General features: G+C 41.6%; 80 protein-coding genes across 80 annotated transcripts; 47 read left to right on the forward strand and 33 right to left on the reverse strand.

Moving 5' to 3' along the window:
• Nucleotides 1-2,090: 2,090 nt before the first annotated feature.
• Nucleotides 2,091-3,530, reverse strand: fen1 (multifunctional nuclease RAD27; the record flags this gene model as incomplete). The annotated part of the gene is made up of 5 exons (XM_057165573.1): nt 2,091-2,612; nt 2,676-3,237; nt 3,293-3,297; nt 3,374-3,459; nt 3,518-3,530. 5 exons carry the CDS (start codon nt 3,528-3,530, stop codon nt 2,091-2,093), a joined length of 1,188 nt encoding a protein of 395 aa, XP_057021172.1.
• A 308-nt stretch (nt 3,531-3,838) lies between these two features.
• N7466_006177 (uncharacterized protein) lies at nt 3,839-6,236 on the forward strand (the record flags this gene model as incomplete). Its single annotated transcript, XM_057165574.1, has 4 exons — nt 3,839-4,101; nt 4,180-5,023; nt 5,065-5,359; nt 5,419-6,236. The coding sequence occupies 4 exons, from the start codon at nt 3,839-3,841 to the stop codon at nt 6,234-6,236; spliced, it is 2,220 nt and encodes a 739-aa protein (XP_057021173.1).
• A 539-nt stretch (nt 6,237-6,775) lies between these two features.
• On the forward strand, nt 6,776-8,241 carry N7466_006178 (acyl-CoA dehydrogenase; the record flags this gene model as incomplete). The annotated part of the gene is made up of 4 exons (XM_057165575.1): nt 6,776-6,977; nt 7,043-7,958; nt 8,024-8,133; nt 8,195-8,241. 4 exons carry the CDS (start codon nt 6,776-6,778, stop codon nt 8,239-8,241), a joined length of 1,275 nt encoding a protein of 424 aa, XP_057021174.1.
• A 688-nt stretch (nt 8,242-8,929) lies between these two features.
• On the forward strand, nt 8,930-9,830 carry N7466_006179 (putative ubiquitin conjugating enzyme (UbcD); the record flags this gene model as incomplete). The annotated part of the gene is made up of 5 exons (XM_057165576.1): nt 8,930-8,973; nt 9,032-9,077; nt 9,250-9,279; nt 9,439-9,622; nt 9,691-9,830. 5 exons carry the CDS (start codon nt 8,930-8,932, stop codon nt 9,828-9,830), a joined length of 444 nt encoding a protein of 147 aa, XP_057021175.1.
• A 1,028-nt stretch (nt 9,831-10,858) lies between these two features.
• N7466_006180 (uncharacterized protein) lies at nt 10,859-11,263 on the forward strand (the record flags this gene model as incomplete). The annotated part of the gene is made up of 1 exon (XM_057165577.1): nt 10,859-11,263. One exon carries the CDS (start codon nt 10,859-10,861, stop codon nt 11,261-11,263), a length of 405 nt encoding a protein of 134 aa, XP_057021176.1.
• Nucleotides 11,264-11,845: 582 nt separating this feature from the next.
• N7466_006181 (D-mandelate dehydrogenase-like dehydrogenase) lies at nt 11,846-12,953 on the forward strand (the record flags this gene model as incomplete). The annotated part of the gene is made up of 2 exons (XM_057165578.1): nt 11,846-12,367; nt 12,450-12,953. 2 exons carry the CDS (start codon nt 11,846-11,848, stop codon nt 12,951-12,953), a joined length of 1,026 nt encoding a protein of 341 aa, XP_057021177.1.
• A 318-nt stretch (nt 12,954-13,271) lies between these two features.
• On the reverse strand, nt 13,272-13,925 carry N7466_006182 (uncharacterized protein; the record flags this gene model as incomplete). The annotated part of the gene is made up of 1 exon (XM_057165579.1): nt 13,272-13,925. One exon carries the CDS (start codon nt 13,923-13,925, stop codon nt 13,272-13,274), a length of 654 nt encoding a protein of 217 aa, XP_057021178.1.
• Nucleotides 13,926-14,647: 722 nt separating this feature from the next.
• N7466_006183 (uncharacterized protein) lies at nt 14,648-15,034 on the forward strand (the record flags this gene model as incomplete). The annotated part of the gene is made up of 1 exon (XM_057165580.1): nt 14,648-15,034. The coding sequence occupies one exon, from the start codon at nt 14,648-14,650 to the stop codon at nt 15,032-15,034; it is 387 nt and encodes a 128-aa protein (XP_057021179.1).
• Nucleotides 15,035-16,790: 1,756 nt separating this feature from the next.
• On the reverse strand, nt 16,791-18,648 carry N7466_006184 (VOC family protein; the record flags this gene model as incomplete). The annotated part of the gene is made up of 2 exons (XM_057165581.1): nt 16,791-18,411; nt 18,473-18,648. 2 exons carry the CDS (start codon nt 18,646-18,648, stop codon nt 16,791-16,793), a joined length of 1,797 nt encoding a protein of 598 aa, XP_057021180.1.
• A 2,110-nt stretch (nt 18,649-20,758) lies between these two features.
• N7466_006185 (18S rRNA pseudouridine methyltransferase) lies at nt 20,759-21,978 on the reverse strand (the record flags this gene model as incomplete). The annotated part of the gene is made up of 3 exons (XM_057165582.1): nt 20,759-21,235; nt 21,361-21,617; nt 21,936-21,978. 3 exons carry the CDS (start codon nt 21,976-21,978, stop codon nt 20,759-20,761), a joined length of 777 nt encoding a protein of 258 aa, XP_057021181.1.
• Nucleotides 21,979-24,263: 2,285 nt separating this feature from the next.
• N7466_006186 (ESCO family N-acetyltransferase) lies at nt 24,264-25,498 on the forward strand (the record flags this gene model as incomplete). The annotated part of the gene is made up of 2 exons (XM_057165583.1): nt 24,264-24,295; nt 24,349-25,498. The coding sequence occupies 2 exons, from the start codon at nt 24,264-24,266 to the stop codon at nt 25,496-25,498; spliced, it is 1,182 nt and encodes a 393-aa protein (XP_057021182.1).
• A 483-nt stretch (nt 25,499-25,981) lies between these two features.
• N7466_006187 (uncharacterized protein) lies at nt 25,982-27,496 on the forward strand (the record flags this gene model as incomplete). Its single annotated transcript, XM_057165584.1, has 2 exons — nt 25,982-26,018; nt 26,169-27,496. The coding sequence occupies 2 exons, from the start codon at nt 25,982-25,984 to the stop codon at nt 27,494-27,496; spliced, it is 1,365 nt and encodes a 454-aa protein (XP_057021183.1).
• Nucleotides 27,497-27,901: 405 nt separating this feature from the next.
• On the forward strand, nt 27,902-28,880 carry N7466_006188 (uncharacterized protein; the record flags this gene model as incomplete). The annotated part of the gene is made up of 2 exons (XM_057165585.1): nt 27,902-27,969; nt 28,064-28,880. The coding sequence occupies 2 exons, from the start codon at nt 27,902-27,904 to the stop codon at nt 28,878-28,880; spliced, it is 885 nt and encodes a 294-aa protein (XP_057021184.1).
• A 1,555-nt stretch (nt 28,881-30,435) lies between these two features.
• On the forward strand, nt 30,436-32,665 carry N7466_006189 (translation initiation factor 2A; the record flags this gene model as incomplete). The annotated part of the gene is made up of 5 exons (XM_057165586.1): nt 30,436-30,460; nt 30,535-30,604; nt 30,668-30,739; nt 30,800-31,431; nt 31,491-32,665. The coding sequence occupies 5 exons, from the start codon at nt 30,436-30,438 to the stop codon at nt 32,663-32,665; spliced, it is 1,974 nt and encodes a 657-aa protein (XP_057021185.1).
• A 939-nt stretch (nt 32,666-33,604) lies between these two features.
• Nucleotides 33,605-38,136, forward strand: N7466_006190 (ankyrin repeat domain-containing protein; the record flags this gene model as incomplete). Its single annotated transcript, XM_057165587.1, has 4 exons — nt 33,605-34,345; nt 34,398-34,923; nt 35,133-35,667; nt 35,730-38,136. The coding sequence occupies 4 exons, from the start codon at nt 33,605-33,607 to the stop codon at nt 38,134-38,136; spliced, it is 4,209 nt and encodes a 1,402-aa protein (XP_057021186.1).
• A 610-nt stretch (nt 38,137-38,746) lies between these two features.
• Nucleotides 38,747-39,214, forward strand: N7466_006191 (uncharacterized protein; the record flags this gene model as incomplete). Its single annotated transcript, XM_057165588.1, has 1 exon — nt 38,747-39,214. One exon carries the CDS (start codon nt 38,747-38,749, stop codon nt 39,212-39,214), a length of 468 nt encoding a protein of 155 aa, XP_057021187.1.
• A 659-nt stretch (nt 39,215-39,873) lies between these two features.
• Nucleotides 39,874-41,861, reverse strand: N7466_006192 (uncharacterized protein; the record flags this gene model as incomplete). Its single annotated transcript, XM_057165589.1, has 2 exons — nt 39,874-41,731; nt 41,803-41,861. 2 exons carry the CDS (start codon nt 41,859-41,861, stop codon nt 39,874-39,876), a joined length of 1,917 nt encoding a protein of 638 aa, XP_057021188.1.
• Nucleotides 41,862-42,277: 416 nt separating this feature from the next.
• Nucleotides 42,278-48,544, forward strand: N7466_006193 (anaphase promoting complex subunit 1; the record flags this gene model as incomplete). The annotated part of the gene is made up of 1 exon (XM_057165590.1): nt 42,278-48,544. The coding sequence occupies one exon, from the start codon at nt 42,278-42,280 to the stop codon at nt 48,542-48,544; it is 6,267 nt and encodes a 2,088-aa protein (XP_057021189.1).
• Nucleotides 48,545-49,378: 834 nt separating this feature from the next.
• N7466_006194 (uncharacterized protein) lies at nt 49,379-49,663 on the forward strand (the record flags this gene model as incomplete). The annotated part of the gene is made up of 1 exon (XM_057165591.1): nt 49,379-49,663. The coding sequence occupies one exon, from the start codon at nt 49,379-49,381 to the stop codon at nt 49,661-49,663; it is 285 nt and encodes a 94-aa protein (XP_057021190.1).
• A 738-nt stretch (nt 49,664-50,401) lies between these two features.
• On the reverse strand, nt 50,402-51,850 carry N7466_006195 (RPAP1 family protein; the record flags this gene model as incomplete). The annotated part of the gene is made up of 1 exon (XM_057165592.1): nt 50,402-51,850. The coding sequence occupies one exon, from the start codon at nt 51,848-51,850 to the stop codon at nt 50,402-50,404; it is 1,449 nt and encodes a 482-aa protein (XP_057021191.1).
• Nucleotides 51,851-53,001: 1,151 nt separating this feature from the next.
• N7466_006196 (uncharacterized protein) lies at nt 53,002-55,253 on the forward strand (the record flags this gene model as incomplete). Its single annotated transcript, XM_057165593.1, has 2 exons — nt 53,002-54,731; nt 54,803-55,253. The coding sequence occupies 2 exons, from the start codon at nt 53,002-53,004 to the stop codon at nt 55,251-55,253; spliced, it is 2,181 nt and encodes a 726-aa protein (XP_057021192.1).
• A 388-nt stretch (nt 55,254-55,641) lies between these two features.
• Nucleotides 55,642-55,857, reverse strand: N7466_006197 (uncharacterized protein; the record flags this gene model as incomplete). Its single annotated transcript, XM_057165594.1, has 1 exon — nt 55,642-55,857. One exon carries the CDS (start codon nt 55,855-55,857, stop codon nt 55,642-55,644), a length of 216 nt encoding a protein of 71 aa, XP_057021193.1.
• Nucleotides 55,858-57,086: 1,229 nt separating this feature from the next.
• N7466_006198 (WD40 repeat domain-containing protein) lies at nt 57,087-60,118 on the reverse strand (the record flags this gene model as incomplete). Its single annotated transcript, XM_057165595.1, has 3 exons — nt 57,087-57,377; nt 58,136-58,711; nt 58,760-60,118. The coding sequence occupies 3 exons, from the start codon at nt 60,116-60,118 to the stop codon at nt 57,087-57,089; spliced, it is 2,226 nt and encodes a 741-aa protein (XP_057021194.1).
• Nucleotides 60,119-62,561: 2,443 nt separating this feature from the next.
• On the reverse strand, nt 62,562-63,771 carry N7466_006199 (uncharacterized protein; the record flags this gene model as incomplete). The annotated part of the gene is made up of 2 exons (XM_057165596.1): nt 62,562-62,930; nt 63,673-63,771. 2 exons carry the CDS (start codon nt 63,769-63,771, stop codon nt 62,562-62,564), a joined length of 468 nt encoding a protein of 155 aa, XP_057021195.1.
• A 4,855-nt stretch (nt 63,772-68,626) lies between these two features.
• Nucleotides 68,627-69,091, reverse strand: N7466_006200 (uncharacterized protein; the record flags this gene model as incomplete). The annotated part of the gene is made up of 2 exons (XM_057165597.1): nt 68,627-68,799; nt 68,866-69,091. 2 exons carry the CDS (start codon nt 69,089-69,091, stop codon nt 68,627-68,629), a joined length of 399 nt encoding a protein of 132 aa, XP_057021196.1.
• Nucleotides 69,092-74,087: 4,996 nt separating this feature from the next.
• Nucleotides 74,088-75,936, reverse strand: ste7 (MAP kinase kinase Ste7; the record flags this gene model as incomplete). Its single annotated transcript, XM_057165598.1, has 4 exons — nt 74,088-74,759; nt 74,829-75,366; nt 75,424-75,581; nt 75,649-75,936. The coding sequence occupies 4 exons, from the start codon at nt 75,934-75,936 to the stop codon at nt 74,088-74,090; spliced, it is 1,656 nt and encodes a 551-aa protein (XP_057021197.1).
• Nucleotides 75,937-76,816: 880 nt separating this feature from the next.
• spt6 (chromatin-remodeling histone chaperone SPT6) lies at nt 76,817-81,263 on the forward strand (the record flags this gene model as incomplete). Its single annotated transcript, XM_057165599.1, has 4 exons — nt 76,817-76,990; nt 77,049-77,213; nt 77,315-80,963; nt 81,019-81,263. 4 exons carry the CDS (start codon nt 76,817-76,819, stop codon nt 81,261-81,263), a joined length of 4,233 nt encoding a protein of 1,410 aa, XP_057021198.1.
• Nucleotides 81,264-81,916: 653 nt separating this feature from the next.
• On the forward strand, nt 81,917-84,814 carry N7466_006203 (oxysterol-binding protein related protein OSH3; the record flags this gene model as incomplete). The annotated part of the gene is made up of 2 exons (XM_057165600.1): nt 81,917-81,952; nt 82,022-84,814. The coding sequence occupies 2 exons, from the start codon at nt 81,917-81,919 to the stop codon at nt 84,812-84,814; spliced, it is 2,829 nt and encodes a 942-aa protein (XP_057021199.1).
• A 560-nt stretch (nt 84,815-85,374) lies between these two features.
• N7466_006204 (exosome non-catalytic core subunit RRP4) lies at nt 85,375-86,639 on the reverse strand (the record flags this gene model as incomplete). Its single annotated transcript, XM_057165601.1, has 2 exons — nt 85,375-86,305; nt 86,428-86,639. 2 exons carry the CDS (start codon nt 86,637-86,639, stop codon nt 85,375-85,377), a joined length of 1,143 nt encoding a protein of 380 aa, XP_057021200.1.
• Nucleotides 86,640-87,253: 614 nt separating this feature from the next.
• Nucleotides 87,254-88,373, reverse strand: N7466_006205 (uncharacterized protein; the record flags this gene model as incomplete). Its single annotated transcript, XM_057165602.1, has 3 exons — nt 87,254-88,043; nt 88,112-88,228; nt 88,282-88,373. 3 exons carry the CDS (start codon nt 88,371-88,373, stop codon nt 87,254-87,256), a joined length of 999 nt encoding a protein of 332 aa, XP_057021201.1.
• A 254-nt stretch (nt 88,374-88,627) lies between these two features.
• On the forward strand, nt 88,628-89,761 carry N7466_006206 (putative RNA binding protein Rnp24; the record flags this gene model as incomplete). The annotated part of the gene is made up of 1 exon (XM_057165603.1): nt 88,628-89,761. One exon carries the CDS (start codon nt 88,628-88,630, stop codon nt 89,759-89,761), a length of 1,134 nt encoding a protein of 377 aa, XP_057021202.1.
• A 1,215-nt stretch (nt 89,762-90,976) lies between these two features.
• Nucleotides 90,977-93,032, forward strand: N7466_006207 (uncharacterized protein; the record flags this gene model as incomplete). Its single annotated transcript, XM_057165604.1, has 2 exons — nt 90,977-91,596; nt 91,655-93,032. The coding sequence occupies 2 exons, from the start codon at nt 90,977-90,979 to the stop codon at nt 93,030-93,032; spliced, it is 1,998 nt and encodes a 665-aa protein (XP_057021203.1).
• Nucleotides 93,033-93,966: 934 nt separating this feature from the next.
• On the forward strand, nt 93,967-96,709 carry N7466_006208 (ZZ type zinc finger domain protein; the record flags this gene model as incomplete). The annotated part of the gene is made up of 4 exons (XM_057165605.1): nt 93,967-94,098; nt 94,288-95,146; nt 95,214-95,425; nt 95,492-96,709. The coding sequence occupies 4 exons, from the start codon at nt 93,967-93,969 to the stop codon at nt 96,707-96,709; spliced, it is 2,421 nt and encodes an 806-aa protein (XP_057021204.1).
• Nucleotides 96,710-97,307: 598 nt separating this feature from the next.
• Nucleotides 97,308-98,630, forward strand: N7466_006209 (serum paraoxonase/arylesterase family protein; the record flags this gene model as incomplete). Its single annotated transcript, XM_057165606.1, has 2 exons — nt 97,308-97,622; nt 97,686-98,630. 2 exons carry the CDS (start codon nt 97,308-97,310, stop codon nt 98,628-98,630), a joined length of 1,260 nt encoding a protein of 419 aa, XP_057021205.1.
• Nucleotides 98,631-98,943: 313 nt separating this feature from the next.
• Nucleotides 98,944-100,086, forward strand: N7466_006210 (uncharacterized protein; the record flags this gene model as incomplete). Its single annotated transcript, XM_057165607.1, has 1 exon — nt 98,944-100,086. One exon carries the CDS (start codon nt 98,944-98,946, stop codon nt 100,084-100,086), a length of 1,143 nt encoding a protein of 380 aa, XP_057021206.1.
• A 447-nt stretch (nt 100,087-100,533) lies between these two features.
• Nucleotides 100,534-103,426, reverse strand: lreA (uncharacterized protein; the record flags this gene model as incomplete). Its single annotated transcript, XM_057165608.1, has 4 exons — nt 100,534-101,990; nt 102,049-102,490; nt 102,551-102,642; nt 102,715-103,426. The coding sequence occupies 4 exons, from the start codon at nt 103,424-103,426 to the stop codon at nt 100,534-100,536; spliced, it is 2,703 nt and encodes a 900-aa protein (XP_057021207.1).
• Nucleotides 103,427-104,580: 1,154 nt separating this feature from the next.
• N7466_006212 (putative RAS small monomeric GTPase) lies at nt 104,581-105,859 on the forward strand (the record flags this gene model as incomplete). Its single annotated transcript, XM_057165609.1, has 3 exons — nt 104,581-104,626; nt 104,982-105,413; nt 105,555-105,859. The coding sequence occupies 3 exons, from the start codon at nt 104,581-104,583 to the stop codon at nt 105,857-105,859; spliced, it is 783 nt and encodes a 260-aa protein (XP_057021208.1).
• A 2,052-nt stretch (nt 105,860-107,911) lies between these two features.
• N7466_006213 (Zn(II)2Cys6 transcription factor domain-containing protein) lies at nt 107,912-109,027 on the forward strand (the record flags this gene model as incomplete). Its single annotated transcript, XM_057165610.1, has 3 exons — nt 107,912-108,016; nt 108,133-108,230; nt 108,325-109,027. The coding sequence occupies 3 exons, from the start codon at nt 107,912-107,914 to the stop codon at nt 109,025-109,027; spliced, it is 906 nt and encodes a 301-aa protein (XP_057021209.1).
• Nucleotides 109,028-110,682: 1,655 nt separating this feature from the next.
• N7466_006214 (Glycoside hydrolase-type carbohydrate-binding subgroup) lies at nt 110,683-111,805 on the forward strand (the record flags this gene model as incomplete). Its single annotated transcript, XM_057165611.1, has 2 exons — nt 110,683-111,176; nt 111,307-111,805. The coding sequence occupies 2 exons, from the start codon at nt 110,683-110,685 to the stop codon at nt 111,803-111,805; spliced, it is 993 nt and encodes a 330-aa protein (XP_057021210.1).
• A 2,256-nt stretch (nt 111,806-114,061) lies between these two features.
• N7466_006215 (nicotinate-nucleotide diphosphorylase (carboxylating)) lies at nt 114,062-115,243 on the forward strand (the record flags this gene model as incomplete). The annotated part of the gene is made up of 3 exons (XM_057165612.1): nt 114,062-114,217; nt 114,303-114,358; nt 114,508-115,243. The coding sequence occupies 3 exons, from the start codon at nt 114,062-114,064 to the stop codon at nt 115,241-115,243; spliced, it is 948 nt and encodes a 315-aa protein (XP_057021211.1).
• A 357-nt stretch (nt 115,244-115,600) lies between these two features.
• N7466_006216 (putative anucleate primary sterigmata (ApsB)) lies at nt 115,601-120,444 on the reverse strand (the record flags this gene model as incomplete). Its single annotated transcript, XM_057165613.1, has 2 exons — nt 115,601-118,342; nt 118,408-120,444. The coding sequence occupies 2 exons, from the start codon at nt 120,442-120,444 to the stop codon at nt 115,601-115,603; spliced, it is 4,779 nt and encodes a 1,592-aa protein (XP_057021212.1).
• Nucleotides 120,445-121,258: 814 nt separating this feature from the next.
• On the reverse strand, nt 121,259-125,524 carry N7466_006217 (Sec7 domain protein; the record flags this gene model as incomplete). Its single annotated transcript, XM_057165614.1, has 2 exons — nt 121,259-123,141; nt 123,214-125,524. 2 exons carry the CDS (start codon nt 125,522-125,524, stop codon nt 121,259-121,261), a joined length of 4,194 nt encoding a protein of 1,397 aa, XP_057021213.1.
• A 1,902-nt stretch (nt 125,525-127,426) lies between these two features.
• Nucleotides 127,427-128,595, forward strand: N7466_006218 (unc-50 family protein; the record flags this gene model as incomplete). The annotated part of the gene is made up of 3 exons (XM_057165615.1): nt 127,427-127,530; nt 127,761-128,211; nt 128,284-128,595. 3 exons carry the CDS (start codon nt 127,427-127,429, stop codon nt 128,593-128,595), a joined length of 867 nt encoding a protein of 288 aa, XP_057021214.1.
• Nucleotides 128,596-128,983: 388 nt separating this feature from the next.
• N7466_006219 (PDGFA associated 1 family protein) lies at nt 128,984-129,913 on the reverse strand (the record flags this gene model as incomplete). Its single annotated transcript, XM_057165616.1, has 3 exons — nt 128,984-129,619; nt 129,728-129,795; nt 129,865-129,913. 3 exons carry the CDS (start codon nt 129,911-129,913, stop codon nt 128,984-128,986), a joined length of 753 nt encoding a protein of 250 aa, XP_057021215.1.
• Nucleotides 129,914-130,446: 533 nt separating this feature from the next.
• On the reverse strand, nt 130,447-131,838 carry N7466_006220 (putative MFS monocarboxylate transporter; the record flags this gene model as incomplete). The annotated part of the gene is made up of 1 exon (XM_057165617.1): nt 130,447-131,838. The coding sequence occupies one exon, from the start codon at nt 131,836-131,838 to the stop codon at nt 130,447-130,449; it is 1,392 nt and encodes a 463-aa protein (XP_057021216.1).
• A 1,187-nt stretch (nt 131,839-133,025) lies between these two features.
• orlA (putative alpha,alpha-trehalose-phosphate synthase subunit Tps2) lies at nt 133,026-136,019 on the reverse strand (the record flags this gene model as incomplete). The annotated part of the gene is made up of 3 exons (XM_057165618.1): nt 133,026-133,192; nt 133,269-135,516; nt 135,591-136,019. 3 exons carry the CDS (start codon nt 136,017-136,019, stop codon nt 133,026-133,028), a joined length of 2,844 nt encoding a protein of 947 aa, XP_057021217.1.
• Nucleotides 136,020-136,875: 856 nt separating this feature from the next.
• N7466_006222 (uncharacterized protein) lies at nt 136,876-138,378 on the forward strand (the record flags this gene model as incomplete). Its single annotated transcript, XM_057165619.1, has 1 exon — nt 136,876-138,378. The coding sequence occupies one exon, from the start codon at nt 136,876-136,878 to the stop codon at nt 138,376-138,378; it is 1,503 nt and encodes a 500-aa protein (XP_057021218.1).
• A 413-nt stretch (nt 138,379-138,791) lies between these two features.
• Nucleotides 138,792-144,327, reverse strand: pld3 (phospholipase D; the record flags this gene model as incomplete). The annotated part of the gene is made up of 3 exons (XM_057165620.1): nt 138,792-138,798; nt 138,855-138,923; nt 138,983-144,327. The coding sequence occupies 3 exons, from the start codon at nt 144,325-144,327 to the stop codon at nt 138,792-138,794; spliced, it is 5,421 nt and encodes a 1,806-aa protein (XP_057021219.1).
• A 936-nt stretch (nt 144,328-145,263) lies between these two features.
• On the forward strand, nt 145,264-146,466 carry N7466_006224 (uncharacterized protein; the record flags this gene model as incomplete). Its single annotated transcript, XM_057165621.1, has 2 exons — nt 145,264-145,633; nt 145,751-146,466. 2 exons carry the CDS (start codon nt 145,264-145,266, stop codon nt 146,464-146,466), a joined length of 1,086 nt encoding a protein of 361 aa, XP_057021220.1.
• Nucleotides 146,467-147,056: 590 nt separating this feature from the next.
• Nucleotides 147,057-151,361, reverse strand: chl1 (DNA helicase; the record flags this gene model as incomplete). Its single annotated transcript, XM_057165622.1, has 10 exons — nt 147,057-147,275; nt 147,471-147,990; nt 148,404-148,972; nt 149,045-149,215; nt 149,277-149,942; nt 149,999-150,643; nt 150,705-150,871; nt 150,986-151,076; nt 151,179-151,183; nt 151,247-151,361. 10 exons carry the CDS (start codon nt 151,359-151,361, stop codon nt 147,057-147,059), a joined length of 3,168 nt encoding a protein of 1,055 aa, XP_057021221.1.
• An 881-nt stretch (nt 151,362-152,242) lies between these two features.
• N7466_006226 (uncharacterized protein) lies at nt 152,243-154,850 on the forward strand (the record flags this gene model as incomplete). The annotated part of the gene is made up of 5 exons (XM_057165623.1): nt 152,243-152,352; nt 152,447-153,209; nt 153,279-153,398; nt 153,457-154,779; nt 154,839-154,850. 5 exons carry the CDS (start codon nt 152,243-152,245, stop codon nt 154,848-154,850), a joined length of 2,328 nt encoding a protein of 775 aa, XP_057021222.1.
• A 1,035-nt stretch (nt 154,851-155,885) lies between these two features.
• N7466_006227 (uncharacterized protein) lies at nt 155,886-156,492 on the forward strand (the record flags this gene model as incomplete). The annotated part of the gene is made up of 3 exons (XM_057165624.1): nt 155,886-155,912; nt 156,013-156,399; nt 156,460-156,492. The coding sequence occupies 3 exons, from the start codon at nt 155,886-155,888 to the stop codon at nt 156,490-156,492; spliced, it is 447 nt and encodes a 148-aa protein (XP_057021223.1).
• Nucleotides 156,493-157,166: 674 nt separating this feature from the next.
• On the forward strand, nt 157,167-158,981 carry N7466_006228 (putative spindle poison sensitivity protein Scp3; the record flags this gene model as incomplete). Its single annotated transcript, XM_057165625.1, has 3 exons — nt 157,167-157,323; nt 157,416-157,537; nt 157,653-158,981. The coding sequence occupies 3 exons, from the start codon at nt 157,167-157,169 to the stop codon at nt 158,979-158,981; spliced, it is 1,608 nt and encodes a 535-aa protein (XP_057021224.1).
• Nucleotides 158,982-160,009: 1,028 nt separating this feature from the next.
• Nucleotides 160,010-162,772, reverse strand: N7466_006229 (putative RSC complex subunit (RSC1); the record flags this gene model as incomplete). Its single annotated transcript, XM_057165626.1, has 4 exons — nt 160,010-162,184; nt 162,269-162,337; nt 162,399-162,561; nt 162,624-162,772. 4 exons carry the CDS (start codon nt 162,770-162,772, stop codon nt 160,010-160,012), a joined length of 2,556 nt encoding a protein of 851 aa, XP_057021225.1.
• Nucleotides 162,773-163,536: 764 nt separating this feature from the next.
• Nucleotides 163,537-164,538, forward strand: N7466_006230 (ubiquitin-specific protease OTU1; the record flags this gene model as incomplete). Its single annotated transcript, XM_057165627.1, has 1 exon — nt 163,537-164,538. One exon carries the CDS (start codon nt 163,537-163,539, stop codon nt 164,536-164,538), a length of 1,002 nt encoding a protein of 333 aa, XP_057021226.1.
• Nucleotides 164,539-165,226: 688 nt separating this feature from the next.
• On the reverse strand, nt 165,227-166,872 carry N7466_006231 (serine/threonine protein kinase CDC7; the record flags this gene model as incomplete). The annotated part of the gene is made up of 4 exons (XM_057165628.1): nt 165,227-165,907; nt 165,978-166,018; nt 166,063-166,536; nt 166,608-166,872. The coding sequence occupies 4 exons, from the start codon at nt 166,870-166,872 to the stop codon at nt 165,227-165,229; spliced, it is 1,461 nt and encodes a 486-aa protein (XP_057021227.1).
• Nucleotides 166,873-167,201: 329 nt separating this feature from the next.
• N7466_006232 (condensin subunit YCS4) lies at nt 167,202-171,064 on the forward strand (the record flags this gene model as incomplete). Its single annotated transcript, XM_057165629.1, has 5 exons — nt 167,202-168,021; nt 168,074-168,197; nt 168,248-168,389; nt 168,447-170,831; nt 170,891-171,064. 5 exons carry the CDS (start codon nt 167,202-167,204, stop codon nt 171,062-171,064), a joined length of 3,645 nt encoding a protein of 1,214 aa, XP_057021228.1.
• A 622-nt stretch (nt 171,065-171,686) lies between these two features.
• On the reverse strand, nt 171,687-173,328 carry N7466_006233 (putative oxysterol binding protein (Orp8); the record flags this gene model as incomplete). The annotated part of the gene is made up of 6 exons (XM_057165630.1): nt 171,687-172,634; nt 172,712-172,771; nt 172,833-172,902; nt 172,960-172,999; nt 173,075-173,151; nt 173,252-173,328. 6 exons carry the CDS (start codon nt 173,326-173,328, stop codon nt 171,687-171,689), a joined length of 1,272 nt encoding a protein of 423 aa, XP_057021229.1.
• Nucleotides 173,329-174,446: 1,118 nt separating this feature from the next.
• N7466_006234 (ubiquitin C-terminal hydrolase 37) lies at nt 174,447-176,021 on the reverse strand (the record flags this gene model as incomplete). The annotated part of the gene is made up of 5 exons (XM_057165631.1): nt 174,447-174,970; nt 175,040-175,215; nt 175,289-175,470; nt 175,553-175,834; nt 175,893-176,021. The coding sequence occupies 5 exons, from the start codon at nt 176,019-176,021 to the stop codon at nt 174,447-174,449; spliced, it is 1,293 nt and encodes a 430-aa protein (XP_057021230.1).
• A 401-nt stretch (nt 176,022-176,422) lies between these two features.
• Nucleotides 176,423-180,430, forward strand: N7466_006235 (uncharacterized protein; the record flags this gene model as incomplete). The annotated part of the gene is made up of 4 exons (XM_057165632.1): nt 176,423-176,899; nt 176,957-177,105; nt 177,174-180,152; nt 180,235-180,430. 4 exons carry the CDS (start codon nt 176,423-176,425, stop codon nt 180,428-180,430), a joined length of 3,801 nt encoding a protein of 1,266 aa, XP_057021231.1.
• Nucleotides 180,431-180,640: 210 nt separating this feature from the next.
• Nucleotides 180,641-183,994, reverse strand: N7466_006236 (rRNA-processing protein UTP22; the record flags this gene model as incomplete). Its single annotated transcript, XM_057165633.1, has 1 exon — nt 180,641-183,994. One exon carries the CDS (start codon nt 183,992-183,994, stop codon nt 180,641-180,643), a length of 3,354 nt encoding a protein of 1,117 aa, XP_057021232.1.
• Nucleotides 183,995-184,283: 289 nt separating this feature from the next.
• N7466_006237 (cystathionine gamma-synthase) lies at nt 184,284-186,378 on the forward strand (the record flags this gene model as incomplete). The annotated part of the gene is made up of 5 exons (XM_057165634.1): nt 184,284-184,328; nt 184,427-185,837; nt 185,898-186,081; nt 186,148-186,190; nt 186,259-186,378. The coding sequence occupies 5 exons, from the start codon at nt 184,284-184,286 to the stop codon at nt 186,376-186,378; spliced, it is 1,803 nt and encodes a 600-aa protein (XP_057021233.1).
• Nucleotides 186,379-187,055: 677 nt separating this feature from the next.
• On the reverse strand, nt 187,056-188,204 carry N7466_006238 (uncharacterized protein; the record flags this gene model as incomplete). The annotated part of the gene is made up of 1 exon (XM_057165635.1): nt 187,056-188,204. One exon carries the CDS (start codon nt 188,202-188,204, stop codon nt 187,056-187,058), a length of 1,149 nt encoding a protein of 382 aa, XP_057021234.1.
• Nucleotides 188,205-188,934: 730 nt separating this feature from the next.
• Nucleotides 188,935-189,534, forward strand: N7466_006239 (mitochondrial 54S ribosomal protein mL58; the record flags this gene model as incomplete). Its single annotated transcript, XM_057165636.1, has 1 exon — nt 188,935-189,534. One exon carries the CDS (start codon nt 188,935-188,937, stop codon nt 189,532-189,534), a length of 600 nt encoding a protein of 199 aa, XP_057021235.1.
• An 891-nt stretch (nt 189,535-190,425) lies between these two features.
• On the forward strand, nt 190,426-192,186 carry N7466_006240 (M20 family dipeptidase; the record flags this gene model as incomplete). Its single annotated transcript, XM_057165637.1, has 5 exons — nt 190,426-190,457; nt 190,521-190,552; nt 190,677-190,744; nt 190,813-191,930; nt 192,003-192,186. The coding sequence occupies 5 exons, from the start codon at nt 190,426-190,428 to the stop codon at nt 192,184-192,186; spliced, it is 1,434 nt and encodes a 477-aa protein (XP_057021236.1).
• Nucleotides 192,187-192,681: 495 nt separating this feature from the next.
• Nucleotides 192,682-196,785, forward strand: N7466_006241 (DNA repair protein SMC6; the record flags this gene model as incomplete). The annotated part of the gene is made up of 12 exons (XM_057165638.1): nt 192,682-192,780; nt 192,842-193,762; nt 193,823-194,050; nt 194,122-194,681; nt 194,749-194,842; nt 194,897-195,162; nt 195,227-195,886; nt 195,943-196,045; nt 196,099-196,257; nt 196,314-196,456; nt 196,512-196,560; nt 196,636-196,785. The coding sequence occupies 12 exons, from the start codon at nt 192,682-192,684 to the stop codon at nt 196,783-196,785; spliced, it is 3,432 nt and encodes a 1,143-aa protein (XP_057021237.1).
• A 743-nt stretch (nt 196,786-197,528) lies between these two features.
• Nucleotides 197,529-199,179, forward strand: dhh1 (DExD/H-box ATP-dependent RNA helicase DHH1; the record flags this gene model as incomplete). Its single annotated transcript, XM_057165639.1, has 3 exons — nt 197,529-197,572; nt 197,642-197,714; nt 197,770-199,179. 3 exons carry the CDS (start codon nt 197,529-197,531, stop codon nt 199,177-199,179), a joined length of 1,527 nt encoding a protein of 508 aa, XP_057021238.1.
• A 1,211-nt stretch (nt 199,180-200,390) lies between these two features.
• On the forward strand, nt 200,391-201,711 carry N7466_006243 (putative mitochondrial tricarboxylate transporter (Ctp); the record flags this gene model as incomplete). The annotated part of the gene is made up of 8 exons (XM_057165640.1): nt 200,391-200,423; nt 200,488-200,542; nt 200,595-200,615; nt 200,671-200,802; nt 200,860-201,007; nt 201,080-201,337; nt 201,392-201,577; nt 201,654-201,711. 8 exons carry the CDS (start codon nt 200,391-200,393, stop codon nt 201,709-201,711), a joined length of 891 nt encoding a protein of 296 aa, XP_057021239.1.
• Nucleotides 201,712-201,851: 140 nt separating this feature from the next.
• On the reverse strand, nt 201,852-203,214 carry N7466_006244 (putative mitochondrial translation release factor (RF-1); the record flags this gene model as incomplete). The annotated part of the gene is made up of 3 exons (XM_057165641.1): nt 201,852-202,856; nt 202,919-203,085; nt 203,142-203,214. The coding sequence occupies 3 exons, from the start codon at nt 203,212-203,214 to the stop codon at nt 201,852-201,854; spliced, it is 1,245 nt and encodes a 414-aa protein (XP_057021240.1).
• Nucleotides 203,215-203,582: 368 nt separating this feature from the next.
• Nucleotides 203,583-205,221, forward strand: N7466_006245 (DnaJ and TPR domain protein; the record flags this gene model as incomplete). Its single annotated transcript, XM_057165642.1, has 2 exons — nt 203,583-204,551; nt 204,646-205,221. The coding sequence occupies 2 exons, from the start codon at nt 203,583-203,585 to the stop codon at nt 205,219-205,221; spliced, it is 1,545 nt and encodes a 514-aa protein (XP_057021241.1).
• Nucleotides 205,222-205,609: 388 nt separating this feature from the next.
• Nucleotides 205,610-206,434, reverse strand: N7466_006246 (protein-L-isoaspartate O-methyltransferase; the record flags this gene model as incomplete). The annotated part of the gene is made up of 2 exons (XM_057165643.1): nt 205,610-206,221; nt 206,333-206,434. 2 exons carry the CDS (start codon nt 206,432-206,434, stop codon nt 205,610-205,612), a joined length of 714 nt encoding a protein of 237 aa, XP_057021242.1.
• A 681-nt stretch (nt 206,435-207,115) lies between these two features.
• Nucleotides 207,116-207,968, forward strand: N7466_006247 (uncharacterized protein; the record flags this gene model as incomplete). Its single annotated transcript, XM_057165644.1, has 2 exons — nt 207,116-207,326; nt 207,388-207,968. 2 exons carry the CDS (start codon nt 207,116-207,118, stop codon nt 207,966-207,968), a joined length of 792 nt encoding a protein of 263 aa, XP_057021243.1.
• Nucleotides 207,969-208,418: 450 nt separating this feature from the next.
• On the reverse strand, nt 208,419-210,420 carry N7466_006248 (uncharacterized protein; the record flags this gene model as incomplete). The annotated part of the gene is made up of 11 exons (XM_057165645.1): nt 208,419-208,463; nt 208,526-208,597; nt 208,668-208,735; nt 208,791-208,845; nt 208,915-208,974; nt 209,040-209,432; nt 209,500-209,805; nt 209,872-209,927; nt 209,993-210,064; nt 210,135-210,190; nt 210,254-210,420. 11 exons carry the CDS (start codon nt 210,418-210,420, stop codon nt 208,419-208,421), a joined length of 1,350 nt encoding a protein of 449 aa, XP_057021244.1.
• Nucleotides 210,421-210,821: 401 nt separating this feature from the next.
• Nucleotides 210,822-211,383, forward strand: N7466_006249 (NADH dehydrogenase [ubiquinone] 1 beta subcomplex subunit 9; the record flags this gene model as incomplete). Its single annotated transcript, XM_057165646.1, has 5 exons — nt 210,822-210,841; nt 210,916-211,048; nt 211,112-211,190; nt 211,246-211,287; nt 211,358-211,383. 5 exons carry the CDS (start codon nt 210,822-210,824, stop codon nt 211,381-211,383), a joined length of 300 nt encoding a protein of 99 aa, XP_057021245.1.
• A 503-nt stretch (nt 211,384-211,886) lies between these two features.
• N7466_006250 (histone H2A) lies at nt 211,887-212,531 on the reverse strand (the record flags this gene model as incomplete). The annotated part of the gene is made up of 3 exons (XM_057165647.1): nt 211,887-211,939; nt 212,025-212,317; nt 212,479-212,531. 3 exons carry the CDS (start codon nt 212,529-212,531, stop codon nt 211,887-211,889), a joined length of 399 nt encoding a protein of 132 aa, XP_057021246.1.
• Nucleotides 212,532-213,123: 592 nt separating this feature from the next.
• On the forward strand, nt 213,124-213,701 carry N7466_006251 (histone H2B family protein; the record flags this gene model as incomplete). Its single annotated transcript, XM_057165648.1, has 3 exons — nt 213,124-213,298; nt 213,367-213,438; nt 213,523-213,701. 3 exons carry the CDS (start codon nt 213,124-213,126, stop codon nt 213,699-213,701), a joined length of 426 nt encoding a protein of 141 aa, XP_057021247.1.
• Nucleotides 213,702-214,105: 404 nt separating this feature from the next.
• On the reverse strand, nt 214,106-215,600 carry N7466_006252 (cysteine protease ATG4; the record flags this gene model as incomplete). Its single annotated transcript, XM_057165649.1, has 5 exons — nt 214,106-214,484; nt 214,538-214,765; nt 214,817-214,985; nt 215,043-215,342; nt 215,444-215,600. 5 exons carry the CDS (start codon nt 215,598-215,600, stop codon nt 214,106-214,108), a joined length of 1,233 nt encoding a protein of 410 aa, XP_057021248.1.
• Nucleotides 215,601-216,409: 809 nt separating this feature from the next.
• N7466_006253 (uncharacterized protein) lies at nt 216,410-218,451 on the forward strand (the record flags this gene model as incomplete). The annotated part of the gene is made up of 4 exons (XM_057165650.1): nt 216,410-216,464; nt 216,527-217,294; nt 217,361-217,925; nt 217,989-218,451. 4 exons carry the CDS (start codon nt 216,410-216,412, stop codon nt 218,449-218,451), a joined length of 1,851 nt encoding a protein of 616 aa, XP_057021249.1.
• Nucleotides 218,452-218,614: 163 nt separating this feature from the next.
• On the reverse strand, nt 218,615-220,291 carry N7466_006254 (putative C2H2 finger domain protein; the record flags this gene model as incomplete). Its single annotated transcript, XM_057165651.1, has 2 exons — nt 218,615-220,109; nt 220,185-220,291. 2 exons carry the CDS (start codon nt 220,289-220,291, stop codon nt 218,615-218,617), a joined length of 1,602 nt encoding a protein of 533 aa, XP_057021250.1.
• Nucleotides 220,292-220,699: 408 nt separating this feature from the next.
• N7466_006255 (uncharacterized protein) lies at nt 220,700-222,631 on the forward strand (the record flags this gene model as incomplete). Its single annotated transcript, XM_057165652.1, has 4 exons — nt 220,700-221,109; nt 221,188-221,341; nt 221,392-222,395; nt 222,457-222,631. 4 exons carry the CDS (start codon nt 220,700-220,702, stop codon nt 222,629-222,631), a joined length of 1,743 nt encoding a protein of 580 aa, XP_057021251.1.
• Between the last annotated feature and the right edge of the window lie 46,855 nt (nt 222,632-269,486).

A 269,486-nucleotide genomic window follows, 5' to 3' on the forward strand; every position in this document is an offset into this window, starting at 1 on the left:
TTTCATCTTATGGCTTGAACTTAACGCGCATTCCCCCAGATGGCGGGAAAGCCCATTCTCGGCCCTCAGGACTAGAGCCTTTTAGGAGTGTAAATCTATTCGAGATCATGCATAAAAGCCCAAGCTTAAACATCCGACATGAGTAGAAGAAATCGCGCATCGGCACCTTTTTCTAAGTCTCTGTCTAGCCGGACCTTTCTACACTAGTGGATACAAATCCATAATCTTCGCCTGTGGGAACTTGAGAAATAGTTAAATTGGATTTTCTAGAGGCATTCCAGTGCGACCGGAGAAGATCACCCCCTCCAATTACTTTGTTGGAAAGGTGCAAGCCTGTATGGAATTTGATCTTCCTGTGTCCTGCGCGTTTCTGGAACATAGAAATAAGGACTGGTCTGCAAACGGTCAAGCCCAGGTAAAGTCCTGCATGGAACACGTTCTAATCTGAGATATGGATATGTAGCGTGCTCCAGTTCCATATACTTCCTATTGTGCATCGCTATATACTTAATCCCACTTCTAAGCTTCGTCTCCTTGCTTGTGCTTGAACGGACCTGCAGCGTCACGAGGTGTGTTGTCATGCAGCGCCCCGCTCAAGTCTGCTGTTAATCCATGGTACACTTGACTTTGGGACTTGATGATTCCTTGACTTTGATTCATGCGTTGTAGTTGACGATCTGCTCTTTGAAAGCTCACTCGAATGGAATGTTTCGTCTTGCGTTTTGTCCCAGGTCCTGTGCAAAACCCAACCCTAATTCGGCCCCTTTGATATCCCGTAACCTCAACTCCGCATCCAATTCGATGCATCAACCTCTTATCGTAGCTGACAGTCTTATTTTTTGCTTTACTGTACGTGTTAATAAAGATAATATAAATCTATTTTTACTTGAGTAAACAATATACAATCATTTTACCCACAAATAATTCTTTTAGTGGTGAATAAAATGGATGCTGCCTCACCGGGTGGCAAACGGGGTGGAAGTTGTCGAGTGATGTAGCCCAATATATACATACCGTATTAGACTCACAACCAACACCTTAGCCCCTGGTCATGGGGATTAATATACGTACAGCCAATGGAAAAACAGTATAGAATGATTTCCATCGATATCCACTGATCGCTACTGACGCACCCACTTGTTAATCCCGTGCATCCGACCAACGGGTTCGGCTTGATCAGGTCCAGTTCCCTACCCTAGGTACATGTGACTTTACAGACTACAGCTACAAAAATTTTGAGACCAAACAATTTTTTTTTCGGGGCAAGTATGAAAGTTCGACCATTATAAATACCTTAATAGGTGTTATTCAAGCATTTTTTACATGGGCAAAGAGGTTCTATTGTCTAAGGTGGAGGGGGGATCAAGAGGTTTCTGGTCCGATGTTGCAACAGCATCGAATCAACGCGCTCCCCACCCATAATCTTGATCCTATGTCCCCTCGACCATTATTTAGAAAATTAAATATAAAAATCAATTCAGATAAGAAAAGGGAGTATCATATGATTTTCCTATTTATCATTGCAACATTGTTGGTAGAGATCACTCGATGTTACTTCATTTGTAAAATCTCGCCTATCCCGCGACGATCTATACAAGTGTACCAAGAATGGAGTTGGTCTATCGCACAACGAAAACGTCTTACGCGATTATTTATTCGGAGAAAATGTTCAAAGCAACCAGAATAATCATAATAAACGTGATTGAATCTGGTTTCTGCCATGTGGAGGCGAGGATCAGTAAAAAAGTGAGGATAAATGGGTCCCTTACTTCACCGATATTTCCTGATCTTAGGCCCACACAGCCAAGTATACCGATTTTATCATATGGAATGAATACAAGTTTACGTGATAAACCTTCTAATCATAAAAGTATTGCTTCTTTTTTGGGAGTATGATATGCTTGTTCATGTCATGGTCGAGGCCAAGTTCACGATGTCATCCCCACGAGATGAGAAAATGCGAGGAACCCCGCACGTAAAAATAGAAGAGCCCATGCAACGCCAGCGCCAAGGTCGTAGAAGATCGAGTCGACAAATAAGAAAAATGCGTAAAGGAGTACAGATCGAAAGTATTCGGTTTTGCAGGGAAGTTAGCCTGCGCCACGTGGCTTGGCCTTCAAGTCTTTCTTCGCCTTAGCATCATCCTTCTTTTGCTTCTTCTGCTTGGTGAGTTTTTCTTCGTGCTTCCGCTTCAGATTGGCCTTTTCGTCTTCAGTGCGTGCCTTTGGCTTGAAGAATCCCTCTAGACGGGACTGCTGCGCGCTCTTCAGGTTCTTGGTCAATCGCGCAGCACCGTTACGTACGCGGTCCTCGTTGAATCCCTTGTCAGTGACTAGGTATGCGATAAGCCCATCAATGTCCGGGGCCTCCCACTTGAAATCACAATCGGGGTGGTCTGCGTCGCGTACGTCCGGAGAGACGAAAAGATCACGCGCATCTTGGTATGGCCAATCCTCCGGGACAACAAACTTCTTCTTAGGGTCCTTCTCCATGAACTCCAGCACCTTCTCAATGGTACCGTGTTCACGGATCAGTGCGAGAGCGGTCGAGGGTCCGACTTTGGGAATAGGCTCGAGGTAATCGCAACCCAGCAGAATGCAAAGATCGATAAACTATATCATATGACTTGATGAGCTACAACTTCCGGGAGATCACCCAAATGAGATACAACTTACCTGACTACGGTCCATCTGAAGGCCTTCCAGCGCTCGATCCAAATGGATCTCCTGGATAGGCTCTTTCCTCTGCTCACTGAAGGTCAAGTGTCTCAACAAAATGGGAGACTCAAAGCACAAGGTATCCATATCCTCCGACGCAGCGGCGTAGACCTTACCCGCACGCGCAAGAGTGGCGCACTGGGCCTCAGCCTCAGTAGGCGCATCGATGTATGGAATACCCATCAGCTTTAGAAGCTGCTTGCACTCCGCATTGTGCTCACGCGTGACCCGCACTGTGCGTCGGGAAAACTTTTCGATATCCTCCGCGGTACCAGTCTCCTTAGCTTCCTCATGGGCTTCGTGAGCTTCGGCTTTACGGGCACCACGCTTTGCCAGCTCGCCTGACTTGAGCTTCGGTGGAGCACCGTCGAAGACGTATAGAGGCTTGATACCATTGTCGACCATTCGCAGAGTTCGGTAAAACATGCCCATCAAGTGTGAAGTTGTCTCACCACTCTCATTCGTAAGTTGCTGGCCCTCGGAGCGCACGGCGATAAGGAAACTGTAGATGCTCATGGATCTGCGAAAGTGTCAGTGGGAGGTACTGGCTTTTGGAGCTGGTGTCAATGACGTACGCATCCTGTAGGAGAGACGAATTGATTAGCCATTGATAATTAGGAGTGAGTGAATAAGGGGGCCATGGATATTGGACATACAATCGCGACCTTGCGGCCAAAGTGGTTTTTGATCTCGCCCGTCTTGATCGCATCGGGGGCATTTTCGGAGATCACTTGGAATAGGTCTATTATACTATGATCAGATAAGATTCCTGAGAGTAGCAGTATCCAAGATTCACTGACGTTTGATACCCATTTTGGTGGCTGAGGGTGATATTCAGAAATATCGAAACCAGATCACTTTGGAGGGTTTTGGGGAACTTCACTGAAAGAATAAAAAGAACGAAGACGCGTTTGGAGCTGAACGCGCCGACGCATCATAATTAAACCTAACAAGGACTAGCGCAGTTCCAAAGAGGGCCCTTCCACGTGACCGGGCGTTGACCGGGGCTTCTAGATCCACTGGTGCCTCAGGCGACAACTTTTAAACGGTCGAGAATCCCCGACCCCGCTCTCCTCTTCCCCGGAGTTGCTCATGCGGAGAGGTTGAGTCAATATCACAACATGAAGCGGAATCGCATTCAGTTTGAGGGTAATGATGATGCATCATCTGCTTCTCCGCAAGGTGACTTCACCCCGGAGTATCATTCGCGGCAAGCACATGTCCCGAAGATCTCTCGGAGGATCCGTGCATGTACAGAATGTAAGCGGCACAAGGTTCGCTGCGATATGAAGACCGGCGAGGAAGATTGCTCCAGATGTCGCCGCATGGGACTGGACTGCGTTGTTAATAAGAGCTTGCAGACATTGCTGGAGGACGAGGCGGAGTAAGTCTTCTGTATCATTATTTTGTACATTGCGCCGGATAAAAGCTAGTAACATGCTAACTTGATTTCGATGATTAGATGGAAGAATGTAATTGAGCTGGCCATGACAGACTTGCTTAGAAAAGCCCAACTCCCAGAATTATCCTACTACCAAGCCGGAGGTAGATCGATCGAGACGCCCTCGAAGAAAAATCGCCGGAAAGAGTCGATCGCATCGGTGGATGAAGCTGGGCATGCGTTGGGATATCATGGCAGGAATGGTTCAATTGAAAATATCGCCGGTCCAAGCACAGGGTCAAGCGCTTCAAACTATGCCTTCGCACAGCACCAGCCGCAGTACTCCATGGACCGCGAAGAGACCTCTGCCACTTCATTAGTGACCGCCCCGATGGGTAGTCTATATGAAGTGACACAATTGAGCGAGAATCGCGAGGGCTCACCCGGACAAAATTATGCGCCCGACCAAGCGTTGGTGACCGACTTCATCTCCCGCGGCGTTATGGATCTCCAGGAAGCAGAGAAATTGTTTGAACACTTTGACCTTGTGCTCAACCGTTATCTTTGGGATGGGGCTTTATTAGCACACAGAGACTTGACAAGTGCCAGAAAGTCTTCGTCCATGCTGTCTGCGGCTATCCTGGCCGTGACAGCGCTTCATTTGCCTACCAAAGAACGTACATTTGACACGTGCTACACCGAGTTTGCGAAACTAGCTTCGGAGTCGATGCTTGGACATCATCACACCTTGGATGATATTCGCGCTCTATGTATTGGGGCATTTTGGCTTGCAGACGTTAGCTGGAAACTATCTGGTTACGCAGTGCGGATTGCTACAGAGCGCAACTTGCATCAGTTTTATCGGAAGGCAATCCAGGGATCTCCAGAGCATAAAGAACAGGCTCGCTTATGGTATCTCTTATATGTAAGTTCTGGATAAAATGACTCTTACATATTGTATTACAGAAGCTAACAGATTCCAAGACGCTCGAGCATCATTTTTCCATCGCATATGGTCGACCACCAATCATCCACGAGGACGCCAGCATCACCCAGCACAATGTTTTTGCACAATCTCCATCAACATCACAAGGAGACCTTCGACTGCATAGCCAAGTTGACTTGTTTATCATTCTTACTCGTATCTATTTTTCATTTGGGCCCGACGTCGATCTCGAAGTACCCGAAAGCGAATTCCCCAAGATCGACCAGTTTGATCTAGACTTGATCGATTGGAAGGGAGCATGGCTAAATCGTCTAAGTAAGCATAGTCAGTGTATCCCGTGAGTCCTTAAGTGTTTTTACTAACTGCATCTCTAGCCGGGAGTCGATATGTTGGCAGATACCCTTACAAAGCTGTCGACATGCATTACAATTTCTCTCGGCTGCAGCTAAACTCGGTTGCTTTACGCACATATCACTCTTCAACATCTTCAAAAGCCATGTCACCGGAGCGCAGAAAGCGCGCCAATATTGCGATCGAGTCGGCTATTGCCACCCTCAAGGTCGTCTTGGATGAGCCAGACATCCAGCTGGCCTTGGTTGGCGTTCCACTGTATCTACACAGCATGATCACCTTTGCAGCTGTGTTTCTGTTGAAGATCGCGGCCAAGGCATGTTCCAACGGCCCCAATCCTGCAGGACTGCGCCAAAAAAACTCAATTTCCTCGGCCGGATTGCACGTCGATATCGGCGAGGTACGAGCCATAGTTGGACGTATCGTTGAACTGATGGTCTCCTGCAGCGAAAGGGCTAGCGAACGCCATCTGAGCCATCACATTGCGCGTGGGTTACGAAAGATGCTCACTGGACTGGAAGAGTGGGAGAAGCGCAATGGTGGTCAGAAGTCGATGGGACCTGCTATGCAAGAAGCATCATCGCTTTTCAAGCCGGTGATTATCCCAGGGGCTCAAATATGGGGTGAGCGCGATACTATACTGAACCACCCCCCGCCGTTACTGGGAGTGGCGCCCTTGTCTGCCGAGCGAAGCAACGGATTCGAGCCGGTAATGGGCAAACCTGAGTCTGGGTTGTCTGAAGGATCAATAGACCCAATGATGGCAGATCTTTGGGGATTCGACGAAGACTACTTCCCCACCGGAGTCTTTGATTTTCTTCAGAGCCAGATGCCGGCATAGTGGCTGGACCTCTTCCAACTTGTTTTATCACCTCATTCTTGTACATAATTAATTCATGACAGATGAATATAGCCCCTAGATGATTTATAGATTGGATTGAATATGTACCCACAGGATAAAAAATGTCGTGGGCAAACCTCCGGCTGTACCTACCTTGTGGGTATGCTACTACTACATTCCAACGCCGAGCCCGAGACCGAGTCGACTCGGCGCTTCTGAACCAAAATTACCGAATAACACCGAATTAATACCCCTAGTGGCTCGGAGAACCCGTCGAATTGGAGACTGTAATTTAGAAGACCCCCTACACGGCGTGAATATGGGTGATCATGATCTCCATCGGCAAAGCTATGTGCCTACATCATTCCCACACTCGGTGATTTTGTGGCCCACTAATTGCCGAGGTTCGCCGTCACTAGCGCATATTAGATGGAAGCTCCCCCGCAACCTTCATTCTTGATATCATACAGTCCAACTCTCCACTCTCTTGTCAATTTAGTTTTTCTTTTCTCGAAAGTTTTTATTTCTTACTGCACAAAATGATGAACCGCTCACTTCTGCGTGCAGCTGCACGCTCTTTACAAGCTGGTGGTCCCGTTGCTAACCGGCGGTACGCATCATCCGCCGTGTTCAACTGGGAGGATCCCCTTGCCGCATCGGAGCTGTTCACACCAGAGGAGCTGGCAATCCAGGAGACAGCACGACAGTACTGCCAGGATAAATTACAGCCTCGCGTCCTCGGTTCGTCTACTCCCAATTTCCAACTCCCGTTTCATGGGATGAATCTAACACTTATCTTCCGATAGAGGCCTACCGCAACGAAGACTATGACCGACGAATCCTCGAAGAGATGGGCGAGCTCGGCCTACTCGGCGCCTCAATTGAGGGCTACGGCTGCGCTGGTGTGAGCACCGTCGCCTCAGGTCTGATCACCAAGGAAGTGGAGCGTGTCGACAGTGGATACCGGTCGGGCATGTCGGTCCAGAGTTCTCTGGCCATGACAGGCATCTATGAGTTTGGCACAGAGGAGATGAAGGAGCGGTTCCTCCCCGGACTGGCATCGGGCAAAGTGTCCGGCTGCTTTGGGTTGACGGAGCCCAATCATGGCTCTGACCCCGGGTCCATGGAGACCGTTGCACGCGAGCACCCCACCCAGAAGGGCGTATACCTCTTGAGCGGAAGCAAGACTTGGATCACCAACTCACCCATCGCGGATCTGGCTTTGGTGTGGGCTAAGCTTGAGTCCACTGGCAAGATCCGTGGATTCGTGATTGAACGATCCAAATGCCCGCCTGGCACCTACGAGACTCCCGCTATCAAGAATAAGACTGCGCTGCGCGCATCCATCACGGGTATGATCCACATGGACAACTGTCCCGTTGGTGTGGAGAACATGCTGCCCGATGTTGAGGGTCTCACAGGCCCGTTCACCTGCTTGAATAGTGCTCGTTTGGGCATTGCTTTTGGTAGCATGGGTGCGCTGGAGGACTGTCTTGCTCGTGCGCGTGAATACAGTCTTGAGCGTAAGCAGTTTAAGGGCAATCCGTTAGCTAAGTATCAGCTGGTTCAGAAGAAGTTGGCTGATGCGGCCACGGATGCGGCTTACGGCACGCTGGCGGCTGTGCAGGTGGCTCGTCTCAAGGACGCTGGAAAGGCTACCCCGGAGATGATCTCAATGATTAAGCGTCAAAACTGTGATCGTGCATTGCAAAATTCCCGAATGTATGTTCCGTGTTTTTCTGTTTTGTTTCCAACAATTCTGAGTTGATTATACTAACCTGTTACAGCTTGCAAGAGGTGTTTGGCGGCAATGCCACCAGCGATGAGTACCACATCGGGCGTCATGTAGCCAACCTGTTTGTGGTGCAGACGTACGAGGGTCAGAGCGATATTCACGGTAAGTGCCCAATGATTCTGGCTTGGTTTGGGCCGAGACTAATTGCTTTTTCAACCCACAGCATTGATCCTTGGCCGGGCCATTACAGGCAAGCAGGCCTTTGTTTAAAAAAAATAATTTTTAGAGTCCAGATGTCTCGAACAATGTACATTCTTATCCATACAATGACTAAAGTAATACAAGGATCTCTTAAAGAAACTAGTATTTAGTATAAGAGACCTTTTTCAGTAGTACCTCACTTAGTACGTTGTACAGTATAAACAGGCTAGGGCACCTTCCTTATCGGGATAACGGCGCCTCACCCGCACGTGACATCATCGAGGGGCAGTTTTCATTACCCAAGTATGGGTATTCTTGGATGCTAAGGATTAGAAGCACTTTGACCAGTCATCACTACTAAGAGATTATGAGAATCTTATGAACGATTATGGAAGGTGATACGGTAGTGAGAAATAGATTAGCAATCGAAGCTTAGCCACTTGCCACCTCAGTACAAGGAACAAGCCAGAAAATACCAAAAATACAGGGCAAACCCCGCGCTACAGGGGCCTCACGTAACCCGAATAAAACTTACCCGGCCCATTCTCGATGTGTCATATCGGAGCACGTATTGGTAATACCGACCCAAGCCCACCCGCACCACTTTTCCCCTCTTTTATTCTTTCTCATTCTCATTCTTCTTTTCCACACAAAGACGTAACCGTACGTGGAACAGGACCGCTCCCCTCATTTTCTTCCCGCTGACCCCCATCTTAGTCTTCTCTTTCTCACTCTCTCTTCCCCTTCAATCTTCAAAATGGCCCTTAAGCGCATTAACAAGGAACTCACTGATCTCGGACGGTAAGCACTCCCCTCTTAAGCCAGATCTGTCGGGATTATCAACTAACATATATCACAGGGATCCCCCCTCCTCCTGCTCCGCTGGTCCTCTCGGAGATGATCTGGTATGATTCTCCCTTTTCTTTCTCGTTCGCGTTATTTAGCTGGTCACCGTCGCCCTGAAACCCCTCAAAAGTCTTATCGTGCGGCGGGGCTGTAACCGATTTGTCGATCATTTCGAGGAATGGTGGGATATATAACAGACGACTGACTTTTGATTTTTTTTTCTCTATATAGTTCCACTGGCAAGCAACTATCATGGGTCCTGTAAGTTGGAAATTCCCTCTGTTTATTTGTACTATTTACCACTACGGTCGGAGGGGAACGGCCTGGGCATTCAGCCTCAGCGCTTGTCGAGACCCCCTACCGCCGGTGGAAAAGTACTTGACTGCAAATAACATAGATACTAATGTTGATCTTCATTAGGGTGACTCCCCTTACTCTGGAGGTGTCTTCTTCCTCAACATTGTCTTCCCTACCGACTACCCATTCAAGCCTCCCAAGGTCAACTTCACCACCCGCATCTACCACCCCAACATCAACTCGAACGGCAGCATCTGTCTCGACATCCTGCGTGATCAATGGAGCCCTGCTCTGACAATCTCGAAAGGTACGAAAACCGATGTCAAACCATATACTGCGATGAAAAACGAGTTATACTAACTCATATTGTTATAGTGCTGCTCTCGATCTGCTCGATGCTCACAGACCCCAACCCCGATGACCCACTTGTGCCTGAGATCGCGCATGTCTACAAGACTGACCGTCCGCGGTACGAGGCCACAGCCCGCGAGTGGACTCGCAAGTACGCTATTTGATCGGCATTTTCTCAATCAATCTGCCCAATACCAATGACCCCCTTTGCCGTTCCGCACGACCTACCAGTCTAATCTCATTCACCTCTGCATCATCTCCGCTTGTCTCCGTTAGATTCAGATCCGCTAAGCCTGGCGTACCCGTGGGTGTAGAAACTTGCTGTGATCCCCTTTCTTGCAGTCTTATTTATCTTTTTGGTCTATTCTTCTACCTGTCTTCTTCCTTTTTGGCTAAATCATGCTTTGTGACCATGCTTTGTGTCGTTTTGTGTGCTAGTTTCTGGGACATCATACCCAACGATCCTTATGACCAACTCTCTCATGCATTACATGGCATTTTGTTCTCCAAGGGGCATTTACCCTCCTAGAGGACTATTTCTTTCCCTTGTTGAGACAATCAAAATTTCCCCCAAAAAAGAAAGCTCATTCCTATGTCTTGGTGTGTCTGTATACTAAGGCCATGGATGATTCTTAACGAAAGCTGTCCCTTCTGAAAAAAACAACCTGTTGCTTGAGACATGAATACGCTTGGGGGTGGACTCGGATCGAATCGGACCAAGGAAAATGATATGGGAGTGATGGGACCGGGCCGTGATGTCGTACCTAAGGGAAGGGGACTTTTACGAGGTTTATTTCTTTTCTTGTCATCAGATAGCACAATACAGGCAGGCCCGTCTTCTCGAGATATGCTTCATTGTAGATTCAAGTAATTCAATGTTGCGTTGTCAGCCAACTACATATGTAACTACTAGCTTACGGTATAGCTGAAAATACATCGACAGGTTGAAATGCCAACCACCGAAGTGCTGTTTTTTCCAAGACTGAATGGAATGATTGCCTGTTACAGGCAACCAGTCGACCAAAGCGCCCAAGTGGACTCCCGAGGGCACCCATTTTGAGCCGCGCTATTTTTAGTCCAGCGTCTTAGCGCTGAGACTTGACAGGTTCTACACGTACTAGCTTCTTGGTAAACTCCGAGCCACTGCATCTCATCCAGTATAGAACGTCATAGATCCACCGTCCACGCTACGATGATACCAGAAGAAAACCCCCTCCCCGAACAACTCTTCCTCGATTTCCGCATCTCGGACGTCCTTGATAGTACCAAAAGAATACCGAGGACCGAGCCATATGCCTCACAATATTGCACTGCCATCTCAGAACACCGGTATGGTGATGCGATTTTCGCTCGATACCATATGGACGGACGCGCCGAAAATGGCATTTGTACGAATACCCGGGATGGATGCTGCGAGACCTATCAGATTCCGGTCTTCGACTTGATCATGGAAGACGCGCGAGGCTACGCGCGGGAGTGTCCGGGTCTGTATCGGAATGCTTTGAGGTTGTTTAACAGTACTAGTCTGGATGATGGACGTCGTGATATTATTGAAGGGCTGAATCGAGTTAGTGTTGGCTTGGTATGTGTGGCATAGTTGGACGCTTCTGTTGATGGTTGGAAGTCACGACTAATGGATGGGTGTAGATTGGCCGGGTTCGCTCTTGGATACGTGGGAAGTAGCATTGATAGCTTTGTGTCTTGTATTTGGTGTGATATCTTCAAAGTAAGACTGTGGATTTCGATCATGAATGAGGATGGTGCGGGGTGAGCGGGGGTGAGCGGGGAGGATGGCATCGCTCTTATCAACTTATCATTGAGCTCTTCTCAAGTAAACAAACAAGAGAATTGAGTAGTTAGAAGCTAGAGAATTCTTGGTTAATCGAGAAGCTTACACTTGGAAGTTGGGTTTCAACCACCTGCTCATGTACCTTCATCATACCTCTAGTAATCTTGTGTTATTTCGTGCTTCGATGAGTCAACTTTCACATACATTAGTTAACTAGTAGTTCTCCCGACCCCTCACATTACTAGTATAATTTGATAAGTAACTCCACTTCAGCTCCTTCGGTTTTACTAATTTCCATTTCCATTTTCACACTCTCTGCATTTTCCACTAGACACCCCCTCTATAGACATCCTTCTTCATCAAATCAACCAAAACACATACCTGGAAATCATGTCCCCCAAGCCAAGAGTCGTGGCCCTATGCCACCCCCAATACGCAGGAGCCGACTATATCGCCGACTTCCAGAAAGAATTCAACTTCTCCGTCCTACACGCTAAAAACCGAGCCGAGACACAAAAGATGCTACCAGAAGACATTGCCGCCAACGGGCCCATTGACGCCTTCCTAATTCGCATGGGCACCCCGCCCTACGAGCCCTTTGATCAAGACCTCTTGAAAGCGCTGGTCCCTGACTGCAAGATCATCGTGTCGGCTAGTGCGGGGTACAACGAATTCGACGTGCAATGGATGGCGGACGAGGGTATCTGGTTTTGCAATACTGTGAATGCGGTGGCTGAGGCTACGGCGGATATGGCGCTGTTTTTGATTCTGGCTGTGTTGAGAAATACCTCGAATGCGGAGAGGAGTGTTCGGAATGGGACTTGGAGAACCCCGGTTGAGGGTGGGATTGTTCCTGCGAGAGATCCTGCTGGGTTGGTCCTGGGGATTGTGGGCATGGGTGCCATTGGAAAGGTTGGTGCTTTTGTTTTTCTTCAGTTGATTCTCTCTTACTTGTTTGATTGTTGGAGTATCCCTGCTAACTGGATTGGTATAGTATATTGCTAAAAAGGCCGCTTGCTTCAATATGAAGATCATCTATCATAATAGAAGACAGCTGTCGGCGGATGACGAGGCTAGATACGGGGCTACGTATTGCGAAACCCTGCACGAGCTGCTTGCTGCCAGTGACGTTGTCTCACTGAGCTGTCCGCTCAATGCGAATACAACGAATCTAATCGGTGCTGCTGAGTTTGCGGCTATGAAGGACGGCGTTTTCCTAGTCAACACTGCCAGAGGTGCGGTTGTTGATGAGAAGGCATTGATTGCGGCGCTGGAGAGCGGCAAGGTAGCCCGTGCTGGGCTGGATGTCTTTGTTAATGAGCCATCCCTGGATCCGTGGTTTATGCAGAGCGATAAGGTGGTTATTCAGCCGCATCTGGGTGGCTTGACGGATTCTGCGTTCCAAAAGGCCGAACGAGAATGCTTTGAGAATATTCGGGCTTTCTTTACGAAAGGGAAGGCGAACTCGCCTGTTATGGAGATTAAGAAGAGAGCATGAGTGGAAGAAGTCATATATACCCAGAGAAGTATTAGAAATGAGATCTCAAGGGAGTCAATGTTTGAAGTGATTCTAGTTTTTTTCTGATTTACTAACATTTCTGCTGTTGAGAACACCTGGAGTACATGTATCTGCAACCCGCTGAATGTGTAAATCCACATGGTAATGAGGCTCAATCCATCAATCCAAGCACCAAACCCCAAACCCCAAACCGTACACACGAGTGGCCATTCATCCTACATCAATTGATCGTAATCCAGGGTAATCCAGGGCCCAAAAATGAACCAAAAGCACAACTTTCAGCGATACATCACACATTCACTGAGGAGTCTCCTCCGGTCTCATAACCCGAAAGACAACCCTCTTAACCTTCCGACGTCTCATAAGAATATCAGCAATCCACTCCAACTGCTTCGAGTTCAATTCAGCCTCAAGCTCCTTCCAAGACAGCGACGAAAACCACGACGCAGGCACATGATCCCCCATAATGCGACACTTAGCCGCAACAATCGGCTCAGCCCCATCCATCAGAGCCTTAAACGCACGCGACTGCCGTCTCGTTCCAACAGGTCCAACAATCCGAGAACACGCCGCCTTCCAATCGTCAAACGCATCTGCCAGAATAAATGTGAGCTCGATCGCGTAGTTAACTGGAAGGGTGCGGATCCAGGGCCGGAAAGGATTTTCGATCAGGAGGCTGCCGATTGCGACGGCGAAGGCGAGCCGGCTTTCCTTTGTGATGTCCCGCGCGAGCAGGCGGAGGATGTTGAGCTTGCGGTCGTCGAATTTGCGGGATAGGTAGGCGCGTACGCGGTATTGGGTTGTTTTGGAGGCGAAGTTTAGTCCGCCGAGTTGGTGTAGTGGGCTTGTTATGTCGCCGTTTGGTCCGCAGATTTGGTTGTGGTCGAATTGGATGATTTGGTCGAGGACTTGTTGCCAGATGTTTGGGAGGAGAGCTTCTAGGTGTGACATGCCCTGTTTTTTTGTTTATTGTGTTAGTATAGAGGTTTCTTGAGGGTGGGTTGGGAGGTGAGGGTACCCGGACTTGAGCTTCGACCTTCTTTTCGATCACCATCTTCATTGGGTGGACTGTCATTTTGAAGGTGGGAGTAGGATGTTGACTAGACTTTGGAGGTAGGACTGGTTGTCGTCTGACGTGTCTGATGATGGTTGAAGGGTAGTTGAAAGATGAGGGGATCTGTTGTGGTGAGAGTGGTGCTGTTATCTTGAATTGTGGTGATGAGAAGACTTGAATTCAAGAAGAGATGAGCTAGAAGCTGAAATAGTCTAGCGAGCACAGGATCAACTTGAAGAGAAAGAGTCCAGAAGAGAATGCAGAAAGGGAACGAGGAGGATGTTCATTCAATTCCATTGCACATTTAAGTAAACAACTTGAAGTAAATGCGTCACCTTCTCTCAGTAAGCAGCTTTGAGAAACTTGGTATAGTAAACACTAGTCCTCATTTCTTTTTTACAGAAAAAGAGTGAAGGGCCTAGTGAATATTATAACAACTGCTCGAAGCCATCAACCTCCCTCTTTCATCGTGATTTTGAACCACCACTCCCCTCTCATAACCAAAGCGTTCCCTCTCAGAAACAGCTCCCCTTATAAACCTCTGACCAAGCTGGCCCAGAGTATTTCTATAAGTGATAGCCGCAACAATCTTCTGCATCTCCCTCTGAACCAGCTCCCGATGCAGCTCCCTCCACGCCCCCGTCTCAAACCACCCCGGATCCAAATAAAACGCCACAATCTGACACTTAACAACAAGCACGACCTCCACCCAGCTCGGCGCAAACTCCGCCACCTTCCTCGACATCGGCTCAAGCGAATAATCCCACGGCCCAGTCGGCGGCGTGAAGCACGGATTCTGCGCCTCGGCTTTCCGCGCCCGCGAGAACAGCAGCGCCTTCATCATGATCTGGAACAGCTCCGCCGCCACGCTGTTATGCAGCGTGGGATGGTCCACTGGGGAGCGGGGCCTGAGCAGGATTCCGATGGCGATCGAGAAGGGGACGACGCTGTCGCCGAAGGCGCGGTCCGCGAGGTAGTGGGCGAAGGAGGACCAGCCTGGGATTAGGGGCTTGAAGGGCTTGCGGGCGAAGAAGCTCCAGACGCTGTGCTGGAGGGTTTTGGATGTGGAGGCTAGACCGGCGATTTGGTGCAGGTTTATTAGTTCGCCGCCGAGGCCGCTCAGTTCTACTGAGGGCGCGAGAATGATGTGGTTTAGTATCAGGTCCCAGAGTTCGAGGGGGAGGGTCTCTAGGGATGGCATTTTGGGCTACTTTTGCGCCTTTAGTGGGGGGTTTTTTTTTCTGTTGTCGTGCTAGTCTGGGAGTGTTTGATGTGAATACAATAACCTTGGAAATGTACCTACGATGCGGCTCTGCGGGTCCAGAGGGTGAGGACAATGTCTTTGAAAGCAATTTTTAATCTTAAAAAGAAATGATTCGGGAAAGAATAGCTTGAGAATTGAGTTATAAGAGAAAAAAGACCCATCACTGACTCGAGACTTGAGAGGGGGAAAGAGGCTTAAAGAGTCTAGAGCTAAATGGTAGAAATCCCCCCTGTTCATTGCGATTGCGACTATAGACGCCAGCTGAGAGGCGCATGAAGCGGGGTTTCAGGACCAATCATCTTCTGCCCTCGGGACTCTTTGCCTTTTTTCCCTTTCTTTGCTTCTCTTCTGTTTATCCTTTTGTTTCGCTTTCTCAAAATTAGGGCTAAGTACGGATAAAATCCTAGATTATGCTATCGGTGGCATAAATCACGGAAAAAATCTGGCGTTACCTAAACACTTGAAACAAACAAGATCAAACACAAAGTCATATGTGTAGATACCAACTTCAAACAGCTTTGGGTTTTAATGCTTGTTAAAATATCGATCAACCTCATATCGTCTATAGACCCCTCAAGATGTGTTGCAAGAGAAAACATACTAGTAGTTCTTACACATACTCGACCGCCACAGCATCACTTCAATGATTCAACAAAGCCTGGTTCTATAAGAACATTGAATCAAACCATCATGCAAGATATCACTAAATAACGACCAGTCAACCATTTTTCGTCTTGGCTCATCCGTAACATCACCTATACCAGTATGCGCACACCACGGCGATAAGTTCTAAAACATGAGGATTCGCCCCAGCCTCCAATAAAGCCCTAACCATATCTACATCGGTATTCCTGGGCCTGGCTGCTTGACATTGACAACGGAACCTGTAGGCTCCAACATCTCTGGATTTCTGTGTTTTGTTGCCCAAATTCTTGCTGTATGCATGGATATGGTCTGGGTGGTAACGGAATGTAATTTGGGAGGACTCGGAGACTTAGAGTTCCGAGGTCAAGACTAAGTATATAATGTACCTGCTAAGTTTTTCAAAAAAGGACTATCATGCACACATGTGTGATAGTTGCATCATATGTATTCAAGGCCCAGTCTGCTCTTGAATTTTACCTATCGTACGAATTGAAGGGTTGAGAACTACAAAAAACTTTGAAAAGAGAAAAAATTTCCAGAAATGATGAATCCTGTATATGTGTAGTATGTATGTTTCTAATTTCGTCGGTCATAATTAAGAGGAACGAACCGCCTGGGCACCGTATTTGTCGTATTTGTCGTATGTGTTATATGTTGATGTTGTTGAACCGAAACCCTCAAATGCAAAGAACAAAACGGGAAAAATATAGTAAAAGAAGAAGAGTAGAGAAGAGAAGAAAAAAAAGGGGAAAAGAAAGGTGAAGAAAAAAAATATGCAAAACAAAAAAAACAGCAAAACAACCGATGATGCAAAAGTTGAAACAATATCAATCTATGTATAGGAAAATCTCCCTTAAACAACCTGGCTTCGCCAGCTACTAACCCTCGACGCCGCTTGCATCTCTTCAGCTTTTACGGTTCGCTGAGAGGCCCGCGACACCTGGCTCACACTGTCAGCTGGCTTCACTTCATCCTCGAACCTAGACTTGGACGTACGTCTCGATGCCTTAGAGTGCTTGGAGTGGTGGGAGTGGTGTGAGGACCGAGCGGGGCGACCGATCTGGCTGATAGAATCATCCGGTGTGACGTGCGAGTTCACATCTAGATCAATCACACTGTCAGGAAGTGGCACATCACGAGCCGAAACATGTGACTTGCCATGATGGCTAGGAGTGGCAGAGTAGTAGGTTGCGATAGAACCCTGGGGCAGTGGAATATTGCGTGCAGTACGGATAGAAGAAGCAATACTGGCCATACCATCTTTGTCCTTGACAGATCTGGGGGTCGAGTGGTGCTGACTGGTGCCGTGGTTGTTGTGGCTGTGGGAGGAAGCCGCGCGGTGGGCTTTCGAGCTGTTGCTGTGGGTGGAGTATGTGTCTCTGTCGTCTGAACTGTGTCTTCGTTGGCCGTTGCCGTGGGGGGCTTTGATGGTGGAGACGGAGTGCACGCTGCCTGCGCGTGGTTTGTCCGCTGCGTAGCTGCTGATGAAGGTGCTGGGGGCTTGGCTGTATTCGTCGCGCCAGCCGTTCGCGGAGGTGGGGTACTCGATGGCTCGGACGGGTTTGTCCTCGGGGATACTGAAGACGGTGCCATCTGAGGCGCGGCGGCCGTGGTCATCGAAGAACTCGGTGCCTTCGTAGATCGTACTGGCACGTGGGTTCTTGGAGGTATGGCTGCGGCTGAGTGTGGACCGAGGGCCTGATGCCGACGTGTAGACACTGCGCGTTGGAGGCGCCTCAAGGGCCCGATACCTCTGTTCGGATTCCGACTGCGATACCTGCGATGGGGGTCCCATCAACTGGTGGTGCTCCGGCGTGTATTGCGGCGAAGAACTGGTGGTATTCGTGTCGGAAGAGGACTGTGAGTCACCCATGACCATCGCGTAAGCGATTGCCGCGCCCGCTGCGGCACCGATGAGAGTACCAACAATTGTCTTCGCCGCTTTGCTGCCATCATCGACCGGCTTCTGGACGGTCTGCACCGTGTGGACCGTGTAGGATTGAGATTGGGGTGGTGGTGCACGAGACACCATTGTCGGGGCAGAACGCTCGCGCTCATAAACCGATTCACGCCCATAAGCGCTTGGTGCAACTGAAGTTGGCGCAACACTGGTTGGCGCTCTGGTGAGTGCACGAGATTTGGCCTCCGATCTGGGGGGCGCAATGCTCTCAGATCTCACCGAAGTAGCTCTGCTAGTCTTGGAAGCCTTGGAGACCACGGATCCATTCTCCAGCAAGGCAATGGTCGGTCCTCCAGCCTCCGATGCAACGACTGAGGCACCTGGCCGGTACACCGCTTCGATGCTGTTGCCATCCAAGTCGATCACGGCAGCACTGAAGTAGCCTGTCTGAGTATCCCGGCATTTGGGCTCAGCATGCATCTTTCCACCCGCCTTCAAAGCGGAGATGAAAAATACGTTCACAGCGTCCTTGTCCGGAGCTGGGAATGCAACATGAACAGCACTAGGAGCACCTCTGAAGTATGAAAATTAGTGACTTGTCTTTTTTATACATCGTATAGTCGGATATCACATACCCTGGTTTCCGTTCCGTGACCCAGAAATCAGCAGGTTCCCCCTGCGTCTGACCGAAACCTATATAGTCGTCATGCCGACCAATAAATTGGTATCCGAGTGGCTGGAGACATGATAAGAAAAATGAGGTTGAGGTCGGAAGGTGTGAAACGGTCAAGGTCAAGTGCGAGACGGGCATATCTGCGAAAAGAAATGCAACCAAGTCAACGTGCCAGGCGTACAGGCACGTCCAACTTTCAGAAAATGATTTGAATAAGATGGGAAAGTATTGTGATGGGTCAAGACACAAAGTCAAGATGAGGAGGAAAGGAATGGGACAAGGGAGTCTTAAGAAGGGTATATTATATACGGTGAGGGAACCGGACCCTATAACATGAAGGAACTATGACACAGCGATGTACAATGCCAGGGACCGAAAAAGGACAGAGCAAAGAGAAACGATTAGCCAATCCAACGCAGGCGAACAAAAGCACGGAGAGGGAAAAAAAAAGCTGCCCAAGCTTAGGTACGTGTAAGTTGTGGTCATCCGTCCACCGCAGTCGTCCGAGAAAGGCAAGCCCCAGCCTGACTGGGCCCCTCATTCCAAGTCAAATCCCACTACGGAGTAGATGCGTGGTCCGATACGATAAGTTCCGGTGGGACCCTGCGAGAAAAAAAAACACATCAGGACATTGGCACTATCGATCGTCTCCCTAAGTCCCCTCCCTCTCAGAAATGGAATTTCCCAAAAAAAAAAGACGCGATCTGCACGTCGGGAAAAGGTGAAACGCTCCGATAACCAGTATTGGGATTGAACGTGGCAGGCGGCGGAGAAGAGAAAGAGGGTCCTGGAACTTCCTGGCCCTCTTGGTCCTGGAATTTGGCGACGGGAATTGGCTTTTCCCAGAGCCAAATGGCATCCTTGCCATCGAATCAGGTCCTTAGCTTGATTCGGTGAGGATAGGTATGGAGATGCAAGTGGATTCTCAATCAAGGAGCTTAACCACTCCCGAAGCCGCTCGGATCCCAAGAGGGCCAGGTCATCGCGGGGACCCAGTGTGGATCATTTGCAGTGGCGGGGCGGGTATTTCTGAAATTCTGAGAAGCTCGCTATTCTCTTGGACAAATGGTGAGGCGGGCAGTGGAGTAGGAGGGTAAGAAAGGAAATTCCATTGTTCCTGGGGGCTTGGGCTTCTTTCCTGACCGCCACTATTCATAGAAATTAGTAGGTGAGTATTGGGTGGGAATAACACTGTACAGAACTCCGAAATTCTTATTCGCAAATGACTCACTAGTGAATGAGAATCTTATGATGGCCATACACTAGCATTACTCCGTCGTACTCCGTAAAAAGGCATACTGTGTACCAGTCTGTGTATTGAGCACACAAAGGCGGGTCTGGGCAGGCGTGCAGGTTTAGTTGGGATTGAAGCGGAAATCTTCGCCTCTGATTAGCTACACCGATTTTAGTCGTGCAGCAGAAAGTGAGGCGTCTGCCACGTCGAGAAACCCAACCCCTTTCAATGTTGTAAGAACAAAAACAAAAACATCTTGGGCGATTTGGAACAGGCTTAGGAACACCTCTTGAGTTATGAAATAATGACCATACAAAGTACGAAGCCCCTTTCGATCATGAAATACTACTACAAATCCATCAGATCTACAGGCTTAAACAAGGAAAACGACCATAAAAAACCGAATTACAATTCGATACCGTATGTGATTTCAGGAGCCAAGAAAGAAGGCTCCTGATCTATGTATGCTGTTCACTTTTTCTGGTCTCATCGCCACAGTCAAACGGGGGGACCTGTGGATGGAAGAGCTCTGGATCAGGACTGAATGGCGAAAAGGAACCAAATGCCATCCAGTCCGAGTGTCTCTTGGGTCTCCCAAGGACGAAAAGATGAATTTCGTCTGGGTCAGCAATCCGAGCATCCCACGCAGAATCATCCATGGGCATAAGAAGCCCTCTTTAAGTGTTGAAGAAAAAAGGATAGAAACATTGATGCTGGTAAGATGCCCTTGCGACAGTTCAAAGGGTCTCAAAAAACATAATTAACGAGAGCAAAGTAGAGGAGCGTTAGATCTTCGTTTGAGATGTTTCAAAACCAAGAGAAAATCAGAAAGCATCCCGTCACCTCGGACCGGTCCAAAACCCCGCAAAAGAAATTCGTGGCTTCATGGCAAAACCGCTTCCTTCTTCCGAGAAACAAAAAATATTGAAGAAAGAAGCGTTGCCAGAGCAGACGGCGAAAAGCCCGCACGCAGAAAGGGAAAATGGCGCGCGTGAAATTCCAAGTCGGATCCGCTCAAAGAATGTCCCACACCTCCTCGGCCGCGTGGCAGAACTTGCTACACGCCACACTGGCGGACAGACTGTAGTTGCTGATACTGATGGTGTCATCCTTGAAGGTATCGGCAAAGTCATCGTGACCCTTGGCCATGGCGCCGACAAAGATGGCGACGCTCTCCTTGGGGCCAATCGACTCGAGGTAGTCCTTGGTGCGGACAACGGGGGCCTCGAAACTGAGAGTCACCTTGCGGCAGTTGGGGGGCAGGTGGTCGGTGATGGGGTTCTTGATCACCTTCAACAGCTTCTCCTGTGAGTTGGTGGAGCGGATGGAGAGACGGTGGAGCAGCTGGACCATAAGACCCGCAAAACGCTTGAAAGTTCGGGGAATGCGGACGGAGGGGTTCACTTCGATCAGGACACCCTTAGCGGTGTGGATGAAGATTTGCAGGCGACCAGCCTTGTTGACGGGGGAGTCGAGAAGGGTAAGAAGACACTGTAGAAAAACATGGGTAAGCTTTGTTTCATAGAAGAAAAAAAGTTTGTAGAAACCAGTAAAGAAAAAAAGAAGTACAGCACAGGTTGCAACACCCATGTAGAATCATCAGTCTTGTCTCATACCTGGTGAGTAATATCCGGACGGGCTTCACTGATATCCCGGTTCATCTTGCGCATGATACCAATGTGCTCGTCGCTGTTGAGAAGCGAGTATTTTTCATCCTTGGCTCCAGCACGGCCGCTGGAGGCCCGGTAGGTTTCGAGACTGGCATTGGAGAGAATGACAATCAAACGCTGGGTATCCTTGTCGTGGGAGGGAATGGCGGTATGCTGTTCGGCAACAAGCTGGGGCAGCTCTGGTGGGGGGCAAGATTGGGTTCCTAATGGCGCGTGGTCAGTCATGCTGGGGAAAATTGATCTGCGGGTCGCTGCGAGCACGAATAAAAACGCAAGGGCGAGAGAAAAGATGTTTAACGGGGGTTGGGTGACACAGCAACGTCACTGTTGAGGAAGGAAAGTTCAAAACTTGCGTTCAGATCGGCAAAGTACCTTGTCAGGTTCTTCTGCCTTGCCATTGGAAGGTTCTTAAAGGTCCAATCCAATGACCATCCAAACTAGTCACTTGAAGCGGGAATGCTGCAGATGGGGGGAAAGGGAAAAACTTTTTTTTTTTCAAAACATTGAAGGGAGAGACATACTCGCACGCTTGCGCTTGCCTGCAACTGAAGCGTCGTCAGACATGGTGGAAGATAATTTAAGGAATTGGTGATTAGGAATGGGAATGAAGTTTCGAAGAGATTTTTGAGTTGAACTGCCTGTTTCTTTCTCTCCGCCAAATCGTTCCGCGGGACAAAAGCGGGACCAAAAGAACTCGATTGTATATTTCTTCTTCTTTCTTTCTTTCTTCTTTGTTCTCTTGAAATTTTGGGACAATATGAGGAGAAAAGGGAAAAAGAGAAAGAGAGAAAGAGAGAGAATGAATAACAAAGAACAAAAAGGAAACAGAAAAAGGAATGTCTCTGTTGAATATAAGTCACATTGATCGAAAAAAAGAACCCGGAGAGTTTCTTGAGCTACTTTAGACCTGCAATGCACCGAAACAAAGGAAAAAAAAAGCATACCGACTTCGGTCTTTCTTCACATTTTCCCCATGACTTCCAAGCGTGGACTCCGGTCTCCGAGCTTACCCTGCACGATGTTGCAATGCAAGTGAAAAGCCCGGTGTTCCCGAATCATGAGTAAGATCCGAAGCTAATCACTGGCAGATACGGAGTACAATGTTAAGAGAGACCAAATTACATGTGGCAACAAACTGACTAGTCTGAATGACCGAATTTTATTGATCTCATACGCTGCAACATTTCAAGTGTGATGGTCCAGACTTTTGCATTCATGTGCATGTGTAACGATGTACACATCTGTCACTTATTTGCTGTTTGATTTTCTCCCCAGAATCAAATGCCTGCTCATGGAACTTTAGGTCAAGTCATGCATCGAATGCGATCGAAACAGTCAAGTTGGAATCCACAGGCTTGAGTAGCGCCCGGGCGATCCTTAGGGATGGGGCCAAATCCCGGTGTGGTACGAGGCTTCAGTCCGTTAGGCGCGTGAACGTTTTTTTGGTCCTAAAGAATTAAGGGCTGATCCGCTCGTGTCATCAAAAAGCTTGAATGATCAGAAATTCCTCAGAGAAATCCAGACCAGACTCCAGAGATCCCCCTCGCGGCTTCCAGTTTGGCCTGTGCTCTAGCTCCACGTCCCTGGACCTTAAATTTCGCCACTCTGTTGGTTTGTATCTTTTTTTTCCCTGAACTCTGTACGATCAAGCCCTGCACCATCAAATCCGGGGGGACAGTTATTCCCTTTTTTTCTATTGGAGGAAGCCGCAGATTGGACTTCGTAACCAGCCGCAAAAGAGACTTGGGGGAAAGTCTTGGGAGTCTTGGGGGGCCCCGAGGGATGTCCCAACCTCAAACGGTCAAACCAATCAGTGTTCCTGATCAGTCCATCTCTGCAACTCATCATGATCCAATCAGCATGAGTCAAGTCACATCTTTCCTGTCTTGGCCCAGCCTCTCCGATCTTCTGTTACAGAATTCCAAAAAAAAAGAGGCGAAGTGGGAGAATGCAGTTGATGCAGGTGTTGATCGTTATTCTAATCTCCTCCAGCGCTTGAACACAGCGTTGACCTTGCTTGTTTGAAGAAAGCCAGTATGAGTAATTCACCAGCGAGGCGGTTCAGGAGACAAGAGAGCCTCGCCCCAGGCTACACGGGGGCGAAATCCTCATTTAATCTCTCTTTTGCGCTGTGGCCTTGTACCCAAAGTCTGATGATTGGTTCCATCAGGGGGTGTTGGATAATAGCTGATCGCTGATTTGACTATGACTTGACTATGATTTGTTCATTATGTTCCTGGTTGCTAGAGTAGAAAGGGGGAGGGAAAAGATCCCACTGTCCCACCAGGCATACCAGACCGGGATAGTTACCAGGCATTCAGGAATCAGGTATCCCAGCTTAGAGCGATTAGGTAGCCATAAAGAGTCATCCGTTCGTACAAATCATCTTGGATTTCATTTCCTCTTTCTCCTTTTTTTTTCTCCTTTTTATTGATTAGGGATTATCTCATCTTATCCCCGTAATAACTCATTGGTGGCGATTTTTTTTTTTGGCGGGAGCAACTTTACACTTAATAAACTCAAGCTCTCCACATTCCAGCTACGCCTTACAATTCTTACCGTTAAGGGTGAGCAAAAAAAAAGAGAGAAAAAGACAAAAAGAGACGAATGATCATCCATCTTTTTCAGCTTCCCAGCTTCGTCTTTTTCACTTTGAACTTGCTTACCAGCATCAGTAAGGGATACAAGTGAGTTGATTCCTGACCTTGACACTAAACAATATGACCTAAACCAGTTAGCGCCACGCGTGCAGTGGAACCGGTCGATCCGCTGTAAATTGCCAAAAAAACCCCCCGTGTCAGAGAATAAACATCTTCTCCCCCACCATACACCTATAGATCTCCAGGGAGATGCCGTGGACAGTCACCAATTCTTTTAAGCGGTATGTTGATTCGAAATCCAACGCGTAACTTTTCAACTGACAACCCCCACCAGAGGCCTGATGAAAACATACGGAAGACCAACATGGCGCGTCTATGACGATGAACGAGCCGCGAAAAAAAGACGCGTCCTGGATGAGTCCGATGAGGCCGAAACCAATCTTCAATACGCGATCCGCGAGTCCTCCGCCGCCGTCTTATCCAGCCCATCGCGCCGGAATTCCGTCGTGTTATCTGAAGGCACAGTGGACGATATCGACGATCTCACCACACCACCCTCCTCGCCACCACCCCGATTAACTCCTCCGCCCGCAAACACTCGCAAACCAGCTTTTGCCTTCCTGAAGCGCAAACATAAGGATGTCGCGACCGGATCGCCCTTGACGGAGGTCAACTCCAACAGCGTACGCTCTTCCGTGGATCCGCCAAAGCAGAAGGTAGCACAGAAACAACAGGCTCCATTACGCCAAATGCAGATTGATTTAGGAAATGAGGTGCGCAAGACATGTGCGACGTGCGGTATGGAATATATCCCATCCAACACGGAGGATGCGGCTCTGCATAAAAAGTTCCACGAGATGAACTCGACCGGAGTCGATCTGGGCAAGGCATTCATGCGCGCAAATGCGTCACGTTGGGTTTATGAAGCGACACGATTCGAAGAGGGTTACGTGGTGATTGTGGACCGCAAGGCATCCCCCAGTGCAAAGAACCAAGCGAAAAGAGTGCTCGAGGTGGTGAATAAGGAGTTGTCATCTCCGGAGATTGACGAAGAAGTCCTCTGGAGTCAAACAGAGGCGCCCGATCATCTAAAGGCTCCCGATGAAGATGAAAAGGTCGATCGATACCGGGTTTTCCTGCATATGAAGGATAGTCGATGCGTGGGACTCTGTCTTACGGAGCGGATCTGGGAATCACAACCGGTTATTCTCGGGGAACAGAACGGCACCAATAGCTCTTCAGTATCGGTGAAAGATGAGAAACACCCGGCCATTGTGGGAGTATCTCGAATCTGGACCTCTGGAGCGTCTCGAAGGAAGGGGATTGCGCTTGACCTGTTGGACTGTGTGGTCAGCAATTACATATATGGCATGGAGATCTCCAAGGATAAGATTGCCTTCAGTCAACCAACTGAGAGTGGCAATCGACTGGCCTCCAAGTTTTTCGAAGATGAGCAGGCATGGCATGTCTATAACGAGCGGTGATCAAGTGAACAGAAGTCCTTCGTGGGTTCTATTGATTTGATTTTTTGATTTTGATTGCGTTTTTTATCTTCTTTACATGTTTTTTATCAAGCACAGGGGATTCGGGGATCTTGGGATCGGTTGGGAGGTTTTTCTTTCATTTTTATCTGGAATCTGATCGATTCCGTTTTTATGCCCCATGCATTTGTACTATATAGCATTCTTTTTGATTCTTTGTTCGATGTGATCTAGATCATTCGTTTCTGTCACCCCCCAAAGAGATTGCAAATTTTGAAATTTTCCTATTGGCCATGCATCGGTTTTAAAAAGTCCCGTAAATTGTACCAGTTGATTGCAGTCCATTGGGCTCGCGACTGCAGCCCACGGGGAGGCCGGACGCTTCGATCGGAAAGCGGCGCGTAAGGATGGCCCAAGAAGCTCGGCGGGGGACTTTCTCCCCTCTTCCATCTTCTGGGACGAAAGCCCTCGCCCTTTTTCGTCACAATGTCTGCTTCCAATCCCTTTCGTAGGAATCTGGATGGTGAGTGGTCTCTTCCCGACTCTCTTTCCTCAATGATGCCTCTTGGACGTGTGTACCCGCCACATCCCGATAAGACATGGGCCCAACATGGCACCCCCTCAACCCCCCCTCTCAAACGACATTGAGTTGACTAACGAGGCCGTGGAATAGGTGGTGCTGCCACAGCGGTGGGCTCTACAGCTCAACCTACGAATACGTTGGCGTCAAGCCTGACCTCCAGCCCTTCCCAAGCGATTCCCTTGGTGCCTGATTTCCCCAGAAAGTCGTCGCTGTCGTTGGAGATCGAAGAGGATGACTCAAGCTCCTCAGATGAGCAAACAGCAGACCCTTTCAATCCAGATTCCTCGGTCAGCGATACGGAAGATGATGATAATATTCAGAGCTCCAAGAGCTCAGCTCCTGGTGATCGCCCCCGACCTTCGTTTGGGTCTGCTCCACACTCAGCTCCATCCACGGATGGATCGTCCACCCCCCCATCCGAAGGTCCATTGACCACAAATGAATACGACGAGCGCTCAACTGCCAGATCAACAACGTCCAGTACCGACCAAGATATTACCCCGTCGCTCAACCGGCCCACTGCGGTATATGAACATAAACAAAGCACAAGTCCGACCAGTCGGGCCAATAGAGACAAAAAACCGCCGCCGCCACCCAGAAGCCATCATGGTAAACGGATCAGTACTGCAGCCAATCCACCACCTTCACAATCGGCATCAAAATTATCACCGACATCGTCACGATCTGATTATCAACTTTCATTCCAGTCCGCGTCGCCGGAGAGCTTGGCCACTTCTCAACCAGTAGTCACTCCCAATGCCAGCTCAGTCCAATCACCAATCCCAGATTACTTCTCTCCTCAATCACAAAGCCAAGTTGCAACAGGTTCAAATGAGACGCTTTCGCGCAGTGGCTCTCAGCATAAGCGTGCGCCACCACCCCCTCTTGGCAGACGGCAAAGCCAAATGCGGTCAAAGTCCAATGAGTCCAAGTCGAATATCAGTCGATTGGCCTTGTCTTCGCCAGATTCAGAAGACATCGATGGATCTCAGCCACCAAGTCCCGGTCCATCAATTATCTCTGCGCGATCTTTCTCCAGAGATCGTAATCGCATGAGCATGCCTCCACCTACGTCCGCAGGGTCCCCTGGGGACGTTCGCCCGTCAACTTCCTCCGCTGGCGTAGGCCATCTATCACCCCCTACTAACTCACAACCACCCCAGCCTGGAAGACGAACGTCCTCTTATGGTAATATAGCCAGCGGTTCCTCGGTGGCGCCACCCCCGCCGCCTCCCCCTCGACGGGCGCGGGAAGGTGCCCGTAGCTCTGAAGGCAGACCCGTGTCACAGATTATTACTACAGATGAGCCATTACCTCAACCGTCTAATGCAAAAGATATATTGGCCGATCTTTTGCGACTGCAGAAAGAGGTGGATGACTTTCGTGGAAACTATGAGAGTCGCAAGGCCAGCGAGTAGAGCAAGAACTTTATTCCTTTAATTTCTTTTTAATGGAACATTGCGGCAGTAAGCAGGAAGTGACCTCATGTGTATGAATGTATGAAGAATATCCATTGTTTTCAATTTTCCTTTCTTTCTTTTCCACGGTGAATTTTGTAAATCTTGTAATTAAAGAAAAATGTTGGATGTTTTGGGGGAGTGGGCAAAATGACGTCGTAAAAAGAAAAGGGAAAATGATCCGCTTCATAGTAGGTCCACCTACAAATTATTTGTACCTCCCCGCAATCTTGATCATCACTTCCTTTCTCTCTCCCACATCTTTCCCTTCTTCTCTTTACATCTCCAACTAACCTACTTCAGCTTGATTACTCTACTGATAACCGACCCTCCAAATCCATTGTACTAACATTGCATCTTGACACAATGTCGACCCCCACTCTTATCAATCTACCACCTCCTCCCTCGGACCCCGTCACTCCAGACATGGGACCGTAAGCTTTCTTTTCCCCCTTCCGTCGTTCAATGTATATTGCACAATAAGACATGGATGACTGACCTTGGGCGGGGTGGTTTTTTGGTGGACAGGGGCACTCCCAATTCCGGCACAACCTCACTGTCTGCGCTGTCGACTACAGCCATCAAAGATGGTCACCAGGGCCACTTCCCTCACGGCCGACACGCTCACCACTCTTCTACAGCCTCCATCTCCTCCACAAACACCCTAGATGCAGAGCGCGCAGATCGCATCTCCCGCCTAGCCGGTCTGGAACGAGTCGCAACCGCTCGAGCCGGCGGCCAGTCGCCCTCCAATGCCGCCTTCCCGGCGCCCCACACCTCCGGCGGCTACTTCGATAGCCTCGCAGCCCTCAAGGAACGGAGCACCGTGGGCAGCGCAAGCGCTACAGGCAGCATCGGTGGAACCCACACAACCTGGGCGAGCGGCAGCGATGCCTTTGACGCCGACAAGATGAGCGAGGACCCCGACGATATCAGCGTAGGCAATCTCAGTGACGAGGGCAATGCTAGCCTGGTCGGCTTCGGCGAGGGCGCCAGCAGCACGATCAGTGGGCCGACTTCGCGTCCCGCTGGCATTAATCGTTTGTCCTCTGGTGGCGTCGGTGCTCGCCCGACTTCCATGGGTAGCTCAAACTTCAATCGCTCTAACCCGATTGCGTCCTACGTGCAGCAGCAGCAGCAGCAGCATTACCCTACTGGTGAGGACCCGATGATGTCGCCTTCGCCTGCTGGTTCTAGTACCCCTGAGCCTCTTTCGGGAGATGCGCGTATGATTGATGGCATGACCTTTGACCAGGATGTGGTTGACACAACTGCTCGTACGCCACGGATTGTTACGCCGTCCAACCAGGGTGCTGGTGGCTTTGGGACCCCAAGTCGTGAATAGAATGCGAAGAGTCAATTGATTGGCTAGGGAAAGAGTTTAGGAAGGCGTTATTTTAACGGGATAGTTTGCTTTGTATCTTTTTTTTGCATTTCTTTTGTGTTTTCGAGGGATTGATGGGTTGGTCATTTTCTTTTAGTTTCCTTTGTCCCCTACCCTGCGGCCAGGCCTGAGTCCCTCACCCCGGGGCCCATGTGTTTTCTATGCGGGGGCGGATTCTGGGAAAAAAGGCAACAAACACCACCAATGGTGGACACGACAGATACGAGATTTTTCTTTTGCTTTATTTTTTGATTCTGCAGTGCAGATGAGCAATTTCTTTTTCAATTTTCTTTCAGAAAGTTGTTTTTCATGTTTATTGGGCTTTTGCGCTGTACATGTAGGTATTACGTGGCGTTATGTATCATGGAAAACCTGTCTCTTACATAGTAGTTTCTTGTTGAGTAAGAGTTCTTTCCCAGTAGTCAATTAAAAGCCTTGGTCGTTAAAAGTTTGGAATGCATCAAGATAAATGGGCATTGGTGAGCGATTAGCAATGGGAGTGTATTTCATCATATGCTCAGTACTTTAGTCAACTGGTATGTACTCCAGATGCATGTGTCCTAGTCCGAATACGAGAGAACCAGAGAGAACAGCTATATTTTACTACACATGTGAAGGGATCAACCAGCAAATAATACATAAGAATATCATATACAAGCCTTTGAATACACGGTATTAAGTGACATAATAGAGAAAGAAAGAAGAGCAACTAGATATATTCTGGATTTTAAAACCGGTCACCTTCGAAAACCGTACGGAATTGACCGTTATGTTTGTACAGACCCCAGTACAACCTAGAAAGTACTAGAGAGCGAAGGAGGAAAAAAAGGAAATCCATTCAATTTTCCTCATTGAAAGATGTATGCTCTAAGCCTAGTATATAGTACTATTGAATGTGTAACATCAAGTAGAAGAGGATTGAAATGTATTCCAAGTCATGGCTGGGCTCCGAGGCCTAATGACGGCATGCCGCCTTCGAGCTGATGCCGTTGCGCAACACCCGAATTTTCTCTTTCACTCTTCATCCTCCCCACCTCCAACCCCTCAAACTCCACCACTCCTCCCCCTCGGCTTTGCCCTCCCTGCTGGCATTGACTTGTCTAGCATAGAACATTAAGAAGTTTCCGACAAGAACATCTTACTGCCCCTACCGCATTCCAATTGAGATTTATCTCGACATTCAAACCTGACATTCATCGGCTCGCCACATCAACTGATTTCATTCAGCCTTATCTGAACTTCTTTGCCTCGAGCTTTTCCATCCATAGCTCGATCTATCCAATTTCCTCCGTTTACCTTCGACTCTCATCGCGGTCGCGTTTTCGCCAAGTCGCGACAAATAGACTCGTCTGAATTGTTTGGACTGTCTTGTTTGCCCTGCTCTTGTGCATACAATCTTCCCATCGGGAAAACGGAATTTAAGGAATATACACTGGGCTTCCTATTTGTTGGAATCCAGATTTATTTTTGAAGAACTCTTTTCGTGGCAACTTCATCCCAGCTATTTGAATTCAAGATGGCGGCTTCTACGCAGTTAGCTTGTGTGTTTACCCTTCTCCTATGACAAGTCCAGAAAAAAACGCCCCCCAAAGACACGTGCTGACTTGCCTTTTAGACCGCACTCTCAAGGGAATCGGCATCATGGATGCCGCCCCTACTTATGAGCCTTTGTCGGGCTTTGAAAGGTGAGATTGTTATGTTTAACAATTAAAAGATAGAACAATTTACTGATTCTTGACTATTTGCAGACCTGAGGGGAACCTCCGCTGCGGTGCATACTCGCCGTGTGGCCGTTATTACGCATGGGCGTCTCCCGAAAGGTAAGTTTGTGTATTTGTCTAGAACACTGTCTTAGAACCTAGCTGAGTCTCGTTTAATAGGGTCACCGTTGTTGACGCCTATGGCGGTAACATTGTCTCCACGATCCCCGCCGATAACGTCTTTGAGCTGGGCTTCTCGCCTCTCGGCACCTACCTGATCACCTGGCAACGGCCAACCAAGGACGCCAATGGTGATGCTACCAAGAACCTTAAGGTGTGGCGCGCGGTTGATGATGAAAACACCATCGTCGGCCAGTACGTCCAGAAGTCGCAGACAGGCTGGAACCTGCAGTACACCCCCGACGAGAAGCTGTGCGCCCGTGTTGTGACCAACGAGGTCCAATTCTACCAGAGTGACAATTTGTCGACCGTTTGGAATAAGCTGCGCGTGGAGGGGGTGGCGGACTTTGCGCTCTCCCCAGGACAGACCCATTCGATTGCGGTGTTTATTCCTGAGCGCAAGGGCCAGCCCGCCCAAGTTAAGGTGTTCATTGTGCCACAGTTCAATGCGCCGGTTTCGCAGAAGAGCTTCTTCAAGGGTGATAAGGTCCAGCTCAAGTGGAATGCCTCCGGTACTACCGTAATCGTACTGGCGCAGACCGAGGTGGACCGCACCGGTAAGAGTTACTACGGCGAGACCACCTTGTACTTGCTCAGTGCCAATGGTGCCTTCGACTCTCGAATTGATCTTGGTATGTATCGTGAATATGATCGAAGGCGACTTTTGCAGATAGGCTGACTTCCCCATCAGACAAAGAGGGTCCCATCCACGATGTGAGCTGGAACCCCAACTCCAAGGAGTTTGGTGTCGTCTATGGCTACATGCCCGCCAAGACCACCATTTTCAACATGCGTGGTGTGCCCAAGCACGATTTCCCCTTGAGCCCGCGTAATACCATTCTGTTCTCCCCCCACGGCCGTTTTGTTCTGGTTGCCGGTTTCGGTAACCTCGCTGGTCAGATGGATCTCTATGATTTGGACAAGAACTATCACAAGATTACTACCGTCGAGGCCTCTAATGCCAGTGTGTGTTCCTGGTCGCCCGATGGTCAGTTCATCCTGACTGCTACCACCAGCCCGCGTCTGCGTGTTGACAACGGCGTCCGTCTGTGGCACGTCAGCGGTGGACTCATGTACAACGAAGAAATGACTGAGCTGTACGACATTAACTGGCGTCCTCAGGATTCTGCTCAGATCCCTCTGGGAGATCCTTTCACCAAGCTGCCCGTGCCTCACCCATCCGCCACTGCCTACCTGGCTACTCGCAAGGCACCCGTCAAGCCCGCCGGTGCCTACCGTCCCCCAGGTGCCCGTGGCCAGCTGACTCCTCTTGCCTTCAAGCGTGAGGACCAAGGTGGTGCCGCTTTCGTTCGTGATGGCGTTCCCGGCGCCAGCATGAACGGCTTCGGCAAGCCTCGCCGCCGCGAGGTCCCTGGCGCCGATGCCACTGAGGAGTACCTTCCCCCCGGTGCCGCCCCCGGTGGTGGAGTTCCCCTCCCCGCCGGTGGAGACGAGAAGCTGTCCAAGTCCGCCGCCAAGAACAAGAAGAAGCGTGAGGCTGCCAAGAAGGCTCGTGAAGACGGTGTTCCCGATAACCAGCCTCCCCCTAACGCTCCCACTGGCCCCAGCCCTGACCGCAACCGTACCCGCAAGAACGGTCCCGCCGCCAATGGCAACGGTGCCGCTAAGCAGGCTGCCGCTGCCCCTCCTGCCGCCCCCGCTCCTGCTCCTATCCCCGAGCCCGAGGATCTCAACCCCTCGGCTCAGGATAAGAAGGTCCGTGGTCTGCTGAAGAAGATTCGCGCCATCGATGAGCTCAAGATGCGTCTTGCTGGTGGCGAGAAATTGGAAGATACCCAGATGAAGAAGATCCAGACCGAGGACGTTGTCCGCAAGGAGCTGGAGGCCGTTGGGTACAACGGATAAACGTCTCACGTTTTACAATGTTAGACAGAATCTATTGTACCGAATAACCCATCTGTTGTGATTGTTTAGATCTTTCTCTTGGATTTGCAGATAGGATTGGGGTAGACGGGGGGCTGTTTCGATCTTTGCATGAGTCGGGATTCTTCTTTCCACCGCGTATATATGGTGCATGTACCCGTATATCTTCGTTCCGTCTGCCGAATATAAATAGTAAAGTCAAACATATATGAAATTATTATTGAGCTAGCTTGAATAAATCTAAAATAGGCAGAAGACTGTAGTAGAGCGAATACAGTATTACATGTATGGATGACTGATCACTGATATCTGGAAGGATTGAGGGGCCAAAAGATTGCAGGAACAAGAAAAAGTACATCCTGTTACCTGTACATAGTCTACTAGCACTTGAGTACCAACCCCAGCGGTCTAAAATCCTGCCTACATTTTCCATTTGAAATCAATGCTTCAGAATTTTATCCTACATTTTATTCCATCTCATCACTAGACTGTCTTAATTCATGTACTTATACTCGGCCCTTCACCATGAAAGATACCTCTCAAGATGCGGAGAAGCCAGACAGCTGCAGCCATCCTGATCGAATCACGCACTCTGCCACGTCACGCTAGCGGGCCGTAGCGGCTGAACATGGCGCTACGAGACTGGTCCGCTTCCAGCTTCAAGGCAACTGTACACAGGTCCACATGTGTGCTGTATCTGGCATTCGGGATTGAAGGCTTCAAATCTTCATCTTCCTCCCACCACGCGGGTTACCCAACGATTTTGTGAAGCATGTTAAAATCCACATTCTAGCGCCCTGTTACCAAACGGCACTTAGAAGTACCACCAGGCTCGAATCCCTGTCTTGAGGTCTTGCCGATCGATGCCCAATCGTTACCCCTCCACTCATCATTGTCTGAGCACCTCCTCCAACCTCCATTATGGGGTATCATGATTTGTTTCATCTGAACAAGGGAACAAAGAAAGACAAGGAAGCCAAGGGGAAAAAAGAAAATAAGAAAAGAGATGTGTTGGTTGGAAGGTTTCTCCATCGGTCACATCGGGTGGAAGGCACATCCACTGAGGATTTGGGATCCCACTCTTCTCAAGAGATTGCTAGACCCACGATCGCCGGCTCCTCGGTAGCTCCTTCTTCGATTCTTCTTTCGTCATCGAGCTGTCTAGAAGGTCATCAGTCTGTCGATGCCGTTACAAATGTCTCAGATATACAACCAAATATTACCTCAGCCTCTGCTGTTCCTTCTGCGTTGAAGGAAGTAGGAACCGGCGATATCCAAGAGCCTCACAAGGAGGCGACTCTGACATCCAACTCTACGAGCCATAGTAATGACTTATGGGATGAGGGTTTCCAAAGCCTGTCACCAGAAGAGCGGCAGCAGCTTCAAATCATAATAGAGGAAGCAAAGACACAACCCGATCCGACAACAAAACCAATGAAGTTCCCCCATGAGGGGGCTCAAATACTCATCGCGATTGCTCAGAAAAATCAAGACGAATGGAAGGACCGACGCTGGAAGTTTGAGGTTCATGGTCATGAAATCGAGCCGAGAACTTACACAAAAAGCATCATCTCTTGCCTGAGTACCGCCGGCGATATTGGTGTCAACTACCTACCCCAGCCGGCAAGTATTGTCTGGCCTTTGGTCAAAGGTCTCATGCAGGTACGTTTTGCCTAGCTTTGACAAAGAGCTACATTTATTTATTGAATCTTAGGTTCCTATCAATGCAGATGCAGAAATCGGTGCCGCTCTCATGACTGCAGAGACAGTTGTGCGAACAATCAGTTGTGGGCACTTATATGAAGAGATCTACCTTGGAAAAATCGAAGGGGAGCTTCGGGAATCCCTTCGGTCGGCCCTAGTGCAGGTCTATGCTGCATCGTTGAAGCTTCTGAGCTATGCACTAAAGCAATTGGATACGAATACGGCCAAACGATTGCTCCTCGCCTTTTTGAACCATCAAGAAACCCAAGATCAGGTCACAGACTTGAAAGAATCCTACTCTCACCTAACAGAAGTTACTCAAATCTGCCAAAGCCAAATTACTGTCCAGATCGATGACCGTGTTGTGAAGTTTCTTGAAAAGTTCCATAATTTTGACAGCTTTGCTCAAAAAAGCTTTAGCGAGCTTTTCGAGCGACTGGATGAAGAGAAGCTATCAAAAATTCTTGACTGGATCTCCCCAACGAAGGAATTTGATCGACATGCTGAACTCAAGAAGAATCGAGCACTTAACACGTGTGAGTGGATCTTGGAAAATCAGTGTTTCCAAGATTGGAAACAGAGCACATCACCAGCACTGATTTGGCTTCAAGGAACCAGTAAGTTTTATCTGGCTTTGGAAGTGCTGCGGGCACTTAATAATATGATCCAATTAAAGTGGGCACTGGAAAGACGGTCTTGACATCCAAAGTCATCGATTATCTACTTGATAAATCACATCGCCAAGATAGAGGCCGAATAGTATACTACTACTGTCGGCGTAAAGAGAAATACGAAGACCCGGATGATGTTATCCGAAGTCTTCTTCGCCAACTAGCAACACCAACCCAGGGCTCCAACGAGATTCACAGAGATGTTCAAGCTCTGTTCAAGGAGATGGGAAACCACGCCTCTCAACTTCCTATAGAAACCTGCAAACAACAACTCCCCAAGTCTCTACAACAGTACGACCAAGTCACCTTTGTTATTGATGCGCTTGACGAATGCGAGAAAGGCGCAGTAGCGATCCTATTGGATACTATTGATTCTCTCTTGTCCCACACGGATTATCCTACAAGGATATTTGTTTCCGCTCGTCCAGATAGCGAGATCAAAAACCGATTCATCAAGCATCCCATTATCCAAACTGACAACTCCGATGTTCGCGAAGATATCGAAATTTTCATTGACCAGGAAATCCCTAAATTCTCTCACTGGAATAAATTTTCTATTGAAGAGCAAAAAGAGATAAGGGAAAAGCTTTTAGCGAAAAGCAATGGCATGTAAGTTTATTTTTGGACATAACTCTGCACCGAGGACGTATACTACATACTAAACATAGTAGGTTTCAATGGGTGTTCTTGCAAACGGCCAATCTCAAGACTTGTCAAATGCCAGAAGATGTCCTCGATGGCATTGAAGAAATGCCTACAGAGCTACCAAAGGCATATGAACATATCTATGAAATCATTTCCAAAAGAAAGTCTCAAAAGGAGCTTGTTGATCGCGCATTCATGTGGATCATGTGCTCACGTGCACCTTTGACGAGCGACATACTCCTAACAGGAGTCGGTTTCGGCGGCGACAGCAATACCGTGCACAAGAAGATCAGCAAATATCAACTCTTGGACCTTTGTCATAATCTGGTCGTCTTCGACGACTCTCGGGATCTATGGAGATTCTCACATGCCAGTGTTGCGGAATATGCCGAAGAGAAGGGGCTGTGGAGTTTGCAGAAGTCTCACACTTACGCTGGGATTGTTTGCCTGCGCTACCTCATGATAGCTTATGGGAAGCAAGAGAGTGATAAATGCTTTGAATCCAAAGAAATGACCGCAAGCATAAATGCGACGGTTAATGAAGGTGGACTTGTTTTTCCAGATGATGATAAATTCCTGGAATATTGTCGCCACCATTGGCCACTCCATATCCAGTGCTACGAACGAATAACTCAACCACCAGAAAAGCTAGACATTTGTTTGATGGGACGTTTGAGAACTTTTCTGGAGTCTCCAAACCAGAGCGGACTTGTCTATCAAAGATGGCATGAACACATCCAAAGGGACTTTGAAGGAAGGGTATATTTTACCCGCATCGGAACTTCGATCTTTTCCTACCTTAATGTCGGATCTTTCAAAGTGATATCTCCATCCACTTTACCCGTTCTTGCGATCTGTCGCTTTGGGCTCAATGGTATATTTACCGAATTGTGGGACAGTGGCCATATATCTCCCTCGTCCACGAATATACAGTCAGACTGCCTGCTAGATCTTGCTGCCGAGGCTGGATCTATTCAAATATGCAAGAAGCTTGTGGAAAGCGGCGCTATGACTGACTACTGCCATGGCACCTGTTCTGCTCTGTCAATTGTTGCAGAATGTGGCCACCGTGAGATTTTTGATCTCTTGCTGAATAATCGCACATCTCTTGGTCTAGCTCAATCCGAATATGGCAATGCACTTGAAAAAGCAGCAGATAGAGACAGAGCCAAAATGTTCAATGCTCTTCTGGCGATTTTGACAGATGAAACCTCTGTTGATGTTACCGGGACTTATGGGAAAGCCCTCATAGCCGCCGCACGCCGTGGCAGTCTTGAGCTGGTTCAATCACTGGTAGAAAAAGGTGTCTCTGTGGATCTGCTTCTTGATGACAATGATGGGAGTGCACTTGCAGCCGCCGCATATGGTGATAGTCTTGAGGTGGCCTATTTCCTGGTAGAAAAGGGTGCAACTGTGGATCTGCTTCTTGATGGATATTGTGGGAGTGCTCTTGCATCCGCCGCATGCCATGGCAGTCTTAAGGTGGCCTCCTTCCTGGTAGAAAAGGGTGCTTCTGTTGATCTACTTCTTGATGAACAGTGTGGGAGTGCACTTGCAGCTGCCGCATTTTTTGACAGTCTTGAGGTGGCCCAATTCCTGATAGAAAAGGGTGCAACTGTGGATCTGCTTCTTGATGGACAGTCGTATGGGAGTGCACTTGCAGCTGCCGCATGCCAGGACGGTCTTGAGGTGGCCCAATTCCTGATAGAAAAGGGTGCAACTGTGGATCTGCTTCTTGATGGACCGTATGGGAGTGCACTTACAGCCGCCGCATGCCATGGCAGTCTTAAGGTGGCCTCCTTCCTGGTAGAAAAGGGTGCTTCTGTTGATCTGCTTCTTGATGGAGATTATGGGAGTGCACTCACAGCTGCTGTTTATGGTGACAGCCTTGAGGTGGCCCAATTCCTGGTAGAAAAAGGCGCTTCTGTTGATCTGCCCCTTCGGAATGGTGCTTTTGGGAGTGCACTCGCAGCCGCTGCATCTAGGGGCGGGCTTAAGGTGGCTCGATTTTTGGTAGAGAATGGCGCCTCTGTTGATTTGCTTCTTCAGGGTGGGTTTTTTGGGAGTGCGCTTGCTGCAGCTGCAGCTGGGGGCCAGATCGAGATCGTCAACTACTTGATTGTCGAAGAGAAAGCTAATTTGAACTTGCCTTTGAAAGCCGGCAGGTATGGGACTGCTCTGAATGCCGCTTCATATTGGGGGCAAACAGCATGTGTCAAGGCTTTACTCGCTGCTGGGGCCGCTATAGATTTTGTGCTGGGTCATGACGGCTTCAGCACTGCCATAGAGGCTTCCGAGGCGGATATCCTTGAAGATCGAGATGATGTTCAGTTCTACTGGTCTTGCTTTCAAGGCAGAGATGATGCTGGGCTTTTGAGAGATAAACAGGATTGCAGGCGAATTTTGGAAGCATCATCAAGCAGAGCCGACTGACGGGGCATATGTACATGATGTTTTGAGCTTCTTGGCTGTTTCCAGTACCATTAGATCTATAAATTGCTAGTAAATCTCGGTATAACAATGTTAGACGATCGAGTCTCGTAGTCTTTCCTGATAAAACTCTCACCATTGATTTGGCTTAGACAGTAGTTACTGCCCAGATATTTCGAAGTTACCTTCCCCAGAAAATCTCAACTGGAAGTTTTGAAGCTTGATGGAACTCGGACTTCGGTCATGCCACTGTCAATGTGGTTGGAGCTGCGATGGAAATGGGGGTGGGACATGTTTGGTATACATCTCTTTAGGTCGGTGAATTGGAGTCCAATAGAAAGATCAACTTGATGGAAGGCCATCTCATGACCGAGGAAATGTTACAAAGATGACCGATTTCGATGAGCCATGTCAAAGTCAATCCAAGGTTACACTTTACTGGGTAGAATATCCACAGGACAGATCTTCAGGTGGAGCTGGGCTAGTTTGGTTTGATAGTAAGTCCGGCCTCAACTTTACATCTGTTCGCCAAGGTCAATATGCAGACACCTTCCCCGTTTGGATGGGCTAGTACCCTAGCACATCAACAGTTTATCTACTCTCCGATGACCCGATGGCATTTACCCTCCGATCCGAGCTCGGCGAAGCAACAGCAAGGCTGATGATGCGTGCTGGAGAAGACTACAATAAGAGAATTGTTGTTCTAACCGCTCAAAAGACTCTCACCTTCGCTGGTGTTGTTGATGTGATCAACAGCATGACGGGCCGGCAGCTTCAGGTGGAATTGGTTTCGCCGAATGAGTTTGTCAGATTGAAGAGTACGGATGGTGAGGGTGGGGAACCTGAGACGTTCTTCCGGTTTGTCTTGTCGTGGTATGAGAGTGTTTCGAGCGGTGATGCTGGGTTTACGCATCCGTTTATGGCGGAGGTGTTGGGGAGAGAGCCTACGCCGACTGAAGAGGCCATCCGGGGGGGGGGGGGGGGGGGCGGCTTTTGGCTGACAATCCAGATTATGAGTGGCATCAGGATTATGCGAATCGTGGTCAGCACTAGCCTGGGGATGGGTTTAGGAAGTGTATAGATGAATCTTGTATTAATAATTATTTTTGCTAACATTTGAAAGTTTTCTGTCGTTCCGAGAAATAATTTGGGTCGCGACTAAATAAGCAACTTGAAGGGAATACGGTCACTCTCATGATGAGTGATGAGGGTATGTATAGAAAGTGTGTCCAGATACACAACTAATAGGTAAATTTAAGGTATTACGTATGTCCCATCGGGGCCCTTCGAACACACCATGCTGGTTCCAGACAGTATCCCCTTCTGAGCTCGTAGCTACCAATGTAGGAGTTTGTCCGAGGACAGATTGGAATCCACAAAGTCAGAAAAGAATCACTGCGATCCCAGATACAGACATGAGTGCCGCAACCTTGGCCTGATAGGCTTCGGATGCAGAAGAAAAAGCCAAGGCCATGGAAAGCCTTGCTTGATGGTTATTGATATATCGCATCCGATACAGAGCTTATTCACTTCCGAGGAAGGAATTTCAAGGCATGAATCTCGCCTTGCGCTCCACCTTGCAGCGCGAAAAAAGAAAAAGAAAAGGGGGGCGAAAACAAAACGCGAAGAAAAAGAGCGGGGGAAAATTAAAGTACCTAAGATAAGTTTTGGAAGAGAAATACTTTGCAAATTTAGCGTCGTTCATGGGTATCATCTATGACTGTATCCAATATCTTGGGATCAAGTGAAGATGCGGGCTCGTTTGGTAGGGCTGGCCATGCCGTTGAGCAGTCGTCCCATTCCCTCAACATCTAATTCACCTCGTTGTAACATCATTTGATCATTTGCTGTAGCTTGTTGCTGTGCCTGGTGAGTCTGTATGCTTTCTTCGGCGGATTCAGTAAGACGCGGTGTAAGGATCATCACTTGGTGCTCTGCAGCGACCAGAACGTCAAATGATTGCCGTTCAGCAGCACGAGAGCGGCGTTCAGGGGCCGGAAGATGGCTAATTGCCTGGCAATTTTCACCCATCAAGTTCACATCTTGGAATGGGGTCACACGGCATCGGTTAGATGCGTCGAGAGTACCGGATGCCCGAACAGCGTTCCGCCAGAGGGAGATCAAACTCGGAATGATCGCACTCTGCCGACCATGACGGAAGAGGATTGACTCATCTGGAATCGCTTCCTGGGACGAGTTCATCTGGAGCACGGATATTTGACCTCGGAGGGAAGGGGTCAATTCAGCCATGGATCCCTTCAGAAGAGTGTCTTCGCGAACCCGTTTGGTGGATGGTGTCATCGGTGCAAACCGCGGGCGGTTCTCAACCTCGGACTGCGTGTTGGATAGAGGGGTCGCAATGCGGCCACTGACAGCAAACGCTGTGAGGGACCCCCCACTTACCCCTTGCACAGTGATTTGGCGGTGCAGCGGGCCCTTCGCAGCTCCGGGACCAGCACCTTCAATGTCCCAGACGCCCCACCCACCATCTTCTAGGAGTACCATGACCGCACGACCACCAAGAACCCATTCGGCATCAATGATGGTCTTGCGTTTTTGGATTCCGATTGAGTTCTGCTCAAAGCCAGGATATAAACTTATTAGCCAGCGACCCTCTGTGTCGATAGTATCGCAATCCTCGTGTCCTCCCGATGCTCGCCGCCCTGTCTTCGGGGCCTTTTTGACAGAGAAACACGAATAAATTTTCACACATCCACTGTGAAAAGCGACCAATAAATGTGAATGGCGAGCTGATGGATATGTAGATGGGTTGAAGACGATGGTCTGAGCTGGCGAGGGCAACAGCCGTCGTTGGGAGATCAGGTCCTCTTCAATGATATGATAGAAGCCGGTGGGCTCTTCCCGAATCGGGAGCCGATGCAAAAGGAGCACACCAGGTCCCTCAGCTGAATGTGTGGCAACGAGGAGGTCCCATTTTCCTGCACCTCCAGCTCGGCTTCGTGACTTTCGGGAGTCTTCCTCAGTATCGGAGCAGGTGAAGGTAAGGGAGACGCCGCGGGGAATATCTTGATGGGTCACACCTCCGTTGATGACAAGAGACTGGATGTGCCAGCTCTGAGGGTCTGTTTGTTCTGGGTGGGGAGGGGTCAAAGGTAGAGTCACGACATGGGTAGAAAAGTCTGAGCAAACTGCCGCTATAACGATGGTGTTCTTTGCGATAGGCGGGAAGGGATCCAGAGGCGAACGTGATTCCTCGGGAAGAACACGAGGGATAGCCAGATCTAACACACGGCTGCCTAAGGGAATATCGACTTGTCTCAAAATTGATTCGAATGGGGAAGCAGGGTCAACTTCGCTCTCATCCGAGACAAAATCATAGCTCGATTCCTCTTGGGCCGGGGCTGCTTCGGAGGCATCCTCCTCATCGGAGTCAATGATCATCACTGCATCAGCATCTTTGTCTGCATTGCTCTTTCCCTGTCGTAGAGCTTCAGGCTTTTTCAATTCCGAAAATTGTCTTCCTCCTCTCCACACAACCTTCAAGCCGGTTTCGTTGCCGTAGACTATGATCGAAGAGCCATTTGGAGCTCGGAGGGGATATCCTTTTGCGGCATGGATGCGATGCGGTAGTCGATAGCTAAAGGGTCATTCAATTAAATTAGTAGTCTGGCCTTAAACCCAAGTAAAAGGTGCCTGGGGGATGATTACCTCAGTTGCAAGCCATCTTCTCTCGCTCGAAGCAACGGTGTGGTGGGAAACGAAGGCATTGCGCTATTAACGCTGGCGGAGCACAGGCGCCGGGGGAAAGGCACTTTTAAAGGAACCGGCAGGCTCAATATTAATAGCTTAAGCTCAGAGGCCAGCTACTTTGGCGAAAATCAATTAATGATCAAGGGTTGTGGAGTGTAGAGGTAGAGGTGGTATTCGTTGTGAGGGAAAAAGGAAAGTTGTTTTGGCCGGAAGCAAAGAACTGAAGGAAAGTCGATCCAATCCGCGTTCCTGCGCGTCCTCCACTCTCGGCATTCAACAGTCAACAACTGTCGACAATGCCTACCTGGCGAAACTTTTCGGCCTAAACTATTTTTTCTTGACAATGGAAAACAGTTCCTCGAGAAATCCGGGCCGTCAGATTGTTTATGACGGCGAACCGCAATCGCTACTCTAGTTGAACAAACAGCCCACCATGGCTTCCATCCGCTCGCTCGGTCTCCACGAACCATCCGCCGTCTCCTTCTTGGTCGCAGAAGGAATATTGCCTCCAGACCCCTCAAAAGACCAGTACGAATGGATAACATGTGTCGATGAGAGCGGGTTAACAGGTCCCGTTGATGATGAGCTGGTATGGACGAAACACTGCGCGGTATGGTCCCGCGCAGGGATGGTGAAGAGAGTCTTTCGAATGGATCCGGAGAAAGAGGAGATTCGACATGCGCTATTCACGCAGTTCACAGCAAGCCATGCCCGAAAATCAGTAGGCAACGCGAGTTTCAATCAACCTCACACGACCAACATGGGAACGAACACGCGGGGAGGACAACCGAAACGCCATGGGAAAGATTCCACCGCTGGAAACCTAGGCTCAACATTGGATCTTCATGGTGATTCTCAGATAGCTGTGGTTTCTCCCCAGCAACCGCATAAGAAACTAGCAAGAGCCTTGGTCGTGGTCCTGAAGTCGCAGGCCCACATCTTCTTTGTTACAGGAAATACCCACACCGTTCCTCTTCCATTTGAAGTTGAGTCTGTTTTTGCAACTCCCCGTGGACTTGTGTTTCAAAGAAAGATCCCAGATGATGGTGTGGAACGCCAGCATCAATCGGCGCCACCTAATTCATTTATGGCCCCTTCACTATTTGACCCTGGCGCTTCACAATCTGGAGCTCTGCCTCTTCCTACTAAAGACAAGGGCCCGATCCTGAAATTGTCACTGCCAACGAGCTCTACATCACTGCCCAACTCCAATTCAAGCGCAGATCTTCCCCGAGTTTTCTCTCTCATTGATCCTCATTCAGAAATGGGCCTGGTTGTCACCTCACAGTCCTCTCGCTGGCTACAAAGCAGCGTCAGTAGTGCCAAGAAAAGGCCCTCAGGGCTTGATGTGCTGGATCCGGCTGATGAGATTGTATACATCTCCCCGAAGGATGAGCTCTCAGGGTTGAATCAAGTTCCCGCAAACCCATTGATTTTGGTGCTCACAATGAACGCAACTACTGGGCTCTATACAGTATGGACTGCCCGGTATAGGGATGACGAATCCAGCGCATCAATCAAAGACAAAACCCGACGGCAGACTGAAGGTGCGCGGTCCAACAGACGAAGCTCTCACTTCGGTATGACACCTGGCGCCGCTACACCATCTGCGCGGCCAAGGGAAAGTTTCGGTCCATGGACCGAGAACTGGAATTCATCTCAGCCACCTGACACCAAAAATGGCGGCGAAGAAGATCTGGCTGCGCGAGTTGCGCAGGATTTTGGTGATGTTGGAGTGCCTCTAAAAACTTCCAGGAGAGTCAGCTCTCTGCTTGCACGGACAGATCTAGCGACTAGTCAGGACCGCATAACTTTTTCAGACCTTGCAACGGGCAGTCAAACCAGCACCATGCATCATGGCGGGCTTAGGCAATCCATAGGAGCTGGTAGCATGCGTGGAAGCTTTGGATTCAATCCTCGCGCATCACTACCTCCAGCAGCAGGGTCCGTCTACAGCACTGCAGGCAGCTTTGTAGACGCTCCGGTGGATAGGCTACTTGAGGAACTCAACAATGATATAATATCTGAAGGGTTTGAGAATATCGCTCTGCGTGAATCTGCATCAGGTCTACCCGAAGAGCTCTTACTTACCAAGGTAGAGAGCTTTTCTTCTAGATTCACAGGGAACTTTCATGCCTCAATGCAGCAAGCATCATCACATCACTTGAAGGTTTGCACACTGTCGTCCTCCGACTACGCGAGTAAACAAAACGGAAATGCCACCTCAGTGGCAGTCTGCATTGTAGACCAAGACTCACAGAGTATGACCATTGTCAACTTGGGAGCAGAGCGTGTGGCAGTATCCAAAAATCGAAAAGTGGTGCCTGCGACCTCCAAGAAAGCGAAGCACTCTGAGAGACGTCCGTTGCTGGTTCACGCAACTGGTATACAACATATCCCGAATGTTGGAGATGTCTGCAGAGTCACAGACGGTGAGATCTCGCGAATCCTCACGCTGACCCTGTCCGACAATGGACAGCGAGAATTGTCCCTACAAAGCCTGTGGGGTAGCCCGACCAGAGTCGAAATTCCGAAACCGCTGCAATTGTACGAGCCCCATGGGATCTCTGCCAACAAATTTATGAGTCGCTCGAGAGAGAGTGGCATGAATCGAGTCATGGCAGATCCTAATCTCGCTTTTACGAAACTCGATCATGCTTGCTCAAAAGGAAAGGTTGATCTAGTAGATACAGAGAATCGGAGGCACAGAATCCAAATCCAAATGGAGCCTCACAATGATCTTGTACGAAAGGTTCTCAAGGTGTGCAAATTTGTTCTTCGTGATTCGGAAAAGGCAGGGAACGGTTTGTTGGTGGCTTGGTGGGAGGTTATGAAATGGCTTCGAGGCAAAGAAGATATTGAGAATGATCTGGAGTGGACTGCTCTGGTTGTTGTCCTATTTTCTCTGGCTGTCCCATTCATCCAACAACCACAGCCACAAACCCCCGCCAAGCGAACACGTCGCAAAAAGGGCCTTCTCCGGTCGAGCAGCGGGTCCCATCTGGATCTCGAAAGCTGGGAATCTATGCTTGACCTTGAATCGGGATCTTCTGGCGTTGTTGCGCCATGGATGACGAATTGTTCTTGGGGGTGGATCGTTGAGCAAGATGCCATTGCAGACGTGGCCGGCCGAGATACATCACGTACCCCCAAAAATGAACAGTCTAATGCAAGCCGGTCAACATATCGTCAAAATTCTTATCTGAGCCGATGTGTCTCACTAAGCCGCGACTTCCTTCAAAGCCCCCAAGGACTTAGGGCATCCGGCCGTGATGGTTACTTACCTATTTCTGCCGCTTTCCCTGAGAACACCAGGTGCACCGCACTCGGGACCATACTTGTTGGCCTTCATCTTCTTCGGGAGGAACAGAAACTTTCGACCACCGACACGGAAGAGTCCCGGCGTCCTCTTGGGCTCCTGGCCCCGGTCTTGGCCCAACTTGGTGGCTGGCTAGGTTGGCAATCTTGGAAATGGACTGAGGATTCCTACTTTGGCACCGAAATGGCGAGCATAGAGCGCTGGCAATTTGAAGAGACTCGAATCTCTTCGCTGGATGTTCCTGCTGAACCATTCCCTCCCCCGTCAATATTTGCATTCCTTCTAGATGTCGAGCGTCAATCCTCCGCCCCGTTTGTCACCTTGCTTGATATTGTCGCCGCATCAGATCGAGTACCTAGAAAGGGACGTTTTTGGCAAGAATGCTTCAACATTACTCCTAGGACACTGGCCTTGACTGGCTTCCTTTCTGATGTCCGCAATGTTTCAACCCCCTTAGAAAAGATCAAGCTTCTACATCGATGGGGCTTGACAAAAAGCATAATTGACACGTTCCCGGAGGGGGTGAGCGCGCCCTTGTATGAAGCTGTCATGCAGTGCCAGATCGAAGCATCAACATCATGGAGCACAAGTCTTCTAGAGCTTATTGACCGCGAGGACCTTTACATGTCGATGAACCCAGTTCAAGCTCAATCATTTGCGGCACCCCAGCACCCTGTGGTATCTCATGATGCATTGCGGGATTATCATTATATCAACACCTCTGCTTTAGAGATTGATAACATCAATGCATTCGAAGCCTCTGCAGAGGCTGATCGCTTCTCAGTAACTCGCTTGGTCTTCCGGGAAGACAAGCGCTTCTTAGAAGCAGCCCGGCTTCTAAACCAGTCCAAAGCACCAGTGGCTGACTGTGTTCCAGAGCCCGACTGGACAGATTCCGATCTACTCGACGCACAAAAAGAACTTGTGCAGCTCGTCTCGTTTCGCACATTATCTACTCCTGCGGGTCGGGCTATGCTTGCCTTCAGCGGTCGACTACCTCTATTGACAGAGAAGCTTCCGATTCCGTCTTTCTCGCTCCAGTGTGTGATGAAACCATCCAATGTCACGGTTAGCGCCGAACGAGCTGCATTCACTGAGGAAAAAGTATGCTGGGCTTTCTTCCACAATGGTGTCTCGACGGGCCTTGCAATCTCCAAGGCCTCCAAGGGAATTGATACTTCTTGGATCCTGTTCAATAAGCCCCAGGAGCTCACGAACCGCCATGCTGGATTCTTGCTAGCTTTGGGCTTGAATGGTCATCTCAAGTCCTTGGCCAAATGGGTTGCTTTCAAGTACCTGACTCCCAAACATACCATGACATCCATTGGACTCTTGCTCGGTCTTTCTGCATCATACATGGGCACTATGGACACACTAATCACTCGATTGCTGTCTGTGCATGTTACAAGAATGTTGCCTATGGGAGCGGCAGAGCTCAACCTATCGCCTCTCACCCAAACTGCTGGCATCATGGGCATTGGTTTGCTCTATTGCGGCTCTCAACACCGTCGCATGAGTGAGGTCATGCTTTCAGAAATCGAGAATGTTGAGCAGGACGAACAGGCCGCATCCCAAGAAGACCTGCGGGATGAAGGCTACCGTCTGGCCGCTGGGTTTGCGCTAGGTCTCATTAACCTAGGCAAGGGTAAAGACTTGAGGGGAATGCGCGACATGCACATTGTTGAGCGTCTGCTCGCAATCGCCGTTGGTACTAAAAACGTTGACCTTGCACATGTGCTGGATCGCGCTACCGCGGGCGCGACAGTTGCACTAGCTGTCATTTTCATGAAAACCAATGATGCAGTTTTGGCCAAGAAGATTGACATCCCGGACACCACTGTACGGTTTGACTATGTCCGACCGGATCTCTTCCTCCTAAGGACACTGGCACGGCATCTCATCATGTGGGATAGCATCAAACCCAGTGCCGATTGGATCAAGACAAGCCTTCCAAAGGTATACCAGAAAAGATCTCGTCTCCTAACTGTGGGTCATCTTCGTAGTGAAGATATGCCTTTCTTCAACATCATCGCCGGTCTGTGCTTAGCCCTCGGCCTTCGCTATGCTGGCTCCGGGGACACCCAAGCAAGAGATCTATTGCTTTATTACCTGGATCAATTCATCCGAATCTCGCGACTCCCGGCGATAAGCTATGACTCTAAGCTTGCGCGTAATTCCGTTCGGAACTGCCAGGATGTCGTATCACTATCTACGGCAGCCGTCATGGCCGGTACGGGTGACTTGGCTTTGTTCCGGCGCCTGCGCTCTCTTCATGGCAGGATAGATGCCGATACCCCATACGGCAGTCATATGGCCGCTCATATGGCAATAGGCACGTTGTTCTTAGGTGGAGGTAGTTACACTCTTGGCACCTCTGACCTAGCCGTGGCAACGCTTCTTTGCTCCTTCTATCCGATCTTCCCAACTACTGTGCTTGATAACAAGTGTCATCTCCAAGCCTTCCGCCATCTCTGGGTCCTCGCTGCAGAGCCACGATGCCTCATTCCTCGCGATCTCGATACTCGACGCCCGATCCCCATTCCCATCACCATCACATCTCGCTCTGGTTCCATCAAAACCACCAACGCCCCCTGTATCATACCGGACCCCAGTGGGATTACACGTATCGAGATTCGCGGCCCGGATCACTGGCCCCTTGTTCTTGATTTCAGTCAAGACGATGCTCTTCGAGACAAATTCCGGCACGGTGACCCGTCAATCTACCTTCGCCGCAAAGCTACATACAGCCCCTCCGACGCTTCGACCTCGGTATTTGCATCTACTCTCACCGGGTTAAGTGAAGCCCAAGACATCTTACCTGGATCTTCGGTTGCAGCCTCCTCCGGTGCCGGCAAGGGCCTACCGCCATCTGTCTTGGGCAATCGCAATGCGCTACTCTCTGGCTTCATGTCAGGGACCACGACAGCCTCACAAAGCCCATGGGACTGGATTTTCCAGCTTCCATCTCTCCAGGGTCTTGACATCCGTGAACGCTCTCTCGTTCTTCCTTCCTCGTTCCCAACGCCTTCTCCTCGTATCTCTACCAAGATCGTTACCTCGCCACCTTGGCTCCGCACTTCTGCCGTTGATGCCCGTCTGGCCTTGTCACACACTGTGCGCAATATTGTACAGTCTTCTCGTGGCCGAGGTGCAGACTCCGATGAAATTCGTGACCGTATCTGGCAGCTTCAACTTCTATTCGACTGGCTTGATCGTTCACAAAGTGACGAGCAAGATACCGTTCCTGGTCACTTGCAATCGCAGTTCCAAACACCAGCATCGGGTTTGTGGCTAAGAAGAGACTTTATTGAGGAGGCTAGATGGCAGGTCTGGGGAGTTCAGGTTGGGGATCAGGGTGTGAGTACTGGTGGGTCATCATGAGTTTGTCATATTTGATGTGTTTATTGTTTGCTGGTGCTCTGGTTCATGGCAGCTGGGTATTTTTGTACGATATGATATCCATGGTATGATTTTGAATGCGCACCACACTAGGTTCTGAATGAAGTCTAATGTTATTGTTGATCTTGTTCTAAACATATTGGAATACATAGTAATGTGCACCTGTAAACGAACCTTGGAAGTCACATGGTGCTACCTGAATTCTCAGAAATGAATGTGAGAAATGGATGTGAATGGCACCACACCATGATCTCCACACCATGATCTGACATAACGAGAGAGAGGGTTCATTTGAAACATTGAATGTTTGGAACCTACGAGGGACTTCTGGGGCCTTTGTTCCAGGGTCTTTGTTCACCCAAGACCTCTTCTGAAAAGGATAATCGTATTGTCTGCATTGGGAGCTTTTTATTCAATTTCGGACAGTCTTTCCATGTGATTGTTACTTCCTGGTTATCCTTTGTACCCTCCTCACTAGTATGGAAAACTTTATCCTATTTTGGATTTCGTTCCATTTTCGATACTATCATTCCCAATTCAATCGCATTCCATCTTCATCCACAGGCACCCATACAATTACTTTCGACATAAATACAGCATATCCCCCCCATCATTCCCTCCTTCTTTCTTTTCTCCCTCGTCTGTCCCGAGTCTCCCATTACCTGCCAATTCCTCCTGCCACTTCCATCAAAGCAATCAACATCAACCCCACTCAGACATACATTACTTCGAGTCAGCCCCTCAAAACGTAAGCTTCATTCCCTCGATCATGTCCATGGAACAATTCACTAACCCACTTCCTCAATCATTCAGAAAATGGCTAATCTCTACACCTTTCCCACCCGCGACTGGGTTCTGGAAGGCCTGGTCAAGCAAATCATGGGCTTCAGCCGCTCCTTCGACAACTTCATCCGTGAGGGCGGAGCAAACATGGACGAGCCATTCTACTTCTGCGAGGTCTGCAAAGAAACGAAGAACACCGCTTTCAATGGCCTGGCTATGGTCGAGCACCTGTGGTATCATCATGAAGAACTTTTCGACGACTTCGAGTGCGAGAATGCTTTACGATACCATTATCAGGAAACGAACGTGTCGCTCTGAGGTTTGAATGCAGCTGTGGCTGTAGTGTGATAACATTGAATATCATGTATGATTAGGAGGTCGAGGTCTTGCTGTGATTTTTGATACGGCTGTTTCCTGTCAACTCGTTGTTTAAGTCTTTTCTGTCGGTTTTTCCAGTGATTAAAGCATATTCTCAATTTGATTCATACATGGATATTTTGCTCGGTCCAGACTACTAGTAGTCAAGGACGTCTCCTTAACAGCACTTGAGAACTCAAACTGCTGTTGTCTGATTCATCTTGGGTTTTCTTTGAATGAATGGCTTTTTTTTTCTTCCTAGGCCCTGGAGGTACGAGGTACTGCACAGGCACTCCTGCCTTGGTCTAGGGGTACCCAAGTCTAGTTGCAATTCCCGAGGTCGTGCCCAGGTTCTACCTAGTGGGTATTAGACATCTGGGCAACTGAGTAAATGCCTATGTAAAATATGCATGCACATGTGTGTACCTACTGGATATAATGCTGCACATGTTGAATATCAAAGCGGGGATAAGAAATCCTTGGAAGCATTTGAAGTACATAGTAATTATGGGGTAAGATCTTGAAAGATTCATGGAAGCTCTTACACACTACTACCTACTATGTACTATGTCTACATAGTAGAGATTGGAGATTAGACATACCGCCTCATTTGAAAATCATCAATCAGAATTGTAGGTCAAGCAAGGCAGGCTTAGCACATATGCATATGGTGGTCTTTAGATAACAGGCATGTATCAACTATTGAGATCGAATCTGACCCTCCTTCAGCAATCCGCGATCACTGCCACCTCCCTTCTGCCATAGCCACACGCCCTCAACGGCCCACGCAGAAGCACTAGCATGACGTCCAATTCCAGATGCAATAGGCATATTCGCTTCTTCAGCCTGGTCATTTTTCTTATCCTCGCCATCCTTGCTGGTACGTGAATGCATGCTGGGGAACTGGCCGGACGCACCCTCAGCTTCAGCTAACATGCCTGCCACAACACCTTCCTTCTCAATCACATGCCACAATCCCTCCGACAGCTGGCCACCACGATCACCAAACTCTGCACGACCAAGGCGGAACAGGATCCGGCCGATTACCTGCCATGCAACACATCGTTGAGCAGGGAACGTCGAGCGGGACAGAATCGCCAGCTCCGGGATGGTATAACCGGCTGCGTGCGGATCTTGGCCATGGTGGTGGAGACCAAGGGTAGTTGGGAGGGAAAGAGATGTGTTGGGAGCAATAAGTGAGCCACGTAGTGAGAATCTAATTCCAGATGGGTGTATAGCCATGGCGTTGCTGGAGGGGTGATAGGGTGAGGTGGAGTCTGGGTCTTCTGCATCGGCAGAAGGAGGTTGGAGCCATGAGAGCCCAGCAGGATCGTGAGACATTTCGGGGAAGTAATGAGACTGCATGTCTGCAAGGAAATTCGGGTCGTTGGGATCAAGTGTTGGCATCGGTTTCTTTGGCTGGGGGAAGTGGAAGGTTTCGATCATGGCGGGGTCTAGATTTGGGCGTTCGGATGCCGGGAGAAGGTCTGAAGGGATTTTAGAGGGAGGAAGATCATCATTGGTTGGAGGCTTAGAGGCAGTTGGTCGCTGATTTGTGATAGGTTCTGGATTTTTCTTGGGCGTAGGCTGCGTAGCAGGAGCCGGGATATCGAAGGAGACGGCCTTCTTCGATTTTGACGGCGCCGATTCATTTGGCATTGGCTCAGCCGCTGGCTTCTTCTGTGTTTCCTTGGACCAATCGTCATCATGATCTTCAATTTTGGCTCGTCGGAGAAAGCGTTCTAACAGCCCCGGGTCTATTGAGCCCATCAATTCTTCTCGCTCTCGCTCAATCTGCGCATCCGACATGGATGCCAGATGCCTGCTGTTCTCCTCGGCGATTGATGTCTTTTCATCTTGGGTAGTTGGTGGTACGGTATCATTTGACTGAATCGGTTGACTCGGTTCGGGGGCCTGAGCTGCTTGCTCTGCTCGTCTTTGCTTGAAGGAAGAGGGCTTGTTGCGTCGTCGGTGGGCGGGGAAGCCGGTGGAAGAAGCGGTGGGAGTGGGAGCTGGCGGTGCAGCTGGGGCCGGGTCTCGCTCCAAAATCTCTCCAATAAGAGAAAAGGGAGAAGGAACTGGGTTCTCAGGAGGACTGGTGTCCTCCTCGTCCAAGTCTAGGAGAAAACGCTCACCTCGATAAGCCATGGCGCGCAGATGAAAAGAAGGAAGTTATGTCAGCGCGGGGCCTGCGGCTCAAAAAAGCTAAAATGTGGATGCATCAGACTAACCGCATCGGGTTAGCGCGCGATGTGTCGGGGCTAGTCCCAAAGAGGCAATCCTGCGCAACCAGATTCGGAAGCTCTTCATCGAAGCTAGTCAACTTCTAGGCTTCTTAACACCGCATATCATCATCGTTGGGCAGCATTACATCTATATAAAAAAATTTCTAAATGCCTAATGTAGATTATATAAGTTGATGCTTTGTTTGAAAACCCTTTCTGTCCTATATTATTATAGTTCTTAATATAGAACTACTAAAAGTCATGACATAGCTGGCCATGGAACTGATCTCCGAGGCAAATTTTAAGCATATCAAGACCATTAGTTTATTTTTATTCCAAAATTCCCATGATCATGTTCCTCGATGGATTCTAATGGTTTCCCGGTGGGATTGTCATATGGTTTCGCAGGTTGTGTCACTCGGTCTGAGGTATAGAGAGGGGGGAAACAGGGTCTGTGTGGTCAAGTACTATACACTTATACGCCCCTCTGACGCCAGATCCGCGCGCGATGGAATGGCTACAACAATGACCAGATCAGTGATTCTAAAGCTTCAGGATTTGAAGAATTAGATTGACTTGATTTGAATTTGATGATCCAATCTCCATTCATCCAATAATTGGTCATTTGTTGGAGGTTCGATTGATCTATGCATGTATTGGAATTCTGATTTGCATACATATCAAACCGGGAAAACTCCCAATGAATTCGACCACATCAAAAACTCCCTTGATCGCTATTTTCCCCTTTCTTGTCCTTTTTTTCTTTTTCCTTTCTTCCTTTCTTCTCCTTAATTCATCGCCTTCTTGTCCTTCCATGACCTCCCTTGTTTCAGGTTCTTCTTCATGTTCCCGCTTCTTGTTTGACCTGTAACAGATCTCTTATCTTGCCTTTCCCCTCTCCGTTTTCTTTTTTTTCCATTTTCCTTTTTTCCCATTTTCCCTTTCGTGATAACCGACTCCCGACCGTTGAAATATCTCCCCATCCACTCATCCACTTCAAATCCATCAACTTCTGTATAACTACCTTTATTCAACTTTTTTTTCTTTTTTGGGCATTTTCACCATTTGGACGTCATGTCCACGGATTCTCCTATGGATGTGTCCAAGGATGATGGACCCGTCATCGACGAGAAACCTGACAATCGACGTGCTTCTGGTGCCAGACGGTCGCGTCGAAAGAAGGACGACGATACCAACAACAACACCACCACCGAAACTCCCCCCAAACCTAAAAAGGAAGCCAAAGAAAAGGCAACTCGAGCACCTCGTCGCCCAAGAGAAAAGTCTACCGCTACCGCTGCTTCTCGCAAGAAACCTAAGCTGGAGCAAACCGAAGAAGCCACACCCGCCGCACCTGCCGCACCTGCGACGGCAAACCCTCCCAGTCCCCAATCACAGCCACCACCACAATCGCAATCGCAGCAATCGCAACCCATACAATCTCAACCCGCCCTAACACCTCCACAACCTGCTCCTGTTGCGCCTGTATCTGCGCCTTCTTATACAAGTCCTCACCCGGCCCCGGCCCCGACCCCGACCCCAGCGCCTAATTATGCCTTGTCATCACCGTATCCACCACCAGCGCAACCCCCATCCCAGTCAACCCAACCTCCCCCGCAACGCACCAGTGGTCAAAACTTCGACCCGATTAGATCAGCTTTTGATAACCCATCGCCAGCGCCAGCTTATAGTCCAACACCTGCCAAGTCACCGCAACCCAATTACCGTGCCAGCGCGTCACCGGCGATCTCCAGCATAATTGACCCACCTACCCAAAATGCACGTATTTACACCCCAGTGCCGCGCTCCTCGTCTGCCCATGTCTCGGCTGTGTCTTCTCCTGTGCCAACCCCATCGTACCCATCGCTAGGGCCGTCGGCATTACCCGCGTCATCGCCGTCTCATGGAACGGTCCACGTCCCACCGGCGCTGCAATCTTCGAGTCACTACAGCACTCCTTATCCACCATCAGAGAAACTTTCGATCCCTCCACAACCTCCTCAGTTAGAACTGTCACCGCCGGCCTTACAGCCCCAACAAAAAAAGCCCCAGGCACAAGCCCCGCAGCCTCAGACCCCAGCGCAAAAGGCTACGCCACAACGGCCAGCTCAGAAAACTGATGCAATGGAGATTGACTCAAAACCCCAGAAAGAAACGCCTGTGCCGAGCGCAAAGAAAGAAAAGGGCGCCGCGACTGCTCCTTCCTCAAAAGCTCCGTCTCCTAAGCCGGCGCGCGCAGCTAAGGAAACCCCACAACTTCCCCAGGGGTCGGGATTGATCACCAATGCGTTGTTTGGTATGGGGGGTGACGATTCTTCCAAATCAAGTGATGCGCGCAGTACACCCAACATCGTGGTGCATATCCCATTATCAAAGGGCAACCAGATTGTTAATTTTGCACAGCTGGCAGAGGAACAATACGGGTTTGCTGCCTTGCACCCTCGTTTGGCAGCCCACAAAGATCGGCTCGCTCGCGTGGCTGCCGCTGGCGCTGCGTTAGAGCGAAATGAAAAGGGACTGACTGAAAGTGCGGATGAGGATTTGAGCCTCGAAGCAGAGCGCGACAGTGATGTGGATGGAGATGTCAACATGAGTGGTGCAGGAACTGCCACCAATGGTGTGACCTCGGATGCTGGAGACGGCAAGAAGAAAAGACGAAAGAAGGTCGAGGAGTACGATCGAGATGATCCCTTTGTCGACGATACGGAGATGGCATGGCAGGAACAGGCTGCTGCTAGTAAAGATGGATTCTTTGTGTACAGCGGTCCTCTTGTACCGGAAGGCGAGAAGATCCAAGTGGAACGGTTAGTTTTTTATTTTATTTCTTCTTCCCCGATAGCCAGGAAGCGACCAGCCTTGCTAACATACCTTACAGTGCGGATGGAACCATCAAGCGCGGTCGAGGCCGAGGCCGGGGTACGGGTCGGAGTAGAGCATTGGCTTCTCATCCCCATGTCGCCATTGCTGCTGCTACTGCTGTGCCAATTTCCCAGGATACCGGTTTGCCCCTTCGCGGACCCGGTTCAAGAGGAGGTACCTCGCGCAGGCCACGAGGAGCCAAGAAGACCGATAATGCCGATAAAGGCACTCCCGAGCGCAATGGCACCGCTGCATCTGCGGTACATGAAGGCCGCGGTGGCCGTGGAGGAGGCACCCCAGGAACCGGTCGTGGAGGAAGTTCCGCCAGTACTCGCGGCGGTAAATCCGGTTCTTCGGTGATGAACTTGATGGACGTGGCATCCTCGCCTCTGTCTAATTCGACTCCGAATATTACTCCCACTCACGGGCCAAGTCCTTTGGCTGGACCGGAACTGGCTATGAAATAACTTTATTGTTTCCACTGCGGTGTTTTTGGATTTGCAAATCTCGGGGTGTTTGCTTTTGGCTTGGTGTCTTAAGGCTCCGGCGTCCGCGATGTGCAAAGCAAGGTTCAATGCTTGCTTGTTTTGCTGTGTTTGCATTCGCATTTGGTTAGCTGCTCGGGGTTTTTGTCGAGCCTTTTGCTCTGTACTTATAGTATATTTGATTATGTTGGCATATGCACTTAAACTTCATTACGTCTCAATATAGCTTGTGTGCTTCCAAGGTTTCCATGCCACCTTCCATCGCTATTAATCAAAATCTTGGGTCTTGGCTGATCTGAATATTCCAATGAACTTACTGGTCTCATCTTAGGTATCATCACATGCAGTATTTCAAAGTACAGAAGAGCTACTAAGTTCCTAGATGTTCGCGTTCCCACCGCCGCCTGAACATGACCGCACATTCTTCCAGATCCCGGGCGTTTGTAGCCATTCTTTGGAGCGCGCCGACTTCCCTTGTATCTAGCTCGACCCTGGCCATGTCAACCTCCTCTGCCTTCGCCACCATAGACGCCCGCACCGCCATGAAGCTACGGTACTCTTCATCTGCATCCAGAGCTATCTGCATGTTTGCAAATGCCACATCAATCCCTGCAGTATCTATACTAGCCCGGAGAGGTACCCAAGTCGAGATACCGCGGCGGCCTGGCTCTCTTTGGACAAATTGAACCTCTCAAACAAATCAGAAGATCGTTTTTATACTCTCGGCAAAACAGATCGAAGTGAGATTCGAGTCACGGTAAGACAGTTTGATTGGTGAACTTGGGAATCATAGCTGCTCGAAGTAAGGCTACCTAAGGGATTCTTAAACATTTGAAAATAAGAATCACGGAAAAGATGTACAGGAAAAATGTACATCATGTGTCCATATACATCATGTGACCCCATACATGTATACATAGATTCAATATATAAGGAAGTGCAGGGATTCAACGTACAATGGAGTTCAAGGATTTAATATACAAGGAAGTGCAGGGTTTTAATGTATAAGGAATTGTAAGGATTTGCTACTATACACAATAATATAGTAGAAGAAACAGTAGGAAGAACAGTAGGAGGAACAGTAGAAGGAACAGTAGAAGAAACAGTAGAAGGATTTACTAGTACATAAGGAAGTTTAAGGATTAATGCCAAAGTACATAGTGCGTGATGTAATTCCATGCACAGTGATTAAGACTCTACTGACTGCTCTTTATGACAAATATCTCGATTCGTTCGGCCCTCTTAATAGCAGCCTTGGGGCCAGTACAAGGTATTTTATTGAAATGACCAAATCTGGTCCGCCATTCCATGCATATCAGTTTCAGTAAGAATGAAATCCTCTTCCTCCTTTTCAGGGTCAGGATTCCTCAAAAAAACATCCGCGAAGGAGATGGACAAATTGCCACTGACTGTAGGGAGGACGTGCTTGCTCCGGATTGCGGCACATCTCGATTTCTTGGGATGGCGATGGAGTAATTTGATTGTCTCCCACTTCTCAATCAAAACTCGACCATGCATGGAGCACACTGATGGTAATCGCGGCATTCACACAACTGCCCGGTTCATTCAACCAGAACTTCATATCAGCGATCAATTTTGACCGAGGCTCAGACCAAGCGACCTCGCCAACAAAAGTTGGCCATTTGTGGGAAAGCCCACCTGGCATGTTCATTGGTGCCAATGATATATCGTCATTGTCAGGTGATGAAGTCATAACAGGCGTCGCTGAGAATAGAAGTGAACATACAAAATGAAAAGATGCAACATAATCGATCAGATCAGCTAATAATACATAAAATCGGATACCTCCCTTTCTCAATCCAAGCGCCAGCGATCCTGAACCTCGGGTTCCTCTTCAGTGACAGCTTCTTCAACCTCGTCGACGTAGACGAATTCCTCCCATGGAGCGTTCCGCGCAACCGACACGAACTCGGTAGGGTTGCGGATGCACGAACGATTGAAGACCTTGGACGCCTCGAACTCTGGGATCTGGAGATGCACAAGCCAGTGGTGTGCGATGGCGGCGGCCCGAGCGTTTGGTAGAGTGCGCAAATGAATCTCCGACCAGGCGGTCATATAAAGCTTCTTGAGAAGCGTAAGCTCGCCCTTCAGGGATCCGTAACGTATGTCGTTCAATAAGTCGTTATGCCGGTGCTGCTACGCACGTGTAGCATAAACCGGGAACGCATAGCATTACACTTGTGGACCGAACGTACTAGAGGTTCGTCCTCTGCGGTCGCTGTGCGAAATGCGCCTCGGGGATCAGGCCCAAACAGTCATCGTTGATAAACAACTTGTAAACTTCGTCTAGCATAAAAAGTAACCTGCATGTGAGGCGGCAGCCATATTTGGTAGAACGAAGGAAATGAAAGAAGAGTAATAAAATAACCAGAAATGAAGACGCGCAATAAAATGAGAGTCATAAGTTATCATTTTATAACAATTCAATTTCAAAAGAAGCTATAGTTCTAACTCTGAAAAATTGAGAGGCCAATCTCTTTGATCTGTACAACCTAGAAGGAGAGATAGAGCCTGATATCATGTACCTCATTCTTAGGATTCCTTTAGTAAAATTGATCCTTTGAATGCATCGCTCGAGTAACCATAAAAGAAGTCTTTCTCTCAAAAAAGCACATGTACACCTCAGATCTCCCCAACCCTGTTATTGCAAAAAGATCTCAAAATAAGAGACTTAAGTAGAATAATAAAAATTACTTAAATTATACTGTTTGCATATCCCACACTAAACACAAAAACCGGCCATCCCTATATCCTAGTACAAGTGTAGCATTCTTGACATCTTGAAAATGAAATGAACGGTACTCAGAGGGGAGCCATAATAAATTTTCACCTCCCAAATTCACCCAATTACTCGATAATGATATCAGAGAATTGCCAGGAGCCGTCTTGAGTGAGCCCAATGCGGCCACTGAATTGATGTCACCTGAATAGCCTTCTGACATCTGCTGCTGGGTGGTGCCGGTCGCTGTATCCCAGAGCTCGATGGTGCCATCAAACGAGCCTGATGCTAGCGTAAGCCCATCAGGAGAGAAGGCTAAGGAATTGATACTTTCCCAAGAGCCTCCCTCCAAGATCTGCCGCTGTGTACCGGTCGCCGTATTCCAGAGCTTGATGGTGCCGTCCTTTGAGCCAGATGCCAGCGTAAGCCCATCGGGAGAGAAGGCCACTGAGCTAATCTGACCCGAGTGGCCCTCTAATGTCTGTAGATTTGGACTCCAGAAGTCTGTCACTGCTGGTAGCCTCTGTATCCGTTTTGGTATTTCGCTAGTAAACGCCCTCTTGATGACACTTTGCCCTGGTGCAAACACAAGTCCGGAACAGTACAGTTGCAGTGGAGCAATGCTAGCTATGTAAGCATTTTGAAGAGTGAATCTTCTTGCATCGTATAGAAACCTCAGAATAGCGGGATCAGCAGTTTTCTGTGATATCCATTAGTAGCTATCTGATCATAAATTCTTGATACTTACCCATGTTCTTGACTCTAATATCTGTATCATTCCTGTCGCCTCCGACACTTTTCCCATTAAGGCTAATGCCTCCAACCAGTGGAGGAACCGCTTGTGAAGAAATGAGAGAATTTCAGATTCAGGGATACCACCCTGGCTCTCCTTCAGATGATGGATCCAGTAATTGCAGGAGTATTGCAAATCAGCCGGAAGATATTGCTGGATTATTTGAGAATCGATGTCCTTGTATTGTAGTCCATAACTTGCTAGATCACAGAGATTGTGCCTAAGCCGAGTGTCCATAATACGGAGACAGTGTAATGCTATCTGCCTGTGTGTATGCTTCTCATCAATTCGAAATTCTTTGTCTGTATGGAGCAAGAATTCTCGAAACGAGAGGTGAAGAATGCGGACTGGGGTGTTGGTGTTGTCTGGTACAAAGAGAACTGAATGTAGGAAAACTAAGTGATCTTTGATCTCCTGTATTGGCATTTGTAGAAGCAGAGCGAGAGAGTTGACTGAAAGCGGGGTGGCAAGTAGGATGATGACCCCAATGATTTCTTGGAATTCTTTTAGAGCCTCCTTTGTCTGCTCTTCATCGTCTTGTATGAGTTGACGCAGAACTGGGAGGTACATTTGCTCCATCTGAGTTGCACCTGTAGCTCCAATATTAAGATATCTCTCAAGCGCTGTATGAGGATGTAGATTTTTCTTGATGAAGAGGCAGGCTGTGGCTGCGAAGACAAATAATGGTATGGACATCTGCACCAGATCTTCGATTTTGTCATTTCCCGGCCAGTCAGGGGGAAGTCCACGATTAACTTGTATTGCGGACATCTCGTGTTTCAGAAATAGGCGAATATCGTGTTCAATCACTGGGAGAGGAAGTTCATGGAGAACTAGGTCCTGGTGGTTCTCTTCACTATCGAAGCCTAGACGAATAGGAAGCTCAGGCCTACTCGTTAAAACAACTCGTAAGCGTAATGACTTGATTTCTTGTAATTTGAATAAGAGGTGAAGTATGAACTTTATGTCATTTTCCCCATCACATTCGTCTAGGGCATCAATAACAATCACCACTGTTTTGACTTGCTCTGAATCCAGCTTCATCAAGGGAAGATAGAGAAGTTTGTCAAACTGTTCACCTAGGAATTTAGATCCAATATCTGGATCCTTATCCAGGGCGTCTAGAATAAACGGCACAAGTGGCCGATTTGTGGTGATAAATTGTCTCGTGATGGTCGATATCAAGTATTTTGCGATACCACGCTCTTTTTCAGTCTGCTTAAAGAAAAAATGTGGCACCAAGCAGTCCTTGACTTTGGAAGGACTCAGCGATTGTCCGGGCAATGGTAGACTTTCCGGTTCCTGCCATTCCATTTAACCAGAATATAGGTTTGCAACCTGACCTTGTCCATTCTGAAATTTGGTCGAGAAGCTCGGTCCTGATATCTGGAAGGCAGGGGTTGATGTTTTGATTATCATAGGAGTCATATGATGCCCCTTCCACATTGTGTAACTTCCCAAGACTGAAATGTTCAAGAAGAACCTTCATGGATTTAGCCAAGTCATCAATTTTAAGAAGGATGTTTTCTGCCTCTTTGTCGTGGTGAAGATGTCCAGCTAAATCAACCCATCTGCGTAAACGATCCCTTTCCTTTTCGACCGAGGTTTTGAGTGCTGTAAGCGGATGCCCAGTAATCGCAGTGACACAATCCATGAGGTTTCTCGAGACGCTAGATTCTTGTGTATTCCGAACTTGTCCTGAATAGCATAGAATTGCTGTGTAGATTCCGATCATCGCAGTTCCTATATGACTGCGGATATCTTGAGGCCCATTTATGTAGAATTCTTGCTCAATGAATGCACATTGGGCGAGAACATCAGCTAGGTACTCAGATGATTCAAATAATGCATTTCGTGCGTCATCATAGTTTTGCGTCATCTAGTACATCGGTCATCAATCAGCTGCAGTATCTTCAGGCTATGGGCAAAACATACTGTCAGACCAAGCGACACAACTGTCCAAGCACTAGCTGCATGCTGCGTAGGGTCAAGGGCAGCAACTGCGCTAATGATGTCTTTAACGGATAGAGCCGCATTGATGATCTTCCGCGAAGATCTCCGAAATGTTTCGTCTGACTTCCGCTGGTATTCCTGGTATTGTTGCTTTCAATGTTGTCACCTTGACGATATCGTCAATTTGCTCTCTCAGGCCAGGATTATTGTCTTTTGACCCGGAGGCAGTTTGTATGCTAGACCAGATCTGGCGTTGCTCTGTAGTGGGCTTTTCGTACGCTGCTTGCCATAAGTCTTGTGGCTGGTGGTCCTCGATCGATTTGGTTGGTTGGAATACAGAATGAGTATGAGTTGATGGTATTGTCTTTGCTGGATTGTCTGCTTGGCCGTCCGCTCGATCTATCTCAGATTCTGCTGTCCCAGTATTCTTGTTTCCGCGTAGTGACTGAATCAGCCTCCTCAGATGTTTAGGCATCTTTCACCTACAGAAATATATCCAAATTGTTCACATTCGTGAATTGTTTAGAAGACTCAAGAATCTGAGAGTATTAGGCTTGGGAGGGGTAAATGTTCGATTCCATCAACGTCCTACGAGTAGCAAGCCGACGTGGTCCAATGATAAAGATTTGCCTACTTGCTGCCCAATAGTCAATGCCATTTTTGCTGCATCATTAGAAGGTGGGGGACCTTTTAAGTCTCCACTCTTCTTGCCGACAGTGTGCACAGCCATGCTGAAACCAATTGGGATTCTTGACTTCGTTGCTCTGAATCAACATGATCTATTAATGTATATTTTGGAACGGTCAATATGCTTTGTTTGCACACTTTTGCTACTTACAACTTTGGTAAGGGATGAAATCACCATGTTAGTGTGAGAACAAGACTCAATAAGCGGTCAGAACATGAACCACACTCATACATAATGGTGGACATTTGCCATTTTTTGATACCTTTTTGATACGGTATCCTTTAAGTATCTTTAATGATACAGTAAAAACATCCGATACGGTAGTTAAGCCAAACTTTTTATGATACCGTATCATGTTTGATACAGAAATAATGGTATCATTATTCTCAAAATCGTATCATAGGGTTTCACAAGGGTTTCATAGCGAGGGTTATAGTATCAAATGGGTATCATAAGGTATCCAAAGGGTTTCATAGCGAAGGTTATAGTATCAAATGGGTATCATAAGGTATCCAAAGGGTTTCGATCAACCCAATATAGGCGCTACAATGATACTGCTCACATGTCTGATACCGGTGCCACTTGATACTAGCACCACATTGATACTGCTCGCATATCTGATACAGGCACCATATTGATACCGCTCACACATCTGATACAGGCACCACATTGATACCGCTCGCACATCTGATACAGGCACCACATCGATACCACTCACACATCTGATACAGGCACTACATTGATACCGCTCACATATCTGATACAGGCACCACATCGATACTACTCACACATCTGATACAGGCACCACATTAATACTGCATGTAGTACATGTATCAACCCCATCATATAGCCTCAGCCCCAGCCACATATGCTGGTACCAACCTTGGTAGGTACTACCTGGCCATGTAACACTGTAAATGTTCAAAGCTTAGGTGAACCTAAATCGGCATGACATCAATCAGTAATCATTCATTCAAATGTTGAGGCTTTCGTCATACTAACTGGTTAACTAGGCCTTTAAAAAATTGAAGTACTTACATATGCCATACATGTGTATATAATATTTGACATATGTCTGGAAGTACTAGTTTGAACATTTCAAGTACCAGCAGTCCTTTAAAGCTTGTTCAATGTTAAGGAGGACGTATTCTGGATCAACAATAACATCAGCATCATGTCCTTGAGAGGATGGGCAGTCATACCATTGAGGTTGTTCCATATTAACGATGTGTTCTGGATCAACAATAACATCAGCATCATGTCCTTGAGAGGATAGGCAGTCATACCATTAAGGTTGTTCCATGTTGACGATGTGTTCTGGATCAACAATAACATCAGCATCATATCCTTAAGAGGATAGGCAGTCATACCATTAAGGTTGTTCCATGTTAACGATGTGTTCTGGATCAACAATAACATCAGCATCATGTCCTTGAGAGGATAGGCAGTCATACCATTAAGGTTGTTCCATGCTAACGATGTGTTCTGGATCAATAATAACATCAGCATCATGTTCTTGAGAGGATAGGCAGTCATACCTGGTTTATTCAATATTGTTCCATATTGATGATATGTTCTAGATCAACAATAACATCAGTATCATGTCCTTGAGAGGATAGGCAGTCATACCTGGTTTGTTCAATATTATTCCATATTGACGATGTATTCTGGATCAATAATAACATCAGCATTATATTCTTGAGAGGATGGGCAGTCATACCTGGTTTGTTCAATGTTGTTCTATATTGATGATATATTCTGGATCAACAATAACATCAGCATCATATCCTTAAGAGGATGGGCAGTTATACCATTGAGGTTGTTCCATGCTGACGATATGTTCTAGATTAACAATAACATCAGCATCATGTCCTTAAGAGGATGGGCAGTCATACCTCAAGTTTATTCAATGTTATTCCATATTGGTGTATATATGGGTTCAAGATTTGATGTTGAGGAGGACGCAAATGTTCTGGATCAACAATAACATCAACAATAGTATCATATCCTTGAGAGGATGGGCAGTCATACCTCAAGTTTGTTCAATGTTGTTGGTAGGTTCAAGGATGACGTGTCCTGGTTCAATAACAGTATCAGCATCATGTCCTTGAGAGGATAGGCAGTCATACCTCAAGTTTGTTCAATGTTATTGGTAGGTTCGAGGATGACGTGTCCTGGTTCAATAACAGTATCAGCATCATGTCCTTGAGGGGATGGGTAGCCATACCATGTTGATATTGTTCAATGTTGTTGGTAGGTTCGAGGATGACGTGTCCTGGTTCAATAACAGTATCAGCATCATGTCCTTAAGGTGATGGGTAGCCATACCTGGTTCAATGTTGTTCTATGTTGGTATATATATGGGTTCAAGATTTGATGTTGAGGAGGACGCGAATGTTGTGGATCAACAATAACATCAACAATAACATCATGTCCTTAAGAGGATAGGCAGTTATACCTGGTTCAATGTTGTTCCATGTTGGTGTATATATGGGTTCAAGATTTGATGTTGAGGAGGATGCGAATGTTCTGGATCAACAATAACATCAATAATAACATCATATCCTTGAGAGGATGGGCAGACTGGTCATACCTCATGTGGTTCAATATCAATCAATTGATGTTAGTGTGTTCAAGCTAGATGTCCAGACAAGGTTGAGGAGGACGCGTTCAAATGTTCAAACTAGATCAACAATAACATTTCAAATGTTGAATATCAGTATGTACATATCCATATGTCCAGGATGCATATGTGTCCACATATATATATGTATCAATCAATTGTTGTTCAACATTTAATTTAATTTGATTAAATAGACTCCAGTCCGCTAGATATCAATGTTAAATTCAACATTCAAATGTTCAAATCTTTGAAATTGATGCAATTGATTGATTCAAAGATCAACATTGAATTGATTAATGGACATCCAGTGGACATCTGGTTTGAAATATTTGAAAAATATATATATTCGAATACTCGGATGAGGTGGTAAAACGTACAGAGCACCACCCCCATACTTTACCTGAAAAATGATATTTGACATTTCAAATTTAGCAAATATCAAATTTTAACTAGTCTACAGCAAAGCTAACTTAATAAAATTGTTATTTATGAGTTTTCATTAAGCTACTTGCAAAGGAAATCATATGGTAAAAAGAATTCATGATTTGCATATGTACTGTAGTGCTGATGGATCGAACCGGGAGCCTTCAAAATTCAAGTAAGACTATAAACCACTAGGCTACCTGGATAAAAGACCAATGCGAAAATCCCTTAGTATATAAATGTTCATTTAATATTTAAACAACAAATGTTTAAAACATTCAAACATTTACATACTAGTATTATACCTCAACATTTGAATGTTAAAGCAGTCTTTTAATATTAAATATTTAAATGTTTAATATTTAATACTAACATCTAGACATTTAATCAATTAATTAATTGATTAATAAATTTGAATATATTTGAATTCTTCTAAAATGTATCAAATGTTAGATTGGCGAAAATTGCCAGATACAATGTAAGAATATGTGTTTTGGTGCATCCCTAGTTACCTCAAGCTTCTCCTCTATAACATATTAGTGTTAAGGAGAGATATTTGTAAGACTAACTAGATCAAATCTGTCTTTAGCTTAGAGCCGAGGCAGATCTAACATACTATCTTTTTCAGCTAGTAGTATCATCTGCTAGATATAGACAAAACCTCTGACCTGGTTATTAATAGTATGGCTTAAGATCTTGATGACTTTTCCGACACAAGTTGATATACCCAATCCATCAACATATATAGTTTTATATTAAACAAAGTCATTACTACAGATTATAATATGCTTATACCAAAATAATCTAGTACTATTAATGATTTAAATAATCAAATATTAGTCTTTTATATATTCAAATAATTACTAGTTCAAATCCAGAAAGGTCAAACATACCAAAATAAAAAAGAAACCTTCTCCCACCATTAACTCTGTTCATTTCTAAGCAAAGAGAGATTTATAGTATAATCTCACCTATAGGCTAAAAGCAGAAGCTTCATAAATAGGTAATTAGGTAGTAATACTAATATCTTTTCTAATAGCACTTTCTATATTCTACTTAATAGCTCTCTGTCTCTTATTGTCAGGCGTTTATAGTACTTAATATCAGCCCAGAGAGCCTAGTTATATTAATAAGACTTTTCTGTGTCTAAATAGTATAGAAATAAGTCTATATCACTTATATCATCCGGCTATATATAGATAGCTGGCTCTTTAGTTACCAAAGATAGATCTATAAACTCAGTCTAGTTAGTATTTACACTAGTAAACACATTAGGACAATATTGAATTACCTCACAGATATTATTTATAGCCTCCAAGTTATCATAGTTGTATAATCCCTCTTAGTATAGATGCAGGGAAGTCTTCAAGCTTTCATTTATCAGAAGTGCCTTAATCAGCTATAGACTGTTTTTATTAATCAGGCCTCATTTATAATTACTATTTAAAAGTTATTAGATTTAATATTCAAAGTACTCAAGTATACATATCAAATAAATTAATATTTAAATCAAGTTGATTCAAAGACTAAACTTACATATGTTTTTTTTCATATACTACAACTCCATTATTACTTAGAGTCCCAAAATCCTCAAAATCCTAGATATAATAAAGACTAGTATACATATTAGGCCAGGACTAACAGTTCTACCAATATACTATATCTTTAGTAGGCTTAGTAGTACCATCTTCTTATTATACTCCTCTAGGAGAGTCAGACCAGGTATATATATAAGTATTACTAGCCTTTACTATTTTACCTTAACCAGCTAATCAGCTTACTATCTTAAAAAGATATTTAACCTATACTCTAGCCTATAGAATAACTAGTCTAATATAGTAGTAATCAGATTTAGAGATAGATAGGCTACTTATAAGTAAGTTACTTAAAGCCATAGCCCCAAATATTAATATGATATACTTAAGAGGCCCCTTAGTCTTCTTAAGTTCATTCTAGAACTTAGCATTAATCTAAGATTTATTTATATATAGATAGAATAGTACTAGGAGGATAATACTTATACACCTATATTCTTATAGCTAATAGCTTTTCTAGTAGCTCTATAAGGATTATAACTATATCTATCTAATTAGACTAAGAAACTTCCTAAAGACCTTTATAAACTTCTCTATACCTTCTTTTAAAAGAATTCTCTTAATAAGGTAAAGATACAACTACTTCAAAATTCCCCTAAACTCTAAGTACCAATAGTCTACTAATATTTACTTAATAGGATTAAATATAGGGATGATACTAAGTAGTAAGGGCTAATCTTTAAGTATTCCTTTTACCTAATACTACTTCTTCTTTACAGTCTTCAATGGTTTAAAGTCAGCTAAGTAGTGATAGTAACTAGTCTAGTAGAAGAATTACCTATTCTTTTAGATATTATAATAGATATCTCCTTATTAATCACCCTTAATAAAACATCTTCTATAGCTCTAGGCTATAAAAGGGCCTAAAAATCTAGTATTAGCTTATTACTAAGGTATATCACCAATCATACTAATATAAGTAATAAAAAGATAGACCTTCCTAAGATTTAGCTAATCTACCTCTATCTCCTCTTCAAGATCTTTTAGAGAGGATAAACTAACAATAATATCAGGTAGGTTTATTCTATAGGGACCTAATATTAAGGTAAAGATATTCATATTCCTTTGCCTCTATACTACTAGGAGATAGGCTAGGACTAAGTAAACACCTATAATACTTTGATAGGAATACTAGAAGATACTAAAGCCATCAAGGAATAACTAATATAGTAGGTAGATATAGATGCCCTTAAAACACTACTTTTATAGCTTTTTCTGATTATAAACCTAAATCTTATATTCCCCTATTAGAGGGGTTATTATACTAAGAGTAATAACTCAAAGTTTTAGTTTTGCTAACTAAGATACTGACTAAGATCTCAGAACTAAAGTATAGTATATGGTAAATTTATACCTATCTTTTTACTAGAAGGTTCGTAACCCTGAATTATTAATTGTAAATTGATAATCAAGTAGTGTCTTATACTGCTTAATAATATCCTTAATAGGGATATTATAAAACTGTGGTTTTATCTGGATTGATAGAATAAGCTTATCTTACTTAATTTAGTGTCCGGAATTAATAAGAGCTTTATACTGTTCCTTTAGGATATCTTTGCTTAATACCAATTTCTGGATTTTTAAAATGATATTAAATTTATTATCCCTAAGACTTCTATTATTAAATAGATTATTAAACTAGTTTTGGCTAGGACTTTGTTTAAATCTTCTTCTCTTACTAATAGTATAAATATATCTAAAATACTAATACCTAGTATACTTAGGAGATTGTAGCTTATTATCATCATTTAACCCATAGATTAAGTATGAATATGTTACTATATCTAATAGAAAGATTAGACTTCTATTAGAATATAGTGTAAATTCACTAGATATTAGACGGATTAATGATCCCTATTTAATACTATACTATAGCTTACTAGGGGTCTTTACCTATTCTGCTATACCCTAATAGGACTGTTTTTTAAATATTAGGGACATAAGAAGACGCTTAACCAGTTTAATAATATCTATAATATAGATATTAGTTAAAGATATAGTATTCTCCTTTTGTGCTTATGCTGATAGTATTGGTATCTTTGAAGAGAATATAGGTATTTTCTATAGAGGATTGGAATTATTATGACTTTATTCTAAAGCTGTCTTTTCAGAGTCTGTAAGTCGCTTGGTAGATTTGGGGGAGCCTCTGTATCTTATATATATAAATCTGTATTTAAACTTAAAGACTAAGCGAAGATCCTAAAGATATAAAGGGACAGTATCTGCCGTAGGCTTGTATAGAGGTTCTGGGAGATGTGGCTAAGTAGGTACTATATAGTAACTGTTAATAAGAACGGATGGAGTGGTATATCTGAGGTTGGTATCTCTAACGTCTCTAAAGGCGGTATAAGAGGAGTAGGATTGGGTGGCTGTATAGCCCTAATGAACTATAACTTTGTATTATTATCTTGTTCAAAGACTTGCTTAGAGACATTCTCGGATAGTTTAGATAGTTTAGAGAGAGTACTGATTGTACTATTGCGTTTAGTGGCATCATGGGCTTTAATAGTATCGGTAGTCATGTCTTCAGTATTAATGGCTTATGGTGTAATATCTTTAGTATCACTGGCTTGTGGTGTAATATCCTTAATATCACTGATAATATCACTATCCTGGTCATCCTCTTGTGTTGTGATGGTAGTATGGATTGCTGTAAGGACCCAATCATTGTTTAGATCAGCTTCCTCTTTCTCATTGTCATTGAAGTCTGAGTCTAGATAGACCCAAACCGAATATTAGTATCTCCCTTTCAAATATTCTTCTATTTTGGTACTCATACCTGAATGAACTAGGTTTTGATCAGCTTCATTCCAATCATTGCCATAACTTGGTGTGTCGGTCTCCTGGACTCTTAAAGCATTGCTGGTATTAGTCTCTTCATCCTCAAAGCTCTCCTTAATACTAGGATGAATGTAGATAGGCTGGTTTTCTCTAAGACTTGGGTGTACCAAGTCCTCTTCCTTGATTGGAAAGGCTTGTATTAGCCTGGCTTGTCTGCTAGGCATCTTGATTGTTGCTAGATCTGTAACCTATAAGGATATGTAGAGTATTAGCTAGTATTTCAAAAATATAAAGATCAAATCTTGTGAGGATATACTCAATATAGTTAACTGGTTGTAGATAAATTGGTGTTTTGGTTTTTGATAGTTGGGAGCTGAGAAGCACTGAGTAATGTGGGGTAATAGGACATCAGTACTTGTATGTTTAAGCTTTAAGCTTAATTAATATAGTACTGTATTTGCTCTCTCTTCCCCACCAATCTACTAGTAACCTTTACTCTCTTTGTTCCTTCTTTAATCTCTTTGTTCCTCCTTTAATCTCTTTGTTACTCTTTACTCTCTTGGTTACTCCTTTACTCTCTTGGTTACTCCTTTAATCTTGAGTTTTCTTAATCTACTAGAGATTAAACCTTTCTGATCTTACCTCTCTATTACTCCTTTACTTTTCTCTCTCTACTGTGAGATTTAAGATACTATAAGTAAAATACTAGCTTCTTCAGATCCTTAGGCTTTGGTAAGTCTTATCTGAGTTTACTGCTATAGTTTTGGAAGTTACCTGCTTTTATACTTTTTAATATATATATTATATATATATATATATATTAATTGATGAATACTTTCTGATATTAGTGATTTCACCTAAATAGGCTGAAGTTCCTATTAATCTTGTAATTAAATATATAACTAGAAAGGGGAAAAATGCTCCTTAGAAGCCCCCAGAACAGAAGAAGAAAATAAGTAGTGGTTAGAGAGCTAATCGGAATATTAAGAAAAACCAGATAGCTATAGAGACCTAGAGTAATAAGAGTACCTCTTAAGGTACTATTAGAAGCTCTATGGGTACTAAACAAGGCCTACCTTACTTATAGACTAGACTGGTAAACCCTGAGCTATTATCTTCTAGATATCCATCTTTATTAGGGTTTCTTTTAGAGTAACTATATCTTAGTGAAATTCCGAGCCTTACCCCCCTTACTCCTATATCTAATCTATTTATTTTAATAAGTATTATATTAAGTCCTCTAGTACTCCTTATTTTAGATTAGTCTTTTTTATAACCTAATAAAACTTAATACTCTATTCCTAATAAGCTGGATCTCTCTAGTATTAATATTTCGGAGAAGAGCTTAGATAAATCTATACCTAATGAACCTACTAAGAGTAAATATACTTAGATGTGAATAAATTAGTAAGAAATTCCTGAGGAGTAGAAGAAAAACCAAGGTCTTATACTTATGTATTTTAACATGAAATTACTATTATATTTCTTTCTTACCTTTAATAGTGATGGTAAGGCTATATTTCTAAAATCCCTTATAACTATAGAGAAGATATACCTATTCTATAATATACTATATAAACTTTATTATGGTTATATTAAGTTATAGAAATCCTATATACTCTATACTACTATAGTTTATCTACTATCTTTCTTAAGTAGCTATATTATTAGACTAATTTTGAATATGCTTAGAAAATGGTTGAAAGATTTATTAATACTGATATTGAGGAAAATAAAGCCTGTAGTAGTCTGCTTAATTGTATTAGACTCTAAATAAATAAGGAAATCTTCGATTTTTATCTTACAAAATTTGAGTTAACCTTCTTTAATGAGGTATTTCCCTGGATTGCAAATCATATTGATTACGAAAACTCTAGTGCTGATGGAAAGGAATATATTGAAGGTAAGTCTTTTTCTGTTTTCTGATCTTGAATTAAGACTAATACTTTATTACTCTAATATAGTTCTCTGGACTAATATTATACGGGTACTACATAGCTATGTTATTCTTAAGAGGTAGTCTGAGGAAGCAGGTGAAGGATGATGGAAGATAATTCTAAGCTGGTGGTAAGATAGGATAGGGGCGGAGGCTAAGGCATCTCTTTTAAGTGGTAAGGAAGTTACCTAGGAGCTTTTTATAGTCCGCTAGCAGCCTCTTAAACGCCGGGATACATATAGTACAGGGGCTACTGCGATGAATGATTTGGGGTTTGTTAAGAAGATACGTCGGCAGTAGGAGGTTATGACTCGGTTTTGCTTTTATATTATATGATTATCAAAGTAAGTACTTTAATGTTATATTAGTACTTATACTTTAATATTTAGGTTACTTCAATCTAAGAATTCTTTTTTATTTGAACTTTCCTATGCTGTACTATAGTACTTAAGATATAAGTCAGTACCTCTTCTCCCACCACAGTAACCTGATCTCCCTACTCCCGCCGCAGTGACCTGCTCTCCCTACTCTCCCTCCCACTGCAGTGACCTGCTCTCCCTGCTCTCCCTCCCGCCGCAGTGACCTGATCTCCCTGCTCCCGCTGCAGTGACCTGCTTTCCCTGCTCTCCCTCCTGCTATAGTGACCTACTCTCTCTTACACCGCAGTGACCTGATCTCCCTGCTCCCACCGCAGTGACCTACTTTCCCTGCTCTCCCTCCTGCTGCAGTGACCTACTCTCTCTTGCGCCGCAGTGACCTGATCTCCCTGCTCCCGCCATAGTGACCTGATCTCCCTACTCCTGCCGCAGTGACCTGGTTTCCCTACTCTCCCTCCCGCCGCAGTGACCTGATCTCCCTGCTCCCGCCGCAGTGACCTGCTTTCCCTGCTCTCCCTCCTGCTATAGTGACCTACTCTCTCTTACACCGCAGTGACCTGATCTCCCTGCTCCCACCGCAGTGACCTGATCTCCCTGCTCCCGCCGCAGTGACCTACTTTCCCTGCTCTCCCTCCTGCTGCAGTAACCTACTCTCTCTTGCGCCGCAGTGACCTGATCTCCCTGCTCCCACCATAGTGACCTGGTTTCCCTGCTCCTGCCGCAGTAACCTGATCTCCCTACTCCTGCCGCAATAACCTGATCTCCCTGCTCTCCCTCCCGCCGCAGTAACCTGATCTCCCTACTCCCGCTATAGTGACCTGGTTTCCCTGCTCCTACCGTAGTAACCTACTCTCTCTTACACCGCAGTAACCTAGTTTCCCTACTCTCCCTACTCTACTATAGTGACCTGCTTTCCCTGCTCTCCCTCCTACCACAGTGACCTGGTTTCCCTGCTCCTACTATAGTGACCTACTCTCGCCTGCCCTCTATAATGGCTAATGGATCCACAAGAGATTAAAGACTAGATTAAGGATACTTATTATTAGCCTCCTTAGCAGAGTATAATTCTACTAGCTAATAAAGAAGATAAGCTCCTATATCTAATCTACCCTAGTCCAGATCCCAACAGATATTACAGTATCACAGACTTTCTCAAGCCAATCCCGCTATTAGGTATTATAGACAAGGCAGAATCAACAAGACTAGCATCACTTAATAAGTTAGAGTCTCTATGTACCTCTAATCTCTTAATGTTCCCATTCCATGCTCGCATGCCTATAACAGAATCAAATACTGTAAGCTCCCTAGCTAGCCAATCTAAGAGTACTAAGCAATCTGGCTATCCGATTAAGGATACAGTTGAGCCAAGCATAACTTAGCATACTCCTTCAACTCTACATATGTAAGGGTTTGAACGAATTCTCGGTTTGAGAGACCCTATTATTCCATCTTTTATTTGTCAAGATGACCTTTACCATTTTCCTGTTTAAGACTTCATTAATGGAAGTACCTTCATTCTAAATGTATGGTCATTACCTTCAATCAGCGCTGGGCATGGTTATGCAATTGACTCTATAATACAGGATATCAACCAAATCATTTATAGTTGGGTGTTTGTGCAGGATGAACAGAGCCGTGTCTCTGGTATCCAGCTAGAAAGTGATGCTATTGTATCAGATGTTTTCAATCTTCTCCATATCTGGGGTTGCCATGCAGACCTGCCTAGTATATAGTAGGACCCTCCTGGCCGACCAGGATAGGTTAAGATTGGTCATACTATAGTAAATTATCAACTTGAGGAGAACTTACTTGGTATGTACTAATACACATATAGCCAGTGCTTTCAATGTCAACTGGTTAATATTGAATTTTATGTATGTTAATGTTCGATACTGTTTGATACCATTTGATACTTTTAAAAAGTTAAGATACGAAAGACCTTGTCTGATACAGATTAGAGGATGATACCAAATTCTTGATGATACACTCTTAGGGATGATACCAATTTTACTTTATGATACAGTATCTTATATGATACCTTTAGGATACAGTATCCTTATCAAACATTTTAAGAAACAGTATCAAAAAGGTATCAAAAAATGGCAAATGTCCACCATTATGTACCGCCTATCCTCCCCATATCGGTAGCTAAGTCATCTGATCCGCTGATTCTGGCCCTCGCTTCTTCAGATAGGCCTCTCAATGGTCCCCCGGAAATGCATAACAAATGATAATCAGACCTAGTGTATACATACATGAGGTATCCAGACATCTATCGTACAAGTATACATATACTTCTCAAACATCAAGTTTTATTGAAAATGAAAATTGTAATATTGATCATCAGGAACTTGCACTATATACGCCGTATCATGCAGGAACATATCTGAGCAAGTCAGAAAGGGATGAAATAGTTGAAAAGCCAAAGTCGTCGGTGTCGTTGTCGTGGTGGTTGGCAAGAATCAAGTCATTGACAGAAGTGAAAGATGAGAAAATGAAAATGAGAATGGAAATGGAAATAGAAATAGAAATGAGAGAAATGTCGACAGATATAATGGGGCGAAGACAAAGAGAAATGATCGCATAAATGACAACGGTGTATGTGGAGAGATGGAGAGGGAGAGAGAGAAAAGGGGGAGGTGGATGAAGCGGAAGTCGGGAGAGGAGGGATATATGCTCAGCCCTGGTCATTCTTTTTTTGTCCATACACGCCAGGAAAGGAAAACGGGCAGATCGCCAAGTCGGACAAGAACACACAGAAGGAAAAGGAAAAGCTTCACAGAGAGAATGTTGGAGAATCCCGATCAACGGGCCTAAAGGTGCAAGTATCATGTGCATTTGCAGACTCTTTAAGCGAGCAATTATCATTTCGGAATATGAATAAAAGAAGTATCAATCTTGGACACTTTAGGAGTTTGCTCCCGGCATATGACTGGGGTAACCTCGCCAGCCTCCAGTAGAGACAGGGGCAGGTGGAGGGGGCCCGGTTGGGGGTGCAGGTCGGATTGGCAAGGACCCAGGGATCAGGTTGGTTTGGGGCTTATTGTTGTTTGAGCTGATAGACCGTGGACTCATGAACGGTCGGGAAGGGGCATCGACAGCAGACACCGGATCCCCCATATGACGAGTCGGGCGCCGGCTGGAGCGATCGTCGTCCATTCTGGTTTCCAGTGAAAGGTGCTCTAAAGATGGAGGTGGCGGGGAACGTGCGGAGCGCGACGAAGAGTAGTGATGGCTCTGCTGGGGAGGATTGTAGTAACGATTGGCATCGTTGGCGATGTTGAGAGGAATTTCACCCGACGTGGGTGTCTGGTGATAGGGAGATTGTTGAGGGTGAGGAGGGCGGACTGATTTGCTGATAGGGGCGGGCTTCGGAGGAGCTGGCATTGCAGCTGTGGGGGTCGGCATTGCGGCCGACGAAGTGCTTGCTGTGGGTGTACTGGTGCCTTCGGGTTTGAGGGATTTGGGTGCTGGTGGTGCTAGATACGATTTACGATTATGTCTTTCCATCATGCTGATAGCCCACTCCTGCAGATCAACAGGTGTGCGTTTGGCCGCTTGTAAGAAGGCGTCCTTGTCCTGTTTTTCTTTTGTATTAGTGGGCATTCACGATAAGTCGTTTCATGGACGTGGGGTATATAAACGTACGTAAAGCTCTCGAGGAGTGGGTCGTTCCTCGGACTTCTTCATCAAACACTTGCCGACAAAGTCATGCAGAATGGGTGGGAAGGCATCACTCTTAGGCAGCTTGGGGGCAGTCTCGTGAACAATCTGCTGGAGCAGGTCAAGAATACCCATCGGCCCCGTACTAGCGCGATTTCCAGCGGCTGGGTCGGAGTGATCGAATGGGAATTTTCCTACAGCCAACTCCATGACCGTCAGACCCACACTCCAAACGTCGGATCGGACGGTGTAGGCGCCTCCCTGGATTCGCTCCGGGGCCATATATGTTGAAGTTCCCACAAAAGTATCGGCGATCGAATTAACAGTCTCAGTAGCGACACCAAAGTCACAGAGCTTGATGTTTCCGCGAGAGTTGACCAAGACATTAGACGGTTTGATGTCTCGGTGCATAATGCGGTGCACTTCGTACAGGTAGACAAGACCAGCCAACACGGACTCGGTAATCTTGCCCAGCACATCGACCCGAACGGGACCAAAGTCTTTGGAGACACGGTCAAGGGATCTGAAGATTCATTGTCAGCCAAATGCCCCTCATTCATTTCAATTTCGGCGACGTTACCCGCAATCCATGTATTCCATGCACAGGACAATATCTCTCGCCTCATTCTGGAACGCGCCATAGAATGTCACAATATTAGGGCAGTTGCAGTCATGTCCGACTCGGAGTTCTCGTAGAATCTGCTTCCGCACGTTCTCTTTGGCCTCGACGCGGATAATCTGGTGGGGTAGTTGTCAGCACTTGAGAGTCCATGCCGGAAAAAACCCAAATCTCCCTTAACCTTACCTTTCGAGCCATCACAACCTTGGTCGATGCGTGCATCACCTTTGAAACCGTGCCTCCATTTCCAGCGCCCAACTCTTTCAAAGTCACCAAGTCCTCGCTGCGGAGATCTAGTCGGAACTCCAGGCCGATTTCCAGGGTATCCGTCCGGCTGCTTTCGCTATTTCCAATCGCCCCAGGGACCTGAGCATCGCCGTCAGAGGTGTTGGCGGCGGGTTTCGGGGCCGCATTGAGCGCAAGACCTTTGACATTCTTGCGTTTCATCGTCCGGGGTTTGAACTGGTCCGCCATGGCGCCGAAGTTCCACGAGGGAAAGAAGAAGATGAGACGAAGAAGGGCGTAAACAGGAGCAAAATGAGTGACCAGGGAACGATCGCGCTAAGCCAACGACCACTGTAGTGGGAGGGAGGTTAGGTTTGGAGTCGCGAGCTAGCGGCGGGGAACCCGATATCACTGATGGTCTTGGCGGCGCTGATTGGGCCTCGCGGGCGCATCGACTGGACCAACGATACTTGAGGAATGATCAGTCGGCGCCAAACAGGGTTTGGAAGAAGTGATGCTATTCAGGGGGGTGGTGGGAAAAATCCAGAAGGCGTAGGAACTCGTGAATGTTCTACTATCACTGAAACACATGTTCCTGGGTTGCTCCACCCTCCCTTACCCCATAGGATCAGGCTTTTGGGGGGGAAAATCCCTCTTCTGGAAGATCCATGAATGATGCCCGAGTTACGGAGTAATTTTGAAATGTCGATTGTATTAGGGATAAATTACGTTGGGTCTAAAATTTATTTATAGACAATTGATATATCTCATTTTTTTTCATTGGGTTTTGCATGTTGCTATCATGTTATGTTTGTATACAAAATTCCCATTTCAATATGACCTCACGTGATGTGCAGCTCACTAGCCACACTTGTTCCCTTCTGGGTTTATATAGCACTAGCCACAGACACCTCAGTTAATCACCGCCACACTCCGTCCTCTCCCTCGTAGTCTTCCTTTCTCGCCAGCTCTAGCTTTCTTTCTCCCAATTCCTCCACCACTACCACCTCGTTTCTTTATCATATTTTTGAATCGGGTGCTGGGGTAAGCTATCCCGAATCACAATCTTCCATCTTTTCCGGCTTTCGTTCAATTCCGCAGTGAAGAGAGATCTCTTCGACCAGCCACCATGAGTCTGCGGGACCTGATTGAAGGCGAGGCTCTGGATGATGATGAGAATGATGCGGACATGGTCGAAAACTCAGACGGTGAAGTTGAGCAGAGACCAGGAGGCGCAAACCATTATCACGACTCCAGCGAAGAGGACGAGGATGAAGATGACGACGAGGACGCCGCTCGCGCCGTAAGTGCTAGTATCAATGCCAACGAGACTTACGCACTGACATAGACTATCAACATAGGTTCGCGAAGGATTTATCGATGATGACGACGAAGAGATCGAGGAGCGCGCCAAACGCCGACGCGAGAAGAAACGATCCCGTCCCCGCGAGGAGCACCTCGACGAAGAGGATTTGGAGTTGATCGGCGAGCATGTACCTGGACTCAGCCGTGCTTCCGCATCAGAGGTATTTCAATCTTTCAATATGTCCATGATAAAAAAGGATTTTTGGGGGCTGCGATCAATTGGTGGGGTTTTCGCTGACACCATGACCTTTTTTTGACACAGTCCAAATTCAAACGCCTGAAGCGAGGCAAGGATCGCGATTCCGGCAAGCAGGTTCAAGGAATCGACGATATTTTTAACTCCGACGAGGAGGAAGAGGCACCTCAATACACTCGCACCGGCCACCGCGCCGGTCAGGATGAATTCGACGACTTCATTGAGGAAGACACTTTCTCCGACGAGGAAGGACAACGAGAGAGAGATGATCTCGAGGTCGCGCCTCCGATCCGGACTTCGATGCCTGGCCTTGGGGCTACCGAAGCGGCGGGCTTAGATGAAAATGCTCTTGAAGATATGCGCGCTGCGTTCGGTGATGGCACAGAATATAGATTTGCCCTCGATATTGAAGAACAAGAAGACGAGGAAAAAGAGGTCGAGGAGAGACACCTTGATCTTAAGGACGTTTTCGAGCCCTCAGAGCTTGCGGAGCGTATGTTGACGGAAGATGATAATGAAATCCGCTTACTTGACGAGCCCGAGCGCCACCAGGTCTCCCGGAAGCCGTACAAACACGTTATCCTCACAGAAGATCAATTCCGAGAGGAAGCGATCTGGATTTCAAATCTCATGTTGCTCAAGAAACGCATCGAGCCGGACCTTCGTGAGCCGTTCCAGCGTTCGGTGGCCAAGATGTTGGAGTTCCTGATTACAGATGATTGGGAGGTTCCGTTCATTTTCCAACACCGCAAGGACTACATGATTCACGCTGTCAAAGAGCCAATCAATGGCGGCGATCCTGCCGATGAGACTACCCAATACAGCATTCGTGCGGAGAAACTCCTCAATATGACAGACCTTTGGGATATCTTCGATTACGATCTCAAATTCCGAGCCCTGGTTGACAAACGCAACACTATTCAGAAGGCTTATGATGGAATCAAAAGCCTGTTCAATGTTGAAGATCACAATGTGGAGGATCTTTTGGCTGCTGCTGCGACCATGGAGGAGCTTCAAGATGTGCAAGACTATATCCATTTCCAGTATGCTTCTCAGATACGCGATAGTGCTACAGTCAATGGGGAGATGAACGGAGAGACCCAACGGCGCAAGGCGACCAACAAATCGTTCTTTGAACGAGTACGAAACGGTAAGGCCTACAGCCTTGTACGTGCGTTTGGTATTACCGCCGATGCCTTTGCGCAGAATGCCTCCAAAGAAGGCCGCCGACAGTACACCGAAGACCCTGTGGAGCTCCCAGAAGATATGTCGGATCAATTTGTTGACACCGACTTTTCCAACTCAAACCATGTCCTCAAAGCTGCCAAGACCATGTTTGCCGAAGAGCTTGTTCTAAGCCCCAAGATGCGCAAGGTCATCCGCCAAGCATACTACATGAATGGAGTTGTTGACTGCCACCGAACTGAAAAGGGCTTACGTCGGATCGACGAGCAGCATCCTTACTACGAGTTCAAATACCTACGCAACCAACAGCTCAGTGACATTGCCCGTCGTCCGGAGATGTTCTTGCGTATGCTTAAGGCTGAGGAAGAGGGTCTGGTTGAAGTTCGCGTACGCTTTGAGAACTTTGATCAGTTCCGTCAACGTCTTTACGCCGACATTGAGTCCGACAATTACTCTGAAATCGCCGACGCGTGGAATCGTCTTCGTCGTGAAGTTCTTGATATGGCTCTCGGCAAGCTTGAACGTGTTATCAATCGCAGTGTGAAAGAGAACATTCGACAGGAATGCGAAAACCATGTGGCTAAGGAGTGCCGTGAAATGTTCTCGCAGCGACTTGATCAGGCACCGTTCAAACCCAAGGGAATGATCCTGGGTACGGTGCCCCGAGTCATTGCCCTCTCTACTGGAACTGGTGTCGTGGGCCGAGATCCTATCCACTGGGCTTATATTGAAGAAGATGGCCGTGTGTTGGAGAACGGAAAATTCAAGGACCTATCATGCGGTGATCCGTCCCGAGGCTTTGACGATGGTGAAAACGTTGCTGCTTTCCTTAATTTGATCAAGCGACGCAAGCCAGATGTTCTTGGAGTCTCTGGTATGACTCCGGAGTCTCGCCGTCTTTACAAAGTCCTCAGCGAACTCATCGATCAGAAAGACATCCGCACTCAGACCTACACCGATGACCATGATGAAGAAATCAGTGATCGTCTTGAAATTGTCATTGTCAATGATGAGGTCGCCCGACTTTACCACAATTCTCCTCGCGCCCGTCAGGACAACCCGGGCTTTGGACCACTCACTCACTATTGTGTGGCTCTAGCCCGATACTTGCAGAGTCCTCTGAAAGAATACGCTTCCCTCGGTCGGGACATTGTTTCCATTCAATTCAAACCCGGTCAACAGTTGGTGTCTCAGGAGCTTTTGCTCAAGCAACTCGAGACTGCTCTTGTCGACATGGTCAATCTCGTTGGTGTGGATCTGAATGAGGCGGTTCACGATTCACTAACGGCGAACCTTCTCCCGTATGTCTGTGGACTTGGTCCTCGTAAAGCGGCCCACTTGCTCAAGATTGTCAATTTGAATGGCGGAAATGTGGATAATCGCGTAGAACTGCTCGGTGTTCAAGCACAATACCCAGCCATGGGTGTTAAAGTGTGGAACAATTGCGCCAGCTTCGTTTACATTGACTGGGAGAACGCCTCCGCGGATGCTGATCCACTTGACAACACCCGTGTGCACCCCGAAGACTACGATATTGCACGCAAGATGGCCGCCGATGCTCTCGAGTTGGATGAGGAGGACATCAAGGCGGAGACCGATGAGAACGGTTCCGGAGCCATTGTCCGCAAACTATTCCGTGATGAGCAGCAAGATCGTGTCAATGATCTGATTCTGGAGGAGTATGCAGAGCAGTTGGAGAAGAACCTGAATCAGCGCAAGCGTGCCACGTTGGAAACCATTCGTGCAGAGTTGCAGCAACCATACGAGGAACTGCGCAAACACTTTGTCCATCTGGGCACGGAAGATATCTTCACTATGTTCACAGGCGAAACGCCCGATTCTTTGAAGGTTGGCATGGTGGTACCAATTGCTATCAAGCGGGTGTTTGAGGACCACATTGATGCCAGGTTGGACTGTGGAGTCGATGCGCTGGTCGCAGAGACTGAATTGGGAGTTCCATACGAGCTCTCTGTGCGCAACGTGTATCAGCAACACCAGACTGTGTCTGCCAAGATTCTCTACCTGAACAAGAAGGGTTTCACTTGCAATGTTTCTCTTCGAGAAGATCAGGTTAGTCACCCAATCCGCCGAAACCCAGACCATGGCTTCGGCGATTGGGATGAAGCGCAAGAACACAAGGATCGGGAGTCCCAGCAAGAGAGTACACAAGGTACTGGTCAAGCCATGCGTGTCATCAAGCATCCGCTCTTCCGGCCATTCAATTCTACACAAGCTGAAGAATACTTGGGCTCTCGGAGTAATGGTGAAGTGGTTATTCGTCCATCATCGCGAGGACCCGATCACTTAGCAGTCACCTGGAAGGTGTCACATGGTGTCTTCCAGCACATCGATGTGCTTGAATTGGACAAGGAGAATGAGTTCTCCGTTGGTCGCGTTCTTAAGGTTGGCGGCAAGTATACTTATAGTGATCTTGACGATCTTATTGTCAACCACGTCAAGGCGATGGCGAAGAAGGTTGAGGAGATGGTTTTGAATGAGAAGCACCAGGATGGCAGCAAGGCTGAAACCGGTATGTTGGACCCGTAAATGGTTTTCAGATTGTCTCTTACTAACTATCTTGACAGATCAATGGCTTGAGACCTACACCAAGGCCAACCCTCGTCGCTCGGCTTATGCATTCTGCATCAACGCCAAACACCCCGGTTACTTCTACCTTTGCTTCAAGGCTGGCGAGCACTCTCGATTGCAGAACTGGCCTGTGAAGGTGATTCCCCAGGGCTTTGAGCTGCAAAAGAACCCATACCCAGATATGCAGGCCTTGTGCAATGGCTTCAAGTTGATGTTCAGCAACATGAAAGCCACTCGTTAAAGGATCTGCCTGTACAGTGTACCATTTTCTCTTATTCTTTTATTCTTTTCCTTTTTTTTTTCTTCTCTTTATCATCGCGAGGATTCTGATTCTGCAGGAAAAGCAGACCAAAAACAAAAACGATGGGCATATGCATTCAATCTTCCCTTTAGCCCCCCTTTTTTCTGATCTTTTCTCCAATTTCTGTCTTGTCTTAATTTGATACACCTGTCTCGGTGTTTAGGGGGAATACTGTAGCCACTACACAATGAACAAGCCATCCGGCATTTTATTTCTACTTATGTAGCATTTATTATACCGAACGGAGTTAGTTTTTGTAGATCTTACCTAGGCACTCATTGGAATTTGTACATGTGAAGTGCGTGCCCTTGTCCTCGGCCTCGGTGTTGATTTTACGGTTCCCGCTTTCCCCCGCCATTAGTGCATCGGATTATTGAGTCTATATGTGATAGTGAAATAAGGGGACGAAAATCTTCTTTGTGATTTCTTAGCATTGTTTTGAAAGGTGTTATTTTATGTTATTTATAGTTGTTCCGCCTTATTCCCATTTTCGCCCCTTCAGCCGCAACTCCCGGTCCGCCATAGCTTGTACGTAAATACGTACACTTCTTGCGGAACTCCTCCCCCTCCAAACCCCCCAATATCGTGCAACCATGGCGGCCATGGAGGAGCTGCAGATCCATAGCAAGGTGAGTCTGGAGATATTTCTGGACCTCTAATTCCCAATCTAATGAAGTCCTGTCTTTGTCTATTAATAGTCCTATTTTGTGCGCTGGATCAATGTCAGCGCCGGCCACACCATTTCATGGAGCATTCAACCGCATAAGAAGTCCGTGAATTTCGGGGTTTTCAAGCATCCTGGTCAATCCTCGCTAGCCTCGCATCTACCTCCCTCCGATTCCCAAAGCACCGACTCCAATGAGAACCTCCCCGCTACCGCTGCCAACCCCGGTTCCCGCAATCAACAGTCCACCGTCATCGAGAAGCTGACAGCAATCGGCCTCAAATCAATTAAATGGGTCGGCAAGTGTGAAGCCGACAAGATCTCTAAAGGAACATACGACGTTTCGGCCAGCGAAGCAGGGAACTACGCACTTGTCTTCGACAACACCTTCTCTAAACAGGTCTCGAAAACAGTCACCCTCGTTCTGCTTACCTATCCCACGGGCCTGCAACCCCATGCTTCTGTGGCTTCCATAGCTCAGTCTCAGCAAGGGGCTTCTACAGATTCACTTCCGCAATTCACGGGTCGTCGACGGGGCAACAGCCGTGCGACTCTACAGGCGCAACGGTCTGACTTGTCGACCTCCTCGAACGTACATAGCGGAATCTTGCAGAAACGGCGGAGAAAGCGGCACCAGGGCTGGGCACGTCGGTTCTTCTCCCTGGATTTTATTTCCTCTACTCTATCATATTACCATGACCCTAACTCGGCCGCCTTACGCGGTGCGATCCCGCTTTCATTGGCGGCCGTGGCAACCAACGAGAAGTCTCGCGAGATTTCAATTGATTCTGGCACTGAGATTTGGCATCTACGTGCCAACAACGATCACGAGTTTGCGATATGGAAACAGGCCTTGGAGAGGGCCTCCAAGAGTGGACTGCAAGACAATAATTCGCTGGCTATCGGCCCCCCAGAACTGCGTTTGACCATGCCACCCTCTGCTTCTGCTGAGGAAGAACATGAATGGTCTCGGGTTGAACGTTTGGTGAGTAAGGTGTCTGGCACCCGCGATGCAGTGCGCCGACTTGCCAAGGACACCGATCCTAAATATCTTGCAACATCGCCGCTCCCATCTCCCATGGATCCTCCTCGGAGCCGGGGTCGCTCTCCGAGCCCTCATCCCCCTGGGAATGATATCCAAGGAGATCCAAGGCGCTCGTTTTGGAAACGCAAGACGAGTGGAAACTCTACTTCCAGTGGCAAGCTAGCTAGCGCCAATGCCTCCCAGCTGACGGTGCCGCCAGGCTCTGGAAAGCCCGCGAGCATCACTAGCCATACGGATGATATGCATGACAATCTAATGGCTGTCTTGCGCGATCTTGACAATGTAGTATCGGAATTCTCGGCGCTCATTTCGGAGAGTAAACAACGGAGAAACCCGCCCCGTTTCTCTATGGTGCCTCGGCGTAGTATGGAGTCGGATATCTCACAGGAATTCTTTGATGCTACGGATGGGGCCCCATCGCCTCTCCTGACCATCCAAGACAGCGATGACGAAGACAATACAGAGGATCGAACTGCCCCGCCTGCTGAGAATGTGGAAGACGATGCACCTTCAGACAGTGAAGATGAAGCCGAATCCGCTCCCCATGATGGCATCGATGCCTCGCCACTCTTCCCCCCTCGCGCGAAATCTCTGGCTCCACTACCTCTAGATGCTGTACGTCGACGTCAAAACATCACCGCACCCACCGTCATGCCTCCAAGTTTGATTGGATTCCTGCGCAAGAACGTTGGCAAGGATCTATCCACAATATCAATGCCAGTATCCGCCAATGAACCAATCTCGTTGTTGCAGCGTGCGGCGGAGATTCTTGAGTATTCGTCGCTATTGGACAAAGCTTCACAATCATCAGACGCTGTTGAGCGACTAATGTATGTCACCGCATTTGCTATATCCTCCATCTCCAGCAACCGAGTGCGGGAACGCTCAATCCGCAAACCATTTAACCCCATGCTTGGCGAAACATATGAGCTTGTCCGGGAAGACAAAGGGTTCCGTTTCATTGCTGAGAAAGTTTCTCACCGACCTGTGCAGTTGGCCTACCAGGCCGACAGCCGCGAATGGAGTCTCGCTCAATCCCCGATGCCCAGTCAGAAGTTCTGGGGAAAGTCCGCCGAAATTACCACCGAGGGACGCGTGCGGATTACTCTGCATGCTACCGGGGAGCACTTCAGCTATGTCCCGTCCACTTCCTTCCTGCGCAATATCATTGCCGGTGAGAAATACGTTGAGCCCGTTGGTGAGATGACCGTCTACAACGAGTCCACCGGACACCGCTCCATCTCTACTTTCAAGGCCGGTGGCATGTTCTCTGGCCGCAGCGAGGAAGTTTCTACTCGTGCTGTTGACTCATACAACAAACCAGTGTCGATTGGTTTGGCAGGAACCTGGCCTTCATCTGTGGCCTTGACGCGCGACGGTTCTCCATCTGGTAATCCAATCTGGACGGCCGGTCCATTGGTCCCCAATGCCCCTAAACACTACGGTCTGACCTCCTTCGCGGCCACGCTCAACGAAATCACCTCCATTGAAGAATCGCGACTTCCGCCCACTGACTCCCGTCTCCGGCCTGATCAGCGTGCCCTGGAAGAAGGTGACCTTGACCGCGCTGAAGAGGTCAAGGTTCAGCTGGAAGAGGGCCAACGTGCCCGTAGACGAGACATGGAAGCCGCTGGCGAGAACTGGATTCCGCGCTGGTTTACACTTGCTAATGAGGACTCTGATGGAGAGGTTATCTGGCGCCTTAAGGGTGGCAAGGATGGATACTGGGATGAACGTGCACGAGGAAATTGGGCTAGTGTTGTTCCGGTGTTTGAGGCCTGAGCAATATAGCTTTTCCTCATATGTTTTGATCAGTTGATGCTTGAAGCGTCGGTTTTGTTCTGGCCCCTCCCCCCTCATTCCTTTTCGGCCTTTTTGGTTTACTTATAATCACGCATCTTCTTTAATATTCGGATTATTCTGGAGAAGGGAAAAGAAAGATAAAAGAATGTAGATCTAGGTGAATTCCTTGATGCGAGATTCGGCTTGGCTGGTCTAAGTCCGCTCTCAAACCTATGTATCTTTTTCAATGCTTGGTCTTTTCTCCATCTTCTTATCTTTATTCGCCTTTCCAAGGCATATAACGAAGCACACTAGTATTCTATACAAAGAAACAACATTGCACACACTATTTGACTCCAGACTGATTCGGTCAGAAGCCATAAAGCACTACATAGTTATAACTAGCGGTTCTTGCTGATTAATTTCGCCCATGTTCATTGCACATATCAATTAGATGAGTCTACGAGTCGACCAGGAGATAACATATCATAGATAATGGGGGATCCATTCTTGCACGGGGTATCACCGATCCGCCCTATATCGTACATGGGAATCATGACCTAATTTCCGTGCACAACTAACTCGATAATCCGCCGGGCTTTAGAGCCTTCAAGATATTCGCGGCCTTCACTGTGCTCATCATCATCGTCATCACCAACCTCCAAATCAACTTGTTGGCTAGCTTCGTAGGCTGTCCTCACAGTCTCTTCATCCACACGCACACCGCCTTGCACCAGCACCTGGATACACTGTGCCAAACGGGCGATTTCGCGCCGAGTTTGGGGAGCAATCTCATCATTCTGACTGGAGTAGATCGAGCTCGACACCATTTCTTCCATGCGGCTTATCGCAACGTTCTCCGCAGATGTGGCCGCAGCTCCATCTGCATGCTTTGCGATGTAAATATAGCCATTGACGCCGAGATAGACATCCACTTCACCACCACCATTGTGTGTTTCCAGCGTCCAAACCTGTCGCCGTGATCGTACGACACCGCCCGTTCCAGTCGCATCTCCCGGCGCCGCCAAAGAACCCACGCCACCCTTCACGCTTGAGCTATTTGCGCCGCTGCCTCCAGTCCCGGTGACAGCCAAGAAAACACCGTTTCGCAGCTTTCCGTATTTCAAAGACCGTGTGTGCAATGATGCTGCGCCATCCTGGTGCACGCTCTGCACCTCGGCGACAACCAAGTCGCCCTCGCAGAAGAAGGTTCGGATCTGAAGCTCGTCGGCACTTGTTCGTCGTCGTAGGATACCACCGGGCAGATTGATTGCGGAGAGAGGGAGTTGTGCAAGAAGCGGGGCTGCGACGTCGACCTTCCAGCGTTTCGATTGAACCTCGACAATGCGGCCGACCACTAGGTCACCGATTTCCGGTGTGTATCTGGCCCGGATTGGGTGGACTGAGAGCAATTTGTTGGTTTTTTGGACGCTACCGGCTACGGTGGCGATGATGGATGTCGATAGAGGGTTTGTGAAGGTGCCGTGACCTCTGTCGGAGAAAAAAGAAAAACAGGTTAGCGAGTCCATATCAACCTAGCTTGACAAAAACCACATACCCCCGCGCTCCGTCATATTTTGTGCGGGGTTTGGACTATTCGCATGAAAACTAACCTCATCCATTGCGGATCATCGGTGACAACTTCACCTGGTGTCACAATTCCTTTGCCTGGCTTATTATTCCCTACGCGGGCACGCTTGTTTGGTCGAGAGACGCCGCTCATCTCAACATCGGAGTCTGAATTGTCGGACATGAATTCGTCGGAGTCGGATTGCTGGTAGGTACCCATGTCCTCCACAACGGGAGGTAAGATTGTGATTGCCATCTTATAGGATTTATTGACCGGTTAGAGTAGATGAGGGTAACATAATGGAGCTCCGAAATGCAGCGCGGTCTGAGACTTTTTGATGCACGTGACTGTATCCACTTGATCTCCATGCTCCACTTCGTCACTATCGATATCGTCAAGTCCTAGCCTCTACTCATAAATCTTGATATATTGCAAGGCTTGTGATCAGAGTGATTACCAATTCCAAAGTTAGGAGTCGTTTGACGTAGGAAGAAGAAAGTTGTTGACTCTAAGTCCTATACATGTAAAATCGAGTTGAATAAAACGATAGGTAACATTGAACTCTCTCTTTATATATGGCATCCAAGCAATGCGGCATATTACATAAAACCTTGGAAGAATCGGAAGGGCCTCGTGGTATCCCCGTTTTTAGAAAGAAAAACAGAGAAAAATTCCCTCAAATATAATTAAAACTTTCAGTCATGGAGAATCTGCGGCTCAGATACTCCCCTGGGGATCACAGCGATGTCTTAGGAAAATCATATCTGTCTGTGGGCTGCTATAACACGTCACACAAAGGCGGTAGTAATACATTAGATAGAAAGGAAACAAAAGAAAAAAAGTGAGTGCTGAGATACATTTCCCTTCATTCAAGTCTTCTTGGAGTTGCGGTTAGGAGTCGAGTCATCCTTCTTTTTTTTAGACCGGTTATTTCCACCCTTGGGTCGGTATCCGGTATCCTCATCACGCTTGCGCTTACCCTTTGGAGTAGGCTCAACTTCAGCCCCATCCTCATCGATCGTTTCCTCTTCCTTGCGTTGAACAGGGGCCCGCTTCGATGTCCGGGCATTGGAGGGTCGTGATGTAGACTTCTCCGAGCCAACCTCGTGATCTTGCAATGTTTGTGGTTGGTTGCGTCGCAACCAATTGAAGACCGAGGCTGGGTTTCGCGTTGAGGCTTCTTTTTCTCGTTCAGCAAATGTTGGCGCGTCCGGGATACGCGCCAATTGCGCTTTTGCGCCCGGGTCTCCGAGCCTCGCGTCCAGCGCGAGATAGTGTTCGGTCTCATGCTCTGGGGTAAAATATCCGAGTTTGCGATCTACAGAGACGGTCTCTTTGGCCCCGTCTGCTGGAAGTGTCGCTTCGGTATGTGGCACTTTGGTCAGATCACTGTACAGCAGAGCTGGTGCAAACTCCTTGTTTCGTTTGATACTTTCCTCCACTTGGCGGTAAGCCGTAGGTGAAAAGTTTCCACTAGCGATTCCGGCCTTGGCCTCTTTCAAAGCTGTTCGCGCAAGGGTCGCGTCATCGACTACTGCTTTAACTTCTTTCTCTGGCGTTGGAAGGAAAGGGGTGTCGCTAGGCAAGGTCAAGCCGTATCGCATGGAGGGGTGGACATGAACGCTTTCATTAAACTCCATCAGAACTTCGAGAAGTTGACTAGCTATGAGTTAGACACATTTATTTCACAGTGCGGTCATTGGGGGAGGGGATAGGTCAGTACATACTCGTTCTGTTCCTGAATTCGTTTGGACAAATCCTCAATTCGTAGCTCCTCGCGGATCAAATTCTCATTTTCTCGAATTCCCAACTCAAATTTCAACTTCGTCTTTGCATATTTTTTCCTAAAATAACTATTAGTCAATGCATCTTTGGCATCTTTGGAAGGTCGTCGTACTTGAAGGACCGCACCGACTGCTTCACCGGGGCGGGGGCTGGAGCATCAGGAAGGGTGTCAGACACTCGAGAATCTTTTATTTCCTGTGCCATGATGAGATAATGAGATGATGGAGCTGGGATAAGATAGATGGAGGAGAAGAAGATACAAGGGTTAGTTACGAAAGAAGTCGCCCGGCGCGTGCCAAGCTCGGGCTGCGTAAAGGGCGGATCTGCCCCGCCGTAAAAAAAATATTAGCGTCGAATGTGAATCTGGAGAAATTTATTTTCTTCGAGAACTGTTGGATTTTTTAATTCAATCTTGAACTCTCCAGGATTTTGTGTGAAGCAATTTGACTGCCGCCACTATGTCTGATACATCTTCACCACCCTCATCGCCCGCAGCGCCTGCGTCGCCCGATGTTGTCCACAAGAAGCGCAAGCTGCAGGATGGCCCCGAACTCGAGATTGATGTCTCTGCACCGGAGCCGCAATCTAAGAAAGCCCTGCGTAAAGCCAAGAAGCAGAAGTCAGAGCCCTCCACCGAGGATGGCGAAAAGAAGAAGAAGAAGAAGGCCGAACCCGCCAACCCAGCAACAGAGGATGCTTCAGCTAAACGCTCCGACTATGGAGTTTGGATCGGCAACCTTGCTTTCACTGTGACCAGAGATGACCTTATCAGCTTCTTCACCAGCAACTGCTCTTTCCCCGAGACTACTATTACTCGAATCCACATGCCGAAGGGACAAGAACGATTTGGAAAGGTCCAGAATAAGGGCTTTGCCTACGTCGATTTCTCTAACGCGAAGGCTCTGGAGGAGGCAATTGGCTTGAGTGAACAGCTTGTAACTGGCCGCCGAGTGTTGATCAAGAATGCAAAGAGCTTCGAGGGTCGGCCCGAGAAGTCCCGCGACCAGGAGAATGCAAACGAAAAGCCCGGTCACCCTCCGTCCCGCCGCATCTTTGTCGGTAACTTGGGATTCGATGTCACCAAGGAAATCATGGAGGGACACTTCGGCCAGTGCGGAGCGTTGGATAATGTGCATTTGGCTACCTTCCAAGATTCCGGAAAATGCAAGGGATACGGATGGGTCGAGTTTGAAGACATCGCTTCTGCGGAAACAGCGGTGAAGGGCTTTATGATGGTTGGTGAGGATGATGAGGAATCATCCGACAGCTCTGATTCTGAATCTGAGAAGCCAAAGAAAAAGTCGAAGAAGAGCATGAAGCGCAAGGTGTGGGTAAATACGCTTTTGGGCCGCCGCATGAAGTTGGAGTTCGCCGAGGATGCTACCACTCGCTACAAGAAGCGCTTTGGTAAGGACGGCGAGGGCCGGAAGAACGATTCAGAGTCTGGCGAGACCAATGGTTCCGATAGACCTCCTCGTGCCTTCAAGCCCAGACGACCGGAAATTGACGACTCTCGATACTCCAAGGAGACCGTCCAGCGGCTCAGTGGTGCTATTGTTGAGGGTCAAGGCTCGAAAATTAACTTCGATTAAAATCGGGAATTCTGATCTTTTTGTCACTCCAACGCATGCATTTCTTCTTCTGGTCGGGTGTCAATGTCTTTTCTCCTGTCTATTTTTTGTTTCTGGTGGGTTCAATGCAGCCGATCCACAGGCGTTTTGGGGCAACATTTGGGCCGCCATCTAGTAATAATCTCCTCTGCGAGCTGCAATGATGTTGACGTGGCCATGAATATGAAGACGCCCAATTCGAAAGAGGTTCTGAATCTCTTTCAAATGTTGGGTCCACTGGAGTCTGCAGCACCAGAAATGAGGCAGATTTTGTTCGAAATTTCTACATGTTGTATTCAACTCAACACATTGTTTTGGGGTGCTTTTGCTGTATGTTTATATATCAACACTTGCTTATGTGACTTATGTTAAAAGGTCAAATCCAACTTTGCAGATCCTGGAAATGTCTATCAACATGTAGTAGCACTGGTCAAAGCCTACTAGTATGTGCAGATGTATTCTGGATGAGGATACCTAGTCAAGCGTGGTTTGGGCGGCGTTATCAATCAAGGGTGGTCGTGTGCAGCCAGTGGCCGATGCTCCCTGCATCCCTATTGCAGGGTATAGTTAGTAGCATGTGGGTCATATTATGTACCCGGAACTCCGTACAATGCTTCTGGTTGACATAGCCAAGAGCACCTTACTCTGTTTGAACGTAAGCCATTCTCCAAAGTACTATTGCATAGTTGAATCCAGCACCATGAAGTAAATAACTAGTTATTTAGTTGTAAATAACATTTACGTAATCAAAAAAGAAAGCTAAGAAATCTAGACGCTGGGCAGAATAGCTTCACCGCCCCGCTAGACCCGATCGGGGGTGACGTCTCTTTGCGATGTCATGCTTGTTGCGGTTGAGAATATCATGCTGTTGCTTTACACAGTTTCTTTCTCTTCTATTTTCTCTTCTTGCCCCCTTGCTCTTTTTTCTTTATTCATCACTATTCTCCCTAATCCTCTCCGACCTCACTTATCTTTTGCTTTCTTTCTTTTTGGGCACACTCTCTCCATTCATACATAGCATTTGCTTGTTCTTTTTTTGGGATCTACCCGTCCTTGTTTCCACGCCCGCCTGCCTCACCCGCTCCCTGTCTACCTCTCATCGCCACCCTAAACTGGTTTTAGCTGGTCAACTGCAAATTTCATACTTTCAAACTGATTATCTTGAATCTTTCCAATATTCCTCACCCTCAGGTGCACATGGCTCCCCAGCGACGTCATATCGGGGCAAGCCGCAGGCAGCGCAGAGATGACGATGGGGAAGATGAAGGTTCTCTTGCGGGCGACCTTGAAGATGACTCTTTGAGTGAGGGCTCGGTCCGCAGTCACCAGGAAGATGAGGATGCCGATGTGGAGGGCAGTGAAACGGAGGACGAGACAGCAGCAGGGTTGGGAACAGACAAGCTGAACGGTCGAAAGACAAACGGACGGGAGCCACGACGTAGCTCCACATCACCCACCAAGCCAGGGCTCAAGACAACAGTGTCCGATACTGAGGCCATGTTGAATGGGCTTAAGGTCTCTGATGATTCTGAAGAAATTCAGTTTCACCAGGTGAACCAGGGTCGAGAGCTCCAGACCGGCAGAACGCCGTCAGCCCCTCCTACAGAGCCAAAACGAGAAACACTGGCTACTCGAAAGCGTCGGGAACATGAGAAATATGTCAAGGAGAGAGACCAGAACCCGGCCTTCGTCCCAACACGAGGTAGCTTTTTCTTGCACGATAAGCGGACGTCAGAGCTGGGGTCCAACAACCACCGTTCCTCCAACAAGGGCAAGTCTCGGCCGTACGGTCTCATTGTGGATGGCAACACTCAAAGGTATGTTGGATCTGTTGCATGACAAATCATCTTGTTATACTAATTCCTTGGCTCCTAGGGACTCTTCGAAGCCTGACGCGAGCGTTGGGCAGTGGGCTCATGACCTTCACGATACCGTAGCTGGAGATGAGCCACCGGCACCTAAGCACTCGGCTCCCTCTGCTGCACGTCAACCTCCCCCGACAGTTCCCACTGCCCCCAAGTCCTCCCCTCCGAACCGAACTTTCTCTAGCACTGTGTTGCTAGGCAATGTACCAGTCGTGGTCTTTTTGCCGGGAATGGCACAGCCAAAACCCACAACTATGGCAAAAAAACAGCACACTCGACTGCCTCAACATCGCCCTCCTCTGCGCCGTGACAAGCCGGTCCGAATCTCTCTCCCTGATCAAGCTCCGCGTTACATATTTCCATCAACCGAACGTTCATTTATCTTCATTCCTCGCGCAATGCGCCCGAACCAGCACACATATCGTGGTCGGGGACGAGGTGGCGGTTTCTATCCAAGACGCCCAAGTCTCTACTCCAATTATGCTCCAAGCATTCCTCCGAGCCGCCGAACTTCCCTTGGCATGTCATCTCAAGATAGCTTTGCCTCACCCACCGGGTCATGCTACTCACGCCCAATTATGATGCCACCTGATGCCAGCAAACCTATTGTTCGTCTACCACCTCCACCACGCCCAATCGTTCCTATAGCCTACCCCTCGGCCAGTGGGATGCCTATAGGTGGCCCGGGGTCCATGCCTCCCATGCCACTCCCACATCCTGCCTACCGTGAAAGTCGCCCTGCTCCAATCCCCATGCACCAACCTCGCCCAAAGAAGACGGTATCCGTGGCAGATATCGAAAGCCCTGATAATTTCCCGTTCAACCCTCCGCAGCCTCAACACGAGCAGCCATTCCATCATCAAGTCCCCATCCCTGTCCCCATCAATGGCCCCGGTCAAGATCTAGTCGCGCGTGGCCCACCCAGCCAGTCCTCTGCTACCCCCCTCTCTCAGATTCCGGAGAGAGCAATCCACGCACCGGCATTTCAGCCGTTCAACGTATACCCACAACCTGGATTTTACCCCAATTATTATCCTGGTGGGATGTATTATCCTAACTCTGGTCCAGAGTACCCTATTTATAATGGCCCGATGGGACCTGGCGCGTCAGTGCCAAACTTCGCCCCTGGTCCGCAACCTATTCACCACCAAGCCCCGGGACCATCTCGTGAGCAACAATCTCAACCAGGCATGGTCGCTCATGAATCTGGCGGTACTGTTTATTTCTACGATCCCAACCAAATGTACACCACCCCTAACTACGGAGCGCCCGGGCCTGGACTCGGATCTGGGGGTGTTGTAGGGATGGGAGGCATGATGACGCCGCCGGGCACCGGCTACTACTTCCCCCAACCGCCAGGCGCTGGGGGTGTATATTACGGCCAGTGATCTTGAGTCGTGATATTATTTCTTCTCTCCACCGGACTCTTCTCTCATTCTTCTCTCATTCTTTTTTCCTTTTCTTTTTATTTCTCTTCTTATTTCTTACTTCTGTTTCTTATTCGCCCCCTCCATGTTCATGTCCCTCCTCTTTTTCATCCAGTCTCTTTGCCTTGATGCCCTCCTTAATTCTCACTTTTTTTTTTTTTTGACAATCTTCCTTTGGAACCATGCCTTTCTCTTGCTTGGCTCCGTTGTTAGACTTGGATTCGACTGCATTTGAGCGTTTCACCCATGATCCCCGCAAGACGACGACATACTCCTGATCACTTTGCATGATCTAGGCCTTTTTTTTTGCATGACCTCATGTTCTCTTTTTGGTTTCCGCTTAACGGGGTCACGAAATACCACCAAAAAGTACCAAACTTGTTCCTTTACTGGAGTAAATGATATCTCATAAAGTAACTGAAAAGTCACTTCTTCTTGTAATATTGTAGGTAGTGTACGCGAAACGTACCAATTCCCCGCTTTGTACTTTGAACCGGACATGTATCGATGTACCTGCTACAAGCTGTATAGTTATGTACTACTAGTTAGTTAGTTACGTATATTTAGTAATAATGCCCGGACCACATTACCTAATCGTACACCGCCCACAACACCAGCTGACCCAGTGACCCCGATTCCCGTACAACGATTGCTGTCCAGGCTTCTGTGCTTTCCAATTCCCTTTCCCCCTCTCCATCCTCTCTGTATTCACTTCCATCATCCGTCATCTTCTCTTGGTCCCTCACTTCTTTCGTATTCTAAATCATAGTCTGGGGCTTTCCCAACCCTTTCTCTCTGTCTCCCCTAGTTTACCCGTCCGTGGTCACCTTATCTCACTTAGCTTCCTTCTCCCCATACTTCTTCCTATCATCCACTTCCCCCGGTGGCCTACATCATGGCTACCCCGGCTCTTCCATCGCACTCGGGTTCAGATCAGTCTGTTACCGTCAAAGTGCTCTTTAACGACAATAATCGTCGATTCAAGTTTCTGTTGAGCGAGCTTAATGCTCAAGTGTTCCCACAGAAGGTAAGGCCGTCTCCACTCTAGCTCCGACCGGACATTCAGTCCGCCCACATTTCTCTTATCTTGATAACGATCTGTGTCATCCCTCTCCTGGATGGCCAAGATGGATGAAAAGTTGTTCTTATCCGAGAAATGGAGCACAGAAATACCTTGACTTGTTTGCTTGTTGACTGACTAATACGGTTGGTTTAGATCCGCTCTTTACTCAAGGTTCCGGCGGATGTTAACGTCATCCTCGAACGCTATTCCGACAGCGCCGGCTGCTACATTCATCTTGACAACGATAACCAGGCAGTCTATAAACAACTTTACCGCGCGGCAAAAGCGAAATCTAAGCTTCGTATCAAGGCTAACACGATTAATTCGTCGGTGCCCGCGCCTACAGTTACTTTGCCCCCGGCTCACCCTCCAACACTGACACCTCCGAGACACAGCTACCTGGAAACTGTCTTGAGTTCACCCATCCCTGTCGGCTCTAGTGAAATTATTCCTGCCGCCTGCGCCTCGCCTCCTACTCCTGCCGCTTTTGCTGGTGCCTCTAGCGAGGTTTTGTCAGTTGGACCTCACGGAAGAGTTGAACTTTCAAATATTAACGAACCTCACTACCGGAACTTCGAGATGGAGAAAGATGCACACCGCTTCCCGATGATCTCTCACAACTCTCCCAGTGGAGCATTTTGCATTGACTGCAACAACTGCCGTCGCTCAATTGCCAATGATCACTACCACTGTGGTATTTGCGAGAATGGCGATTACGACCTTTGCCCCGCGTGTGTTGCGAACGGCGCTTCGTGCTTGGGTGAAGGCCACTGGCTTATTAAGCGCTCGGTCGAGCAGGGTATCGTGACCAATAGCGTCACCGAAACCATTCCCCCCCATCAACCACAGGTCCAGGAGACCAAGCCACTGGACTCTCGGCCACAGGAAACCATTACCGAGGCAGTGGCGTCCGTTCCTACCCCAGCTCCGGTCCTTGCGGCTGTGCCTCCTGTGCCTCGTAAGGATGTAGTCATTCAAGAGGAAAACCCTATGTGCAATGGATGTTGCCGTGGTATGTTATTCTAGCACAGCCCCCCCCTCAATACCAGTGGATTATCATAGCTGACACCCCTTCACAGAGACTGAGGAGAGCAATCTGGTGCGTTGCAATGAATGCGAAGATTATGACCTGTGCCTCCGTTGTCTCCTGAGGAACAAGCATGGCCACCACCCTGCCCATGGATTCTCGCTCGGAAAGGATCGTAATTTCTGCTTGAAGAACCTGATCCTGTCTCGCTGCCTTCCCGGTCGTCAATTCCAGCATGCGGCTATCTGTGATGGCTGCGAGAAGGTAATGAATTTTCTCTCTTTTTTTCTCTTGTCTGCCTTGAAAATAATCATACTAACTTGAGTCCAGAACATTGTTGGTACCCGCCACAAGTGTCTCGATTGCCCTGACTGGGATTACTGCGCCGACTGCATTGTTGATGCCTCTCAGAGCCACCCCAGGCATCGATTTGCCCCGGTCTACGAAGCCCTTGCCGAGCAGCAGTCTCGTGATTGGGAAATCCATTACGGCATCTTCTGTGATGGACCCCTATGCAAAGACAAGCCTGCTCAGAGCTATATAAATGGCATTCGTTACAAGTGTGCCATTTGCGCTGACGTTGATTTCTGCGCCAACTGTGAGGCCCTTCCAACTCACATGCACAACCGAACCCACCCATTGGTGAAGTTCAGGACCCCTGTTCGTAGCGTGACTGTAAGCACAGCCACTGACGGTGTCACCTTGGGCGACCAAATTTTTGATCGTGCAGACTCTCATGATGAGTCTTCAGTCTCCGACCTGACTGTCGAAGCTACCGAAGAAAAGCAGGCAATTGTGAAGCAAGAACCTGTGGAAGTTGATGCGACCAAGCCCGAGGTTCCTCCTTCTACCGAGTTGGCCGGTTTCCAGGCGTATTTCATGCGCGATACCATCGCGGATGGTACAAAGTTGCCTCCCAACACCTGCTTCCGTCAGACGTGGACTCTTTACAACCCCGGACCCGAATCTTGGCCAGTTGGTAGTGACGTGCGCTTCTCCGGTGGAGATGCTATGTTTAACGTTGACTCCAACCACCCGTCGGACGTCGAATCCATTCACTCGGCGATGAAGAGCAATGGCTTGACTGTCCCTGTTGAACCTGGTAGCAGTGCTGACTTTACTGTGAGCCTCCGTAGCTCGCAGCGCGAAGGCACTGCCATCTCGTACTGGCGTCTGAAGTTGCCTAACGGTACTCCTATTGGCCACCGTCTCTGGTGTGACATTCAAGTCCAGGGAACTGCTAAGCCTTTCATTGATGAGTCCGTGGAATCCGAAGTCCCCACGAATGATACCGAGATTTCCGGTAGCCGTATGATCTTCCCCAAGCTTGAGAAAGAATCCCCCGAGACCAGCACTCACGAAGCCATGGCTGCCGCTCGCCCTCCCCCAACTGTTTCGACGGCTTCCGAGAGAGATGTTCTTGAAGATGTGGAAAGCCTCACCTTGGACGAGACTGACACAGACGCCGGCTTCCTTACCGACGAGGAGTACGATGTCCTCGATGCTAGCGATCAGGAGTTTCTGGAGGCGAAGCAATCCTTGCGGTAAAGCAAGTCATCTGGGGTTTTAATTTGAAAGGTGTGACTGGAATGGGAAATGGAAATGAGAATGAGAATGGGAATGGGAATTTGCACTCAAGGATTTTTTTTTTTTCGGACTAACTTGCCCTGCGCCGGTCACTTCCGCTATGACCTCGATGATGATTTATCACACATCTGATGGATTTTACAGATGCCTGCAGCTCTTTTCTTTTACCTTGTCTTTTTTTTTTCTGCTTCGGAAGAAAAACTATCAAAATGACATTCAAAACAGAAAACCCCCCCATCATTATCGCTTAGGATAGTCAATTGCATTCATTCACTTTTTTTTATATTACGACCATGTACGACCTAAATTGCAAGTCTTGACTCTCGGGCCTACCTTCCTCATTCCAATGTTACCTCATTTTCTCCCGAGGTCATTCCCTCATATTCTCAACTTCTCTCTCTTTCCCCCCATTTCCCCCCCAAATTTCCCCACTCTGGCAATACCTATGACGATCTTGAGTGGGGAAAGGCATTTGAACATCCGAGGTATTTCCTTTGTTCGTTCCTCCCTTGTTTTTTTTTTTGACAAATCTCATAACATCCCATCAATTGGTGTCACCATGGGCATTTTTCGATCCATTTTTGGCCTTGGCTTCGTGGCCTTGACGGCCTATTTGGTTCCTATCATCCTCCATGTTGTGAAAATCGGCGGTATACTCAAAACCCCAGCCCCAACAGTTTTAGGTGAAGGTCAAGGACCTATTCGTATTGAGGATACTATCCATTGCGAAGATGTACATCACTACCGCCCGGCCAATCTGTTGTTTACTGCCTGCGAAGACAACAAATATACCCGCCTGGATTGGTTTCCCGGTCTGGGCCATCTAACACCTCATTCACCAGCTCGTGGATCTATTCATGTCGTCGATCCAAAGGTAAGCGGTCACTGCATACACAGTACTTCGATCCCCAAACACTAACATATTCTCTCGTAATAGACATTCAAGTCCAAAAGATTGGCTTTTACAAACTTCAACGGTTCATTCGTCACCCATGGAATCGATGTCATTAAAGACCCCGCCCAGGAGGACGCTGTATACATCTTTGCAATCAACCACTTGCCTAACCCGGAATACAATTTTGATGCAAATGAACCATCGGAGGATATTCACAAAGCACGTTCGCAAGTGGAGCTGTTCCGCCATGTCTTGCAGTCCGATACCATCCAGCATGTCCGTTCTATCCTCCACCCACTAGTGAAAACACCCAATGATCTCTACGCTGTCAGCCCGCACTCCTTCTTTGTCACCAATGACCATTTCTACCGCGAAGGCACTATGCGTATGGTTGAGGATTTCTATCTGGGTGCTAAATGGTCTTCCATTATTCATCTCCAGCTGACAGATCTGAAAACGACCGATGCGACGGCTGGAATTGAGGCCGGAGTTGCCCATTCTGGTCTCTGGAACAATAATGGTCTTGGGCATGGTCGCAGCAAGGATGAGGTCATCATCGCTAGTGCTTCGGGCGGTGAGGTCTACTTGGCTGACAGGCACGCGACCAACAACACACTTTCCGTACAAACTACCATCTCTTTTGATACGGTGACTGATAATCCGAGCTATTATGCTGATCCGTATCGTACTGACGCCGACGATGCGAGTGGATTTGTGGTCGCGGGTATCTCGCAGCCTTATAAGCTGGCCAAGTCTGCGAAGGACCCGAATGGTCTTGATCCGGTGCAGGTTTGGTATGCTCGACCGGGGGCTGGTTCGAAGACTTGGGAGAAGAAATTGCTCTTTGAGGATGATGGGTCACTGATTCGTACGGCTAGTGCGGCTGTTTTGGTCCCTGTTGAGCCTAAGGATGGGAAGAAAATGGCTTGGTTGTTTGTGACTGGGTTTATGTCAGAGGCTATGGTGGCTGCTCAGGTTGAGCTGTAGTCGCTCGAAAATGGTTTTCTTTTGTGTGTCTTATTAAAACTCGAACTTTTATCAGGCATTATTTTTTATTTTTTATGTTCCGTTAATTAATGGGGTTTGGATGCCAATATTTCAGCTATGTGGTAGACACATCTAGAAAGTATTCAAATGTTAGTAGTGACTAGTGAGTGAATCGTACCTCGGCTCATATAGCTTTACATCGACACCTCAGGTGTCTCCAATTTCGATCCCCCGATCGTTTCACCTCCGCGTCGCACTTAAAACACCCCGTACAACAACCACCCTCAATACCTCCCACCCCAATCAACCGACCATGTTGTCCATCACCCGAGGACATAGTGTCCTCCGGTCCTCTTACAGACCTCAACGCCACCATGCCCTCCTCCTACAATCCCAAAAACTCCTCTCAACAACCTCCGCATCCCTACAATCACAACCACAACCACCAACCGACCCCAGCACAACAGTCGTCGCGCCAGAAAAACACGAAATCAATGCGCCCCTAAGCACCCTCCCAGCGCCTCTCTCCCTCCCAGACCCCCTCCAACCCAACGCCCAAATCCCAGCCAAACTCATGCGCGTCGTCGCCATCGGCCGCGCATACCTCACATTCTACAAGACAGGCCTGAAAAACGTCTTCCGCAACTACCGTGCCTCGCTCCCACTACGCAAACAACTAGGTCTACCGGCCTTCCTACCCACTTCTCCGCCGCGCAGGGTCGCGAATCCCAATCCCGTCGCAAGCCAGCCACAATCCTCCAAGGGCGCCGCGGCCGGGCCCGCGCCGTCGCAGAACACATATGATTTGCGGAATCTGCGGCTTGGGCGAGGCCAGTTCCAGCTTGTGAGGCGCTCGGCGCGAGATGTGAGGCGCATGATTCCGTTTACCATGATACTGGTTGTTTGCGGCGAGTTCACGCCGCTTATTGTGCCGCTTTTTGGGTCCGCCATTACGCCGGCGACGTGTCGGGTGCCTGGGCAGATTGGGAAGGAGAGGGGCGTGGCGGCGGAGAGGAGGAATGGGGCCTTGCGGGCTTGGGTTGGGGCGAGGCCGGAGAATGGGCTGGATGCGCCTAGGGCTGGGAGTGAGGAGGCGTTTGGGCTTTTGCTTGAGTTGGCGAATCCGGCTTGGGTTGTTGGGGGGAGCTCGGCGGGTGTTTTGCAGGCTTGTGCGGTGTTTGGACTTGTTAAGAAGCATGATCGCGCTTGGGGATCTGTGCTCGTGGGCTTGTATCGGCGCAGGCTGTCGCAGTACCTTGAATACCTTGCCATTGATGATGCGATGATTCGGGGTGCGGGGGGAGTGGAGAAGATGAGTTATGCTGAGGTGCAGATTGCGTTGGATGAACGTGGTGCTGGGGATGTGGGTGAGGCTATGCGTCGTGATGGTGAGGCGGATGTTGAAACTTTTGAGAGGGATTGGTTGAACAAATGGTTGACTTCGAGAGAATTATGAGACTGCATAGACTAGATTTCTCTTTTTGATGGATATTGATGTTGTAAAAATAGTAGATGAGACTGGCCTTGTGCTATTGTTTATCATTTTATGTATACATACATAGTTCAAGTAGAACATAGTATGTACTATGTATGATATCTACACTCCTATATACAGTACGATTTCATTCCTATGTATATTGATTCAAATTCACACTTTTTTTGATAGTAATGAAATCAATTTCAGATTATATCCATAACAACGCCAATTGAGGAGAATAAATGCATTATAGGAGATAGATCATGTACAAGAATGTCAATTTGGTGTGAACCAGGCTCAAAATCCGGGGAAGGAAGGGGTATATGAAACAAATAGCAGACCAAGTAGCAGACCAAGCTTCCAAATATCCAAATTCAAATCAACACCTGAAAAAGAACTTCAAACAGAAACCTCTTCCATATACATTCAAATGACAGGCTTGTTTTCCATCGCTGTTGCTGAAACTTGGGGTTGACTTCGCATCTGTTTAGCCCAGCGTAACCCACAGCTATTACACAGGTCTCGATTCCCGCTCGGACCACGTCGCCATTCTGGTGTGTTTTTGGTTTTGCACAAAGAACACGATTTCTCTACTGAGATGGCAGTCTGCTTGCGCTTTCGCTTCTTGCGTCGGCTAAGTAGGCGCTGTAGCTCATCAGATAATGTTCGATTTTGCTTTTCAAGTTCACGCAGTTCGATTTGCCAGCTGGTTCCACGAGTAGGATTCAGTTCAGCGAAGAAAGTGGCGGGGACGTCGGAGGGAGAGATGCTGCGGTTCCCATTGGGTAGACCATTCAACCCGGTGAGATAAGAGAGATCGGGCATACGTTGCCCGAGAGCGCCGTACTGGCGTGGAGGATTAGGGTCGGCAGTGGTGAGAGTGGTCATCTTGCCTGTACCGGGGACATCGGCCATGGCATCGTCGTCCCCGGCAGCTGTGGCAGCTGCAGACGGTGGGAATGCGCGTGCGAATCGAATCTGAGCGACAAGGAATGAGGGCCTCAGCCCGTTCACCAAATCTCCAGCGTATAAAGTTGTGTGGGCAGAAAGCCAGTGCCCCTTTTTATGGCGCATCCGATGACAGAACGACGGTGGTTCCTTTTTGTTATTTCCACCATTGAGATTATCCTCACTGTTTCCATGTTCAAAGCTCGAGGCGGCTGACTCCAGGCAATCCGAGATGGAAGCAGAGTCATCCTCGGGTTTCATAAGCTCTTGAATGCTCTTCCCAACCAAGTCGTCTGGGGTGCGTCCCAGCACAGGCTTCGACTTGGTCGTCACGAACAAAATGACACCTGACAAGGAGATCTTGGCCCACACATCATTCTCGGCCAGCGCTGCCGAGGAACCCAGGCGTGCAATTTGATCCATCGCGTAGACAGGTCGTGGACGGCCAGTCATCACGAGGTACTTGCGCCCTTGGCTGGGGTCAATGTGCCAAGCACCATGACTCTCAAACCATATATAGCCTTGGTATTTTTGACGAATACGATAAACGACGCTAATTGGAGCAGAGGTTGTGCTTCCCCGCATATCACGAATCACGGGACCAATATCGCTCGGGTGGCAGATGGTCGATAATGTCTTGCCGACCAACTCAATAGCCTCATACTCTAAAATCCGCGTACAGGATGGTGATAGGTATAGAAACTCGCCATTCAAGGACAAGACGTGAATCAGATCATCGGTGTTTTCCACCAGAACGCGATCCAAGCAGTTCTGCGGCAAACCAGAGCCAGGAACTCCCAGAGCATTTAGGACTTGTGTCACCTGGTCATGACCGAATTGGGTCACAAGATCAGGTCGCATACGGTAAATATCGGGCGGTGGAACCAGGTACTGTGGTAGCTGATCCCGTTGATAGTTGATACTGTACGTGCCATCTAAAATGTTGGTTAGTCAGGGTGCATGAGAGAAAAAGCAAATTCGTTGATCACATACCAGGGTTCCTCCTTGTAATCGCATCCGGTTTCTCTACCAGATCAACCTGGAAGCCAACATAAAATCGATAATCATCTCCCGAGTTCCACTGAATGGGAATCATGGTGATTAGGTTCATGAAGGGCTGCCCACCCTTGCGGTAGTTGATGATGCTCGCCTGAATCTCACTTCGATCATGAATAGTTGAACGCAAGCGATGGACGGTTTGTCCATCGACAAAGGTCCGCTTTGAGCCAGCCTTCAGGTTGCCATTGGGGTCCTGCAGGAAACGGCAGTTGCGGTCGACAATCTCCGCCTTTGTGTAACCGGTGAGCCGTTCAAAGGCTTCCGATACATAGACGATCGGGTGATCCTCCCGTTGAATGTCACACAGTACAAAGGCACATGATAAGTCGACAGCGCCAATGTTTATTTTCGGGTTCGGACGAACTGCCACCCGGCTCTATAGTTATGGTTAGATCGGGTTATTTATATCCCTCGTCCTCGTAAATTAAAGACTCACCAAAACTCCCAGGATATCAAAACCACTGCTGGAGTAGATACCCGTATGTTCTGACTTGCCCGCATCTGGAGTGGACAGTCCAGGAGATTGGTCTAAATATTTCACCCAAGGTCAATTCTGCAGATTCAAAGTCGGGATATCTAACTGGAAAATCATTCTCTCACCTTTGGCCTGAACTTTCTTGGGCTGTATCGCAAGAGGCTGGAGAGGGCGTTGCGTGGATGATGGCGCGTAGGGCGGCTGTCGGGCGCGCTCCTGGATGGTTCGGGATCGGCCTTGCGACGGGTCGCTTGAATCTTCCAAACTCCCCGAGGAGATAGTGCCATTGTTGGTGGAACTGGTAAAACTATCGTTGCGTGGTTGTGGTGCATTTTGAATTTGCTGCTGCTGTTGTTGCTGCTGCCGTTGTGGTGGTTGTGGTTGTGGTTGTTGCTGCGGTGGCGGTGGGGGTTGCGATTGTTGGGGTTGAAGATATTGGGCGTTCGTTGGTAAAGGTTGGAAGGGAGAGTAAGAGGCATGCATTTGGGGTTGGTCTATTGGCGCAAGCCCCATGGTGGTGGCGGGGTAAGGTGCTGGGGCATAGTTGTTGAAGGCGTTGCCACCCATGCTCATATGAACAGAGGCGGGATTATTGGGGTCATAAGCCAGCATGACACCTGAAAGACGACCTTCCAACTCTCCACCCTGTTGTCCTTGGCGATCAAAGTTATTCAGGGACAGGTTGCCGTCCTGCGACAACATGGCGCCGTAGCCATAGTTTCCATGAGGGTTGGGGTAGACCATCAAGGGGTCCTGGGAGAGAGATTGAGTGAGGGAAACACCGCCATCCTCCTGAGAGTCATCGCGGGAGTTGAACTCCAAGTTGAATTGATCCATGAGGTGAAAACCACCATATGGTAAGAAAGACGAACAACAGGTTAGGCCTCGGCCTTGCATGGGGTCCCAGTAATGCAAAGCTCAGACAGTGATCCAAACTCTCGGGAAAGAGGGACCAGCGGGATGGAATCCAGTCACGTTAGACGAGGGGGACTCCACCTGTCAAGAATCAAATAGGCTTGGTTTTTCTCTTGTTCTTAGGAAAGTAGAGTCAAGATGAAACAAATGGATGATTCCGAAGATCTGAGGAAATAAGACCAGGGCCAGAGTAAAAGACAAGTTTGAATAGTGATTGAAGTTTTTGAAGAGGGAAGTTGATGAGTTGAATAGGAAAAGAGTCGCTCATCCAGTTTCTCCTCTTTTGTTTTCTGCCTGTGCAAAAGTACAAGACAATACCAAAAAACATGTCGAGGGACCCACTAAATACGGGGAAATTTAAACATTTCAAACGGTTGGAAACATTGGAATCGATTGAAAAAAAGTATTGAATAGTATTTAAAAAAATGTATAAGAATATATAGTCAAATTAAAAATCAAAGTAGGACAAGATGTGTGTAACTTGGATCTCTGCTTCTTTTACCTTGAAACCATCTCCTTTATAATCCTATACACAATGAGCTTCACTGCCCATTATCCTTATTGTTTTCAATGTTCCCTTGTTATTCTTTAATTTCACGGTATTCAGCATTACCTGGTAATACTCGTAACAAGCGGATCTATCACATTTCCTTTGATGCTTGAGACACATCTACATTCGAAATGTATCTCTCTCTTTTTCTTTTTAGAATGTAGGCAATTCAATAGTTTGATTTTTAAATCATTTATACATTTGATATCTACATATTGTATTAAAAAAGTATATAAGAAGCATAGACTTTAAAAAGGAGTTCATTGTTGGTTATAATGTTTTTATGCTTATCAAGTAGTAATAACTCCCCCCCCCTTTGTGTCTCTCTTAACATCTTCTCCTTTCCAACTTTCCTCTTGTATTTACTTTTCTCGCTTTCCAAAAGTTCACTTTCCCCGCCTCTGAAATCCCCGTCAATACGGTATTATATTCCAAAGACCCCAACAAAAATCCCTCATACTGTCACTTTTTTACTATACCCGCCGACCTCGAGGTGCCTGGCATCTATGGTCGGCCAGTGCACGCGATGGCAGACAAGATCTCAATCACCATCTGCGGCGATGGAGGATGCGGTACGTCCCCGGCAACCTTCTTTTCGATCCTGGGCCTTAGTACCCACTGTGATTCGGTGCCATTGCTCTGGGAATTCTTCGCGATCGAGATCTGATCAGATCGGGGCATAGGTAAATCGTCCATCACCCTGCGGCTGGTCCGTAGTCAATGGATACATGAGTAACAAACCCTTTTTTCCCCTTTTCCCCTGAATATATCAATATTGGACCAGTCGCTAACATACCCATCATTCAGATATGACCCAACCATTGGTACGATATTTCCTCTTTCCCCCCTTCATGCTCGTCATGAATTGATAATTCGCGATCGAACGCGATCGAGCGCGATCGGTGTTAACGTCAATACCTTTCGCAGAGGATGCATATTCGGTCACGCGCAATATCGACGGTCTTCCCTACTTCTTATCCATCACCGACACCGCTGGTCAGGAGGAATATCGAGGACTATGGACGGCCACCACCCTCAAATCCGATGCCTTTCTACTAGTCTACGATATTACAAACCCCTCCAGTCTGGAAACTTTGGATCACTTTCTGGAGTTGATCAACCTGGAGGCGGAACAGCGGCTGGAAGATAATGAACTATTGCGCAAGAAACTTGGGCCCAGTGCTGGACCCGGGGTGGGCATGCCGCCGCCCGTCAAGATTCTCGCTGGGAACAAATGCGATTTGAAGGACGGCCGCGCTATCTCCTCGCGTGATGGACTTGAGTATGCGCGCCGACATGATTGTGGATTTATGGAGACGAGTGCGCGGGAGATGGTCAATATTGAAGAGACTTTTGCTCGTAAGTGACGGAGGAAAGAGAAGAAAAGAAGAACAAAAAGAAGGAAAGAGGAAGTATAAAAAAATATAAGAAAAAGAAGAAGTGAAATAGGGGGGGGCTATTTTTCATTGAGAAGGATCGCATGCTGACATGAATTTCAAGATTTGGTCCGTCGCGTGGTGGAATCCCGACGGGTCCATTCGCAGGGCGCCTTAGCTCGGCCCCCATCTCGGGCAGGCCAGTCAGCACATACGACGGCTCTGCCTCAAACCACGAGGGATGCGAGTACGAAGCGCAAGACACGTTACCGGCGATTTTTCGGAATTGGCAAGAGTAAAGGTAAATTGGTTGACCCGGACCTTGATGAGAAAGTTAGGAAAGACAGTAAAGATAGTCCAGCCACTCAAGAGGCAGATGGGGAAGCTCAGGGATGTTTGATCCGGAGGCTGTGCTGTGGCTGTTGCTGATGGTAAATTGGTGTGATTGTACGATATATACGTATACCCCTGATTGGTGTTCCTGTATAGATTGAGTACCTTTTTTTTGTTCTTTTCTTAGTTTCGATATGAAATGTTCCTGAGAAACAACGTGGTTGCCTGATCTATCTAGGTACCTGTTGGCGGGGGGCCCAAACCTGGAAATCTGTATTTAGTACGGAGCCAAATGTACTAAGCTATTGCGGAAGATGTATTTCCCAGTGGATTAAATGCGTGGGTGTAAAGTAGCAAATGGTGATCTCCCATAATTTGATGACTTTTGAATCACTGAGAGATGCAAAATTATGTAGCCGGAATGAAGGTCCGTGATGGAACCCAATCTTTTGAGCTCAAGAATTGAAGATTGAACATGTACCTACTAGGGATATGGTCCAGGAACGGCGTCATGCATGGGTAAGCTAAGTAAGCTGGGCTAGAACCAGAGTAAATACTACCAGTTAAGTTAACTTAGGTTCTGGAGAATAAGCTTATTAATGAGGTCATGGAGTTTCGGAGATAAGAACAATCTATTCTCCCATAAGCCGTTGAGATTGATGAGGGTGCTATGGATATAAGGATATATAGTAGCTTATAAGTAAGAGAGAGAAAAAACGGAATTTGAAAAGGACTTCAAAAGGACTTTGAGGACTTAAAAAAAATTCCATCAAGAGATTCCGAGGTCTAGATGAACGATCGGATCGGGGAGCTTTGGATTTTTGGAGATGGTCACGTCATGGACTTGGACGTGGCATGGAAAGTGTGTTCCCACCGTATCCTGCGCCCTATCATTGGACCCCGAGGGGAATTCAAGACTCATGAATCATTTCGTTTCAGTTAAGCCGTCTCGACTTGATCATCATTTCCTTCTTGAAATTGACCACTTTTTAACTTCCGTACTTACACTAAATAATGTGTAGATCAAAAGTGACAGAATTATGATTTCAGCTTGGATTTTATCTCAGCATAAAAAAAGCAATATCTTGATTGAACTTGAATATTGCCCAACTGGGCTTAGTGGCCCCGTTTGGACTCGGCAAGACTATGCCGAGTGCAACTTTATCCATCTTATGCAGCTTAGTCATTGGAAATCACTCGGTTTATGAATGGATTTGGGAGTTTTTCATTTAAAAAATTCCTTTTCTTGACTCCTTTTTCTTTGCATTTTTAACAGCTAATTACTGCATGTGTATGTATCTCTAAAAAAACCACCTTGGTCCACTGGGAACAATTGGTCGGAATTCTAGTCCATCCGGATATACGTCAAAAATGTCTCCGAACCCGAAGCTCCGTCCTCCGTTCTTCCGTGCTAACGAACTCTTTCTCTAAAACGCGAATGCCGAGTTTCCTGGAAATGGACTCCACTTTATGTATAATCAGGAAAAGAGAAAAAAGAGAAAAAAGGAAAGGGAAAAAAAAAAAAAAAAAAAGGAAAACTCGGCCCTTGTGATCACCACAGCCAGTGGATCCCTAGTATAGAATTATGATTCGATCCCCGATCGAATTACTTTCCCTGTATGAGAAGCTTCTGTTACGAGCGGAAATGCGAAAAATGTAAAATAAAAATATAATAAAATAAAAATGTCCCAAATGTACTAAATTGCTTTTAAATGCTTTTAAATCCCTCTCTTCCCCTAAGGAACTAAAAAGGGCCCTAATCCCCCCCCCCCCTCTATTTCTCCAATTCTCAATCATTTTGGAATGACTGATATATGACACCGCAACCAACAAATCATCAAGAAATCTGTCCAAACCCTACTCACTTCAAAAGTCAATTCCTGTTGGTTTTGAATGGTACATCTATAACCTCGACATCGTCATTAGATCATTGACTGGTTGACGTCGATCACCCCTCTTCCCCCCGGATTTGGAAGTATAGCTCGCCCTAAAAGGAATTTCCCTTTTTTCTTCAACGCAACACTAGCTCCGCCATTTTCCCTTACAACTGGGACTCATCTATCTTTTTCACATCCCCTGGCATTCCTATTCTCGACATCTGAATCAAAAGAAAAGGTCCGATTCCATATAACCATCTCTCCACACATCATGGCGGCACGTCAATCAACACCAAACTCCGATCACTCGCACTCGGATAATGTTCGCAAGCGTGTATGCAAAGCTTGTGATCGATGTCGCTTGAAGAAATCCAAGGTACGTTACTTGTTAAGTGATGTCGATATATATGATTTATATAGGCATATATATCATATCGTTGCTACATATCCATGCGGAATTCAAACCCAATCTAACCCCGATTCTTTCTCCAGTGTGATGGATCAAGCCCGTGTTCACGTTGTCGAGCTGACAATGCAGTCTGCGTCTTTGGAGAACGAAAGAAGGCCCACGATAAAGTGTATCCTAAAGGGTAAGCAAGAACACCCAAAGATCTACTCATCCACCCCAACATTCCAAGGATCAAAAAATTTGAACTAATCTCTCAAATCTTTCCCTGAAATTAGATACGTCGAAATGCTCGAACAGCAACAAGCATGGCTAGTCCACGGCCTCCAGGAACTCTACCGTCGTAGCACCGCAGGCGAAGGCTGGCCAGGAGACCGATTAAAGGCCGAGCCCAACGGCCACCCATTGACACACGACCTGCTTACCCGCCTGGGCGCCCTCGACCACACAAAGGGCGAACACTTCGAAGAGAATCCAGACTCCATGCAGCAAGAGCTCTGGCGCCACGGCATGCAACGCCAGGAGTCATCCGACGGCAGCTCCGATGCTCAATCCCCGGTCGCTCGTACTCGTTTCTCCTCCGACGCTTTCTCCCAGTCCCAGTCTCAGTCGCAACCTCAATCTCAAACACAGACTATGCCCCCTACCCCACCGACCTATCATCACAGCCCGACCGCCCGTGCCCCTATCAAGCAGGAGGATCCCATGTCTGGGAATAATCCACCATACGGCATGTCGATGCAGGGTGTTGTGAATCCACTGGCCTTGCAGAGTCCCCCGCAGTGGTCGACTGCGGGTGGGTTTGGCGCTTTTGATGAGATGGAGATGATGTCTTCGGCGGATTATTCTAATCTGTCGTTTGAGGATCAGATCCCTTCGCCTATGTTTAGTCGACAGATGCCGATGAACTGTGTGCAGACCGATTATGAGGATTTTAACCAGTTCCTTAATCCGAATCCTACAGAGATCACTTCGATCTAGGATTAGGATGGAAGGGGTTTCTTTCTGATCTTGATCTTTTGGATCTTTCTTTCCTTTTCATTCATCTTTCTTCTTTTTTTTTTTTATAACGCCGTATGACGTGATGCATGTATACTATACATGTTCTTTGTTTTCTGGGAGTATTTTGGAGGGGTCATCTTCTTATCTCTCTCCCATCTCCCTTCTCTTCTTTTTTTCTTTCTTTTTTTCTCTTCTACATTCTTTATTTATCGGGGCTATTTCCCCCCCCCTTTGGATTTGGGATCCTCTGTACAGTTCTGGGGTTCAGGATTTGGCGTTGGGGTTTCAAAAGGGATTTCATGGCGTTCTATTAATTCTGGGGTGTTTTCTATGGAGGTTTTTTTTCTTATTCTCTTACTCTGTTTCCCATCTCCACAATCCACTTTGGTTTAGATCTTTTAACAAACCGGATATTTCGAAGGCCGACTGTTACTAATCCGGAATTACGTCCTTTTATCTCCATGTCATCTCTATACGAGAAATCATGCAATTTAGACTTTGATTACTTTTTTTCTCTTTTCTATTCTTCTTTTGCTTACGGACTACTCCGTAAGATTTGGGAAAGACTAGACCCTTGGAGATCTTCTCTCTGTTTCTCTTCACTCCGTAATCTCCATATCCCTGAGTCAGCGGAACATTGAAAGTATGGTGGAGACTTTTTTATTTCAAAAATTTCTTCTTTGGCTTCTCTGACTCCACCAAAGGTATTCCGTTCGGGATTGTATCTGTCCAAGACGGGAAATGTCCGAGATGCCGAGTTCCCGCAAGAAAAGTGCCCAACGTGTCCGCGTAAACATTTGGACTTTTAAAGTTGTAAGCAACGTCTCGTATAAAGGACCTTGGAGGTGCGAAAGCGAATACGATGACTAAGAGTAGCGGAATATCATTTTCCGGTTTAGCTTAGGATATTTGAAGTACCATTGTATACAATAGGCAGCCGTTTTTATAGTTTAGTTTCATCGTTCCAGGGGTAACATATTGATTTGACATTCAATGTTCTCTTTTTAACTGCGCCCCAGGGGTTACAAAAAAAAAGGTACAAGGCTGTGCAGTCCGGGGTAAACAAATCCGCTCGGAACCCCGTTTGTTCCGTCTCCGTCTCGGATGTCAAGTTGCCTAAAGCCGGTTAAGTATGTACACAGAATTAACTCTGATACTGGAAACATGTTGATCTGTATAAATCTGTATAAATCTGAATGTAAATCTGGAGTAAATACATAAATATACTTCAATTTTTAATCCATAACCAATACCAATGTCCAACTTGGGCTAACTCCGGTGGAGTCATAATCTAGGAAGAAACACAACCTTAGTTTCAATGTTTTCTTCTTGACTTCACTGTTGCTCTATACTCATACATCAACATTTGAAGCATATATAGGAGAACGTTGGACTTGCCTAAATTCAATCCTCATTGTTGAATCGTCGTGGTTATATAGAATCTCTCCATTTAGCCTAAACACCTTGAGAATCACTCGAATTACCCCGTCCAATTTATCCCGGTGGGTGATTCCGTCCCATTGCGGGGTTCGAACGTCATGTACAACTTCAGACCCTGAGCTCTCCCACATTCCCCCTCTTCCTCCTTTACTATACAGACCACCAAAAAAGTTTACTTGGACCAATTCCTCATCATGTCTGCCCCTGAACAAGCTGCTTTCACCTTCCTCCCTCTCGGTGCCATTATTCAAGAGTTCCGCGTCGGCGGGAAGAATATCGTCCTGGGCTTCCCCACGCAGGAACACTATATTAAGCACAACTCCCCGCATTTCGGTGCCACCATCGGTCGTGTCGCCAACCGCATCAAGGATGGTCTGATTAACAACTTGAACGGTCGGGATTACCAACTGGTCCTGAATAATGGTCCCAATGCCCTCCACGGTGGTGAGAAGGGCTGGGGCAAGCGTATTTTTGATGGCCCCCATACCGTTCACCGCAATGGTCATGATGCCTTGCTCTTCAAGTATCACTGTGCCGATGCTGAGGAGGGTTATCCCGGTACCGTTGAGGTACGCGTCTGGTACACCGCGAGCAAGGAGGATGAGAAGACTGTCTTGACTGCCGAGTACGAGGTTGAATTTGTGGGAGATGAATGCGAGGAGACTGTTGTCAACATCACCAACCACAGGTAAGATGAAATATCCCCTCCCGGGGATCCTCTTTTTTTTTCTTATAAAAACAATGAAAAACAAGGGGATGAAGAACCTCTTCACATCAATTGGGTCAATTTAAAACTAACCATCTTCGGGAAAATATAGCTACTTCAACATTGGTGATGGCGCCACTATCACCGGTACCATCGCCCAGTTGGAAACAAGCGACTATCTTCCCCTCGACTCCACCGGAATCCCAGAAGGTGGAATTGCCAAGTTCCCCCGCGATGTCTCCAAGCCATTCGAGCTCCAAGCGACTGGCCCCCATATCGATGACGTCTTCATCATGGAGACAGACCCCTCCAAGATCCCTCTGGACACCCGCGGTCTGCCCCTTCGCCGACAGGCCCAGTTCAGCAATGCCAACACCGGCATTCACCTCGAAGTCCACAGCACTGAGCCCGCGTTCCAATTCTACACTGGCAAATACGTCAATGTACCCTCCATCGATGGACTCCCCGCCCACACTGAGGGTGCAGGATTCTGTGTGGAACCCAGCCGTTACGTCAACGCCATTAATGAGCCTGCGTGGCGCGATATGGTGTTGCTGAAGAAGGGACAGATCTTCGGATGTAAGAATGTGTACAAGGCTTGGACTGTTTAGAGAGCGATTACTGTTACAGCATTACTTAGTACATACTACATGCATGGGCGCAACCTAGGTTTTTACCTAGAGCTGACCCGAGATTGAGCCGAGTGTGGGGCTATTTCAATTTTCAATTGATCTTGTCTATATGTTAAATATTTATCGAGTACATACTTTGGTTCTAGAAGGCCGAGGTCAATAGTTAACTAAAGTAAAGTGGACCTGTTTTGTCAGCGGCGAGATAAACCTCGGCAGCGATGACATGAACCGTGATCCCGAGCCGACTTGAAGCCGATCCTCGGTTCCTGAATTCGGCTTGCCTTAAACTCCGAACTTTTGTCCGAATCGAATATACTTGGAAACTATAGTACTAAATACATAGAAACTCGGTATATTTGCAATGAAATGCATGATGATGATTCAATCAATATGGGATATGTCTAATTATTTTTTAGGTTATACAAAGTATGTAGTAGTATGTAGTATACTGAATATCATCCCCTTGGTAGACCCTTCTATTAATCCCTCAAACAAAACCACTTGTATCGTACATTTCCTGTTTAGGTAGCAAGGCAAAAGTGGATCCAGCCCAGTATCAGATCCCGATCCATTCTCGTGTCCCTTGAAAAAAACTTCCCCCATTCAAGGTTTATGCAAATCCCTGACCCGCTCGGCGGATATAGTGTAATTCCTTCCAGAAAAATCCGCGCATGGGCAGGTCCTTGCATTCAATCTTGGAAGAATCCGTACTAGTCTCCGTGCTCCCTAGCTAGTAACTACTTCAATTGGATGCGGAGTTCCTTTCGCCAGTATCATCAGTCCTCATCATAATCGACCTCCCAGATCCCAGATCCTGTTTTCAGAGCCCTTGATCCTGCTTTTGACTTTTCCTTCCTTGAACATTAAATTTATCTTGAGACCCTATAGTGCATGTGCATGAGCATGCGCCCCAAGGATAGATTTCGACAGAAACGGAAATTATCCAGAAACCTGGGAACTAGTACAACCTGGGTTGTAGTGCGATGCAGATGCTGAATCCTGCAGATATTTCCGGGTCCGTGCCGTGATCCGAAATCCGTCCGGTCTTGGAACTCCAACCTAAAGTGCCGAGTTGCGGAACATTGAGACGTGTGCCCGTTCAGCTCAGCCCAGTCTGGGCTAGTCCCAGCTCTGTCCCCTAGTGGACAGTGGCCGGTGAGGTGACAGGATCGTCGGAGCGGGAAGAACGGGTAGAACGGCGCTCTGGACGGCTTGCTTGGCTTGGCGTTGGACTTTCTTAGATTTTTCAGCGCTCTTTTCGGATGTACACTGGTTTCTGTATGGGTTCGTCCCTTTTTTTTTTTTTCTTTTTTTCTTTTTTTCTTTTTTACCTCTTTATCGAGTCCGGACGGGTTTTGGGTTGGACGATCTGCGTCCGAGGCCGTGGAGATTGCGGATCTTGCGGATATATCGGGGGGATGTATAGGCAATAGTGTGGTGCACGGATTAATATTGGTTGTAAATGTTCCCCGGGTATGGAGTGCTATTGGGGGCGTGTGTCAAATAGTTCTAGTTCCATTCTTAACGTGGAAGTTGACGGGGTCTGGGGTGATTATTGGTTTTGGATTGATCAATTATTGGTTTGGGTAGGGCTGATTGGGCTGTTTTATCGTTGTTCTATCGATGTTCTATCATTGTTCTGTGGGCTCAGTGGGCAGGACTTCCAAAGTTGATGTACATACTACTAGTATACGGAGTACATAGTAAAGTATTTCCTTGGAAGGTTACATCCGTTCATACTAGGCATTGTATAGTCCTGCTAATGTCGACTAGAATCCTCTAGATCGGTTTCATTGCACAATAGCTTCGGAATCTTGAATCCATTATGTGCACAACATGTGCGTGCTGTCGAGTTCAAGATACTCAATACGGAATGTCGCGTCTGTATTAATTTTATGCAAACATATGACGCGCGTGTCATATATGGTAGTATGTAGTATACATATGCATAGTATGTACGGAGTACAATGCATTCTTGGCCATCGCATGACAACTCAAGATCCATAGAACTCTTCACATAAGAGCTTACCATATAATTAAACCAAATAAAGAAAATAAGACCAACTATATAAGAATATAGTAAGAAAGGCCTTCAAAAACCACTTATCAACTCCGAGCATCCCACGTGATTCTCCGAATCACCCCGACCCCCGCGGGGATTAAACCAAGCATCACCCAAATCCCGTAGATCTCCCCCACCTTCCATTCCAGCTCTTGAAAACAAAAATCAACACAATGGCCTCAACATACGGTGACGTGCGCCATTTGCTCCCGGGCAACTACAAGCGCCTGATTGCCAACTGGCTCGAGGAGGACTGTCCCAGCCTGGACTATGGCGGCTTCGTCGTCGGCGAGTCAGAGGGCGAGGCACGCCTATTGGGCAAGAGCCAGGTAAGCAACAAAAGCCCATGCCAACACCACACATCCTTTGAAATTGGAATTGGTAAACTAATATTGCTGTTTTCTGTCTCTATAGGGTATCATTGCAGGCGCTCCGTTCGTCGACGAGGTCTTCACACAACTTGGATGCACGTACGTGACCTCATACATCCCCTCATTCTAGCTATATTTATTTCCACTACCCCACCACCCCCACGATACGATACCAACCAACCCTGGCTTGGTTCCCGTCTGCTGCTACCTAACTTGGACCCAATCTAACTGGACCCGGAAACAAACAGCATCGAATGGCACATCAAAGAAGGCGAAACCCTCTCCTTAAATCCCATCCACCACTGCGCCACCGTCCGCGGACCCGTCCGCAAGATCCTCCTCGGCGAGCGCGTAGCCCTTAACATCCTCGCCCGCTGCTCCGGCATAGCTACAAAGAGCGCCTCCATGCTCGCCGCTCTCCGCGCCCAGGGCTGGCAGGGCACACTTGCCGGAACCCGGAAGACCACGCCTGGCTTCCGTGTCGTGGAGAAGTACGGCATCTTGATTGGTGGGGCTGATCCCCATCGTCATGATCTAAGCCATATGACTATGCTCAAGGATAATCATGTCTGGGCTTGCGCTAATAACCGCGCTGCGGCGGATGGGGGAGTCGCGGACCCCAAGGATATTGTGTCGATTGCGGCGGCTATTCCCAGGGCTGTGCAGGCTGCTAAGGCGGCGGGTGGCTTTGCGACTAAGGTTGAGGTGGAGTGTCGGAGTGTTGAGGAGGCAAATGCGGCGATTGGCGCGGGGGCTGATGTGGTTATGTTGGATAACTTTAGTGCCGAGGGAGTGAGGGAGGCGGCGAGGGTTTTGAAAGAGGGGTGGAAGGGGAAGAGGGCGTTTTTGATTGAGGTTAGTGGAGGATTGACGGAGGAGAATGCTGGTGCTTATACCTGTCCCGATGTGGATATCTTGTCCACCAGCTCGATTCATCAGGGTACGGGGATTGTTGATTTCTCGCTCAAGGTCTCATTGCGGTAGAGGTTGGTGATCTTCTTTTCTTTATTATGTCTTTTATTTATTCCCAGGAAGTATATGAATCTATCACAAAAATGTATTATGGAATAAGGTACAATAGAAGAAGAAGAAAAAAACAAAGAAATTTAAACAAGAACCCAAAAGAAAAAAAAAAAAAAAGAGAAGAAACAAAACCACCCAGAATACCACTGGTGTTCAACGCCTTCATGATCATCATGGATCCTCTTGATCATCACATATGGCGTACAAGTTTGAAGTCAACAAGGCTTGGAAAAGTTTCCGAATCGCAAAACAAAAAAGAGGACAAGAGGAAGGGTATATAGTACAACAAAAGATAAAACTGTATCATAATCTTCCATCTTAAACCTCGATATCTAAGATGATACCTTCCCCTTCACTGGAGCTGGGGTTCTCGTCCGAGACGGGGGCTCGATTGCGTCCAGCTTCAATGGCCCCAGAAGGTTTTCGGGTACGCTCACGCTGAAGCTGATCACGGAGCTTCTGGTTCTCGTTATCGCGCTCTTCCAGTCGCTTTCGTGCACCATTACGGTCAAGGAGACGACCTTCCCTCTCTGCCTTAAGCCGCTTCTCCAACTCGTGCAATCGATGTTTCCACTTGTCGTCTCCACCCTCCCAGTTGTTCTGTTGTCCACTGCGTGTCCGAGACAATATTGCCCCTGAGCTGTTGGCGTTGACCAATGTGGTACCCGAGGTCGAGTGTGTTGGTTGTGGCAGACCGGAGACACTGCGGGCGAGACTTCGCTCTGAGCGTGGGTTTTCACTGTTACCCGATGTGGAACTGTGACGGGTCAACTGTCGCTCCGCATCTGCAGTAGATCCGAGCGATGGAGACCGTGGCCCAGATGCCATTACTGCTGCCGCTGCCGAGGAGGCTGCCCCATGCCCCCGCGTGTTGGATTGAAGTAGGTTGATCTCAGCCTTCAATAGCCGGTTCTCCCCTCGCAACTTGGACAATTCTGACGACGAGCTCGAGTGCGACTGGTTTCCCCCAGCACGCATGTTCTTAACAGCCTCCTCAACACGATCGAGTCGCCGGACACGCTGAGCAAAGGAATGCTCAAGATGCTGGTACTGCTTGTTAAGATCAAATTCCACGGCTCTGATGCGGCCCTTGAACTGAGAAACCACGCCCTCAACCGTTTTAATAGCAAGTAACAGATTGCGACTAAAACCGGGCCAGAACAAAATATTGCCAATCACTTCCTGGCTAGGAAGGTTGCCGTTAATGAGACTGTTCGAATGCGCCCAGTCTGGACCACAGATTGACGAGAGTCGTTTCCAAATAGCCAGAAACATTGTGTTGCGCTCGTTAAGTTGGTCCTTGAACTGTTGCTCAAGCGACGTGAACCGCTTGCGATCTTGATTGCGAGCATTTTCCAGTTCTGTAATTCGAGAGTTACTTTGAGTGATAGTCCGAGAGGCCTGCTGGTGAGACTTCAGTGCCTGCTCGAAAGACTGCTTATCAGCTCGACGAGCCTGACGCTCACGCTCCAGGACTTCAGAGAGTTTGCGGGACTCAAGGCCATGACTTTCTAGAAGAGCATCGCGATTCCGAAGTAGCGACTCCTTCTCATCTAGTTGAGATCGGACACTTTCCAGGTCAAGCGCGGTGGACTCTAGCTCCTTTTGAAGCTTCATGATATTGGAAATCATGCTTGAACGGCTGCCGTTAAGATCTCCAAGGGTTTCTCGAAGGTTGTTTTCAAGATCCATAAGTCGCTCCCGCCAGGTCGAAGTCTCAATCTCCTGGGTCAAAAGACTCTTCTTCAATCGTCGCACTTCTTCCTTGGCTGCTGAAGCTTCACGGTTCAGCTCATTCATGATTCGCTGAACTTCTTGCTTCTCCTTGCTTCCAACCACCTCGCGCTGGTGTCGTTCATCCGCAAGTCGCTGTTCCAGCTCTCTTGTCTTTTCTTTCTCACTGACCAGGCTCATGTGGTACGTCTTCAGCTCCGACTCAAGGTCCCCGATGCGAATCTTGTCACCATCTTGCTCTTCTCGGAGGAATGCGATTTCGTTCTGGCTGGACTCAATTTGTACAGTCAGCCTCTGTACCTTGGTGTTGGCTTCAAATAGGTTCTTCTCCATTGAGTCCATCTCGCCATGGGTTTCTTCAAGCTCGTGTTGAACAGTCTTATACCGCTCTAGGTTATTCTGCGCATCTTCTTCGAGTCGAATGATGCCCTCACTGGCCGAGCGCATCTCTGCCTGCAGGACCCTGAGGCTTTCATCCTGATTCCTCAAGTCTTCACCCATGCGCTGACATTCAATAATCTTCTGGTCAAGCTCCTCGCCAAGGGCATCCAGCTCCTCTTGGGCTTCGGCCCGGAGATCTTGGAAGGCAGCATCGCGCTCATCAGCCATTTGAAGAGCCTGATCTCGCTCTTGAAGAGATTGATCTCGCTCTTGTTGCAAATTCGACATTTCCTCTTCAGCTTGGTCCACATCAGCCTGGTAGGCTTTATCGAGAGCTTCCAATTCCCTGACATATTCGTCCAACTGCCCCCGTAGGGCCTGGTTCTCCAGTTTGAGAGTTGACACATGATCACGGAGCTGCCCGTTCCGAGCGTCGAGCTCCTCCCGATCCATATCACTGCGAGATACACCACCGTCGCTAGGTTCAGAGCCTGGCCTTCCTTGTGCCCGAGATACTGACCGATCAAATATACTGTCACCAGCCACAGAACGGCCAGCATGGCGAACATGACCAAGCTTCAATTCTTCAATTTCTTGATAAAGCCGTTCTTTTTCCCGGTTGCGTGATGTAAGCATAGAAGTTTGAGCGCTGACCTCCTTCCTTAGTTCGGCATTTTCTTGCTTCAAGAGTTCAAGCTCCACCATAAGTGTGTTATTGGAGGTGCTCATTGCCGCAGCAGTGGCACGATTTCCATCTCTTTCCGACGCTGAATTGTACGAAACAGTCGAGTAGCCTCTATCTCGCGAGGGTAATTTGGAACCACCGCCTTGCGATGTGAAAAGCTCACTTCGAAGACGAATAGACTCGTCACGGAGTCGCCGATTTTCTTCCTCAGCCTGCTCACGAGCTGCTGCCTCTGCATCAAGCATATCTTTCCACATGTCCTGAACAAAGAAGATTTTTTATTTAGTGCTGGAACTTGAACAGCAACAGAATGACTTGTACTTACCCTCTCCTCTCTCGCGCCTGTTTCGGAAGCACCAGTGCGGTTTTCGGTCAACGCTTTAACTATCTCAGCAAGGCGTCGTTTTTCACTCTCCCTGCCAATGCTTTCTGATCTCAGCCGCTCAACTTCAAGCTCATAAGTTTCCATTCGTTCACGCAAGTAGGAGATTTCGGTTTCATTTGCGGATTCCCGATCGCCTCCTTCATCTGAGGCCTCGGGATCGTGATTGAGCATAGATTCCTTGTCCGATTGCTGATCTTTGAGCTGCTTTTCCAGCTCACGAATCTTGCGCTTCAGCCCTTGGCTTTCTTTCTGGATTTTGAGCTTATCAGACTTAAGTTCGACATTCTCTGATATCATTTCCTTGATTCCTTCTTCCGACCGTTTGTTTAGCGCTTCGTTGAGAAAGTGGATGCGCATCTTGAGATCGAAGTTTTCCTTCGAAAGACGATCGATCGTGCTGCTTTGCTCTTTCAAAGTCATGTTACGACCAAGGCCACTTCGTCCAAGCGCTGGAGTTGAAGTACCAGCGCGCTTCTCGGGAGATGGTCCCATGTTTCCATAGTCTTCTCGAAACCGTTGAGCAAAAGTGGTAGGAACTTGAATTCCTTTGACACGCTCCGCAATAGCCGTATCTGTTGGGAACGGTCTATCTTGAGGCTTGGCCTTGGGCGTTGCCGGTGCTGATGCGTCGTCGAATCCAGCTTGGTGCCGCGGGGACTGTGGTGAACTTTCCTCTTGCAAAGTCTGCAGACCTCCATCAATCTGCCCAGCAATGGGCCGTCTTTCTAGAGAATTTTCTTCGCTATAACCTGAGACCCCCGATGCCATACTTCCTAGGCTGGTTGTTCGAGTCATGTGCCCGCGCGATCCTGGGTGCAGACCACCCCAATTGTCGGATGCTGCTCCTCCGGATTGGAGAGCATAGTCTGCTCCCAGCGTCGCATCACTGTTCGTTGCGTCCGTGTTGGTCGTGTTGTTGCTTGCGACAGAGGAGTGTGAAAGACGATTGGCAGATTGACGGCTAGTCAGATACTTAGGTCGACTCCCACTGCGGCGACTGCCACCAGCACTGAAGCTTTGGTCACTAAACAGCCTTGATTGGGTAGGAGACAGACTGCGAGAGGACCTTCGCAGCTTGGAGGGCGTAAGTTGTGATTCATCTGCTTGGGAGATTCGCGATCTGAAAGGTCGCTCTTCCGGGGAAAATATTCGGCTGTGGTCCGCGGTGTCATCGGACAGTGTGGATTGATTGCGGCGCAGGTTTCGAAACATGGCGGCAGCCGAAGGAGATGAAGTCAGCGAGTCTAATGTACTCTCGTTGCCGACAAGATATTCCCCATGGGTAGCTGTCGTGGGTTCAGCCTCCTCATTGTCTTTTGTCTCATCAAATTCTTCTTGGTAGTGGCCATAATCTGGATTCTTATCCCAGGGGGGAATGAAAGAGAATTGCGACGATTCGGTCTGTTGGGTCATGTCGGGATCGTAACCACCACCATCGATGCCCACCAGGTAAGTGTCGTCCGCGCCGGCTCTCGTACCGGTCGCAGCGATGTCAATGGTCGAAGGTTCGGGCAGAAAACTCGATTCCATGTCCATCAGCTTCTGGCGCATTTCACGTTCCTCGATGAGGGTCTGGTTGTTCCCTCGCTCATGGTCGCCATTTTCGCTCAAGGGGAGCAAGCTGCTGTCGTCGCAATCGGCCAGTGGAGGAAGAACACTGATGTCTTCAAGTTCCGATGTGGCGGTCGTGGTTTCGTTTTCGGGCGCTTCTGTGCCTGTCTCGGTGGTATACGTAGCAATGGCTGGTGTCTCTTGCGGGTCGTGGTTCTCGCTGTGTGTTGTTGAATCGTCGACGGTAGTTGGGGGGTCTACCCCCCGCGCGTCCTCGGCCATGAGGAAATCTGAACTCTCTAAATCGGCATCTAGGGGTGAAAGGTCTTCTGGGGTATGGAATGCGCCAGATTCATAAGAGGGGATGCGCACCGAGGGCGGGCCTTGGGTGACGATCGGAGTTGTAGCTGGGGCTCTGGTCGACATGGTGACCGACAGTCTGGGCGTTGTTTTGAGTCTCCACCAAGCTGTGCCTTTACCCACTTGAGCACTCCCTTGGCAAATCAACCGTAATACAGTATTAAAACATTGTGGGAGAGGTGTCAATTTAAAAAGCGAGATTATAATTCAGTCAATATAGAGATAAAATCATAAATTAATGGAATAAAAAAAAGGAAAGAAGAAAAGAAGAAAAGAGGAAGATTGAAAGTTGGTTGTGAGACAAGCGCGACTCAGCTCAATAAACAATGGGAAACAATGGACAGGTTATTGCCACGCAAATAATGTTACTAGATTCATCTATTGCCACTCAGTGTGCAGACTGTACATGTATAATTTGATACATCTACATCTACATCTACATACTTATAACAAGACAAAATCACATCGGCATCATTTAGAATTGAAGTTTCAACAAAAAAGTAACTAACTAATCATGGTATCCATAGCGTCGGTCGCTTCGTTGTCCCAAGCATTAAAATCAAGATACATAACCCAACCCAAGTCCAAGGAAAAAGAATATACCAAAGCAACAAAGGCGACAAAGAATTGATATAAAGAGCTGTACAAAAATAAAAGGGGGAAAGAAGAAGAGGGTAGTTCATCGCCATGTTGCTTTTGAGAATATATGGTGCATATGCCGAATTCCCTCAGCCTGGAGGGTATTTACATCGGTTCGCGTCAGAGTCGAGGGGTTCATAAGAATGGGAGATAAAGATGAAGAAAAGAAACAGAAGAGAAGAAAAAAAAAAGAGTCCAGAGTAAAAAAACAACAACAACAGCATGATAGGATGCAGGCAACTCAGTTCGAGGGTGTGACCTCTATAGCTGGTTCCACGGCTTCCGTCTCAGCAGATTCAGCATAGTAGTTGTTGGAAGAAGCATGGATATTCTCTTTCTGTTTGATGGCATTGAAAAGAGAATCAATGTAGGTTCGGAATTTGACAATCTCACGTAGCAGATATGATGATTTCCGTTCCCAGTTGGCCATCGCCTTTGCGGAGTTGGGGTGTCTGGGGGAGAAGGCCAGGTGCATGGCCGGACGCAACTCATTGTGTCTCTGGAGATCGTCTTCAACATTCTTCACATATGCCTGGAGCGCCTTCAGCTGCTCTTCTTCGGTGAAATTCGAAGCCACCATGCTCTGTTGAGGAGGACTCCAGTCGCTGATGTTGACACGGTCCGCAGGTAGCCTGGGCCGCACACCTTGGTGATCGATTGAGCTGCGGATCGAACTTTGAATGCTGGCGCGATGAGCCCCCGAAGATGGAGGTGGAGATCGATCTTCAACGGTATTAACCAATGCGCTGTTAATGACAGCGTCGCTCCAGCCATATTCGATGTTACTAATACCTCCCACCAGAGGCTGCTTCGAAAGACGGGCACTCCAGTAATTGGCCGTAGAGACGAATTCACGCACAATTTCAGGTGTGCCAGCTTGGAAGAGATGGACTGCTCCCGTGGGCAAGCTTAAAGCCCAGACATGAGGGCGGGACTTCGAATAGCCAGGAGAAGGAAGGGCGCTCGCAATGGTCTGCCGGAGCATAAACTTCCAAAGTTCTTCGGCATTCTCCGTCCAGTTACCACCACCGACCACCACGCCGCCACGCTGCTTCGCCTTCTGCCGCATGGACTTGGTTGTGTTGCTGAATGAGAAAAGTCGCATCCAGCCCTGCTGAATAACCGCAAAACAATCTCCCCAGTTTCGATCTTTGGCACGCTTGTCCACAGCATCTAGGTGATGTTTATGTTTAACACTGCCTTCCTTGGCCCATGGGGCACCAGCCAAAGCCAAAGTCTCATCTTCGAGGAGAGGAGTGGTTCGCTCTGACTCTTCATAGCTGTAGACCGAGGTGGCAGAATCTTCACGAATAATGGCTTGGCTCAGAGCGTTGGCGAAACCAATAGACTGCTGATATTCACCCCGAGGGTATTCCGAGCCAAAAGAATCCACCGAAGGAGAGGTGAATTTGCCAAGCGAATACTTGCTCCACGTGCTCGATGTAGTTGGGCTCCATACGGAGGATTGGTCGTCCAGACTGGTTCGACTGGAGCCCATCATAGACGGCGGATATAACCTGCCAGCTCGAGACCGTGGCTTAGAGGACCACCTCGCTGCTGCATGACGAGAATCGGCGGACCGGCCACGTGGGAATATGTCCGAGCCACTTTTGCTGATTGTGCTGGGACTTCGACGAAGTGTGCTTGTGGAGGGGCCCAAAAAGTTGTTCGAAGACATGCGAGACACCTCTCGACTTGGCTGGGCACCGTGGAGTGGAAGTTTTTCCTTTTGGATAGAGGTATAAAAATCTTTCAAAACTGCCTCCACTTGTTGCTCCCAAGCTCTCACAGTACCCATAAATGGAGTATTTACTAATGGACCTGCTTCGTTGGGGTTTCGGCCCGAACTATCACCATCCAAAGAGCTACGGGCAACATCAGGTGGAAAGGTTGCGGAACGAGCAGATGACGGTGCTGAGTGTGCCATGTCTGCGCCCGAGGTCTTGGAGCGGTTTGTCGGGCGTAGTGTTTCAAATCCTTCCGGAGCTGCATCCATGGCAACTCGATGAATTGTGGGCATGGTATTTCGCACAAACTGGGCTTTGGTCATCTTTTGCTCGATGTCGGCCAAGTGCAGATCGGTGTTCAGCAGAAGGATGGAATAGCAGATAGTATGAACCACGTCTATTAATGTCGTTAGTCTCAAAAAAAAATCACCATATGAAATCTAGTATTTTTTTTCAATCGAACACTTACCAGTAGCTTTGAAGCCATGACTCGGGTTGCAATCACACCACCGGCTCGAGAAAGCATCCAACACTCGATCCACTTGTTGGGTTTCTCCTTTAAGTATCAACCGCTGACAGAGACTGCGGAGTGCAGCCAGGATATTGAGATTTGACCAGTTAAAGAGTCGCATATAAGCCTCCCGAATTGTGGCTCGATCGGGATCTCCAAGCCAAGCAGCGGCAGGTTCGTTCCCCACCACTTGATCTTGGCTATCAAAGAGCTTCTGAGCCTGTTCCCGATCCGTTGATGTTGGTCCATCCTCGATAGCGTCACCAGGTCCATCCATCTTACCGAGACTATCGTCGTCTGCTTTTAATTCTTCGGATTCAATCACTGGTGTCGTAGAGGCAGTTTGGTAGTGTGAAGCTTCAGAGACGGCAGGAGACTCCGGAACATTGCAGTCGGACGGGGGTTCTAGTTTGTGGGGTCCTGTTAAGCTATCATGAGACGCATCATAAGTGGTTGTAGCCTTGGTCGTTGTCACTTTAATGCTACGTGAGAAATCCTCAACGACCGGTGAGAGTGTGCTAGTCGCTGCAATAACCGGCCCCTTCTCCTGCAAGGGGGGATCGGGATCGGCAAATGCAGTAGACTCAATCCCTTCACCTACTGCAAATTGATCATCGGTGCCGCAGGTTTCTACTAGCGGCGAACGACTTTGGCCGCGAGAAGAGTTTGGAGGCTGAAGAGTGTTGTGACTCCTAGGGCCACCCCCAGGAGCAGAAACACTCTCCCTGGGCCTCTGTGATTGCAAGTCAACCGGGCGTTTGCCCTTGATATCTTGCTTTCCGGGTACTTCGTCAAGATATTGATTCATAACCTCTCGCAGGCTGCTCACGGGGCTGGGCTCTGGCTTCATCGAATCCAAGGTATGAGGGGCCAAGTCTTGAGGCAGAACGATAGGTGGCGGGACATGATCAGCGATGGACTTCTTCCGCCTGCGAAAGAACGAAGACTTCTTGTTCACCACCTGGTGGGGCACTTGGCGAGTTGGCGTTGGCGTTGGCGGTACTGGGATCTTGGGTGGCTGCATCCTTGCTCCTTTCAAATTGACCGTCGTCCCAGTAGAGTCCTTGCTTTCGTTCTCCTGGAGATAAGGAACATCACTGGCAACCGACCCTGGAGAATCTGCTAGGGTTGGTGGAGCGTTCCTAGATGAACCAAAGACACGCCGGAAGAATCCCGGGCGTTCCTTCGCGTTCCCCGGGATGCTGTTGTTGGTGGTAATGGTGGTGGTAGTGGAAACAGCCGCTGGTTCCGGGGGAGGGAAAGCGGGCTTGTTGTAGGATATTGTTGGACTGGGTGCAGGAGGATCCAATGCTGCCGGAAACACCGGGGGAGGATCGAGACCTGTATCACCCGAAACGTCGAATTCGTTTTCCCGTACTTTGAGGGTGCCTGTGCCAATGTTTTCCGGACGGGCCTTGCGGACCTGCGGGGCCTGGGCGGATTTGACGCTGTTACGTCGGGATGCCACTGGTGTCCGTGATGCGGGGCCAGTCGGAGTCCTGTAATCGTGGAGTTTGCGTGGCCCAGCTGGTACACTTGGAGTTGGTGCTGCATCATCATCATACATGAGTGAATCCTGGACGTCGGCATAGGGGGTGTATTTCTTGGGACCGCAATCGAAGCTGGCCGAGCGTCGATCTATGCTTTCCGAATCCGCTCGTCCGTTGGAAATCCCATACGTATAATCCGCTGTCGACGAGCTGCCCTTGCTACCCTTGCGAGAATCGTTTACTCTCGGCATGGTTCCTCCTGTGCCACTCCGAGAGCCCATGGCATCTCGGCTGCGGGTGCTATCCATTCTCCTAGGGGCGGAGTGGTAATTAGAGCTGCTATTGCTTCGGCGACCCTTGGCGGTGATTGTGGCGTAACGACTGCTCCCATCATCATAGCCGAAATCTGCATCAGATGACATGGAGGAAGAGAAAGTATGACCTCGAAACCGGCCGTGGGGGTCGGTGTCAAAGGCCGAATTGAACAGTCGGTAGTCATCCATAAACGAAGAATCAGGGGCCGCAAATTGGTCCAGCGATAGGAGCATATTGTCTACAATGGAGGTGCGGGCGGCATGTTTGGGAGAGAGCGATAGGTCATGGGGGTCACGCTCATCGGTGGACTCGCTGACCCGCGGCGCATTCTCCATTGCATCTGGGAAGGCATCTCGGATGGAGGGCCGGGCCGGGTGCTTTTGTTTGGGACGATACTTTGCGGTCTGAGAGGGAGGGGTGCGTGGAGGGGAAGTAGTTGCGTAGACATCTCGTTGCTGGGACATTGTCACGGCTGGCGACTTTTGGAGGATCAGTTGGAATTGCACAGATTTATAGATTCATTTGAATTACTTTTAGGGTTTCAGCGACCCCTCAGGGATCTTTGGGAAACTGCCGTGGATCCCCAAAAAGGAAAGGGAATTCTTGTTGCAAGAGCTGCCACGTACCAGCAATGCCCAATGTTCTAGTCTTTCAGTAGCTTTCGTGGCCCAAATGGAGTCCCGACACGAGAGACTTTTGCGGAGCTCGAACCGGGTCGCGGGAAGCGAATTGAAGCAGGTGGGATTTCAGACAGTCATGGCATGTCCAAGTAAGGGGGTTAAAAGGCAGCGGCTGCGTGCAGGACAAATACAAAAAGTCAAAGGCCAAAAGGAAAGAATAAAAAGGTTGGTAATGGGCCTGAGGAAGGGCAAGAAAGAAGCCGGGGGCGGGACGAACTCCTGAGAAATTGAAACGGGGGGGAGAGTTTGGCAGTATGTACTAAGTGGACCAGGCACAACCAAACGTGAACCGTGCGGAGGAATGTGTAAAAAAAAAAAAGAATAAAAGAATAAAAAATTAGAATAAAATAATATAAAAATAAAAATAAAAAGTACATAGATTCAAATGATAGATTGAATCGACATTGTAATTTTAAAAGCCAAAGCCAAGGGAGATGTAATATATATACAATTTCCATTCGAGTTCTAATGTGGTTGAAACAGGGGTATTAAACTACTATGTATCTAGTACATACCTAATTGTAAAGTACAGATGAAACAGGAACACCACAAGTACCGTCTTACACTATGGAGTTTCACTACATTAAACAAGTACTAGTCAAGTATCACATTCCCTTCAGGGGTTGATAAGTTGACCCTCTTCACATATCCTTGGAAATTCAAAATCTCTATACAAAACTGTCCAAAAAGACGGTGAACATATTCTAACTTGATTTATTTCCAGTTCTTCATCTGACACGTCTTTCCTCTTTTTTTTTTTGGGCCCTTTCCCTCTTCTCTTAGCTGGGTCCGCCATGTCATGGTGGATCCTTTTTTTTTCCCCATCTCCAAAGTGGAGATCTTTGGTACTCAACGCCAATAATCTCCGAACATTTGGTGTGGTAGATGTACTCTGCAGGCAATTGCAGATTCTTATGCAGATTCTAAGTGGCAATGTGATACAGAAGTAAGTCTCGGACCTCGGGAGAGTTAGTCGGATGTTAAATAGAGGAAGGTCAGGAACTCTATATTGCGCAAGTCGATACATAACATTTGAAGATTTTGTATTTTGCCTGGGCCACGGTTCAATCAGTGATAAGCCTTGGATTTTACACCTTAAGACATGTACCAACCTTGAAAGTCAACACTTGGTATATTCACATATTCTTGTAGGCTTAAATGTTGGAAAGTAACATTTGAACTGACACGACCTACACTTGGTATTGGTCCCCCCTACACATGTGCAGATGATATAGATCAAAGAGAGAGAGAGAGAGAGAGAGAGAGAGAGAGAGAGAGAAAAGCATAAGATGCATATCCCATCATGACCCTTAGATATAGACTGGTATCATTCTATACGAGAGAGATCGAGTTGCCACAAGGCATCCAATGATGAAACATCACGTTTAATCAATGAATGTCAGTGGCGCTGGGGAAGTATTTTCAGGCAACCTGATCTCTTTGAGGTTTTTGTTAACATACATATAGATTGTAAGTAAATTATACCTAGCTTTGGCGATACTAAGTAATAAAGTACTAGTACATACAGTAGTTGTGGGCTTGACTCCGTTCCTGAAAACCTGAAGTATGGGGCACCCGTCCACGTGACGATGACATAACGTCTCCGACACGTCGTCTCATACTCACTCGGATCGCAAGTCGAGTCTCCAATGATCCCCGGCTCTTGACCAGAACGGGCCTTCGACCATGAACCCGCACATCTCCGTTCCCCGCCAACATGCTGGTCCAGCCACGTTTGGCTCTACGCCCCGCCGGGGCTCAAGCGTGCGCATGCCACGCTTCTTCAAGAGGTAAGAGGGGGGGGTGGAAGACAAGACCACGAACATGGAGAATAACCCGGAGTTCTTTACAGATTGTTTAAATTCCCCCAGATGGATTTTGAAATGGCGATATGGGAAATGACCTCTCTGTTGATTGCACCCAAAAAAGTCTTCAAATCCATCTACTACCATGTAAGTTGTTGAATGATCATCCCCGGACTGTTGCTGGCATGAAGCATGAAGCTAACCCGCATTTACAGAAACGTGAGTCCTGTCATCTGTCATCGCTCAAGCTCCAAATACAAAATACACACCTATATCACCTCATCTACTCAATCCTCACCTTCGGTATTGAGTACTGACTCTTCAATAGAAACCAAAAACACCTGGCATCGACCGGATCCATCTTTCACCTACCTCCTCTCCTTCTTCCTCCTTCTCACGGCCTTTGCATGGGGTCTGGCCTACACCCACTCCTTCGGTGCTATCGTGAAACTCTCCATCCTCTTTGTCTTCTTCCACTTCATCGGATCATCTCTCTTGGTCTCGACAATTGGCTATTTCGTCATTGGCCGATTGTTCGGGCCTAATGGGGCAGCCGCATCCCTCGCCGGCCTTCGTGGCTCGCGTAGCCGCCGACGAGGTGCCGCGCAAGGTCTCTTTGTACAGCCCGGGGAGAAGGACCAATTGGAGTTTGGATACTGCTTTGATGTAAGGTTTTCGTCTCTCGTCAAACGGACCAGTGTTCTTTCAATAATCTAACTCTGAATACTTGCGCTATAGGTCTCGAATCGTGCCTTCTTTCCCTTGTACCTCCACCTCTATGTGGTGCAATTCCTGCTCCTCCCACTGCTCACTCGCAGCCCGAGCAACTTTCTAGCCACCTTCTTGGGAAACACCCTCTACCTCTCCGCTCTCATCTACTATACTTATATCACCTTCCTGGGCTACAATGCTCTACCCTTCTTGCATAACACAGAGCTCCTTCTCATTCCCATCCTGGTCTTCGCTATCCTATGGCTGGTAAGTCTGATTGCTGGTTGGGGCGTTGTTATGCAAGGCCGCAGTGTTGTGGGGTTATTCTGGGGTGTGTAAGGCATGAAAACAATACCCTGCATTCTGCTCCGTGATCATAATTTTGGTCACCCTCTCTAGGGTTGTCTACCCAACGCCCTGTGTATGAACTCTCATTTCCTTTCTTTATTTCATTTTACCTTCTGATGTTTCTTGGCTATGTATGCATCGAAAGATTAATTCCTGTGGTTATCTGTTTTGGGAGGCGTGCCGGTGTACATTGCGCTCTTCTTTTTTTTGTTTCATATATCGGAAGCATTGCCATAGCTTCTCTACGGTGTTTTGATAGAACCCACAAAATATTAGGCTCTTTTCTTCAATCCATTGGGGATTCCATTGCAAAGTTTGTATCAAATGGTCATAAGTTCTTGAGAAAATCCCCTCCCATAAAAGCTGTTTGGAAACAAGTTTACTTCCTTCCACCCTTCTTTGATGGCTTACCACCCAAAGCGGCAGCCCTCAACTTTTCCTCGCGCGCTTGGATAGCCGCCTCCCGCTCCTTGGCCTGCTCATCTTTCTCCTCTTGCTCAGCCTCCTTACGAGCACGCTCAGCCTCACGCTTTTCCCGAATGATGGCCAATCGAGCCAGGTCACTCCGTGCCTCGTCCGTCTTGCCCTCGGCGTGAAGCTTCAAGTAGCGCTCCCGGGCCTGTTGCGCCTGGAGAGCCTCACGCTCTCGTCGGGAAAGCTGAGAGGCATCCTTAACAACCTTCTTGGGCTTGGGGGCATCCTCATCGACCTCTTCCTTCACCAGTTGTTTCCGTGACTGGGCAGTGTGGTTGGGGTTCGCGGGGAGCGCTTCGTCTTCCGAGGCATCTGAGTCTGAAGGGGGAAGATCTCCCACCTGGGCGGCAGTCTTGTTGCGCTTGGCGAGCGCAGCCAGCTTCTTGGCTTTGGCTTGGTTGCGGCGTTCCTCACGGGTCAATTCGGCGGTGTTGGCTGGGGTGCTGGTGCTGGGTCCGGTGCCTTCGTCGGAACTCTCTTCGGAGCTCTCTTCAGAGGATGACTCCTCATCTCCGGAGGATGGGACTTGTTCACCGGGTTCCTGGTGGTTTATTTATTTCAGCTATGAAGTCACTTGGGCACTCCTTCCCGAGTATGGTGGGGGTTGGTGGGGGGGGGGGAGAGAAGGAAAGAGAAAAATCAAACATACGCGCCAAAGACCAAGGGCATTGCCGTCCTTATCGAGAGGCTGGAGATCGCGGCTGAAGTGTTTGCCTCCTGTTTGAAATGTGTGAGCTTTTCAAATGCTTTGGGTTTTGGTTGAAATGATTGGGCATGCGACCATACCTCCTCGCGAGGGCTTGAACTTTCCACCACGAGCACCACGGGGCGCCATTTTGCAGAACTAAAGATTGGTGTGATATGAGGAAGGGCGAATGGTAAATGGTGGTAGTCAACAGGACTGGACTTGGAGTTGAGCAAATATCTGTATTGCGCGAGTTAGTGGATTCGTAAGAGTCATTGTGCTGAGACCAATTTCGAGACGAAAGTGACAAAAGTGAAAGAGGAAAGAAGACGTTTTGACAAAGAATATACATGATAAACTTACCAAGGTAATGATTTGAATTTAGAGGGGGTAGAGAAGTGTAGGTAAAAAACACCTGGAGATGAATGAAGGACAAAATTCACGAACGAGTAATGGCGGGCGCATTAATCACATGTGGGGGGTTTTGTTGGTCCATTCAAATCATTCCGATCTTCGATTATGTTATGTTCAACTCAATACCTCGACCACGATTTTCTTTGTGCGAGTTTTTCATTTTTTATCTTGAATTTATATGTGGGAGATGTATTATTTACAAATCTCCCATGCAAGGGACAATATTATTGTGTACACCTGAACCCAGAGATCATTCATTAATATTGTCTTTATACACGGGTGATGCCCGCGCCCACTTTGCACACTCGAGCCCCAATCAGCGTCAAAGTGCCTGCAATAATGGCACTTCCCATGAACATCTGGGCGTACAGATATTGCCCATCATCACTAGATACAAGGACTCCGGCAATAGGTGACCCGATCAAAGCAGCAACCGCCACCACGCTAAGCACCATGCCCATACGCACTCCGATTTTCTTCAGATCGGTGGTAAGCGTGCTCAAGGTAGCAGGGAATAATGACTGAATACCAGCTGCACTCAATCCATAGAAGGCAGCAAAGACCCATAGGCCTTCAAGGTCCTTGACGGCGGCCCAGCAGTATGCCACCAGAGCAGTGGAAAAACTGAACGGGATCAACAAGTTTAATGGACCGGTGAACTGATCAGCCATGAAGTTGGGAATCAAGCGTCCGACCAAGCCAACTCCGTTCATGACCATCAACAGGTAGATGGATGTCGTCTCTGAGGCTCCGATGATGTCGGTGCTGAAACTACCGATGTAGAAAAAGGCAACATAGAGCCCCCAGAAGTTCAAGAACATGCCCACCGCAAATAGCAGGTATGGGAGCTCCTTGAATGCCGCCCACTCAACAATTGGCCCGCTGGTACGTGGAGGAAGCCGCTGCTTAAACAATAACACACAGGGCATCAATGTCACCAACGTGATCAGGCCCAGGACACGCATAGTCCACCCATATCCGATCTGTGGTAGCAAGCGTAACACCACGGCCGGGAACACCAGTCCACCGGTGGCCGAGCCGGACGCCGTGAGACCAATGGCAATCCCCCGTCGTTTATCAAAGTAGGTTGAGATCAGAGCTAGGGTTGGACAGAACATGAGGCCGCACCCTATACCCTGTCCGAGTCCCTGCGCCAGAAACAGCTGCCAGTACTCCGTGCAGAGTGAGGTCATGAAGATACAGAACACTTCCAACGTGGCCCCGACGGCCAATGTGAATCGAAAGTAGCCTGCGTCTGTGGCTCGGCCGGAGAAAGTTCCGATAAAGAACAGCAGGAAGATCTGGATGCTACCCACCCAGGAGATGTCGGATGGGGATCGGCCCAATGAGGTTGTATAGTACGTTTGGAATACACCAAAGCTGTTGATGTAGCCCCATGTGTTAAAGATGATCATATGGCCCAGGGCAACCTGCAGCCAGGCCTGGAAACCCCCGTCTGGCGGCGGGCCAAGATCTTTCCCGGATTCGCGAGTGCGCACGACTGATAGTGTGCGTGCTACTGCGCTCGAGTTGGTGGGGACCTGTGTCAGACCATTGTGGTTATATTCTTCGTCGATAGTTGATTCTTCATCTGAGCTCTGCGGACGGGGTGATTGGTTGCGTTCGACGGCGTTTGGATCATGATCTTTCTCGTTGGCCATACTCGGTGATCAATGGCCCGGAAAAGGCTATGTATATGTGTGTGTTCAAATTGTTGGACGTTCAAGTTGGTTTTAAGTATTTTGATTGTCTTGACATGTCGCTCTGTGCATTTGAAGCAAGCATCGAGCTAGACATGAAAAGCTGGGGAAATTTAAGAAACATTTGACTCATGCCTTGTAGACCCATTAAAAAAATTCCCGCCATACAAATTTCAATGGAAAACGGGGTTCGTGCCGATCACGGTTATTCGGTTATTCGCACAGAATACCGAGTTACTCTTATCCGGACATGTTTCTCCAATTTTTTGTTATGTATATAAGTATTTATACATGCCAATTGGCACTTGGAGACATGTATGATTCATATACTTCAGCGGAAATCGGACTTATGTATGTACTGTATCACGCCATTTCCCCATGGGGTTCGACGTCCTCCCCACAAACCCTGGGGAAGAAAGATGGATCCATTGTCGCAGGAATGACACCTGGTTTGCGGTGAACATTTGGATCCTGAATGCAAAGCTGAGCGACTATCGTCACGTTGAACTGACGATGAGGTACAAACACCAAGAACCTTGGAAGTAGCTCGACAACACTCACTTCCCCTCTTCTAGCACATGTGGGGAAAGAGTCCCTATGGCCGGATGATACATCTATAGCTGCTTCTCTTATTTCAAACCTAGACAAGTGTAGGAATTCTGTTGTCTTGGGCTTCGACTTCATGTACACTCAGAAATGTTGTTCGGGGAAGAAATAAGAGAAAAAAACTCCGCCCAATTCCACTGAGCAAATCGCTATCTAACATATTGACAATTCGAGGCTCATGCATCTATGGCAAGCATTACAAAAAAAAAAAAGATAAATAATAAATAAAAAGCGAACAAAAAAAATTAAACAAAAGGCCACGTACCGTTCATGACATACATAAAAAAAGCGCCACACCCCCAGCAGCAGATCAAAAAGTGTGGGGTGAAGAAAGGAAATTGAAAAGAGAGGGCCTCTTTTTTAAGTCAGCTAATCAGAATGGGTTCGTGTACGATGAATGTGAAATAAAGTCATGAGTAAAATGCATGATCTGGTTGCCCAGGTCACCTGGGTATGGCATCCAGTGCATCCAGAGAGCCCTTCCCCTCCCCCAGAATGGAAGATAGTAGGACTACCCAGTTTATAGGGTCTCTCGGGGCCTTTCAATGGTCCTGATTGGAACTGTGATTAAGCATTTGAATAGTGTTGATCACATCAGCCGGTTCCAGCAAGTGCCAGCTAGCGTCCGTTTGCTTCGAGCTAGCACCCACCGTCACTGAATAGACGTGGTCTTGCGGCAGGTCAAACTTCTGGAGCGCACGGAACATATCTGAAAAGACAGATCATTAGCAAAGTTGATTCGATATGGGCCACATGTGCAGGGTTATCATATCGATCCTACATACCTTCATCCGTAAAATCGTCTCCTAAGCACAAGATGAACTCGGGCGCTTGGCCAGGCCCCGTGCCATATTCATTCACCAATCGCGTGGCGATGAAACCTTTGTTGACAAACGTGGGCCGAACTTCAAGGTTTGCTTTGCCTGCCATGACCTCCACATCCCACTTCTTGGCTACGGTGTCTTCCAATGCCTTCCGGCACTCCTGGGCTTGGAATTTGCCGTACTCCGGGTCAGACCGACGGTAATGCCAGGTCAGTGCCACTCGTTTTCGCTCAATGAATGATCCCCCGGTCCGTTCGGTATAATGCTGGAAGACATCAAAGACATCTTTTTGCCATTCTTTGATGTCGGGCTTATCAGCCAGGTTCTTCCAGTCGTCGGAGCCCGGCTGACGGATGAAGCAGCCATGCTCGGCACTAAGTCCTAGCTCGGGGATATGACCCATCCATTCATCCAAGAAAGCCTGGTCTCGGCCGCTAATAATCCAAACAGCATTACGAGGGTCGGCGGACAACGTTTTGAGGGTACGTAGGACACGGTCGGATGGAATGGCCGCTTGCGGATCCTTCACAATGGGTGTCAGCGTGCCATCGTAGTCGAACATGAAAAGGCGTTTCCGTGCTTTGCGATATTGCTTGACTACTTTCGCACGGTCCAAGGCTGGTGTAGCAACGGATTGATCAAACGACGAGAGGTTTGTGAGCAACCGGTGAAGGAACTGGCGCGACCAGGCGCTCACTGTGTTGGTAAGAACATGCTTGTAGAGCTTCAGGTGTTGCTCTCTCCGCTGAGGTGCGGGCATCTTGAGAGCTTGATCAATGGCACCCGCAACACCCACCAAGTCCCACGGGTTGATGTGGATTGCGCTAGGAAGGGTACCTGCAGTACCAGAAAATTCAGAGAGAATGAGGGGGCTGTGGTTTGTTTGCTGGCAGACGATATACTCCAAACTGGTGGTGTTCATGCCGTCTCGTACCGTGGTAATGAGCCCGACGTCGGCCACGCGCAATAGAGCAAAGTATTCGTGGGGTGATAGGTACTGTGGATAGTATTGCACGGGTGAGAAGCTCAGTGAGCCAAAGCGACCATTGATCGTAGATACCAGATTGGAAATCTGACCGGCAATCTTGTTCTCTGGATCCTCTTTCTCTTCTTCCATACTGGTTGGGCTGGTTACCTGAATGAGGACAACCTTTTCTCGCCATTCAGGGTACCGCTCCAGGAATAGCTCAAATGCCTGAAGCTTTTGTGCCACACCCCGCACGCTGTCCAGCCGGTCTCGGCCAACGATGATTTTGCGCCCAGCATACAGTTTGCGAATACCTGCCACTGCCTTCTCAATCTCCGGGGCACCAAAGGCAGCCTTTTGGATTGCACGGGCATCGATTCCGATGGGGAATACATCCACTGCGACATGAGCTCCGTATGCATCCACACCGGCCGAGTTGGAATCAAAGCCCAAAACACGTGTGCAGCAGGAAGAGAAGTGTCGGGAGTATGAGAATGTCTGGAAACCGATCATGTTTGCACCAAGAACACCAGTCAAAATCTCCTTGCGCTTAGCCAAGCATCTCACAAACTCACTACTTGGGAAAGGAGAATGAAGAAAGAATCCTATGTAGATGTCGGGGATCCGCTGTCGAAGCAGACTGGGTAGAAGAAACAGATGATAGTCATGAACCCACACGACATCACCCTCTTTATAATCTTGCACGATACGGTCGGCGAATAACTGGTTCAGTCGGACATAATCAGCCCACCACCGTCGCTCCGAGCGTCCATCCGTCGGACCATGCTGCTTGTAGTGTAGGAGAGGGTAGAGCTCTCTCTCGGCATATCGTCGCCATCGTCCTTGATCCTTGAGAACAATAGTGTCTTCTGGCTCCTCTGATGCGTCAGATAACCAGACTGGCAATATCCGGCCGTGTCGCCCCGAGGCTAGTTGACTATCCAGTCTCTCTCGGTCTTGTCGTCCGACACTAATTCCATCGACTAAAGGGTGCGATGGAGGCTTCTGGGTTGCATTTACGGGGATCGGTGCCGCGGCTTTGTTAATAGGGACGGGGGTTGGATTCTTTGACCCAGGCGGCAACTTGTTGGCGGGGATGGGTTGCAAGGGAACCTTGGCATCTATAATGGGTTCAACCTCTCCAGTCCATCCCACCAAAGTATGTGACCAGGGGGTCTCATCCGAGGCAAGGTGGGCGAATGAATCAAACAAGGCCGAAGAACCAGAGCGGGACTTGATGGACTGGTTTCTCCCGCGGGCAATGGATCAGTTGGCCATTCTCTTCAAGTCAGGTGTACAAGGAATCGATAACATACCCAGTCGGCGTCTGCTTGAAATTGAAGCTTGTATGGAATACAGAAGGCTGCACTTATCAATCGACCACTCAGCTTTAATTCAGGATGTTGGGTCCTGGGGTCCACCTCCGATAAGATGGGAGATGATTCTCCTACTAAGCTTAGGCGTCGTAATAAGTCTTGTCCCGACGGCGATTTCCCCTGCAACTCCTTTGAGATGGAGGATAGATCTGATGGATCCAATCCCTCGGTTTTAGTTCCGGGAATATTGGCAAAGTATGATGGTCCATCGCTATCCAGTTGATTCTTTTTGTCGGTATCTAAGCTCGGGGTGGCATTGGTAGCATCGATATAGGCCGCTTGCTTTAAGGCCGTTAGCCCCGGTCCCACGAGTACCGGGTCCGGCTGACCGTCGGGCACCTGCGTGGGGGAGCTCTCTGAATCAGACATCAGGTAGATATATCGAGTTATGGAGGTAAGTTGTAGACGAGTGAGGCTGGCAATTTGGCTGCAAACTGTTAGTCTGCAATTGTCACATGCAACCTCTCTTATCCTTTTCGGTGTCAGGGAACTCTGACGTTGGCGGAATGGAAGGCGTCAGGTTGGTTCAACCGAGGGTTGGATTACCTCTTAGAGCACCAGGCGCAAGATGAAGATGAGGAACTACTGGCATACAACCATATGAGTAATTCCTTTCTTTTTTTCTTTTCTTTCTTTCCTCTTGCTTCTTCTCTTTCTTGTTTCCCAATAGTACAATCCACCGAATGGGGGGGAAGAGGGGAAAGTACTTGTAGATAAAGTTGGAGGGGCAAGCGGTGTGAGAATAAAGCCACCGGCCGAATCAGGCACAGTGGAGTTGCTCCCGGTTTGGCCAGAACGTACTGTACAGTTCCCAAGTATAACAGGTACTTGTAATCAAGAAAAGAAAGAAAGAGAAAGATAGATATCAGTTCGACGTCATGAGTAGTAATGTATGAACCAAGATTATATAGTACGATATATCAATATCTCTTAGAATCTATTTTTATGACCTTTCGGGGATTTTTCAACTACTAGTACCAAGGTAAGATATGAAGATATGTATGTACTACTAGTATTCCAATAAGATAATATCAGACCCAATTATTACCGATTTATACCTGATTATTCCTGATTATCATGCATCGTATTCCAAAGTTCAGTTCAAATCTTTTTTTACGCCCAACCGCCCAAACCGCTGCCTCAGGCCACCAGACCCCCATGTTCATAACAGCTTCTCGGTTGGAAATTCCTCTTTTCTCTCTTTTCCCATGATCCGCTCGTGGCGATGCGGTTGTCCGGCATCCAATCCACTCGTCTTTCCCACCATGTGCCCCGGCGAATCCGTAATATTCCCGCTCAGGAGGCCGACGTTGTTCCAAACAGTCTTCAAAAAACCCTAGAGGCGCATCGCTCCTCGAATCGGGCCCGCCTGATCCGCAAAATATACCCCCGTACCCCGGCCGCCGGACTTTTTCGCCCTTGGATCCCCCCAGAAAATCGCGCAGGTTACCGTCCACCAGAGCCTGCGATCCCCGTGCCAGATGAGTCGGAAGCTAAAAAACCCGCCAAAAAGCATGCTCGAGCTCGCAGTCGCATTCTTGAAACGAAACCCCCGGGGCTAGATAATCACCTAATAAATGCGATTCGAACCGCAGACGAAAGCGCACCAGAACAGAAACCGTGGCTTGGCTTTCTAGCTCCAGTGAGTGTTGCTGGCGATGCTGCCGTACACTTGGATGCGGAGATTCGGGCCCTGCACCAGTATTTGGCCCCAACTCCGAGTGAACAGAGTCGGATCACCCAGGTGAGCGCAGAGATCAAATCTCTGCTTGAACCGGTAGCTCCACAAGCACCGCAGATCATCGGTTCCCATCATACAGGCCTGGCGCTGGCGCATTCGGACCTGAACTTCCTTCTCCCCTTCGAAGATCTCCCACGGTCTCGACATAGCCCTCGAGGGCCAAGCGCTACACGACCGAAAATCCGAGAGGCACATGTCAACCTGTTGCGCCAGGTAGAATCTACATTACAGGAGAATCCTGTCTTTACTGGCCAGGTCCACTGGTCCACAAAGGGCAGACCTGTTATCGCGGCCCGGCACAGGCCAACGGGTTTGCTACTGCGCTTCCATTGTGGTGAGAGCGTTCCAGCCATCACAAGATATATCCAAGACTCCATAGTCGAGTACCCCGCCCTCCGACCCCTATATACTGGGGTCCGAGCGTTACTGGAGTCTCGCGGTCTTTTTGGGTCTTCACAGGCCAGCATCGCGCCTGAAGCCCTGGTGATCTTGATAGTCGCTTTTCTTAAAATGAACCGCGGCCACTACTCCGGGCCCCAAGTTCTAGGTAACCAGTTTCTGGATCTTCTCCGGTTCTATGGTACCGATGTCAATCTCCCGTCAGTGGGTGTTGCTGTTAACCCCGCGGGGTTTTTTGGCGCTGACACCTTACGGCTTTCTACTGGAGAGGAAGCCGAGCCTGCCTATCGCCGTGGCCAGCGGTCGCTAATTAATGCGAAGCGCACTGCTGCCGCAAAAGGGAATGCGCACGTGGACCGCAGGCTTTGTATTCAGGATCCAACTCATTTAATGAACGATCTCGGCCGTTCATGTACTCGAACACTTGAACTGCAAAATGCTCTCAGCGTGGCACATGAGCAGCTTAGTCGCGCATGCGATAATTGGAAGGTGCTTGGAAAACAGTGTTCGATCCTGACAACTGCCCTTGAAGCCAATTTTTATGGATTGGACAGAATCAGAGACCAAATTGTGCGCCCTGCTGGTTAGCCCCAGAGCTGGCTGATCAGTGCTATGTTTGTAAATTAGTCACTTATTGAGGACGGATCCAGCAATGGACAAATGATACCCTGTATATATAGCACCTACATTATGTTAAAGCACCTACATCTCTTCTCCGGAGAAATTCACATTCCAAAGTTCAATTTAATCAAACATTTGAATAACTTTATCTAGGAATTGGAGTATGGACGCCCGGATGCTGGCCCATAGCAAAAAAAAAGTCTATAGAAATTGACCACCCTTCAAAAACTAAAGAGACAATGCATCTACCAGAACAGAGGCGCTCAAGAACACAATAAGATAGGCGAGAATGTAATATAACAAAATGATGAACTCAAAGAGATTAATGGGGGTTTGAACGAGAAGTCATAGGACGCCTTCCAGTGCGAGTGCAAGTGAGATTAGTTGCTATGAAGAGGTTAGTTGCGCGTTTCGAACTATATGATCAGAATAATGAAACTTACTAAATTTCCAAGGGTGAGATTTGATCCAAAGCGTAAAGCCAATTGCCACCCTGTTCTTCCTTTTCAAGCCTGTGAAATTGTTCAATTAGCAACATGTTTCTTTCCCTCGAGTGTTCAGGCAAACGTACCAATCGTACGGCCAAAGAATGAGATGGCCTTGAGTCTTGTTCAGAAGATCCTCTGCTTGATCCTTATCCATCACATCATCTGTAGCATGGAACTGCTTGGAACCAATAGTCGTGGCTCTTCGTCTACGCCTCCGTGATTGAGAGGCATTGAGGTTTACTGCCTCGGAGTAGTCGACATGCGCCGAATTGGAGCGGGGCTTTTCAACATCCTCTCCGACAGTAGGGTTATCATGATTCCCATTTAGTACGGTGCTCAGCAAGTGTGGTTCAGACGCGGTCTTAAGACGGAACTTCTCGTCAACAAAGGATACAGTTTCTTGCTTTGCATGCTCAGAGAGCGGTCGATCACCAGCAGCAGCTGTTTGCAGTCCAGCCTTTTCGTCAAGTCTTTGTGCGGCCTTGGGTTCAACAATAGGCACTTCAGTCTTGGGGCTGACCACGGAGATTGGTGAGCCAATGGGCGCAGAAGCCGAACAGCCTCCTCCAGGACCAGTCTGTCGCTGCGTAGCCGGGTTGGGTTTACTGGTTGGGTGGCTTTGCATCTCTGCAAAGCGCTCACCGTAGGCAGCGTATTCCTTGTATTCCTTCCAGTTTTTGACCTCGCTGTCAGGCATACACCTAAAGACAGATCGGTAAATCTTTGTGTTCTTTTCGGCAACGGCCTGCCAAGTATCCAAATAGAACGCATCGTTCACCGGGTCTTTCATGCAGTCCTTGTCAATAAAAACACGCTTGAGATCCTGGGCATGTCCATATCGAGAATGATCATGGTTGTCTTTGGACATCATCGGATTACCGAGGCCGGATTCCGAGTCTCGGCTTGACGATTCAGAAACACCATGGCCGTGCGACGGGGTATCTGAGCTGGTATTGTTTTCAGAGTCGCGGGGGCCTTCCGTTGAAGACTTGGGCTTCGTATCCACACGGGTCGATTTGGCCCGAGAAGGCTTTTGCGGCGAAGACTGCTTTTGCTGTTGAACAGTACCTTTGCCCTCGGGATGAATCGGAGAGACAAGTGCCTCCCTGCCAACCGGTGATATTTGCGAATCGCGACCGACTCCCCGACCTGCTTTCTCGGCAGCTTTCAAATTGTCAACGCCTTCGCCATCTACATCCTTCCGATGTTCAGAGTTATCTGTAACGCGAGGATCGGCAGTTAACCTCCGGTTACTCTTGAGATTCGGATTGTTGCCTTGCTCCCAGTCGACATCATGGTTGAAACTGTGCATATCTTCGGAGCGGGATAAGAATTCATCTTGAACACGGTGCCGACGCTCGATCATCTCTCGCTCGTCTTGTCGCTCAATGACCGACGATTCCGAGTCACGTTGCTGCCGCTCACCTGCTGGTCTACTATCGTCCTCGGCATCCTGTATCTTGCGCAGCTCCTCTTCAGTGGCAAGGTCATGCTCCAAGAGCTCGTCAACATCAATTCCAAGATGCTCCCGCATCAGCCGCATGCGAAGGGTATGTGGGAATCGGCCGACGAGATACGGTTTGCCGTTCATAGTGGATGTGATCATATCGGTATCACGGACCACAGATGCCACCTCCGAATCACGAGAACCCAGCATCGAACGTTCGTTAATGTTTGCTGACCCAATAATCGCAGCCCGATCATCGACAACCATGCACTTGGCATGGATATAGAGCTGTTCGGTCACCACCTGTTGCTGCGGACCAATTTTGCCCCAAGTTCGCAAGCTGAAGAACTGGATAAAGTCCTCTGGCTCGATACCCAGCGCGCGAAGACGGCCAAAGATGGATGTCTCGCCGCGACAAATGCTACGGTATTGGCATTGCATGATAAGACGCACACTGGTTCCACCCTCACTATCCACAGTATTTTGGAAACCTGGCATCAGAGGAATGACAATGACAGCGCGCCATGCTTCCCCATTCTTTGCTGCACGAACAATTCGTTCCACCAAGGCATCACCAATCAGGTTCTCAATCTTTCGTCCATCGATTTCGCAGGTGCTGATGAAGAATTGATTCTCAATGTATACAAAATGCTCAGATTCTTCGATCAGCTTGACATAGGCATTCATGATACTATGCTCAGTGACGTCCGGAGTGCCAGTGGACCACATGCTGCTGGACCGTAAGATCTGCACTTCACATGTTCCATCCAGACCCAGAGCTTCTAAATCAGCCGGATTGAAATCTGGAGGAGGCAGTAGGAACGGTGTGGGACGCGTTGGTTTCCGCTGACGGAGGATGTAATTCCAACGCTGGACAAAATGGCGGGTAAGATCACGAGCGGGTTGTCCGACCACATGCATTGAAATATCATGCCAAGGCATCCGGGGGACAACGTTCCGATCATACATCTCTTCGTATGGTTTGTCTAGATCATAAAAGTCTTGGATACGTGGGTTTGAATAATCTTTACCGGGCCATAATTGACAGTTGTCTGGATCCTTGTGCATGTCTGCGGTTTCAAAGCCAGTAGGCTTGTCGTCGGTCAGTTTATGCTGAGGCGTATCCCAACGCCCGAAGCACAGGTCGATACCTCCGACAAAAGCCAATGTGTGGTCAATGAGACAGAGCTTCTCGTGATGAGCCCAAAAGAAAGTGTTTTGACGGAATTGATTCGGGGATCTCTGGACAAAAATGTTGGGGTGAAGTTCAAGAAGAGAAAACTTCGAGTATTCAGAGTCAATAGGAATGGCGGAGTTGATGTTTCGGTACATGATGACGAAGATCTTGACACCTTCGCGTGCCTTTTGCTGTAGGAGACGATCCAATCGCCACTTTTGGCTGATAGCAGCCGGTCGTCGCATATACAGCTCCGGACTCAACCACCAGTCATGAATGTAAATGACATCTTTGGCCTGGTTGATGGCTCTCGAAACAACCCACATGTGATCCCGGGCATCGACAAGCCACTGTGCAAAACATTTCTGTCGGACTGGAGCGAAGCTGTCGAATCGATTAGGGCGCATCCAAGGGGTGTTTTGAGCCATGAATCGGATGGAATCATCGAACTGCTGGAGTTGACGCTCATTTCGGGCAAGCAGTTTTAGTTTGCGCTCGGAGTTTTCAAGTCTTAAGGTATGGTGCTGAGGATGTCTCGCTGATTGCTTTGCAGATTTGGCCAGGTCCTTCGCTTTTTGATTGCGGAGACTGATCTTCGGCGTCGTAATTTTGAAATGCGAGTCCACAAGGAATACATCATAAATGTTCATTTCCTCAGGTGAATCTACACAAACCACGTAGCTGTGTCGGACAAGGAACCATTTAGGCCAGTGACGCTTCTTGATAAGAGAAGGATTCAAGGCTCTCCGGAAATCCAGGCCCTTGGATGACTGGATTATGAGGAAACCCTCTTTACCGTGATAACTACCTTCGGCAGCGAGACGAACTCCAAGAGCGGACAACTCAAGAAACTTGCAAAGACGATTGCTGTCAGCTCGGAAGATCAGGAAACGGATCATCTTCTGCAAGTACATCTCAAGCTTCTTGCGTTGTCTTTCTGGGTATGTTTCCTTTTTACCACCTTGGGCTCCTTCGTGAGTCAATGAAGGAGTTATAGCAGATTCACCTTCCTGGGGATTCGTGATGCTAGACTTTCGACGCGCGAGAGGACCAGAAGGGCGGCGTTGATGTTGCTGGGTCTGCTTCTTCTTCTTCCCTGCCCTCTCGGTTCCACTTGTTGGCTCTGGTCCAGTCTCATAACCACCATCTTCATCTTCATCTTCGAACTCGCTTTCCAGTCCTCTAACACCTCGCAAGTATGGGAATGCGCTCCTGGGGAAACGAGGGAGACTTGGGCTGTTCTCACTTGTCCGCAATTGAATATACTTCTGAGTCCCAAGATGAAGTTTGTACTTCAAATGCAGGTTGGCAAAGTCTTTCAACGTTCGAAAGATGATCCATTTCATTCGAGTCATGCCACTGCCATACTCCAATTCGATACGGAAAACCAGGTGACGGTCGCCAGAGTGGGAATCTATGCGACTATCTGTCACACGAACCTTCACTTGTTCCAAGAGAATCGGGATTCGTTTGCTTCCGTGTTCATCTCTTTGGAAAAAACTGGCCAAGATCAAGGCAGCTGGCACGGCCGATGACAGCTCAGCAAGAAGCTCTGCTGACTTCTTATTATCTATCGTGTTATCAACCTTTCGTCGCTGCCCAATAAGCTTGAAACCAGCTTTAATCTGCCTCCATCGTTGGGCGCTGGCACTGGTGCCGCGTTCGTTTCGATGGCGTCTCCAGGTGGCTGCGAGGCTCTCGGCATTCTCCGAGGGACCGGCCAAACCGGTAAGCCGCCTTAGTTGACTTGGTCGTTGTTCCTCTTGATTTTCCTCCGCCTGCTGCCGCCCAATGTAGGACATGCCACGGGCTCCAGCCCATGCACTTCTTTTTCGCCGATTAAGCCTTTCACGGCCTTCATCCTCCGACACGCCTTCCCGTGGCTGTGGAGTAAAGTCAGTTGTACTAGCTCTCCGGGGAAATATATTTTGCCGATAGTTCTCGAATGGTGCAAAAGATGAGGAGAAGTGGAAGGAAGGTCGACGGCCAGCTTTGGGCGTAGTGGGTGCCGTTCGATTGTCTGCATCCTCCTCCTCTGTTCGAGGGCGTCGCAATATCTTCTTTCGTTTGGGCCGATCCGTGTGCTCTGCACCACTCTCCTCCGCATCGGCCTCAATATCACTGCCCTCTTCTGGTAATGGCTCGGGAAAGCGAAATTCACCCCGTTCAGAGCCGGGGGTCGCCAGCTCCGGAGGGGGTTGCCGAAATTCTGGGACTGCACCGCCGCTGGCGGAGCGCGAGTGGGAAGTAAAAGACGACTTCAGTTTTGTAATGAACGACCTGCCCCTCGCTGTTTGTTCCCCATCATCACCATACAAAGATGTGGGTCGGGATTGTGGTCGAGATTGGGGCAGTTCGGCAGCTTCTGTATCGGTTTCTCGGAATTGAACACTCGGTGCACGAGAAGGAGGGGAGATGCCTGTAGCGGAATGCTGGTGCTTGTGGTGGGGTAGGGAAATCGGATTGTCCTCAGTAGACTTGTTGGGCGGTCGAGTGTTCAGGGATGATCCCTCTCTCGGCGGATCGCGCTGTGTTGAAGAGGAACGGAAATTCTCCTTGCTTTGAGTTCCAGAATAGGCTTCTTTGGCTGCCTGTGATGTTTCACAACCCTGGTCACCTTCGTTCACGTCTGTAGATGGAGCTAATTTGGATGACGCTGGCCGTTTAGCTTCGGTCGGAGAGGGAAACGGCGAGGACAGCTTCGGTGCATTCGAGGTGGAGATGGGATCTGGTTTCTTGGTCTGGTCGATTTCGGAGCTGCGACCTGCCTCCCTAGAAGAAGAGGCTAACATTGCGTCGGTCATGCTGTGTGGTAATCGTCAGTTTGCAGCTGCTGGTGTGGTCGAAACCTGGGGTTACGTACAATGCGGGATGAATTAAGACCCTGTCATGAATAGTCGGATCCTCCGAATTTCATGCTCAGGATAGAATTACAGACCGGACCTGGCCTCTTTAGCAGTGGGAAAGTATAGCCCACGCGAGTGTTGACATTTAAAGGAGCGCAGGTCGTCCAAATTAGTTCGCAACCGCGGTGGATCTACCGCCCAGTAACAGAATGTCTCCGAATGGAGAGGACCCGCTAAGCTAGCCAAGAAACGGGTGGTAGAAAACAATAAAAAGGGGAGTTTCGAAGATAGTAAAACGACGGGAGATTATACAGGTCCAATGATATTTCATGTACTCTGGTATGACAGGTTAAGTAAGGTTGGAGAAGGCGATGACTTGAAAAGAAAAGAAAAGAAAAAAGATCTGAATATGTTCAAGTCTTGTATAAGTCAATCTGTCGCTTCTCAAATTGCACGTTTGTCTTTTTCCAAATACGACCATTCTGGCCTCAGGCACAAGTCACGTGTGGTGGGTTTCTCCTGAGTTGTTCACTTCAAGTTGGTATGGCAAGTTTTCCAATATGGAGCTCTTGGTAAATATTGGTCTAATATTGAAGTTATAGATCAAGTTTTTTTTTTTTTTTTTTTTTTTTTTGAAACACTAATAATATCCAAATCAATACATGCATAGTTGCATTGACACTAGTGAGAAAGTACTCTAGTGGTGTCTCCGGCCCTCGGCTCCTTCGTGTACATATACCCGAATCGCCTTCTAACATAATCCGATTGTTTCCTTTACCATATCTTTGGATTTGGGCTTCATTCGAGAGCCATTGCATACTAGGACTTACTTGAATTTCTTCTCTTGTTTCAACCCATTTCTTGTTTCACGCGTGAAATCCCCCCTTCACCAACATGACCGATCCAATGAAGACCCTAGACTCAGGCCGGCCCAAGCCAGCCGCCGTATCGCAAAGGGTCTACGCCATTGCTGGAATTTCAGTCACAGTCTTTGGACTCGAAGAGCTTTCTTCGCAGGCCACCGAGGTAGCCTGTCTCTGGCTGTTGCATCCTCGTTTGGCAACCCAAGAGCGAATGACTGATATCGCCGCATCTACCATTACCGACTGGAACACCAAGACCAATGAGACCCCAACCGCTAAAGGTCTCATTGCCGTCTCATTTGATCAGCGTAATCATGGTACCAGAATGGTAGATCCACTGGCTAATGAGGCCTGGCGACAAGGCAATCCGCGTCATGCACAGGACATGTTTTCTATCTTCCGTGAGTTTTTCTTTTACAAAAATAACCTACGTATATCCATGGATATATATGTATAAACCCCCGCATTTTTAAAATGCCCATGTGAGGATCAATATCTAATCGGCGGAAATGCTTCAGAGGGAACTGCAAGGGATACTTCTTTATTAATGGACTACCTTGCTGCATTCGTTTTCCCGAATGGCGAGCATAAAATCTCCGAGAATTTAGTTCTGGGTGTGTCCCTTGGCGGACATGCCGCTTGGAGCTGCCTGTTGCACGAGCCTCGCATCAGCGCGGGTGTGGTTATCATTGGTTGTCCCGATTATCTAAATTTGATGGTGGATCGTGCACGACTGTCGAAACTACCCTCTTGGACAAAGAGCGATCCACCAGGAGCTGAGATCCTGGGCTCCGAGGCCTTGCCCGCTTCATTTGTGGATATCGTCAAACAATATGATCCTGCCAGTCTTATGCTCAAGCATGTGAAGAGTGCACCTGGCCCATTGCGTGATGGAATCTTGCCTGCACCCACGGATCAGGAACAGCAGGAGCTTCGTCCTTTGCTGACACGATGCCTGGCGGGCAAGCGTATCCTGAACTTGTCTGGCGGTGTTGACAAGCTTGTACCATACCACCGAGGTGAAGCCTTTTTGACATGGTTCAAGAGTGCAATTTCATCCAATGGCTGGTTTGGGGATGGTGCAGTCACGTTTGAGGATATAATTGACCAGGCAGCAGGCCACGAGGTTACTCCTAAGATGGTTAATGAGGCTGTTCGGTTCATCAGCGAGACATTGGCAATCAATGAGAGCAACAAGGAGCGTAGGGGTTCGGTGCGGGAATCTAAGATCTAAAAGTGCTACGGCTATGAGCCCATGATGTAGACGATCATTGTCACAAGAGAATATGACTTGGGACTTATGACCTCTTTTTTGGTCTTTTACTGCTCGTAAGATCTACGATTCGGGAGTTACCCAACCGATGTAGCATGGTCACTGGAACTGTACAATGACAGCAGCTTTGCCATAAGCCTTCAAAAGTCCTCCACCGTATACATTCGAAGGCCATGTCGAACAGCCGTAGGTCACGAGGGTCTACACAACGAAGAGACATAGATATGCCGTGGGTGAAATACCATTATCAAATACCAGTCAAACCGGGAGATGCAAATTTTGAAAAAATCCTCCTTGTGGTATTTGTTTAACACAATGTGAAATCGTAAGGGCATTCGGAGGCCATGCTATGCTGCTTGCATACACAAAAACCCTTTTTCTTTTCAGGCACCAGGGCCAACCATTTCGGTCCGTGGCGTTCTTTTTTTTGAGTTCCGATGGTCCTCCTCAAGGCAGAAAGACTTTGATCCTCCACTTTAAGACCGAATGCAGCTAGGGCTGCGATTGCCCCGATTCACCCGCCTTCTCCAAGATAAACACCGAATAAACACTTATGCGACCAGCTCACAGACACCACCGGCCTCGATGATCTTCTGCTCGGCATCGCGGGAGAAGTAACGGGCACGAACGACAACGGGAATCTGGGGGAGACGGCCCTTGCCGAGAACCTTGGAGTAACCGAGGGGGAGGAGGTCGATGACGGGGGCGGTGTCGGTCTTCTGGCCGCTCACGTAGGCGTCACGCTGCTCAGCGGGGACGAGGGACCACAGCTGTAAATGAAAAATTTCTGGTTAGCCAAATCTTTGCGACAATTTGTTCATTTCGATCCATTCAAATAAAGCGAAATCCAGGCCGCACTCCTGATGGGCCTTGATTCCCAAATACACAATTATTTGCCTTGCTGGGTTCCATCTTCGAAAACAAAAAAACAAAAAAAGGATCGACTTCGTTCGTTGGTCACGTACCTTGTCGAGGTTGATAGTGGGCTTCCAGAACTGTTGCTTGGTCTTGTGGAAGTAGCGCATACCGACCTTACCGAAGTAACCGGGGTGGTACTTGTCAATGTTGGTACGGTGGTGGTGCTGACCACCGGCCATACCACGACCACCGGGGCTCTTGCGGTGCTTGCCGACACGACCGTAACCGGCGGACACATGGCCACGGCTATGGAAGAAATGCAGGTTAGTATCTTGCTGATCGAGGCCGACTGAAGGTGAAGATGTGTCGTGATGCAGCAATCTCGAAATTGCGCCGATCATGAATTTCCTCCCGAAACCAAAAAAAAAACTTCCAGCGGCGAGGACAGGAGGGCGACTCACTGCTTCCGGGTGTTCGAAAAACGGGTAGGCATCTTGTCGGCGGTGGTGTTCTCGACAAGACCGGTTCGAGATTATGGCGTTGAAGGGGGGAAGGGACGTGGATACTTCCGGCTGCTGATGTTGAAATCCACGCTTCGCGCCTGCTAGAGTGTGCGCTAATACTTCGCTTGTCCCGTGATAGGGTCAAACCCTTTCTTGGGGCTGCCCATGTCATGTGACATGGCGACTGTACCATGGACTCGGAATACCGCCTTCCTAATTCGGAAGAACATTACAAACTACAGTAGTTATGTAAATCCACGTAACTAGTAAATGCCCCAAGTACATAGTACAGATTGATGACATTTTCTACTAGACTTGTTGAATTTGCATGGATTTAGATTGCGTATCATGTAAATACTGTTTTGATTGTTTTGATCTTGCGTCCATCTATAAAAGATATTCGTGAATCATGACTTCTCTGCAAAAAATCGGGAAAGGCGTTGCACAGTCATCTGGGCTGGCCTTGCGGCTGAGGACGCTACTAAACTCCCTTGGATCCAGCCCGGCAGCTTTTTCTGAATACGCGGTGTATCATACCTTCGATCCAGCATGATGATGGCTGCATAGTCATTTACATGTCTAATCGCTCGTCCGATGCACTGATTGACGGCTCGCATGCAAGAGTTCTCATAAAAGTCTCTACCCGCAGCTGAGGCATTGGCCTTTTTCTCGGATTCTGATCCTGACCCATGCTTGTAGGCCTTTTCTTCAAGGTACTTGATTTTAGCCTGCCAAACAGCGCTTCGGATGTTGGGAAAAGGCAAGCCAATGATCAAAACAGCCCGCCCCAGTCGATCAGAAAAATTGATACCTTCTGATAATTTCCCGCCAACCACTGATAACAGCAACGCACCAGATCCCGATTCGACAGCTTCGGTGTATTCGTGTAGCAAATTATCAGTGGTTACCATTGATTCACGGGATTCGTAAAGAATCTTCTTCTTCCCCTCGATTAGGCTAAGAACCGTTTGGCCATTGCCATTTGCAATTGGTTTTTGCCACACGGTCAAAACCTGGCTCAGGTAGTCATAACTTGGGAAGAACGCAACGACTCCATCGGGAATGACTTGGCAGAGCGTGGCTATAGTTCGCCCGAGATCGGTGATCTGTATAAGAAGTGTCAGAAAGAATTGAAACATACTGTGTTGAGCTAGTCAACCAGCATGGAGAGATCTGACCATCTTTTCGGATCCACGGGCTTCATATGTGAAGTCGAAATCTGAGCCCAGGATCCCTCGGGTTAATGATTGTGCCACCAAGTTTGTATGTGGAATAACGTGACCGAAACTGAATGTGTCGAGTCTTTCGGGGGCGACGTATGAGAACAAATGGTTTGCATAATCAGACATCTATCTAAAATGTCAGTAGTAGGTTCTAGGGTGAGGAGAATGGAAAATAACAGAATCTCACCGGAGACATTGTTCCACCCGCCAGAATCACTGCTCGAGCGTCTTCGACAATCTCCCGAAAGTGATTTGTAGGATCAAGAAGCATGTATTTCAACACCACATCGTCGTTATTCTTTTGGTAGAAGAGCCTTCCCTCTTCCGAGGGGTTCATTAAAGGAAGGAGGAAACTCTGGATATGGAAGAGGACGGGCATGGTCGTTTTGACTCTTTGAGGGGCTGGTTGGGATTTTTCCGACGACTCAACATACCCATCTACCTTCCGAGCCAACTTACTCTCTTGTAGATACCGAGACAACTTGTAGGGATTGATCTGATCAACTCCCTTGCCCGCCATGAGATCCGAAGTCAGAACCGAACCCTCTGGGGGACTATTCCGCTGTGAAAGTCCCCGTAGGTAGTCAACAATGGAGCTGACTAGTCGGATCACTTGAGCAAGATAGTTTCGATTTTTGCCTTTCAATCGTGTCTTGAATTTGCGGGCATATGTGGTCAGCTGCGAGATTGCTGTCTGCAGCTGGTTCAATGAGACTGTCACGGAGTGGATACCAGCAATCGCATCCATGAGGTTATGAGCCTCATCGATTATGACGACATGGCCCTTAACAGACAGGTTAAGGGCGTCACGCGCAGACCTCTGAAGCAGCAAAGGATATGGGAGTGTCACTATCTATGAGAGCTATCAGTAGAGAACCCATTATCGCGCAGAATATCACCGCAACCAACCTCGCTATGCTGAATGACCTCGCGAGAAGCATAGTAGGGGCAGATGCCAATATGCTTTCCCACTTTGGCGATATCTTCAATGTCCTTGACTGTTGCCAATGCGTGATCCCGAAACCTAAGTTTCAAGGCCTCATCATCCTTGGACGGGAGAAAATTGCATTTCTTGTCTGCGGCAATACCGGACTGTTGTAGATCTAAGCACTTCTCGTTGATGGCAGTATTGTTTTCCAGCGCTTGAACTTTGGGGTTTATACAAAGATTTTTTCGGGATCCCAGGGAAAGGTGTTTTATCCGCTCTTCCAGCTTGAACGGATGATCATCTTGGTCCTCGGAAGTTGGCGCATCGGGTATACTTGATGGGAATGTAACTCGCCGCAGCTCACCAGCAAATTGACTCAACTGAGAGTGTGTTCTTGAACAGTAGAAGATCTTGACCGTGTTGTCATCTTCTTCTTCTTCCTCCTGTCCTTGAGTGGAGAGCTTTCCCTTGAACTGCTCTAATAACGCTAGAGTGCTGGCAGACAAACCATCAACCCCACTTGAGTTACTTGGTTTCTTTTTTTCATCCGTTTCGCTATCATAATCGTCAAGAACAAACTGGCTCTCGTCGTCTCGCTCTCCCGTCAGCTCTAGTTCATCCACCCGCTATAAGAGAGAAGCCAGTTGGAACATGTCAAAAGAAGGGGCCTCGTGGGTTGAGCCTTACCTGCTTCTTCCTAGGCCGTTCTTGGATGCTTTGAGCTCGTTTTAGCCGTTCTTCCTCCTCTTTGATTTTTGCGAGTCGAGATTCAAACTCCTGTCTCTTCTCCGTGATCGCACGTCGCGAGTCGCGTTTAGCGAATTCAACCATCCATTCTGGCTCATCGTCGTCACCTGTGGATATGAGATTCCGAATCCAAGAAGAAGAAAGTTGAAAAGAAATCAAGAAAAAAAAAACACAGAAAAAAAAAAGGTCAAGGAAACTGAGATGAGGTTGGAAAAACGTACAAGCAGCTTGATCTAAAGTTTGTTGGAAAGCTTTACGCTTGTGGTCTCGTAGCCAAGTCAGTGAAGCGCAGATTAGGCTCAATGATTTACCCTAGATCAAGATCAGCTCGCAGCAAGACAATGATTCGGGGCAAAGGCCGATCGTGGCGTATGATCCGAGTCCCTATGGTTTTTTGCCATGTGGAGCACATACGGTACCTGTTGGCGTTTTAGTCAGATCCGGGATCAAAAGAGGCCAATTTCCCCTTCAGTCTCACATACCAGTGGGGGATTCGAAAACAGCCACTTTTCCATCTTCTAGGCAGCCATATAGATTATTCATAAACTGAAGTTGAATATCATATGGAACGAACGGATGATGAAAATCCCGATCCATGATTGAAAGGCAGTGAAGAAGCTTGGAAAAACGAATTCAATGTTGCCTTGACGGAATTGAAGGGATAAAAATAACCGTTGAAAAGAAGTGGAGCCGGGAGTTTAAGGCGAACATTGAAACATTGAAACATCTCGTAATCAACATGAGTTACTCCGTTACATTATAAGTCTCTTTCTTTTCAGGGGCAACAATTGATTACTTGGATTTTTAAAATTAACAGCTAGTTTATACCATTGGACTAGTCTATGGGTTTATAAAAACCTGTACTTTGTATACAAGTATTCAAATGTTTTGAACTCGGAGTTAATCTATTTATACACATGTGCATGTCCTGTTTGACATATATGTGTAGTATTTACATACCAGTTGACCTGTTCTCTGCATTTTGCAGGTAATTCAAGTACATAAATACCTATACTATCTAAGCTACTGCAGTTGCCTGGGGCTGAGTACATATGCATGTATACAACATTTGAATGTATATTTAAATCTTACTATATATTCAAACATTGAATGTTCAAATCTTACATGTAACATGTCCATACTATCAAACATTTGAAACCCCCCTTATATAACTTAGCTCGTGCCAATTTCATTCTTCATAACTAACTTAATCAAAACCTGAAAAGTACCACTGCGGGGACAAGTCGGCTTCCAGCTCCCAAGGGAAAAAAAGTGGGCTTGTGGTTCACTTTCTCCGCTTGGCGATTTGAACAAACCGTCCCTATTTCTTTTTCTTTCTATTATTCTCTTTTCCCCCTCCTTTCCTTTATAGAGGCCCATGAACCTTGAGAGAAGTGCCCCTCGCACGCCCTTTGTTTTTCCGTTTTTTTTTTTTTTACCCGTCTTTCTCTACAAGCTCTGATTTCCAATTTTAACCAATGAACCGACCGCCACAGGGCCGTGGTCAGCCACGGGTGGGTGCGACTTGGTATCCAGGGGGCCAGGATGACTTCTACATGCCAGAGGTCATCTCCCCCTCCCCTCAAAGGTACGTCCAGTCGCAGGTGCTTAACCCTTCCTTATGTTCCCATATGCTATTTCGCAAAGATGCCTCGGGTACGAGTACTAATTCATCCCATCAGGGTCATGCCTGAAGTCCCCGAAAACATGCAGGATAATATCGCGCAACTGGAGCACCACGCTCGCGACCCCCGCCGTGTCCAGCAACCACAGCAACAACAATACCAGCAGCAACCACCACCACCGGGCCAGTATCGCACCCAGTTTCCCGAGCGCACCTCCTCTGCTGTTCAGGGCCAACTGCAACAGCAACCCCAGGTCCATGACCATGGCGCTTATGCGCAGTCGGCAACCTATGACAGCATGGATCACCCCAACTTCTCGCCTTTTCCCGTCTTGCGGAATCCGCCCCCAAACGTCCCACCTACGGATGAGCAACGGGAGGCTAACCTAGAGCGCGCCCGCATGGCAGTCTTGTCAACCACAGACCCGGAAATGCAATTGGCATGGGCCCAAGATGCACTCGCGTACGTTGAAGTCGCTGCGCAAAATGAGGCCCGTCTGTCATTGACGCAACCCCCACGGCCCCACACTCCCCAAGGAGAACGCCAATTGAAGACCGACGCCCTGAATATCGTCACTTTCCTGGCGGAACAGCATCATCCCAAGGCCGAGTTCATTAAAGGCATGTGGCTTGAGTTCGGCAAGTTTGGCTTCCGAGTAGATCGCAAAGGCGCCTTTCGATGCTATTCCAGAGCGGCGGAGAAGGGGTATGCGCGCGCAGAATACCGGATTGGAATGCAGTTTGAGAGCTCGGGGGAGCCTGAGAAGGCCATCAAACATTACGAGCGGGGTGTCGCCATGGCCGACTCCGCTTCCTACTACGTACGTGTCTTTATTTGAGAGACTCTCATTTATTTCTCGTAGAATCGATCTTCTAACTTCTGTTTCCAGCGCTTGGGAATGATGATCCTTCTCGGCCAACACGGCCAACGCCAAGATTTCCAAAGAGGCCTGGAGTACATCCGGCTTGCAGCGCAGTCATGCGACCAAAACGCCCCGCAGGGAGCCTATGTGAGTTTACACTAGACCGATTTGACCTTGCCTGTTTTAATCATCTCAACACTTGCAGGTATATGGAATGCTTCTAGCTCGGGAACTTCCGCAAGTGAGCGTGCCTGAAGCCTTCCTTCCTTTGGACCTAAACACGTCCCGCGTCAATATCGAAAAGGCCGCGTACCATGGATTTGCTAAGGCTCAAGTGAAGATGGGCGCCTCGTATGAGTTGTGTCAGCTTGGATGTGACTTCAACCCGGCCCTGTCCCTGCACTACAATGCTTTGGCAGCGCGCCAAGGTGAGCCCGAAGCAGAGATGGCCATCAGCAAATGGTTTCTTTGCGGACATGAAGGCGTATTCGAAAAGAACGATGAACTAGCATTTACCTATGCGCAGCAGGCCGCTCAGAGCGGTCTCCCTACCGCGGAATTTGCCTTGGGTTACTTTTATGAGGTCGGGATTTTTGTCCCTGTGGATATTAAAGAAGCTCGAAGCTGGTACGCCAAGGCTGCCGCCAGCGGCAACAAAGATGCATCTGGCCGGATCGACAGTATCTCTCGCTCCAAGACCCTTTCCAGGAGAGACCACGAGAAGGTTGCTATCTCTCGAATTAAATCAACCCGACATGCCCACCAGCGTGGTAACTCTTTGGACCCAACCCCGGAAAATATTGAGATGCCCGATCCCTCCCGGATGACTCTATCCGATTCCCCCTCAGCTGCAGCTCCCTACCCCGATCGTTCAACTCCTCGACCTCGGCCGGGCCAGCCCAGTTATCAAATGCCTGATCCTCGACCTAGCTCCGCGTTTGGGGTCAACCCCAACCTGCGTACCAATGGACCTCCGGGTTATGGTGGCCCCCCAGGCCCTCGGAATCCAGCTTATGGACCCGGCCCTGGCCCTGGCCCTGGTCCGATGGGTTATCGCCAGCCTGGTCCCGGCACACCAGTCAGCGCACCGGCGGGTCCAGTAAGCCCTCAGGCGGCCAACATGATTAGTCCTGGTGGAACACCTCGAATAGACGTCGGTTATTCCGCCCCAGTCCCGCCGCAGGGTGACCGCCGACGCCCTCCACCTACACGACTCGACGGAATGCCTCCTCCTGACAGGAAGCCAGTGCGAACTCCAGTCAGTGGTCACCCGGGGTCATTGCCATCCCCTCGCGCCCCAGCATCTCCTCGGACAACAGGCTCACCCTCCTCCGGTACATTCCCTCCGCGTATGGAATCCCGACAGCCGTCCCGGGGCTCGGCATCTTCTACTCCGCAGCCGCCATCTAGCGCCTCGCCTGCACAGAAGCCCGCTGCACAGCCATCTAAACCTAGCGCCCCACCTAGCAAGGGCCCCAAGACTTTTGAAGAAATGGGAGTCCCAAGTGCTAAGAATGACAGTGATTGTGTAAGTTTTGAACTCTCTTCCATGGATCTCTAGATGCCCAAAGCTAACTAGACGTGCAGCTGGTGATGTGATACCCCTAACGTCATTCTAAACTTACTCCAATTTCACCCGCATCTTTTTTTTTTTTATCTTCTAGAATTTTGACGGGTTCATTTATTCTTTTTTAAGGAAAAAAAATTTCACTTTGACCTTTCAGGAGGTGATTTACTCTTACGTTGTTTCCTTTCCCCACACATTTGCATTTAAGCTCGGGATATCATGGCTGTCTTTGGGGCCTTTGGACATATTGGTTGTCATTTTATTTACTTCATTTTTGATTTTGTCTTTACTAGATATGAGGCGTCTCCCGTCATGAAATCAATCACAAGTTTTTTTTTTTTTTTTTTTTTTTTTTCTTTTCTTCTTAGATATATAATTGCTATGTTATGGCTGTGTAGCTGCACTGGTAGAAACGGGCTCAAGTCCTGCACTGTCCCCTTTCAATGTTCCTGTTCCTCTTCCTCCAGATGTCCCCTCTCAATTATTCTCGCCATCTCTCTTTCTCCATTAACTCTCATCCTCAATATTACCTTTCAATTTCTTCCATCTTAATTAATTTCAAGCCACCACTAGTTGGCCATAGCTGCCATGGCCCCTCGCAAAAGTAAAGGTGACACGGGAGCAAAGACTGACGGTTTGTTACTTCAACATTGCCAAGGACTCATTTTCCACGACTAACAATACAAGATGCCACCATGGTTCTTGAATACCTACGTAATTATTCTCTTCAAAATTGTTGTATTGTATCTAATCTCAATATACAGGAGAACAAAAGTTTGACGCCCAGTGATGCCACGATAGCACTTGCTTCTGACTTACAAGATTTTGAATATTTTCAGTCGTCCATATTCCGTACGAATTAATCAACACTCATTTCCTGATGAGTTCGAATCTCTGACACAAATTTATCACATTGAAAGGCAATTGAAGTTTCGGCGAATCTACACAATAAAGTTTCCAAAGGTGAGTGAGGGGCTTCATCTCCATAATTTTCCAATGCAGCTAGCTGATCAGGAGTACTGGAATCAAAGCACAAGCTGCTAAGTTGCTACGAGAATTACACCAAAATGGCGACATTGAAAGACGGACTGCCGGTGTGCCTTTTTGAGCCGATCCGGTGCAATGACGATGCATGTTTACTAATATGGGACTGGGGAATGTGCAGGAAAACAAGTTGTCTATCATGCTTTACAGGATCCATCACCGCGCGTGACTCCCGAGGTCATTGCTGAGAGAGATCGGGAGATTGGAGAGCTCCAGGATGAGTTGACGATCATCAAAGCTGACGAGAAAAGGGCCCGAGCTGAACTGTCAGTCTTGGAGGCCAAGCCGCGGCTTTCCGATCTTCGGCAAGATATTCAACGACTTCAGGAGGAACGGGACGCGGTTCAAGCCCGTCTGACAAGTTATCAGGGCGAGAATGATGATGCAGTCATCCTTAGCCTAGAGGAGCGAGGAAAGCTTGAACAAGAATGGAAGCAGTGGCAACGTCATGCTACCCTCCGTCGTCGCTTCTGCCGGGAACTATGGGGGAGGTGCACCGAGGTTTTACCCGAAGATATGACATCGCAACAGCTTTGGGTGTGTTCACTCATGGCCATACGATTAGAATCACCTGTCGTGTGCTAACATGGCTTGCAGGAGTCACTGGGGCTTGAAGGGACCCTCCAATGAGCGCAGGTCGGGTATTGACGCTACGGGGAACCACTACTGGGGTTTTTGATGATCACTTTACGTCTCCACTTCAGTCACATTTGTGATTTGCGGCTCGGTCTGAGCGGGAGCTTCTTGCTTTCCCCTCCTCTGCTTTTGTCTCTCTCTATCTGTTAGTCTTGACTCTCTTAACCCGCGTGATCGCTCATCAAGGATGTTTTATATCACAAGTTTATATGTATCATCACGGAATTTCAAATTTAATTCAGGGGGCACCTATGAGTAGGATTCTAGGAATGAAGGCAACCAAAGAAGAGGCAAAAATAGTAATATGTACCGTACATACATATAATACATGATAATACAATGATCATAAGAAACCCAAGGCGAATCAGATGAACAGCGCATATGCGTACAAAACTTCTGAACCAACGAGAACCTTTAGAGATAAACTTCCACTTGGGAATCAATCACCATCTTCCATTTCCCTCGTTTATTTTCACTGATTTCCATCAAGGTATATATATACATATCTTTTTTTTTTCAGCTCTTTACCCAGTGGGAAATGATTGGTATAGATCTTTCCATTGTAGTTTCGCTGATTTCTTAGATTTGTCTTACCTAAACCTCCCGCACCGGGACTCTTTCCCCTCCCTCTCCGATCCGAAGAAACCCCTCCTCCACACCTTCTGGCGATGCTCTCGGCCTCTCGCCCTCCTTCATCTAATCCCGATCGCCTCGATATGAGAGGACGTGCACCACTGCAAGTCCCCTCGGGGCTTCAAAATGGTCATTCTCGCAATCCCTCGAGCCTCGACATGGCTCGCAGCCCGCCCAACCCGAGCAATAAGAGTACGATTGCGCCTCCGATCCTCTAGCTTTCACGGCTTCGGTTTCTTTGCCTTGCATTTAAACTAACTTTGATTCTCCGACCGCATCTGCAGATACCAAACATGTTCCCTGCAAATTCTTCCGTCAAGGTGCCTGCCAGGCAGGCCCCGCTTGTCCATTCCTACACTCTACCGACTCGACCATTGATTATGCTCCCTGCAAATACTTTTCCAAGGTAAGGGATTGATTTGAGATTCCTGTTGGGAAATAGATCAAGCAACTATTCACAAATCCACAATCACCGGGCGCTGACGGGTTCTCTCTCTCTTTTTTTTTTTTTTTGCCACCAGGGAAACTGCAAGTTCGGCGCCAAATGTGCTTTAGCACACATTCTACCAGATGGACGGAGGGTGAATCGACCAACTGGTGGTTCCGGAGGAGGAGGGGCTGGTATGGGAATTGGGGGTAGCCACTTGAACTTAGGAGGCCGGGTCAACCCGCAGGCCTACGTGAACCAGGACTCGGCCTTGACAAATTCGGTTCTTTCGCAGCAACGGATGAATGGCCAGGAAACGCGATATGCTCCACAGCCAGAAGATTTTCCTACTGTGCATGGGCAGCAAGTACCGCCATACGATTCGATTCCAACAATCGACGCAGGGGTGGCCTCCGATGCCGGCTCGAAGTATGGTTCTCCGGTGGAGGATGTCCGCTTCCCCATGTCACCTAATCACCACCACCTGACCGCCCTTGACGCAGCACTTCCTGCATCTTTCGATAGTCAAGGTATATCTCATGTCGCTAGATACGGCCCAGTTGCGGCTTCAATGCCATCGAAGTTTGGTCTGGAATTGTCTTCTCCGCCCGCCCAGAGACCTGGGCCCGCGGATGCCTTTCGGAACCTGCGTGACATTGGCTTCAGCTCTGATCGTCGCAAGCCATTCTCCAACATCGGATCTTCGCCTCCAGCGCCCGATGAAAATGTGGGACCTCGATTCTTACACTCATCGCGTCCCGTCAAGCCACGCATGCTATCCGCAAGCGTCCCTCGTCCTACTGCTCTCGATGATTGGGATGAAAATTTCCCCATGGAAGAAGATTACCTGCCAATGAACTTACATGATGATGTTCTTACTCCACAGGAAAAGCTTCGCCGACTGTCTCGGACAGATCATGATATCAGTGGTCTCGGCATGAGCAGCAGCTTTTCCAAGAATGGCTCGCCTTTAGCATCAAGCCCCTCCCGGTTTGGGGCCTTGTTTGCCAAACAGCGCCAAAAGAAGGATGACGATGGCATTGCCCCGTCCTCGTTCTCTCACATCGGCTCTCCTCTCCGTGAATCCGCATTCAACGCTACGGCCAGCCCCAGTCTAGGCCCTATCGGCAGCCGAGCTTCTTACGATGGCTCACCATTCGTCTCTAGTCCCGGAAGACAGTCGTCCTTCTCTATGATCTCCGAGCAGCTCGGCGGCATGTCGCTTCACCCAGGTTCTGCTCGACATTCCTCCGTGGCTCCAGGCCGCCTCGACCGAACCATCTCCTCGGGTACGACCAGCAAGATCGAGGAAGAAGAGGAACAAAATGACCTTGTATTTTCCATGGAAGAGGAAGAAGGCAATAAGCGTAACAGCTCCTCTTGGAACTCCGACGAGACCAAGGAGAGCTCCAACGACGCCTAATTATACTTTTATTACTCTCACGACGACACGGGCCAAACGGCGTCTAAGCTTTTTTTCTTTTATTTGTTGGACATGTTGATATCAAAAAAAAAGAGTTCATTGGAGTTCTATTAGGGCACACAAACAGCATCACGAAGCGTCAACCCCCGTTTGGATCGATGAAACAGGAGAAAAGTGCAACTCACAGATCCTCAAAATCGCCCTAGCTAATCTGTTATTGGTCGGCATTGTGGTTTGGTGGAGCAGTATCAAGACTCTGTGACCAACTCCTATAGATTGGCTTTTTGCTTTTACCGTGCTTGTTGTTTCATCGATTTTTTGTGTTTTTCCTTGATCGATTTCCATCTGGGTTTTAAGTATTTATTCTACACACTTTGTTTCTCTCTTTTTTTTGGGGATCATTTAGACCCGTCATATGGTTGTTTCTTTCTCCGAGACTGGACTCTTTCCCTGGCCATCTCCTGTATTAATCTCTTTGTCTTCTGTGATCTTTTGGGGTCTGCGGGATATCGAGGCTGTTTTGATCTAGGTCTTCTGTTGACCTTTGGTATTCGTTTCATGAATCAATGACCTTGTTGGTTTCTGGTGTTATTGTTGATGTCGTTTTCTTTTGGGAGAGGGTTTTGGCTACGTTTCCATATTTCATTTAGTTCTTATCCCCTACTCGTGCCAAATCAGTGCAAATGGGCGATGAAAATGTGCAAATAAACAGCAATCGAGGAATTCTTGACAAGACTCGATAGATTCGGTTTCAAAATGAATAATCCATTCAGGTCAATATTAGATACATTTCAAGGCTGTCAAAGGTTTACCTCTCCCTCGATCTAATCATACATCTTGCAAAACGCCCCTTACCCTACCCGAACCTGAAAATATATGCCGCCCTCGGCCAAATGAAAGTGCAATCAGGACTGCACAGGAAACAGAAACAATAAAAAAAAAGGGCTCTCGTGTGCTCATCCCTATTAACCCACATATGATATACCACCAATAAGAATATAAATGGTGCTGCCATCGGGGTTTCCAATTCAATCCCTTCTGGACTGTGCCTGGATGTAGCTCGTCTGTTGACGAGTAAAGCAAGCGGCTTGAATCATACTTTCACGAGATTTCAAGTCAGCTGCCCGAGCACTCTCGGATTGATCACCATAGAACGTTTCGTATAGCTCATCTGTGCCGGCGACGACTTGCTTCAACATGCATTCAATGGCTCTCGGGGCCAGAGCCTCAACGCGGGTTGCAAGATCAGTCTCTTCCTCAAGGCGTCGTCGCTTTTCTTCTTCCGCCCGTTGCTTCTCTTCTTCCTCTCGCTTGCGCTTTCGATCTGCGACTTGCTTCTGACGTTCCTCTTTGCGAGCAAGATATTTGAGAGAGTGGGCCAACTCTGGGCGAGCTGGCACAATTATATCTAGAGGAGGAGCTGAGAAGAATAAGACACGACCTCTTTCGTCGCAATGAAATTGCTGCCGGATATCAGATGGGATGGCCGCATTGGCCGCATCACTGAGGTGGAACACCTCTACTTCACGTGGAGCATTGGGGTTGTACACCGGTGCCGCAGCATGGAGACGGTTGGTAGAGTAGGGGGCGGCGGCATATGGTGTTGGCTGTGCTGCCGAGTATTGATGCGGTGCTGGCGTTGTTTGATACACGTTCGTGGGTGTTTGAGGCACAAAGTTACTTGGCCGGCGTTGGTTGGGACCTTGGTACATCTGTGGGTTCATTGGAGGTTGAAATGTCGCTTGGGGAATGGGTACTGGTGAAGTCTGGGCCACAGGAGGCGCGGGCATAGGTGCCTGCAGTGGAGCTGTTGGAACATTGCTTGAGCTCACCATAGTAGCACCCAAGAGCGGTTGGTTCATAGATTGACGGGGAGTAACCGATACCATAGCGGATGGAGGCAGGGTAGGAGGTGGAGACGGCGTCGGCTCTGGAGGTGGAGATTCATTTTCATCACGAGGGCGACGGTGCACAGCCCCCACGACAGGCGGCGCATTGTCTGCTCCCCAGGTTGGCCGGGGAAGATCATCTGTTTCTTTGGCATCTTCCTTCAGCAAGTGCTTAATTGGACTGGGGATCTTCTTAATTTTCCGAGGTACATCAAAGAGATCCATTTCGTAATCCTTCTCTCGGACCTCATCGGGTAGGCAGCTAGCCCATGTCTTGATCTTGTTAAGCTTGTGCTTTTCTTCGTTGTAACGAGCTTCACAGACATAGATCTCCTTGTCGGGCGCCAAGTCCCGTGGCCGTCCCCGACTGTAGCGAGTGAAGAACATGACAAAGCAACGGTCGACGATTTCATCAATTCGATGGTCTCGGTATTGGCCGGTTTTCACCACTTCATTGGGGTAAAAATGCTTCTCAAAGTGGTGAACTGTTTGTTCAGGGCGATAATACCAGCATGCATTGATCCATTGTTCATTTTCGGAGTCTTGCCATGTCCGATAGATCTGCGCCACAATAGGCTTTGTCACATCATTGGGGTTTTGTATGTGGACCCAATCTCCAACCTTCCACAGCTCGCCTCGATGTAAGATACCATTTGGCAACGGGAACCGACCATCCTCCATCAAGTACTCGCTGTCAGGTTTTTTCTTCTCTTGTTCAGCAAGCTTCCGGGCATCACCTTGTAAATCAACGGCGTCTCGGTAAATTTGACTTTCCGATTGGTTGTAGGCCTTGGCGTTGTCGAACATAACGTCGAGATCCCGCATGAAATGGTCGACGGAGTTGTACTTCTTGCGCTTCGCCTTGCGCTTGATTATGTCGATGGCAATCGGCTCCTTGAACTCCATGTAGTAATCGGGATAAGCAGCCTTGTCTGGAAGACGCTCGAAGTGAGCGATCTTCAAATGGCCACCGGGCCCCTTGAACTTCCGGATTCCTTTCAAAATGGTTTTAATCCGAGTTTCCATCGGAGTATCCACGCGAGGCGGTCGACCTCGTTTCTTACGAAGATCCGGCTCCTGTTTTTGAGAATCCTTCATGCCACGTTTAAAGCCGGGTTTCGGCCCAGGCTTTTTTCGGCGCCGGCCCTCATCTTCGGAGTCTTCTTCATCGTCCTCTTCCTCCTCCTCCTCTTCATCTTCGTCGTCGGGCAAAGGATCCGCTTCTGGGATTTCCCCCAGGTCCGGGTATTGAGCTTCCTCGGCAGAGATCACGCCATCAGTGACCAGCTTTTTGAATTGGTCATGAAAAACCTCCTGCGCGGGAAAATGAGGTCAGTCATGGGTTCAGAGTGCAGTGGGACAGAGTCTGAAACAATCGGGCCAATTTGCCGTTCCTACCTTTATTACAAGAGCATCTTCATAAGCTTGCGATTTGGGTCTGTTGTAGGTTTGCGCGTTGTGGGAGATCTAAAGATCAGTAAGAAAGGATTCGGCTTCGCCAATGGAGAAAGGAGCTTGAGTCGCGTACCAAGGCACAGTCGCGTACGAAATCAGAGAACTGTTTATATTCGCGCTTATTGATTCTCTGTTTCAGTATACTGAGAGCTACCGGCTCTTTGATAATATCCTGGTAATCTGGGACAAGGCGTTTGTTGACACTGCGATGGAACAGTCGGGATGGATCGTGACCGCTACAACGCAATCAGCCTGTTATCTCCCTTGTGCTTACTAGGTAAAGGATCCAATCACTTACTCTGGCTCGCGAAAATCATATATAGCCATGGTGACATCCATCATAGCCTTCCATTTGTCTTCAGTGAGAACGCCATCCTCTTCGATTGATGTGACAGGTTCCTCCGGGCGAACCGGGGGTTGCGATTGCTCTTGATCCATTTGATCCATGGTGAGCCACTAGAGTCACACGTGGGGGATTAAGATGTCAGATGGTGAAGACGAGAGAGCTGGTTTCGTCGCAAAGGGCGACAGATCCCTCGAGACCGTTTAAGTTACGTGCCGCTGAGTCATCGGTTGTTTATTAGTTACAACTTCAGTACAGGTAAGGTATTATTGTTTGCCTTTCGATACAGGCTACCACCATAACCACGGGATCTTAGCCATTGCCACTTATCCCTTCATTGGTATCAAGTATTAGACTTAACACGTCTTTACTAAAATGTGAAGATGAATGAATTTGGGGAACGAGCTGAACTGTATGAGAAGTAAGGGCCATACAGGGAGTGGGGGTTTGTAGTTAAGATCGCCGCATCCAGCCAAAGACAAGGAACATTACTTTTGTATGTGTATACTATGTACTACATACAGACTACTAGTATAGTAGTACTTGGTTACTGTTCACATGATCTTGACTGTTAATCCATACTACTAGTAAGTACTAGTATACAGCTACGACCATTATGGAATACCGCTCCTTCCTAAGAACACGTAGTGACTGGTCTATTATATCTTTTTTTCTTTCCTGATTCTTCCTTCCTCTATATGCACAATTCTTCTTACCACTTTCTGAATTTTACCCCACATCTAGACCCGAAAAGGTTGTTCCGCTATCGTCATCATTCCCCTCACTGGATCGATGCGGCACCCTTGATCTCCAAAACTTCATTTCCATAACCTTCATACGTGTCGCATTCCTGTGTCTTCCTTGCAAGATGCGAATGCGTGTACGAGGGCCCTCGGGTCAGTCAACAGTGTCCCTGGACGAGTCGGCCACTGTTCATGATCTCCGGACACAAATTGCAGAATGTACTGGCCTGGTCTTCTTCGAGGTGAAATACGGATACCCGAACCTCAAGCCCTTGCAACTTGACCAGTTTCGGGCCGACCAAAAGATCACCGACATTGGTGTCAATCTGAATGGAGAACAGTTGATTGTCGCGCAAAGAGAAGGAACTGCTCGCCCTAATGATCCGCCATCCCTCGACCGACCTGGCTCTGACTTTCGCCAACCATCGCCACAATCTTCGTCGATGTCGCAAAATCCAGATTTGAATGCCGAGGATCCTCCCGAGATTGCGTCCCCTGAACACGCCGGCACCTTCGTGCTTCGAGTTATGCCAGATGATAACTCGTGTCTCTTTCGAGCAGTAGGCGCGGCGGTCATGGGCGACATGGATACAATGGTTGAGCTACGGTCGATTGTCGCGGGATCCATTCAGTCTAATCCCACGGAATACTCGGCAGCAATTCTAGGCAAGAAACCGGATGAGTATTGCCAGTGGATTCAGCACAGTGACTCGTGGGGCGGCGCGATCGAGCTCAAGATTTTGAGCGAGTACTTCAATATCGAGATTTGTTCCATTGATGTAAAAACTTTACATATGTTTCAATTCAATGAAGGTGCACCGACTCGATGTATCGTGGTATACTCGGGTATTCACTACGACGTCCTAGCACTCTCACCGTCCGACCCGCCATACACTCGTGCAAATTCATTTGCGCATGGCGACACCAAGATCTTTGACGCTATCGACCCAATCGTACTGGAGAAAGCGAAAGAGCTATGCCGCATTCTACAAAGCAAACATTATTATACCGATACAGCTGCGTTCTCGGTCCGTTGCAATACGTGTGGTGGCACCTTCACTGGAGAGAAAGGAGCGACTCAGCATGCCTCGGAGACTGGCCACTATGATTTTGGGGAAGCCAAGTAGGCGATATTTGTATACAAATAACATGTACATTCCCATAGGCTTAGAATATATATCATCATCGGTGAGGTGTTCAACATGCACAGAGACACTGTGGAATATAAGTTGAATGCTTATCCCACACCTTTTACTGGGGCTACATACTCAAGTACTCTAGTGCTCGCGAAAAAAAAAATCACTAATATTGAAATGGTCACTCCTAGATGGTACTAGTCTAATTGAATGTACCTAGTGCCTAATAGGTACATATGTAGTAAAGAAAATCGAATGCTCTTTCATATACTAGGTAGTATGTAGTAGTATGTAGGCAACATTGAAGCCCAGGCACTGGGTATGTATCGATCAATATGTACTACAGTGCTAGTATTGATGATGCCACCTGAACAGGTAGCCATCAATTTCGACTGCTCATGTGGAAGTCCACCTATTTCTGCAAGCATCAATTGATGTGTGAATACTGCCCAGATATGTAAGCTTATGTTCCCCACGGCATCGTTCAGGAATAGTAGGTAACTTTGGACATCCCACATGTGCAAGGTTCGATGGATCTATTCGATATTACGTGTGATGCGTGTATGCAGCGCCCTAGTTTTGTTACTAAGGTCAAGAGCTGTTTATGTAAAAAAAAAAAAGTGTTGTGTGACAAGCACTTGATATCAAAAACGCATCATATGTCGTACAAATCTTAATCTCATAGCATGGCGACTTCGTCGGCTTCGTCCTCCCCTGCCTCGTCATCTTCAGCGGATTCTCCGCTCTCCTCGGGGTTGCCTCCCCACTCCACATCATGATGCACTGGACTAGTAAAAAATTCGTGTTGTAAAGCTTCATCGGCGCTGAGCCGCTTCGTTGGATCCAGCTCCATCAGACCCGAAAGGAGACGCGTTGCTTGTTGTTCGCTTTCAGTCAAATCTTCCACACAACTTGACCATTTCACCAGCTTCTCCCAGCTGTAGCCCTTTTCGCCGATTGTGGGAACATTGGTTTCGAAAATCTGTCCATGCATGGCCGCTGCAGTCTTCATGCGTCGGGTGCCAAAGATGCTGGACATTTCAATCATGGCATCGATATCATCCGCAGAATTGAAGAAGGGGAACCGACGACCCAGTAAAATTAGGAGGATCACACCAACGGACCACATGTCAATCTTCGTTGTTTGTGAAGTACACTTGAAAAGTACCTCTGGCGCTCTGAAGCCACGAGTTCCAGCCCGATTCGCTCGCCTTGATGATCGGGAGTCATTCTTCGGATAACCAGTTGACAATCCACCCGATGGTGGATTTTTTGAATAGTAGCTAGTAATGATCCGACTTCGACGAGCATATAACTGGTGAGTGCAGAGGCATGCACTAGTGTATTCAGCGCCTTGGCGCTATGATAAATAAAACAGAATGGGTCAGTGTCAAAATCGACATATCCAAACAAAGGGACTCAAAACCAACCTCTGCAAGTCCAAAGTCCACTAGCACGCCTTCTTTCAGGTCTGGATTGTACAGAAAATTACTGCCAAATGTCATATCAGCATACCATTCAAGACGTGGAGGCAGTGTGAGTGAGTAGACCCATACGTTGGTTTGATATCGCGATGGAGAATCTCATGCTCATGGACCGCCGACAATGCTGTCAGAAGGGACCGTAGATAATGACGCATATCTGCCACCAAGAAGGTACGGTATTGAATCCGAAAATCGGTATGTGGGAAGTAGGGCAACACGGCCACGACTTGATCCTGGAAACGAAATGCTGTGATCAAAGGACAAACCGAAGGACAGCCCCGGAGATCATGGAGGAGCTCCAGCTCATTTTGAATTCGAATTGGGCTACTGGTAACGTAAATTTTCTTCAGTGCCACGTAACGAGGTTTCTTGTGTCTGACATTTTCTCCTTCAATTCGACGTCGTTTGGAGGGAGGACTGGGCCAGGCTTCTTGTTCTTGTGCTTCACCAAAGACATCCCAGTCATTTTCATAGTGATCGTAAAGTAAGTCTTCCGCTTTGTAAACTGTTGAAAAGGTACCTGCTTCCATGGTGAGATTCTAGGGTTTCATGTAGCATTATAGATCTAGCGCGTACCTTCTCCAATTCGATTGACCAGGCGGAATCGTTCCGAGATGCCAGGAAATGTGTCTTCCAGCTTGTTCATATCTTCTCGAACAGTCTCGTCGACTTCCTCCTCTTCCTCTTCGTAATCGCTCACTCCTTGTGACATTTCGCTGTATGTCGTTCTCTTATCGCCCTCCTCCGACGCGTATTTATGCGTTGCAGGTTGTAGTCCTCGAAAAGAACTTGTTCGCTGAGGTTCGAAAACTCCGGTGGGGGCAACTCGATGAGCCGCCATGGCATAAACTGAGTTATAAAAGAAGAGAAGAGATCTCTCGCCTGGCAATCCGCAAGCTTGTTCTCGGGGGAACTGTGAGGAGGGATGAAAGAGAAGGGTTCAAGCGCAAAGCGCATTACAGTGTCGTAGCTCTTGTTTTTCTCCGAAAACCGCGGCAGTACGGAGGGAAAACGCGGTAATATTACGGGCGGTCAGAAGTCGCCGTGGTTCCGCGACCAAAAGAGTAAAAGCTAAACACGGATATCGTCAACACTGTTTGTTTCCCCTCCTCCCACGTTGTCGAACGATAACACCTACAACCTTCCCCCCTCGTGGTTATCGACAACACCATGGAGGACAGAATGCAATTCGAAATCAATGAATCACTCAAGTACTACTTGAGTGATCCATCTTCCCTTCCAACCCCCGACGCAGACCCGGAGCTTCTCGATGCCGAATCTGACCCGGATCAGTTGTCGCCGGCGCTAATCGATAATGTCTTGAACCCGATCGTGGATGCAGTGGCAGAGAATCCAGAGGCCCTAATGAGACCTTCAATTTTTGATTCCCTACAATACCTATTAAAGTGCGCACCGGTCCCTTCCCAATTACCCCATGGAGGCTTTCGTCCATCAGGAATCGACTCTGAACTTGTGAACCGTTGCAGATATACCACTTTCGTCCCCGTGAAATCCCTAAGCAAACTACTCGACCTTATTGTATCCGGATTATCCGTCGAAGCAGATATTATCAATGGCGACCTCGAATCCGACGAGCAAGATGTCATCCAACAACACAAACAACTCCTGGAAATGTACGGGTTCCTGCTCCAGTGGGCTCTATCCGCGGTGGAAGTCAAGGCAGCAGAAAAGCCCGCAGATCCTGCTCCCGCGCGACGAGGAGGCCCCAAATCCAAGAAGTCCGCCAAGGATGGCCACTGGGATTGGACTGGTCAGATCCAGATCTCTATGGAGACCATGTGCAAGGTGATGAAACTCAAGTTAGGCCGTATTTTTTTGACAACTTCAGACCGCGACACGTTTATTAATTTGTTCACCCGCACCATCTATTTGATATTGGAGAGCGAACAGAGAGTCAAGAGCATGGCTATCCGAATGCATGCCTTCAAAGTGCTCTGCATTGCAGTGAAGCACCATGGTCATGCATTTGGTATGCACTTGTGGATAAAATGGAAATATATCGGAACTAACTTCTCTTGTAGGCGCGCAAACCTCAATCGTTCAAAGTTTGACATACTTTGAGCATCTATCGGAGCCCATGGCCGAATTCCTCCACATCCTTGCGGAGCAATACGACTACCCTCAACTCTCGGATGAGATTTTAAAGTGAATTTTGTGATCTGAACACTTGTCGGGACTGTGCTAATATGATTTAGGGAGCTTGGAAATAAAGAGTTCAATTCAAACGACACCCGTGGGCCGAAGTCTGTCTCTGCATTTATCATCAAGCTGTCCGACCTTGCCCCGAGGTTGATCATTAAGCAAATGACTCTCTTAGCCAAGCAACTCGATAGCGAGGTACCTCAATCTCTTGCCCTTCTGATGAAACCGGACTTGAATTAACATTATATCAAGGCATACACTTTGCGATGTGCGGTCATCGAAGTCTGCGGCAACCTTATCTCTGATCTAAGTCGACAAGAAGAACCCAGCGAAAACTACAAGACTCAGATCAATGCCTTTTTTGATGTATTGGAAGAAAGGTTCCTGGACATCAATCCTTACTGCCGTTGCAGAGCCATTCAGGTCTTCATGCGAATCTGCGATTTGGAGCAGAAATTCCCCAAGAGACGACAACGTGCAGCTGAGCTGGCTGCTCGAAGCCTAGAAGACAAGAGTAGCAATGTGCGAAGGAATGCAATCAAGCTGCTGTCTAAATTGGTTGCTACGCATCCATTCGGTTTAATGCACGGCGGCCAACTCTCGTATAAGGAGTGGACGGAGCGCTTAGATGGGGTGGACGCGGAGCTCAATTCTCTGCGACCTCCGGAGACACCAGGCTTTGATGCGGATGCCACTCAATGTGTTGATCCTGAATTATTGGATGAAGCAACTCAACTGCCGGATGACTCGCCTTCCAAAGCTCCTCGGATGACTGAGGAAGAGAAGGAAGTTGCCGTGCAAAAAGCGGCAGAGCAGGCGGCCACTTCAGAGTTGTTGACTCGGTTACAACTAACCAGGAAGTACTACAACGAAGCGTTGCGCTTCGTTGAAGTTCTTCATTCGGGATCCACTGTAGTCTCTCAGCTGCTCTCGTCTCGCAACAAGAGCGAGGTAATCGAAGCCATGGATTTCTTCGTGGTTCTGGATGCCTACAAGGTCGAGACGGCTCGCAGTGGAATCCGTCGCATGCTCCGGCTTATCTGGACCAAGGGCAATAGCGATGAAGGTAAGGGTGTTCAGACCCATTTGATTGATTGCTACAAGGGGCTTTTCTTTGATGCACCGGACTCGTTCAGCCCTAATGACGCTGCCAATTACATCGCACGCAACATGATCAGTTTGACCTTTGGATCTACACCAGCTGAACTCACTTGTCTGGAGCAGTTGTTGAGCACCATGATGAAAGCGGGCCATGTCTCAGAGACGGTAATTGCCAAACTTTGGCAAGTATACAGTGTTCAGAAAAAGGAGATCTCGAAAACCCAGCGGCGTGGTTCAATCATCGTTCTTGGCATGCTCGCGTTGGCCGACCAGGAGGTTGTTGTCAAGGAGATTGAGGCTATGCTGCGTATCGGCCTCGGTGGCTTGGGACGATCCGACCTTGTACTTGCCAAATATACCTGCATTGCCTTACGGCGCATGGTGCCTGGACGTCAAGCTAAATCCAAGGACATTGTTATTCCCAAACTTGCCAACGACCATTCGGTCCTGACCAAGCTTGCCGCCATGCTCGAAATTGTCTCTAACAGCAAAGAGTGGTATGGCGTTGCGGAACAAGCCATCAGCGCCATCTACACTCTTTCAAAGCATCCCGATGTTCTTTGCTCTGACATTCTCCGGAGAAAGACTCGGTTTGTGTTCCAGTCTCATGCCCGACACCCTTCCTCTTCGCAAGCTTCTGTGAATGAAGAGGATCAACGACCTGGTACTGCATCGACCGACGAAGAAGGATCGAAAACAAAGCCTTCCTCTGCAGCTCTCTCGCAACTTCTGTATGTCGTTGGCCATATTGCAATCAAGCAGATCGTACACCTGGAACTTTGCGAGCTTGATTTCAAGCGCCGCAAGGCTGAACAAGAGAAGAACAAAACAGCGGAAGCGGCCGCTCAGCAGAGCACCGACAACGCCGATGAAGATGAACTCGACTTGATCGGAGGTACAACCGAAGATGATTTCCAAGATGCCATGGCTCATATCCGTGAACGTGAACTCCTTTATGGAGAAAACTCCCTTCTTGCAAAGTTCGGTCCAATGGTGGCGGAAATTTGTGCCAATAACGACAAATACCCAGACCGTGATTTACAGGCATCAGCGACCTTGTGTTTGGCCAAGCTGATGTGCGTTTCGGCCGAATATTGCGAGAAGAACCTTCCACTCCTCATCACAATCATGGAACGGTCAGAGGATCCGATCGTGCGCAGCAATGCGGTTATCGCACTAGGTGACATGGCCGTCTGCTTCAACCATCTCATTGACGAGAACACGGACTTCCTTTACCGCCGTCTTAACGATGATGAGGCCTCTGTCAAGCGTACCTGCCTCATGACCCTGACCTTCCTTATCTTAGCTGGTCAAGTCAAGGTCAAAGGTCAACTTGGTGAGATGGCCAAGTGCTTGGAAGACGATGACAAGAAAATTGCCGACCTGGCTCGCATGTTCTTTACCGAGCTGGCTACGAAGGATAATGCTGTTTACAACCACTTTGTGGATATGTTCAGTTTGTTGAGTGCAGAGCGAAACCTGGAGGAGGTATCTCTCAGGCGTATTGTCAAGTTCCTCATCGGATTTGTGGAAAAGGTAAGTTCCAACACTATCCTCGTTCTCGACATTTTCAAATAATCATACTTTATGCACAGGAGAAACATGCCCGTCAGCTGGCAGACAAGCTTGCCGCCCGACTACCCCGTTGTGAGACTGAGCGACAATGGAATGATGTCGCCTACGCGTTGTCTTTGCTCCCACATAAGAATGAAGAAATTGCTAAGACTGTGACTGCTGGCTTCACTAAGGTTGTCAGTGCTTCAGCTTAGTATAAGCCAACTTGAATTCTCCTCATGCATTGATGTTTTAATGACTGTCACTATATCTTATTACGCTGTTATTCCGTGACTGGTTTGGGCGGGGGATCGGGCAAGGGGTGTTGGTGGCTAATAATCTGTTCTGTTCAATGTTTACATATTTCACCAATGAATTTTTCTTTTGGTTTCTTGTAATAAACACAAATCAGTATATTAAGGGTTGACTACTAGGTTCTTCTCTGTGGTTCTTGTAAAACTTCGTTTTTCATAATAACATCTCTATGGAGCAAAAGTGCAAGCAGACCGTGGACACGATTTTATATTCATTCTGAGCACGCGAGGGAGTGTGATTGCTGCTGCCTCAACAAAACGCAAGTCCTCATTCGCCCGCAAGTGACTATTCACAAAAGAAAAAGACGGGGAGTAGAAGACAAGATGCAACCCCTATGTGAAGAGTAAAAGAAGAGATAGGGGGCAGATATGGGGGAAAAAATTCTAGAGATGTGTAGTGAGGTCAGGGAAGGAAATAAACCAACAAGATATACGCCAAAGGAGAAATGGTTGCGCATGCCAGATACGCCACGAGTTCTGCGTCAATCAAAACATAGACTGGCCCCTTCAAATTGAAAGAAACCTATGCGCCTTGCACTGTACTTTCCTCTAAGACATAATTCCCATCCCGGATTCCCTGCAAGACCTTCTGACCCTCTTCAGTCAGCTCGGGTTTTCCTAGCGGAGTGACTGCACCAGTGAAGAAGCGCGGGTTCCATTCAATATCTTGTTCTTTACGCTCAGCTGCCCGCTGACGCTGACGTTCCTCAATGTCCTGCTTGAGCTTGGTCGCTTGGGTAAACTGTTTACCCACAATGGCGTCCGTCACTTCTCCCCAGAATTTCAAAGATTCGTTGGAAAGCTGCTCCTCGTCGGGGGGCAGATCCTTCGAAGCAGGGTAGAGAGGTTCAATGTCGATGAGCAGAATAGGTTCCTTGGAGCCTGCTGGGGTGTAATATATCTTGCCGTGCCAGGACCCGCTGATTCGTGCAATAACATCACTCTCTGTAACATCCTTCAACCTTGTGATATTGTCCTTTTCGGGGTTGTAACGGAAAACTACACCTTCCATTCGGTTCTGAGAGCGGCCGATCCATCCTTCCTCTAGGTATTGCAGGATAGCCTTCATGCCGGTCTTGGGACAGGTGACGTAGCATGCGTCTGATACCGTGATCGCCAAAGCACCTCGCAATAGACCCCCCAGGTGTGCATGGGGATGTGTCAACTGGTATTCCTCGTTGTCCCTTTTCTCAAGATTGACAAAAATACCCAGATTGTGTAGGCCAGGGCTCACTCGAATGCTCGTGCCAGTGAACTTGGCGCTGAGCTGGTCAAATCCTCGTGCGGAAACACCCCGTTCGGGACAGTCAATGTAGAAGGCAGAGACGGGCGGATGATGCGAGGTTTGTTCGGTCAAATAGCACACTTTGACTTTCTCATTACCATCCTTGATGAGAGTGCCGTTTCCATTTGCGTCGACGCCTGGAAGATTGGTTTCCTGGGGTGCAATATCTTCTACATCCCAGCTGCACTATTTTGCCATGCATCGTCAATGACCATTCTTGGACTTTGAGACCACCTTTGGGTGTTTTTTTCCATTTCACTTACTCGAAAGAATTCACCCAAGGTCGAGTTATAAGGCTTGCATGGCTTGCCCTTGATATATTTCTGTTGAATGTTTCAGCACCTTCATTTCAGGCTCATGGGAAAATCGCAAGTCAAGAGATACCAGATCTTTCGTGAACCAGAACTTCAACACCTCCAGCATGCGACCTAGTTCATCGTCGGATGTGCCAATACTATAGCTCTATAGTCAGCATATGAGCGACTGCTATCGAAGGGCGATGAGTGCTGACCTCGCAAAGGTCTCCGGTCGGTCCAGGTAGTTCCAATATTCTTGAGTCCCACGTCAGTTCCTCGTATACCCCATGTCACACATACATATATGTCCTCGGCACCTCGTGAACGTACCTAAATTTGGTCGCGGCTCCAGTAGTTGAGCTGGCAAGGAAAAACGAACCGAGGCGATATCTGTCACACCCACGAACCTAGGTAACGGCTATGTTAGTAGAGTTACCGATGAGATTGTTTTGATTCTCCCTTTTCTTTGATTTTAACCATTGTGAAATGGTGAGGGGCCGAGCATACTTGCGCAGAATGGAGAGGAACGTTTTCAACTTGGAGGAATCATCAGGGGCCTTCTCAGGCAGGGTAGCGGATGACATGGTGCGGAGTGGCGGTTTCCTAAAGCTTGTGTGTACTAAAAGAATGCGATGCGCAGAGGAAGGAAGGGAGAAAGGGAGTTTTAGTGGGCAGCGGGCCCTGTATCAGAACTGAGATAGGTGGAAATAAGCCAACGAGCTCAGGAAGTAGCAAGCGATTGCAATAATCGAAGTGAAAGAGTATAGGGAAGAAATGAGTGAACAAGGGAACCGTGACTTGGGGAAAGATCCAGTGACGTGGGAGAAACAGTTATTTTTTGCCCTTTTGCCCCGGGGGAGTGGGGCATAATACACTATCAATACACCGCCATTACTAATTCAATCTTACCAACTCCAGAAGTACATCGTGAAAAAAAAAAAAAAAAAAAAAAAAAAAAGGGGAGAAAGGGAAAAAGGGGGGAAGGGGGGAAGAGTGACACAGTACATGTACAAATGAGAATAATGTTATCCATTAAAATATAAGTCTTGCAAAGAAGCTCTTTAAATAGAAGGAGTTCTCAAGTGCTGACTGATAAAGTTGATATGTATATAGTACCATTGATATACCCGCTACATCTAGCTGTGTATAGGTAAATCAAGCACTGGTCTGAATAGCTGTGAGTCTAAAGCCGGTAAAAGAAAGAGCTACTATTCATATCTAGTTATCTACCTAAGTACATGACGTGGATTCCAGATGTCCCTATATTCTTACTGGTGTAGGTGCTCAAGTGCTTAATAAAGGGCCTTTCAAGGTTAGTTAGTTATATAGTCAAACTAGGCCTAGGCGTTTGGGGTTAAATACAGTATTGATCAAAACTCTACACTTATTGATGTCTATGTAAATGACCACGTCAACTAGTTTTGAATTCCCAATTTTTAAGTATGATAAATAACAACAATATATATATATATATAAAGAAAGAGAGAGATATATACTATACCTAAGCTTATTTATTGTAAAAGGGGAAAGAGGGAAAAGAATACTAGTATACATAGAACGAAAGATAAGAAACTCCACTGGTAATTATTGTAATTGTTCTGTAATTCCGTACTGATCACCCGGAATGATTTAAGGTGTAGCGTACCCAGAGTGTGGGCCAATCGCTGCGCCACGAGGGTCCGGATCCAGGACTTCATTTGCTTTACACTAACTCAGCCAACACCTGCTTGCGTGCGAGAAACCGCAGCCACGTCCGTAACGCGGGTCCATAGTCATACCGCCGCCCCCTCGCATGGTCCTCGTCAATTCGTTGAGACTGCTGCTCCTCTCGAATTCGGACTCGGAGCTCGCCCTGTGCTTCTCGGAGTTCTTCTAGTTCCGCGGCGAATCCTGGTGAAGCCTCTGAGGAAGTCATCTCGGGGACAACAGCCGCATCAATCTCCTCATGACCAAGACCATAAGAAAGATCGGAATCAAGCACTGTCTCTTTGAATTCGGATAAACTCGTGATCCCATCGGGTAGTACCGGTGTTGCGGAGGATGTCAATCGTGCATTCAACATTTGCAAACTTCGCACATTGATGGCAAGTTGCCGAATTAAGTCATGGAGGGGATCCCGAACCACTCCTAGGATAGAAAATTCAATCTGATCTTCTTCATATGCGGCCATCCGGTCAAGAATGTTGGGTCGGGCCACCTCCAACCAGTCATCCTCAGAACATTCACCTAGAGCATGTCAATATGGAAAGAAGTCACCATCAGGTGTCGATTCGCCAGCATCAGATCCACACGAACCTAGAGATTGTGGTTGCCTTTCTAGTCCGTCAAATTTCCACACTTGACCCATGACCGGCATAAATGCAATAAAGTGGAAAGAACCATCTGAGTCATTGGTATCTTGACCCTTGTGTCGTTTCTTAGAGGTGGCTTCAGTTTTCAATTGTAAATCGGCATTCAAAATGTCCATCTTGCTTGAATGGGGGACAAGGGGGTGTTTAGCACCAGTAATATAACATATGATATGACAGGGATCAACAAGCATACCGTGCAAAGGTGTTATGTACCCGTTTCACAAATTCAAAGTTATTAATAGCATCGCCTCGTAGAGCTGGAGTAAAAGTCTTGGTAAATTCCTTGAAATGCTGAAGATTTTCACCGAGATCAATATCCGGAATATTATTGACGATATTCAGGAGGGCCACACTGGCGCAAGCATTGCTTGCTGTCTGGATAAAATCGAGCCTCAATAAGTCTCTCCCTGTCTTTTCCTCTATATTTTCAAAACTCAGAAATCATTTTAAAGCTCACCTGATTTGCAAACCAGAGCCCATCAGGGCAGCTGGGTTCCTGCTGGTCTGTATCGTCTTCTTGCCAGCGGAAAAGGAAGATTAGTCCATAGATTGGTTTACTACCCCAGATTTGATTAGCCAAACAGGGAAGAGGACGAAGAGGGAAATAAAAGAAGAAAAGGACATTCTTCAGCCCAAGATCATACTTAAGAAAGGCCATCATTTCCTGATCGAGAGACACGACTTCTTGAATTTTGACTCCCCTAACTCCAAACTCTCGGAGCATCACGTTGAACAGAGCCTAAACAAGGTGGATGAGCTACATAGGATCATGATTTTCATAAATGATCACCACTCACAGGCTCCGATTCAATCTCACAGAATCCATTCCAACTATCTTTCTGAGACTGAGTAGCTGGGCGGCAGATTTCATCGCTTTGATCTTCTGAAAGATCGGTCAGATGTCGTCTCTTGGTACGCGGAGCCATGATGGGTTTTCAAGCTGCCTTCAGCTTGGTAATAAAAAGAAAGAAAACATGAGCTCCTTGGGTAGTTTAGATTGTGAGATCCCAGAGATCCAAGAGAGTGAGTAAGGAATATTGTACAGAGACCCAGGAAGAGAAGTAGTATTATGGTATGTGACTATGTCGGATGTGGACCGAGCTTTGTCCGACGCGCTTCCCGCGTCTCTCGGCAGCCTCACTACTTTTTGTTTCTTGTTTTCTTACAACTACGAGACAAGACCACGGCTCCACCCAACCAGCGGTCAATTGAGCTCTGAAATTCCTGCTCAAACCTTGGGACATTCAACTTGCAGAGCTTCCCTCTTGAAACCTGATCTTTTGATTGTGGAAACCCCCGCCGGAGACTCTGGCGACCACAGCATGCCATGAACGGCACTCCCCTCCTTCCGTCTGCCTTTCCACAGACACCCAAGACTATCCCTGGGAGAAGAAAGCTTTTTGAGACGCCCCGATCCCAATCTCGCGATGTACGAGAAAGAAAATCATCCTCTAAATCCCCGACGAAAGCATCAAAGGCACCAAGGGCGCCACCAGCTCCACAGGCACCCCAGAATACCAACACGCCCCTCATCCCAGTCAACTTGATTGATGCGCCCTCGCAGCGTCTTTATGTTGTGGCCTTTTATCTGGCCCTCAATGCGTGGCGCATATATGAATCCTGGACCGCTTCCGATGAGCTAGACTCGACTTGGTTATTTTTAAAATGGGTGTCGGTGGATGGAATTTTCTTGTTCGGCCTGCAGGCTTTGAGCATACCATGGCTGGAGTGGGCATTCCCGACTACACTAGCTCTGTTTTTATTGCATGTGGTTGGCAACGTCTTTCTCATGTTTCAAATACCAGTTAGTTTTTCCATACTCCCAATAAATGGGTGATAATCTTTGTGCTGACAGCGACAGATCCCTCTAGGTGCTTGGCTTGCGGGACTGGTCAAAGTTGCTTATGATCGTGAGCTGTCAATCTCCGAGCGCAAAGTCAAGCCGGGCGACATCATCCACAACGCTTCATTGATCTTGGGAAAGCAAATTGTGCACATTCTTCCAGAAGGGTAGGTCGATATTCCACCCTTGAGGTGGTGAATTGCCTCCGGTTCTTGTACTAATTTTGTGACTGTAGTTCTGCCGTTCTCAATCCAGATCGAGAGCCGTTATGTCTTGACTCACAGCGAAACACCGTGACCCTTCCCATCCGCGTGAATCAGACGGATCCCATTCTCATCGAAGTGTTGCGCCTCGACCTGAACACGGGCGAAAATGAAACTTTGACTATTCCTTTCAAACAACTGAAGCAACTTAGGAAACAGGCGGACAAGAGACATGCAACCCAGGATCCTGTCCCTTATCGGGATCTTCATTTGCCCGTCAAAAAGACGGGTATCTATCGTCTTCAACGGGTGGTGGATGAAACTCAGCTCGACGTGCGCACGCGCACATCTGATGCCTTGGTGGTGGCCTGCCCACGAGCGCTGATCAAGAATTCGCATACAAACAAATGTAAAGGTGAACTGTCTAACTTGATTCTTGAGGTTGAGGGCACACCTCCCCTGAAGATCAAGTATAGCAGGCAGGTAAACCACCATGACCGTGGCTTTTCTTTCCAACACATACAACCGGATAACCTACGTTCGCCTCTTCTGAGCCAGAAGCAAGTTGGTGCTCTCTTCAGTATCAATCAACCCGATATCTCATGGGCACAGAGCCAGAAAATTGATCTCCCGTTGAATGAATCCCTAAACGTCGGCGGAGAATGGCTTTATGCTATTGAAGAAGTGCATGATGCTTGCGGCAATGTTGCCAACTACTCAACCATTTTCGAGGATAACGAGCGGCCGTCTACCAAGTCGTTATCCCAATGGCACCAGTTTTCGGTCCATGAAAGCCCACGCATTTCCTTGTCAGGATGCAATGATCAACGTCCGCTGGAGGTTGCCCGCGGGAATAGTGTTGACCTCCCCATCAAATTCCAGACTGACGGAGCTAGGTACACCGGCGACGGGCCCTTCTCCGTGGTCTATACATACAACGATGGCTCGGATACGCAGAAGAGCGCGGATTCCAAAGAAACCACGCTCGTCTTGAGGTCTGTGGATCAGAAGTCGCCCATCAAAGAACCGGGCTGGTACTCTTTGACATCTGTTTCGAGTCAATTTTGCCCCGGCGATATCCTGGAACCTTCATCATGTTACTTGCACAACCCCCCTGAGCCTGAAATCTCTGTTAAGGCTGAAAAAATATTTGATCGGTGTGCCAACAACGCAGTCGGCTTGCTTGTTGATCTTGACCTGACGGGGTCTCCACCATTCCGTCTGCGGTATAGTATTGAGAACTCCAAGGGAGCCATCACTAAAACGCATAAGATTGATGGACCACGAACACAGTTAGACTTCACGCCTTCGGAAGCTGGCTTCTACCGTTATCGCTTCCTCGATATTGAAGACTCCGTGTACTCACCGCGATCTCTGAAAGATAAAGTGGCTCCATTGGAACAGGATGTCAAGCCACCAGCTTCCGCTCACTTCATTGGACCAAAAGAGGTACGCAAGGCCTGTTTTGGAGAGTCTATCTCTGTAGACCTGGCTTTCCTGGGAGAAGCTCCATGGACCCTGCAATACGAACTCCTTCACAATGGCAAGAGAACAAAGCATGTGCTTCAGTCAGACTCGGAATTGGCAACCATCACTACGGACAAGTTGACAAGCGGAGGCGAGTACACCCTCGCACTTACCAGTGTCAAAGACAAGTCGAATTGTAAGCGGACACTCAAAGAAATGATGAAGATCGATGCGCGGTCAAAGCCACCTCACGCTTCCTTTGGTCAGATCGACAAGAAGAGGAGTTTATCTGCCATGCAAGGCTCGAAGATTGAAGTCCCGTTGAGGTTGAGTGGTGAGCGGCCATGGACAGTGAAATACAAGAACATAGATGCCCACGAGGAACCTCTCCAGAAAACCTTCTGGAACGAGAACAGTGTTTTGCTCGTGGATCAAGAGGGCCTCTATGAGCTTCTTGAAGTGTATGATGTTTCTTGCCCAGGATCTGTGGACCCAGTTGCCAAAGAATTCGAGGTTTCGTGGATCCCCCGACCCCAAGTCACTGCTGTGGACGGCGCACCTGTTCCTTCGTCAGGAAATTATGTCAAACCGGAAGTCTGCCAAGGCGACGACGACAGCCTTGAACTTCGTCTATCCGGCAATCCTCCTTTCGCTCTTCAGTACGAGCAACGACGCAAGACAGATCGTGGCACGTCTTCTGTTCGCACCAAAAATTTGCGAACTGCACTTGATGTGCTCTCGACTGAGATGGACACCTCTGAGCCTGGGCAGTACACTTATAGATTCACCGATGTTGGTGACAATCTCTACGACCATGACCTGAAGAGCAGTGCTTTGATTGTGACGCAAAAGGTCAACTCGCTTCCCACCGCACGCTTTGATTCTCCTGGTCATATCTACGGATTTTGCAAAGAGGATGCCAGTGGTGAAGAGACAATTCCAATCACTTTGGAAGGTGTCCCCCCCTTCTCGTTAGAGATTACCATCAAGCATCACTCGAATGCCAAACCAGAGATCGTTTCCATCCCAAAGATTAATTCGAAGCATCACAATCTACCAATTCCTCGTCGCCATTTAGACCTCGGTCAACACGTGGTGAGCATCCATAAGGTGCGTGACTCCCGTGGCTGCCAGAGAGCCACCGAATACGATTCTTCCTCCGTCCGTGTATCTGTCTCCGATGTTCCCACCATCATTCCTCTTGAATCCAAGATCGACTATTGCGTGGGTGAACGGTTGTCATTTTCTCTTTCGGGGCATGCTCCGTTCGAAGTTTTCTATACTTTCGACGGAGCTCAGCGAAAGGCCACATCACAGAACACGAACTTCCGTCGTATCGCTGAACGTCCAGGTGAATTCACCATCACTGCTGTCGGGGACGGAGCCAGTGGGAAGTGCAAGGCCCACAAGGATATCACCAAGGTCATCCATGAGATGCCCAGTGTTCGGATTAGCAATGGCCAGGTTTCCGTGGTCGATATCCACGAAGGTGGGGAAGCTGAACTTCACTTCGATTTTTGGGGCACGCCGCCGTTTGAGTTCACGTAAGTTGCCGAGCCTTGGTCCTTGATTCTAGTTTTATCCTCGTGGCTAATCCCAGTTTTTTTTTTTTTTTTTTTTTTACAGATACATTCGAAGCTCCAATGCTCGCAAGGGCAAGAAGTCTGAGGTACTCGACATCAAGCACGACATCTCCTATGAGCATCGGAAGACCGTCAGGACCTCTGATGAAGGCACGTATGAGGTTGTGGCGATCAAGGATAAGTTCTGTTCCTTCTCATCGCAGGTGCCAACCGGCAAGTCGGGTCGGGGTTCTTCATGATTGTGAAATGACATGTTGCTCTTTATATGGTTTTCTTTGGGGGAGTAATTGATACTCATTGCTGGGTTGTTTGTTTTTGGATAGTTTTGCATTGCAGCGGCGCTAGCAGGTAATGTACATTCGCCAATATGATAAAGATCTAATTCTTTCCGATATAAATCCTCCTCTCTTTTTTCCTTCTGGATGTCAATCATACTAGTACATGAAAGACTACGCTTTTAGATCGCCAGTGTCAATGGTATCAATGAGCCCTTCGCCCAATCGGGTGATCTCGTTTAAGATGGCCAGTTGGTTGATTGTAACGCGGTCGTCTGGACTCTCCTTCCCGCCAGCTGGGGCCGTTGAGTAGGCGGTCTTCAAGTTCCAATTCCGTGGCTTCAACGTCTGCGGGTTCCATACACCGGCAATCACACCACACCGCTCATCTCCATGGAAAAGAAGGATGCTTTGACCATAACATGCCTGTACATCATGTACAAATGACTTCACAACTGCCGCACCGGCCTGCTGGGAGGTGCCCTCGGCCAAATTCTTATATTTAGAAACGGAGGCGGAGCGATCCCCTGAGAATTTAGAGCGCAGATTAAGAACAAAATCGTAAGGGCTAAGCGACGTCTGGAAGAGATCTGACACGTCGAGGTCGTCGCCTTCCTTTCGAAGTAAACCCACTGCGGCTTTCGCCAAGGCGGACATTCGGCCAGCTACAACCTTTGAGGGCATCTCATACTGGGTCCAAGTCACGCCATCAGTATCGAGGTCTGAGGCGACAAACAGAGCGACAGTGTTCATTGCAGGGTCAATATTCCGCCAAGCAGTAAATCGAGTGCGAATCGTTTCAGTAATCTCGGGGCCCAGATCTCCGCTCAGGTCAACGATGAAGGGCTCTTGTTGCCAGTCCCAACGAGAGAGGAAGTGGAGGGTGCGTAGGAAGCCAGTCATGACACTGGAGGGGCAATCCCAGGGGTACGGTTGCGTAAAGGCCCGGATTGTCAGAAGCTCAATCAATTCATCGCAGATCTGACCCGAGAAGAGGTGAGAGCTAAACCAGAACTTGACCAGGCGAATTGTCGGTGACAATAAAGGAAGGCGAGTGCAGAGACTTCGCAGTGCCTGAGTCAACCGTGGAGCCTGCACAAATGTTCTTTTGTATGTGAAAAGAGCATACGCAATCTCTTCCCGTTCTCGAGGGTTAATGCTCTTATCTTTCAATTGGCGTTCAAGGAGTGTTTGTTCGCGATCATGATGAATTCTGAGGCGGAAGATGAACCCGGAAGTATGAGAAATATCCAGGTACACATTATTCAACACCTTGCTTGTTTCATTCTCCAAACCGACACGGCAGGATGAAGCAGCACCTGATGACTCCAAAGAATCCCCGATCTTCAGCAAGAAAGCCGCCTTGGTCATCTGGATTGCTGCGAAGTCATCGGGCCATCGAGAAGAGCTTTCAAACTGAAGAACAATATCTGCGGGTTCCTGGGCTCCACCCGAGGTCTGCACTCGAAGCGCAGTGTACCGGAGCAGTGGGCTAGCCGGTGCCAAGTGACGAATTGTCAGAGGAACTTCCTCCATGTTTCCAATTGATCTCTCTAGATCACTGAATGCTTCCTTGATGGATTGGAAGGGCTGGCTGGAGTACGCCAAGATACCATCCCCTTCTTCAAGAAGAATATCGTCATACTCATCACCAGTGAACGAAAAGTCATCCTCGGTGATTTGGAAATGCCTTTGTAGTACGTAGGTGAGAATCTGGAGCACAATGGAGTCCTCGGATGGTTGGTCAGACCATACAAGACTCTCCAGAATGCTGCCGTCTTTGAATCGTCGCAGTTCTGACTTATCGCCCCAGAATTCCCGGAACGATGCTGCTTCTTCTTTCTCTTCTGCGGCGGGGCCGTGATCAACTACCCGACCGACGTTATCGGCATCAAGTAGAAGACCTACGGATAGGTTGTGACTCGCTTTCTTGGTCAATGCCTTTGCTCGGGTCGACCAGGATTCGGCGTTTTGGCTCGCAAAGGAGATTAGTTTGACCCGATCTCCAAGAGCCTTGGAGAGTGTGGTGTATAAAGCATTCTGCTCGCGAAGAGCACGAACGGTATCACCATTGAAAGCCTTCGGGAACGAGATAAGGCGATCAAACCGCAAGGCTGGTTCGTCGACCTTAACGATGAAAACCCGGTCAAAATTGTCCTCGCGGGATTCATTAAGCATCTTGAGGGTAATTGACGCTTCGTGTCGAAGCGCTGCGTAAGACCAAGTAGTCATTTTGTACAGAATATTCAACCCTCTCCGGCCATCATACAATACAGGTCCTCCATTTGGAACCGCAACGTCGCTGGCGAAAAGAAGTAAGGGTGTAGTCAAATCTCTGCCAGCTAGAAACTGTATGGTAGCTTTGAAGATCTGATAGCTGCTGTAGGACCGTAAAAGAATTGGCTGGCCACTTGGGCCGCCACCCTCAAATAAGAGAGAGACAAGCGCTGCCCATTCAAAGCCCCCAAATCCTCCATTTTGGAAGGAGGTTTGCAAACCGCGTTGCTGGAGCCAAGTGCGCCCCAGGATACAAGCGTCACGGAACGATTCACATTTCTGGGCGGTTGAATGGAGGAATTTGTGGTAAAGAGAGACGGCGGCCTCGGACCGCAAGCTAGCATTGTAATATGGAGTTGATTCGCCAGCTTCTGATTGGTCCTTTGAGCCCTGACGAACGTTACTCCTGATTGGAAGTGTCCGGGTAATCGGGAATAGACTCGGTTCAATTGCAGTCAGGATTCGAATCTGCGGCTGGGGAGTCGGATCGCCTTTGGAAGTCGAACGAGGCTCCAGCAAAATCAAAGGACGAAGACTGTCGCCATCTTGGAATCCAAATTTGACTTCGAATCCAAGATCATTCATTGGCCCCTGTATACCTGCGGCGAGGCAAGCAACATAGTATGCCCTTTTGTGAAAATAGCGATAGTTGACATAGTCTTTTTCCTGGAAGATGGAGTTGGGCATTGTTACAGCCAGATCGATCGGTCGAGAATCCGTTGTCTTGGCTCCAGTTTTCAACACAGCGCTACCCACCACGTTGATGTTTGCTGGCTTCGCGTACGACACGGTGTATTTGGCATCTTTGGCGGGTCGAGGTTCGGGCCACGGAATCACGATATCAGAAGCAGTCCGTAGCTCCTTCTCGGCATCAGATACAGACTTCGATTCCCTGTCGGGCAGGCCTTCGATCGTATTCTTCAACTTGTGGAGGGCATCCTGGGACTTTGAGATCTGCTTTCCGTAGTTTGGTCTCAACCCGGTCAGCAACTCGTCCATCTGCAATTTGAAAAAGCTTGATTTGTAGAATCCACTGGCCATAGCCAGCTCTGCAGAGCTGTCTTCAATTCCCCGACGTCCTTGATGACTCTTTGACTGGGTATCCTCATTGCGCGCGGTAGACTGAGCTGTTTTTTGAGTCTCTTCTTTCGAGCTCATCGGAGTCGTATGCGAAGATTTTGGCAGGGTTGAAGAATCAGGATTTTGTGGTGAGGGGCTGAGCCTCCTCCTTTTCACCGCATGAGTCGACATTTTCCAAGAGAGGAGTGCCGAAAATGTTGGTCCAAAGGGAAAGAATTGTAGTTTGAAGCATTCGATAATCCCGAATTTTTTTTATGGGGCGATAACGGGGATAACATTTGCTGACTCAGACCGGGGGGGGTAGAGCCAATACGCCATCGCCGAGATCGCATACTTTTTGTATGACTCGAAACTCCATATTTCTTTTCTACTGTCACTCTTTCCACTTCCCCCTCCCCCCTAATTTTTCTCTTTCTCTTTTGTATCTCACATCATTGACTTTGTCTGTCTTTAATTGGCAATGCTTCAAGCACTAGGAGGCCCTGTGCCCCCAAACACCGACCATGTATGTATTCTTGAATTCCCCAGTGTGCCCCTCGTTGAACAAATTACCCCTCACATAATACCTCTTGACATTGAATTCTTAGCTGACATCGTTGAAAGGCCGTCAGTGTATCATTGCCAACATGGAGAGCCAATGTCGGTTACGAAGAAGGAGAAGACTGGGTTATAAGTAAGATGCAATGCGGATATCCTCGATTCTTCGTGCATCCTAGCATTCAGAAGCTCGCGGGGGAGATTGTTCAACGTGTAGGGAATCAAGAGACAGAGACAGCGACTCTCTTTGCATCGCTTAAGACTGCGCAACTTTGCCATTCGTTCATCATATCCAAGATCTCCGACGACCAATCGCAAAAAGTCCGAATCGTGAATTTCGTCCCATCTACGCATGCCGAAGCTGGATCAACCTCGGTCACATCCTCGTTGGTTGGTGTAATCTATCCCAAAGAATTTGCACCAATTGCGAAACAGGTGTGGCAACATTCTGGCAACGGGATCTCGAGTCGGCGGGGTGAGTTCTGTCTCCGTGCCCTGCAGGACGGTTTCTTGGTGGAAGAGAAGGAGACTGCCACATCTGAGTCTCTTGCTCAGCGACCCTGTAAAGGTCCTCGAAGATACCAAGGGCGAGGCTCCCTGAGCGGAGTTGCCTGGGGAGCTTCGACCCCAAATACATCATCGGCCACTCCCACAACTAGTGGTGTGGAGGACGGTCGAGACTATGCTCAATTCATCGAGGAACGCTTTGGTCGCAACCTCAGCGCCTTACACGCCGCACAGGCTAAAGTTGCAGTTCGAAAGCGCATTGCTGGTGTCTTGACTGCTGATGTCGAGCTACCCGAGGCTCTAGAAACAGCTTCGTCGGGAGGTCGAGTCGATGATATCTCAGAGGATGATGTTCTTCTCTACCCCTCTGGTATGAGCGCGATCTTCAACGCGCATCAAACTCTCATGAATGCACGGGGGCCCCTGCAAAGTATCTGTTTCGGATTTCCGTATACCGATACATTGAAGATTCTACAAAAGTGGGGCCCGGGCTGTTTATTCTACGGACATGGCTCATCTGAAGATTTGGATGATCTCCAAGCTCGACTAGAGAAGGGTGAGAGGTTCCTTGGGCTTTTCACCGAGGCCCCAGGCAATCCTCTACTTAAGACCCCGGATCTAGTGCGCATACGAGCTCTGGCCGACCAATACGATTTTGCAGTAGTAGTTGATGAAACTATTAGCAATTTCCTCAACATCAACGTTCTTCCATATGCAGACATTGTCGCCAGCAGTCTGACAAAGATTTTCAGTGGCGATAGTAATGTCATGGGAGGAAGTGCAATCCTGAATCCTCACGGACAGTACTACCAGAAACTGAAAGATACATACGCTCAGGATTATGAGGACATCTATTGGGCAGAGGATGCTTTGTTCTTGGAGCGAAACAGCCGTGACTTTGTTTCAAGAATCGATAAAATCAACTCCACTTCTGAAGAAGTGACGGCCATGTTGAAAGCATCTCCTCTAAGTAAGGAAATCTCCTTCAATTTCCAGTCCCATCAATAAGTTATTCTGACACCATTCTTAGTCAAGGAAGTTTATTATCCTAAATACAGCCCAACCAGGCCCCTGTACGATAGCCTTCGAAATCCCAATGGCGGATACGGTGGGCTTTTCTCTGTTACATTTCACTCGAACGCAGAAGCCATTGCATTTTATGACACATTGGAGGTTTTGAAGGGACCTAGTCTCGGCACCAACTTCACTCTCAGGTATAGTTATGACCACTCTGATTAATTCTGGCTAACTCAAAGTGCTAACGTGTCGCCTGAATATAGCTCTCCATACGTTCTTCTGGCTCATTATGGTGAATTAGACTGGGTATGTTACACCCTCTCTCCTCCCTACACTTCTGGCCATTTGAGACTAACCCGGGGATTTGTTTATAGGCGAGATCTTTCAATGTTGACCCAGACCTTGTCAGGATCAGTGTTGGTCTGGAAGACTTGGCCGACCTACGCTCCAGGTTCCAGCGGGCCCTCGATGCAGTGGAGAATGTGAGAAAATAGGATACATAAGGTTATAGTGAATCTAAGCAAAATCCAATACGCTTGAAAACCCTATGAAATCAAATTCGGCGGTGAGGACTTAGTAGTTAAGATATAATTATGACGAGCATGCACATGTGAGCACGAGTGTACAATCCCTGGCTATACTAGGTACTAGTTTGCAGTATAACCTTGTATAACAACCAGTGCTTGGAATCCCACCTAGTAGTACATACCTTGGGGGGAATTTCATTATGCCGATCATTTGAGTGGCCTAGGGCCATGTACAGCATAAACGCAACATTTACTGAAATGTCTGTCAATGAAACACTATAGTACTACACAACAGAATGCAAAATGGGTAGACAATATTCCGGAATGGGGTATATACAATGGTATCAAAAGCGGTCAAATGTAAACACAATTGGTCATCAAGGATATCCAGCTCCATTGACATATGTAACGAGATCAAGAACCATCGTTGTCTCACAGAAACCCGATGTTTTGGAAGAATTACCAGCACCAAGCGGTCAAGTGTATTGGCAATTGGTGAAAATTCTGGCAAAAAGAAAGAAAAGAAACACAGGACGAGAAAGAATGTCCTCTCCAGAACATACAACGACGATCTCTCAAAAAGATAGTAAGAAAAGGGGAAGAGACTAAGAGAGGAGAAGAGAGGGATTAAGGGTCACGCGAAGCTAGAACGACCGATCCAAAGGCTCATCGTGGTCAAAATTACTGGCTGTCTGGCTTGCAACACCTCCCAGCTCCCCACTTGCCGTTCTTCGTAGAGCCTGACGCATAGTTTCCACGTTCAATTCTCCCCCAAAACTGGAAGAGACTGGACTGTGTGCCATTGTGAACGGACAGGCTGGAACTCGAGGTCCTTGGCTAGGTAGCATGTCCAATCCTTGGTAAGAAGTAGCAATACTCGTGGGAGGAGACGTACCAAGCCCATGTGAGGAGGTAGGGGAACGGAGTGGAGATGGGGAACGGTTCTGCAATCCAGCTGCAAAGGAACTCCCGGTGGTTGCGGTTCCCTGGGAGAGCTCTCGACCATACATATTTTCACCCGTTTCCGCATGCTCGGCGTTGACTACATCTGCAAAGGAGATGAAACTCAAACGCCGTACATCATTGGTATCCGAGACACCATAGGCCGAAGAAACATCGTCAGCTTCGGTCGAGTGTGTACCGATGTGATCAACGATACCCGATGAAGCCAAAGACTGTTCCGCGGTGGATGGACCAGTAACTCCCGCAGCCGCAGGTTGGTGAAGACTATGGGTGACAATCTCGACTGAATCTGGATCCAATTGTTCATCTGTGATGGCGGCGGAGGAAGCTTCGAGTACCGGTGGAATATAGTTATCTGTGCGAATATGCGCAGGAATCGATGGCGAGGCCTGGGATGGCAAAATGTCCTCCTGCACGTCCCGCTCGAATATTTGAGATGCAGGGGAATGGAGACGGTTATGTAATGGCGAGGCAGCACCGGGGGGTGAAGGATGCTTATACGATGAGTACTTTGGTCGATCTGATACATGATTTGGCGTTCGCAGTACTTCGGAGGAGCTGATAGGTGATACCGGCGACACGGGTCCACTGCTTGAAAATCCCATTTCTGTAGCAAGATCTTCTGCAGATTGATCATTTCCAACTTCCCGTCGTTGGCTCCAAGTTAGATGCGGTGGTCTGGGGCGTACATTTGACTCGGCCTTTCCAGGTATGGTCGAGCTCTTATCAGCAGTGTTTGGCGACTCGGTATCTGGATACAATGGCACCGATCGAGGCGGTTGTGACTGAGTATCCAGTGTACCAGGTAACGGGGCCTGACGATCCGACATGATGGACAAGCGGTCAAGTCCGAACTCTGGAAGTGAAATGAAGTTGAGAACAAACCGCGGCACAAATATTTCTAGAGCTTGTCGGCCATGACCTGACACGGTCTGTATACTGTATACGGGGCAGGGCTCTCAGGGGTATTAAGAAAGGGCACGAAAAGGGTGGGAGAAGGTTCTGAGATAAGTCCAGAAAAGGGGGGGGATGTGGTTTATCATCTCACTTTTCTGCCCAGGAGATGATGACATCCTGTGCCAGGTGATCAACGGGATGTGATGATGGGGCGAGTACCGGGTACACCATTTAATGTTGGCCCTCAGCCTAATCGTATGTATCAGGTACTTCCCCCCGACGCCACCCGTAATGTAATTATTATATTGCCTGCATTTACTTATTGTAATACATAGCTGTAGTAATCAATGGTGAGACTTCCTACAATGCTGTATGGCCATTTATGTATTTAGATTTCCAATTTACATTGTTTCTATCGAGATGGGTACTGTAAGTATCCGTAACTGCCATACTCGAACTTTTTGTTTCTTGCCAAGACTAAGCCCCAGTTCGAGTCACGAGACCACCGAAAAAAAGTTCGGGAGTCGAAACACGTCCCCAGTCGCCAGGTCCTTACGAAGTGCTCCAATCCCTACGCCATCTCCATTTCCACCCCACCCCTCCGGAGCGTACTTGATAAACTTCGTGTCCTTTGCTCTCAAGGTTCTCCTGTGCACGTGTACTATGGCAACCTCTCTTGTGGTCCCGAAGCGGCCGTTTGTCACCCTGCCATTCCTGCTCCCTTCCTGCACAGATGCCCTCGCTTTAGGGTCCCGGCGCCATCAATCCTCCTACCGACGCACCAAGCAACGCCTTCGTGTCAAGCCAGATGCCTCCTTTGGCCCTTCACACCAAGGCCGTGATCACATCATCTACAATCCACCATCAAGCGCCCCCTCGGTCTACCACACCCCTAACAAATTCTTACCTGCCAATGACGCCCGAAGAACGATGCGTTCCGAAACACCTGCAAGCTTCAATGCCACCAATCTCCCCAATGTGCACAAAATCAATGACGAGGCCAAATACCACCTGACTCCCTCCGACATTGAAGAAATTCGCAAACTCCGATTGAGCGACCCGATGACATGGAGCCGACACAAGCTGGCCAAGCGCTTTGAGTGCTCGCCTCTCTTCATTGCCATTGCCTGTGAGGCTAGTCCCGAGAAGAAGCAAATTCAAAAGCAAGTTCTAGAAGCGGTTCAATCACGATGGGGACCAAAGCGACGGATGGCCAGGGAGGACCGACAACTCCGCCGGGAAGCCTGGGGTCGTGATGAGTGATTTAACTCGATTCGGTTCTTGGTTTTTTTGTCTTTTTTTTTTGATCTACTTGTGTTACTGTCTTATCTTATTATTTTCTGGCCTGGTCTTATGGGTTTCCTAGTTGGAATCCGGCCAAAGGTGGAGATGGTGGTGTGGGTGGGTGTCTGAACACCTAACCATGCGTGCCTCTTGTGTAAAAAACGCCCATGTATTCTATACTAGCATTTGTCATCATATGTTTTCATTTCCATACCAGTCTTCACCAATGTACTATTTGGATTCACTTTTTGAAGATTTTTTTTTCTTCTTAAGAAGATCGATCTTTTTGTTTTTTTTTTTTTTTTAAGAAACCGATCTGGCTATTGATTGGTACACTGAAAAAGGCCAATAGTGGGTCAACTGTCAAAAAATTGCCTTGAATGGTGAAGGTAAACAGTAGAATTCAATATGACCGAAAGCTATACTGGAGAAAAGGCGTACGGAATAACATGTTACATAAAATTCAACATTGAAATTGGAAGTACTAATATGTATTTTATATATGTATTGATATGCGTACATGTTTATTTACTAGTATATCTTGTATTCAAGGATCCAATAGACAGCCGGGCACGGTCGCTAGATAAGGGTGTTTTTTTTCCCCTGCAAACCCATGGGACCAAATAATAATAATTAATCACCACAACTGTGATAGGCGGCTATAGCCGGCACAAGCCAAAATCCCCAGTGGTGGTGCTGCAAGGCTAATTACGTGATAAAGAGACAACGGCTTTCTTCTCTGCAATGCCCCTCTTTCCCCTCCATCGAATCCCATCTCTCGTCAAACCTGGGCAATTTCTCTCCCGGTTTTCCCATTCTACTCCCCTCACCTCTCGTCGCTTTTTTTACGGGTACATCAGTGACTCCAAAATGGCACCCCAGCTGGAGCCCTTCTTCAAGCAGTATGTTAAAGGTTTTTGCTCAGAGAAAAAGAACCGCCAAAAAATTTAACATGTACGTTCTAGGGTCGACAATTCGGCAGAGAGCTTCATTGATCGTGCGTAATCGGATCATCGAAGCTTTGTGACTCTGATTGGGAGAGGGGATTTTTTCCCCCTTCTCTACCTTTGGTCACAGCTTTTCAGATGTCCAAGAATGATATGGCTAACGATCCTGTACAGGTCTGCGCAAGGCTGTTGCAATCCCCTCGGTCTCTGCTCAAGATGAAAACCGAAAGGATGTTTTCCGCGTGAGTTGATCATGTCATTCCCCTCACTTGGTACTCAGAACATGAACTGATGGGACTGGTATCAAAAGATGGCTCAGTTTTTGGCTACCGAGCTAGAGGCTTTAGGTGCCGAAGTGCACCAACGGCCGCTGGGCAAGCAGCCTGGCAAGGAACACCTCGATCTTCCCCCCGTCGTCATTGCGCGGTATGGCAATGACAAGAACAAGCGCACCATTCTAGTCTACGGCCACTACGATGTGCAACCGGCTCTCAAGGAGGATGGCTGGGCCACCGAGCCTTTTGAGTTGACCATCGATGATCAGGATCGCATGTACGGCCGTGGTTCCACAGACGACAAGGGTCCTGTGCTCGGTTGGCTCAACGTGATTGATGCTCACCGGAAGGCCGGCATGGAGCTACCCGTCAACCTGCTCTGCTGCTTTGAGGGTATGGAGGAGTATGGCTCCGAAGGTTTGGATGATTTTATTCAAGCGGAAGCCAAGCAGTACTTCAAGGACACCGATGCAGTCTGCATCTCTGATAACTACTGGCTGGGCACTGAGAAGCCCTGTCTGACATATGGCCTGCGCGGATGCAACTACTACTCTATCAGCATCTCGGGCCCTGCCCAAGATCTCCACAGTGGTGTGTTTGGCGGCTCTGCTCACGAACCCATGACCGACCTGGTGAACGTTCTGTCGAAGCTGGTAGATTCTCAAGGCAACATTCTCATTCCCGGACTTATGGATCTGGTGGCTCCCGTTACTGAGGAGGAGATGTCTCTGTACGGTGACATCAGCTACACTATGGACAACCTCCACGAATCGCTGGGAAGTGAGACTGGCATTCATCCGACCAAGGAGCGGACCCTGATGGCCCGCTGGAGGTTCCCCTCCCTGTCTATCCATGGTGTTGAGGGTGCTTATTCTGCTCCGGGAGCAAAGACCGTCATCCCTGCCAAGGTGATTGGCAAGTTCTCCATCCGAACTGTGCCGAACATGGAGAGTGCGGACGTCAATAAGCTGGTCTTTGACCACATTAAATCGGAATTTGCCAAGCTCAACAGCAAGAACAAGCTGGATGTGTGGCTGCAGCATGACGGCAAGTGGTGGGTTGCCAGCCCGAAGCACTGGAACTTCAGCGCCGCCAGCAAGGCTGTGGAACAAGTCTTTGGTGTTGCCCCAGACATGACTCGTGAAGGTGGAAGGTGAGTCGATTATAATTCTTGAATATGTTCATTGTGTATAACATTGAAGCTAACTTTAATCCCACACGACAGCATTCCGGTGACCTTGACCTTTGAGCAAGCCACTGGAAAGAATGTGCTACTTCTGCCTATGGGAAGCTCCACTGACGCTGCCCATTCGGTCAACGAGAAGCTGGATCGTCGTAACTATATCGAAGGAACCAAGCTTCTGGGTGCTTATCTGCACTACGTGGCTGAGGAGCCTGCCTTGGCTTAAATGGGTTTGATGCCGATTGTAGAAAGATCAATGGAAATCACAAATGATTTACACGCCGCAGATATCTCTAAACAGGAGCGGTTATAAGACCTCTTTTGCTCATATTTAATTTCATTTCTCAAATGGCTAGATATTTCTTGCACAGATGTTAGTATGTTTGAGTATGTATACGTGGTACTTGGTAGTACATAAATAAAGCATGACTATGTATGAATACTAAGTAATAACTAGTACTATGTACGTATAGTAGTTAACTAGTTACTAGATAGTTAAAAGGGCAATTTACTACCCCCGCTGACTCAGCCGGGTGACGCGAAAGAGCGCGACGCGGGTTTCTAATTTGGGTGATTCTTTGATTCTTTGATGACCCCAACTGAAAGCCATCGCCAGATAAACTGCAGTTTCTAGTTTCTACACCATGCACTGATTTACTCTTTCTTCCGCTCTTCTCTGTCTTTCTCTTCCTCCTCTAAAACCACACACTCGTTTACCATCATGTCATCCGTTAAACGTGGCCAGGAATCCTTGCAGTCCGATGAAGATCAAAGTGATAATGGATCAGAAAGCGCAGGATCGGTCGACCCTCACCAACCGGTCAGCTCTGACTGTTGGCTTTGAAAATTATGAATAATAGGTAGACTGACAAAGAGGATAGAGAAAACGACCCCGCACATCGAACTCACCATCAGAGCAAGATGATGAGCCCAGTGATCGAGATTTGAGCGCCCACCCCTCACTTCTAGCTGAGGATGAAATGTTGGATGATGATGAACTGGAACATCGTCAGACCCAAAGAATCCAAGAGAAATATGCCCATGCTCTCAATGAAATAAACATACCGTCAGATCACGGAATCCTCGAACGTGTGGATTGTTTCAATTTCATGTGCCATGAACACTTTTCGGTAGAATTGGGACCCCTTATCAATTTTGTCACTGGCAAGAATGGAAGCGGCAAAAGTGCGATTCTCACAGCATTAACACTCTGCTTGGGTGGTAAAGCGTCTGCAACCAACCGTGGACAAAGTCTAAAGAACTTCATCAAAGAGGGCAAAGATAATTCCAATATCATCGTGCGAATCAAGAACCAAGGAGATGGTGCATATCGGCCAGAGGTTTTTGGGGAATCAATCATTGTTGAGCGTCATTTCCACAGAAATGGATCCAGTGGATTCAAAATCAAAGCTGGAAATGGTCACATCATTTCAACTAAAAAGGCCGAGTTGGATTCGATTACTGATTACTTTTCTCTTCAAATTGACAATCCCATGAATGTGTTATCCCAAGACGCCGCTCGCCAGTTCCTGAGTACATCTAGCCCATCAGAGAAATACAAATTTTTCGTCAAAGGTGTGCAACTGGAGCAACTCGACCAGGATTATCGGTTGATCGAGGAATCTGTCGATCAGATGGAAGAGAAAATGCGAAGTACAAAGCAGGATATCTCAATCTTAGAAAACCGAAAGATTGCTGCAAAGAAAAAGTTGGAAATTTCCGATCAGCACGATTCTCTGCGAGAGCGCATCAGAAATTTAAGCTATCAAATGGCCTGGGCTCAGGTTGAGGAACAAGAACAAGTGAGTTTGCTGTCATTTTTGTCATTGCCTTTCGCTTTTGCCTTTGCTTACACGTAGCAGCTTCTGGAGTCTCTAGTCAGAGAACTCGCAAAAGCAGATGAGCAGATCGCCAGGGCAGACGGCGCGCTCGGGGATTTTGATCCCAGATTTGAAGCCATCGATAACGAGATTGAAACGGCCGCGGAACATGCCCTGGAGGCTGCGAGAGTACTCGAGGGAGCACGAGAAGAAAAGATTACAATCGACAAAAGATTCGAGGAAGAAAGATCAAAACGAACGGAAGCTCAGGTATGCAAACTGCCAGGCCTCTCTCCGGAGCATTATTATATGAGGATGGCAGCCCTCCTAACTTCTAGTAGACCGAACTGCGCGATATTAAAGGACATCTTCAAGCAGCGGAGAATAGCGTCGCGAAAGCACAGCAGAACGTTGAGGCCGAAATCCAACGCCTAGCTGAAGTGAGCAATGGAGGTTATGCCCGCAGGCAGGAGGAGCGCCAGCAGGCAGCGGATCGTGCAACTGTCGCTCGCCAAGAATATGATGCCCACTGTGGAGGTCAACGCGCCTTGCAGGAGGCAAGTCAGGAGGCTGATAGGAAGGTGGAAGTGGCCAAGGAAGCCTATGAAGCCAAAAAAAAAGATTACAAGGAAGCAGAGGGACGTCTGGGCAATCTCCGCAGAGAGAATGGCCCTAGGCAAAATGGATTTCATGAAAAAATGCCGACTCTCAAACGAGCCATACTGAAAGAAAAATCATGGGGCATGACGCCCATTGGCCCCGTCGGCGATCACATCACTTTACTTCAGGCCAAGTGGTCATCCATCCTTGAGACTTCCTTTGGTAATACTCTTAGCAGTTTCATCGTCACCTCGAAGCGTGATCAGAATACACTTTCGAACATCATGCGTCGAGAGGGTTGGTGAGTCTCAATAATCGTTTCTACTCGCCATGTTTCGCTGGGTCTATTTTAACAAACTTCAACATAGCGTGTGCCCAATTCTGATTGGAGGTGGCGGTGATCTTGATACATCTACAACTGAACCTGACAGTAAATACGACACGGCTTTGAGAGTACTGGAGGTAGGGAGTAGCTCTGATTATATTCCGTCACGTTGTACTAAATTCTCTGCTCAGATTGACCACCCGACGGTCCGGCGACAGCTGATTATCAATCATGCTGTAGAACAAATGCTACTCATTGAAAACCTTGAAGAGGCTTCTGCGACTCTTTTCGACCGCGAAAGGCCAAGGAATGTGAGACGATGCTACTGTATTGATGAAAGGGATAGACGTAGAGGGCATCACCTCTCATACAATCGCTCCGGTGATCCTAGTCAGGCTCCTGTTGCGAAATATTCCGGTAACCCACGGATGAAATCCGACGCGGCGCAGCAAATCAGGTACGGATCTATTGCTCTAACCTATCAGACGCCCATTTCACTAAATATGTATTTGATTTACCAGGGTCCAGGAAGAAGTTGTCCTGGATCTCAAGCGTCAGCTAGAGGCTTTGGACAAAGAACTTCAGGCTGCTCTCGCCCATGTCAAGATCTGCACCCAGGCGCTTGCTCAACATGCAAAAACAAAACATGATCTGAACTTGACTATGCAGAGAATGGAAGATTATTCCGAGGCTCGCCGGGATGAGCTCGATAAAGAAAAGGCCGGAGAAGATGGGCGTATAGATGCCCTCCAGACTCTTCTACAGGAGGCAGAAGCAGATAAGTCACTTCAAGAAGGGTCTTTAAAAGACGGCGAGGCAAACTATGAGAGTATTATGCAACGACTCAGGGATATCATGAAAGAGAAGGCGGCCCAGGGTCGGAAAATTGATGTTCTAGATGAAAACGTCCGTGTTGCAGACAGTGAGCGGTCTGTCGTGAGAAACAAAAGAGAAGAGCTTTCCAGTGAGAAAGATGCTGCCATTGCAGAAATTGCGAGGCAGAGAGCAGAGAGAGCCAATTGTCAGAAGAAACAAGTGGAGGTTGAGGCGCGAGTACTGAACTATACTCAGGAAGCCTCCAATGTCTCCGTGAGGGTTCCGATCGACGAAGGCGAAACCGCCGACAGCCTTGATCTCAAGCTCGACAGGCTGCAGAGTGACATGAGGCGATACACCCAACAGTACGCGCTTCCTATCTGTCCTTTTTTTTTTTTAGTTACTAATATTTTCTTATTAGGCTGGGCGCGTCACGGGATGAAATTGCCGCAGAAGCTGGAAAGACAGAAGCGGTTTATCAACAAGCTAAGAAGCAGATTGACGAGCATGAAGCTATCGCCCAAGTACAGACTGGCATCCTGTGGATCTTTGGAACTCTTAGCTGACTGGTTTATAGCAATTGAAGAAGACCCTTCACGATCGGAAAAAGAGATGGGGGATGTTCCGATCCTTGATTTGCTCTCGGGCAAAGGCACAATTCACTTATCTACTGAGTGAGAGAAGTTTCCGAGGCCGGCTAAATGTCGACCATGTCAACAAAGTGTTGGATCTTGAAGTACGTTGCGAATGGTGATAAAAAAGGGTGTCCTGCTAGCTAATTCTATGGTCTAGGTGGAACCAGATATTACTAAAGGTGATAGTACGGGTCGCGGGGCCAAAACCCTCTCTGGGGGTGAGAAATCTTTCTCGCAGGTCTGTCTGTTGCTCGCCCTCTGGGAAGCCATGGGGTCCCCTATCCGCTGTCTGGATGAATTGTTTGTCACCCTATCTGGATTTATGCTGGATTCAATTACTTACCTAGTGACATAGTGACGTGTACATGGACCACATCAACCGTAAAATGTCCATCGATATGCTTGTATGTTCTATCTTTTTCTTTTCCTTTCTTGTTCCTGGAAACCGTGCTGAGCCGTGTACTAACCTTCCGATCAAGTTGATGGCTGCTCGACGTTCCATTGGGCGACAGTTCATCTTGATTACACCTGGAAGCAAAAACGATATTACGATCGCCGACGATGTCCGAGTTAAAGAGCTTGCTGAACCAGAACGTGGACAGACCACCCTTCCCTTCCAAGGAAGGTGATCAAATATGACGCTAATTTGCTATTCATGGAATCATTTGTACCCTCAATACCCCAAATATTATCTGAATTGTTTTCTTCTCATTTCTTCTGATATCTTTTTCTTTTCATTCGGCCTTCTTTGACCTTCTGCCATCTTGTAAAATAATCCAGTTCTTACTATTTTACTTAGTATGTAGCATAGTTGAACCACAGGGTCACGTGGCTCGGCGGGACTAGGCCGTTTGTCTTTCCCACTCAACTTCGACTTCTTCCGTCTCCAATCCCTTTCACTTGCCGCACTCTCCCATCCCTCCATAATCAGTCCTCGCTCATCTTTGGCCCAAAAATCTCACCATTTGATCCCATACTTCGTCATTACTCATTGGGCATCCGATTTGACTTTTCTTCAACTCAAAATACCCCTCTGATCAATCGCGGGACCCTAAACCCCCACACACCCTAACTTATCTCAACATCTTTCTCAGTCGGGCTACCTAGAAAGTTCTTGAACAAGGAAATTGAATCCTTATCGATTTTGAGAGCTTACGTTTCGCCGATCAAATACTACACTTCTACCCACCGATAACGTGAAGCGACAATATTTCACCCACGCCAATACCCCAACCTGCTGGCGCGTCACGAAAAAAAAAACACCCAAACTATCTTTCGCTCGATCACCATCCATTTACCCACCATTTGATCTCTTGACGGGTCGATTCCTTATTTTCTAACTTATCGTCCCTCTTGATACCCATCTCTCACCATGGCTGACGGCCGTCCCTCCCAAATGCACAATACCCACCTGAGGTAAAACGAATAACCCTTACGAATTTGTTTTCTATTTCTTTTGTCGTGCAACTCTAACTCTGTTGGTAGTGACGGGAACTCAGAACCAAAGCTACAAGATTCATTGAAACTTCCCCCGAAAGATTCTCGACCACAAACCGAGGTTCGTTTAGCCTCGCACCCTTCAGGATCGAGAGCAATGCTAACTTTCCAGCCAGGATGTCACTGCCACCAAGGGCCTCGAATTTGAGGACTTTTACATTAAGCGTGAACTCATGATGGGCATCTTTGAAGCCGGTTTCGAAAAACCTTCTCCCATTCAAGAAGAGACCATTCCGGTTGCTCTCACTGGCCGAGACATTCTAGCCCGAGCAAAGAACGGCACCGGTAAAACAGCCGCCTTTGTTATTCCCACACTTGAACGCATCAACCCTAAGAGCACCAAGACCCAAGCCTTGATTTTAGTCCCCACACGAGAGCTGGCGCTCCAAACTTCGCAAGTCTGTAAGACCTTGGGTAAACACCTGGGCATTAATGTTATGGTCACCACCGGTGGAACCGGCCTGATGGATGATATTATTCGACTCAATGACGCTGTTCACATTCTGGTTGGTACTCCCGGCAGAGTGTTGGACCTGGCTAGCAAAGGCGTGGCGGATTTGTCCGAATGTCCAACTTTCGTGATGGATGAGGCCGACAAGCTTCTCTCACCTGAATTTACGCCAGTCATTGAGCAGCTGATGTCCTTCCATCCCAAGGATCGTCAGGTCATGCTTTTCAGTGCCACCTTCCCACTCATCGTCAAGGCGTTCAAGGACAAGCATATGCGCAATCCTTACGAGATCAACCTCATGGACGAGCTTACCCTCCGCGGCATTACGCAGTATTATGCCTTCGTTGAAGAGAAGCAAAAGGTGCACTGTCTGAATACTCTGTTCTCAAAACTTCAGATTAATCAGTCAATCATTTTTTGCAACTCGACTAATCGCGTGGAGCTCCTGGCAAAGAAGATCACCGAGCTGGGCTACTCCTGCTTTTACTCGCATGCTCGCATGCTTCAACAGCATCGCAATCGCGTTTTTCATGATTTCCGCAATGGCGTGTGTCGTAATCTGGTGTGCTCGGATCTTCTGACCCGTGGTATTGATATTCAAGCGGTCAACGTTGTTATCAACTTTGATTTCCCGAAGAATGCGGAAACTTACTTGCACCGTATCGGTCGTTCTGGTCGCTTTGGCCACCTGGGTCTCGCGATCAATCTTATCAACTGGGAGGACCGCTTCAACCTTTACAAGATTGAGCAAGAACTAGGCACCGAGATCAAAGCTATCCCTCAAAACATTGACAAGAAACTTTATGTCTATGACTCACCCGAGAACATCCCTCGACCCATTTCGGGTCCCCCTCAGCCCCAAATTGCTGATTCGCATCCCGGCAATGGGGATCGCCAACCTCGTCGTCAGAACCATCATGGTCACCACCCAAATGGTGGGCAGTATTATAACCGCGGTCGGGGTTCCTATCGTGGCGGTGGTCGCGGACAGGGTCCACGCCGTGGCCCTGGTGATGCCAGCCGAGTAGCTCCTCCTGGACAATCCGGAGCTAATCCTCAAGCTCCCGGTTCCTAAGACGATGTCACTCTGCAAACTTGGGTCGCTCTCGTGGCATACTCTTTTTTTTCACCTTCCTCATGCTCATGAGTTGACCCTATGCAATGATCGTGGTGCTTTTATTCTGCTCTCCTTTTTTGTCTCGATCCCAGTTCTTCTGCTTCCATGTTTTCTGGTCTCCGACGGATTTCCGCCATCGAAGCCATTTCTACCTCCCGTCGCCATTGCGGACCCCCTAAGTTGTGTTTATTGGTCACGAAGACACCGTACTGGTGTGACATCTGTATCATAATTTCCCCCATTCGGTTCTTATGTTTCTACCTCATTCCATTGCCACGGTGCTGGAATGGTGGGTTGAGTCATGAGAGTGATGCATCTCCAGTCCCAGTGATGCCCCTTACCCCTCGCTTTCTGTGGTGATATTGTACATACGCTCGACCGCCATGGTTTTCATTTCGATTGGTTTTGCACGATCGGCGTTCTCCATGATCTATCTTTTGTTCAATTTTGGCGTTCTGGAGTGGATGGAGGTTTGGTTGATACGGCTTTTACCGGTCTGGTTCCCTTTTTACTACCCTCTCTGGTCTATCTTGCCTGTCCAAGAGCCACGCTTTACTCTATCACACGACACAGCAACACAACTTCAGGTCTCTCTGAATACGCCATCCCACCATCTCTCTTCTCTCCTTTCCCCTCTTCCTTGCTCTCCTCCAACCTTGTCTTTCCTCTCAGAGATCTGTGTCTTTTCCTTTTGCCCTTCTCTCCGTCCCTCTCTCCCTCCCTCTCTCCCTCCCTCTCCCCATCCCTCTAGACACATTGACTTCGAAAACTACGGTTTTCATCCCTGACTTCATTTCTGATCCACATAGCATATGGACTTGGTGGTCCGTCCCCTTGAACTTCACGGCAAAAAAAAACACCATGCTATCGAACAGAAAAGAAAAGAAAAAAAAAACCCCTGAAAACCAACCAAAAAACCATTTTGGAGGAGAATTGGATGCCGGATACTAAATGAGCATCTAGTTAATGATAAAGAATCCCTCTGAAATTTTCTTTCTAATGTGTACTAGTAGTTGTAAACTTGTACGTATTATCATCTACTAACTACTGGCATCTAACATGAGTAGATATGATGACATAGTAAATTGCATACAGTGGGGCTGCGGGAGACCGTACGGAGATCTACGAATCCCGAGGTTCAACCTTCAATTCACTTCACCGATATCGCAATGGCTACAGCGAGCAAGGATCCAAAGGCCAAGGTCTGCCCTTACCCTGCCTTTTGTTTTTCTTGGACACCTTTGATTCTAATGTTCTATTCTCTAGCCTAGTGTCCTGCGCTCCATTCTTGCCGGCTCCTCGGCTGGAGCAGTGGAGATTGGTATGGGATTCCGTCGGCCTGTGTCAAAAAAACTAGAGCTAACCTTCAGCAGCAATCACATATCCAGCTGAGTGTATGATTATGGCACTTTGCCATTTTCCAGAATCGTTTAACTAATTGACATATAGTCGCAAAGACTCGCACGCAGCTCAATCGCCGACTCCCCGACGGCCAGAAGTTGCCATGGCCTCCGTTCGGCTCGCAGTGGTACGCGGGGTGCACTACTCTCATTATTGGCAATTCTTTGAAGGCTGGAATCCGTACGTCCAAGCATTCTTCGACCATATTTCCCGTCTGACATTTGCGGTAACCGGCAGGATTTGTTGCATTCGACGCCATCAAAGCGGCCCTTCAGGATGAGAATGGCAAGATTTCGGGACCAAGAACAGTTGTGGCTGGGTTTGGTGCGGGCTTCACCGAATCTCTTCTGGCGGTCACTCCGTTCGAGAGCATCAAGACCCAGTTGTGAGTACTTCCTTCTCACTTTCTGCACGGACCTACACATAGAAGCCATGACTGATTTAGGTGATCTTTCAGGATTGATGACCGAAAAGCAGCAAAGCCACGCATGCATGGCTTTCTCCATGGAAGTCGTATCATTTGGCAAGAAAGGGGCATTCGGGGCTTTTTCCAAGGCTTTGTACCCACTACGGCGCGGCAGGCAGCTAACTCGGCTACACGCTTCACGGCCTATACTACCTTGAAGCAATTCGCAGAGGGTTATGTGGCTCCTGGAGAAAAGTTAGGAACCTTGAGTACCTTTGCCATTGGAGGAATCGCTGGTATCATCACAGTGTACGTGCCAAATCTCTGCTTCTTCTTTCTCCTTTTATTAACAGACCATGCTAGTTATGTGACTCAACCCCTTGACACCGTCAAGACAAGAATGCAATCCATTGAGGCTAGTAAGCATTACAAGAACAGCTTCGTTTGTGCTGCCAGCATCTTCAAAAATGAAGGCTTCCTCACTCTCTGGTCTGGTGCTGTGCCTCGACTGGCTCGACTGATTCTGAGCGGTGGCATTGTGTTTACCATGTATGTCTCTATCTATGTCTCCATGTGTCTACAGGTCATTCTTGGTTTGAATGTGTCACTAATCCGATTTAAACAGGTATGAAAAGTCCATAGAAATGATGGATCTCGTCGATCCTGAGCGAAAGTACATTTAACGGTTAGATTAGTTGGGGTGGATTATTCCCTTGTTTCATTGATATAAATAAAACCCATGATGTATTACACATTTTACATTGGGACATTTGCTATATTATTTACATATATGTATGCTGTTGTACAACCCATATAGAGCTCTTTACTTGTTCGCCTTGGTTTTGGCCAAATCCTCCGCCACCATTGCCTCAACCTCACGTTCTGCCATCCAAGTACGCACGTTCTCCATAACCGTTTCCAAGCCATCGCCCCCGTCCAGGATTGAATCAAGGTTGTGGATTGTGGTACCACAACGATGATCCGTACAACGGCTCTGACCGAAATTGTACGTGCGGATCTTATCACCACGGCCCATGCGAGCCACTCCACCCAAAACGCCTCGTCGGAGCTCAACCAGCTCCTGCTCTCGAGCCTCTTGGCGGGCTTCGGCGATCTTGGCCCGCAGAACCTGCCAGGCTTTTCTGCGGTTAGCCTGTTGAGACCGCTCATCCTGCATGGAAACCACGGTACCCGTGGGGAAATGGGTCAGCCGGATCGCAGATTCGGTCTTGTTCACATGCTGTCCACCAGCACCGGAGGCTCGCATTTTCTCTATGCGCACTTCCTGCGGATCAATGTAGTAATCGCTCGTTGGATCTTCAAAGTTCAAAGCATTGTCCATGCCACTTCCAGATTCTGGAAAGCTTGGCAAGACCATGACACTGACAGCACTGGTATGGGTACGGCCTTTGGTCTCTGTGGCCGGCACTCTTTGCACGCGATGAACCCCGGATTCCGTTCGCAGAATATCATATGCGCCTTCTGCTTCAATTTCAATTACGGCTTCACTTAGTCGATCCTCCGATGGGCCATCCTCCACGTCCTGCTTCAATATCGTAGGTCGGAGCCCTCGACGGGAACAGAATGAAAGATACATGCGTAGCATCTCATACGCAAAAAGACCCGCTTCATCGCCTCCCGCGCCGGGCCGAATCTCGATCAGGCAAGGAAGTGCTGCAAATGGGTGCCGGGGAATCAGCGACTTCTTTAATCGATCCAATATGGCCGGCATAGCATCATTGGTTGTATCCAAATCCTCCGTTGCGAGGGAGCGCAATTCCTCGTCTGTTTGCTGATCCTCCAGGAGAGATTTTAATTCGAGAATGGACTATTGATCTCCCAGTTCACGGTTAATTGGTAATGGCAATGGTGGAAGAATGGACCACCTACATCCTTGGCATTATCCCATTCCTTCAAGGCAGAAGTAACCGGTGCCAGCTCTCCAGCCCGCTTTGCAACTTTGGCATCAAATGACTCTGCCAGTCTATCGGTAAGATTCGCATACTCGGTGGCCAACAATCGGGCTCTAGTTAATAACACTTGAGATAGACCGGAGTCTTAAGTTTGGTTAGCGTTCGGGGCCAGAGAAGGCGAAGGGGTGTTTTTAACGTACCAGAATGCACTGTTCGTCTTAAGATGTGATTTAGACCAATTCTTGGCCGTATAAATCGAACGCATTGTAGCATTCTTGAAAAGAGAAGAAGAGAAAGAAAAAGAGAAAGATTGTGGTTTCGTGAGCGTTTCTGCTTTCCGAAAGTTGCTCTGGTTTCCGATAAGCGATAAGGGATACGATAAAGATCACGATAAGGGATGAGTGATTGTAAGTGGATGTAATTTATGTAAATTACATGTAAAGGCCACGCCGTCCACGTCCCCACCCCCAAGGCTCATGAATCTCATTCTCATTTCTACAACGTTCGCATATACTAGCCCTTGAAACTCTTCCCTCCATTTTGCTTTTATCGATTGATCATGTCCACTCTTTCTCCGTAAATTCGAAAACTTTTGACTCCCTCCAGAAAACCAAAAAACCCCCCCAAAGAGGAAAACAATCATGCGCATTTCGTTTGAAACACTCACGGCTGTCCTAGCTTGTCTATCGACTGGCTATGCCATACAGATTCCCCCGGACACGCCGCTCTCCGAACTTATCACCTCTGCCAAAACACACCTCGCCAGCGGCTCACCTCGTGAGGCCTTGGTATACTTCGATGAAGCCATCTTGCGCGATCCGACCAACTATATTACAATCTTTCAGCGAGGTGCGGCATACCTGTCTATTGGCAAGAATCCTCAGGCGTCTGAAGACTTCAATCGCGTGTTGGAACTAAAACCCGATTTTGAGAGTGCATTGCTGCAGCGATCCCGCCTTCGGGCACGAAGCGCGCACTGGAAAGAGGCTCTTCAGGATCTTGAGCGCGCGGGAAAGCGCTCGTCGTCTGATTACAAGGAGCTTGAAGAAGCACGCGATGCTGCAGGATTGGCCGTTATCGCTGAGCAGAAGGGTGACTGGGAGGCTTGTATTACACAGGCTGGGGTGGCGATTCTCAAGGCTAATACAGACTTGATTCTTCGACAGACCAGAGCACACTGTCGTTTTGAGAGAGGCGAAGTGGAGGAAGGTGTCAGCGATCTCGCGCATGTTTTACAAATCTCCCCTTCATTGGTGGAGCCTCATTTACAGATTTCGGCAATGCTATTCTACGCACTTGGTGACAGCGAACGGGGTTTAACTCAAATTCGCAGGTGTCTTCATACCGACCCTGACTCGAAACCCTGCAATCGCCTTTATCGACGAGAGAAGCAGTTGTCGAAACTTCTCGGAAAGCTCCATGCCGCACTGGAAGCGCATAAGTGGAGCAACGCAGTTAAGCTCCTGGTCAGCAGTGGCGAGGATAGTGGTCTGATCGAGGACGTCAAAGCGGACGTCGCGGAGGCAAGGGAGGCCGGTCATATTCATCAAGCCGCCTCAGATAAACTCTATACTTTCCTGATTGAGAAAACCTGTGAGGCTTATCGTTCGGTTCGTATATACATCTCCATTCCCATCCCATCCTCCCTCCCTCCCCCCTCTCTCTATTGTCGGTAAAGCCGGAGACTGATTCCAATCTTTTCAGATGAATATGGCTAAAAAGGCTGGACCTTATTGCGCCGAATCTCTACAGTTGGTCCCATTTTCGCTTCATGGTCTTTTATACCAAGCACAATCGGAACTCGATGAGGATCAATTCGAAGATGCAGTGCGCACTCTCAATACTGCCAAGGAGCATCACCCTCACGCTCAAGAGATTCAGTCGCTTCTGCAAAAGGCACATGCGCTTTTGAAACGCTCCAAGCAGAAAGATTATTATAAGGTGTTGGGTGTGAGTCGGGATGCAGACGAGCGAACGATCAAACGGGCTTACCGCCAATTGACCAAGATCAACCATCCGGATAAGGCTGCCACGCAGGGCGTGTCCAAGGAGGTAGCAGAGAAGAAAATGGCATCCATCAACGAAGCCTATGAAGTTCTTTCTGATTCCGAACTTCGGGTTCGATATGATAACGGAGACGATCCAAATGATCCCGAGTCTCAGCGAGGAAACCCTTTCCAACAAGGCAATCCCTTTGGTCAGGGTGGTGGTGGTCAACAGTTCTTCTTTCAACAGGGTGGACCACAATTCAAGTTCTCTGGTGGCTTCCCCTTCCGTTGATTCTTCATTTGGTTATTGTTCCTCAATTATATCACCATTATCGCACACCGCGGTGTTTCTAGGAGTATTTCTGATGTCGGAAGCTTTTCTAAGCTTTTCTAAGCTTTTCTTTTTCTTTTTTTGATGGGGGAGCATAAATGATTTTGATTCAAATAATAAGCAAAGTGGACAAATCTGGCTTTCCAGGACTAGGAATCAATCTTTGATATTTGTAATCTCGTCAAATGGTCATAAAGTGCTCTTTGCGCCAGGTAACCGCCCAGTTTTCCACATATTCGATGTTACGACCTATTAGACTTGGTGTCCAGAGCCCATGAAACGTTCGTTTCAAACCAGTTGGCCTTGGATCCGCAAAGGCGATTGATCGATCAAGGGCGTCCTATGATAGCTATGAACGGGGTGCGTTGGTCAAAGGTACGTAGCTGACCTGAAAGACTTTTTCCTTGTGGACCGATCCATCGGCTCGTTTGTCGACGACCCAAATGTACTGTCCTCCGCTGATACCAGGCTTTCCATTGTTCTCCGACTCGACGGGGATGAAGAGTCTACCTGGGGCTCGCAGTTGCTCAACTAGAACCGGGTGAAGTTCCTCTGCTGCTGCACCGACGTGAATGGCGTCATATGGGGCATCGGCTTTCCATCCCAGGCGTCCATCCCCCGTGATAAATTTGACCTTTCCCGAGTCCTGGAGTTCTCTGCCCTGTTCGGATTTGTTCATGTTGGAGCGAGCCAGCTCCACTAGCTCGGGAATATGGTCAATACCAATCACTTGGCCCTGCTCCGAGACGCCAGGTGGTCCAGTCACTAGGTTGGCCAAGACATGGGTGAGATAACCCGAACCAGATCCAATATCCAGGACATGGGCTCCAGGTTGGAGGTGATCAATGAGATATTCACATGCGTGACCATGCATATGCGGAGCGGATATTGTTGCCCCATGTCCGATGGGCTGAGGTGAGTCTGAGTAAGGCCGTGACGGAGAGTATTGAGCCCGGTCAACCTACCGAGGATTGATGAGATATATTTTCTTCTTCTTTTCTTCTTCTTTTCTTCTTCTTCTCTATCTGTTGGGTCTCATGTGGGGAGGAGTGGGGAGCTACAGCTGACTTACACCAATCATGGCTTCTTTGACCCGTTCATTTTTGATTAAATCAACCTTGAACAGGTTCTCAATCAACTCGGTGTTGGTGGACCCAGAACAATACCATGCCATTATCAATACCCTTGATTGTCTGAGAGGTTTAGATTTTCTGGTTAATCGATTCAACATGTAGGGAAGTGAGGAAGCAAAGTGGTTTAGAATAAGAAGGGAATCGTGACGCCATGCTCTCCTCATCTCTCTCCACGTGATTATATTACTTATTCAACATATTATGTTGCTATAGAATATTCAACTGTTATACATTGAGAAATGTACATATTTACTGGTATGTTTTATATGGCTAATAGTATATATATATATACTTACTGTATGTCTGGTAGTCTGCATATCCATAATGAGGAGAGAGGGACATATATACGTACTAGTACTATACAAATATGTATATATATATCTAAGAATATATTACAAAAAAAAAATTAAAAAATTAAAAAATAAAAAAACACATAGAAAAACAGTAAAGGTCATAATATTCAAACAGCATTTGAAAGCTTTGAAATAAAAAGTTGAGCTTCATACATGGATTATGATCATGTGGTGTGTATTATATGCAAACTAGTTAAACCAATTGATCCGAACGCGCCAAAAACGGCCCAATTCAAATGTTTGAACTTGCGGGGCGAACTCCACCACTTGACTTTCTTCTCCCCCCACAAAAGATAAACCAACCCCATTCAATGTTTTAAACAATCTCATCTTCTCCTGCTTAGCCATGTTCCTATAGCTACCTCGATCATGAAGCCCCCAAGCTGTGCCTCCCAGCTCAACACTCAGGCTCCTGTCATGATGCATGCCCTCTCGGATACCCAGGTGGAGGTGGATTTTATGATTTTGGACTATCTCACCTGTCTTGCAATTGAAAGCATCCTTGTGGCCATTGAGAGGCGAACTCAAGGCCAAGCTATCGAGGAAGATGCACTGAACTGGCAGGTTGACTCGCTGAAAGGTAAACTGACTCGTGAAGAAATTCCGTGCACATGTGCGCCAGTTCTCACTGACGGCTACAGGCTTTCGGTCGTTGCTGGCATCAAGCCACATAGAGGTCCCACTGCCCCAGGATCTAACGATCAAATTGCAATTGCTCACTGTGGCGGACCAGCTTCGGCATTACACGACGGAGGGGGACAGTCACTCCGCCAGCCACCCGCGACTACCGACCATAGGAATGGCATTCATGGATCTTTGTCTCACCGCAACTGAAAAGGTCTCAGAAACACGGTGGTTTGACACAGGTGCCCGTTTCATAGTCCAAGCGTTACTGGAAAACCAATACGAAGGAAATCAATCCCCCGAGGACCTATCCAAACTTTGTTCGTGGGCCCCAAGCCAACCTGCGCAGAGTTCGAAATGGTTGAGCATCCGGCAAAGATATGACGGTGAAATATCGGATATAAGAGAACCCCACCGGGCAAAATTGGTGGCACAAAAATATCCATTCCTGGAGTTTAAGGCCATTGTGATGGATTTTCTCCGTGACCTTATGACCACATTAGATGCTCCGGTGCTCCTCCAGCTTGAGCGAGGCCAGCTTTTTGGACTCAGCCCCGAGGAAACACAACTTCTAAAGGCCCGAGTTGGGCTGCGCTGAAATCCAATCGACTACGAACATCAATGGCCGCAATCTGGTCAGAAAATCACGGAAAGCTAAGACGCCGGGATGCCATTCCAAGAACCCGAATAATTTGGCCATTCGATGCGTTATGGGACAAGACGCGAATCCGATGTTCTACTGGGCTTGAGCACCGGTACCAGCACTCGCAAGTCAACCATCGCCTGCATAAGATCACAGGTCACTATAATTGATCATGGCCAACGATCCATTCAGGGGTTCGCTCCCTGATCTCACAAGGAAAATAAAGTTGCCGACGAAGCCCCCTATATCATACAAGAAAAATAAAAAGAAAAGGGGTGGAAAACAGCAGATGGCCTGTTTTGAAATGGGCAGTTATATTTGAAACGGGTAATCTACACAAGATGCCAAATGGCTGCTCTAAGCACAACAAACACAAGACAGCCGAAAGGGTAACGACAACGTCATTTACCCGAGCAGCATGCGCCGCGGGTCCTCGATGTACTCCTTGACCTGCCATGGAATCAGTGGGCGTCTTAAAAGGGGAGGAGAAGGGGAAAGGGCAAATGACATACCTTGACGAGGAAAGTAACGGCCTCGCGACCATCCAACAGACGGTGATCGTAAGTGAGAGCCAGGTACATCATCTGTTATCAACTAATGGTCAGCTTACTTGCAAGAGATAGGGTGATATGGGTTGTTGATGAGGAAACCTACCGGGCGGATTTCGATCTTGCCATTGACGACGACTGGCTTGTCCTTGATGGCGTGGAGACCCAGGACGGCTAGAAGAGAATGTTAGATTGAGACCCGAGAAAAAGAGTAAGCAGAGGGACTCACCGGTCTGGGGCAAGTTGATGATAGGGGTACCCATCAGAGATCCGAAAACGCCACCCTGGTCCAAGATTAGTACATCATCCAATCAATCTCCGCTAAAGCGAAAAACGTGGAAGAGTAGACTTACATTGCTGATGGTGAAGGTACCACCGGCCATATCCTCAATGGTCAGCTTGTTATCACGAGCCTATGTATCTTTCGTTAGCGTTATGTATCAATGATTAACTGCCCCAGAGAGAGAGAGGTGCTTACCTTCTTGCCCAGTTCAGCGATAGACTGCTCAATGCCAACGAGATCCATGGTCTCAGTGTTGCGGACAACAGGGGTAACCAGACCCTTCTCAGTAGCAACGGCCACACTGATATCAACATAGTCACGGTAGACAATGGTGTCACCACCGTTAGGGCCTTCGATGGAGGCGTTGACGGCAGGGATGTCCTTCATGGCCAAAACACAGGCGCGCGAGAAGGCGCTCATGAAGCCCAGCTTCACACCGGTCTTCTTGAGCACGTCATCCTTGTAAAGCTTGCGGAGCTCCATCAGGGAGGACATGTCAACCTCGTTGAAGGTGGTGAGAGAAGCAGCGGTATTCTGAGATTGCTTCAGGCGCTCGGCAATGCGAAGACGCATGCGGTTCATCTTGACCTGCAATATATCATGAAATATTAGTCGTAAGTTCCGGAAATGTACCAAACGCATTAGAAACACGTACACGACGCTCCTCACGGTTGCCGACAGAAGGCTTGGAGGTTTCAGCCTTGGGGGTCTCCTTGGGCTTTTCCGGGGCAGCGGGCTTAGAAGCCTGGGTCTCCTTGGGCTTCACAGGCTCCGGAGCAGATTCCTTAGGCTTCTCAGCAGCTGGCTCTTGGGACTTCTCGGGGGCGGCCTCCTTGCCACCCGCAGGGGCGTCACCCAGCTCCAATCTGATCAGGTCCTGTCCGACGGTGACGGTATCCTCCTCGCTCACAAGGAATTCCTTGATGGTACCGGATTCCGGGGCGTTCACCGAGACATCAATCTATTGTAAAAGACGTCAAGTTAGAGATGTGCGGATGGACGGCAAGCTTAGAGCGAGGAATTTTACCTTGTCAGTCTCAATAGTGGCAATCTCCTCATCACGTTCAACAAAGTCGCCAATTTCTAGATCCCAAGTCAAGTCAATATCCATGAGAATGAAGCTTGCGACGAGAGAGTGAGTTTCATACGTTTCGAAAATTGTTTCAGGGTACCCTCGGTGATCGATTCGGCCATCTGGGGAACCTGCACGACTTTGTCGGCTAATGCGAATAGTATTAGTATGATGCATAAGCCAGTAGATAATAATCAATTGGAGTGCGGCGAACTCACCATAGGTGCGGATCTGGGAGCCCACGAAGGGAGCAAGGTTGCGCGAGACATTGATCCTGTGATTGTTTTACATCAGCCATTGCGCCCAGCTACCGAAGAAAGGAAAAAGATGTTGTTACCCTGAGGAAGCTTGCAGCAGACCAGAAGCTCTAGGGGTGGTGACATTGGATCGCGTCAGAGTGGACAAGCTCTGGGCAGCGCGAAGCCGGCTGGGACCGCGAGTGGCCCGGGTCAAAGTTGTTAAGCGCTGAGCCGAAAGGCGCGCAAGAGGAAACCGAGCAGCCATTGTGTATAAAGACGGAACTTGAATGATAATGACAGAGAACAGGATGGCACAATAGCCAAAGAAGTGGGGTGGGAAGTGAGAAAAGTAGGGGAAGGGAAAGAAGAAAAAAGCGCACGCCCTAGATGCTGTTACGTAGCCGAAGCCAAAGGCTCCCGAATGCCGAGATGCGGAAGTTTGGCGGCAGCGGAGTAATGTTCTTACGCGCTTGGGAGAAACATAACGACCTAACATGCACTTTTGCAACGAATGAGCTCCATCAGAATAGTCAACCCACTGCATCATCAATTCCCTCCAATCTCTTGCGTTTGACCGCGGCTATTGTCCGGTTCATTGATTGCTACAAGTTCAATTCCTACCGACCTGCCAACCTTTCTTTAGTGCTCGAATTGAAGGCGTACATCATGTCCGCCTCCGCCGCTTTGTGAGTCTCTCGCGACCGCTGGCGCAAATGCCATCACTATCCTTCATATCCCCTCCTCTACTAACCAATTGTAGGTCCCTTTATCGACGGTCCTTGAAGCAGTCCCTGGACTGGGCTGTTGACCGCCGAGTGTGGCGTGGACAGGCTGTCTACATTCGTTCCTTGTTCGATGCCAACAAGGACGTTCGTGACCCTCGCCAGCAACAGGTACGGCTCCACGAAATCTCCTACGATTGTGGATTATATCTTGGTTAGCTCACATGGGTATAGGTTCTGCTACGCGAAACAGAAAAACTACTGCAAGAATGGAAACACCCAGATCCTTATCGCCCACCGACCGCCCCTGGAGGTATGTCTCTCCCGAATTCGTCAATAAATGCATACAGTACTGATATTGCCTACAGGAAATAAATGGGAGCGAAACCTGCCTGCCCGTATTTTACCCTGTATGTGGATTCGATCATACCCCCGTCCCCTTGTTGAATATCTTGAATTTAGTATACTGATTTAGCGCAGATGCGGCTCCCCCGGCGGCGCACTGATGGATTAAACGTTCGATTAAGTAGTAGTGAGACCTGTTTTCTTAAAGAAATTGAATCCTGGGTATTTATCTGTAAAACACAATGAACCATTTCTTTATTGATTTATACCAAGCGAAACAAATATGGCGCAGATTGCAACCAATCTTAGTGAAACTTTATCAAGTCAAGAAAATAACTCAAGAAGACGTCGGGAAATACGAGTACTTATAACGAGTAATGGAAACAAAGGAAAAGGAGAATGATATCTGATGGACCTAGAATCTTTTCATTGATTCGGGCATTCGCCCCTGGGCTATCGGAGATAAAAGCTGAAAATCCCATCGAACTAGCTCGAGTTCGTCGGTATCATTCCATGCCCGCAGGCATAATGTACAACCAGGAAACTTGAAGAAAGAAAACGCAGAGAGCCATAACGTGCCCGTCCCATAACCCCATTATCGTGAATGAACCAACCCACGCCGGAAAACAAACAAATCAAACCCGCGAAACAAAAGGAACTTCATCTAAAGCTCCTGGCTACCCTTAGCGGCCTTGGGGGTCTTCTTGGGGAGGAGGTCTAGAGGTTTCAAGTTAGCTTTTTGGATGTACTTGGTGAAAGACATGGTATGACCACCATGGGGGTTGAGTGAAGGGTAACATACTCTGGTGAATGTTGGGGAGAACACCACCCTGGGCGATGGTGACGTGACCCAGGAGCTTGTTCAGCTCCTCATCGTTGCGGATAGCAAGCTGCAAGTGACGGGGGATGATACGGGTCTTCTTGTTATCACGGGCGGCGTTACCAGCCAACTCGAGGATCTCAGCAGCGAGGTACTCGAGAACAGCGGCGAGGTAGACGGGGGCACCGGCACCGACACGCTGAGCGTAGTTGCCCTTGCGGAGCAGACGGTGGACACGACCGACAGGGAAGGCCAGACCAGCCTTGGAAGAACGGCTAGAAAAACAAATGTATGTTAGAGGTGGAGAAAAAAGAGATGATACGCGAATGAGGGCGAAAAGGTGATTTGGGGTGGAAGATGTTTTGGTTTCTCGCGTCCAAAGACGCGTGGAAATGAATGGGTATCAAAACAAAATGCTGGTATAGAGTCAACTTACGACTGGGAGTTCTTGCTACCGCTAGCCTTGCCACCAGACTTTCCGCCAGTCATTTTGAAGGTTGTAGAATTTGAAAAGGGTTGGGTTTAGAAAGGGTGTTATGAAAGTGGATGGAAAGTAGATGTTGAAGCGTGAGATGGTGTAAAGGTTTCCAAGAAGAGGGGGCGTGGAGGAAGCGGACGGACTTTATATGGACGCGGTGAGGGTGACGTTTGGCATTGTATCAACGAGACTCACTAGATCACGCACTCGCTTAGAAGAATCAGCCAATCAGCATTAAGATCACGGGAGGGCGGGCATACCTGATATGGACTAGTGTCGTAATATTACCGCCTTACCAGCCCATACAGATGACCCGCGTGATCTACAGACTGGATCCCCACCAATCCACAGCTAAAGACGCGTCTAGTCCTGATTTAATCATACAGATCATACGCACCCCATACCGTATTGAAATTCGGGCTCCTTTTCTGCACTCCCAGGATCAACCGCCCGTTGGCGGTCGAGTATAAAGACCGCGTTCCCCTCCGTCACCGCGTTCCCTTATTTTTTCCTTATTCCAACTCTGCTCTCTCCCATCCCTCCATCTACTTTCATCAACCTTTTTCAACTCTTTCCATCCTCAACTTTCATCCATCATCAAAAATGGCTCCCCCTAAGGCTGCTGAGAAGAAGCCCTCCACTGCCGGCAAGGCTCCCGTTGGTGGCAAGGCCCCCGCTGAGAAGAAGGAGGCTGGCAAGAAGACTTCCGCTAGCACTGGCGAGAAGAAGAAGCGCGGCAAGACGCGCAAGGAGACCTACTCCTCCTACATCTACAAGGGTGAGTTGATACTTGTATATCTGGCAATCAAAAACGCGTTCCAAATACTGATATTTTGTCATCTTCAGTCCTCAAGCAGGTTCACCCCGACACTGGTATCTCCACCCGTGCTATGTCGATCTTGAACTCCTTCGTCAACGGTATGTTATTATCTTCCTCCTTTGACGCGTGTCGTCTTTTCTTTTGTTTTTGTTTTTTCATTCTCTAATTTCTCATCATTCCAGACATCTTCGAGCGCGTTGCCACTGAGGCCTCCAAGCTTGCTGCCTACAACAAGAAGTCCACCATCTCCAGCCGAGAGATTCAGACTTCCGTTCGCTTGATCCTCCCCGGTGAGCTGGCTAAGCACGCCGTCTCTGAGGGTACCAAGGCCGTTACCAAGTACTCTTCGTCTGCCAAATAAGCGGGCTCTGGGTTTTTTGTTTCTTGCGGGATTGCTTTTGTTTTTACTGCCTCTTGATCTTTTATGGGCTCTGAGGCGGTCGGTTATGGGTGTTTTGCGGGTTTTCTAATGTGTCATGGGATGGTCTCGATTTTCTTTTCCCCAATGGGCGACTTTTTCTGATGGTTACTGCTCGATGCGCGCGGTGTAACATAACTCGGGTCTGGGGCCGGTTACACGGTTTAACCTCCCCCTTACTAGAACGCGAAATTCCAAATGCTTAATTGCATTCAAATATTTTTTTTCTCTTCGCAAATTTTCCCTTCCTCACTCTTTTATACACGGTTTGCTTCTTGCTTCCCGCATATTTGGGAATCATGATCATTGCTTGCATTTCCTACAGCTACCTGTGTTTACAGATTTATTCACTCCATGTCATCTGAATCCAAAGCCTCGACCTCGTCAACAGCTGCCTTCCGACCGGGCCCCTGATACCCTTTATCCAGTTGCGTCTCTCCTGTCAAAATATGAATTATCGGCTTCCCGGAACTGGTTTGCACACGATGTTTCCAGTCCGCCCAGTCCGCCTCGTCTTTGATCAAAAACCCAATCAGCATACTTGGATCCATATCTTTGAGGTGAATGCGACGCAGGCGGCGGGTGTGGTAACTTCCCAGTTCCTCGGCGGTGTATGGCTCTTCAGACTGGTGTTGTGGAAGCGTGGGGCGCGTGGTGTGGGGATCAAGGAAGAACAGATGAGAATCTTGAACCCCCACGAAGTAGTGCGATGCGGAGGGACGTCCACTTGTATCGGTCACGGTCAGCTCTTCTCTGGTGTCAGGCGGTAAGGAACGTACCCTGCAACTCCGACAGACTGGGGGTATTTCAAAGCCGCTCGCAACCCATCCCAGTATACTGAGGTGACTTGCTCAATTCCCAGGCGTAGACCAAGGAGGATTAGGGTCGGTTGGAACTGCCCCGTTTTCCTACGTGCGAGTCGAGTGAATTGCTCTTCGTAAACATCGGACGTATCATTGGTCACATAAACCTCAAATTTAGGGTCGTTACACTCAGTCGACAGGATTCTACCAGGTTTGGGTTAGCGGTGTCTATGATTTTGACCGCTGAGTACATACTGGATGCACCGAGCAGTTGCCGATGGACCAAACCATTCTCCGGGATATTTCCCACATGAGACCGCACCACATTGAACAAATCGGTGTATTGAAAATGGTGCCTCGGGGTGGTCGGCAAACATCGCTAGTAGCTTCGATTCTTCACCTGGCTGGTCACCTCTTCGCCATTCTATAAAGACATGTTAGCGGGCCCCTAAGTGGTATATATCTAGTAGATCCCTCTCACCTCTACCTAGTAGCAGGATACAGAGTGTATTTGCCAATAAGCTTTGTCCAGATCGGATCATGCAGCCCCATCCTGTATCCGAGGTGAAACCTTGCGAGTCCATGAGCTGGGTCCGTATGCGCACACCGAGTGTCATCAACGATGTCGCTTCGGGGGAGTGACTACGTGGGATGGGAGGAAAGTTAGAGCGGTATGTCATCCATATTCGCGATTCGAAGTCCGTCAAAAAGGCTTCGGGCCATGCGCTTCCAGTTGTATCTCGCGATACTTCGGAGGACTGCCCAGTGGTAGAATTATTGGCTGTTCGGGATTTAGCGGGACATCTGGAGCTTTGATGGGAGGGGCTTTTGCCGCCAAAAGGGCCAGACCACTTATCATTCAGAACCAAGGCATGAACATACCTGCTGTGCTATCGTTGTGAAAGTCTTGTAGGGGACTGGGTCGATACTGTTGACCTAGACACCAGATTGCGGCCTCTGGTGCGGTGTCATTCTTTGGTTCGGGGTCCCAGAAATATTGTACTATACGCTTGCATTTTTCCAAATCCACCCCTGTCATTTTAGCGATATCCCTCGAGGAGGAAGAGGGGGGAAGTGAAGGTATCGAGGTTGTGGGTGATGTTGTATCAGATGAGGAATGGGGAGAGATACTGTCGCGGGGAAGAGTTAAAGGAGGCTCCACCAATAAATATATATCTTGCCCATGTGGACGATCACCCGTGATAACTCAAAGCCACTCAAGTGCTAGACTCAAGGGTATATAACCCTGGAAGACATCAACATTTGAATAGAAGTCCCAAAACTATTGAACGAAGGCAAGAATATGTCAAAGCCGTGGTCATCTATTGATTTATTCAAAGACTCGGTTTATATATATCTGAATGTTTCTATTTCCTCTCATAATAACACAAGTAGACCCAAGCAGATCACTGACGTCACTGTCTTGTATCTGTATGGAATAAATGCAAGAATGCAATTTATTTGGGATTCACTTCAGTCATCTTGGTTTGAAAATACCTACATATGTAGGTACTTTATATAAATATATGATGAATTGATTTTCAAAAGCTTCATAGCTGAGTTATGATAGTATATCATTCCAGATACACCGTATCTGGTATTATATATACTCATGTATTATGTATGTATTTTATATTACTTTACCAACATAACGTCCACGGCACACGATAGTTATATGTATAGTACTCTGTATTTTGTACGGCATACACCAATAATACAGTGGTCCAGAACTTTCTCCACCGCCCCCTTCTCCCCCACCCGATCGCGTCCTTTTCCAACTCGCAACCTTCTTACAGCTTTTTTTTTCTCTCCCTCATATTGTCTCCTTCCGTCAACCCCCACCCCAGCATGGCCCGCCATGGTAAATCAAAGGCCCGTATGAAACGGGCTCCTGCAATGGCCAGTAAGTATAACATTATCGCTCTACACACACTTGCAAAGTCCCCAAGGCTGACCATATAAAAGAACCATCGCCACCTCAATTTACCATGCAACAAGAGGCCCGAAATACTGAGACGCACACTCGCAGCTGGTCACATAGCAATCTTCGACATAAAGCTGTCCAATTTGTGAGTGCAGGACAGCTGCAGCGAACCGAATCGAACATAGAGGAAGAAGAAGGGAGCCAGATAGAAGAAACCCCATCGGAGGTGGCAGAACCGGAATATCAAGCGCCGCCAGATGCAAAAGAGGATGCCAGTGACGAATTATTCATTCTTGATACCGCAGGGGAGGAAGTTGTGCATACGGGCCTTCCAGACCCAACGCTGAAAATTGATTCATCCGACACCGAAGGCAGCGAAGATGAGGTTGTGTTTATGGGACGTCGAAGGCCGATCATGATCGAAACAGATGAGAAGGAGCTTCGAGAATACTTCCAAATGACCCGGAGCGCGGCTAGCCCAGAGGGCGTGCAGCACACCGACAACCCAACTGTCGCTAAAACCCAGACCATACAACCGACACGACAGAGACACAACCAGTTACCAGAGGGGAAAACCCACACACTTGAAGATGCTATTTTCAATACAGAGCACGACCAGGACCAGCAAGATGCCCAAATACATGCCGAAGCTGAAGGCGGTATTGAGGTTGGCAACCCGCTTTTAGGATCGGAATTGGCCACCGAGGGCTCTCAAAGCATTCACACTCAAATATCGGATTCCCACCTGGAACAGAATAGCCCCAACTCTCAGCCAATTGAAGATGCTGAGGTGCTAGGGTCGATTGATGGTAAGGCTCCTTTATCACACCACTCAACACCCCCCCGAACTGCTGGTGGTGCTAACACACGTACAGTGCTATCAAAAATGTACCTGGACACTGAACCGGACTCGTCATGCACATCAGAAGACGATGACGCCGAGCTAGATTCACTTGATGAATCCGACGAAGATCTGGACGACATGGACGACGACATGGACGACGAGGGGCTACTTGAAGAACTGGCCATCTCTTACTCCGCCGGGAAGAAGGGTGGCCGTGGGCAACATGCTTTCCTATCAGCCACAGCGTTTGCGGATGCCCTTGATGCCGACCCCTACTATGGTCTCGACATCATGGACTTTGACCGGCCCAGCCTACAGAAAAGACCAAAAGGCAAAAAAACACGTCTGCCCGAGGATCTCCTGTTACCCGACAGTGATTTAGATAGCATTGATTTGGAAATCCTACGAGAAGAGACATGGGAAGCGGACCGCAAAAAGAAGAAGGCCAAGAAGCAGGAGCGAGAGGAGCTCCGTTCACAAGGCTTGTTAGGCAGGAAGTTCGCAGATCCTGACTTAAAGGTCAAGTACGCCAAAGGAATGGACCTAGAGGACTTGATCTCTGAGATTCGGACGTTTCTCCTGTCCTCGAAAACCAGGTGTGTACCCAATTTCCTCTCCCCTTCCAGAATACTTGAAATTATCTAATAGTGGCAAAAAAGTTTGGCACTACCACCCATGACTAAACACCGACGAAAGACCATTCATGAGTTGGCAAACAAAGTCAATTTGAAGTCGCAGTCCCGGGGAAATGGATTGACTCGCTTCCCCGTTCTTCTCAAAACATCCCGCACACCGAAGTATACCCGCAAGACCATTCCTCAGTTTGACAATCTTTTGTCTGGAAGGAAGTTGAATCGTCGGCTGTACCAATCATGGGGTCCGGATGCTTCCAGGCCAGCCAAAGCCAAGCGCAGTGGCGCTGGCGCTGGCGGTGCGGTTTCTTACATGGATGGCGATGTAGTTGGGGCATCCGCGCCAGAGATCGGCGTGGGTAACCGAGGACGGGCTATGCTGGAGAAGATGGGATGGAGTAGTGGCACGGCTCTTGGAGCCTCTAATAACAAAGGAATCCTATTGCCTGTTGCTCAAGTGGTCAAGAACTCACGAGCAGGGCTAGGCTAGGGAGGCTTTTTCTTCTTTTCTTCTTGATTCCCATTCCATCATGTCGTTAATTTAAACATAGATATAAATCAATAGAAAATCTGGGGACTTCTTTCTTTGGGGCGCATTTGACTGAACTTCCTCAATCTCCAAGGTATATGTTCCCCAAGAAGACGCACTGCCTTCATCGCTTTCTACTCTTGGTAGTACTCAGCGGCTGGGCATGAGTAGGGTTTTCTTTGATATGAGTAAATAACTTGGTTCTCGAAGTGAAGGTGGCAGAGCAGTTTGCACACAGAATCCCCGAAGCTTGGTCATCACCCTGAGCAGCTTTCTTAGCCCGTTTTTGCTTGGCCTTCCCTATCCGAGGGGTGACAGCAGTAGGTCGATTATCAATCCCAGACGAGGAAAGCTGCTCAGTCAGTAGGGCCATGGAGCCGTCCTGCGATAAATCAACATCCGAGCAGAGTCTCGTTTGGATAGATTCCCTTGGAGCGTAGTCTTCATCATCAGCAGTACCTATAGAGACGTTCTGAGGGTCTGTATGGGAGTATGGGTGGTGTTGGACGTCACTTTCCGAATCAGATGAGGGCGTCATCACGGGTTCCATATCTTGGTCTCTTTTGGTCTTCAAACCAACTGGAACTTCCGATTGCTCGTCGTGAGAGATCGAAGCGACAGAGTCATTGTCTTCATTTGAGATTGTAGCATGAGCTGCGCTGGAGTGGTGGATATTGGACCCCAGATCCAGGTCTTCGTTTTGCGCACGCATTTCCCAACATAACTGCTTGACAGCCTTCACATGTTTTTTGCTCCGTTCATGAGCTTCGAACTGCTTCTGACTTTTGAAGTTTTTATTGCATGCGACACACTCGAAATTTTCAATTTCACTCCCAGAGCTCTCCTCTTCCTCGACTCCGGGCTCTTCAGACCGAGCCCACTCCGGAACAACGTGATCACGCATCTTAGCCTGATTAATTGCTCGCGAGCGGGCCGCTTGGGCAGCTGCCGACTGACGAAGAGTTTCTTGGCGTTGTGCCTCACTTTGAGCATTCGCCTTGCATCGCGGGTCCCGTTTCTTGACAAAGGCTACTAATGACCGAACCGCGTCATTGAACTGGCGAATTCCTTCTTCTCGAAGGTGTCGATTCTCCTTTTCCATCAACCGTCGTATCCTGCGATCTGGTGCCTCGGAGTAACGATGGGTATCCTTCCAAGCAAACGATTTACGGGTGGAAAATCCAGTCCACGCGGCATAGAACGGACGGACGACAGTCTCAAAGTTGTCATCACGACCCCCAAATGACGGATACTCCACCATATTTTGACCCTCCAGTTGACATACTAGTCGCTCTTCCAATGCCAACTGGGTGAACTGTTCTCGAAGACCACCAAAGAAACCGGTCGAGAGGTCGGAGAAATCCATCCGTGGGCTGAATTTCGAAAAAACCTTAAGAACCTCATCTGCTGTTGTATACGACTGTGGACCCCCATCAGAGCCTCCCTCGGTTCCTAGGAAAGCCTCGCTGTGAGAGTCATACCAAGCACGCTCCTGTGAATCGGCAAGAACCTCATATGCGGATTGAATTTCGGCGAACAGCCTGGTGGCCTCCTCGACATTTCCATAATTCCGATCGGGATGAAGTTCAAGAGCCTTCCTGCGGTATGCTTTCTTAATCCTGAGAGACGAGACAGAAATGTCAAGTTAGCCAAGATATGTGTGATTTTGATCGTAAAGGTTTCATTTCTCTCACTCATCATCCGTTGCCATTTGAGTTACCCCCAACAGCTCATAATAATCTATTTTTTGGCTGCCCTGTGGCTCAGAGGCCTTGGAGCCTGTAGATTGAGATTGACCCATTTGAAAATTCGGGGTCTCAGAAGGAGAAGAAAAGAAAAGAAAGAGAGAAGAAACAAGAAAAAAAGAAAAAAGAAAAAAAAAAAAAAAAAAAAAAAAAGGACTGCGAGGGTACTTGAGAATCAATACAATTTATGTAGAGGGGTACATTGTAAAGATCAAGTTCTCTCGGGCTTGGCATAATCCCTCCGCATTCCCTTGTCTTTCCCATATATCATGATTCATGCCCTCTTAACCTCCAAGGCGAACAAAGGTCCAACGCTGGCGTTGACTTCGCTCTATGTAACTGATATTGGATCCATTTGATCATTTTCATTCTCATTCTCATTCTTCCTCCCATTTTGCCTTTCAAAGGATCGGCTGCAAAGTTCCTTCTCTACCGAGTCCAGAAACCTTGAATCATACACAGGGATGGTTCTGTCTTTGAATCACCTCCCAGAAGAAATCCTTCATTCAATCTTACGCGCCTCTCCACCACAATCTGCAGCTGCCTTGGAGCAAGTTAATCGTCGATTTGGCAATGCGACCAACGAGCCTTTGTTATGGCGTCACTACTGCCAAACCCATTTCAACTCCTGGGGTAAACAGCATGGAATCTCTCGGAAGCTGGCTGACCCCGTATCATCGGTCAATTGGAAATCACTGTTCATATTAAGATTTAACATCGATCGCTCTGTCTGTCGACTCCTAGATAGTATTCTTGCTAGCCAAACAGGGCGCATCGAGAAATTCCGCGCGGTCATTGATTTTGGCGTCGATGCTCAGGACACTCTTGTCCACCATAGCAGGGTAGAATTTGGGGAGGATCCCTTGGCGAGAAGGTGAGAGAGACCAGTATTCTCCTCTGTTTTCCTTCTCTTGTGAGTGGGTATGGTTGACCAGAGTTTCAAACACTAAAGGTACTATGCACGGGCGCTCTTGACCTGCCTTCATCGAAGTATCGCAGTACCCGAATGGGCCAAACTCAGACGTGGTGAACCTGTCGTGCTCGAACGTGCTCTGGCAGCTTTTGACCTTTTTATTCCAGAGAGTGGGTTTGGAGATTTGGATCAGGTAGGATCCCCTTCCTGTTCTGCAATTCAACTGGCGCTGATGATCTAAAGGCCAAATGCATGTTGGATGGGATTGTCGCTCGATTTACACTTTCCCATCCTGATGTTAATGGCCTGCGACCCCGAGAGAAGGCTCTATTGCTCGCATCCTGGCTTCAGGATAAGGGCCTCACAGGGATCGAGTCAGGACGGCCCTATCATTCCTTGGAGCATAACTTCCTAGGGCTGGCCCTGGCAAGCCCCGGTCATAATTCTTTACCACTGATATCGGCCGTGATTTATTGTTATGTCGCACAGCAGTTGGGAATGAATGCCCGCCCCTGCGGATTTCCATTTCATGTCCACGTCATCATCTCTCCGCCGATTGGCTTGGACATGAACGGAAATTCTCTGGTCAGCGAAGAACCCGGTGCTCCTATTTATCTAGATCCATTTCGAGGGGCACGGGAGACTCCAGTATCCGATCTACGTGATCAGCTGGCCTTTCTTGGTGCCACGGATGCCGACCAGGTGGAGTTCCTAGGAGGATCATCACCCTCCCAGATCGTCTTACGCTGCAGCAAAAATATCTTGAACTCCATTGACTCTATTTCTCATACCCCGGACACCACGGCAACCTCGATGGATGTGGTGGCTGCTAGGTACGCTGCGCTATGGTCGTCAATGCTTCTTTCTGGAGACTCTCGGCCCATGGACCTAAGGCATCAATTGCCCTGGTTAATGGAACTGTTCGCCACCGACTTTCCGTCTGATATCTTCCTCGTGGAACAGCATATAGTGCCGCTTTTTCGTGGACTCTTTGAGCATGAGCATATCTTGGAGAGTCTTCATGTCATGCGCGCGGTGGATGAAATTCCAAAACAGGTCCGGCGACGGTCCGGTGAGAATAACAACATCCGGTACAAGGTCGGGCAGGTTTTCCAACATCGCCGTTACCATTACCGGGCCATCATCACTGGGTGGGACTCGGAGTGTGGTGCTGGAGAGCCATGGATGCGGCGCATGGGGATTGATCGGTTGCAAGCGGGCCGGCATCAAAGCTTCTACCATGTTCTGTGGGTTTGCTATTAACTTGGTCTCCCATTTATCGACTCCCCACTGACTTGTGTGTTCTAGTGTCGAGGACCGAAGTGTGCGATACGTTGCGGAAGAGAATATCGAGCTTATTCTACCTGAAATACTGGAGCTGCCGCAAAGCCTCACGACAATCGCGGGTAAGCACTTCAAGCGGTGGGATGAGACCAACCGGATATTTGTTAGTAATGTGCGTGATGAGTATCCGGATGACTAGCTATCATCTGATGAGAATCAACTTTGGAATATAAGGAAGTCTGCCTTACCAGTTTCCAGATTACGAATGGGCGAGTATTGGTTAAATGGTCGTGGTGGCCAAGAATAAATGAAAACCGTCATGGGAATTTTGTTATATACATATCAAAACAACGTATAGCGCATAGTGCTTTTTTTTCCCCCTTCTTTCCCTTTCTTCAAATCATAAATATCACACATAATATAACTGAGAGAGATGATGTAAATTTACACCACTCAGTTAACTTTAAGCAACGAACCAGCACTCCTCCCGGCCTTCAAATAGCAAATCAGTTTCCACTGGGATGGTGAAGGGGGATGGCTTTACCATATATGGTCCAGTCTCCCTATGACACGGGGACTTGACTATCAGACAAGTTCCTTTTGTCGAAGTGTGCACCGATATCACATCGCCAAAGTGGTTCCGGGCGAAGTGTTATAAATCTACACCAACCCGAGCAACATTGAGCAGTAAACCAGCACTCCTCCCAGCGATCTAGGCACACCTGGTCTCCACCTGGATGAAATGGAGGGTAACGAACCATACACTGACCATTCTTCCCACAGTACTGTGACTTAACTGCGCAATCCCGGTCACTGGTACAACCCTTGATACATAATTCGTTGTCGCAGATAAAGCTCCAGGGACAGTCAGGAGTCGAACGACAGGGCCATACGGGTAACGGTTTTTTTTCATCCTCGCCGAGGTTGATAATAGAGGATGAATTTTTGGATTCATCGGCGAAATCATCATTTCTCGCAGGTAGATTTCTGCGTACAATATCATATCTATGATGGGTAGTATATGGTATTGACAAGATTGTGTAGTAAATGAGTAGGCCTAATATCATAGTGATGATTACTAGGCCATAAAAAGCGTGAACCTGGTGAGTAGTATAGGGTCGCATACTGACTGTTAGAAAAGTGGTTGATCTTCTAGAAAGCAGAGATGGGGGATGGGAAATAATTATACAAGTTTGAAATCATATGCTAGAATACAGTAATACCAGCCTAGCGGCCCTAGCCTATTAGGGATAAATGATTCATCATAATATACTATATACTTTTAGTATAATATTACTTATATAGGTACCGAAAACTAGGTAGCTAAAGGTACTAGTAGTACCGAGACCCAATAAATATTATTATAATATAACTATTGGTCTAGCCTATCTAACTTTAAAGCTAGGGTTATTGAAATTTCAAATAGGTTATGGGTTTAATTACTGATTTAGGCTTATATCTTATTATAGTATCGGTGTTACTATACCAACAAGATATATGGGTATATCTATAAAGGGCTAAAATAAGTTAACCAGGGTAGGTAGTAACTAGGTACTAAGTATTAATAATTAGGGTTTATGTCAAGACTCAAGGCTCCTAGAGGCCTCGGCCCTTTATATATATAGTATACTATATAGCGCTAGTTAGAACTTAGAACTTAGGGCTATATATTATATATAGTTAGGAGGATAGTATAACAGGGTAAAGCTTAGGCTACTTAGCTATAGGTTAAGGCTTTATCTAAAGGCTATATAATCATACTAGCTATTTCAACCATAGCCTTAGTTAATAGTAGATATCTAGTATTAGAATCAAGGGGTTACAACCGCTTAAAATTAATTAGTGATCACTAGTATTATATATATAATATATAATATATAGTGAGATTGAAGGATTCCTTACTACTTAATACTTTTTAGCTAAAAGTAAGAAGTTCTAAAAACTAATTATTAATACTCATTACTAATATAAATTGATAATTAATATATAGGACTTATTATTTACCCCTTCCCCTTCCTTTTATTAAGATTATATATATTTATATATATCTTCCTTATTTATTATATTATACTATAATATTATATTCTTTTCTATTAATCTCTATTATTATATCAATATAATAATATTTAGTTTAAGTCTCTCTTATTTAAAGAAAGAAGAAATCTTATATTTATTATAGGATTCTAAGCTAAAGATAATAAAGATTCTTTTATTTTATAGGATTTAATAGAGATATAGATTATTAGATCTTTATAAAATTAAAAATCTACTAATAAACCTAAGATAGACTAAATATATATAATTTTAAATCCTTATATATAGATAAAGAAAAGAATCTATAATCTATAAATAAAAGCCTATAGGTTCTAAGGCCCATAAGGGCTAAAACTATAAATCTTAGTTAATAAACTATAGATTTCTTATAGATCCCTATATATAAAGATTAGAAAGGGTAAATAAGAAGTAATAGTTAATTTATTTTAAGATTAATTCTTAATGTTTTTTTCTTAGAATTAATCTATCTTTTTATAATTAATTATAGATAGAATTAATATTATAAATATCCTTTAAGAATAAAATCACTCTTTATTATAATCCTTTCAGGATTATATCTATTTACCTCTTTTATTATAATTTTATTAGAATAATAACCCTTAATTAAATAATATATTCTAATAAAATATTAATAAATTAATGTATTATTATATATCTTATTAACTTCTAATTATAAATTCTATTATAATTTTTATAAAATGTATTAGTTACTAAGTTATTATAATTTATCTAATTTATTAGATTTAAATATATTAGATATTATTTAATAAGTTTATCTTATTTAGAACTTAATCTAAGTTTTTAGATATTAATTTAATATTATTTAGTTTTATCTTAATAATTATCCTTTATCTTTTTTAAAGATTATCTTAGGTTTTATTTATATATTATATATTTTTTTAATAATTTAGTTATAAAAATATATAATTAAACTTTTTAATTATATTTCTCTTTTTTTTTTATTATTATTTTATATTTTTTTAAGATCTTTTAATTTATTAAAAATCTATTTTTATATTATTTTTTATAAAAAAATTAATATCTTAATTATTTTTATTAATATATTATAATTTAAATAATTCTTATTAATTTATATTATAGTTTATAAAGAATTTTCTATATATATTAATTATATCTTAATAAAAATATATAAATAATCTTAATAAGCTATTATAATATAGAATATTTAATTATAAATTTTAAAAATAATACTAAAAACTAATAATTAATCTTATAAATCTATTATAATTAATTCTTATTCTATTTTTATATATTATTATATATTATCTAAGAATATTTTAGATTATTCTTAGATTATCTTAGAAGATCCTAGATCTTTATTATTATAATTTTTAATCTTAATACTCTAAACTTAATTTTTTATAAATTTTTAGTATTTATTCTTAAGATTAAATCTTATATTTTAATTATTCTTCTTAAATTTAGATTATTAAAAGAAAAGATTAAAATTATAATTAAATTAATTATAATTAATTAATATATAATTAAAAATCTCTTACTAAATAATTTAATATATCTAATATCTAAAAGAATATAAATAAAGATCTTTTTAAGATTAATTAAGTTTATTATAAAAAAGATTTAATTTATTATTAAAATAATTAAAATTATCTAAAATAAAAGAAAACTTATTATTAATTTTTTTAATAAGAATATTAATAATAATATTATTATAAAATAATTAAAAAAAAATTATTTAATTATATAAAGAAAAGAAATCTTAGTTTTTTTATAAAAACTTAAAATTATAAAAAAAAATAAAAAAATAATTCAAAATAATTATAATAAATCTATATTTATTATTAAATAATTCTAAAAAGTTAAATAATCCTTAATTTATATTCTAAAAAAAGTATAAAAATAATCTTTTTTATTAAAAAATTAATTAAGATTTTATAAAGTTTTTTATATTAATCTAAATTTTTTAAAAATTCTTAAAAATCTAAAAAATTTATATAAATTAATTTTTAAATTTTAAAAAAGATTTTTATATATCTAAAAAGTAATCTTATTTAATTATTTATTTTTAAAAAAATATAAATATAAATTATAAAAAACTTAGATTTAATAAAATAATTTAATTTATTTGAAAATAAAATTTTTAAAAAGTAAAATATATTTAAATTTAATCTTAAAAAATATTAAAATAATTATATTAAATTTTTTTTTAAAAAAAATATTAAATAAATAATAAAATAAAAAATCTAAATTTTAAAATTATTTATAAATAAATATAATATATTAATAAAATATTTAATAATTATTTAATATTTTAAAAGATTTTTAAAAAATAATATAAGATTTTAATCTAATATTTTATTATTATTAAATATAAAATTAAATAAAAATAAATTTAGTTTTTATAAAAATTATATTAAATATTTTTAAATTATTATTTTAAAAATAATTAATATTAAAATATATTTATAATTTTATAATAAAATTTAGATTTTTAATAATTAATTTAAATATTTTATTTTTATAAAATATTAAATATTTAAAAAATAAAAATATTAAAAAAATATAGATTTATAAAAAATAATAAATTATTTTAAGATTATATAAATAATTTATAAAATTTATTAAATAAAAAAAAATTATTATTTAATAGATTTTATAAAAAATATTAATCTTATTTTTATAAAAATATAAATTTAATAAAAAAAAATCTTAATTAATAATAAATATTTTAAATATAGTTAAAAAATTATTATAAAATTAATTATTATATTAAAATTAAGATGAATAATATTAAGATTTAAATAAATATATTAAAATTAAAAAATTAAATATTTTAATATTTTAAATAATTTTATATTAAATAATATTATTAAAAAAAATTATAAAAAAGATTTAAGATTTTATTTTATATATTTTAAATTTATATAAATTATAATTTTATTAAAATAATAAATATAAAAATATTTATTAACTATAATATAGTAAAAAAATTTATAAATTAAAAATAAATAAAATAATATTTTATAAATATTATATTTTTTTTTATAAAAATTATATTTTAAAAATAATTTTTTAATTTTATAATAATTATTTTAAATATTTTTTAATATTTTTTAATTTAATGAATTTTTTAAAGATTTTTTAAATATATATTAATAAAATATTAATAAGATTAATAAATATAATCTTAATAATATATTTTAATAATATCTTAATTTATTTAATAAATCTAAATAAATATAAAAAATATATTTAAATAACCTTAAAATATCTAAAAAATATAAATTATATATAAAACTAAATAAATATATATAATATATTAATTATATAAAATTTTTAAGATTTATTATTTTTTTAAAAATTCTTTTGTAAATTAAAAATAAATAATTATTATTATAAATTAATTTAAATCTAAATATATTTTTAATATATCATTTATTATAAGATTTATAAGTTTTTATAAAAAATTTATTAAAATATATTCTTAGATTATAATAAATCTAATTATTCTTATAAAAAATCTTATAATATTAATTTAATCTTTTTAATATAAATAAAAATTAATATTTTAAGATTTATAATTTATTATATTTATTTATAAAAATAATATAATAAAAAATAAAGATTTATTATATTTTATTTAAAAAAAATATAAGATTATAAGATTTAATATAAAATATATAATAAAGAACTCTTAATAATTATTAAGATATTTAAATAATAATATTATTATTTTAAGAATAATTAATTTATTAAAAACTAAAAAATAAATAAAATATATTATAATTTTTTAATTAATAATAATAATCTTATATATAAAAATCTAAGAGATTGTTAAAAAAAATCTTAAAATAATTTTTTTAAGATTTAATCTTAAAATAATTTTTTTAAGATTTAATCTTAAAAAAATAAAAATTAGATATAAAAATAAAAAAAATTATTATTAAACTAAAAAAATAAAATAATTAAAAATATCTAAAAAATATATTTTAAAATAATAATCTAAGAAATAACTTATTATAATATAATAAATAAATTTATATTTTTTTAATATTTATATTAATTACTAAATTTATATATATATATTATAATAATTTTTAAATAAGATATTATAAAATTAAAAAAATAATTAAGATTCTTTATAAATAATTTTCATAAAAAAATATTATTTATAAATATTATTAATTTAAATTCTTAAAATCTTTATTAAGATCTAAAAGTTTTATAAAATAAATAAATATAAATTTTATTTTATATATTTTATATTTAAAAAATATTAATATAAAATTCTTAATAAAAATTATTTATAATTAATTTATATTAATTTTAAATTTTTTAAAAAATATTATAAATAATTAGGATATATTATTTATATTTAAGTTTTAAATAATCTTATATTATTAGTTTATTATTTACTAAAACTTAATAATAATTTATTATTATTAGATAAATAAATAGATTAAAAAATAAAATTAATTTATAAAATGATATTTCTGAAATTATATATATTAAAATTAAAATAATTAAATATAATAATTATTTTTAATATAATTTATATATAATTTTAATTAATATAATATAATTAATATAATCTTATTTAAAATTATATTAGGATTTATTTTAATATTTTAAATACAAATCTTAAGAATATTTAAAATAATTAAAAAAAATATTTTCAAATATATATATAAAATAAAAAAGATCTTAAAAAATTTATAAAAAAACTAAAAAAATCTATAATAAATATAAAGATTTATTATAATAAAAATTATATAAATAAGATTTTATATATAAAAGACTAAATAATAATATATAATAAATATTTAGATTTTAATTAATTATTTAAAAAACTAGATTTTAAATTTATTAAAAAAGAAAAAAATAAATTTATTTCTTAATCTTAATATTTTAATTTTATTTAATCTATTTTATATTATATATCTTAATACTAAAACTATATATTAAAAAATTCTTAAATAATAATTAATTTAATCTTATTTTTATTAATAAAAAATCTAAATTTATTATTAAAAATATTAAAATAAATTATAATAAATTATAATTATAATATAAGATTCTTAATAAAATAAAAAAAATTATAAAAAAATATAAAATATTTTATTAAGAATTTTTATAAAATATCAAGAGAAATATTTAAATAATTAAAAAATTATATATTAATTAAAAAGATTAGATATAAAAAAAAAAATTTAAACTATTTTAAATATAGAATATAAAATATAAAAATTAATTAAATAAAAAAAAGATTAAATAAATCTTAAAGATTATAAAAATTATAAGAATATAATCTATAAAAAAGAATTAATATTATAATTTATAAAAAACTTTTTATATATATTAATTATATTTTAATAAAAATATATAAATAATCTTAATAAATTATTATAATAGAAAATATTTAATTATAGATTCTAAGAATAATTTCAAAAATTAATAATTAATCTTATAAATCTATTATAAGTAAGTCTTATCTTATTTTTATATATTATTATATATTATTTTAGAATCTTAGGTTATCTAAGAGTATCTTGGATTATTCCTAGATTATCCTAAAAGATCCTAGATCTTTATTATTATAATCTCTAATTCTAATACTCTAAATTTAATCTCTTATAAATCTTTAATCCTTATTCTTAGGACTAAGTCTTATAATTTATATTAATAATCTTTTTTTTATTAAATTTTCATTTTAATATTAATAATACTATTATTATTATTAATTAATTAATTATTTTATTTAATTAAAGATTTTTTTTTTTATTAATCAATTTTAATTTTATAATATAAATTATTTATTAATTAAATTAATTATTAAATATATTTTTATATTAAAATTTATAAACAAAATTAATTTATACTATTTATCTAGTTTTAATATTTATAATATATTTTAAAAAGATTTTATAAAGATTTTTATTTTTAGGATTTAATACAAATATAGATTACTCACATATTAATATAGATTATATAATATATTAGGCCTAATTAAGATAGACTTTTTTTATTATTAGCCCTATTTTAGTAGAGAAAATAGCTATAAGTAAAAAAATATATATATTCTGATAAAATAACTTTAAAATTATTATTAGATATTAACTCTTTTTCTACTAAAAAGCTATTAAGTTAGCTTATATATCCTTATATCTAAGTTTATTATAAAAAATTAGATTATATATATAAAAAAGCTAGAAAATAATATCTTAAATAGTTTATTTATATATTATTATTAATAATATATATTATTTATTATTATAATAATTTAAGTATTTATTATTATAAAATATTAAGTATTTATTATTATTAAATATTATTATTAAGAAGAAATAATAATGAATTATAAGATTTAGTATATAAATTAGAATAAATATAAGAATAGATTTAATTTATAATAATATAGATAATAATAATAATATAGATAATTAAAAAATAATGAGATAGTAAAAAAATAAAAATAATAAAAGAAATAATTAAAAAGAATTACTATCTAACATAGAAAATAAAAATTTAGATATTAATATATCTTATTAGGATTTAGAAGAGAGGCTATCCTATAACCTTAGTATAATACTAAGATATAATAATATATATAGTTAGGGGTATATAATATAGTTATATAGTATAATACTAAGAAGGATAGTAGTTATATAATTAGAGGAGGGTTTAATATTAGACTTAATAAGAATAAATAAAGAAATAGAAGGAATAAGGGCTTCTAGAAGGAAGAAAGTATATTCTAGTTATTATATAAAATATATAATATAAAATAAGTACTAACTTTAGCTTAAATCCTATAATAAGTATAGGATTCCTATTCTATTTAAATAAGAGATTTAAGTTATTTAAATAATTTAAATAATATATAAATTTAATAAATAAGATTAATAAAAGAGTAGTTAGTATAAGTAAGTATAATACTATAATATAGGAGGGAATAATATATATAATAAATATATAAAAGAAGGGGAATAGGATATATCCTATATACTAATTAGTAGATTATATTACTAATAAATATTAATAAGATATTCCTTAATTAATTAATCTTATAATATAATATATACTATACTTATAATTTAGTAGTAATAACCCCTTAATTCTAATATATCTTAATTAGATTTAGTATATTATATAATCTATATTAATGTAAAAATAATCTATTTTTTTATTAAATCTCTTATTTTTTTATTTCTTATTTTAATCTAATTAGATATGATTAAAGATTATTTTATTTTTATTATTAATCTTATTTTAGTAGAAAAAATAGTTATAAGTAAAAATATATATATATTCTTAATATAATTTTAAAATTATTATTAGATATTAACTCTTTTTCTACTAAAAAACTATTAAATTAGTTTATATATTCTTATATCTAAGTTTATTATAAGAAATTGGATTATATATATAAGAAAATTAGAAAATAATATCTTAAATAATTTATTTATATATTATTATTAAGAATATATATTATTTATCTAAGAAGAATAATAATTATATAATTAAATAGAGGCTTTTAATATTAAATATAATAAATAAATAGAGAAATAAAAAGATAAGGGCTTTTAGAAGAAAGATAAATAAATTCTAGTTTATTATATAAAGAATATAATATAAATTAGAGATTATTTTTAGCTTAATTCTTATAATAAATATAAGATTACTATTTTATTTAAATAACAGATTTAAGTTATTCAAATAATATAAATAATATATAAGATTAATAAATAAATACAGTAAAAAGGTGATTAATATAAATAAATATAATACTATAATATAAGAGGGAATTAATATATATGATAGATATATAAAAAAGGGAAAATAGGATAAATCTTATATACTAATTATTAATCTATATTATTAACAAATATTAATAAATAATCTTATATTTTAGCTAAATAATCTTATTATATAATATATATAATATATATAATATATATAATATATATAATATATATAATATTAATAATTAAGTAGTTATAATTTTTTAATTCTAATACTTAATAATTTCTTTTTTTAAAATCTTAATTGAATTTAATTAAATCTTTTAATTTTTATTATTATTAAATATTATTATTAAATTATTGTTTTTAATTATTAAATTTAATTTGAGTATTTTTTTAAAAATATTTATATTTATAATTTTTAAATAATATAATTATTAATATATATATATTTTTTTTTATAAATCTTAAAATTCTTTTTAATATATATTTATATTATTTTATCAATATTTTAAAATAATTTATATTTTTTTATATTTTTAATTAAATAGTATAATATATAAATTATTAATATAAATTTTTAAAGAAGAATTTTTTTTTTATTTAAATAAAAAAACTATAAAAATATTTATATTTAAATTTAAGATTTAAATATTTAAATATTTTTTAAAAAAATTATTCTTTTTTAATAATATTTTAAATATATTTTACTTTTTTTTTAAAACTTTTTATTATATTTTTTTAGAATATTAAATAAAATTTTAAATATTAATTATTATTCTTAAATAGCTAAATAAAAATATTTAGAATCATAAAAATTAAAAAAAGACTAAATAAAAAATAATAATTAATTTATTTTAAGATTAATTATTAATCTTTTTTTAGAATTAATCTATTTTTTTATAATTAATTATAAATAAAATTAATATTATAAATATATTTTAAGAATAAAATTATTTTTTATTATAATCTTCTTAAGATTATATTTATTTATCTTTCTTATTATAATTTTACTAAAATAATAATCCTTAATTAAATAATATATTTTATTAATTTTTAATTCTAATTTTTATTTAAATTTTTATAGAATATATTATTTATTAAATTATTATAATTTATTTAGTTTATTAGATTTAAACATATTAAATATTATTTAATAGATTTATCTTATTTAAAACTTAATCTAAGCTTTTAGATATTAATTTAATATTATTTAGTATTATCTTAATATTATAAATAAATCCTAAAATATATTAATTTTTATATCTTTCTTAATCTAGTAAAAAAAATATCAATTATTTTAGATAATATAAATTATTTAAAAAAATATATATTAAAAAAAATATTAATTTAATATATATAAAAGATTATAAAATATACCTAAATCCTTTCTAAAATAGATATAAATTATAATTAAATTAAAACTTTTTTAATTAATATCTAGTTATCTTTTTTTTTTTTTATTTATTTATAGATCTATTAGGCTTTTAGCCTAATTTACTAATAGGGTACTATAAGATAGCTAGAACTACTATATTATAAGATAGCTAGAACTACTATATTATAAGATAAATTATATTATTATATAGTATTAGGGATTAGTAGGTAGAATAAATAAATAAAATAAATAAAAGAAATAAAAAAATATAAATAAGAGGCCTACTAAGATTATACTAAATAAACTAAATACTAAAACCTCTAAGTACCCCTTCTTTTATATCTAATAATCTCTCTCCCCTACTTATACCCCTTTAATATACCTAGTTTACTTATTATATAGAGATATATATAACTTACTAAACTTATATATTATTAATACTAATAAAAATAGGCTTAATTAACTAACTAAAATAGTAAATCTATAGTATTTAAGAGTATTTCCTATAATACTTAATTATATATAATCCTCTATCCTTAATAAATTATAATATTTCTTATATAACTAAAACTAATATAAGAGGATAGAATAATAATATCTTAAGGCTTATAAATACTCTAAGAGATATATTTAGGCTATATTAGTAACTATTTTATTAATTATCTTATAGAATATCTCTAAAAGATAATAAAACTAGCCTAGAAGATATATTCTAAGTATAAAAGAAGTATTTTTAGGGACTAGTTTTAATATTATTAGCTATCTTATTTAGTCTCTAGGATCTTAATTTAACCTAAGGATCTTAGCCCTAAGCTTAGTAAAATTAGGATATATAAGTAAGATATATTATATATTTATCTTATTATACTTATAATAGTAGTAATCTAAGAGGTTTTAGTTAAGGGTCTCTTAATTAAGTATCTTAATAACTATCTTATCTTATTAAATAATAATAATAGCTAGATATATTAATAATACTAACTTCTTAATCTATATCTAGATAAGTATTATATTTATTAGATAATATAAAGATTTATAAAATAATAATATAATCTTAGTAAGAGTAAGGAATAAATCTTAGATATAATCTCTATAATTAAAAGATTATTATTCTTAAATCTATTTCTTAAGTACTTATTTATATATAATTATATATATAATAATAAGAAATTATATATAAATAGTATTATTTATAGATTCTATTACCTTCTTAATAAATATATTAATATATTTATTATTAATAATATCTTTATATCTTAGAAGCTAGTAAATTTAAATCTTTTAGAGTATATAAACTTAATCTAATAACTTAGTAATTATATATAATATATATTAACTAGAGCTATAATAAGACTAAGTTAAAGGCCTAGATTATAGCTTAGCTATTTATAAAGATTATTATAGTATAGATCTTATTCTTAAGGCTTCCTAGAACCTAGTAGAATATAACTTTATAATTAAATAGGCCTAGGGCTAGCTTAATACTATATAACTTAGTAGTATAAATTAAATCTATAATATTAAGGATTACTAAAATATTCCTTACTAATATTACTACTATAATACTAATATTATTATTAAGTTTACTTTTATTTATATATATAATTATAATATTTAGATAGTATTATATATATAAGATCTTATTATACTTAGTAAGTATAATCTCTTAATTAAGAATAATATATATAATTAGTAGTTTTTATTATAATAAAATAATAAATAATTTAATAAGTTTAAGATTATATATATAGAGATAGCCTTCTAAATATTATAATAATATTATAAGAGCCTTTAAAATAAGATCTAGATTATAATTATAATTATAGTCTTAGTAATATCTTATAAATATCTCCCTATTAATAAGGATATATTTATAAAATATATCTTTAAGAAGATATATATATATATATAAATATATAAATTTAGTAAGATACTAAATTATAATAATTATTAATAATATATATAATAGAATCTATAATACTAACTATAATATAATATAGAATATATTAATAATATAATATAATATTTAGTATTATATAGATTTAAGTATATAATTAATCTTATTCTTAATATTTTTAGTCTAATATATATTATATATATATTAAGTTAAGTACCTAAATAAGATTTATAAGAATAAGATTATTATTTATATATAATATAGATAAAGAATAATAATATCCTATATTATACTAATAATTAAGTAAAATATAATAATAAATATAATAATATATTTATAATAAAAAATAAGTAATCTTTAGTAATAAGATTCTTATTTAAGATTATATCTAAATAATATAATAAGATTATTAGCTTAATTATAGTATTATAGATTATAATAAAATCTAAAAGAATAAGTCTTTAGCTAACTTAAAGATTAGCTTAGAGATTAATAAGATATAATATATTAATATCTTTTTTCTAGAAATAAATAAGATTATATTTAATAGATAAGAACTTAAAAATATATTAAAAGACTTATTCTTTTATTATTTTATAAAATTATATAAAATCTATATAATTTATTTATATATAATATTCTTATATAAGAATATAAATATTATTAATTAGATTAATATTATAGAATAAATAAAGAATAAGAGATAATAAGAATCCTTAAGAAATATTAATAATAATAATCTTATTTAGATAATAGCCTTTTTATAATAATAAAATAATAATATAATTTATAAGAAGACTAATTAATAATCTAATAATAATCTTTAGAATATAGTATTTTTATAGATTATAAAATAGTTATATATAATAAATATTATTAAATATATTATTATTATCTAATATTAAGAATAATATAATTTATTAGTCCTTTTATTATATATTATATATTATTTCTAATAATAAATAAATAATATAATTATAAGAATAATTATTATAATCTTTAATATATATATTTAGTAAAAGATTATATTCTTTTATTAAATATTTAAGTTATATTATAATTATAGATTTAAAAGTCTTTCTTAATATCTTTAGTAATAAGATTAGATATTATATATTTATATTAAAATAATCTAGTTTTCTTAATTTATAAATAATAATAATAAGATTATTATAAAAAACTTATAAATAATATCTTAATATTAAATATATATTAAAAGAAATTATAATAATTTCTAAAAAGCTAAGAATTTTTATTATATATTTCTAGATAATATTAAGGATTCTTAAGAAACTTAATATATTATATAATATTAATTATTTAATAATAGTTTTAATTTTATTTATAAAGATTTTATTAAATATAAGAATTATATTTAAGTAAATAAATCTAGAAATATTATCTAAATTAATATTAAGAGATAGTAAAAAATATATTATTAAGTAGATAAGATATAAATAACCTAAGTAGATTATATATATTAATATTATATCCTTTAATAATATATATATTATATTTATTATTAATATTATTATAATATTAATCTTTATAATAATATTTAGTATTTAACTAAGGTTCTTTAAGTTTTATTATAAGATATAAGATTAGAAGATCTTTTATTAAGCTTCTTAATCTATTACCTACTAATCTTACTACTTATAAATCTTTATATAAGAGATTTATATATTAAGTTTAGTAAGTATAAGAATATAATTAATACTAAATTATTAATCTTAATATAATATATAATATATTATATAATCTATTAATAAGACTATAATCTATATTAAATCTAATATATTCTATATATTATATATAAATATAAGATCTTTAAATATTACTATCTTATATTCTATTAAGAGACTAAGACTAAAATTATTTATTATATAAATAAGATTATTAATATTATTATTAATATTCTATATTTATATTCTATATTTATATATTTATTAATTATAAGGGATAATATAAATTAAAATTATTAATTATTATATATTAGCCTATAAGATATATATTAAGTATTATATATAATATAGCTAGCCCTTTCTTTATTTTATAAATAAATATAGGATTATTACTAAACTTCTCTTAAAGATATATATTATATATATATAACTTATCTATTATACCTAAGTTAAAGATTAATATATTAATATCTCTATTATAATATTTAATAAACTAGGTTTTTAGATTAATAATCTTAGAAATAAAGAAATAAATATATAGCTATATTTTAAGTATTTTTTTATATAATATTATAGATATAGATTATAAAAATATATAGAACTAATTATCTAAGATCTATAAATAAATCCCTATCTTAGATTTTATCTAATAATATATCTTTAGTTCTTAGATTACTAAGATATTATATTTCTATATCTCTTTATTATTAAAAAAATATTTTATTATTATATTACTAGATTTATAATAATTAATCTATAAGATTATTAATAACTTATTTATTATATATATAATATACTATAAATAAGTATCTTTTATAATTTAGGTATTTTTTAACTAAGTTTATTATTAGATTCCTCTTTTATATATTTATTATAATCCTCTATCTATATATTAATAGATTTTAGATTAATAGGATTAAAAAAGATAAAAATAGATATAATAAAATTATTAAAGATTTTATAGATATCTAGATTAAAATCTATAATATTATTATTATTATTCCTTAGGATAATATTATTAAAGAATAATATTACTATTTATATTATTTAAGTCTTATAAGAAACTAAGCTCTTATAAGAAGGAGAAAGGGTTAAGACTAAGATTATAATCTTAATTCTTACTAATAGAGATAGTAATATTAATATATAATAGTATTTAGGGGGGCTTCCTAAGTATATATAATTTATTTAAGATAGAAGTATTATTATAAGAGTATAGAAAGGAATAATAAGAAGAGGGGTAATAAAGGATATATAATATATAAAATAATTTAAGCTTCTTAATATAATAAGAATACTCTTATTTATATAAAAAAAAGTTAATAATTATTAGATTAATAATAATCTTATTAAATTAAATATATATAATATACTTAGTAATAATATAATTATAAGCTTATATATACTCCTTAGAGTTATATAGTCCTATATAATATATATACTAGATTTATTTTTTATAATTATAAGTAATATAGCTATATATTTAGTAGTAGAAGTATTATTATAGATATTAATTATTATTAAAGAACAAATAATTATAGTTCTTATTATTTAGTACTAAGCCTAGTTAAATTACTAAGTTAGTAATATTAATAGTATTAAACTTAATAATAAGCTTAGTAATTATATATTCTTTAGTATATAATTCCTTAATCTTATAGGCTAATAGGAGCTAGTCTAGATATATAATCTTAGTATTATAAGGGATATAATATATATTCTATAATTAAAGATATATAATAATATCTATAGAAGAGGGTTTAAAATTAAGGGATATATTATATATTACTATTATAAATATTAGTAGTTTAAGATAGGCCTTAAGAGTAAAGATTATATATTAGGATTCCTTAGGATTAAAATACTTAATATTAAGATCTATAAGTTATTATATATTAATAATATTATTATAATATAATAGGATATTATTATTAAAAAGAATAAAGCTAATAAATACCTTAATTAGGATAATCTTAATAGTATTATATATATCTTTAATACTATAATTTATATACTAGATAATATTATTAGGGTAGTTATATAAATAATTAGTAATCTTAATATTAGTATTATAGATAATTATCTAGAAGTCTTTATATAGAATATATTATAATATAATACTACTACTACTATTATTAATATTATTAAAAAAGATAGTATTATTAGTATTAGCCTTCTTTATCTAAATAAAAATAAGTAAGATATCTAAATTATTATATAATATAGTATAATAATCTATTAGTTAGTATAAGCTAGATAGGGTAATAATAATAATAATAAAAATAATAATTTAGTAGTTAATAGTATTCTATAGCTTATAAAGAGTATTAGCCTATACTATACTCTACTAATTAAACTAGGCCCTAAGATACTAAAATTCTATAAGAAGCTTATTATTAATTATTATCTTTACTAAGGAAATTATAATATTAAGGAGGTTATATAGAGCTTTTATAAGAGATAGAAAATTATTATTAATAAATAGCTTCTATTACTTAAAGATCTTTAGTATATAAATAATAGAAGTATAGATATTATAATCTTTAGTAGGATACTAAGACTAATCTACTGTTATAATAATAGTTAGTAGGTAGTTAGTTAATCCCTTTTTCTTTATTTTAGCTATTATAGGATATATAAAAATACTAAAACTAATATATAATAACTATATAGTAGTAAATATATAATAAAAATAGGATTAATTAACTTAGTAAGAAGTAATTAATAATAATCTAGCTACTAAATAGTATCTAGGATACTATAGCTATAGTTAGTATTTTATATAAGAGAGTTTTTTATAATATCTAGTTATATCTTAAAGATTTTAATAATTAATAATATTAGTAATAATATCTTAAATAATAATAAGAATAATATAATATAGCTAAGAATAATTAATCTTAATATAATTAATTGAGTATTAATAAAACTAGATAGAATTATTCTTATATATCTAGATATATCTAAATATAAAAGATATTATTATATTATCTTATTCTCTTTTATTAATTATAATTATTTTTATATAATTTATTCTAAGATTAAATAATAATCTAATCTATTAAAATCTTATTTAATTATAAGAATAATCCTAAAAATTAATAATTAATCTTATAAATCTATTATAATAAATTCTTATTTTATCTTTATATATAATTATATATTATCTTAGAATCTTAGATTACTAAAAAATATCTTAGATTATTATTAAATTATTATAAAAACTCTTAGATATTTATTATTATAATCTTTAATATTAATATTTTAAACTTAATCTTTTTATAAATCTTTAATAATTATTCTTAAGACTAAGTCTTATAATAATTAGTTTATTTTTAATAAAATATTAAAGATATAATTTTAATATTTAATCTATTCTTTTTATTTTATTAGTAATTTATAATTAAAATATAATTAAAACTTAGAATTTAGTTTTTATTAAAAAATTAAATATATTTATTATTTTAGAGATTATTATTATTATTAAGATAAAAATAAAGATGAATATTTTAATATATTTATTTGTTATAATCTAAATTATATTAATTTATTAATAATTATATATAATTAAAAATAATCTTATAATAAAATCTATTAATATTTTTATAAATAAATATAAAAATCCTAAAAAAGAAATAAATTATTTATAAGATTAATATGTTAATATTATAACTTTTTAAGAAATTATATAAAATTATATAAAATTATATATATTTATAAATATTATTTTAAAAATTAAATTATAAATAATTATATCTAATAAGGTTAATAATTTAAATCTATCTAAAATAATTTATAAATTTATAATTATAATATATTAATATTAGATTAAATCTTAATTATTTTATTAAGATAAATTTCTTTTTTATATAAAAAAATATTATTTTTGAAAATTAATTAAATTTAGTTTTTTTTATTAATATTTTTTTAATTTATATTCTAAAATTAATTAACATATTATATATATATATATATATTTTATTTTAAAATCTTAATTGAAAAATTTTATAATCTTTTTAAATAATTTAATTAATTATTTTTATATAATAATCTTATTTAAATTTAATAGATTTTTTTTAATATTATAATAAATAATCTTAAATTAAATATTTTAGATTAATTTTATAAAATAAATCTTTTTAGATTTTTTTTTAATATATATTTTATAATATTTTAATAATTTATAAGAATTTTTTTTAATTTAATATTTCTTTTTAAAAAAAAGATTTTAAAATTTTTTATATATAATAAGATTTAATTTATTTTTTATTTAGATTTTTAAATATATTTAAAAAAAATTAAATTATTTTTTTATTTAAAAATTTATTTTTATTAAATTTTTTAATAATTTCTTAATTAAGATTATTTTAATAATAAAATTAACTAAAATTAAAATATAAAATTATTTTATTTATTTTTTATTAAAATATTATAAATTTAAATAATTTAATAAGATTTTAATACTTATAAATAATTTTTAATAAAAGATTTTATAATTAAATTTTATTATTATATAATTAAAATATTATTATTATTATATTTTTATTTAATATATTAGATTTTAAATAAATTTATTTTAAAAACTTAAAATATTAAAAGAAATATGATTTAAAATATATATTTTACATTTTTAAATAATTAGATTTTTTTTAATTTAATATTATATTTTTTTAGTTTCTTATTATTTTTATTATTTTATAAAAAAAATTTATTAAATTATTTTTAAAAAATTATAAATAAATTATTAATAAAAATTAGAAAATTTAATAAATATTTAAATATTTTAATAAAATTAAGAAATTTATTAATTTATAATAATTTTAATTAAGATCTTATTTATAATTATATTTTTTTTATTAATAATAAGTTTAAAAAATTTCATATTTTATTAAAAAAGATATATTTTAATAATTTAATATATAATTATATATATATTTTTTCTAAAAGTTTTATTAATTATAATTAATATATATTTTATAAATTATAAAAAAAAATAATTATTATTTAAATAAATAATTTATATAAAATAATATAAATATAATTTTAAAAAATAATTAATATATTTAAAAAATTAAATAAAATAATTATATATTTAAAGTAATTATATTTTATATATACTTTATATAAATTTAATATTATATATTTTAAATATTAATCTTAAAAAAATAATTAATATTAATAAATTAATCTAAGATTTTTATAATAAAAAAATATTAAATATTAAATATTAATTTTTAATTCAAATTTAATTAAGATTTTAATAATTAATATATAAATAAAAATTACTATTCTTTTTAATATATAAAAAATAAATATTTTAATAAAATTAATAAAGAATTAAATATAACTAATAATTGTATTTTCATCTTAATATTCTTAAAATATAAATAATTTAGATTAAAGAAAATATATATATAAAATTAAAAAATAAAAATATTTTTAATTTTAAAAAGATTTAATAATTAATTTATTTAAATAAAAATAAGATTTTAAATTAATTAATTTGAAATATATTTTAAAATATATTTAATAAGATTTTAATAGTAAAATTTAATTTAGAATAAATATTAAGAATAAATATAAAAAAAATTTATTATATATTATAAATTAAAATATAAATATTTTTAATAACTTAAATAAAAAAAATTATTTATTTAATTTTAATTAATTAATTTATTTTAATTTATTTAAAAAAATAATATTAATATTAATATAATTATTTATATAATTTTAGATATTAATTTTATTTTTAAAATATATTAATATATAAAAATATAATATTATTTTTATTAAAAAGTATAAAATTAAATTTAAAAATTCTTTTTCTATTAAGATTAATTAAATAATAATTAAATCTTTTTTATATTTTAAAATATAATAATTTAATTTATTATAATTATTTATATTTAAATCTTTTTAATCTTAATATAAATTATATTAAAAATGAATTTAATTAAAATTAAAAAAATAATAATATAATTATTAATTACTTAATTTTTATTATTCTATTTATAAGAGTCTTTTTATTTATTAATTTAAGAAAAATTATTTTTTTAATATTTTTATTTTAAATAAAATATATTTTAATAATAATTTAAATATAAAACTTAATTAATTTAGATATTAAATAATAATACTATTTTTTAATTTTTTTAATTTAAATCTTAATTTAAAAAAAAATTATATATTATTTTTTTTCTATTAAATTTATAGAATATTATTTTATTAAATTTAATTATATATAAAAATCTATTAAATTATTAAATTTAAATTATTTAATTATATTATATTAAATATAAATATCTTATTTTTTATAATTAAATTAAATAAAAATTATTTTATTTAATTTTAATTAATTAATTTATTTTAATTTATTTAAAAAAATAATATTAATATTAATATAATTATTTATATAATTTTAGATATTAATTTTATTTTTAAAATATATTAATATATAAAAATATAATATTATTTTTATTAAAAAGTATAAAATTAAATTTAAAAATTCTTTTTCTATTAAGATTAATTAAATAATAATTAAATCTTTTTTATATTTTAAAATATAATAATTTAATTTATTATAATTATTTATATTTAAATCTTTTTAATCTTAATATAAATTATATTAAAAATGAATTTAATTAAAATTAAAAAAATAATAATATAATTATTAATTACTTAATTTTTATTATTCTATTTATAAGAGTCTTTTTATTTATTAATTTAAGAAAAATTATTTTTTTAATATTTTTATTTTAAATAAAATATATTTTAATAATAATTTAAATATAAAACTTAATTAATTTAGATATTAAATAATAATACTATTTTTTAATTTTTTTAATTTAAATCTTAATTTAAAAAAAAATTATATATTATTTTTTTTCTATTAAATTTATAGAATATTATTTTATTAAATTTAATTATATATAAAAATCTATTAAATTATTAAATTTAAATTATTTAATTATATTATATTAAATATAAATATCTTATTTTTTATAATTAAATTAAATAAAAATTATTTTATTTAGATTTTAAAAATATTTTAATTATTTTATATTTATTATAATTTAATCTTATTTAAATTTTTAATATATTAATCTTAATACCATTTATATAAATTAATATAATATAATAGATTTTTTTTTATTATTATTATTAAATTTTTTATTATTTATATTAAAATATTATTTTAGATTTTTAAATTAATTTATTTATTTCTAAATAATAAAGTTAAGATTAAGAATATTAAGATCCTTAATATTAATCTTTTCTTAATTATAATATAAGATTAATTTATTATTATTTTAATTAGATTTAAAAAAAAAATATATATATTTTTAATAAAATTATTAGATTTTAAATATAGAAGTTATTATATAATAAAAAATAGAAATCTTAGTATTATTTTTTTAAAAATATTATATTAATCTTTTTTTTATAATCTTTTATATTTTAATTAATTAAAATATAAAAATCTATTATATATTTAATCTCTTATTTCTTATTTTAGTTATTTATTTAAGTATTATATATATTATTTTATTTTTAGATTATCTTTTATTATATAAATATAATAAAAATCTTCTATTTATTATTAAACTTAAGGTAAACTTAGTAGAATCTGTTTTATTATATTATTTATATAATAATTAAATCTTATTTTTTTTAGGAATCTTAGATTCTTTTTCTTTTATCTTATTTATTCTAAATATTAAATATCTAATCTTTAACTAAATATTTATTCATATTTTCTTTTTTTAAAAAATTTGTTTATAGATCTATTAGGCTTTGAGTCTAATTTACTAATAGGATATTATAGGATAGTTAAAATAAAATAAGTATTAAAATCTCTAAATATTTTTTCTTCTATATCTAATAATCTCTTTTTTTTATTTATGTTTTTTTAATATATATAAATTACTTATTATCTTTATAACTTATCTTATTTATATATTATTAATATTAATAAAAATAGATTAATTAATTAATAAGCTATAAATCTATAATATTTAAGGATATTTCTTATAGTACTTAATTATATATAATTTTTTATTCTTAATAAATTATAAAAAAAGATAAATAATAATATCTTAAGATTTATAAATACTTTAAAAAACATATTTAAGCTATATTAATAATTATTTTATCAATTATATTATAAAATATCTTTAGAAGATAATAGAATTAGGAGTTTGATCTAAATATACCCCCCTCTTATACTAATATACCCCTATATAACCTACTAAGCCTAATTAGGATATATTAATACCTGAATTTGTCTTATTATATCTTAGGTAGTAATAATTTATGATTACTTCTTTTACTATCTTTTACTGTAATCTTACTGTCTTTAAAACTTAATATCTTAATTCTAAGGCTAGATGTCAAAAAATTGATTCTAAAAAAAGTATATATCCTTTCTAAAAAAAATCAGGCACTAAAAACTTCTTAAATCTATTCTTGAGTCTATTCTTAAGTCTATTCTTAAGTCTATTCTTAAGTCTATTCTTAAGTCTATTCTTAAGTCTATTCTAGGTTAATAGGTAGGGGATAATAGTAGTAACTCACTAATTAACTATAGGGTATATAACTAACTTAGTAGTATTTAAGTAGAAAAAATAAACTAATACCTGATTATGGCCTGAATTCTTTTTTATAAGAATATATATATTTTTTAAATATTTAACTTTTTTTCTACTAGTTATACTTTAGCAGAAAAAAGACCTATCCTGATTAGGCTTAGTAGGTCATATAGGGGCATATTAGTATAAGATAGGGGTATATTTAGATTAAACTCTTAAAATTAATCTAAAAGATATATTTTAAATATAAATAATATTATTTTAGGAATTAATTTTAGTATTATTAATTATCTTATTTAATTTTTAAGATCTTAATCTTAAGCTTAATAAAATTAAGATATATAAATAAGATATATTATATATTTATTTTATTATATTTATAATAATAATAATCTAAGAGATTTTAATTAAGAATATCTTATTTATATATCTTAATTATTATTTTATTTTATTAAATAATATTAGGATTTAGAAGAGAGGCTATCTTATAATCTTAGTATAATACTAAGATATAATAATATATATAATTAAGGATATATAATATAGTTATATAATATAATACTAAGAAGGATAGTAGTTATATAATTAGAGAGGGGTTTAATATTAGACTTAATAAAATAAATAAAGAAATAGAAGGAATAAGGGTTTCTAGAAGAAAGAAAGTATATTTTAATTATTATATAAAGAATATAATATAAATTAGAGATTATTTTTAGCTTAAATCCTATAATAAATATAAGATTCCTATTCTATTTAAATAAGAGATTTAAGTTATTTAAATAATTTAAATAATATATAAATTTAATAAATATAATAATAAAAAAGAGATTAATATTAATATATAAATCTTTTAATAAGATTTAAAATAAAATCTTAATATAATCTTTTTAATATATATATATTAATTAAGATATATATATTAGTTTATATAATCTTAGATAATATAAATATTAATAAATTATATTAAATTTTTTTTTTTAAAAAAATTTATTTATAGATCTATTAGGCTTTTAGCCTAATTTATTAATAGGATACTATAAGATAGCTAGAATATTATATTATAAGATAAATAATATTATTATATAATATTAGGGACTAATAAATAGAATAAATAAATAGAATAAATAAATAGAATAAAAAAAAAAAAAATAATATAAATAAAAGACGTACTAAGATTATACTAAATAAACTAAATACTAAAACCTCTTAAGTACTCCTTTTTCTATATCTAATAATCTCTCTCCCTTACTTATATCCTATTAATATACTTATATTATTATTCTTAGTTTATATAATCTTATCCTATTTATATATTACTAATATTAATAAAAATAAGCTTAATTAGCTAACTAAAATAATAAATCTATAATATTTAAGGATATTCTCTATAATACTTAATTATATATAATCCTCTATTCTTAATAAATTATAATATCCCTATATAACTAAAGCTAGTATAAGAGGGTAGAATAATAATATCTTAAGATCTATAGATATTCTAAGAAGTATATTTAGGTTATATTAATAGCTATTTTATTAATTATCTTATAGAATATCTGAGATAGATAATAAAACTAGCCTAAAAGATATATTCTAAATAAAAATAATATAATTTTAGGAATTAGTTTTAATATTATCAATTATTATATTTAATCTCTAAGATCTTAATTTAAGCCTAGGATCTTAGCCCTAAGTTTAGTAAAATTAAGATATATAAATAAAATATATTATATATTTATCTTAGTATACTTATAATAATAATAATCTAAGAGGTTTTAGTTAAGGGTTTTTTAATTAAGTATTTTAATTATTATCTTATCTTATTAAATAATAATAATAGCTAGATATATAAATAATATTAGTTTTTTAATTTATATCTAAATAAATATTATATTTATTAGATAATATAAAAACTTATAAAATAAGATTATAATCTTAATAAATATAAAAAATAAATTATAAATATAACTTTTATAATTAGAAGATTATTATTCCTAAATCTATTCCTTAAATATTTATTTATATATAATTATATATATAATAATAAGAAGAAGTAATATATAAATAATATTATTTATAGATTTTATTATCTTCTTAGTAAATATATTAATATATTTATTATTAATATTATTTTTATATTCTAAAAACTAATAGATTTAGACTCTCTAAAATATATAAACTTAATCTAGTAACTTAGTAATTATATATAATATATATTAATTAAAGCTATAATAAGACTAAGTAAAAGCTTAGATTATAGCCTAATTATTAATAAAGATTATAATAATCTTTAGTTTAATCTTATCTCTAAGATTCTTAATTATTAAATAAAATATAATTTTATTATTAAATAAATCTAAGATTAGCTTAATCTTATATAACTTAGTAATATAGATTAAATCTATAATATTAAGAATTAGTAAAATATTTTTTATTAATATTATTATAATAATATTAATATTATTCTTAGTCTTATTAAGATTATTACTAAGCTTATTTCTATCTATATATATAATTATAATATTTAGATAATATTAAATATATAGGATCTTATTATATTTAGTAATTATAATCTCTTAATTAAGAATAATATATATAATTAGTAATTTTTATTATAATAAGATAATAAATAATTTAATAAGTTTAAGATTATATATATAGATTCTATATATATAGAGATAGCCTTCTAAGTATTATAATAAGATTATAAAAGTTTTTATAATAGATTCTAAATTATAGTTTTAGTTATAATCTTAGTAATATATTATAAATATCTTTTTATTAATAAAGATATATATATATATATAAATATATAAGTTTAGTAAGATATTAGATTATAATTATTATTAATAATATCTATAATAAAATCTATAATATTAATTATAATATAATATAAAATATATTAATAATATAATATAGTATAGTATTTAATATTATATAAACTTAAGTATATAATTAATCTTATTCTTAATACTTTTAGTCTAATATATATTATATATATATTAAGTTAAGTAGCTAAATAAGATCTATAAGAATAAGACTAGTATTTATATATAATATAGATAGAGGATAATAATATCCTATATTATATTAATAATTAAATAAAATATAATAATAAGAATAGCTATATATTTATAATAATATAATAAATAGTCTTTAATAATAGGATTCTTATTTAAGATTATATCTAAATAATATAATAAGATTATTAGCTTAATCTTAATATTATAAATTATAATAAAATCTAGAAATATAAATCCTTAATTAGCTTAAAGAGTAATCTAGAGATTAATAAAATAAAATATATTAATATCCTTTTTTAGAAGTAAATTAGATTATATTTAGTCAATAAAAACTTAAAAATATATTACTAAGCTTATTCTTTTATTATTTTATAAAATTATATAAGATTTATATAATTTAATTATATATAATATCCTTATATAAGAATATAGATATTATTAATATATCTTAGTATAATAATAGAAATATTATTAATAAGATCTATATTATAAAATAAATAAAAGATTAAAAATAATAAAGATCCTTAAGAAATATTAATTATAATAATCTTATTTAGATAATAATCATTTTATAATAATAAAATAATAATATAATTTATAAGAAGATTAATTAATAATTTAATAATAATATCTAAAATATAATATTTTTATAAATTATAAAATAACTATATATAATAGATATTATTAAATCTATTATTACTATTTAATATTAAGAGTAATATAATCTATTAATCTTTTTATTATATATTATATATTATTTTTAGTAATAACTAAATAATATAATTATAAGAATAATTATCATAATTCTTTATATATATATTTAATAAGAGATTATATTTTTTTACTAAATATATAAATTATATTATAATTATAGATTTAAAAATCTTTTTTAGTATTTTTAATAATAAAATTAAATATTATATATTTAGATTAAAATAATCTAATTTTCTTAGTTTATAGATGATAATAATAAGATTATTATAAAAAACTTATAAATAATATCTTAATACTAAATAAATATTAAATTATTAATCTTAATATAATATATAATATAATATATAATCTATTAATAAGATTATAATCTATATGAAATCTAATATACTCTACATATTATATATAAATATAGGATCTTTAAATATTATTATCTTATATTTTATTAAGAGATTAAGACTAAAATTATTTATTATATAAATAAGATTATTAATATTATTATTAATATTCTATATTTATATATTTATTAATTATAAGAAATAATATAGATTAAAATTATTAATTATTATATATTAATCTATAAGATATATAGTTAATATTATATATAATATAATTGAATTTTTTTATTTCTTAGATTAATATAAGATTATTATTAAATTTTTTTTAAAAATATATAATTTATTTATTATATCTAAGTTAAGTATTAATGTATTAATATTTTTATTATAATATTGAAAAAATTAAGTTTTTAGATTAATAATCTTAGAAATAAAAAAGTAAATTTATAATCATATTTTAAATATTTTTTTATATAATATTATAAATATTAATTATAAAAATATATAAAATTAATTATCTAAGATTTATAAATAAATCCTTATCTTAGGTTTTATCTAATAATATATCTTTAGTTCTTAGATTATTAAGATATTATATTTTTATATTTTATTTTTATTAAAAAGGTATTTTATTATTATATTATTAGATTTATAATAATTAATTTATAAGATCTTTAATAACTTATTTATTATATATATAATATATTAGAAATAGATATCTTTTATAATTTAAATATTTCTTAACTAAGTTTATTATTTAATTCTTTTTTTATATATTTATTATAATTCTATATTTATATATTAATATATTTTAGATTAATAAGATTAAAAAAAATAAAGATTAATATAATAAAATTATTAAAGATATTATAAATATTTAGATTAAAATTTATAATAATATTATTATTATTATTATTTAGAATAATATTATTAAAAAATAATATAATAATAAATATTATTTTTATATTTAAATTTTATATAGTTATAAATAAAAATATCTAAATAAATCTATTATTATTTTATTCGATTTATTCGATTTATTCGATTTAATTATTCTTAAATAATAATATATAAAAATCTATATATTATTAATTAAATTATATATAATAATATATCTAAAATCTATACTTTTTAATTATTATAATTAATTAAGAATAATTTATTATTTTTAAATTAAAATTATTAAGATATTTTTAATTTATTATAAGTTATTTTGATTTTATTAAGAATATATAAAATTAAATAAAAAAGATTATATTCTTAAAAAAAATATATATTATTTCTAAATTTATTAAATCTTTATAAAATAAATTAAAATAATAAATATATAAATTAAAATATCTTAAGTATCTCAATTAATTTTTTAATAATAAATTAAAAAAAAAAAATTCTTTTTAAAAATAAAATAAAAATTAATAAATTTATAAATTATTATATTTAATTATAAATAATATTTTTTTAAGATTATTTTTTATAATTAATCTTATTAAGATTAAAATAGATTTAAATAAAATCTTATTAAAAAATATCTAATTTATTAATAACAAATTTAATAAGATTTAATATTAAATAATTTAATAATTTTTTATCAATTATAAATATTATTTTTAGAATATTAAGATTTTGAAAAAAAATTAATTTTTTAATAATTTAAAAATAAGTTATATTAATAATAAATTAATAAAATCTAAAAAAGTTTTAAATAAAAAATAAAAAAAAATATAATAATTTTAATATTATATATAAAAAAAAATTAATATAATAATATTTTATAAAATTATATTAGATTTTAATTAATATTAATTTAAATATTCTTAAGAAGATTTTAATATAATATTTTTTTAAAAATATTAATCCTAAATTATAATAATAATAAATAAAAATAAATATTTATTTTTAGAAATATTATTTAAAAATTATTTAAATTTAAGATAAAAAAAATGATTTAATTATATTAATTTAATTAGTTAATTAAAAATAATCAATTATATTTTAAATAAAAAATTAAAATAAATTATTTTTATTAAATTATATTTATTATTAATATAATAAAATTAATTATATTAAATATAAATATTAATTATTATTTATAATAAAAAACTAAAATAATTAATATAAGATTTTATTAATTATTTTAAAAACTTTTTTTATATTTTTATTTTTAAAAAAAAAGATTTATTAAATCTTATATTTAGTATTAAATTAAGATTATTTTTTTTAGTAAAAATTAAATTAAACTAATTATATTTAATATAAGATTTATTAAATATTATAAATAATTTTTTTATATACTTTTTAATAATAATTAAAATAAATAATAATAAAATAAAAATAAAAATAATAATTAATTTTAGATTAATTTATATTTTTATAATATTATTTATTTTAGAAAAAATAAATTAAAAATCTTAAATTTATATTTTTTTATATAAATTAAAAATTATATTACTAAATAATAAAATTTTATTATTTAAAGAATTTATATAATTATTAATATAATTATCAAAATAAACTAAATAAATTTATATATAAATTCTTAATTTTATTTTTAATTATAATTTTTTATATAATTAAATATTAGGATTTAGAAGAGAGACTATCCTATAACCTTAGTATTATACTAAGATATAGTAATATATATAGTTAGGAGTATATAATATAGTTATACAATATAATACTAAGAAGGATGATAATTATATAATTAGAGGGGGGTTTAATATTAGACTTAATAGAATTAAATAAAGAAATAGAAGGAATAAGGGCTTTTAGAAGGAAGAAAGTATATTCTAGTTATTATATAAAGTATATAATATAAATTAAGTACTAACTTTAGCTTAAATCTTATAATAAATATAAGATTCCTATTTTATTTAAATAAGAGATTTAAGTTTATTTAAATAATATAAATAATATATAAATTTAATAAATATAATAAAAGAGAGATTAGTATAAGTAAGTATAATACTATAATATAGGGAGAAATAATATATATAATAGATATATAAAATAAGAGGAATAGGATATATCTTATATATTAATTAATAGATTATATTATTAATAAGTATTAATAAGGTATTCCTTAATTAATCTTATAATATAATATATATTATACTTATAACCTAGTAGTAATAACTCCTTAATTCTAATATAACTCCTTAGATTAAAATATTAAATTATTTTAATCTAATCTTTTAACTTAAAAATATATATATTAAGTTATTTTATAAACTTCTTCTATTATTAATTAGTATAGGTCTTTATTATCCTATTTATAATTATATTCTTAGTAAGAATCTAAGTAATTATTAATCTCTTAGCTTATATTTCCTACTAAGTCCAAAAATAATAAATATTAATATATTTTATTTTAATCTAATAATTAGAATATTTATATATAAATAAATTAGTTATTTAGATATTATTATATTATAGATTAAGAAGAATATTAATATTAAAATTAATAAACTTAAATAAGTACTTAATTTAGTATAATTAATATATAAAAGATAAGATAAAAAAAAGCTTAGTCTTAGTTATTAATATAATAATAATATATTATGTATATATATATTACATAATAAGATCTCTAAATAGAATAAAAATATATCTTTCTAAGTTCTTATAATTAAGATTATTAATAAAAAAAGTATTAAAAGATATTATAAATATCTAATTTAGTATTTTTATCTTAAAAATAAGACTTAAATCTTTTATTTAATATAAATATAAGATTAAATAATTAATAATAATTATTTATTAATTAATAGGTTTTATAAGATATTATATAATCTTTTAATTTATAAATATAATATTAGGATATATCTAAATAGTAATATAAAATATAGAATCTATTTTTATCTAATATTCTTTAATAAATTAAGATTCTATTTAAATAATATTAATAAGATTATTAAAAAAAAAAAGATATTAATATATAGATCTTTTAGTAAAATTTAAAATAGAACCTTAATATAATCTTTTTAGTATATATATACTAATTAAGATATATATATTAATTTATATAATCTTAGATAATATAAATATTAATAAATTATATTAATTTATTATAATCTTTTATCTTAAACTAGGATTTAAGCTTATATTTAATATTAAAAATATAATTAATATATTAATAATAATAAATACTAAGAAAATTATTAATAAAGATTATAATTATAAGTTTATAATTATTATAGATATAAGAATTATTAAGAAAAGATTTTAATCCTAACTCTATAAATTTATATCTTATATTAGTCTTCTAAATCTTATTTAATATATATAAATTATAGATTATATATTTTAATATTAATATTTTATTATATTTAAAACTAAGAAAATAAAAAATATATATTTTATCTTAAAATATAAAATTTAAATATATATTAATAATATTTATTTAGAAGATTTTAAGATTAAATATTATTATAATTATAATAAGAATATAAAAAAAATATATTATAAATATTAATATATAAATATCTTTTTTATTAAGAATTTAAAGATTATTATATAAATATAATTATATTTTAAATAATTTAATTTAATTATTTTTATTAGATTTATAATTATAAATCTAATACTAAGAAATTGATTAATATTTAAGATACTAATTTAAGGATCCTAAAAAATAATTTAATTTATATTTATTATATATAATATTAAAATTAATATTCTTAAATATTTTTATTTTATAAAGTTTATTAAATTTAATTTATATAATTATCTTAAATTCTTAGTTAAATTAATAAATATTTAATCTAAAAATATTTTATAAAGATTTAGGAATATTTAAGACTAAAGGTTTTTTAGGTATATTATATATACTAAAAATAATAAAGAAATAGTTCTTTTAATATTTTAATAAGATTTTATACTCTTAAGATTTTTTATAATTTATATTAATAAAAAAATATTTATTAAGTATAATATTTTTATCTTAAAAAAGATAATATTTAAAATCTTTAAAAATAAAAAAAAGATTAATAAATAAGATAGGATAATTATTAAATCTAATATTAATCTAATTATTATCTTAGTTATAATTATTATTATTCTTATTATCTTTTATATTTTTATATAAGAAATTTAGTAATATATTAAATTAATCTTTAAAAAAATATTATTATTATTATTAAGTATATCTTTTATTATATTAAGAATATTAATCTTATTAAATAAGATATTTATTTATTTTATTATAAGATTATTTAAGATCTTATTATTCTTTTAATTATATAATTTAATTAATTTATTAAAAGATTCTTTTATATAAAAGATAATCTAATTAAACTTAATATTATATATATATATAATCTTTATATATAGATCTAAATATTATAATTTAGATAAGAATAATAAGATTAATATCTTATTATTAATATATAATATTTTAATATTATAATTATATTATTTTTTTATAAGATTAATTATATTCTTAATAAAATAAAATAAATAAGATTTAAGAGAAAGAAGATATATAAACTATATTTTAATAATAAGATTAATAAAATAAGATAAATATTATATTCTATTATTATTATTCTATATAATAATTAGATTCTAATATAATAATTTAAGTAATTTATTATTAATATATATAAAATAATATAAGATTTAATAAATAGATTTAATAAGTTTATAAGATTTATAAAATTTAGATAAATATTTTATATTAATAATAATACTAAAAGATATTTTTTATAGATATTTAAAGATCTTATAATTTATATATCTTAAATATTAATACTAAATATTATAGGATTTAGAAGATAATATATATATAATATTATATCTAAATATTTATCTTTTTATATCATTAATATAGATATTTAAAATAAAAGAGATATAATTAATAAAAAATATATAATTATTATAAATATAGATTATAATATTAATATTATATATCTAAATCTTAATAGATTTAATAGATTTTATAAGATTAATAAGCTATAAAATTATAATAATAATATAATTATTATTATTTATCTTATTTATATATTTCTTATATTAAATATTCTTTTTAATTAAGAGCTTTTTTTATATATTTTCTTAAATTATTTAAGAGCTTTAGATAATAATATTTATTTATTTAATTTTTTATTAAGATTAATATATAAATAATTATTAAATTTATAGCTTTTATTAAATAGATCTTTTTTATAGGAATACTTCTTTTTTTTTTTTAATTAAATTATACTATTTTAAGTATTTATTTTATTTATTCTTCTTCTTAGAATATTATATAAATAATTTAAGTTATTAATTTAGGAGAAAGTTTATAAATATAATATTTATATTAAATAAATAAATTATAAATATCTAGATTTATTAATAACTTATTTATTTATATTTTTATTATACAAAAATTAGATAATATATTATATATTATTAATAAAAAAGATAAGATAATAATTTAGGACTAATTAAATCTAAGAGTCTATAGATTAAGATCTTTAAAATAAAAAGAATGTTATTTTATAATAAGAAATATAATATTAGACTAAGAAGATATTTTAAGCTTATTATAATATAAATTAAACTAATAAATATAATAAAAATATATAAGTTTATACATCCTCTTAAAGATAGCTAAGATATTATATAATAATATATTATACTTAATTTATTTTATATTCTTAGTTAAGATAAAAATCTTAATTATTATATAATCTTATATTATTTTATTTATTTATTTATTTAACTCTTTAGATAAAAGGATATAAATAAATATTAATTTATATTTATATTAAAAAGATTAATACTAAAAAGAGATTAAGTAGTTAGTTCTGATTGATTATTTAGGATATTAAGGCCTCTAATTAATTAAATAATAATAGGAACTTAATAAGGATTAATTTAATTCTATATCTCTATATTTATAGTAATAATCTAGATATTACTAATCTATAAAAGCTAGGATAAATAGGAAATAAGGATAATAAGCTTCTTAATATTAGATAAAGATATAATAAAAGAAATAAAAGATTAATAAAAGAAGAATAAAAGATTTAGAAGAATCTAAAAGATAGATTCTAATAAAAAGTTAAGTTCTTAGTAATAAAAATCTTAAATTAATATTATTTAATAAAAAGAATAAGTTTTAAATTATAGTTTAGAGAGAATAAGCTCTTAAAAAAGAGATTTAAAGGATTATTTAGTCTTAAGATTAATCTTTAGATTAAATAAGTATTAGACTTATAATCATTAAGATTTAAAAGAGAGGTTATCTTATAATCTTAGTATTATACTAAGATATAATAATATATATAATTAAGAGTATATAATATAATTATATAATATAATATTAAGAAGGATAGTAATTATATAATTAGAGGGGGGTTTAATATTAGACTTAATAGAATTAAATAAAGAAATAGAAGGAATAAGGGCTTCTAGAAGAAAGAAAGTATATTCTAGTTATAATATAAAATATATAATATAAATTAAGTACTAACTTTAGCTTAAATCCTATAATAAGTATAAGATTCTTATTCTATTTAAGTAAAAGATTTCAGTCTATTTAAATAATATAAATAATATATAAATTTAATAAGTATAATAAAAGAGAGACTAATATAAGTAAGTACAATATTATAATATAAGAAGAAATAATATATATAATAGATATATAAAATAAGAGGAATAAGATATATCCTATATACTAATTAATAGATTATATTACTAATAAGTATTAATAAGGTATTCCTTAATTAATCTTATAATATAATATATATTATATTTATAATCTAATAGTAATAACCCCTTAATTCTAATAAAGAATATTTATATAATATTTAATCTATTAAAAAAGATTATTTTTAATAATAATTTAAATTTATTATTTAAAACCATTTATTATTATATTTAAATATTATTTATTTAATATTAAATAATTATTTTTTATTATCTATGAATAAATAATAAAAGAAAAACTTGAATAATTTATTAAATTAAATATTAATAAAATATCTTATAAATAAATTAATAAAAATATAAGATTTTTATTTATAGTAAATATTTTTTTTAAAATAAATTAAAAATTATATAATAATAAAGATAAATTTATTTTATTTTATTTAAAATATATATTTAGTTATTTTAAGTAATATTAATAATTTTAAAAAATTTAATAAAAATTATAATATTATTTTTTATTATATTAAAAATATATAAATAAAAATAAATAGTTTATTATTTAATTAAATTATTTATATTATATATATTTAAGATTTATTAATTAAAAAGATTAATTTAAAAAGACTTTTTTCTTATATAAAATAAAAAGAAAATTTAAAAATAAATAATTTAGTTTATTTTAAATAATAAAATTATATTTATTTAATATTAATCTTTTAATTTAATAATTATAATTTAATAATTATAATTTAATCATTATAATTCAATAATTATTAAATAAATTATTAAATAAATTATTAAATAAATTATTAAATAAATTATTAAATAAATTATTAAATAAATTATTAAATAAATTATTAAATAAATTATTAAATAAATTATTAAATAAATTATTAAATAAATTATTAAATAAATTATTAAATAAATTATTAAATAAATTATTAAATAAATTATTAAATAAATTATTAAATAAATTATTAAATAAATTATTAAATAAATTATTAAATAAATTATTAAATAAATTATTAAATAAATTATTAAATAAATTATTAAATAAATTATTAAATAAATTATTAAATAAATTATTAAATAAATTATTAAATAAATTATTAAATAAATTATTAAATAAATTATTAAATAAATTATTAAATAAATTATTAAATAAATTATAATAATTATATAATTATTTAAGAAATATCTAAATCTTAATTTATTAATAATATAATATAATTTAATTAATCTAAGAATTTATAAATTTCATAATATTATTTAATTAGTTTATATATTATATTAAATAAATTATAAAAAAGATTTCTTTTAAAATTATAAAAAAATATATTATAAAAAGATACTTAAAAATATTAATATTAATCTTTTTATTAAATAATTAAAACTAAATAAATATTTTTAAATCTTATTTATTAGATTTTAAATAATTAAGATTTAATATTATATTTAATAAAAATTCTAAAAATTATTATAACTAAATCTTTAATTTTTTTTAAATTATTATTTTTATCTTTTATTATTTTTATTATTTTTATTATTTTTATTATTTTTATTATTTTTATTATTTTTATTATTTTTATTATTTTTATTATTTTTATTATTTTTATTATTTTTATTATTTTTATTATTTTTATTATTTTTATTATTTTTATTATTTTTATTATTTTTATTATTTTTATTATTTTTATTATTTTTATTATTTTTATTATTTTTATTATTTTTATTATTTCTAAATAAGATTTAATAAAAAAAACTCTAAATTAATTCTATAATATAAAAAAAAATTAATATATTTAATAATATTATTCTTAATAACTAAGATTAAATTATATATATTATTTATAATAAAAAAAAAATCTTAAATTTATAATTATATTATTATTAAATAAATTAAAAGATTTTAATATTATAATATTAAGATAAATAAAAATATATAAATTATAAAATTTATAAAAAAATTTAAAAGAATATTATAAAAAAAAATAATATAATAAAATTATATTATAAAAATAAAATAGATATAAAAAAATAAATATAAAAAAAGTTTTAAGCTTTTTTTTATATATTAAACTAAAGTTATAATAATATTCTTAAATATAAGATATATAATAATATTTATTATTATTTTATTTATTTTAATATCTTTTAATATTAATTATTTTATTATATATAGAAATATAATATTAATAAATAAAGATTTAATTTAAATATAATAATCTTATTAAATAAAATTAATTAAATAAGATATTTCTATTAATTATTTATAAATATTCCTAAAATAAATAATTTCTTTTTATTAAAAAGATAATTCTTTTTATTATATATAATAATATAATCTTTTATTCTTTTTTTTATTATTATTTATTATAATTATATTTAATTCTTAATATTTATTTTTTATATATAATTTTATTTATATTTTATTGAAAAAGATTTAGATTCTTATTTAATCTTAAAAAATTATATAAAAATACTATTTTTTCCTAAAAATATATTAATAATTCTAGAAGAATAATCTTAAATATAGATAAATATAGATAAATATAAAAAGATTAAAAAAGAAATTTTTTAAATTTTTTTTCTTGAAAATTTATATATAGTTAATTTAGTTACTTTTTTTATTTTTATTTTTATATTTATAAATTATAAGAATATAATTATAATTAATAAAAAAAAATATAATAATAAATATTATCTCTTATATCTAAACTTATCTAATAATAAATAATAATATCTAAATAAATCTATTATTATTTAGATTAATTCTATTAGATCTTAAAAATTTAGTTATTCTTAAATTATAATATATAAAAATCTATATATTCTAAATTAAATTATAATAATCATATTATCTATATTATTTAATTCTTATAAAAAATTAGATTATTATAAAAAAAAGAAAGATTAAGATTATAATTATATTCTTAATCTTTATTAATAGAGTTTAGTAAGAAAATAACCCCTTTTTAGTAAAAAAAAACCCTTATTCTATTAATTAAAATCCCTATACTTAAGTCCTTATTATCTTCTATTTTCTTTACTATCTTTAAATTTTCTATCCTCTAATCTCTTATTACTCTCTACTCTTACTATCCTCTACTCTTATTATTAATAACTCTTTTACTACCTTTATTCTTTATACCCCCTTCTATATTTTCCCTATTATATAATATACTTATATTATAGATCTTATCTCAAATTTTATAATAAAACCCTAATAGGTTAATACTTAGGCTTTAGATCCTAATAAAATAACTAATCCTGTTCTATTAGGTAATATATCTCTTATTATATCTATTTTAGTAGTAAATTTAACTAATTCCTAAGCCCTTAGTAGGATACTTAACCCCCTATAATTAGGTATTTTACTATTAACTAATCTCTCTACTATAAGTAATAATCTATCTAATATATTATATATATTCCTTACTTATCTAAATCTTAATATTATATTTTTATAGAGCTTATAATTAAAGCTCTTAATATATTTACCTAACTATATAGATATACCCTCTTAATCCTTTATAGAGGAAGGGTAAGGATAAGGATAATAGGGCTATAATAAGGGCTATAGTAGAGATAATAGTAATAGTAGAGAAGTAATTATATAAGTATAAATTATAATATAGAAATATATATAAATTAAATTACTAAGTAAGATTAAGTAAGATTAAGTAAGATTAAGTAAGTAATCTAGGGGGAAGGAAGAAAGGAAGAGATAGTAAAAAAAATATAGAAGATAGTAAGGGCTTAAGTATAGGGATTTTAACTAATAGAATAAGGGTTATTTTTTTACTAAAAAGGGGTTATTCTTTTACTAAAAAGGGGTTATTCTTTTACTAAAAATAGGTTATTCTTTTACTAAACTCCTTATTAATAATAATAATAATATTAATATATAATAATATTTAGGAAAGATTTCTAAATAAATATAATTTATATTTAAGATAGGAGTATTATTATAAGAGTAAAAGAAGGAATAATAAAAAAGGAATAATAAAAAAAGGAATAATAAAAGATATATAATATATAAGAGAGTCTTATATATATAAGATATAAAATAATTTAAGTTTCTTAGTATAATAAGAATATTTTTAATCATATATAAATAATAATCTTATTAAATTAAATATATATAATATACTTAATAATAATATAATTATAAGCTTAAATATACTTCTTAGAGTTATATAATCTTATATAATATATATACTAAGCTTATCTTTTATAATTATAAATAATATAACTATATATTTAGTAATAGAAGTATTATTATAAATACTAATTATTATTAAAGAATTAATAATTATAATCCCTATTATTTAGTATAAAGCCTAGTTAAATTACTAAATTTATACTATTAATAATATTAAACTTATAAATAAGTTTAGTAATTATATATTCTTTTATATATAGTTTCTTAATCTTATAGATTAATAAGAACTAGTTTATATATATAATCTTAGTATTATATAAAATATAATATATATTTTATAATTAAAGATATATAATAATACTAATAAAAGAGGGTTTAAAATTAGGAGATATATTAGATATTATTATAGTAAATATTAATAATTTAAGATATATCTTAAGATTAAAGATTATATATTAAGATTTATTAAGATATTTAATATTAAGATTAATTAATTATTATATATTAATAATATTATTATAATATAATAAGATATTATGATTAAGAAAAATAAAATTAATAAAGAGCTTAATAAGAAGAATTTTTAATCTAATAATATTATATATATTCTTAATATTATAATTAAAATATTAAATAATATCATTAAGATAATTATATAGATAATTAATAATCTTAGTATTAATATTATAAATAATTATCTAGAGATCTTTATATAAAATATATTATAATATAATATTATTATTTTTATTAATATTATTAAAGGAGATAATATTATTAATATTAATCTTTCTTATTTAATTAAAGATAAATAAGTAATTTATATTATTATATAATATATATTATAATATAAGCCTAGAGTAGCTAGCTATACCTATATAAACCTATTATAAGGGTTATAGTTATATAATCTATAGCCTATATATCCTATCTAAGGATTCTAATCTAAATATAGCTCCTTAAGCTATATCTTATAAATAAGACCCCCTTATACCTAAGAGCTTCCTACCTAAATCAAATATATCTAAATATAACTAAATAAACTCTACTATCCTAGATCCTTATAGATTAACTCCTATTATACCTACTTAACCTTATATTTTAATATTATATAACTCCTTCTTTTAGGAGTTATCTATTATTATTACTAGAGATATTTATATCTATTTCTTAATCCTTATTCTTACTAAATAATCTTAAATAGTTTATTATCTATACTAGAGAATATCCTAAATAATAATTTAAATATTACTAAAATATATATAATTATATTAAAACTATCTAGTCTAAGATATTAAATATTTATAAGCTTATAAATTAAGCTAAACTATAATTATAGATTATAAGAATAGAGATTAAGTAACTTATTAAAGATCTTATCTTAGCTAAGTATAATTATATATAAGATATTAGTATTATTATATATTAAGAGAAACTATTTAAAGAAAATTAAGTTAATCTTTAGGAGACTAAGACTAAAAGAATTAAAACTATCTAAGTTATTATTCTTATAATAATTATTATATTTATTCTTATTTATAAATTAATTACTAAGTTTTTTATAGCTATTATTATAGAAATATCTTTATTATTTACTCTTAAGTCTTCTAGCTTATATATTTAATCTAAATATTTTCTTAATCTTAATAAGTTTAAAAGAGAGTAAAAGGATCTTTATTAGTTTATTTCTTAGATTAAGAAGAAACTAAATATTAACTTTAATTATTATTTAATCTTATAAACTTATATAATCTATATAATTAATTATCTAAAAAATATTTCTTATATCTAAATCTTATTATATATCTATAAGAGTATATATTAATTATATAATTTTATTAATATCCTAGAAATCCTTAAATAAGTCTTTAAAAACCTAAATTATATCTATAATATCTAAAATAAAACTATATTATTTATATTAAGAAAATAAGGAATTTAGTTTCTTTTTTATTAAGTTCTAATAATTAATTATAAAAGATAATATATCTAAAAATATCTTATTAATAATATTTAAATAAGTAATTAGTTATAAATTAAAAAGTATATTATTTTATTATAATTTATTAAATAAAAATTATTATAATTTAGTATATTTCTTCTAGAATCTTAAGAATTATTATATTTAGTATAATAATATCTTATTATTTATTCCCTAAATCTTTATTATTATTATAAGAGTAAACTCTTCTATCCTATTAAAAATAACTAAATCTATCTCTTAAAAATAAGTTATTAAATAAAATCTTATCTTATTTATTAATCTTAATATTATAGATTTATTTATAATATATTATTATATATCCCTAAATTATTCTTATTATAATTAGAATATCTATTTTTATTATAGCTTCTTAGAGTATTTTATATATAATTATTTATATACTAATTATTACTTCTTAGTTATTTATTAAATAATTATCTAAATCCTATTTCTTTTATATAAGAATTATAATTATATAATCTTTTATTATTTATTTATTTATTACTATTTTAATTAATCTTATTATTAAGAAAGAAACCTATTAATCTAATCTAATAATATTACTTATTATACTAAACTAGAATAAAAAAGAACTATTAAGTTATATAATATTTAATTCTAGAGCTAAAAAAAAAAATTTATTAATATTAATTAAGCCTAAAAGAAGAATTTAGTACTACTCTTATTTATAAAATCTATTTATTTAGAAGGTTTTAATAACTAAGAAACTAAAAATAGATTAATTATTTATTATATATAGATATATATCTATATAAATAATTATTAAGAAAAGAAAACCTATTTCTTAATTATATAATTAATCTACTACTTAATTATATTAGATCTATTATAATTAAAGATATATAATCCCTAAATCTATTTTATTAAATATATTATTAAATTTAGTAGTAATTATTATTAAAAATATTATAATATATTTTTATAAAATATAAAGATCTAAGTATTTTATAATATATTCACTAAGACTTATCTAAAATATCTATTTTTATAACTTATAAGACTAAAGAAATAAGATATTATTTTTATTTAATTAATTACCTATATTATATATATATAAAGAAACTACTAAATATTTATAATTATTACTAAGAATATTAAGTCTATCCTAAATCTAAAAATCCTTATTAAATCTAATCTTATTATTATTTTATTTATTAAATTCTAAGATTTTATTAAAATATTCTTTTTTAAAAAAGCTAAATATTTATTCTTATATTAATTATATAATTATAAGATATATTATTAAAAAAAAAAATATTATTATTTAGTCTTTTATATTTAATATTCTAAAAAGAGTTATAAGTCCTAAAAAAATAGATTAAAGATAATCTAAAAAAAAGATTTATCTATCTAAATATATTATCTATTATATTACTTATTTTATTTATAAAAAAGCTAGATAAGGATTTTTAGTTTTATATAGATTATTATATCTTAAATATAATAATTATAAAAGATTATTATTCCTTATTATTAATAAAAGAGATCTTAAATAATCTAAAAAAAATAAAATATTTTATAAAGATTAATATTATCTTTATTTTTAATAATCTAAGGATTATAAAAAGATAAGAATATCTAATTATATTTTATATAAGATTAAGATTATTTAAATCTCTTATAATATCTTTTAGCTTAATTAGAGCCCTTATATTATTTTAATATTTTATTAATAATATATTATAAGAATATCTTAATAACTTTTATATTATATATCTTAATAACTTTTATATTATATATCTTAATAATATCCTAATTTATAATAAAACTTAAGTAGAATATATTTAATATATATATCTTATTCTAGTTTATCTAAGATCTATTAGTTTATTTATAAAGCTATCTAAATATAAATTTATTATATCTAAAACTAAGTTCTTAGATATTATTATTAAAAAAGATAGTATTTAGATAGATCCTAAAAAGATTAAGATAATTATAGAGTAAAAAACTCTATCTTATCTAATTAATATATAAGTTTTTATTAGTTTTAATAATTTCTATTATTATTTTATCTAAGATTTTTTAAAAATTATTATTTTATTAATAAAATTTATAAAAAAAGATATCTTATTTAAATAAACTCTTATTTATTAAATAAGCTTTAAAATATTAAAAAAAGTATTTATATTTATCTTAATCCTAAAATCCTTTAATTAGATAAAAGATATAATCCTTAAAATAGATATATCTAATTATATTTTTATTAAAATCTTATTTTAGTATAATAATATTAGAGTTTTATATTTTATTATCTTTTTTTCTAAGAAATATTTTATTATTAAGTATAATTATAAGATTTATAATAAAAAACTATTAGTTATTATTTAATATTTTAAGAAATAATATCTTAAACTAAAGAATATATTCTTATTTATTTATATAATAACTAATTATTAAAACCTAGAATATTTTATAATAATAAAATTACTAAACTATTAATAAGCTTATTAATCTAAATTTCTATCCTAATTTAATTTTAAGATCTAGTATTAATCTAAAAAATAAGATATAAAACTTAATATATTAATTAAGAGATTAGAGAATATTCTTAAAAAAAAAAAAAAATTAATATATTAAAACTAGATTATCCTAAAAAAGAGAATCTATAACTTAATATTATAATTTAGTTAAGAATAACTAAAAACCTAAATATATTTATTTATCTATCTATATTATTTATAATACCTAAAGACCTAAAACTATCTAATATTCTTAAAGAATTAAAAATACTTAAACTATTTATTAATAATCTAAATCTATCTAAATTATCTAATCTATTTATTATAATCTTAGAATAATTACTATAAAAAATATATTTTATAAATAATAATCTACTTATACTATTATTTATATTTAAGAATATATTAAATAAAATATATATTTATAATAAGATTATATAATTAATCTTAAAGATATTAAATAATAATATTATTTATTACTCTAAGATTATTCTTATTAATTATAAATAAAAGAATAACTATCTATATTACTAAAACTATCTATATATCTTTTATAATAATAAACTAAAAGCTAAAATCTTATATTAATATTATAATATTCTTATTATTAGCTATTTTAGTTAATTAAAGATTTATAAATTATTATCCTAAGAATATTATTAATCTTAAGTATATTAATATATAAATAACTAAATAAAAAACTATTATATTTATTATTAAATTATTCTTATTTATAAGATTTATTAAGATTTACTAAGATAATTATTAATACCTAAAAAAGCCTAATAAGATATTAATATAGATTTTATTATATATTTATTATAAAACTATAGATATAATATAATTCTTATTATAATAAATTACTTAATAAAAATAAAATATTTTATTTATTATAAAGGAATTTATAATACTAAAAAGATTATTTATTTATATATTTATTATATCTAGAAATTATATAACTTACTAAATAATTATCTTATTATCTAAGATACTAAGAAGTTTACTAAATATATATAAGATCTAATTATCTATATTTATACTAAGATCTTATTTATATAAGCTTATTATAAGATATAAATAAACTATTATTATATACTTATTTATTATTATCTATCTAGATAATTAGTTTAGCTAAATACTAAGAATATTAAGATCTTATATTTCTAAAAAAAGCTAAACTAAAAGAACTTAGATCTATTTTATATTCTAGAAGCTATAAGCTTATATACTTATAAGCTTAATCTACTTAATAATATATAAATATATCTAGTATTTAATATAAGCTTATTATAATCTATTACTAAATTATTTATAAATAAATAGATCCTTAATCTATTATCTTTAGTTAAAATTAAAAGATTAAAAGAATAAGAAATAGAAGATATCCTAGATTCTTATTAGGAATAATATAGCTATAAAGACCTATAACTAAAATATACTATAAAATAGAATAATTATAATAAGCTAACTAACGAACCTACTAAGTATATTATAAATATATATAAAATTATATTAAACTTCTACTATTACTACTTATATAAGTCTTATCTAAATAGAACTTAGCTCTAAGAGAGGATATATTATTATAATATAAGCCTAGAGTAGCTAGCTATATCTATATAGATCTATTATAAGGATTATAATTATATAATCTATAGCTTATATATCTTATCTAAGGATTCTGATCTAAATATAGCTCCTTAAGCTATATCTTATAAATAAGACCCCCCTATATCTAAGAGCTTCCTACCTAAATTAAATATATCTAAATATAACTAAATAAACTCTACTATCCTAGATCCCTATAGATTAACTCCTATTATACCTACCTAACCCTATATCCTAATAATATAATATAATAATATATTAATTAATATTAGTTAGATAAGATAATAATAATAATAATAAAAATAATGATTTAGTAATTAATAATATTTTAAAATTTATATAAGATATTAACCTAAATAATATTTTATTAATTAAATTAGGCCCTAAGATATTAAAGTTTTATAAGAAGCTTATTATTAATTATCTTTTTTATTAGAGAAATTATAATATTAAGGAGATTATATAAAGCTTTTATAGGAGATAAGGAATTATTATTAATAAGTAGCTTTTATTATTTAGAGATCTTTAATATATTAATAATAGAAGTATATATATTATAATCTTTAGTAAAAGACTAAAATTATTCTATAATATAATTAGTAATTAGTAAATAGTTAGTTAATTCCTTTTTCTTTATTTTTATTATTCTAGGATATATTAAATACTAAAATTAGTAGATAATAATTATACAATAGTAAATATATAATAAAAATAGGATTAATTAATTTAGTAGGATATAATTAATAATAATCTAATTACTAAATAATATCTAGGATACTATAATTATAGTTAGTATTTTATATAAGAGAGTTTTATATTTATTCTTATTATATAATTATTATTATTATAAGATCTTAGAAATCTTAATATATAAACTCTTAATAATTATAAGTTTAGGCTTATTTAATCTAAAAAAACAAAAAAATAATAAATCTTTTTAAGTTTTTTTTTAAGAACTTATCTTCTAAAATAATATTAATCTTTTTTTTTAAATCTTTTATCTAAATATTTATTCTTTTTTATTATAATAATATTTTTTTTTAAAAATGAAATTTATATTATATTAAATTTAGCTATAAATTAATCTTTTTAGATTAATAATATATATTATATTATTTAAATATTATATATATAAGATAATATTATCTTATATAATAAAATAATTCAATTCTTATAAAATAATAAGATTAAAAATATATTAAAATATCTTATTATTAAAATATTTAAAATAAATATTTTTTTAATTAATAATCTTTATAATAATTAATATAAAATATATAATATTTAAAATATATAATTATAAGATTTATAATTTTAAATTAAATTATTATATTTTTTTTATTTTTAAAAAATTAATAAATATTATAAACTAAGTCTTTTATTTATAAAACTTCATTTAAATAAAAATAGAAATTTAATTATTTAAATATTAATAATTAGATTTTATATTAATCAATTATATATAAAAAAAATCTTATATTTAATATTAAATATTTTTTAGATAATAAATAATTTATAAATAATTTATAAATATATTTTTTAATATTATTTAAATAATCTTATCTATTATTTATATTAGTAAAATTAAAGATTTTAAGGTTAATATCTTTTATAAAATTAATATCTTTATTTTTTAATATTAAAAATATATTTTATTAACATATCTAAGATTATTAAATTATATTATATATATTAGTTTTTTTTAAAAAATAATATCTTTTAATTAAAAGATTTAAATAAGAAAAATATATCTATATTAAAAAATATTAAATAATAATAA

This window comes from Penicillium verhagenii, assembly GCF_028828195.1.
Source record: "Penicillium verhagenii strain IBT 33310 chromosome Unknown utg000006l_segment0_segment0, whole genome shotgun sequence".
NCBI classification, from domain to species: Eukaryota; Fungi; Ascomycota; class Eurotiomycetes; order Eurotiales; family Aspergillaceae; genus Penicillium; species Penicillium verhagenii.